This window comes from Astyanax mexicanus, chromosome 24, assembly GCF_023375975.1.
Source record: "Astyanax mexicanus isolate ESR-SI-001 chromosome 24, AstMex3_surface, whole genome shotgun sequence".
Lineage (NCBI taxonomy): Eukaryota > Metazoa > Chordata > Actinopteri > Characiformes > Acestrorhamphidae > Astyanax > Astyanax mexicanus.
In genome coordinates this window covers 19,495,876-19,739,668 of record NC_064431.1, presented here as the reverse complement: position 1 = coordinate 19,739,668, position 243,793 = coordinate 19,495,876, and the positions used below count along the sequence as shown (strand labels likewise).

Here is a 243,793-nt window from a genome sequence, read left to right as displayed (position 1 = left end):
TCAGAATCCACTATGAATTTATCAGTGTCTGCTGTGAATGAATCTGAATCCACTTCAAATGTATCAGTGTCTGCTATGACTGAATCAGAATCCAGTATGAATTTATTAGTGTCTGCTATGACTGAATCAGAATCCAGTATGAATTTATTAGTGTCTGCTATGAATGAATCGCAATCAGGAATGAATTTATCAGTGTCTGCTATATATGAATCATGATCCACTATGAATTTATCAGTGTCTGCTGTGACTTGTTCAGTTCCTACTATAAATTAATCAGAATCTACCATGGATCTTTTTCAGGACCTTCAAATTTACACAATTCCACACCTATATGGAATTCCTAAAGATTTACTCAGTATCTGCTATTAATTAATTAGTATCCACTATGAATTATTTAGTTTTCAGTTTGAATTAACCAGTATCTGATACTAAATCATTGCTATTTGCTATAAATGAATCAAAATCTACAATAAATGATTCATTTTCCACTATGATTCCGTGTTCACTAAGAAATGAATCAGAATCTAGCATGATTTATTCAGTCTTCACTATACATTATTCTACATTCTGTAATTACTATGAAACTAATGTAATGTGTTTAGCTGGAGGGGGAGGAGTTAAGGTCTGGATAAATCTACAGGTCTTTAAGTGTTTAAAGGGTTAATCAGCAGTGTTCAGATCTCCTCGTGTTTGAGTTAGACAGACTCTTACTGCTCTCTGGTGGCTGATAGGAGGTTCTGCAGCTTTAGAGGAAGGTGGGAGATGTTCAGAAGCCGGAGGAAGGGGTTTGAGAGGCAGACAGAGATTCTGAATAATTGATAACTCAGTCTGAATGATAAATTACAGAATTCACACAGAATGTTTACCACTAACAGGGCCTGCTAGCAGCCCACTGGCTGGCAGGGAGGGGGCGGGGAATCACTCAGCAGAGCTGGCTGAGGGATTGATTGACAAGCAGGAGCGTTTAGTGTTGTTTTCAGGTGGAAATATTATTCTGCGATTTATTCATTTTAAGCTCGACATTAATGTGCTCACACTGCCTTTAATGTGATCACAGGTTTAACTGCTGCATGTTGAGTTATTTTTTTACAACTAGAAACTGTTAACAAAATTTTAAGAATCAAAAGGAAAAATATTTGTTATAATTCTAAAAATAGAAAAAATATATACCAAATATATAGCTCTGAAAAAAAAAAAATGGATGGATTATCAAAAGCCATAAAGCCAAGCTGAACTGCTTGAATTTTTGCACCAGGAGTAAAGGCATAAAGTTATCCAAAAGCAGTGTGAAAGACTGGTGGAGGAGAACATGCCAAGATGCATAAAAACTGTGATTAAACACAGAATATTGATTATTGACATAGATTTCTGAACTCTTAAAACTTTATGAATATGAACTTGCTTTTTTTATTTCATTATTCATTTTCTGCAAATAAATGCTAAAAATGACTATTTTTATTTGGAATTTGGGAGATATGTTGTCTGTATAATAAAAAAAACAACAATGTTAATTCTACTCAAAGATATACCTATAAATAGCAAAATCAGAGAAACGGACTTAGAAACTGAAGTGGTCTCTTAACTTCTTATTTTGTAACTGTATTTTTTAAGAGATCTGGTTACTTTGTTAGTCTGGAAATTATTTTAGTTTGGATTTTGGATCTTTGCTTTCATTTTAATGTTTTTTGTGGATTTCCTGTTTTTTCTTCTGAGTTTTAGTACAGTTTTCAAAGGTGGGCGGGGCTTAGAAGGAGGCGTTCACCTTGAATATTCTTTGGTCACCTGATTTTAGACTGACAGGTACACTGGTACACAACACACTTAAGTGTGGGCCCATCCCACCAGCAGTCCCACTTTTCCAAACCATGTTCCATGATGAAACGACTTCTTCCAATACACAGCAGAAGTTAAACAGAATTTCTGCATTAAAAAGTAAACAGAAACATTATGAATAATTGCTGTATGTTTTGCATATACTGCAAACACTCATATTTTCTCACTAAGCATGAGAAACACTAAGTGCTTTCACTCCATTAAAGTTTAATAGATGCTTAAAAAACACGTCAGCACCGTGTGCTATTCATGTTCAGGATTAATGTAGATAGCTAGTTAGCTTGGAGCCATATTTAAAGATCCCACCTCCTCTGCACCTTGCAGGATTCTCCCACAATGTTACTTGTGGTTTCCTGATGCTTGCAAAAGCACTTTGAGATTTGTTTTAAATGTAAAGTGCCTTACAAATAAAATGTATTATTATTATTATTATTATTATTATTAAAACATCTACCCGTAAGAAATTACTTAGTTTAGTATTTAATGTCAATGTTTTTTTTTTAAACTTTTTTTGTTGCCAGCTGTGAAACATGGTGAAAGGAGCATCACAGTCTAAAGCTAAATTGTCTTTGGCTGTAAAATGTCGGATAATAAAACACATTTTATTAGTTATTAGAATGCAGGAATCTTTCTGATTCTGATATTTGTATAAAGTTCATTTTTTGAGTTTCATTGTTTGCTGATCCGGATGTTAGTACGTATGCATTGTGTGATGAATTTGAACACAACTATAATAAAACCCTTTAAATTTGCACCATAAACGCTGCTGAAAACATCACAAGTGTATGTCAGGGAAAAATAAACGATAAAGTAAAATACAGCTCAGTAAAGGCAGAACCCTGAGGCAAAAGACAACAGACATTGTATTTATTTTAAGGTTGCACTATTTATTTTTAACTAAAAATACACAAACGCTGCTCATAAGCAGGAACCAAAGTCTGCAGCAGAACTCGGCTCTGAGGAAAACCAACAAAATGTACAAATATAAACTTCAATAATTATGGCAGTGACTTTAGCACAAACAAGTCCGCTTAAATGTTGAATACCATACGGCGTATCACAGGGTAAATACAGCAGTCGCACCCATGCAAGATTTTCTTTTTTTTTTTTGCCATTACAGGATTCAAAATTGAGGACTCAAATAGGAGGTTATTATATAGCTAATATAGCCTTTAGACCTCCACAATACAGTGGCATACAAAGTTTGGCTGCATTTCTGGTAATTTCTGTGAATAGTTCAGTAAGAATATATATATATATATATATAAAAAATCAAGATAAAGATCGAGTCTTTCCTCTTCAGTACAAATTTTTAGACTTACAGAGATTTGATTCTCAACCTTGTTTGGTCTGGACCTTCAAACTTTTTACGTTTGTTCCTAAAGAAAAAAAAAAGGCAAATGTAGAAAGTGCCACGGAACAAGGTATCAAAAGAGTGGCTCAGATCAGAATCAACTAAACTATGGTTCGGTTTGTTTACAGTGTGAAATCTTTAACTTATTATAAAAAATAGTTAATCTACAGTTACAGAAGATACAGCATATCAGCAAAACCTGCTGTACCCATACTGCTGTGAGACGTGCCTGCACAGCAAGAGGAGTCAGATTTCAGCACAACACTGCTTCTTTTTCTTCGTCTATTGTTTAACATGTGACAATACCGTGCCTTGACTTCCTATAATTGATCTAAAAGTTATTTTGAAATTTTCACACTGCAAACAAATAGAATTGTGGGTTAGTTGATGCACACTGCTACTACTACTCGTTTAGTTTGGAGTCTGAAGCAAATAAGGTCGGTGTAAGAGCATCCTAACAAACGCTAACACATTGCAAGAAAGGCAAAAAAATATATATATTTGACTGATAAAGACAATCAAAATGATTTAGCAGATTTAGACTTCTTCCATTAGTCACTTCACTATTCACAGTTAAAAGAAATTTCCAAACTTTTGCATGTCACACTACATATCTCATATCTCTCATTCACACACACTCTCACTCTCATACTTATAACTAGAGATGAAATCAGTCTACACTTCCACAGTTATTAATATAAAGTGTTAAGTACTGGCGTTGTATTTCTCATTTACACACATAGAGAAAAGTACAGTTTAACCCCGATGGTTATACTGGGGATATCTGCACACAGTCCTCCATTACTCTGCTTTTGCCATCGAGGACGATCGTGCTGAGCAATTAAAATGAAGAGTTCTGAAGAGGCAGAGCACACAAATTAGGCAGTTTTAAATAAACGGCAAACAGAGAACAAGTGGAGCAACAGATGGGCGAACAAGCAATCGTAGCGACGGATCCGTTTAAGAACTGAGAACACAAACTGCAAGGATCAGCTGGCGTAAAACACGCATAAACTTAACAATTAGAACCAAATGAAGAAGTGCTGAAATGTTATTTTGTCTTTTTTATATGTTTTTCACGGTACCACTTTAAAATAAGACTACCTCTATGAAGGGGTTATAAATGGTTTACAATTAGTTTATTAATGGTTTCTAGTTAGGTTGTAAATGCCTTAATGCATTAATAATCAGTTATAACGCATACGTAGAAAGGGCAACAATGACCTGTTGTTTGGTCAAATAGTGAACTTAGTCATCTATATTGTTGCCCTTTCTATGTATGTGTTGTAACTGATTATTACTGATTTTTGAGGCATTTACAACCTAATTAGTAACCAATAATAAACTAATTGTAAACCATTTAAAACCCCTTTATACAGGTAGTCTTATTTTAAAGTGGTACCTGTTTTTCTACACAACAGCAGCATCAGATTAGTCTCAAATCAAATGTATTCAAATGTGAAAAGAATATTTGCAAACATTATTTGTGGCATAACTTTAAATTGGAAGATCTTGTGTTTAAACTGACTAACTAACTAAGTTATTTAAACAAAATATCTTATTTATATTTATTTTAACTCCATTTTCCAGTGTTTCTTAAATCTGGTCCTTATGGTACCCTACCCTACACATTTGAGGCTGTGTTAAGAGTGAAACCAAATTGGATCCTGGTTTCTTAAATCAGATCTATTGAGATGGCAGTCTACACTGTTACTAGCAATTGGTCAGATAGGATTTGCCTGGACATCACAAGCGAAATGTGTCTGCATGGGCTGTTGTGATATCAAGGTTGGTGTCTTCTGGACTGAGGTGCAGCCATATTGGATTTGATGTGGTTTCTGGCTGTCCAAACCATCAAAAAATAATAATAATTAAAATTAAAAAATGTGGGCACAATCTAGATCAAGGTGCGTAATTTGGATTTAAACGGGCAGTCTGAACCTAGCCACCCTAGTTTTTCTCCAAAAAGCTTGCTTATAATTACAGTCGTAAATCATCTATATAGCTAAAAAAAAAACGTCACACAACATTTTATAATCGAGACTGTAACAAGTGGAATACCATGAAATAGAAAAAAGAGGAATTCAACATTGAGGAAGAGCTATAGCGAAAGGCACAGAGTAATAATAATAACAGCTAAAGGAAAGGCAGGGTAGACCCAAATTGAGTCCGATGGCTCCTGTGCACCACGTTCACGCCTCAGTGGTGCTCAGGCCCACCCAGTACTGGAGCTGAAAAGATGGCGATGGCTAAAAGGAAGTGAGCAGTGAAGCAGCAGAGGAACATCAATAACCACACGGCAGCTCTCGGCCTGTTCAATCTGAAAAGTGCAGAAATCTGGCAAAGTAGGCATGCGCCACTCATCTCATCCCGGCACTTTTGAGTGCAGGCTGTAGCCTGTAGAGGTGTTACAGTCCACATATATAATAATAATAATAATAATAACAACATTAACATTAATAATACCACTGGTTCATGTAAGATGATCACAGACATTGAGAAGTTATAGACTTTTAGAGACAGTAAGCTGTATGAAGTGCTACTTTCCACATTTTACAAACAGTGTACGCACCAGTTAGACTGTAGCTGCATCCCAAAACTAAATCTAATCTAGGCTGCAGATGAGATAGGCTGTAAGGTCAGAGAAAGCAGATTCATAATTAAGAGTTCTGTGTATTAGGGACACAGTGTAAAAACCTCTGATATACAGCTCTGAAAAAAAAGAAAAGAAACCACTTCATGATGAGTTTCCTTGATTTTACCAAATTGAAATCCTCTGGAATATAATCAAGAGAAAGATGGATGATCACAAGCCATCAAACCAAACTGAACTGCTTGAATGAATTTTTGCACCAGGAGTGCAGGCATAAAGTTATCCAAAAGCAGTGTGTAAGACTGGCGGAGGAGAACATGCCAAGATGCATGAAAACTGTGATTAAAAACAGGGTTATTCCACCAAATATTGATTTCTGAACTCTGAAAACTTTAGGAATATGAACTTGTTTTCTTTGCATTATTTGAGGTCTGAAAGCTCTGCATTTAGTGTTTTAGTGCGTTGTAGTTATTTCATCTATTTCTCATTTTCTGCAAAAAAAAAAATGCTCTAAATGACAATATTCTTATTTGGAATTTGGGAGAAATGTTGCCTGTAGTTTATAGAACAAAACAATGTTCATTTTACTCAAACATATACCTATAAATAGCAAAATCAGAGAAACTGATTCAGAAACTGAAGTGGTCTCTTAACTTTTTTCCAGAGCTTATGTCAAGTTAATGAACATAGTCTGCAGGGTGAAGCGCTCTCCCTCTTTCGCTGAAGATAGGTAATGTGATTTGAGTGAGCTGCTTTTTAAGGTGTTATCACAGCTATTTTGATGAGCTTAAACTCACATTACAATACCGATATAAATAATAACTTATCGTACAGACCTACTGTGCATGCAGCCAATATTCTGTGCACCTTTTATGGCGCTACTGATGTATCCTTCCAGCTTATAATCAGTTAGCTACAAGTGTCAATGCTATATGAACGCTAGATGAAAATCTAAAGCATACTACTTTTGCACCACGACTGTAACACACCTGGCCTTTCTTGTGATGTCACCATGAAGTGCTTTTAGACTGTTCCACGTGTGACCAATAAGACACATTAGGACGGCCTTACCAAGGACCTGCCCTACCTCGACCCGGCCTAGGTTTTGGAACACAGCAAGAGTCTATAAATGAACGACAACTTATGACTACCCTCTGTAAAAACATACCAAACATAATGGTGGTCCAGCCTTATAACCTTATAATGTGCTGATCTGGTTAACACAAACCGAACAATCCCCTGAACTGGTAAACTAGGTTAATAAATAAATAAATTATACACAATTAGTTACTGCAATCACCTAAGATCCCTCCATTTCACATGAACACTGTTTCCCCAATAGTGTGAAGAGCTCAGAACTGCCTGTACTCTGGAAAAGGAATTTGGAAATCTAACGCTGGTTAAGCTCTTGCAAACATGCAACCAAAACAAAATTAAAAAGCATGTTTTAGCCTTTTCTTTTCATGGTGATCAACAGCTCATGTCTTGAGACTTCAAGTAATCAAGTAGTACCAACCTGTATATGAGTTAGGGATGCACCGAATATTTGTCCATGAAAATATTAAGCCGAAAATGCTTCATTTAAATTGTATTTCCTTTAAAAAGCAAGACAAAAACATTTTTGCTACAATACTACTTATGCGATTGTAAAAAAAAAAGGCAAAATTAAAGAAACCTAACAGAAAAAAAGAAAAAAAAAAAAGTGATAGGTATACAGCCTTCATCCAAATGCTTAATTTTAATCAGTTTAATCAAAAAATATCTTTATTTTGGTGCATCCCTAACTAACACAAGCATCTTGGATCTGTGTCATATTTTTCTTTGATATGAAAACAAAAAACATATTAAGAAAAAAAATTAATTGGTGCATCCCCAAAATGTTCTGGAGCTCTGCACCTCCTTCAACGAACACAAGCACCTTTTTCTTCGCTATACATGCTGTGCTTGCAACTATAAATGCCAAATATAGCAATAATAAGGCAAAGTTCCATGTTTTAGAACACAAAACTGCCGTTAAACTGCCGTTAAAAGTTGTTTTAGGTTCGTTATTTCATTGCATTAACCATGCCTTTAAACACATTTTTTTTTTTTTTGGCCCAAGGATTTAAGGATTTTCACAACTGCTCAGATATTAAATATTTACAGCATAGATAGAATCTCTGTACACTCTGTACACAAGTGCGCACACGCGAATGTGTGGTTCACATACAAACCATTACCGAACTCCCTGCCCAAACTTGTCAGGCTACGAAGATCTTAATGACTTTCTGGATGATCTGGCCACACCCCGGGCAGGGGGCGTTGAACTTGTGCAGCTTGCGAGCGCAGGGGAAGCAGGTGATCATGTGGGCGGTGCGGCCGTGGATGATGTTGCCGTTGCGGGGTCGGACCCGGCACAGCTTGCACGGCTCCAGCATCGCCTCCTTTCGGCACTGCGTCTCGCCGTCCAGCAGGTCCTGGCTCTCCCCCTCTGAGCTGTCCTGGGAGCTCTGCAGGGGCCGGCAGGGGTTCTTCCCCTTGGTGGAGGAAACGGGTGGGTTGCGGCTGGCCTTGTGGGAGGGGAGGATGATGGGATCAGACACGGTCCTCAGGCAGTCGGGCACGTCGATGCCGTCGTCCTCGTCTTCGTCTTCAGGGCCCTGCGGGAGAGAGCTGCAGGCGGGGATGTCCGGGACAGAGATGGAATGGACCAGGCGGGGGCAGTCTTTATACCAGTCCTTGCGCAGGGCCCAGCAACGCATGCAGTATCGCTGCAGGGGAGAGTTGAACTTCCGACACTCCCCACACTGCCATGCGTCCTGCAGCAAAAAGAGACATTTTGGAAAGTCAATACACATTCTATTAACATTATTTAAAAAAAAACAAACAAAACAAAACTATTTAACCCCTTGTAGAACAATCTGTGATAAATAAAGCAATCAAGCAGTCAATTTTATTTTTTTTATATATAATTTTATTTAATTTTTTTTCCCATTTTCTCCGATCGGCTGATTGCCAATAACACTCTTGGGCAGGGCCAAACACCACATTATTAGCACACTTAATACAGATTCAATTCAATTCAATTCTGTATTATTTATATAGCACTTTTTACAACAAAAGTTGTCACAAAACAGCTTTACAGAGAAAAAAACAAGGGCCACGCATCTTGTGAGCAACACCACAGAGATGCCAATTATTGTGGAAAAACTCCCTCACATTAAGAGGAAAATTCGTCCTAATCATGACCACCTCCAAGCAAACACTGGAAATCTAAGCTGACTGTAGATAAACAGAAGTGCTTTACTCACCAAAATAAACAAAATAGATGCGTATCAATAGTTTTATTTGTATAATTACTTTTTGGTTTGAGCCTGTAGTATTGGCAATAGCACTGATTGGCAGCTGACGAGTGAATCAAAAAAGCATAAACATATATAATGATATAATCTGTATATTATATATATATACAGTGAGTCCAAGAAGTATTTGATCCCTTGCTGATTTTCTTTGTTGGCCCACTAATAAAGACATGATCATTCTATACTTTTAATGGTAGATGTATTCTTACATGGAGAGACAGAATATTAAAAAGAAAATCCAGAAAATAAATCTAAGGAATATATATTAATTGATTTGTATTTCATGGAGTGAAATAAGTATTTGATCCTTTAGTATTCATTAGCAGTTCTGGCTTTTACAGACCAGTTAGACACTCCCAATCAACTTGTTACCTGACCTGAAGCCACCTGTTCTCACTAATCACTTGTGTGAAAAACACCTGTCCACAGAATCAGACAGATCACACAGATTTCAAGTCTCCAACATGGGTAAAACCAAAGAGCTGTCACAGGACCTCAGAGTCAGAATTGTTGACCTTCACAAAGCTGGAATGGGCTACAAAAAGATTAGTAAGGTGTTGGATGTGAAAGTAACAACTACTGGTGCAATTATCAGAAAGTTTAAAGAGTATAACATGACAATCAACAGACCTCGGCCCGGTGCTCCAAAGAAGATTTCGCCTCGTGGGGTGGCAATGATGCTGAGAACGGTCAGAAATCGTCCTGCAACCACTCGGCAGGAGTTAGCAAATGACCTGAAGGCAGCTGGGACCACAGTTTGCAAGGAAACAATTGGCAACACTTTGCGCAACAATGGATTCACATCCTGCAGTGCCCGAAAGGTACCCCTGCTGAAGAGAGCACATGTGGAGGCGCGCCTCAAGTATGCCAATGATCATTTGAAAGTAGAACCAAGTTATTGGGAGAAGGTTTTGTGGTCAGACGAGACCAAAATTGAACTTTTTGGCCTCAACTCCACCCGCCATGTGTGGAGGAAGAAAAATGCTGCCTATGACCCCAAGAACACTGTGCCCACCGTCAAGCATGGAGGTGGAAGCATAATGTTTTGGGGGTGTTTCTCTGCCAAGGGTACAGGGCTACTTCACCGCATCACTGGGAAGATGGATGGAGCCATGTACCGCACAATCCTGAGGGACAACCTCCTCCCCTCTGCCAGGGATCTGAAAATGGGCCGTGGTTGGGTCTTCCAACATGATAACGACCCTAAACATACAGCAAAGGCAACAAAGGATTGGCTCAAGAAAAATCACATTAAGGTCATGGAGTGGCCCAGCCAGTCGCCAGACCTCAATCCGATCGAAAATCTATGGAGGGAGCTGAAGGTCAGAGTTGCCAAGCGACAGCCCACCAACCTTCATGATTTAGAGAGGATCTGCAAAGAAGAGTGGGCCAAAATTCCCCCTGGTGTGTGTGTGCTAAACTTGTGGTTAACTACAACAAACGTTTCACCGCTGTGCTTGCAAACAAAGGCTTTGCCACTAAGTATTAAGTGTGTTTGGCAAGAGGGATCAAATACTTATTTTCCTCATTGAAATACAAATTAATTAAAATATATTCTTTAAAATTATATTCTGGATTTTTGTCTTGATATTCTGTCTCTCCATGTTAGAATATATCTACCATTAAAAGTGCAGAAGGATAGTGTCTTTATTAGTGGGCAAACAAAGAAAATCAGCAAGGGATCAAATACTTCTTGGACTCACTGTATATATATAACTAAATATATAGTTTATATATTAATACCCGTTAGTGGTGTGCCATAATGCACATGCAAAATTGCCTTCATCACTTTTGAAACAAAAAAGAAATAAATAAAAATCCATATTGTGAAAATAGCAGTATTGTGTTTTCAGAGCAGTTAAATATGTATCTGGTTTTGTTACTTACTGTAAAGCTTTAGCGGTAGTTTTGTATTATTATTTATGTTTACATTTCTATGGATGCAATAAATACTGTTGTAGATGTTTTGTAAAACATTATGTTTATGTTATTTTTTATGTTAACATTATTATTATTTTGTACAAAATTAGACTTTTGGTAAGTAATGTGTTTACAAAATACATGCACATCTAAAAAGTTTAATAACGCATGTATTGTTTATGTATGTTTCTTCTATGTACTTCTATGTTTTTTATTTTACACCTTTTACACCCATGTTAATGCAATGTGAAAATAAACCCTAACTCATTCCTAAAAGCTTTACCAAACTCAAAAAGCTTACATGTGTGGAGATCTCAGTGTCTGTGTCATCACTTAAACACTGAGAGTCATCATCCAAGTCCTCCTGCATCTGGAAATAGAGCAGACATAAAAATTATAAGCAGGATGTCATCTGAACCCACTCTAATTCCATGTGATCATGCAATCAGGACTAGGAGAGCTTTAAGAAAGTGATGCTTCACCTCCTTGTCCTCTTTGCCCTCCCTCGCTTGCTCTTCTTCCTCCTGAGGAGACTCTGCGTCACTGCCCTGCTCCAGTGCTGCCTCCTTCATCTCCACGCTCACCTGCTCGCTCTCCGCCTCGTTCAGGAACCACAGGTCGTCTGTAGTGTCCGATACGATGGCCGTGTCCTCCTCCTGCCCGAGAGAGACCTGCTTCCTCAGTCTAGTTGTGTGGAACATGTTACTGTGCTTCCACAGTTCTGCATTAAGCTAGGCTATTACTAGAGATGTCCCAATCAATCTTACTAGCGATGTCTTTTCAGACCCTGCATCTATTACAATGGACATCATGTATCTTCTTTATTTTCGTTACATCTTATGTTTTGTGGCACATAACACTATTTGAGAGCTGTTTTCCATCAGAATATACCCTGAACATGTTTTTAAACCAATGTACCGCCCACTGCACAGGAAAAACAGTAGTATTAGAGCCACTGAGGCAAAGCAACAGCTCATTTTTACTAATTTAATGTGCTTTAGGGATGGTTTATTAAATAAAAAGGTCATTATGAATATAAAATATTACACAGTCTTCCAATGCAATGGAAATAAAAAAAACGATTAAATATTAAAGTTAATTGGATTTATTTGCTATATAGATATCATAGTAGAATATTACGGTCTTCCTTTGGTGCATTACAGACAGAAAACAGCATTTTTACATTTTTTCCCCTACTACTGGAGATAATTCAGGTGTGAAAGGGTTAATACTACACATCAGATGATACAGATTCGATCAGCCAATTTTTTAGTAACATGGTTTCATGATCTGTTTTTATAGTGTGTGAGTAAAACTGTAAAACAGTTCCATATTAAAAACTCTGTTATTTACTTTCTGAGAACTCTCCCCAGCTCTGTTGGCTGGTTGGCTGTTGGTCAATAATGTCCAGTAATGGTGCCTTGAAGACACTAGATGGCAATCTGTACACCATCGTTAAGACAAAGGCTCAGAACAGAAACGGGATTAAAATAGGCAATAGTCGATGCAGTAAAATATGCCTGGATTGTCACTGGATCAGATCAGGACATCCCTAGCTACTAATGTTTTATCTGCAGTTAGACAAGCAAATTAAGCAAAATGTCAATCTAACAATAAATACATCTGTACAGTGTTAAGTTGTTTCTCTTACTTGATTGGTGTGGATATCTGTTGAGCCGTTGCTCCTGCGGGTGTAGTTACTGCGCAGGTTTCCCAGAAACCACCAGGGCAGACCGGACAAGTCCCACTCGTCAAGGCTCACATCCAGCTTTGGCCGCTTGCAGGCTGACCTCGGCAGCCCATCTAAAGAGTCTGTGGGAACAAGTAAAAGAATGATTCAGTTTCTTGACACCAAACCAACATCCAGTAGGGGTGTAACGATGCACTTTGCTTATAATCGATTAATGATTTAATATTTTCCTGATATTTGGAACACATTTTAAATACAAACATTTTTAAATTTTCTTTTTTATGTATAATTAATATATATATATATATATATATATATATATATATTTTTTTTTTTTACGTAAGTATAATTTATTCTTAAGTACTGTTTAAACTTTTTAAAAAACAACTGTGACATTTAATTTATTAATGAATCACTTTTAAAATGATCTAGAGTAAAAGGATAATTGTTTAAGATGTCTAAGCTGAACAGCGGTGAACAGTAATAAGGTACATTATTGTGCATCTTTAATGAAGTCTTTCTATTTTTGGAGAGTTTACTTCACTTTAATTTAATTTCATGTGCATTTTAAATTAAAATATCTTATTTTTCACTCCACTACATTATCTAAGATCTACTGCTCCTTCTGACTTGTAAAGGTGGGGTGGCTAAAGTCAAAACTTGCACAGCGACTGCAGTCATTAATTGGTAAAATAATTGACGTTCTCCACCCTTTGCTTACGCCCACTGGTTCTCCCGTCTGCAATAGCGAAATTCTGACCTCTTGTGTTTAAACAATGCAACTGCATGAGATTTTATATTAACAAGTGCAATGTGGAATTGTCTGTTCCCGCAATGCACATAGTAAATTTATTTAATTGCGATTGATTGACTGATAACTGTACATTTCTGAGCAAAACAATGGAGTGGCAAATACCCTGTGGCATGAGAGGTTGTGAGGAAGGAAATGGCCAAAATGATGTCCTGACCCTGAGCTGTGTGGTATACAAATTTACAAATTTAAATACATTTCTTTACAAGGTCTCTTATAATGTGTTTTTAAACTTTTACTAAGCCAATTATGTAAAGGCCTTTATTCTAAAACTTCTTCCTATTTTGCTTGTTACTGAAAACAGAGATTCAAATGTTTTTGTGGGTTTGGGTTTGTGGGTGTATCTACATACCATCATCTGCGTCGCGTGGTCTGCGCTGTGAGGAGTTCTGTGTGGTGCAGGGATTGGCACCGGCGGCACTGAAGACCTGGCTTGAGCTACACATTCTGCTAGACACCTACACAGTGGAGAAAAGGCTGAATCAGTGCCTACTGCAGTAATGTGGCATCGGGCAGAACGGCAGCTCCCCCACTGCAGAGGCCTGGTTCTTATTCACTCACACTCACAGAGGGACAGAGGGAAAGGGAAATGACAGAAGGACCTACGCTGTGGGTTTAAATAGCCAAATAAGCCTAAGAGGATCAAAACCATACAGATCTTTTCTCCTAAAACAAACAAACATGGCCGCTATTTTCAGAAGAAGGAGGCATTAATTTAAAAAGCGCACATATTAAACTGATTTTTGCCTAGCAGCATTCAGGAGATGTTAAAAACACACTGTTAATACTAAATCAAATGCACTGTGCCAAATGTGAAACGCAATTAAAAAAAGTGGCTACACCTTTCTTTCAACCCAAATGTATGACATGCAAGTATTACACAGTTTTAAAAATATTGTCTTACACTTTAAACACACTGCTCTACCCATCCCGTCTCAAAAGGTGTAGCCACTATAATAAGCATCAGCTGCCAGACTCTTTAACCACCCAACCCAGATTCTTAACCACAAACCCACATTCCAAAAAAGTTGGGATGTTGTGTAAAATGCAACTGAATGTCAATGAAAACAGAATGCAGTTGCTTGCAAATATCATAGACCCATAAAAAAAAAAACATTAAAAGTGAGACATTTTAGAATTCATGTAGAGCTTGATGGCAGCAATCCATCTCAAAAAAGTTGGTATGAGGCAACAAACGGCATTGGATAACGGCATAAGTTGAACAGCATTTGACGCTGATGATCTTCGTATAGATGTTTTAAAACAAAATATGCGGCCATCCAGACAACATCTCTTTCAGGGAAGGCCTTCCATATTTTAGCAAGCATGGATTTACAGACGAGGAGTCTGGGTGCTTAACTGGCATAAAGATTCCTCTCCCTAAACTCCAACAACTGGTCTCCTCAGTCCCCAGGCGTTTAAATACTGTTGTTAAAGAACAAATCCGGTGTGAAATTTACTTAGGGTGTAGCAAAACTAAAGTAAACTTTAGTTAAATAGCTTGCTAAATAATTCTGTGCAATCTGTGCCCTATTCTATCTATTCGTTCGTTGCAACTTAATTTAAAGATGGTGGCGCCCCGCACAACTACCTCAAGGTACTGTCTGAATGAACACTGTTTTAAATAAACTACCTGTGCACTTTCAAAGGTCTCAGTGCCTCGTTTTAAATGTCAGGATCCTCAAAATTCTACCAATGTAGTGTGGAGCAACTTTGACCAATCGCTAGTATTGTAAGCCTATTGGGAGTATCAGCTAAAAGCGTTGGAGTGTAGCAAAACATGAGCATTTCAAAATACAAGTTCCACATTGGATTCCTCCTTTTAAAGAAGAGGGGATACTACTACTACTACTCAATGGTAAACATACCCTTATGCATGTATGTCTACCTTGCCGTATGTGTTCTATTGCAAGTAAAAAATGGGTTTATGACATTTACATATCACTGAATTCAGTTTTTTTTTTCTTTTTTTTTTTTTTACACAGCGCCCAAACTTTTTTGGAACTGCAGTTGTACAACCCTGCCTAAAATGTGTTAATGGATGGAAGGGTGTGGGACAGATGGGGGAGAGGGGGAAGAGGGTGGAGAAGGGCACTGAGTGAAAACTGGAGCTGCCGCCCTGCCGATAGAAGCGACGGAGCAGAGAATGAAACTCTGAGTGACAAACAGAGACAGGGACTCTGTTTCCCCATTGGCCAAGCTTATGCTGGTGGCTCTTCCCACTTTCCCGCCCCCCTCGAAGACCACCAGACAAAGCCGGCCATGGGGATGTACAGAGACGGTGCCACTCTGTACGGACACTTCTGACGGAGGCAGCTGCTCTTCCAACCCCTCTCATAGCAGACTTCAACTGGGCTTGATAAAGCTAGCTACCATACAGAAAAAACAACTGTAAGCCCTAAAATATCTAAAAATATCTAAAAATAGTAAAAAAAAAAAAAAAAAAAAAACACTTATAATAGTATAAAACAAATTTGGCCAGGGAATAGGCATGTCACAATAATTAACTTATCATAACATATATATATAGACATAACCTGCATTCAATTATGGTAAAACAGTAAATGTAGGGTATTTTAAGCAGTAAGATGACGCCAGAAAACATCCAGTGAGGCAGACGATGTTGGGATAAACTATTTACACATATATCTCTCCTGAAATTTGTTTATTATGGTGAGTAAAGTTCTTCCGTTTATTTACAGTCAGCTTTAGAGCTGTACCAAGTTTGCCTGGCATCTATGAGGCATTAATGTGGTATCTGGCCCTGCTCAAGACCGGTATCGGCCAATTTGGCCCCAAAAACACTGATTAGTCCATCTCTAATCACTATTATATAAGTGGCAAAAACTAATCTTAAAATCAAATTATATCAAATCCAATTTTTTGAGACTATATTGTGACAGGCCTACCAGAACTTTATGGGTTTTGGTCTGGATTAAGTATTAAGTATTAAGTTTGGAGGAATCCTAGACGTTTTCAGGCTGAAACAAGTGTCAAGGTCATTATAGGTGCAATTATCATCATCATCATTATATTATGTATGCTATACATTACGCTCTTCTTCCCAGCTCTTTCCAAATACACCCTCATCAAGTTTTTATGATCAAATATCTCCACAAATGTATTGACACTTCTGTCAGCCTATGAGCTCAACAGCTAGACAAGCCGAATAGTCAATAAGGGGATCTTATTGATTTTTTTTAAGCTCTCCACTGGATCAGTTGTTTGCCATGAAAGGGGCTGGCGAGCAGCGGTCCTCCTGTGCACCATGCTGTTGTTTTACCTGACCGGGATCTTCACATGGAGACTCATTAGAATCCTTGCCGATTGAAAGATTCTTTTCAGCGTCTGCGTTTCAAATGAGACATAATAACAACAAAAGAAAAAACAAAAAATGCCCGCCTTTTATTAACCAAGCACACACCATTCATTCTTTAAGTAAGGGAAGAAAAAAATAACTCAATGCCACTTGCCAGATCTGTGGAGGCAAAAATATGCAGACATACAGTGGCTTTCAAAAGTATTCACAACCTTTTTTCCATTTTTTGTCACCTTACAAACACAACCTTAAATGTATTTTGTTGAGATTTACTGAAAAGTGATGAATCAACACAAAGTAGCACATACTTCAAAATAATCATAACACCTGAGCTGTGGATTTCTGCAGCTCCTCCAGAGTGACCATGAGCCTCCTGGCTGCTTTTTTGATGTTTGTTCACTAGTGTTCTCTACCAAACCCCTGAGGCCTTAACAGAACTGGTGTATTTATACTATATTAAGTCTTAATTACACACAGCTGCACTCTTACCTTATTCAGTGACTTATGAAGGCAGCTGATTGCACTGGGGATTATTTAGGGGTTTAAGAGTAAGTAAGACAACTACCAGTCGTGCACTCCACTCTGGCCTTTATAGAAGAGTGGCAATAAGAAAACCATTTTTAAAAGAAAGACCTAGGAGGTGCCGTTTGCATATTACACTTAAGATTTTAATTTGACAATCATTTTGAAAATGATGTATCATTTTTGTTCCACTTCACAATTACGTGCTACTTTGTGTTGGTCTATTAGTTGAAATCTCAGTAAAATACATTTAAGTTTGTGGTTATAACGTGACAAAAGTTCAAGGGGTATGACATTTTGCAAACCTCTGTATAAATGGCAGAGGAGAAGAGTTTATACCCTTCAAACTAATGATTAAAAAAAATGTATTTAACATTTGACTCTTATAACTATAATAATGTCATAATTAGTCATTAATCATTATTTGGGCCTACAATGGGACACTAACAACATTCTTACAATTACCAAAGGAAATTACTATATAATACACAAATGAATACAATATAATAATAATAATAATAAAAAAAAAATAAATAAATAATCATAATAGTAATATGTTCTGCTTTGGGAATAATAACGGAATATTAAACCAAGGCTTAAATGTGTTATAAGGCATCCCTTAAACCTAAATATAAAACATAAAAAACGTTAATCCTACAACCACATGGCGCACTCCACATACACACTCACACATCTTAAACAAAACAACTATGCAGGCTGGACAGAGTACTGGAGAAGAAAAGACAAAAAAAAAATAAACTCATAATTCTGATTTCATCACACACTAGTGAACAGACTTTACAGGCATTCATTTAACTAAATCACAGGGTAATAAATGAAGAAACGTACCTGAGCAGTTCAAAATAAACAAATTCTTCTTCAGCATCTCATACACTGGGCTGAAAAACAAATGACAAACATTACAAATATTAGATTAGATTAGATACTAGATTAGATATTAGACAATTACCTTCCTAAAATTGTATGATATTTACTCTAGCACTTACAAATTGGCAGAAGTCACCATCAGAACACAGTTTTTGTATATATTTTAAGTATTGAGAAAAATATTACTCTAGAGACCGGCAATATGACAATATTTTCCTTGTGCCGTGATTAATTTGATCATACGGATCACATATATTTAAGAATATATGAGTAGTGAGATACCATCAGTAATTAAAGAACACTGACCATTAAATTATAAAGAGTATAATTAGTCCTGTTAATTGGATTAAGGACAGAATAATTTGAATGGAAAAAATAATCACTTCACTAAATATGGGACAGTATTTGAAGCATTTGTCCCTACTAGAGGTGTGGCAACATATAGCTATAACATATAGCGATGTATTGTATAGTTTTAATTTGCAAGTGATTATTAAAATGTTTCATCAAACACTGCTAAAGCTACAGAGTCTGAAAATATTTTAGTGTAGTGTATATGTTCTACCTGTTTATTCAAATATTCTAGCTATTTTCAAGGCTGTGCAGTTTGTTGTACAGTTTCATACTGATTGTCAAAGTCCGTGAAACTGACATTGATCAATAAATACATAATTCCTGGTATTTTATTATTTATTTATATAGAATAGTATACTCTTAAGTAACACAGATGCCATGAAATATCCTAGAGTTGTCTTGGGATATATCGATTAAATAAAACAGATTAACATTATCGATCTGAGTCCAGTATTTTGTAATTCCCATTATTTTCCACTTAATACCACACATAAGAACTCACCTGGGGTTCTTAACAGAGAAGCTCTCCACCTCCAGCAGCTCTCCAAGAGGGTCATCTTGACAGTGAACTATATGCTGTCTTTGTTTATCGTATAGCTCCTTTGTTATGATGTACTGGCCAAGGTAGTGCATGACCTGTATAAAACAATGAGATACCAATGAGAATGTAGCTGAGATTATATTTTGGGATATGTTCACAGCAAGGGGTCCATATAAAAGAAGATTTGTCTGTTTCTGTTATGCCCAATACCCCCAAGCACTGACAAATCCCCATGCTAGTTCAAACGCCTTGTTCATCGGTGCAATGTGAATAATGGCAGACCATTTGTTTTGGACAATTTGCACTGTTGGAGGAAAAAAAATGTAATATCTAATAACAAATTGATCTTTTTTTGCTCTGTTAAAAGTCACATAAACTTGGTAATCTCTGGTTTTATAATCAACACAAAATTCCCCAACAGAAATTATGACTTGAGGGGTTGTTCATGTGCAACTTTCAACTCAAAACTCGCATTTAGCATAATTCTAATAGCATGTGAAAGTAGCATAAAGCAAATTTCTTGAATAAAACATAATAAAACAGAGAAACAAATAAATCAGCCTACAAAACATTCAGTTGTCAGTAATTGTCAATTTTTAACACAAAAATTTAATTAACCTTAAAAAATAATAAAATAACATAGTTAACATAGTTATAGATCAAGTTTTAATCCTGATTAAGAATAAATTACAGGTTGACATCTTGTACTAACCTCCTTTAGAGTAAACACCTCCTCTTGAGCTCCTGCGACCCGAAGAATCTGCAGCAGAGGAGCTTTGGGCTGGACCTGCTGACCAAATAAATAATAATAATAATAAAAAAAAATATCAAGTTTAATTTTTTTTTTACATTTTGTATTTTCAAGGTTTATATCTAGGGTTAAAAAAAAAAACAAAAAAAAACAAACAAACAATAGGCTCACCTGACTGCCATCCCCTGGCAGGGCTCTGCATGCTGAGCTGGACCCCGGGTGCAGGGATGATGACAGCGAGGTCATTTTTGGGGAACTGCAAAACAAACAAGTGATGCTATTCCTGAGAAAAAGATATAAACTTGTCATCTGCACTTTCCCAGAGATCTGTAATACTGGCCACCCACATTCCTGTGTCATCATCAGCCAGTCAGCCCACTGACCTACATTTACCATTGCAGCACTGTAAGAAGCTCCTAAGTCCAAATACAACACCTCTAAGAAGCACATTTAATAACATTGATCTGTCACAAATTACCACCTGTCAGAAATATGTCAGGTGCTCAACATACAGCTCATGCTTGAGTCTTAAGACTCCAAATATCACAATATTCTTCTTGGTTAATTATTGTAATTGTCCCTTGAGTTAAACTAAAACCTTTCCTCTAAATAAAAGCATTTATTTATTATTAAATTTAACTCTGTCCATCAAGTGACATACAAAGTTCATCCTGCGAGCACTGCAGGCAGACGTGTCAAAAATGCCTTCCTTAAGGAGTAATAAAAAAATAAAAAAAACCCTGAATGAATTTGATTGTGGTTGAATGATACCATTCTGACACTCATATTGGTTTATATGTGATTATCCATCACAGCTGCACACGCCATGCTCACACTGCAGCAAGAACATAGCAGACATATGTAGCCTAATATGAAGATGCTCCATGCAGAGACTCAAGAGAACTCGAGCAAAAACGTACTAAAATGCATACATTTTCAACATTAACAACATTTTACTATAACATTATAGTCATTACGGCTTTTAGAAAAATGTATTTCCGGGGGTGGGGTAGTTTTGACACCAAAACTTTTACTAGAGTAATACCTTACTTCTACTTAAATATTTTAAACCTTTGTAGTACTGAAAGGCAATTCTTTTCACACCTTTGACTGCAGAACAATGTTTTAATGTGTGTTTGTTCATTTGACCATTTACAAAACGTAGTACTGGAGATAAAACTAGCTCATTTTAAAAGTGTACCTTCTGCATCTACAGCTCTGTTCCAACTATTTCAACAATTCAATCACCTTATTGGAATGTTTTGTGATCCATTAAACTAGTTCTAACCTGATTTCTAGAATAAAATCAGGATTTTCATCTAAATATTTACAGGAATTGAAAAAAAAAAAGTTAATTTATTTCAGTAATTCAGTTCAAAATGTAAAACTCATATGGATGTATTACACACAGAGTTATGTATTTTACGTTATCTTATTTCTTTTGTTGTTGATGATTAGGGCTTACAGACAATGAAAAACCCAAACATCAGTGTCTCAATATTATACAAGAACAACTGGTACTTTTAGTAGTTTGGGCAGTGTGCCAAGTCCTGCTGGAAAATGAAATCCCATTGACTTTGGACTTGATAAAACTCTGTGGACCAACATCAGCAGATGACATGTCTCCCCAAACCATCACTGATTGTAGAAACTTTACACTAGTCCTCAAGCAGCTTAGACTGTGTGTCTCTTCATCACTCTTCCTCCAGACTCTGATTCCTTGATTTCTAAATGAAATGCAAAAGTTACTGATGTTCAGTGATGGTTTGGAGAGACATGTCATCTGCTGGTGTTGATCCACTGTGTTCTATCAAGTTCAAAGTCAGTGCAGTGTTTTTCCACAAAATCTTAAAAGCAGTTTATGCTTCCCTCTGCTGACAACTTTTATGGAGATGCGGATTTCATTTTCCAGCAGGACTTGGCACCCTGCCAAATTAGTCTTTTATACCATTCTAATTTTCTGAGACAATGATTTTGGGATTTTTAATTGGCTGTAAGCCATAATCATCAATAATAATATAAATAAACCCTTAAAATAGATAACTCTGTGTAAAACACATCTATATAATATATGAGTTTCACATTTTGAACTGAATTACTGAAATACAATAACTAACCTAGGTTAGCTAAACATAGTCAGCTTTTTACGTTCTGTGGTAAAATTCCTTTACACGGGGCGGCTGGGCATGCTAACGTTAGTTAGCTAGCTAGCTAACTAACTAACTTACTTAGCGCTAACTATAACCTATTTTAACTGATCTAAAGACAGTGTTAGCTAGCTAACTTCACGTTACCTAACTAGAAAGTTAGCTGGCGACCATTAGCCACCTGTCACAAACAATGCTAGCTTTAGCAAACTAGCTAAAGCTAACCCACTTATACATCATATTAAATAAAGCTAACCTCACTAGCTAGCTAGATATTAAACTCAGAAACTCTAAGCTTAATTTAGAGTGCGGTAGGTTAACTGTAATAACGGCTCGGCTAGTTTAAACTGTAGCATCTGTTGAGCTAAGCTAAGCTAACTATTAACCAGCGCGAGCTAACAAACCCGTTAGCTACAGTTGCTAACTAGCTTATAAGCTATCCACATACGCCTTATAACTAACCTAACTATATATTTCAGCCACAAAAATGAGGTAAAAAAATCGCACCACTCACCTCAAACCAGCGAGATATCACATTTTTACGCCCTCAGTTTACCCCAACAAAGAAACACTGTGGACCTCTCTAAACAAACTCTAACCTAGCTAAGGTAGCCGTTTAGCCTCCTACCGCCACTGACGTGGTGAAGCGCCGGACCGTAGGCGTGAGAGTCGACTGCACCGGATCTCAGAGAATCGATTCACAATGGCAGCAGCGAAATAACTGTACTAAAACACGTTGCAGATGAGAGTCGACAGCATCGGATCTCAAGGAATCGATTCACAAGGATATCAGTGAATGAACTGAACTAATACACATCAGAGACGATGGTCGACAGCATCCCACGAATCGTATGGCAAGGAATCGATTCACAATAGCAGCAGCGAAAGAACTGAACTAAAACACGTTGCAGATGAGAGTCGACAGCATCGGATCTCAAGGAATCGATTCACAACGGCAGCGGCGCATGATCTACGCTAAAACACGTTTCAGAGGAGAGTCGACTGCATCGGATCTCAAGGAATCGACTCACAAGGATAGCAGTGGATGAACTGAACTAAAACACATCAAAGACGAGGGTCGAAAGCATCATACGAATCGTATGGCAATGAATCGATTCACAATGGATTTACCGTTTGATTCCCTCTACGCTTCAAAATAAAAGTCTTTACAGAAAAAGTAATTCTAGGTCTAGTATATATATATATATATATATAATCTTACAGCTATATTTTTGCAGGTAGGTTACTTCATTACTTAGGTAGAGTAAAAAAGTAACAACTCACTCTCTCTGTATTTTAAATGCTAATTGAAATCTTTATTTACACGCTAAAACGACGAATCGCAAGGAATTGATTCACAATTGCAGCCGAACTGAAATATGTCGAGCTGAGCGTTGGTAGAGAAGAAGGAACCGAGTCAAAAGAATCGAGTCAAACCCGACACCCTTCGATTCTTCAAAATAAAAGCCTCCACAGAAACGCAAAATGAAGGTCTTCATCTGTTGCTGCTGGGTTCATCATTTAGTTTTAAGTCATAAAGAAACACATCACTCTCAATATATTTAAAATCCTAATGGTTTTATTTATTTATATATTTATATATAATATATTATATATATATAGTTTATATAATTTGACCTCGATTGATTATCATTTTTTCCTTTGTTCTGTTAACTTCAAACGACAGGACATAGAGAACAAGGCATTCCACATGATCATATATTACAAAAGTAAAGAAGTAAAGAAAATTCTAATGTGTGCACATCACACGCATACGTACATACATACAAACATACATACATACATACAAACATACACACATACATAATACACTTGCGTTTGTTTTTTTGTTAGTATAAAGTGATGAAGAAATGTGCATGACTGCGTCCACCTAAACGGAAAAGAAAAAAAAAAAAGACAGAAAAGCAAAGACAGCAAAACTGGAAGGAGGGACTGGAGCGGATAGAGAGAGGGAGAAATATAGAGAAAAAGTGAAAGCGAGACATAGAGAAGGATAGTCTTGACACAAGAGATAAGATAATAAATAATGTATCATATTCTAAACCAATAAAATCTGTTGCATAGTTGGAAGCAAACAGGACTGACATTTAGGCATAATGATGATGATGTATATTTACAAAAGGGGAGGAGCTATGGGAGGGCTAAACAAATGGTATACTTTTGGCAGCTGAAACACACACTGATAGAGGATGCTGTTCTCGACTGTTAACTTTCGATCAAATAGGCCACTCTCTGGACTGAACCATAAAAAAATTATATAAACCAGTAGAACACCCCATTTCTTCAGTTCATGTTACAAATGGCTGCGAATTACACTTCAGGTTTAGACTTTTTGTTTAAACACATTTGGTGACCTCTGTGTCACTTTTTAGCCCTTAGGTTCTGCACTACAGCATTAGAACACAGATTCTCTGTCATTTGGACAAAAACTGGGCAGATGTAGCTGGACTGTAAACAAAGACTGGGGCAGAAAGCATCAGGGAAGTTGCCTAATCATACAAAACCAACAACTGTAACACCTTTAATTTGAAAAACCTCTGTATTATCTCCGAAATTGGTTTTAAGGTAAACGGCTGCCCACCCAATATTTCCAAAAACAGAAATCTAGGCCTACTGGGCAACTTTCCCGGCAGCTGACACAGTGGTATGTTTTGCTTCATGCCGCTGAATGGCACTTCAGTGATGAAGACACATTACTGTCTCACTTTGGGTCCAAAAAGGACCAAGTTCGTAATCTGAAAAGGTCACAACTCTATTATAAACTTAGTAGTTTATGGAACTACATGTTGTTCAGGGGTTCTTCTCTGGCACTACTCGAAGAACCGTTTGAGTCATTTTAAGAGTGTGGTGGAAAATGTAAGCAGATGACCTCAGTGATGCTAAAGTGTGGTGAGCTAGTCTCCGACCTAATCTACTGTAAACTTAACCTAGTGAGAAAATACTAGAATGTAAACCTAGATAACTCCCACACGACATTATAATTTTATTTATACAATCTCCTTAATTCTTTTGAGTAAAAAATGTGTACGTCATCTATATTATTTAAAATATTTGTACTTTTAAGGACAAAAAGTTAGTTCATGTGTTAACTTTAATTCATCTTAATTCAGACCGTGAATAACAGAAAGGTAGGTAAAATGTTAAACTACAAAAACAAAATCATTAAATAATAATAATAATATTCCTAAATGTTATTAAAATTCAACATTCAACATGATCTGGAGGTGACCAAAGCCAATCACAGTAATCGCCGGTCACTAAGAATAACATTAAAAGGTGTTTTTGCAGATAATTTCCACTATATATATATATATATATATATATATATATATATATATATATATATATATATATATATATATATGGAGTATTTAAAAAAAAAAAATCAATACATATACAGACACACATACCTGGAATGTATTCATGGAATGTATCAAACCAGTGCCAGTTCTCTTTCTACTGGAAATATATAATCTGATGGAGAGATGATGTGCTTGTGGAAGGGTCTTAAACGCCTGAAAACACTGTTAGAGACACTAACAGAGAAGAGATAATATTAGTGTTTAATATGGGTATGGATGTGTATGGATAAGTATGGATATGGGTACTAATATGTTTATGGGTACAGATACTGGTATAGATGAGAATACAGGTATGGATACATGTATAAATAGAGCTATAGATATGGGTAAGGATTAACTGTAAATATGGGTATGAATAACAGTTTTTTTACCATTACACTTAATGTTAAGGAAAAATCTAATGCTTCACACATGCAGGAAGCAGTTTAGCTGTTTCTGGTTCCTTTATTTGCACAGCTTCTTTGATCTTTGATAGGTGAAATGGATGAAAAATGGAGAATGCAGCTTGAGGATGGCACACATGGTCAGCTAAAGGCAGGACAGTAATAGAGCGGCCACAAAATGAAGATTAATTAAAGGAGCACTCCAGCACTCTCTGCTGCGTCTGTAGGGTACAGTCAGTCCGTTACTACAGAATACGGTACTCATGAAGGTTCTTCTTGACCCAACAGTAGAATATAATGGGCAGATGGTGTTCTTTAGCTAAAAGATTGGCAGGGACTGTAGACTTCAGACACAGCAGATCCAGATTACAGGGGCTGCCCAAAGTTATCCGTAAACCCCTCCCCCCCAAAAAAGCCATGTACTATATGTATTTCTTTATATATACAGTATATAAATAAATAAGCTGTATCTTAGAATAACTTTAATAATAAAATATAGTATAATGTGTAGCAAAACTATATTCAGATCTAAGCCTAAACCTAGGTTCTGTCATTTAGGATTAGGTTCAACATTCAGTTTAATCTAAATATCAAATATTAAGTTAAACTCAAATATTTAAGCGTATACAGTCAAGTTAATTTTAACTTTAGGATTGGGATTCTATTCAATTTAAACCTAATCCTAAATCTCCTAAATGTCTCTCCTAAAACTCTTAGCAGAGTCCGATAACAATTAAAAGCTTCTATAGGCCAGTATTTTGAGGCCAGGGTTTGAATTATATGCTATTTAATCTAAATCTAATTCTGAACCCAATCCTCAGTAGGTTAGGATTAGTTTTAGGATTATATTCTATTAATGTACACCTAGTCCTTAATCTATGTCTAGAACTCAACAGAGAATTTGATCACAATTAAAGCATCCTTAGGCCAGAATTAGGTTTGAAATTATATTCCATTAAATCTAAACCTAATTCTGAAGCTAATCCACTGTAGGTTAGGATTAGTTTTAGGATTATATTCTATTAATATACATCTAATCCTAAATCTATTTCAAACACTCAACAGAGAGTCTGATAACAATTAAAGCTTCTTTAGGCCAGGATTAGGTTTTAAAATATTATCTATTAAATCTAAACCTAATTCTGAAGCTAATCCCCTTTAGGTTAGGATTAGTTTTAGGATTATATTCTAATAAATTTACACCTAATCCTAGATCTATTTCAAACACTCAACAAAGAGTTTGATAACAATTAAAGCTTCTTTAGGCCAGGATTAGGGTTTAAATTATATTCTATTTAATCTAAATCTAATTTCAATCCAAACCTTAAAGCATCTGCAGAAGATGAACACCACTGCTTATCATTTAATCTTTGTGGCCCTCAGCCCACTACAAGCATTGCACTTTGCCACCAACAGACCATAAGTTTGGGCACCCCTGGGCACTGAAGCATGGCTGGAAGTGGAATGTGTAAAATGACTAATCACCTGACCACACTTAACCCATGTTTAAAAAAACAAAAACACCCTTCAGCCTTCAGTATTGATGATTATGACAACACAGTAAAAGAACAACAACAAAAAAAAGATCCTTCTCCAAAACCAACCAACCAATCAGCAGCAACAGCAGCAGCATCATATCAGAGTGTGTTTCTTCTGGTCAGACACGCCCATCGCTTTGATCATTGTGGGAGTGTACGTGTGGGCGTACCCGGATTTCCATTGACAACAGGGCAAGAACAGGAGTTCTGGATTTGGGGGCGGGGTAATGAGGAGGGGAGGGTGGGGTTAATGATGGGACATGTCTCATTCCATACTTAATCATGCAGAACATTGAACACATATATCGAACAGTTAGAAGAGTTTTTCTTTAAGCAACACAGGACACTAGAAATACCACTCACACCAGGTTGTACATATTGCTTTGAACCACCAAATTTGTTTATAAGTCATGCATGCCACATAGATGATATTATGTTTATACAAAAATAACACCAGTGCTTATTACTGTATCCATATGAAGTACAGAAAGTTGATGTTCCGTTCAGGAGACGATGTTCGCTTTTGTTTTTTTTTTTTTCCCCCCCATTGTCATTTATGTCCTCCTTACAGAATCGAGCACAATGCAAGATCTGTTTTTGAGTAAATCTGCACAATCGGCGGTTGTGACTTATTCCGATATTCCAGTTTCAAAATGCAATCGTTTTATTTACAACTGGGATGCATCAACTCCTGAACTCCCAACCATACAAGATCTATGAGGAAACGTCAGTAGAGAGTAGCGTAGCAGTGCGGTCGAATTCGAGTAATTGCACACCATCATCATCATCATCATCATCATCATCATCATCATCATCAGGTCCTTGTGTTAAGCTGTTGCATTTTTTCCACATTTCTTTCCCTCGATTTTTCTCGACTTACTGTGCAATACCAAATTGTCCTGCAGAGCTAAAACTGAACTGTCGGCGCTAAAACTGCTTAAGCAACAGTTAAAACAGAAATGACTGAAATGAAGTCAATCGATTCGCATCAGATCCGCGTACAATCGCTGAAAATCCAGGAATGAGAAGATGAACAGGGGAAAAAAAAATCTGAATAAAATAAAATATAATAAAAATCAAAAATCTGATAAAGAGTTCCTCACACAAATGCCTCTCATATAACATCTATAGTGATACCTCTGACTGAGACGGACTGAGAACTCTCAATGATATCATCTGATTTAATCTGATGTGATGAGGTTTGTAGGGAACAAAGTAGTAGTGTTATATCCATAATGTAGAATTGAATGTGGAAACATACAAATTAATTCGTGATTGTACAAAACAACAACACTTTGGCAGAACTTTCTTAAAGCTTCTCTTGGTAATTCCCGAACCTTTTCAATCTTTAAACCCCACTGAACGTAGCACACGGTAATGCACAAAGGTGCACTAAAACGCTGTAATTTGGGGTAAAATTACTCAAATCAAAAATAATAAAAAAACTAAAGTAGGAAAAAAAAAGTTCACACTGGCAGGTGACAGAGCGAAAGTGACCAGACATTTGCTCATTCAAACAAAGCAGAATTGTAGCTAAAATGGTCAGTTTTAATGCTCTACTTACTAAACAAAATATTGTGTTTAATCACATGCATTTCCACTTTGGCAGAACTTTGGCAGAACTTTCCAAAAGTTTTGTTTGCTAACTCTTGAAACATTTCTATCTTTAAACCACATTAAACGCAGCAAACAGTTATGCACACATGTGCACTAAAAGACTCATATTTGAGGTAAAATTACCCAAACTAATCAAAAACAGTAGCGAAAAGTTTGGTAATGGATTTTGTTGGTGTCTCTGGTGGCTTGGTTACTCGATAGGTAGATTACTAGCTAAATTAGCCAGCATGCTAACCAGTCAAGCTGATACATACCCCCAATAAGACAAATGGAACATGAACGCATGGTAAGGGTGTAAACAATTTATAGCCGAGATTAAGCAACAAGTGACACAAAATTTACATTCCATACCATTTTTTATACCAATTGACTTGGGCCAACTTACTGCCTTGCCAGTGTGAACGCAGGGTAATGAATCATATTTGAAAAGAAAAAAGTAATAAGTAAAAATAAATTATGAAGCGATTTAAAAACAGTGTAAATGTACACATATGCATCCAAAATATTTCCTTTCATCACTCAACACAGTATCCTTATCAGAACTAGTCATAGCAATGTCTGTGTAATTACATTTATAAAGTCTCCAGTTTGGTGAAGATATAACAAGCCTATAATAACAATTATAAAAGGCTTTTATTTTGCCACTGCACATAAGACCCTTATTTCCCCCAAGCCAAAAGCAGGCTCGCTGCACACGGCCAGGCCTGAGCCAGACCCATCCTTCCCATGGCTTTTTAATATATATATATATATATATATATAGAGATAGATAGATATTTATATATATATAATTTACAGTAAACAAGTTAAAGAGAGAAAAAAACAAGTCATCACGTTCTAACATATCATCTCCTGCTTCCCCTACCCACTGCTGCCACAGCCTGGTTTTTCAAACGACGTGGCATAGGTATTAGCGTAACCGCAGATAAGAAAAAGAATCAGCACAACAAAACAAAAAAAGAGAGCGAAATAGAGCAAAAATTATGCTTGTCTATGCTGTCTTACTAATGTCTTGACTAATTTGTTTGTTAATCCACCAAACGTTCCTATAATTTATATAATAGTTCCAAAATATTAAAAAGTCGACTTAATATAAAAATACACAACAGTTGTAAAAAAGAACAGAACATTGAATTTTATATGAAATTCACACATGCTGCTTCCCCACAGTAATACACTTACAATACGCTTTCACTAAAAGTGAAATAAAGGTGAAATCCTTTAAAAAAAAAAAAAAAAAAAAACATAAAAAAGAGGAAAGGAAGAAAAATTAAATTGAATTGCCAGTAGGGGGAAGTGTAGCTTCACCTAGAAACGCTGCAACCTTTCTTTTTTTTTTTGTTCCGTAAACATTGAAGTGGTCCATCATAATCATCATCATCATCATGATCATCTTTGTCTTTTTTTATATATATATATATTAATAGTTTTTAGGCAGTGACTCTTGGTTGGTGTCTTTTATTTGTAATTTTTGGCTAGATATAATATAAAGCAAAAAACAAAACAACAACGAAAAAAAAAAAAAACTGGGGGAGGGGCAGGTGACACAAAAATAATATGTTATAAAAGAACAATTTATAAAATATGGCTCTGAGCAAGTAGAAAAAACAGTAAATAGAATATTGAAGAATCTGTTTAACCCAGATCGGTATGAAGATAGATAAACTGGAATAAACTGGCAGTATTAAGATTGGGGTAAATAAAGCACATGTTGTGCGGACCTTGCTCCTTTTTAATAGCTGACAGCTCTGCTCCGCTAACTGGCCGTTCGTTAAAAGGCTCGACAGAGGCTTCGGTTTGTGTAATACTCTCTGGTTTATTCTGCCTTTTTTCTTTTCCTTTCGCTCTCCTTTTAAAATGTTTAAGTAACATGCTGCAGCCTGTAGTATGAGGGCTGCTGTGGAGTCCTGCACGGTGCCTCTGGTATTGTCTTCTGTGCAACTGATCGTGCCTTAGGGCAGAGCAGGGCAGAACTGTGGGTAATGCTGCAGTCTAAATGCAGTCACACACTGGACACTCCACGCCACGCAGAACTCTAGAAATTAAAACCACTTTACACTGTGTCACACTTATCAGGCATTATTATTATTGACCACATCATCATTTATATGCATATTTTCCAACTCCAAGTTGTACAAATTTAAGCGTAAGGGTGATGTGTATTTGTGTAATGAGGGAGGGTGTGACCTAAGGAGATCAACAACCTGCATCAAGGTGTGCATAATTAATTATGCATCAAGGTGTGCATAATTATTAGGCAGCTTGTTTTCTTCAGGCAAAATGAGCCAAAAAAAGAGATTTAACTGATTCTGAAAAGTCAAAAATTGTGAAAAAGTGTGTGTTGTTGCAAACAGTCTACAGTCACAATAAGCTCATTAAGAAAAAAGACGCAAATTAACAACCAAAAAGTGACCATGAACCCATTATGCGCCAGTGCTGTCATTTTCCAGAACTGCAACCTGAAGTATAAGATGTTCAGTGTTCAAAGACATGGCCAAAGTAAGCAAGGCTGAAACCTGACCATCACTGAACAAGACACATTAGTTAAAACATGATTTCTGAAGACTTTTTGATTTTTCAAAGGTTTTATAGACTGTTGAGATAAGAGTGACTCTTGATGGACCAGATGGATTGGCCTGTGGCTGGATCAGTAACGAACATAGAGCTCCACCTCGACTCAGATGTCAGCTAGGTGGAGGTGAGGTACTGCTATGGGCTGGTGTTATTAAATTTGAACTAGTTGGCTCTTTTCTGAGTTTTTTTTTAAATGTCCAAAATGTTTAGTTGTACGTTTTGAGTTGTTTATTATTTTTGCTGTAACAGATGTAAACAGATGTAAACATTATGCATTTAGTTGCATAATGATTCTGCACACTAATAGTTGCCCAGTAATTTTGCACACATCGAAATTCTAAGCTTAAACCTTACTTTTACTTTCTTAAAATATTTAGGTTTGAGGTTTATTAACAATTTGGGTTGACTAAGAGTAATGTAGTTGTTCCAATAATAAAATGAATCTTCAAAAATACAACTTGCCTTATACTTGTGTACACAGTGTAAATTAATTTATAATATTACCACATTTCTTATAGTTTCATATTCATATTAACTTCCTGATCACAACAATGCTTTCAACACTAGCAGGGTCGATACAAGCACATGCCTCCTCTGATACATGTGAATTAAGACCCCACCTCTTTTTTTTTCTTACTGAAGCACAGCACCATGCTTCGCAACAAAGGCTGAAGTGAGAGCTCAGTTGTACAGAGCTGAGCAAGACAACTCCTCCTGGATTTGGCAGTTATCAGAGGAACGGTACTTGTCTGACTATACTGTGCCAACTGTAAAGTTTGATGGAGGGGGGGATTATGGTGTCTGGTTATGGTCTCTTTGCAGGAAGAGTTTGGAGACGCTCCCTTCCTGTTCAAACATAACTGCGCACCAGTGCCCAAGCAAGGTTAATAAAGACATGGATGAGCAAGTTTGGCGTGGAAGAACTTGACTGGCCTGCACAGAGTCCTGAGAGACCTCAACCCAATAGAACACCTTGTCTATCTAGTCTTTATTAAATATTGTCAGCTCGCTTTACTTTAATATCCTTAAGATGAACTTGATATATGTTATGAATCTTTTACTACAGCACTTCATTGCTTCACATTGTGCGGTGCGGTGCAGTGCAGTGATTCCTGTGTGCGACTGCCTTAATGCTGAACATCAAAGATTTGAAGAGCTGGGAAAAAGAAATGACTTAAATGGCAGAATTTGAAACTGCACACACACTTATTTACACACACTCGCACACACATGCAGGCACACTCACAAGCAATTCTTATGCAAACATTTTCTTGTGAGAAAAGGCAAGGAAGAAAGGAAAAATCAAAAACAAACACTATCCCAAAAAGATAAAGATAAAAGTCCCCCGTTCCTAGTAAAGTCAGACAGGTGACACTACAAAGAGTTACATGCATTTCAGTGGTGACGTGCGGAAGGGGTGTTTTAAATTACAACTGTCATTTCTTTTCTTCTTTTTTTTTTGTTTTGTTTTTGAGGCTGTAGCATCATTATTCTTTGACTACAAGAGACTAGAGAGACCCAGTGTATGTGGTGGGATGAGATGACGTATGACATTGGCTGGCCTGCCTCTCCCCTCTGCGCCCAACAGGGGGCGTTCTTGCCAACAGGTTGACGTCTGAAATCGGGAATCAAATATGCTCTTGGCCGCAGAAGCCTTACTCAAGTCTGTGCATAAAATCATTTGAGAAAAAAAAAAGGTCAAAAATAATAAACTGAAGAGAAAGAAACCAAAAAGAGAGCTACACTCAATGACATCATACATGATTGAATGTATTTGGAAAAAAAAATAATGATGACAAGAATGTAGTGTGTTTGAACCACTTAAGACATTCCATAGCAGTAACAGTTTCAAATTGAGAATAAGAGAATAACAAAATGGGGCAAACATAAGTTATTGTTATAAAGACATTGCAGAGAATAGTGAAGTACATCGCCTGTGTTTCAAACCGCCACATGATGTAACAAAAAAAAAAAAGAAAGAGAGAGAGAGAGAGAGAGAGAGATAAACATGTATGAACGGCATAACTGCACATGTACTGTAGGCTTCAAGTTGTATGTCTGAGAGCATGAAGAAAAAAACAAAAAAAACAACAACAAAAAAACAATCCCACTAATACACTATGAAAATGAAAAATGTCCTGGAACAAAAGTCATGACAATAGCATAAAAATGTCAAAAAAAAGAGAAAAACAAACATACAAACAAACAAACAAACAAACCTGCAATAGAGATACAATGTCAGTGACAGGCTGAGAGAAGAATAGCCGCCCTCTCGAAGGTGAGTTTAGACCGCGCGGGTGGCGCCGGCCAGGGCGACGGCATGCGTGCTTCTTTCAGAGCGCCCACACACCACAGTGCAATGAGGAGGAGCTGGGGTGGCAGAAGGGAGGGGGCAATGGATGGGAGGATACGGGGGGATGCAGGGAAGGCCGGGCGAGAGCTTAAAACTCGCCAGATAATCTGGTCGTACCCCGTCGTCCTGGGTCTCTCTGCCTTCAGGTTGTAGGCTGGCAGTGCATCCGACGGGTGCCGTCAGGTGTCCAGGGCGAGAGGACGCTGGGCAGGCGGGGTGGGATTTTTAGGTGGGATGTGAGTGGGTGCTTGCAGGAGCAGACCAGGTAGGAAAGAAGGAGCGGAACTGGGTTGGACCGGGTCAAACGGAGGACTCGTGGTTGCGGAAGAGGGAGCTGCCTGGGGGCTGGCCGCCCCCACCCTGACTGGGTGAGTGGGATGAGGAAGAAGAGGGGAGCGGCTCAATCTCCACGTTGCTCTCCTCGATCATGGGCACCCGCGCTTCCTCCTCAGACAGGGGTATGAACTCGGGGTGGGACATGAAGTTATGGATGGAGCTTCTGGACTCTGGCTTCTCTAGGCCCTCGTACAGGGAGCTACGGAAAGCGTTGACCACCTTAATCTAAAAGAAAAGAGAGAACGAGAGACATTAGACTGATGATTAGAGTGGCATCATTGTGTGTGTGGTTGTAGTTGTGTGTCGGTGGTATGGTTTGAGATGTGCATGGAACAATAGGCTTAAAGGGATGAATTGCGTTGGATCTGTGGAGGGACAAAAAGAACAAAAATGGTCACGGGCGAGTGACAAATGATGACATCATCTCTGCATTCAATAAAGAATGCCTTGTTCACACCTGGCGTTAACCTACGTCCTGGAGGCCTCAGCCCAAACACCACCCACACCAACAACGAATATCACCTTAATTCATTAGCTTGTTATTGTAATGTGGTCAGTTAACCCATGCGGATGGTGAACGATGTGGTTTTGCAGCTTTTTTTTATTTAAATTTTTCCCATTTTGTCCGCAATTTACACTGCAAATTACCCAACCCACTCATTAGGACTCTCCCACTATTAATGCCCAAACACACCAGGAGGGTGAAGACTAACACTAAATGCTTTCTCCGATACATGTGAAGTCAGCCACTGCTTCTTTTCAAGCTGCTGCTGATGCATCACAGCGCACTCGGAGGAAAGCGCAGCGACTCAGTTCTGATACATCAGCTCACAGACGCCCTGTGCTGCGGGCATCACCGTAGGAGTAATGTGGGGAGAGAGCGCCATCTACCCACCCGGAGGGAGCAGGGCCAATTGTGCTCCCTTTGAGCGCCGAGAGCTTGATGGTTTTGCAGCTTTTACATTGGTTCACATTTAATAGCCACGCTACCTCACCATCCACACAGGTTAGCTTTGCTGTCAGTGTCTCTGATCAGCTCCGAATGTAATCAGTTTGAGTGACTGTATTCTGATGTGTCCTCGAAACACAATGTGAACACCCCTAATCAGATCACCCAGGACATGTGTTAATGCCAGGTGTGAACAGGGCCAAAATGCCACCAAGCACATACAAACACTTACACATACAGGCCAACACAAAATATATATAAAAAAATATATAAAATAAATCCACTTCACGATAAAGACAAAAAAACACAAACATAAAAAACAAATAGATAAAACAATGTTTCTTGATGATTCAGGCAATTGATCAAGAAGAACAGGCACAACATTCAAGCAGGACACTGTTGCACAACTTCACAGGCACCAACACGTCACACACAGCACACATGCTAACCACATTTGTATTAACGGGCATTACCCCCACCCATGGGCACTGCCTACTGAAAACCACTCTAATCTGCTTTTGAAAGGGGAATGAAAGTCAGGTTGGAGGTGTTAAATGTTTAAATGTGAGGAAAACCACAGGAAAAGGGAGAAGAAAGATAAGTACTGAACCCTGAGTCAGACACAGACACCACACATACTGTACACACATTATCATTTATGCATACACCCTCATTTACACACTCTTGCTCACTAATCCAATTGTTTATCAAGTCATACTCTGTTTTTTTAAACAGTGCATTAAAACAGTGCATTACCTTTCACCCTACACAACTTGTTCACTTGTAATCATGAATATTTTAGAGGCTGTGGTTCGCACACTAGTTGACAGATCAGTGACAACACAGGGTCACAAACTAAAGGTCTTTTCACACACAATCTGATTTTTTATTTTATTTATTTGACTAAATCGCTCCAATTTGGAATGAAAGATCTCAGTTATATTAACTCTCCTTATTACTGCAACGCACCCAACACTTAAGGAAGGAAGGTGAAGAATATTGTATACATGTGTAGTCAGATTCCATTCAAAGCACTCGAAAGAAAGTGCTGAATCTCCAGCTGTGATACATTAGCTATCAAAAGCAGGTGCCGGCCAGCTACACAATGAGTAAGGGAATAATGATCTACCCACCTAAAGAGAGTAGAGACAATTGTGTTCTTTCAGACTCTCTCTGAATTTTTTTATCTGCCTCGGTTGTCAGTTTATATCTATCAGTCTGGTACTGTGCATCACTGTATTTAGGTATATATACTGTTAATATAATAAATATACAGTAAAAATCAGTCTTTTTTTTTAGTCTCACAGAAAAGTGTACTGTGATCTAATTTATAAAAATAAATGTAACATCCTGTTATACTATCCTGTTTGCTGAATACAGAGTAGATTCGATTGTTTGTATAAAGTTAATAAGAAACCGAGCAGGATGGTTCTGTTAGGCTGGCGCTGGAGAAATGTGAGAAATGAGGGGAGGAGACAGAGATGTGCTCATGCTTGCAGATTAGACAGCTGGAGGTGGAGGGAGGGGAGGACTTCTTTTCTTGGCGTCAAAGAGCTGAATAACGTCTCGCGCTGCCAAACTTCCCCTCTTCCAACGTGTTAAGCTTTAGTCTAGCGCTTGAGCAGCACTGATGCTTACTCCTGACCTTATAAAGAAATATACTGTATAAATGGAGATTTTTTAAACTTTGTGTGCTTAACGGACATGCATGAGATTTTAGGTTCAGGTAATAACTTGTACTATCAACATTAATACACTACCACATGTAATTAATCTAGAAACTATAATTGATATTATTTTGGTCCCATAAGTCACTCTTTTACAGAACCTTATGCATTATTCTACCAGTCATGTATTAAAGAGCAGTAAAGCCACTCCACTAAAGTACAGCGTTATAAGGAAGTGATCAGGAGTTTTTAGTGAGGTTTCTCCAGCAGTAAGGCTGGGAGCAGCAGCATTAGCATTTAGCCGCTAACAGCAGTGCTAGCTCCTTTGCCATTCAGTGGCGAGTTTATTGGACTGTAGTCTGCGTGTTTGCTGTGTTAAAACAAGCTTTACGTCCCACTAGTGTTGCGGTTAGTGGCTAATGCTAATGCTGCTGCACCAAGCCTTAGTAGTGGTTTTATTTAGCAATGTAAACATGAGCAATGTTACAGAATTTAAACTTTTAAAATTTTGAGTTTAAAGTGACTTTTAAAACATAACAGCAGTAAGGTGCACATTTCCAGGGTGACTTAATCTGGTGATTTTGAGTTTGCTGCAATGACATCTCCATGTTCACTGTTGCTCTTGTGTCAGCACCATTAGCAGCACCATGGTGGCTCAGGTAACCAGAAAAGATATTTTAGTCAGAAAAAGGTCCATTAACCTACCAGAAACTCTGTTTTTTAAAACAATTATACTGTATGTGTCTTTGTAGGAATAGTAGCAGAAGAACACTGATGCCATTTATTATAATATCTTCCTCTGCTCACTCTACTTTCAATTTAAAACAAAAATAATAATTTACTGCTTTAATTATTATTAATTACAAAATACTTTTTTTATTGAGAGACTTCATTAGTAATGATGTCTCCACACTGCCTTAAGAACTTCCCGGACCAAATTAAGCCAAGTCTAGACTGAAAGGAATTTTTAATGCAATTTCCTGTTCACAACACAATTAGGTCCAGGGTGTATTTTCCTAATATAATAACTGATGATAACAACTGATAATATCATAAACTGCGATATGTAATTATTGTGATATTCATAGATAATTATATTCCTATATTGGCACATGCCTACTCGGCAATCTACATTTCAGTGTCTCCCAGATTTCTCCCAGGGTTGGATAACTCCACTCCATTAGTGTTTCATGGCAAATCCAATAAAAATTTGTCTCACTTTTCATGTCACAGGTTACTGTTATCATGGTTAACACTGTCCCTGGTTACCAGGCATTATTGGGTAATTTGCATATGCAAACGTCTACGGAAACAGAGAGAAGCTGGGCAGTACTGTGTGTATGACTGATTTAATGAGACACTAATAGATAAAAGGGGTAATAAATATAATAACACTACAGCTTTTACAACTGTGGATGTGGGTGCAGCCATCTTGGATTCTAAACTCTTTTTTAAACTCTCTTAAACTTAAAACTTTAATTCTATGGAACGTGGTAATTCCTACATCCGAGTTCAAATTGAATGCAGCATAAAGTCACAGTCACAGTCTGCCATTTCCAAGGTCTTATTGTATTCTGGTCATACAGCAAGCTCCCTGTGAAGCCTACAGGCTGTTCTGCCTCGCATCCACAGAAAACGGGGCTTTAATCCTAACAGGTCCTGTGTCTCATAATAACTCACTCATTAAAGTTTAACCCCTGCCGAAATGAATCTAGGGTGGCCCTGAGAAGAGGAGGGGAGGATGAGAGAGAGAGATCGAAAAAAAAAAGTGAGACAGAGAGAGAGAAAGAGAAATAGGAAACGAAAAGAGAGAGAGCGAGAGAGAAAGCAAAAAAGCAGAGCAAACAGAGAAGACAACAGAAGACAAAGGTATTTTTGAAGATGGCTGCTTTTAAAATCTAATATTTGATTGATGGACCATGAAAGGAGCCAGAGTTTCTTTTAGATCTTCTTTGAGAATAACTGTCATGTATAAATAATTTATCAGACGATCGTGATCAGACTGCAGCTCTTCTTTTTCTCAGATCTGAGAATACTGAAACAATCTACACTGTGAAAATTTTATTCAAATAAAATAAATGTGGTTTAATAACTAAAGTGTCAGATGAGCAGATCATTAACAAGTAATGAATTATTTTAAAAGTGTGTGCGGAACGGTGGGGGAGAAGAGGACTCATCTGGTTCACTATGTAGGAGGGTGGGTCTGTTGGTGTGTGGGTTTTTGAGTTGTTTGGTTGGTGGGTTGGTCACTTGACAGGTGGATAGGTGGGTCGTTCGGTAGGTGAGTTGTTTGGTGGGTGTGTGCGTGCTTCAATGGGTGGTTGTGTGGATGTATGATTCAGTCATTGGATGGGTGGGGGTATGGGTTGTTGGGATGGATAATTCTATGGGTAGGTGGGTTGCTTTCTGCTGCAGAGCAACAACTCTAGTGCAAACATTAATAAAAGCTTTACATACCCTGCTAAAAAACAACCAATCAAGCGTGTACACACACATACATACACACACTCACACTCACTGACATTTCTCTGTATTAAAAGATAAAGGGATGCTATGAAAACTTTGCCGCTGAGGTAACCAAGATAAAGGAAGCAGAAGAGTCATGACTCATTTCCCCTCCTGCAAGACGGAGCGACAGGGACCGACACAGCAAGGAGCACATCCTCTCCCAGCACTGGAGAGGAGCGTGATGAAGGGATGAGCTTACGAGGGAAGCAGAAGGGGGGTGAGGGAAGGAGGGGCTGGAAGATGGATGGAGAGAAAAAGGGTGTGAGAGAGGTGTGAGAGAGAGTAAGCAAGAGAAAGAGAGAGAGAAGAAATGGAAGGTGAAAGAAAGAGAGAGAGAGAGGGAGTAAGTAAGGGAACACAGCGAGGCTTGCTCACTTCCTCACTCACTGTCTTTCACCTTTCATTCCTTTCCTCTCTCTCTTTCTCTGAGGAAATGTGTGAGAGATGAAGCGTCTGCTCTCTCTCTCTCTCGCGCTCTTTCTCGCAGGGAGGAGAATGTGAGAAAAAGAGAGAGAGAGAGAGAGCATGCAGGGAGGGTAGGCATCTCTGAGTATTTGTGTGCGTATGCCCACAAATCTCTCTCTCTCCCTATCTCTGTTTTCTCTCATTTTCTCCCTCTCTTCAGACTCTGTTGCTGGGCAGACAGTGGTGCAGTGCAGGTCAAGAGAGAAAGAAAAAAAAGCTCCACCCCCTTGGAGATGCTTTGCCCTCTCTGGACAGGGCAAGGTCAGCAGGCACTGGAGAGGAACGGGGGCCAATTACAGGACTGCCCAGTTCAGCACACACTCGGCCCTGAATGCTGAAGGCCTTTTACTGTTACCTTTAAAGTGACAGTATGTAAGTTTTAATATTCTGGGGATTTAGAGACCTCTCTGGTGAGAATGTGTAATTGCACAGAACATGGTTAAGAGTACTTTTAATGCAGATTACTGTGGGCGTGTGTGTAAAAAAAAAATGTGGGAGTGTTTTGCTCATTTATGAAATGTTGTCAAAACATAGAGAGCAATTACATCCATCAAATCTTACTTACTTATAATATCACTTATAAAGCGCCTTTCTACACTCAAGGGCGCTTACATTCTACATTACATATACATTCTAGTATCCATTTTTCTGGGGAATTTAGAGTATCCAATTTACCTGATCTCAATGTGTTTTTAGACTGTGGGAGAAAACCAACGTTCCAGAGGAGAACATGGAAGCTCCACCGAGATAGGGACTTGAACCAAGCACCCCAGCACTGAGAGGTGAACATGCTGACCACTTAGTCACCGTTCTGCCCACTACCAAACTATCAAACCTACCAGACCACTCACAGTTAGTTTGTAGAATGGATATATTTTAAGATATTGCTGAAATGGTTGTGCTGAGACACTGATGCCAATAATTCTAATATTCTGTCCACTACCAACTCAGAAGTAATAATAAAATTACTTTTAATTTAAAAGAAAAGATCTTACAGACTTCTGCTTTAACAGATGTATGAGACTCTAACGACACTCACTATAATCATGTTATCCCTAGTATTTAACATTTAAGTACAGTCTCAGGTAAAAAGGACTGTAAAATGTATTGTGTGTTGTTTGTTATCGCAATATTGGCCTATAAGTGACAATATAACCAATTGAAATTAAGCACTAAATAACAAAAAAAAAAAAATTCAATTAAATAAGTTTGCACTCATAGTTTCTTGACCAACTGCCCACAAACATGCTTACATAGCAACTATTGTGGGGATAGACAAGTGATAGCTATGTTTTCACTGTCGTTAAACTTGCATGCAAAGCTGAGCAATCTTATAATATTTTATCACTATTGTTAATCTTTCAAAAGAATGGCCCTGTCACTGTATTTTTAGGCTGATAGTGGTTTTCTAATTGTCCATACCAAACTAAGGGCAGGGCTGGATGCAACATTAACCTTTCCAAATAAACAGGACGAGGTCAGTATTGCCATCTAGTGGTTAAAAAGGAACTGCAAGGTATTCATGCAGAACTGCAGGAACTCAAAAAAAAAATATGGATCATATAATCTGATCAGCTCTCAGGATTGGGCAATTCTGACAGCATATTTGAGCAGAAACCCGTCTGATACCAATACACAGCTGATCAATCAATCCTTATCTACTTTCTGACATAATGTGAATCTGGCAGTTTCTTGGTACATGGTGTCAAATGCTCTACTTAAATAAATGGAAAAGATCTTTTCGCACTTGAAAGTTGAAAGTTCAACTTTTTCCCTCTTTTCTTGTAAAGCTATTCATATTAATCACATATAATCCCAACTTGTTTTTTTTTGTCTATATCAGCCCCAGTACCAACTGCTAAAGTTGGCAGGAAATAGGTAAAGAAACTGGAAATATTATAGGCTGGTTGTAAAGAACACACATGCATATACAGTGTACAGTGCAGTATGTACACCCACTTAAGTGCACACTAAGACTGTAGGTATGCATGCAGTTCGGAAATGAAAAGGGGCAAGCTGTTATACAGAAAAAGAAAAAAACAGTACTTAACCCACAGCTATTAACCCTTGTGAGACCCCTTAATTAGATAACGCTTAGAATAACTCTGATCCCCCTCCGGGAACGGATACAAATCTGCGTCTACCTTTCCCAATCAAAAGGGGAGGAAGAGGATGAAGGAAAGGAGCCAACAGGTAAACCTTAACAGCAGGCTTTCAGACTTTAAGTAAGTTTCACCTGTTTACCCTCTCACAAGGGTAAATGCATGCAGAGAGTTAAAGCCATTTAAAAGTCAATCACAGTGGAAGCACAGTAGAAACGGTGAGTGAAAGAGAAAGAGAGAGAGAGAGAGAGAAAAAAGAGAGAGACAGAGAGAGATACATGTATTATTCTGCTTTAATCATCATAGAATGTATGGCATATCCTGTGTAAGTTGCCTATGTCATTCTGAGCATTTATACTTGTGCGTTTAATGTTGGTGTTACACCAACAAAACACTAGTTGGCGATGGGATTTATATGTTAATGTGTAGATTTTCTTGCCATATGTGTACAAACAATGGCGGCTAACACTAAGTGGATGAATTTGGAAGAAGTTGGATCAAATATTTGTTGATAATTTTACTAAATATTCTGCAACTAAAACAAGATTAGATGTCAGAACCAGATCCATATGGCCATTGGATCAAATATTTAGAATATTTTGCATTTGCAACCATTTATCTCACATGACACAGCTGTTGCACTCTGTGTCACTATGGCATGTAGTTACACTTCTGGGCTTAGGGTGCAGTGTAGGTTATATGGATGAATGTTGGCTAGATTCCGTGCCAATGTTCAGTTTTTATTCCCCCATTTGCTGGAAAGATGGAGGTCATAATGTGTCTCTTTTAAAAGTAACATTAAGCCCTAATGGGTCTTTTCAACCTGCTGCTAACCTGGTGCTAACTGCCAGCACTGGCTAACTCTGTATTAAGTGATAGGGAAGAGGGTGGGCCATCTTATTCACCTAGATAAGACTGCAGAAGTTGCAGTCTTTTATCCCCAACTCCTCAACTCATCCTATTTACAAGTATTACGGTCTTTTCACTGCTCCAAAGCTCAATGCCAGGGTTTTATACCTAGCAAAAGGAATGGCACCAAAAGGTACATTTTTTCAATGGTGTTACAACAGCTCTAAAGGGACAAGTTCTGTACAATGACGGCATCAGAATCTGCAAATTCCTACTGTCTAAATGTGCACTGCTTGCTTCAACAATCTGTGAATGAATCCAAACTTAAACAGAAAAGCCCAATTTGAACAATAAACAAGGAAAGGGTGGGAGCTGTTTATAATCCTCGTTGCATGTGAGAGAGTGAGAGATAAAGAGAGGCATAGAGAGATACAGAGAGATATAGAGAACAGTGGTAAGTAGTTTGAGAGAGGTGTGAGAAAGAAGATGGTTATAATGCTTTGGCAGAAGATTGACGCAGTTCTCATGCAGTAGCAGCAGCATTAGCAGCAGCAGCAGGAGCAGCTGTAGCGTTGCTGTTGTTAGCTTGCTGGGTGTTATGTGGCACTCACTGCCTGCAGTAGAGGAGGAAGCAGGGGCGGACGGGCCGCCGGCCGCAGCAGAGTTGGCGGACAGCGAGGAAGAGGAAATCCCTACATGGGTGGGGCTAGAAACAGTTTTTGCGTCGTTGTGCTGGCTGACCACGGAGGGCTGGCGGCGCAGGGCACCGGGGACCGCCGTTTGGCCTGTCTGGAATGTATAAACCACGTCCATCTGCAAAGAAGAGAGGGACAGGCCAGGGATGAAGAGAAGAAAGAAAAATGAGAAAAAAAAGAGAGAGCAAAGAGAGAGAGACCAAAGAGGCAAAAGAATCAACGGGTTAGAGCAGACTTATTTGTTATTACAGAGAGAGAAAATGAAAAGCCCTCTAAAAAATGAGTTTCCAGCCCAGCCACGGAGGAGGAGGAGGAGCCGACCAGAAGGATGAAAGGGAAGGAAAGTTTTAAAGTTTTTTTTTTTTTTTTTGAAGCAAGAGATTTCTTGCTTCTTTTTGGGGCAAAGGAAAGGCTGAAGGCGCTCACAGAGTGAAGAAAAAAGAAGAAAAAGAAAGAAAAAAAAAGAGAGAGAGAGAAACGTGGCCCACAAAGAGGCGACAAAAAGGTGGTTCAACAAGACATTGATGAGTTCGGTGCGAATCAAGCTTGTGCCAATTAATTCCTCCATTGTGTACCACTAACCGCGCGTGGCCGATAAAAAAATAGAACTCCAGGAGGATTAAAAAGTGGGGTGGTGGGACGAGAAAGGGAGGGGGAGATAAAGAGCTAATTAGTAGCAGTGTGTTTTTTTGCGGTCAAATGGAGACAGACAGAAAGAGAGATCGTAAGAGAGAGAAAGAGAAAGAGAGAGAGAGAGAGAGAGAGAGAGAGAAAGAGAGTGGAATGTTCAGCCTTTCCTCTGTCGGAGCTAAGAGGGGAAGAGGGACAGGACACTAGGAAGGGGATCAGGGACAGGGAAGTGGATCTGGAACAGTGGGGGGGTAGAGCCAAATCCAGGGCAGATGACACACATTACAAAAACTTCCCATCCAGTCCCGACATCACCGCCTGTTCCAATTACCCAGTCAACCATCACTGTGGAGAACGGCACAGATGTGTAGATTCATCATAACTACATAACATACAATAACATTCTTTTAACACCAAAAATCAGCTCAACTGGTGACTTTTTACATGAAACATCGGTTAAACAAAAAAAGCAAATAAATAAAATAAAACAAAAAAAGGCTACATTCACACACCAGGTAAGGTGGTCCAAAATATTTTTTGGAGCTGTTTACAGTTAAGTGTATATGATCATGTGAAAATAATACACAAAGCTTTTTTTCCTGCAGTAAATCTATTTTTTCCCATTATAAGAAGAGAATGAGGGCCTGTTTACCCTCTATTTCAGTATGAATTACATTAGATCATTTCAAGAAATCAACGTTTTTTCTTTGGATTTTGCTTGGTAAAAGTAAACCCATGGTGACACTTCATAAACTTTTCAGTCTAAAGGAGAAATCTGGTGTTAAATAGACTTGGGGTGTAGTGAAACATGATAATGAGTATAAACCTTTATCAAATAGCCCACTCCTGTTCACCCCCAGCATTCCAAAATACAGCACTTTTAGCCGATGCTCCCAACAGACTTACAATGCTAGCGATAGGGGCACAGCATCGCTAGTTTGTTGCAAAAAGGCCCATTATTTGGCCACGTCCACTTCTTTGGTTTGCGTCTTGGATTTTTTTCCCCATTTTTTTCAAACTTTTCAACACTATGTTTGGCTATTCCATTGTAATTTCTTCAAACTTCTTCAAACCTTCCAATTTACAGAGTTTGCATAGAGGCATCAGTCCAAATCTGGGACAATTATAGGGTCTGTTCCCTCACTATTCCACCTCTAACACTAACGCTCACTGCTGTCCTCCTTTTTTCTCTTCTTCACAGCATGCAATTATGTTTTGTATGAGTTTAATCGACACAAAAAGCTGCACGACTTCTGATCTGGATGTTAGGACAAAGTTGCATTGATGTGTATCAGATTTCAATATAGCACATATAAAAGTATTACAAATTAGGAATGTTCTGATCACATTTTGTCCCCTAGTCTAAGTCATTAGATTTGGATTATTTGCCCATATTAAGTCTTGATCTGATACTTTGGCAACGCAAAAAAAAATATTATTAACTAATTATTATATAACATTTTAGCACAAAATAAATAAGCACTAAATGTTCATATAAATGATTTCCATTTAAATAAGCAGATGGAGATGGAGAGCAAGAGAGACAGTGTGTCTGCAAAATGGAGAAAAACGAAGAGTGGATAAAAGTAGCGCTAGAAGTATAGTAGTATAGCTAGCTTGCTAGATTAGCCTTTGTGCTAATCAGCTAAAATCAGCATTAATAAACAGCGCAAGTGGCCACAAACACATTTACAACATAAGGGTCACTGCCAGTGTGAGCGCATCATGGGCATTCTCAGTGTGCATGAGTCTAAAATAAGAAGTCGTGGAGTAACAACCTAACGTTATATTTTTGATAAATCGGTGAGCTGGATCTATTATGTGGAATTATGTGATTGGCCCCAATTTCTCATCACATTATCAGATTGGGGACATCCCTACTAAAATACTGGGTATTTAGGATAATTTCTGCCATTCATACTGCCACACAGATAATACATATGTGTCACATGTGTTATTAAAAGATTTGGACCAGATTAGAACCAGTTTTACCTGCTGTGTGAACATAGTTGAAAAGTTTTCTAGCTTTAAAGGGATCAAAGCATTTTTTCCAACAGCTCAACACATTCCTATAAAATAATTCATATACAGTGAATTCATGTTGTAAGAGCTGGTCACCTGTTTTGAAATAAAAGATGAAAAGCATAAGATCCATAAGAAACCATGAACAGAAAACATACAAACTAAAAGATACAGCCTCAGGTGATTCTGGCTTGGAGCAAGTTAATGTAAATTATTTCTTTATTATTCCTGATTCATTTGAACAATTCATTAAACCACATTTCTTCATTTGTACCTTTATACCTTCCCAACTCCAATAGGCAAAAACCGGAGCACAGAAAGAAAGAAAGAAAGAAAAGAAAAAAAAAAAAAGAGTGGGCATCAGAAAGACAAACTGAAAGACGGACAGAGACAGACAGACTGTTTGAACTCCTTGTGACCTGATTCGCGACTGCAGGTGAAATTATATTTCTGTATTTCTGCGGCAAAAACACAGCAACTTTTCAGAGCTAAACTCTCACAAGCTCTGCATTTTCAGTGGCAGAGAGAAGAGAGAAAAGCTAATGAAGCCCAAAGGGAGAAACATGCTGCCTGTGGACATTCACACGGAACACATCCACGCACAGTAGGCGGCATTGACGCCCCTACCGCCGTGCTCCACAAAGAAGCTTCCAACCGGCCCAGTACGCCTTCTTCCAATCCAAACCCACAACACACACACAGACACACATGCAATCATATAAAAAACTGGATCCTGCAGAATAGAGACTAATCATGTAAGCCCATGAACCCAGAATCAACCTATTGTTGGGAATTCCTGCTGTTCTACGCTTGTGTGATGAAAACCGGGAGTGAAAGGAGATCCTCCCACGTGCCTCCTTTCGCTTTCAGTAGCACAAAATAAGGCTCTCCTAAGGCTGTACCACATACCATACGATTTAAGCAGCATTATGTAGCATTTTTACCTTTAAATATCAGCTTAACACTCATGTTGTTGCTCTACTGACTGACTAATAGGGATAATTGCTTCTTTATCATTGCTACATCAAGCTCAGCACATCAGAAACTGCACTATGTAAGTTTGGTGAAATTGGCTGTAATATTACTTGACTGCTTTAGCCCACATTCTTCTCCCATCTCTCAGCTTGTCCAGAAATGCATGTGTAATGCAAGGATTACACTTCCAGATTTGAAGCTTCAGGTCTAAAGGAAATCAGATAGCAAAAGGTGTGCCCTTTAGAGCTGGCTTAAGGCACAAATTACACTTCCCCACAGTAGGGGGAGCCCAGGAGAGTCCAAATATACTTACATAATGCTGCTTTAATAGAATAGTTGATAAGATATGTAGTGCGGTATCATGTGATATCTATTACGTAGTTAATTAAGACTTTCGCTAACTTTCATAGTTCTCTCTTTAGGGATATCATTGAACGTTAAAAAGTTAAAAGTACACAATTCCAATTTGTTTTGGCATGTCTGATTAGTATTAGGTAGAACTGCATTCTCACACCAAATATTGTATTTTTGCATCTCCTGCACAAAAAAAGCAGCTCAGAGGAAGTCAATAGGGCAAGTGAAAGCTTCACCAACTTGTGAGGAACTCTCAACAGGCTTAGCTTCCTTCTTCAGTCTTCAGTGGTTTAGAGTTGAATTGACTGCCCCCATGAGGGAACCCAACGTGCGTCACCTTCAAGACCGTACCGTTCCTTACCCCAGAGCACTGGGATAGGCAACAGGCCACTGCTCAGCACTGCTCAGTCTTATGGGATTCTGCAAGTTTCCATGAATGGAGTTACTGGAGAAACCCACAGAGGCCCACAGGTCTACAGGTAAACAGCGCTGTCCCTCTATACACTTACAGAACAGCGTGTCCTACTTTAACCTGGCAAATACATAATGTGATCCAGTGTCTGCTTTGGAACAACTTGCAGTATTACGCATGTCTCTGCGTATTTTAATTCCACTGGTAATGACTAATTAATTAAGAAAATGTGCCTTTCCTAATGGCCTGGTCATATCAAAAATGTTCCTTGATATTATGGTACTAGTAGACTTTTCCTAAGCATTAACTTTACATTAGACTAACTGTGTGTCTTCTTTTCTAAACTATCGCTAAAATCTTGAATTGCATGGAATAAGCCATAAAGGAAGTATTCCAGAATAATAGAAAAGACCAAAACAATTATATTAAACAATGCCTTATTTATTTTAGACCATCAAAGATATTGTTCTTTGTTGGTATGTCTGCTGGAGGGTTAAATATGTTAAATGTTTAATAAATGTTTGTTTGTAATTTCTTTGCAAAGCAAGACCAAAAAATATTAGACATTATCATTTAAGCATACAAAAACTACATAAAAGAAATTCTGTATTTGTCCTTCAGCCAAATGCTTCTTTTTTTGTTTTTGCTTATTTCGGTGCATCCCTATAAAAATCGCTGGAAATCCTCAGGTGCAAAAGGAGTGTCCAGAAGGTAATATAATGTAATAAGTACACAATGATTCCCAATATTTTATTTTAAGTTTATGTGAGAAAACACCCTTTTGTTTTTTTTTTCAGATGTTCCCAAACTCGTTTGACGGAAAAATAAACCTATTCATCATCTTCAACACTTTTTAACCTGTTGATGTTAAAAAACGACTGTAGAATTATAAAACATTGGTATTAAACACCAGCCTGTGAACTGCCTCATCCATCAAAACCGCTGTGGTGTCTAGACAAATCTGCCTGCACTTACAGAACAAGTCCTACATGTAGCCAAGAGTCATGAGTCAGGAAAGAAAGAAAAAAAAAAAGAATTAATCAGTGTCATCATCTTCTTCCTGCTTTTTTGCAGCCGTGTTGGCCATCCTCTAGAGGGCATGTGCTGAAAGAAAAAAACACAGCAGGGACTCCAGAGAGAGGGTCGTGGGGGACTCCCCAGGTGTGAGCACCCTACCTGAGTCTGGATGCGGTTGAGGCCTCGGAACCACAGGATCTGGCCCCGGCGCAGCTCCATTTCGGCGTGGTCGATCTCGTCCACGTCCTCCGTCTGCTCCTCCTGCTGGATCTCCTCCTTTGTGATTCCGTGGCCGGCCTCCTTCAGGAACTTCAGGCGGTGTGTGGGGATGGCTGTGATGAACTGAGGAAGGAGTTCAAATGTTTGATTATTTTAACAGAAATTTTCCATTGACAGGCAAATACAGCCTATGTCTAGGCATAATCCCTGTCTGGAAATGTCCATAAACGCTTGGACCTATAGTGTATTGCCAAAGCAACATCAGATGTGAATTGTAAACAAGTAACTTTCACTCAAAGTGCTGTTAGCAATTGAGTTGTGTGTAAAAGCCACATAATTCACACTCTAGGTATAATGTTGCAGATTTGTCAGCATGTAAATAACTCACAGTGCTAGCCAGGCTAAAGTACAGCCTCCACATGCCAGATGTGCTGCTAAATATGTGGAGTTACAAATAAACCTCCTAAGAAAACCAATGGCAGAAACTAACAGAGCCTTTTTTCTTCAGAAAATTTACTTCATGAAGATATTTTGGATACAGGTGGTAAAGCTCTTCTTTATTCAAATAATATTTAAATAATTGACATTTCCTTCATTTTACCAAACTCCTAATCAATTGCAACACTTCAGTCTTTTACCCTCTTGTGTGTTATGATAAGCAGGGATGTGTATCTTATTTTTCGCACTATAAGGTGCACTGTATTATAAGGAGCACTATCAATGGACGTCTATTTTCTGGTCTATTTTTATACATTACGCCCATGATTCCCTTCAGAAGGTCTCGCAGTTTCCAGTATTTTAGAGCAGATAGCACTGCTGCTAACTGGCCGACAGCGCTACACTGAGGAAGTCTAAGTGTTCCAATAACCCAGGGCACTGTCAGCTAGTGGTTCGTCCCACATAGTTTGTTTTAGCATGAAAAACACACAGGCCACAGTCTGATACTCACCTCTGAACGGTGAAAGAGCTAGTGCTGCGGTTAGCGGCTAATGCTAATACTGCTCCAGCCCTGGTGCTGGAGAAACTTCACTGAAACTCCTTTATAACGCTGTACTTCAGCGGAGTGGATGTACTTCAGCTAACTGGTAAAATTCATACAAAAGGTGCACTATATTAATAAAAAATAAAATTAAAGGATTTTAGGCATTATAGTGCCTTGTAGTGCGAAATATACGTTACCTACCACACTTCACAATTTTGAAGTTTATTTACATACTGCTATCCCAGATATGTAAATAATATGTATAATCTTGCTAGAAACCTGCACTTTAATGTCCAAATTAACTTCCATTAAGTTCTAGTCGAGATATGGTTTCCATGCAACTGTGACTGTGAGATCTTTAAATAAAACAATTAAAAAAAAAATTTAAAGAAAATAAGCCTTCTGACTTGGATAAATCAGAAACAAATCTAATCAAACTATGATCTAAACACTGCTCTGTGTGCAACACTGGGATGGGGTTCAAGTATGCAATTTACTCGATTCATTCCTGAGCGTTCATTTGCGGAAAGGATGAAACGCTCATGGAAAAGCTGTTTGTACGCAGGACAATTTGACCCTTAAATGCAGATTCTTGGTTCTCAGAAATTGGATTTTGAGAAATTGGATTACTTTGATCTAACTGGATGCCATTTGAAGGAACAAACAGAACGTCTCAAGATTTGAGAATTCAACAGTCAACAGGATGGCGGAGGGGACTAAAATAATAACAGGCAAATCTGACAGCTCTCTGCTGCCTGTGTGATGACACTGAAATAACTGAATATTTCTGGATGGCTCTTCTGTGGGTGTCATCGCTGTTGATGCCAGTGGCAGCTTGACAAGCCAAAAACAAGCTTTCATGTAGCCTCTGAAATGTACTGCTGTTCACCTTAGGGTGCATGTTAAAATGCACAGCGGAGGGACCAGGAGGCAGCACAGTTACGCACAAGCGCACACTCACCCCAACTGAGAAACTGGATGGGCACTGTCTTGTGTATGATTTGATTTTTTACCCTGAGTGAGCAGATGCCATGTGCTGTTCTGTGCGTATGTACATGTGGCAGGTTAGTCTGTGTATTTCTGATAATTGCAGGATTACGTGTGAGTTTCTAACCTAGCCTATGATTAAGGAAAGAGTGCATTTTATTATAGTTATAGTGTGAAGTATAGTATTATAGTTAAAGCTTTGCTGTTTGAACTACAGTTGTTCCGACGGTATTTATTATAACATTATTAAATTGTTGACCAAGACAGAGGTGCAGTGCAATTTAGAGCACTGGACAAAACTAGTAATGAATTAATATATTTTACTTTCTGAAAATGTGACCTGATGATGAGAAACAAACGCTAACATATATATTCATAAATCGGTGTATTTTAGTGCTGGTTTCACTGGGAATTGTAATAAAGAACTAAATTTCCTTTGGGATGAATGAAGTATCTATCTATCTATCTATCTATCTATCTGTCTGTCTGTCTGTCTGTCTGTCTGTCTATCTATCTATCTATCTAGAACTGACGGACAGCGCAGCCATAGAAGAAGCGCTAAAATGTGGGTGCAAATGTGGGTGCAACGGTTCCCAGGCACTGCTTACTGCTCAGCAACCTTCACCACCTCTCTCCTCCCCCACCCACTCTTCTCTCCCTCCCACAGTTGTGCTTTGATGTAAAAAAAAAAAAAAAAAAATATATATATATATATATATATGTATATATATATGTATATATACATATATATATACATATATATATACATATATATATAAGCTGATTTCAGTTAAATAACAGCAAACTGAAATTAAGTGAAGATATGTGGTAGGGTCCATTTTGCTTGGGCCCCCCAATGCCTTTAAACAGCTCTGGTTGTTGTGGTCCTTCATGAGCAACCAAAAACAGCTTCCCCTTGAAAGGCATGGATTTTACAAGATCTTTAAAGGTGCTCAAGGTATCCAGTGGTACATTTGCAGCAGATTCTTTGAGTCTTGTAAATTGTCAAGTGTCAAGAGTCCCTGCAGATCATTTGCAAATTTGTTCCAGCACATCCCACAGATTCTTGAACTGACTAAGATTTAGTAAACTTGGAAGCCTTAAACCTTAACATGTTCCTCATATTTCTAGTCATGTGACTTTGCCCCCTCCAGTCTGCAGCATGGAAGCAACATAGAGGAGATCTTACTAAATCAACATAGAGGAGATCTTACCAAGCTGACTGAGGAACATCAGCAGCTTGTACCAGCTTGTCGTTTATTAAAATAATCAGTTAATAATCGTAATGAGGGTAAAATAATAATATTTATATTATTAATTAATTGTGATTCACTTTAATTGAGGTTATATTGCCTGGCCCTACTGTATGTTGCAATTTCAATGCTGCAATTCTGGCATTAGTCAAAGATGCTTGTCAAAGTTTGCTTGTCTGCTAAATTCTCCCATATCTGACACTTTGACTATGGTCAAATGACTATGAACGTGATTGTTTCATTGTCACATTTTTTGCACTGTATTGTGTCATAACGTATTGTTACACACTAGCCTGAGAGAAGGGAGATACGGAGAGAGATGCGGAGGGAGTAGCGTGCTGAGTTTCAAATTCCCCAACGAGGTTGGGTAATTGTGGGCTATGGAACTTTCATGTCTCATTATGCTGCTGCGCACTGTGCCTTGTCTCTGGATGCGAGCTTTTTGGTGGTGGCAACGGTTCCCAGGCACTGCTTACTGCTCAGCAACCTTCACCACCTCTCTCCTCCCCCACCCACTCTTCTCTCCCTCCCACAGTTTTGAATTCACACACAGCCTCACCCCTCCCTCCTCCGTCGCTGCTACCGGGTGTTAGGAGATGTTGAACATCACCCACGTCCACCCGTTGCCATGCCATGATGTTTTCATTATACCATCACACACACATACACTCACAGCAGTGTGGCACTCTGTTCCTTTCTCTCTTTCTCTTCATCTCTCTTTTGCTTTCAATCTCTCTCTCTTTTCTCTGTTTCTCTCACTATTCTTTCACACTTTGTCATCCGCAGATGGGATCTTTCAACGCAAAAAACACCTACGAGTCTAGGCGTTGCTTGCAGCTTTATGCCAACTAGCAGGGCTTTTTAGAATTCTGTTCAGTGGGAGAGATGAAAGAGCGCAGCGAGCAAACAAAAGCATTCCTGCCTATTAAAGCACGCCGCGCGCACTGCAAGGCTTTTGCCGTACCTGGCCCCAAAGCAGCTCTCCGACACCAATGAAAACGCACCACAGCCACTGATCCAGGGTTAGACCTGTGCACGAGAAAGGCTTGCCTCCAAACTGCACGATGATAATCTGAAACGAGAAGACAGGAAACACAAAAACAGATGAGTCCGGCGCGGGAGATGAGCACAGCAATTCCATCACAGCACAAACATTAAAGCTAAAATCAGAGGACTTCAAAAGAACAGAGTGACAATGCTGCCACTGAGTTTTCTAAAGCTTTAAAGAGAAAAAAAAAGTGCAAACCTTGTATAAAAGGCTTGAGAGCTGTAAGAATCTGTCGCTTGGTGCAACCTATTCAATTTAAAATCAGGCATTCGAATACACACAACTGACTTTCTACAACACAGCTGTTGTGTTTCTTAAGAGAAATGGCCAAATCAAACTGAAACAAGTGAATAGAAGCCCAAATAAAAGTTATTTGGGATTCACAGTGATCCATCAAAATGATCAGAGAACCCGTAGTCTGTGGACACAGGTTTTAAACTAATTAAATTACTTTAAATTGCGTTGCATTTAGTAGATGCTTCAATCCAAAGGAACTTACAAATGATGAGGTACATAAGCAATAGTAGACAAACATCCAATGCAAAAAGTAAAAACATTTAGCAGGGCCTGAAGGTGGTGAAAAGCTAATATTTGGATAAAGGAAGAAACGAGGAGGCAGAGAAGGAAATGAGGTTAGAACCGGACACGTTTCTCTGGGTTCCAGTTGGTTCAGTGAATTGCAGCAATCTATATCAATCGGACTACAAAGTGCACCGTCAAAAAAAGTCAGTTTTCTGGTCTATTTTCATTCATAAGGCACACCGGATTATAATGTGCATTAAACAACAAATTTGGGTGTGTAATGTGCTTTCATTTATTATTTAGTTTACAGTAAGCTTAGATTTCCAATATTTTGTCTAAGGGTGAGTTTTTAGTGAAGTTTCTCCAGCACTAAGGCTAGGTGCACAGTGTTAGCATTAGCCACTGTAAATGCTGCCCAATAGCACTAGACTGAGGAACCCTTAGTGTTTGCGGTTTGTTCCAAGTAGCTTCCAAAACTCACCCATATAATGCTGTACTTCAGCGGAGTGGCTTTACTGCTCCTTAAAACCTGACTGGTAGAATTCATACACAAAGCGCACTGTCGATTTTAGGGAAAATTAAAGCATTTAAAGTGTGCCTTATAGTCCGGAAAATATGGTAATCTATTTGTACAGCCAATCACACGAAAGCTATTTCCCATTCTCATGTTTTTCCACTATTTACACTGAATGCTAGCGCTGCCACTCAGTCTATCTTTTTGCCACTTGCTAACGGTGACGTCACATGCATACCCTTTACACTACAGTTTACTGCAATGACATGACAAAAGTCATGACAAGAACAAGCCCCGAGTCCCATGAATTTGCCATGTCAGTGACTACTAAACAGTGTACTATGAATTTGTAACTAATGTAAAAGATTCTAATCAAGTCCCATACCTGCAAGGCGAAGGTTCCTATGACAACACTGCAAAAGATGGGGTTGCGATAGATCCCTTCAAAGACATTCCTCTCCCCATGGATTTTGCGGGCGTTGATCTCATTGAAGAGCTGCATCATAACAAACACGTTGAAGATGATGGTGTAGTGTTCAGAAGGGGGAGAGTGGAGAGGTGAGTTGCGTCCGCTGTCAATGTTGAAGATCTTTTCCCCTACGGAAAAGAAAGTGCATTAAGGATTGAAATGTATTATGGAATTAGCCATTTTACAACCAGTACATGACAACTTTTTCAGATTTACAGATTTATTAAAGTGCATACTTAAGATTTAACTGCAACAGCTTGCAACAAAAAGTATAGTTCAATAAGAAATAGATAATTAATAATCCCTAGAGTGACAACTTCACAACTACTGTTAGATAAAGCAACACAGTGTCTAGCAGTTGCTTCATCTATTGGCATAGTGCTCCACTTAAAGCAAGTCAGTATTATCAGAAGCTCAATGAGCTTACTGACTTTAAGCTTGAGATACACTTAGACCTGTCTGATGAGCTGGCAGTAGTATATACAGTGTGGGAACATTGGCAGCAGTGTCTCTCAAGAGCTCTGCTGATAGCAATAGCCCCGCACTACAAGAGGAACATGGTATCGCATCGCGCTGTGAGGTCGGCCGAGTCAACAGACTAGTCTGAGAGAGGAATTCACAGCTACAGCAGCCTGAGTGCTCATTTTCTTCTGCTCCAAATCATTTATTAATTACGACCCGCCAAGGACAGACTATTGTCAGGACTGTGAAGCCAGTGTTTCCTCAGATGGAGGAAGCAACAGGCAGAGAACAGAAACCCACAAAAAAACGTTATCAAAGGTCATGAAGACATCACTGAATGTTGTTCCTCAATCAAAGCCACAGAAAGTTTGGTCCTTCTCACAGCTGAATTGTGTTTAATGGGAATTTTCACAGATTCTTAGATACTCCACTTTTATTTGATTATTCTAGACACAGTTTGCACTCTGTTGACAAGTAAGGGAAGCTTAGATCATGCTTATTATAATCTTGTTTTAAACAACTGTGGAAAACTGTTAAAGCAACACTATGATGTGCCTAGGGATGGCTGATTTGTCCATGTCCATTTGTATACTCTGTCAATGCCCCTGTTAGACAACAATATGTTATACAGTGCACAAAACCATGCATAGCAACAATAGGGTCAATGCAGTCAAAGGTCCTTCCTTTCCAAATGCACACTCTGCTACGTGTGCATACTATGCTACGATCAGCCACATCATAAGACCTTTCCCTAACTAAAAAAATGTGTGGGATGCTATTGGACATACTATCAACACTGTTTAATAGTGGTGCAGAAAAAAAAAATCGTTTCGAGCTCGAATGGCAATTCTAACATTGAACGAGTTTTTTTTGGGTGAAGCTACTGTTGTGCGGAGCATTTTAACTGTCCTGCGGAGCTTTTTATCTGTCCTGCGGAGCTCAGCTACTGTCCGGTGGAACTCTTTAACTGTCCTTCGGAGCGCTTTAACTGTTAAAAAGCTCCGCAGGACAGTATGAGCTCCGCGCGACAGTAGGTGAGCTCCATGGTGCAGTTAAAAAGCTCAGCGGAACAACAAAGTTGCAAAATGATTTAACACAGTAAGGAACCTAAGTTTATTGTTTTAAATAAATGTTCTATTTGTTAAAATTGTCCTTTCATCTTTTTATCTTCTCACATAATTTAAACAAAATTTATAGGCCATTTGAATTGGAAAATCGTTCCAGAATCGAAAATCGTTTCTGAATCGAATCGTGACCCCAAAAATCGGAATCGAATCGAATTGCCAGACACTGAGAGATTTGCACCCCTACTGTTCAATAGGAACCTTGTGAGAATATTGAAACTGTATGGGATGGATTATCACGGGAAGCCATTAGGGAACTTTTGCAACTCCATGCGGAGACACCTGGCACGCTGCATTACATATTCGTTACACATATTTTACACACTACTTCTGTGTGTGTAGGTCAATTAATATGAATATCAAGAGTTGCGCAAGGCTATGTAACATTACCAGGCTAATGTGACTCAAATCAGGTTTATTGCTCAATGTGGCTCATATCTGATTTTTTCATGGTTGTGTGAACGTGCCAAATCCGATTTTTTCAAATCAGATTTGAGTCACTTTCATATGTGTTCCTAAATCGGATACATACACGATCCATGGACATGCGACATGAATGTGAACGGTCAAATCAGAATGCATGCGTCTTTTTGCTTTTATGCATTAGCGCTACATGCTTCTCTCTCGTAACCACACATCTCTTGGTGAAGCTGTGCAGCTATAGCTGCAAAAACAGCAAAAGCAAACCGCCTGGTCTTTTTTCACCTCTTCGACCTGAGCATGAACTTCACACCAGCTGTTTGCTGTTTCTCCACTCCAGCAAAAGATGCTCCACATATGAGCTGCATATGAGCATCCATTTCCCTTTATAAAGCTACAAGTCCTCTCAATTATGACGTTTTTTGCTGTTTGTGAAGAAGGCAACGTTTATACACGTATCAATGTGCACATGTGAGGCGTTTTAGGGACAGATTCATTTAAATTACACACAGATACAGCTCACTTTCATTTGTCAATGTGAACCATTAGGATAGCCAAAATACGATCTGAGCAAAAAATAGGATTTGAGCAATGTGGCTTGTAATGTGAACGTAGTCTAAATGTATCGTTCCTGGGAAACATTATCTGAGTGTAATTTTCCACAAAGCTAATTAGTAAGATTTAATCATTCTTTGCTTTCTTTTTTAACCACACAACGTTATGCACAATATCCTCCACTGCAAAGCAGCTCTGTCCTTGTTCTAGTGTGACTGAATCGATCAGCTGATGATCTGAATCAGACATGTTTGGATGTCTGGTACAGAATGACATTAAACAATCCATTGATTTCAATAATATCAAAAACTAACTACAGGAAGCCTTACCAGCAAAGAGCAAAGTAAAGGTGACGGACAGTTGGTAGACGGCATGGCCCAGAATGTTCTTCATCATGGTCCTTGAGATGAGGGGCTTGTCTCGGCCATAGGGTTTACGCAGCAGCAATGCCTCGGTGGGTGGTTCAGTAGCGAGAGCGAGGGAGGCCAGTGTGTCCATAATTAGATTCACCCAGAGCATCTGCACTGCTTTTAGCGGAGAGTCCTACAACAGAGACATCAAAATGGGGTTTCCTGGTCCACTCATTAAAAAGCTGGCCTGAACAAAAAGGGTAAAAGGGTATTCAGGAGGGCATGAGCCAGAGAAGCCAGACTGTCTGACTGTGTGCCAATTCCATTACTCCATTAGTATCATTAATTTAACCGGGTTACGGTAAGCAGGGACTCAGAGAATAACGCAGAAATATATTAGCAGCAGTTTGGTATCAAGGCTATTGGGACACTGTCTGCTTTGTATAAAAATCTGAAGAAGTACTTGGCTTCTCGTTTGGCTCGTCTCAATTCCCCTCTAGTACTGAGTCCGTTAGATACTGAGCCATAGACTCATTGTTTCTCCTAATTAGCTCACAAGGGTCAATTACAGCCCACAACAATGACTCATCTGCCATAGACGGGCTACTAGCACACAGACAGAGTCATGCTTGAGTCAGGATCGTCGGCTTGTACCTGTGTGATGCAGGCCCCGGTGAAAGCAACGATGACTGCCACCACGTTGACGGTTAGCTGAAACTGCAGAAACTTGGAGATGCTGTCGTAAACATTACGGCCCCACATCACAGCCTTCACAATGCTTGTAAAGTTGTCATCAGTCAGGATGATGTCAGAGGCTTCCTTAGCCACATCTGTCCCAGCAATACCCTGTGGGAGGAAATGGAAGCTTGATATTGAAAATTGGACATTATTGCCTTGCTGGCAAAGCTGCGCAATCATCAAATGGATCTTTTTAGACCTGAGTTTTTTTGTTTTTTTTTTGTTTATTGGAGCTTAAACTTGAAGTTGAAGTTAAAGTTGAAGCTAAAGAGCCATGTGGTTCTGTAAAGGGACACAAGTATTGGGACACACCTCTTAATCATTAAAATAAAACAGTACTTTCTTCACAGAAGCCGGCTCTTACCATTTTGTGGATACCAAATGGCAGTGACCGAAATGTCTTGGTAGTACTGAGTACTATGTTTACGTTTTTCAACGTAATGGGAATTTTTTTTTAAAGAACTGAAATGCAATGATTTTTGTTCTTAATAAAGAAAAAAAAAATGGTCACATGGTTTGTTCCAAAAAGAGGGAGTCTCTCGTGGTGACAGTATGAGAATGAGATTACTCATGTCGGCTGTTAAAGAAATACGTTGTGTGAGAATAATTGTAGTTTTTTGGGGGGTATTTTTTGGTTACAGTTTATAAAAAGTTACAGAAAAAAGTATTGTTTGGGTATCTGTACCAAATTCAAAGTATTGCAATTTTCAGTTATTGACACTCCCTAATTTGAGTATATTATACTACTGATTCTGTACATGTATTATCACTCTATATATTTGTTTATATCAACATATTTGCTGTCACATTTTGTCCTCGCAAATATAATGGATAGCTGTAAAGTGGGGACAATTATAAAAGCATATAAACAGATGTAATGTGTACAAATATATGTGTCCATATACAGTAGATCATTAGTACTCTCTACTGGCATTGCTTTCATGCAACAATACTGATTTTAGGTTATACTAGTATTAATATCCCAAGCAAATGTCAGACACAAAATCTGTTTAACTGCAATTTGTGATTTTTTTTTTAAAGTAAATTTGGGAGTTTGATCCACGCCCTTACTCTTCCCACTCTCCAACCTATATAAACCGTCACTTCCACTCTATCTGTGTGTTGAACAACCTTGCACCCACCTCCTCCCCATCTTCCTCCTTAATTTATTTTCTCCCTTTCTCTTCCCGTATCTCTATGTGTGGGCAGCAAAGCTGCCCCGAACTCCTGCCCAACCATCTGGGTTCGCCCCCCTTCCCTTTTCCTTCTCTTTCAGTCAAGGGCGTGGGGAAATACTAGCAAAATAATGTTTACTGGCATACTCAAATACAAATACATATCTAAAATACTTACATACATACAGCATCCTATTGTGTGAAGTGTAATTTTGCTATATTGCAGTGTTATAATGGATCCTGGTAAGCTTAGACTTTGATTGGGTTGAAGTACTCTCTCTCTTTCTCTTTTCTCTCTCTCTCTAAAGACTAAGAAAGCATAAGTGGGTCTTAACAGAAATCCCATGAAAGGCAGAACCAGGCTTCATTTATAATTGTGCCTCTTTTTGTTTAGGACACAAACGCTGCAGCAAAACACTATAATGGCACAATAATGTTTGGGTGAAAAAAATGCCCTCCCTTTCATTTAAAAAACAAAGGCTTAATTGTGTTCTTCGCCACAGTATCTCCTCTTCCTTAGCAATTTATTGCACGTAATGAGGATTCATTCAATAAAAGGAATGCATCAACAAGGTCAGACAATTGCTGCTTTTCCTCATCTAACCCTCAGCCCTTTTATCCACCGTTATCATAATTGCAGAGGTGTTTGCTGTTGATACAGCACCCACCCCCATCCCCTAACCAATGTGCGGTTATTTTTTGAATCAGATGGCAAACATCTTGCAGGGAAATGGCAATTTCATTAACGTTCTCCGGGACGAACCTGTTTGTCTGGGTACTAATATATTCTGGTGCCGTCTTGAAAACTCTGGGGTCATTCCTGGGCTGACTGGGGCTCGGAAAGTGGTGCATCGCCCACTGCTCAGAGAATGAGCCCACACTGCATGGCTCTGAAAAGACCCAGGGCGTTCTGGCTCAGCGCAGCGCTGCAGATATTGGGCGAGGATTAAAATTGAAACCACGCAGGGCTGACCAACCACCGAGAGCGACCAACACCCACTGCCAAACCCGACTCTCATCAAATAAGCTGCACAGTGGCTCCAATATAGCAACTGTCAGCTGTGATAAATAGATTTAGTAGCTATTGATTGATTATTTAATTACAGAATAAGCATTCTGAACAAGCTCAAATCACATCGCATAATTCAGACTGGCGGGTTTTAGAAAACAGGACCTTGGGCCAGAGTGACAGGCCAATATATAATCTTTTTTCATTTAAAGCTACAGTGAATTTAAAGACCTCTATAGTGAGAATGTGTATTTGCATAAATAGGGCCCTATTATTTCCTATTAAATGAAGAATAAAGGCGAAATTCAGATTTAAACAGAAATATCTGAAACCTGTGAATTAGTTCTTATTGTAAACCATTAATAAACACTTAATAAAGGTAGTCTTATTTTAATGTGGTACCTAGTTCTTTTCTGTACTTCTGTACTACGAATATTGAAATTGCTTCTGTTTTTCGTGAACACACATTCCTGTTCCTCACAGTGTGCATGCATATAGCTGGCTAGCTGCTGTGAGAATGTCCAAAAGACTGGCTTCCAGTAACCAAAAGCATTAAAAAAGTGCAAAATTTATAGCACAGCAGTATCCAAGCGATATATTTGAGTAATTGTATCAATGTCAAAAAAACGTATTTATTTAATGAGGAACAGCATTTTGTTGAGGGCGTTCAAAGATGGATTTCTTCAGCTTTTTCATTCTAAATGGTAAACTCTGAATCTAAAGTAGTGCTACTACTATTCCCCTTTAGTTAAACTATTAAACTAAACCACAGTTGTACAGATGTACAGAAGTTTTATGGGCATTACTAAGAATATCTTTAAAACACAGATTTGCTGCAATCAGACAATTTAAAAACAAAAATCAGACAAGTTATAAACTGCACTTTTATTTATAATTATGTAATATGTGCCCAGAATTTCACTTTTCATTTCTATTTTTTGCTATTAATAGCATTTATTTTCTGAAGAAAAATAATAATAAAAAAAAAATACAAATCCAAAGTGTGACTAAAAAACTACAAATATAAAAAAAAAAAACAAGAACGAAAACGGAAAAATATGAAACGTAATTTGCCAAAAAACTAAACGGATTTCATAGGACTCTACATAGAGTACTTTTTAAAGAGGAAGAGTACTTTTAATGCAGGATATTGTAAATAAATAAAAAAAAAAAAAAATGAAATGTTGTGTTACAATATTGTTCTGTTAATTTCTGAGTTTAGTCTGATTTTTAAACAGTAAGCTAACTTGCAAAAGAAATAACTTTGAAATGCTACGGACAAGAGCTGCACAATTTCATAAATGACATTGCAATGTTTTGTTGTTCTGCAATTTATATTGCGATATTGGAAACTACAGGAAATAACACAACATTTCAGCAGAAATCAATGACTGCATGTCATGGTATTAATAACGCTATCTGTGCATCAAAGATTAGAATAACATACATGGTAGATATTGGTTTGTACAATATGAACAAATCTTTATTTGTTAAGTTGCATAATAGTTGCAAAATAGCTTAAAAATATATATTTAACATTGCATGTCCTGCGATGTGACTATTGCGATGACTGTGATGATGGAACTACATATTGTGCACCTCTACTAAAATTAAAACTAAATTATATTTACTGTCTGTGACATTTTAGGACTTTTAGAATATTGATTTAATACAATATAAGACAAATAATCATAATTTCTTTAGATAAACAAATGTAAAGCTTTTTTTAAGGCTTTTTAAGTATCTGCAAATACCCTGCATTAATAAGAATATCCCTAAAACATCTTAAGGACTGCTGCTTTAAAGCAATGTCAAAAACACTGATTTTATTCTGCCTTAAAAGAGAAGGTGAGAGGACGACAGGTGTTACCATAGCAAATCCGACGTCAGCCTTTTTGAGGGCAGGGCCATCGTTGGTTCCGTCTCCCGTCACTGCCACCACCTGTCTGGTCTCTCCCACAGTGCTGTCAATGATGCCTGAAAGACAACAGCCCGGTCACAGCTCCGGGGTGCACTAAATGGGCTACAACATTTTACCCTAAATGGATGCGATACACGGATGAGCAGATTATATGTTCAAGGACACAAAAACAAAGCACTTATCAATCCCCCGGGGTCACTGGGAGTGCTGTGAGTTTAGTCATGTGACATGTAATACACCGCAGTGTTATCTGTGATTGATGGAACAAGTACGAGGCGTCATTATCTGTGGACATTTTTTTCAACCACAATTTGTTACTGAAGGAGAACATTCACCATCCACTCAAATAGAAAGAGCAATTTTCACTTACAATTCCCATCCACTTCATAACTCCTAATGCAGGTGTACTTAAATACACTGTCTGGCCCAAAAAAAAAGTGCACCACCAGGATTAAACTATACAAATGATCTGGTGTTGGACACTTTTTCTTTTATTTAAATATTAAAGGATATTTTAAAAAGTTTATTCGGATTTTGCTGTCTCTACTGTTCAGGGAGAAATTTCTACATGATTATAGAGCATTGCTGTGAGGATTTGATTGCGCTTAGCAGAATACCATATTTTTCGCACTGTAAGGCGCACTTAAAATCCTTTACTTGTCCCCAAATCGTCAGTGTGCATGAATTCTCTGTATGAATTCTACCAATCAGGTTGTAAGGAGCAGTAAAGCCACTCCGCTGAAGTGCAGCATTACACAGGAGTTAAATTCACCAGGGGCTGGAGTAGCATTAGCAATAGCCGCTAACCTCTATTTCCCCGTTAACTAAGCTTACTGTAAATAAGCCAAATAAACATTTTTCAGGAAAGAAATCTGTATAGATTAACATCCAGCGATCGTTTGACTTTAAAAGAAAGTCATTTTTATTACAGTTTTATTTACTTAGCTTAGCTTTACTTAACTTAGTTAGCTATAGTTGTTTATAGTGTGTCTTAAAATGCGCCTTATAATCCGGTGCGCCTTATGTATGAAAATAGCCTTATAGTGCGAAAAACACAGTATTGCAAGAGTGTTAGTGAGGTCAGGATGTTGGATGGTCACCACCCCATTTCATCCCCAGAAGTATTGGATAGAACGCCATCAGTCCACAGAACACACTTCTACTAATTCACAGCTCAGTGCTAGATAAGCTGTGTGTGTTAGTCTGTGTTAGCAATAGGTGCAACTTAAAGTTGCAGAATGCATTTGTTACAATGGGTTTCCAAAACATTGTGACATACAGTGTTCTATTTGTCAGCTACTTTCAATCTCTTTTATCATTATTTAGTTTTTTTGACCACACACCTGTTCTGTTCTCAATAAAGTGATGACAGGGACGTGATTGAGTATCAGTGGTGTATGTGCTGCTGAAACTACTGAGTGAAGTCTATGGATTTTATTTTTTTATGGACCATGACAATTATTTTATATCTTGTTGTCAATCATCTGTTTGAGTAGGATCTATTAAAGTTTAATATTTGGTTAGTAGGCTGCACTAATGTTTGGCTAGTAGGCTTGGATAATATTTGGTTTGTAATCTCCTTAGCATCCTACAGCACTGGTGTAATAGTAACAGTTAAAGAAATACAGCTGTAATGTGTTAACTAAAAGGTGATACCCTAATTACTGCCAGTATTCGTGGTTGTGTGCTTGAGGGCAGCTGTGCTACCCCAGCAGTTCTTTTGACACTATTCCCTAATAAATCTTGCTGTGGGCTTCTGTTCCTTTTTTACTGTATAGTAAAACGTCAGTTAAAATCCTTTGACTTTAACCTCTGCAGCTGGATTACAAAATAGTTTTTTTAAACACAAGGGATTTTACCTTTTACCAGAGTGTGCTTGTCTGTTGGTGAGGATCGGGCCAGGACACGCAGTTTGGGCCAAACCTTGTCAAGACGCTCTTGCTCTACCTGGAGGTCAGGAGGACAGGAGAAAACACAAGCACATTAGCCAGCTAACTCACAACAACATTAAATAGTAGCCACATTTGACAGCTTTATTTTGATTTACAATGTATAGATCTGTCATCCTTCCCTATGGAACTAACTTAACCAGGGGAAAGTGGTTGAAATTCTCCCCCTAAGAAAATGGGAGAACCATTATGCCAGGTTCACAATACACAACTTTCTAAGTTGTCAATTATTGTGCTGAAATTGTGAGAATGCAGAACTGTATCAAATGTTTCAAAACCACAAAAATATTTTGTAAGCTTTTAAACTCCATCTTTAAGTCTTTTAAACTCAGTGTTCTAACAATAGTTTACCAACCAATCAGCTTCAAGCTGTTATGCTAGTGTCTTTACTGACAACCCTGTTTGCTGTAGAAAAATGAAAGTTTACTGGCATGCTTTCTTTGCTTTTTAAGAAAAAGTCAGTATACTTTTTAAAGGAAGTAATTAAAGGAACATTTAGAATAGTAGTTAGTCATTATATTTTATAGTTTAGTAATTTTATACTATACTATTTTTAATTAGATTTTTTAGCTTTTAGCTCCATTTACCCCCATTCATAAAAGACTCACTGGCAAGCTCCCAGTTGCCTACTGGGTCAGATATTTAGCATGCCAAATATTCACTAGATTCTTACTCAATTTTTTTACATTCCACCTTAAATCATTCATCAGGCTCAGTTACTGTTGTGAACTATTTATCTACTGAGACATACTACAGGCAATGGTTTATGCTTGTTATAAAGACCCTCTACCACAACAAGAATAAGGACACTGTACCCCTATTCCAACAAGAACTGGGAAAACACTTAGGCCCAATACCATTTCAACCCGTGCCCCCACAACTTAGCCCTACTCCTCAATTTTGCAAGTTGAAACCTGGGGTTGGGTCAAGGGGCATAGGGGTGAAATGGGATTGAGCCTTAGTGTTCAATTACAGGTTCAATTCCTGGTAATGCTACTGCCATCCACAGCCTTGCACTTTACCTCACTCTACTTCAATCAGACAGCACAATCCTAGCCAGTGCAGGCATCTGTTAGCTGACATAACAGTACAAGCATTGAGCGCTCAGTTGTCTAAGAACACTGCATTAACAGCAGCTCACAGACAGTGTCTGACTTTATGTGACTCAGACGAGGCATGAACAAGATGCACCTAATTTAAAGTGATTAGAACGTTAATTAAAACACCAAAACATTAATTCTTATTAAAAAAAAGAAGTCAAACCAGACAAAACTGTGACCAGGTGCATCCTGTTTGCTATAAGTATCATTGGAATGTGTTTAGTTGAAGTCCACCTGTTGCAAATGGAATTGATTGAACACAGTTGGTGTATTAGGGCTTACAATTAACACCAAACTGTCAGGACAAAAGTCCAACTAACTGAGGACCTCCATGATCTCATCTCACTAAATCTATAGCTAAGCTTTTTAATTGCAAGTGGATTTAATCATTCTGAAATGGAAAAATGCCTGGCACAACCTGTAAACTTCTTACACTTGTCCAGCCAACCAAACTGAAATATGGGGTAAGAAAGGCCTTATTCATGGAAGTAAAAATATACTCTACAGTCTCTCAAAATGCCCATTGCAGAAATGGGTGTCAACAATGGCAGGTGGTAGGTTTACCTTTCAACATCATAACTAGCTATAACAACACTCTGGTGACTTCATGACAAGTCTATAAACATCCTTGAGTGGCCCAGCCAAAGTCAAATTCAAAGTCAAAGTCAAAGTCAAAAAAAAAAAAAAAAAAAAAAAGTCAAAGTGGTTTTTATTGTCATTTCAGCTATATACAGAGTACACAGTGAAACGAAACAACGTTCCTCCAAGGACCATGGTGCACATAAACACAGTGTAGACAGAACAATAGTGCAAGACAGTGTGCAAATTTTGCAGTGTGCAAAAAAGACCAGGTGAGGTAGTAATTACTCTATTACACAGTGTGCAATAGAGTCCAGTGAGGTAGTAGGGTTTTTAGTGCTTTCCATTTTCTGGGGTAAGTGGGGTAAGAGTGTGTGTGCATGTACAGAAAAACCATCAGTTCAGTCTCTGCAGTTAAGGAGTCTGATGGCTTGGGGGTAGAAGCTGTTGCAGAATCTGGTCGTGCTGGACCGGATGCTGCGGTACCTTCTTCCCGAAGGCAGGAGGGAGAACAGTTCGTGTGAGGGATGAGTGGGGTCATTCACAATGCTGGTTGCTTTGCGGATGCTGCGGGTGGTGTAAATGTCCGTGATGGAGGGGAGAGAGACACCGATGATCCTCTCAGCTGTCCTCACAATACGCTGGAGGGTCTTGCGGTCAGAGACGGTGCAGGTCCCAAACCAGGCAGTGATGCAGCTGCTTAGGATGCTCTCAATGGTCCCTCTATAGAAGAGTGTGAGGATGGGTGGAGGGAGACGGGCCTTTCTCAGCTTCTGGAGGAAGTAGAGACGCTGCTGGGCTTTCTTGGCTGTAGAGCTGGTGTTCAGGGTCCAGGTGAGGTTATCTGCTAAGTGGACACCAAGGAACTTGGTGCTCTTAACAATCTCCACAGAGGACCCGTCAATGTTGAGTGGAGAGTGGGTGTGTTGTGCTCTCCTGAAGTCAACAACCATTTCCTTTGTCTTGTCCACATTCAGGTGAAGGTTGTTGACTGTACACCGGTCTGTCAGCCACTGCACCTCCTCTCTGTATGCTGACTCGTCGCCTTTGGTGATGAGACCCAGCATGGTTGTATCATCGGCGAACTTGATAAAGCTGTTAGAACTGTGTTTTGCAGCACAGTCATGAGTCAGCAGGGTGAACAGCAGAGGACTCAGGACACTGCCCTGGGGGGCCCCCGAGTTCAGTGTGATGGTGCTGGAGGTGCTGCCCCCGAACCGGACTGACTGGGGTCTCCCCGTCAGAAAGTCCAGGATCCAGTTGCAGAGGGGGGTGTTGAGGCCGAGCGAGCTTAGCTTCCCGATGAGGTTCTGTGGGATGATGGTGTTGAATGCTGAACTGAAGTCTATAAACAGCATTCTGACGTAAGTGTCCTTCTTCTCCAGGTGGGTGAGGGAGAGATGAAGGGTGGTGGTGATGGCATCGTCCGTGGAGCGATTGGGACGATACGCAAACTGCAGGGGGTCCAGTGAAGAGGGCAGTTGTGTCTTGATGTTCCTCATGACTAGCCTCTCGAAGCACTTCATGATGATGAGTGTAAGTGCAACGGGACGGTAGTCATTGAGGCAGGACACTGTGGACTTCTTCGGCACGGGGACGATGGTGGTGGACTTGAGGCACGTTGGGACAGTGGCGCTGCACAGGGAGATGTTGAAGATGTCCATGAGAACATCTGTCAGCTGGTCTGCGCACTCCCTGAGCACTCTGCCGGGGATGTTGTCTGGTCCTGCAGCTTTTCGTGGGTTGACTCTGCGCAGAGTGTTCCTCACATCCACTGCAGTCAGGCACAACACCTGCTCATCCGGCAGGTGCCAAAGCCTAGACTTAAATCCCATGAGACAACGGTGGAGAAGATGGTACTGGCCATCAAATCTAAAGGTTCTTAAGAGAACTTGCAACAATAATGGAATAAAATGGCCCAAATCCAGGTACGCAGAGCTTGTGGAAATGTATCAAATAAGACTGGCATCTTTAAATGCTAAGCCAAAGCTGCTTATACAAAATACTGAATAAAGGGTTTAAATACTTCTCTGAATTAGAGATTTCAGATACAGATTTCTAATAAATGTTTGGAATTCGCTTTATTTGTACCTAATTTTCAAGGTAACTAAGTGTAGACTGAGTGGTACAAATGTTCATTTTTGTGCACTCCAGATGAAGTGGATAAGCAGACACGTTCTGTAATATAGAAAAGGATGCTACCATTTACCAACAGTAAATGGTAAAGGGTAAACATTAGCATGTTTAATGTGTCACTTTCAATCCGAAAATGAGAACAGTTTGAGATTATCTTGCACCCTACACAAGGTGCGTCAAAACGCTCATCTATCTCAGCTATCTTACACCCTGCAAACAGTCTTGTTTCAAGTCTTGCACCAGCATCGGTAAAACAGCAAAAGACGCTTAGAAATATATACGTCGATGGGTATGGTGGACTGAAAGTTAGGCGTGTTCAGGTACATTTTTTAGAGTATTGCTATCTTGGCAGTGGAAAACACAGGTGCATCACTTACATATTTGAACCTAGACAACAGTGAACAGTCAGTTCATTGCTATCATTATGCAAACACAAATATAAGCAAGCTGTGCACTAAATAAGTTTTACCTCAACAATAAACAGAATACGGAATAAAATAACATTGCTGTTCCTGTCAATGACCTGCTTAAACACCTCACCTATAAATTGCTAAACGGGGCCCAAAGAATAAAGAGAGATAAATATGAGCGCATGAGCTACTCTACTACTTTTGTCACCAAGAGGGAGAAAGATGATGGGAAAGGATAAGAAGAGGTAGAAGAGAGGAAGCAATCCTACTAAACCACTACCACAAATCCTACAATACCACACAAACGACCCTGTTCAATGCATTGTGACCTTGTACTGTATAGGTTCTGAATAGGTGTACCACTAAACCCCTACTTACATTAGTCATATAATGTTGCAGTCCAGTTTGAAGGTGAAACATGTGATTCAGAGATTCATTCATTGTTTGTTAATGCAACCCTAACCTAGGATCTCCTGTCACATGTCCTAAATGATCAAATACATATGGGATTGAACATGAACAATCACTGTCCTTGCATGACAGCAGGACTTTTCTTACCTCTCCTTTGTCATTGCGGATCTGTTGGTTGAACTCTTTGCCCTCCAAGCACAGGAAGTCTTCTCCAGGCAACAGAATACCACACTTGGTAGCAATGGCTCGAGCAGTGTTAATGTTGTCACCTGTAACCATGCGCACAGTGATGCCCGCCCTCTGACACTTTGAGATGGCCTCAGGAACCTAGAAAGGACAAGTGAACCTCTGTTAGATCACATCTGACACTTTTACCACAGCAAAACGCGGTGTTAAAAAAGCACATGTGAGTCATTTAACTTTGAGCACCCGAGTTGATGCACTGACTGAACTGTGATGGATTAAAAATAAATGCTGCCTGGATCTGTTTTCACAAGCTGCGTATCATAGCAACAATGAGGCCAGGCATGTTCAAGCAAGAAACAGCCGTTATGAAGAGATTTGTCTTCACAGCGCTGCGCTCAGACCTCTAAATGGACAGCTGAGCTGCGAGCTCAGAAAGTTGTTTTTTTAACTTTTAATCATCTCATCTCTTCACTCCAGGCCGATATAATGGCTGAGCAGGGCTATTAACCTATGCTGAGGGGCAGTTAGATGCCAAAGCAATGGACTGGTCTCAGTTCAGTGTGCTGTCCTGTGGCTTTAGCTCAGGGGGGCTTTGAGGGCACCAGTGCAGGTCTCGGAGCAGCGGGTGCCCGGGGTATTTTAGTCTCTCTCCGCATGATACCGTGCCAGCCTGCGCTGCTCACTCAGCCATAGGGCTGCCGACGTCGCTCGACACATGTAGAGGCCAAAGGGAGGTGTGTCTTTGTGTGTGTGTGTGTCTGTGTGTGTGGAGGCTGCAGTCCTGTGTAATTATCTACACTCTTGTGATGAATCACACCATACCCCTCATTAGAACCAATAAGCCCATTTATTTATAGACGATTAAAAAGCTCCCAGCATTCTCGCAGACAGAGATGTCTCAGTGATGTCACACGAGGGCTCCTAAAGCGATCAATGTCAAAGAAGGACTGGCTGCACAGACACGCGCCAAGAGTGCGCCAAGCTGTGACCCACGGCTGGGACACTTCTTTTCCAGATATAAAGTATCAGAACCTACATTTCTAATAAACTTTCATTTTTACACTAAAGATATATAACAAGAAAAATATATGTGTTTAAACTTAACTGTATTTTTGTTGATCTCTATTCTGATTGAATATCCTTTATTATTCCTCCCATAGAAAGAGTCCAAGCTGAAACCCAGTGATTAAGATATCATTGACAATCTATGAAAGTAACACTGTTCAAGATAAAATATTGTTTTAATCTTCCCAGTGGCAGACTAGGGTTTAATTGCTCAACTGAGCAACTACACCATGCTACATATGGGTCGTATACATATTAAGGAAGACTCCTAATGCTTTATGTTAAACTATCAGTGTGAAATAACTTCAACACAAATTCCTCTGGATTAGTGTTTAGCTGCAATCTCTCTGCCATTGCTCAACATTAAATTGTATAGGGATATGCACTAGTCCAGAAGACAGCACCTACTTCCTGTGTTTACTTTACTTTCCAATCCCAGACAGGTCTGACCAATAATAAAATAACATATGACTTATTGCAGAACATTCTGGCACAAGTGAAGCCAAGCCAAGCCAAGCCAGATCAGATCAGATCAGATCAGATCAGATCAGATCAGATCAGTCTAATCTAACCTAATCTAATCCAATCTAGAACACGCAAAGATAATCCAAGACAGACCAAACCAAACCAAACAAGAGCATTTTCATATGGTTTATTGCAGGACATTTTGGCACACTTGTGAATCCAGCCAAGCCAGACCAATCCAACACAGACTAAGCTAATTCAATCCAAGCCAGGCCAGGCCAGGCCAGGCCAGGCCAGGCCAGGCCAAACCAGACCGGACCAGACCACACCACACCACACCACACCACACCAAACCAAACCAAACCAAATCAATCTAATCTAGGTCTAATCTAGACCACGCAAAGATAATACAATCCAAGCCAAGCCAAGCCAGACCAATCCAACCAAACTAATCAAAACCAAACTAAACCATACCAAACTAGAACATTCTCATATGGAGAATGCAGGACATTTTAGCACACCTGAGAATCCAGCCAAGCCAGACCAGACCAATTTAATCCAATCCAAGCCACGCCAAGCCAAGCCACGCCACGCCACACCCAGCCCAGCCCAGCCCAGCCAGACCAGACCAGACCAGACCAAACCAGACCAGACCAGACCAGACCAGACCAGACCAGACCAATCTAATCTAATTTAGACCATGCAAGCCAAGCCATTCCAAGCCAGACTAATTACTTACTGATTCAGGCTAGAGCAACCCATAAACAGATGCAAAAATCCCCTTATACAGAAGTCTGAAAACTGACGTGATCTCATTTAAGAATGTTGAGCTGTCCAATGACGTTGCATTACCATTATTCTGTAAAGCAACATGTTGCCTCCCTGTGTCACAATGTCTCATAGGAAGCATAGGCTAGTCATCACTCTCCCAGGTTAGTAACAAAATGTGACAATGGGAGACCAAGCAAATGAGTAGGAACTGATGGCAATGACTAAATTAATGAGGGGAGACTGAACAGCACATTTGGATAGCTATGGACTCACTAAAAACTTCTATATACTGTATCTCACAGCTCTCTGTCTGAGTCACTGCCAATGGTCAGGTTCACTTGCTGAAGAAAAAAAAGGTGATACTGTCATCACTGGGGGGAGCCCAAAATGCCCAAGCCTCATTATCCGTCACACCTGCCACTGTACACTTACACATGCCAAAACACTCAAGAGGAGCTGACATACAAAATTCAGCTCTGATTAGCATATCCATCAGAAATAGTCTTACAGCCACCTTTCATGTTGACACTTCTTCCTTCTCCGTGGGAATCGATTCAGAGAGTCCCTTTGGCGATGAGGCTATTCTAGTAGCGCCTTTCATCTGCAGCTCCACAATGTGAGAGTAAGTGACTGTCCGCACGGTCATCACATGATCAAAACCTGCAGCTGGCCAATGAACAGCGACTTTAAGCATCGACAGCTGCAGGGAGGAGTACGGCGACCGGAAATAAACCTGCATTAGTGTCATAGCTGTGGAATCCAAAGTAAAGTTACTAAGCAACAGCTCCAGTACAGCGGATCGGATACATAGAATACATGGAAAAAAGTATTGGGACACCTGCTTCTTCAGTGCTTCTTCTGAAAACTCTGCTGTCCAGGAGGAAAGGCTTTCTACTAGATTTTGGTGCATTGGTGTAAAAACCTGATTGCATTCTGCAGCAAGAGCTGAGAGATAGGGGTTTGGGTAGGTTTAGTTTGGTTTGTTTTAATTTGATGTGGTTTGTTTTGATTTAGTTTGGTTTGGGTTGGTGTAGTTTGGTTTGGTTCAGTTTGGTTTAATTTGGTGTGGTTTATATTTTGATTTGGTTTGGTTTGAGTTGGTTGTGGTTGGGTTGTTTTGCTTTAGATTGGTTTGGTAGAGTTTTAATTGTTTAAATTGGTTTAGTTTGATTGGCACTAGTGGTTTGGTTTGGTTTGTTTTAATATGGTGTGGTTTGTTTGGATTGGATTGATTTGGTATAATGGAGTCTGAACTAGTTTAATTTAGTTTGGTTTGATTGGTTTGGTGAATGAGCAGATGTTCCAATAATGGAAATGGGCAAAAGTATTGAGACACCTACTCCTTCTTTATTTCTCCCTAAACAAATTATATAAAAAAAGAGTTTATGCTGATTCTGGGGTAACTTTGAGTAACATCATGTCACCAATATCCAGGACAAAAGGAAGTTTTTTTACTGTAAGGATGTAAGGCTTCAATTGCATTCAGTGATTTAATGACAAGATCTCAGAGTTAATGAGGGCATGCTGTTGGATGATCACCATCCAGATTAAAAAAGTACTGGATGAAGAACCATCATTCCAAAAAACACAGTTCTTCTACAGTGATTACACAAGGTTTATAAGCAGTGCATTTGCACATCTGTGAAAGCAAAGGATGCAACGCTACTAACGTAAGTAAAGTAGCTAAATGCATTCTTTAGAAGGAGTGTACATAAACATAGTACCTATATCTTTAGAACAATTAGTCAATTAAAGCAAAGTTTTTATTTAGTCATGATTTAATACAACTACAATAGTAATTGAAAGCCAAAGTAAGGGAAAAAGAACAGGTTGTTTCGAGCTGCTGTGATTACATATAAAGAAATGGGACACCATAGTGGCTTATAGTTTATAACTGGTCTGACTGGCAGCCGTAAATGATGCCAGTAAATTGTGGTAAAAGACAGGGTGACGAAGCAGACAGAATCTTCTCTCTCAGGACCAGCGCCAGGCACATCAGTCCACAGTTACACCTCAATTATGGGCTGTTAGTGACTTACAAAGGATGTGCTCAGTGAAGCAGTAATGATGGTGAAGATGCAGTTTTGAAGAGCTAGCTCGACTGGGATTCCTTTTAGAAATGCTTGAGTGGTTTGGAGGTAAAGCCATTAGCTGAAGTTAAATGAACACCAAGCAGTCAAGGCAAGGTCACATCCTGACATTGAAACCCTGTGTGGAGATTCCAAAGAAACCTCATGTCCATCCTGAGAACAGACTAGTATTCCAGACAGAGAGTCAAGTGTTCTCCAACTAAAGCGATGGAGGCCTTAGGTTACCTGCACAAATCAATAGCTAATTATCTTGAGTACCTCCTGAGTTAACTGTCTTTAACAGCACAGAAAAACAAAAAAGTTTGCTATGCCAGCATTCTATATATGCAATGACTTTTGCATTGGTTCTTAAACTGTGGTACACTACCCCTAAACCTAAGGAACCCAAACTGGCCTGAAATCTTCACAGTTTTCAATTGTAGTTTTCATAACTTTAGATTTGTATGTGTTTAGCCTTGTGTTTAACCCATTAGATTCTCTATGCAAGCCCTCTATGCAAGCTCTTTATTCTTACAACTACAGGTCTATAATTATTACTATGAGTTTCATAGGCCCTAGCATAGAACTATTCCCAAAGGTTTTCATCGTTCTTTCTCACATAGAACAATCTTCAGGACCCAAACCGCTCTGGTTTCAAATCTGCACACTCTACTATAACGGCCCTTATTTCATTTACAGAGAAGATCTATGCTGAGAAAACTGCCAAACTGTCATCAGTCTTGATTCTTTTTGACCTAATCTGCATCTTTCACACTATCAACTACATGTTCCTCCAGTCCATCCTCACCAGTCTTGGAAGCACTATCCCTGCATGGCAATGGTTCGCATTGTACCTAGAGGATCGCTCCTACCAGGTAACATGGCCGGGGACAAAATCAGCTCCTTACAGGTTTTCCGCTGGGGTTTCACAAGGCTCAGTGCTTGGTCCTCTTCTTTTCTAACTCTACACTTGCTCTCTGGGTGAAGTAATATCTTCTCAAGAGTTCTCCTGCCACTGCTATGCTGATGACACTCAGCTAATCCTTTCTTTAACTACTTCCGACCCTTCTTATCACCTGAAACTCAACCCGAGCAAGATTGACCTACTGTACATCTAAGGAACTATAGGTCTTCTCCAGAACTCACTGATCCCTCCATCAGCAGAAGCTTTGGTGTAATTATGGATGAAAATATGTGAAAGAGAGCAAGGCTTACAAAGTAGCCCCAGTCGGAGGTACCTGGAAGTTTATCTTGATCAAAAGTTAGAGAACCACTGGTCTACTGGAATTGAACAATACTATTCCCAACTGATATACTATGCTTAGCGAATAATAGTGTCCCTTGTTGAAGAATTGGCAATCATAACTGCCAATCAATCATAACTTTTAATCATAACTAAAATCATATAATTCAGCCTATAGAGCCGTCTTACACTCAGCATTTCTCCTGTTAATGATGTTCTCACCTCTGGACGGACAGGGTCTTCAATGCCAACTACGCAGATGCAGGTCAGGTCGGTAAGGATGTCGGCCTCGTTGTCCCAGTTAGGTTCATCGCCTGTGAAATCCCTCTTTGCCACGCAGATGGTCCTCAGGCCATCGCAGGCCATGGGCTCGATTACTTTACGCACCATCTCATCCCGATCCTTTGGCTTGAAGACGCGTGGCTGGCCTGCAGCGTCCAAAATATAAGAACACCTGGCAGGAGAGCAAAGACGAAGAGGTTTAATATTACAGCCCATTAAGTGCCGAAAATAAGCACTATACTTGCCAGAACTATACTTAGAGAAAGCCACAGGAGATGCAGATAGTGGAGGATGCAAAATCAATATCGAAGGGGTCAATTAGGAGTGGAGACTACCAGAATCAGCAGAGGAACATGCAAGAAAAAAAGAAAGACACAGAGAACAGATCTAGAAGAGAAGAACAGAGGATAACGTAGCATTATGCGTACTTGCGGAGGATGATCTCGGAGGCGCCCTTGCTGTACATGCGGAATCCTGATCCGTCAGGGTTTTTCAGGACCGTGCTCATGCTCTTTCGTGACGAGTTGAAGGTGTAGACCTTGTAGAGCTTCTCCTCAGGAACCTCATCTCTAATGGGCTGGTAGTCTCTCTTCAAGTCCAGCACCAGGCCAAGGAGGGCACACTCTGTCTTGTTACCCACGTGCCTTGGTAGACCACCCTCCCTTTCTGGGGACTGGATTCAAATAAGTTGTTATGGACTGAAGTAGAGCTGGGAAAAATTACAATACTTTATTGCATTGTTCTATAAAAACAAGGATAAAATATAATGAAAATGTTTTAAAGGGAACCAAATTTACCAAGTTACGAAAACAACACACAAAAACACCATTCATATGTCACAGGGTGAGATAAACAGCTGAGATTGATTTCTGTGGTGGCCACAAAAATACCATATAAAAATCTTTGAGTCAATGGCATGGTGTCTGTAGTGTCTGCTCGTACTGATGAATAGAGTCTTTTAGTTTCAATGGAACATCACTGTGCTTGTATTAAGACATTAAAAAGCTTTGAACTGAGAAGTGGAGAGTGGGCGGGCTTTAATGAGGCGTTTACTTAAGCGTCTTCCTCAAGGGCATAGTGTCCATTAGGACGATAAAATCTGACCTATTGATAAGTGCCCAAACATTTTACCACCTGGGCCTTTCAAAGCTTAATCCATAAACCACATACTGAATTTTTATAGCTCTTCAGCCAGAGTGGTTGAGCAAATGTAAAATGCGTTACTGAAAAACTGCAGAGAGGAATACGTGCATAACATGAAGTTATAGTAAGGGCAGCAATAAGAGGAAGGATATCTGAATATACACTGGAATGCAAAAAAAAAAACAAGACAGAAAGTTGTGCTTTGTTGACATCTTCTCCGGGATGGTAAGTAAGTCTTCAATAAATATTTCTAAACTGTAGCTTTGTAAAAACCTACTAAAATGATGTGTTTGGTATTCAGCTTTCAGCCAATGACTCATTTTGTTTGTTTCTAATAATCAGTGCATCCCTAATAGTTACCACACACTGAGCCGTCCACTGTGGGTGGTAATACCATGACGTATTAATGGTACACACAGCACTTTTCCACCAAAAGAACTGGGCACCAGAGGTGTTCAGAGGAATGAGTATTATCGGCCTGTACCCTGCTCCTAACCCCGGCTGGCACTGCTGGAGCAGCTTTAGCATTACCGGCTAACCGTGCAAGCTCTTTTGTTGTTCAAAGGTAAGTATATAGGACTGTAGCCTGCGGATTTACCGTGTTAAAACAAGCTACATGGGCTGAACATCTAGCTAGCTAATATCGCCCTGGCTTACCGAATCACTCAGGGTTACTCAGTGTCGGGTGGCATTAGCTGCTAACCGGTAGCGGTTACCCTCTAATGCTAATGCTCCAGCTTTAGTGCTGAAAAAATTCAGGAAACTAAGCTTACTGTGAATAAACGGAAGCGCTTTACTCACTCAAATAATCCATTTTCAGGACAGAAATCTGTGTAGATTAACTTTCAGCGCTCGTTTATCTTTAAAAGAAAGTCTTTTTTTTACGATATTGTTAACGTAGCTTATCTTTATTTATTTTTGTTAGCTACCCCCTCACCACCACCCAGCGGAAAGATCTGCTAAATAAGAAGTTCCTTATAGTGTCTCTTAAAATGTGCTTTATAATCCGATGCGGTTCCTACTGTGATGAACATTCCTGATTGGTGGAAATGCTGCAAACAATTCAAGATTAGGATCGCGAACCATAACGGTTCCAGGTTCATGTCGGTGGAAAAGCGCTAACAGAAATGGTATATCCCATCCATCTGGCACCCACTATCAAGCCTCACTTAAAATCACGGTTGGTAATTCACGACAACATGCTATAAGTGCGCTGGCTAGTGATTAACATCACTTACAAGATAACACCTTAAAATGTATACAGCTGTAATTTTTTTAAGCTGTACCCAGAGGAAACCCTTCATAATCTAATAATTTGCATACTTCTGGCCCATTGTTGGCATGTGAGCGTATGTAACAATGAACTGATTCCAAATGCAGCTCACTCACCAGGATCTTGGTGGTGTAAGCTGAGTTGATGGAGATGCTGTTCACCATCAATTCCAAAGTCTCAGGATTGATGGCCTCCGGCTCTGGTACTTTCTTGTAGTGTGTATCACCTACGTAGGCCTGAACCACCGTCATGCGGTTCATAGTCAGCGTGCCGGTCTTGTCGGAACAGATGGCAGTGGCATTGCCCATGGTCTCGCAGGCATCCAGGTGCCTCACCAGGTTGTTATCTTTCATCATTTTCTGTTGAGGAAAAACAGAGCTTGACCTAGTTTACTAGAGCAATGGCCCTCGGCAGCAGGTAAATTCCACAAATTCAACAGTGAGTCGAGTCAGCTGTGTCTTTTTTGGCCATAATGCTGTTCTGCATCAAACAATCAAATTCAAGAGAGGGTTACTGGAAATGGTTTACAATTAGAGAAGTGGTTCTCAAACAGAGAGCAGCGGTCACAATGGGGCACTAGGCACTAGATATTCAACACATTTTTAAAATGTAATTATGTCCATTTATTAGGTAAAAAGTGGTGCCTTATAAAAAAAGAAATAACAGAGAAACTTTGCAAAGCCTGCAGTTCCTGCTTTTTACCCCGGGGTAGGGTGGGACACAAAACAGGGCCTCTAACTAAAAAAACTTGAGAACCACAGCATTAGAGTACAGACCTACACTACAGCTCTGGCAAAAAATAAGAGACCATATAAAAATGATGAGTTTCTTTGATTTTACCAAATTGAAAACCTCTGGAATATAATCAAGAGGAAAATAGATGATTACAAGCCATCAAACCAAGCTGAACTGCTTGAGTTTTTGCACCAGGAGTGGCATAAAGTTTTCCAAAAGCAGTGAGTAAGACTGGTGGAGGAGAACATGGCGCCAAGATGCATGAAAACTGTGATTAAAAACCAGGGTTATTTCAGCAAATATTGATTTCTGAACTCTTAAAACTTTATCAATATGAACTTGATTTCTTTGCATTATTTGAGGTCTGAAAGCTCTGCATCTTCAGCCATTCCTCATTTTCTGCAAATAAATGCTCTAAATGACAATATATTTTTTGGGAATTTGGGAGAAATGTTGTCTGTAGTTTTTAGTTCATTTTACTCAAACATGTATCTATAAATAGCAAAATCAGAGAAACTGATTCAGAAACTGATGTGGTCTCTTCATTTTTTCCAGAGCTGTATATAGACAAAGGTATTGGGACACAGACGGCAATGGGTGCCACTTCTTGTTGAATGCATTAATTAAAATGTATGTTCACAAACATTTTAGCATACAGTGTACTCCTGCAGTTTACAGGAAACATAATGTACAGCATTGTATGTTCTGTTCTCCTATTTTAATGTTGCTTCTTTCCAGAGCTCATGATCTTCAATGTGCCTAAGACCTTTACACAGTACTGTAATACAAAATGAACAGTACTATTTTCAACTAAAAAGATGAAAAAATAGTTAGAAAAGGTGAGGTTTACAGGTCACAGTATGATACCTAGCTTCGAGTCACTTAATCTAGGTCCTCACCTTAACGGAATAGGCCAGCGAGATGGTGACAGCCAGAGGCAGCCCTTCAGGAACAGCCACTACAAGCACTGTCACACCAATGATGAAGAACTTGACAAAGTACTGGATGTAAATGGGCGTGCACTCGGCCTTCCATTCCTGCTTGTTCACTCCGAATGTAGAGATGACGAAGTACAAGATGAGGATGATGACGGTCACAGCAGACATGATAAGACCTGAAGAAAGAGAAAAAGTAGGGGTTTCCCAATGTTTTTTTATTACTTTTCCTAATCATGATTTGGAACTCTTTACATTTGTGTATGTTTATGCTCCAAAAACTGTTGAAGATAATCAATAACAAATTCAGATAATGGTGCGTGTAAAGAAACTCTGCTGCAAGACTCCTTAAAACCTCTACATGAATAGGTGGGACTGAACTGTTACTGGCTGAATAGGGTGTATATGCAAAGTGCATTGTTCTTATGACATTACATAAACATAAACATACATAAAAAAGGACTGAGAAGTAGGAAATCCCTATAACAAGGTTTTTAAATTATATTAAATTATTAAATTCATTTTTGAAATTATAAAACAAAAAATATATATTTTTAAGGGATGCACCAAATATCATTATTTATACAGTGCTTTGTTGGTGTGTCTGTTGTGATGTTAATTTTTTTTTTTTTTTCATAAAGCAAGAGTCTGTAAGTTTTGTAGATTTAGAGACTTCTCTGTTGAGAGAGAGTAACCGCACAGGGCATACGAAAAAGTACTTTTAAAACATGCATTCTGGTGCAGCCTTCTTTTGGACAGATAAATCTGGCCATTTTAGCTATTTTGGCTCACCAGGTCTCTTCAGTTCTTATTCTGCATTTCTTTGGTATGTGTAAATGAACAGATGAAGACTTGAATTTTCTGTTCTGATATCTCCATGTTTGCAGTAGCTTTTGTATCAGTGCCATAAGCAATGCAGCGGTTGCTCAGGTAACCAGCAAAAGCTGTCTTGGCCAGAGAAACTGTTTTTAGTATGAAAATCTTTTGCCTTGCAGGGTGAATGCAGAAGCACGTTAAAGCCATTTATTACAATATTTTGTTTGCTCCCTTCTCAGGAATAAACACTGCTTTCAATTTAAACAAATAAATCTTATTGTTTAATGTTTAAATATTATCCATAACTGGCAACAAAAGAACAGAGACAAGAAACAGATTAGGACACAGCTGTTTTTAGCCTCAAAAGAAACAGCTGTCAGCTGAAGCGCACCGACCGAGGCTTCTCTGATTGCGGGAGACATACTGTTGGAAATGGGATAATTACGTGGAGTACAGCCCAAAGGGACAAGCCCTGTTTTCTTACTGGGTGACACTGTTTCTTTATACGTTAAGTAAAATCAACGCACTGAACCAGCCCAGAGTATGACAAATGAACTCATTTGCAGAAGAAGGTGTCTGCAGAAGGCCATATGCTGCCTCTGTGTGTACAGGATATTGCACACGTGCAATCACTTCACATACCACCTCCCAGTGGGTAATTAATATGAACAACCTGCTTAGTACAAAACAGCAGCAGGAGCGGTTTAATCTCTGCTATTTAATCTCACGTCATCATGAGAAATAATAAATGTAATATTTGTTCACAGAACATCCACTTCTGTTCCCAACAACAATTAATTAACATCACTAGAAGAGACACTGGAACAGTTTACACTAGGGCAGCACCATATTGGGAAAAGCTTTTCCACAATATATATTGTGATTTTTTATTAACACAATATACTGGATTTTTACCAGACATTTTTACCAGTTTGTATTTGTTTTGCTTTATATTATATATGTGAAGCTTTAAGGGTATTGTGGCATATTTTTTATACTTAATGCAGTTTATATGCATGCACTAAATTTTCTGCATACATTACCATACTTTTCGGACTATAAGGCGCACCAGATTATAAGGTGTATTAAGCTACAATAGTAAGGATGCCTACATTAAAGTGAACAAGGTGTCGCCATGTTTATCTTCTAATAGAAAAGCTGGGGGAGGCGCATTATTAAACAAAACTTTAATTCGAAAAAAAAAAAAAAAAAGTTCAAACGTGTTTTCTCTCCTGAAATCTGTTTATTTGGGTGATTAAAGCACTTCCATTTATTTACAGATTTTCAATATTTTGTCTTAGGGTGAGTTTGACTAAGGCTGGGTGCAGCAGCATTAGCATTAGCTGCTTACCACAGCACTAGCGGGACTTAAATGCAGCCCGTTAGCACTAGACTGAGGAATCCTGAGTGTTCCGGTAACCCAAGGCAGTATTAGCTAGTGGTTGATCCAACATAGATTATTTTAACACAGCAAACATTCCAATATACTCACCTCTAAACACTAAAAGAGCTAGTGCTGCGGTTAGCAGTTAATGCTAATGCTGCTGCACCCAGCCTTAGTGAAAGGTCACGGAAAACTCCCCCTTACAACACTGTACTTCAGCAGATTGGCGATATTGCTCCTTAATGTCTGACTGGTAAAATTCATAAATAAGGTGGACCAGATTATAAGGCGGGAAATTGGGAAATATTTAAGGTTTTTAATTGCGCCTTACAGTCCAAAAAATACAGTACATTATTTATTTGTTACATTATTATTATGATTTTTATATCTATTTTATACAAAGTCTTAATTAGTTACTGTTGTTTACAAAATAGACAACAGTAAACAGATTTTGAATGTCTGAAGCTATTATATTATACGAAACATTCTTGAAATATAATATTTTTCAATGATATTGCCAAGAATATCATTATTTTTAAAAATAGAATAAAATACTATTTTAGGGATGTAACACATAGTGACGTACACTGTTTAATTTGCATTACCTGACACTGTGCTACCTGTGATATAATTACTGCCTATGCACACACACACTGCACTGCACAGTTTAGTGACCCCTACCTGCTTTCCCGATCTGCACAGCCAGCCTGGTCAGTTTGCCCTGCAACACGGACTTCTCCTTTTTGGTGACGTTGACCTTCTTAACCTCTTTCTGCGGCTCCTTCTCCTCTTTCTCCTCTGCCTCGGCCCCCTCGTCGCTCTTCAGCGGCTGGATCTCCAGGGCGATGCCGTCCTGGGTCTTAGCTGGAGGGGGAAAGTGGCAGGCGAAGGGAAAGAAGGAAACATATGGGGGAAAAAAAGGACAGACAGGTGAAAAGGGGTAAAAGGCAGAGGGGAGGAAAGATCAGACAGTTTAGTGACCGCTGGGAAGCAAAGAGAAGCAATCACAACAGCAATTAAAGCCTTAGCAATAGCTATATAGTCATATTTTAACCATATTTTTGTTGAATTTTGATGGAATGAATCTAAATTATTCTAAATCTGATTAAGGGCATTAAAGACAGAGAAAACAAACTGTAATTAGTTCAACTACGGTTTGAATGCCATTTTTACAGACAAAACACAACATTTATTCATTTATTTATATATTTTTGTTTCATGTTCTGAAATATAATCCAAGCCTTGCATTAACAAATATAGATAAATACAGATATAATGTCATGATTTATTCCCACAGTGTCTTCTTCTGAATCTTTTGCCATTAAATATTTGACTTCCCTCAATACACCCTGTGTCGCCTTATTTAACTTCTAATTTAACAGAATTACTAGAATTACAGAATTTGCAAGACAGATATTGAGGGCTGCACATTAAACAAGAAAGATTAGGATCAGGGTTGAAAAACTAACCCTAACCCTCTTTGTTAAGAGCCCTTATCATAATACATCTGACTATGATTGTCATAATTCAATTATTCCGCAGACAGACCTATTGCATTACTGTGTCTGTGGCTAAAATAGAAACATAATGGAATCTAAGATCCAATTCGGGCCTTTTTGCTATGGTTAAACATTGATCCCGCCCTCCCAATTTCCTGTGTGTCTCAGCCATAAGGGCACTGTGTAGCCCTGGGCATCACGTGGAGCAGTGACTAAAAACTAGCCTGGAACATAAATTTTTTCCTGTTATAATACTGTTCTATACTGACAGTGTGATGGAAATATTGTATAGAGAGTATGCATTGACGTCATGTTTCCGCCAAAACACGCCCCCTTAGTCCGACTGAGGGGCAAAACATTGTAAAACATTCTCCAACATGTTTCTTAGGGAAAACAGCCAATACAAACCATTACCTCAAATAAAAGGCTGTTGGATATGAGAGTTTTCTGACATTTTTATGTTCATGATTTCAAAGTCCTGGTCCTGGAGTACCACAACCTTGCTGGTTTTAGTGTTTTTCTGCTGTAAAATACCCAGTTCACCTGATTCACCACAGCAAGAGACTGTGTAGTATTTTTTTGTGTGCATTTAAACATGGAATCATGTCTACAGAGAGAAGTTGGACACTACTGTGTGTTCGAGTGATTTAAAGTCAGAATAGTTCTACGGACTATACAAAACATGTTCATGAAGACATTCACACAAAATCACTCTCACATAAAGATATCTTACCAGCCCTTATTGAACAAGCCGTTTACGTACTCTGTCACTTTTTATGCAAATAAGGTGTTGTTGGCCACACCCCACCAGGTGGTGCCAGGGTGGTTCTATGCAAATGTCCTTATTCTGACATCAGAATAAGCAAGCCATTCAAATTACTCATATGATGAAGCATATGATTTCTGAAGCCAAAATAAAATTTTAACTGGTTTACAGAAAACAAATGGATTTTTGTTTTTGGGGGTTCTTTTTGTCGCATGTTGGAGAGTTGGTGCATACAGTAGTAGTCGAGACCCAAGTGGAAGTGATAGAAGTGATAATAAACTGTATAATACTACCGCTTTTACTACTGTTGATGTGCAAGGCAGCCATCTTGAATTCTGAACTCTGGGTTTATAAAGCTTTCCTGATTTCTTAATAGAAAATACAACCTGTAGGAGTGCTCCACTTAAAATGTTCTAGTACATCTAAGTTCTAGTATAAATAGTATAAACTCTAAAACCAGTGGGTTAAGGACAGTGGTACTACAGGACCAGAACTGAGAATCTCTCCCTAAGCAGAACCTGGAATCTACAAGCTTGGGTGCTGGGTTCCGATTGGTTCTGTGAATTGCAGTGATTCATTTGCTTCTCATTTACATTCATTATTTACTTCTTTACTGTTCAGCAGTCTGTAAAACGATGGGTTTGATTTTTTGCTTTATCTGTTTTACCATCAATCCCACAACAGCTCCTTTTTCCCATTCTGTGTTTTTTTTCAGCATTTAAACGGAACGCTAGCACTGCCACTCATTCTTTCTTTTTGCCACTCAGTGGGCGTAACCACAGAGACTACCACTAACAGTGACGTCACATGCATATACTCTCTACACTGTATATGAGGTACCGAGTTGAAACAAGGCACTGGAGGCTGAAGGGAATGGGTAGGGGTAAATGGGGTAAAAGGGGAGGGGTCTGGGCCTTCGTTTGGTCGGACTGCATGTGTGAGAGCCCATTAAGAGTGTATGTAACAGGGCTGACCGAACGGCCACCACACATGGACTTCAGGACTGACAGACCAGATGCACGGACTGACCACGCACAGACTCACGCACGGCGAGGAGGGAGGGGTGGGGGGAGGGGGGTGGGGGGGGCGAGTGTGTTACAGACTCAACAAACTCAAACTCAATAAACAACTAAATTAAACAAACAATAATAATCATAATAATAAAAAAACATAACAACCAAGGACTGATAAAGAAACACAACCAGAAATATGATCACCACAAGAGTAAACAAGGAAGACCAAGAGGAGGAAGAAGAAATCTGGATTTTTTTTTCTTTCTTAAAAGAGATCATGATGCAGAGAGAGGAAGAAAGAAAGAAAGAGAGAGAGAGAGAGAAAGAAAGAGAGAGTGAAAGAGAAGAAATAATCACACAGTGACTGAGGGAACAGTGTACGAGACAGCATGAGTTTCCTGAGCACACCCTGGAAGGAGGCAACAGTAAGAGACAATAAGGAACTAAGAAATAGACAAAAAACAACAACAATTCACAGCCCATCCATTTGGCAAGGGTGCAACTCCCACTCCGCCGCCCCCAGAGCTTCCCTTCGACGCGCCCAGCGTCTTCTCCTCTAGCTCCCCCCACACCAGCCCCCTAACTGTGCGTGCACACCACAAGCGACGGAAGCAACACAGTGACCAAATACAAATGGAAACAGGGAAACACAACAGCAACTACCATTAGAAAACTTGTTCCCTTGTTCTTTCACTTTAATTCCTATGAACAAATTATTCACTTTACTAAATAGAGATAACAATGTTTTCACTGCAGGTAAAGAGACACCAACAGTCAGCACAACAATCTGTCTCATATCCCTTAAAATAACAATTTTATTATTCAGTTCAGTAGTTTACAGGTTGATTTCCCTCTAAAAAAAGAAGCAGAAGTTAGCTAACAATATTTTTAATTATATAAAACATGGCTGGGCAATATGTGTTACCTTAGGTAAACTTGTAGATAAAGTAAACAAATTACTAACTAACGATTAAGTACCTGGCCTCTATGTTGTAGGCTGTAAGAGCAAGCATCATTTTCTGAGCTGCTAACTGTGTGTGTTTGCCATGTGTCGTACTGTTCACTCCATGGCATTTTCTTTATTCATCAATTTTTTTAAATCTATATTTTACCTAAATGAAATCAAATTGAAGATGAAATACAATGTGCAAAGTAACTGTCAACTGCAGCAGGGATGACTCTCTACAGAGTACAGTCTTGAACAAATTATATAGAACGGTTTGTAATTAAAGGATTAAAATTACAAAAAAATTACAAGGAAAAAAATAAGAGACCACTTAAAAATGATGAGTTTCTTTCATTTTACCTAATTGAAAACTCCTGGAATATAATCAAGAGGAAGATGGAGGATCACAAGCCATCAAACCAAACTAAACTTGAATGCTTGAATTTTTGCACCAGGAGTGGCATAAATTTATCTAAAAGCAGTGTGTAAGACTGGTGGAGGAGAACATGCCAAGATGCATAAAAACTGTGAACAAAACTCAGGGTTATTCCACCAAATATTGATTTCTGAATATGAACTTGTTCTTCTTGCATTATTTGAGGTCTGAAAGTCCTGAACCTTTTTGTCATTTTAGCCATTTCTCATTTTCTGCAAATAAATGCTCTAAATGACACTATTTTATTCAAACATGTACCTATAAATAGCAAAATCAGAGAAACTGATTCACAAACTGAAGTAGTCTCTTAATTTTTTCCAGAGCTGTAGTATTCTTTAAAAAATCCTCATATATATAAAGACACAAGTTTTCAGTCACTGCTGAGTCCTGATATAAAATCTTACATCTAGGTGGAGAACTATTAGTGTATAAACAAAAAATATCGTCTCTATTTGTTTATAACAGTTTACTCAACAACACAATTCAGTCCAGCACGATGACTGTATACAGTCATTGGCCGTGCTTGCAGTTAGACACGCATCCCAGTGACTTATTGCCTCCTGGTTTTATTGCTTGTGGTGTGCACACAGGATAATACTGATACAGGAAAATGAAAAAGGTTAAAAATCAATACAGGAAAATACAACTGTGGAAAAAATGAAAATACTGTATGTTGATGTATAACAAATGTGAAAGCAATAACACAGCATTTATGATTGAGTGTTATTATGTGTATGTGTGTGTCTTGCTTTTTCTGCCAGTGTGTGTGTGTGTGTGTGTGTGTGTGTGTGTGTGTGTATTAGAGAGAATTTGTGTGTCCAAGGGCAGACGGAGCAGTGCGATCTATACGAGTGCTGCTGTCTGGAGCAGATGCTGTGTCCCCGAGCGAAGAGGGAGTGGGGAGGGGCCTATGCAGGGTGGAGGATGCACCCTGTAATACTGAAAACTGACACGCCTGAGCAAAACAAACACACTGCTTTCTATGCCATTAAAATGTCACACATGCACACCAGGGACAAGAGTGGTTAACTGAAAATAACGATGCCCAAGTGCTGTACTGGTTTACTTGAATGAAAAATATCTCATTGTCTTGGCAGCTGCAGTGAATAAAGAATAAAGCGGCAAGACAACACCCATGTTGATAAAATAGTATACATATTTTATAAAAAGCCAAGATAATCTGATTTGTATTGTGCGTATTATACGTCTGGATAATGTATTAGGAAGCTCTTGTCAAAAGAAGCATCAATTACAACATGTGTAAAAGTAATGTCATATTAAATATTTAATGTTTATTGTTTTCTGATTTGTTAAATTCAGAACATAAGGCACCTGCTATTTCCATTCAGGTGTGAGCGACAGGGTGTACTTTATCCATGCAGGTGTGAGCAACAGGGTGAACTATTTTCACTCAGGTGTGAGCAACAGGGTGTACTATTTGCACCCATGTACAAGTGACAGTGTGTACTATTGCTAAAAAAAATCTGTGTGGAGATCACTGGTTGTAACGCAGCTTGACATCATTTGCCGGAGCCCTGAGAGCACAATTGGCCTTGCTCTCTCTGGGTGGGTAGATGGCGCTCTTTCCCCTCATCACACCTAGGGTGATGTCGATCGGCACAAGGTACCTGTGAGCTGATGTATCAGAACCGAGTCGCTGTGCTTTCCTCTGAGCACGCTGGCTACTCGGCAATGCTGTATCAGCAGCAGCTCGAACTTCACACGTATTGGAGGAGTCATGTGCTAGTCACTCTTGTGTTGTGGCAGCCGACTAGCAGCTGAATGCCTGAAACAACCGGTCTAGCTAAACTATGAAACTAAGAAAATATGGAAAAAAAAATATTTTTGTGGAAATCAATGTAAAAAATAATATGTTCCAAGTTTTGTCATGTGTTCTGGTTTTGTGCATTTATCATGACATTTGGACACAATGAGGGGTGAGATGTCAGTACATTTACTGCCAATATAACTAACTTAAAAATCTATTTATCAAGTGAGCTAACTTAACACTATAACTAACCTTAACTGTCTCCAGCCATCGATTAGCAATTAGCTAGTTGGCTTTAGCTCCAAAATACATAACCAATATATGAACAATATTTTTTTTTACAAACTAAGGCCAAAATTATTGCTATATTATTAACTTTATCTTCAAATCTTTTAGAACACAATTCTTAATTTTCTGTTGTCACTGGCTGGTAGACTTGGGTTATTTATTTTTTTTAATTAAGGGGATAAAATAGCCTCCCTATGTGGCAAATAATCACCCAGATGCAAATCACTCCTTAAACATTAACATCCCTATATTTACAGTACATAAATCTATTGATAACCAAGCCAATACAAATACTGACATCCAGTGAAGCGATATCCAATTTTGGAGTTTGGATAAAAGCAATTACGCTAAGACCCTATATTTCCAAAAACTCACATATAAATATTTCTATAACTTATCCCAATGAATGTTCAAATATTTACAGGGCAAAAATAGATAACAGTTTTATTTTAATATACAGATAAGAACTGTGTTCTTGGTTTATGCTAATGAATGGGTACATGTATATGTGTATGTGTATGTGTGTCTGTGTGTGTCTGTGTGTGTGTATGTGTGAGACAGTAAAGGGTAGAGGTGCTCAGCTCTGTTACAGCAGGTGAGAGTTGCACTCTTTCACAAGTAAAGCGAGGCGGGAAGAAGCTCCCACGGGCTCAGCAGGAAGGAGTTAAAGCGACAGAGAGATAGAGAGACAGAAAGAGAAAGAGAGAGAGAGAGAAACAGAGTAAGGTGAAAGAGTGAGTGAGATTGACACGAGACTCCAAGACTTGTCGCTGAATGGGAAGGGAAGGGAAAGGGTGGGGGTGGGGGGGTTACCTTTGTTGCGATTTTCTGGGGCTCCTTGTTTTTTACCTGTTCAGAACGAGAGAGAGAGGGCGGAGGGCTGATATAACATGGTTTAAAGTAAATGAACCAGACACAAATCATAAGAAACAAGGATTTAAAAACTGGATACAAAAATCAAATCAATGCAACTTCACAGGTGCGTACGTGGGCAAAAATGTGTCATCTCGAGAAAAAAGGTGTCAATTTTTTTGCTGTGGTTTGAAGGCTTGGAGTGACAAATATGCAGGTTATAAATTCAGAAATTAAATCTTTTCCAGTCTGTTTTTAAAGCAAGCGTGTTTGCATTTGCTTCTGTTGTAAGTGTTTTGGGTGGATTGGCTTTCTGTTCTTTTCTGTGTACAAAAACATGCATTAAAATGACTGTCCATGGTCTCATTATACAGATGCGGCAGAAAGAGGTTAGGTTTGAAAATGCGGGAGTATTCCCTCAAATTTGTCATTCTGTCTTTGTGTAAGTAAACAGTGTGTTTCTTGTTGCTGATTAATTAAGACAGTAATGTTGATATATGAATAGTTTTCTCTACAATTCAATCCAATTTATGCTTTTGGCTTTATTTAGGCCGTAAAATAATTTAGATCAAGGGGTGTGCCATATCGTATCATACGCAATAATATCACCGACATTTCTGAATATTATGAATGATATTATACCCTAAAATATTGTGCCATATCACCCACCCCTAATTATCACATCAGGGTACTACTTTTTGCTGTTTTGGCAAAAGAAAAATTCACACTCTTCTCATTTCCCATTATATATCTACTAGAGAAAAATTATATATGTCCAGTTTCATTATTTATTATTATTTATTAACTTGGATTTATTTTCCTGGATATATAGAGATATATAGAGTGCACTGCAAAAAATCTATTGGTAAAAACTAGACAAAATATATGTAAATTGAGACATAAATGCTTGAATTAAGCAATTAAATCTGGCAATGGGGTGAGCAATTGTTTCTTAGTAAGATTTCTTCAAATAAGCAATCGCAATGTGATAAAACGAGTGAAGTAAGACTTAAAGACTTAAAAGAAAATCCTTATTTTCTGGCTTAAATTTGTACACAAGAATCAGAGTAACTTTACTGGTAGCTTTTTGTGCTTATTTTAAGTTCAAAATACTTTAAATAAGGTGAAAATCCTAAGTAAGACTCAATAAGATCATTATTCATAAAATAAGTGCAACAATCTTACACTTACACAATGCTTAGTAAGGCAACTATTCTTATCAGAGGAAAAAAAAAAGATTTACTGCTATAAAATTAGATAATTTTACTTGCTAAGGTTTATTTTTTTTGCAGTGTGTATTTTTAGTATTATGACATTCTGGATCATTGACAAAAGTATTGTTATTGCAAAAATACCATAAAATATTGTGAGATTATTTTAGGGCCATATTGCCCACCCCTGTTATTAAAAATGAGTACAAATTGTGGGCTGTGAGCAGCATTTTAGAGCACTTTGTCTGGCTGAACACTATAGCTGCACTGGCACAGTGCCTTATTGAGGTGGGATGATAGCTGATTTGACAGAAAGCTGATTTGACATGGAATTCCTGTCCATTTTGTATTTGTCTTTATTTCTACAGTCTGAGAAGACCCTCATACATACAGACTCCAGATAATCACACACACAGGTGTTGGACTGACGACAGAAGGTGCTTGTATGTGGACAGTGTGTGTGTGTATGTCTCTGTGACGACTGTTGTCAGCTGAGTCTGAGGTATGCCTGGGGGACCATGAAAGGCAGCTAGAGTCGGTGAGACTGCAAAGGGGAGGTGTTGAATGTTGAGCTGAGGGGACAGGTGACTTTCAGAGCGAAGTGGCAGCGCTTCTACAGCTGTCTTACTCATCTCTAGTGGGAGTGACAAGTGTGTAGCGTGTACCAGATTTTTTTTATTTTCTTTTTTTACTTTTTACATTTTTGAACACAGAACAGGCTTCCCAATTGTCTTTTCTCAGAAACGACACATTCGGCCCAGCAAGAATGAATGTCTGAGGGATGTAAATTTGACAGAAGGAAAGAGGAAAGTAAAACAAACGCAAAAGAAACTAACTAAACCAAAGTAAGCAAAATTCAAGGGATTAGCATTTTATGAAATTTATGAAGTAAGTAAGGTGGGGAGAACTACAGTGATCCAGTGGAACTGACTGATCTCCACTGACTGATGAGTCCATAGTTTATTTTTGTCTTGATCTTTTGCTCTAGCATCACTCTGTAAGCGACTCTTCGCTCTTCGGCTGTGGAGGACTCTAGAATGGGCGAAACTATAAAAACAACCGAAGCGATGGGAAAATCGCTCAAACAGTTCTTACCTCTGACAGGGGGAAGATGGTATGGGGGGAATTGCCCATGTGGGTATTAGGCGAGGTAGGTTGATTGATGTGGGCCTGCGAGGGTTTTTACTGATACACAGTTCTGAATCGATTATGGATTCCGAATCAACTCACCTTTTTTCACCTTTTTCTCCTCTTCCTCACCGCCGGCCCCAAGCAGGGTGAAAATGATTCCAGTTTGGGAGTTCAGGCCTACAGCAGTGACCACCATCCTCCCAGAACCCTCCATTACGTGAGTTCCTGAACAAAGAGAAAAACAAATCTCTTTAGAATGTGGCAATTTCATTGGTTGACTGAAGAATCTTTCAGCATTTTTGTAGATAATATGTGAGAAGGTGACTGGTCCAAGCCAAGGACCATTTATCCAGATAACCCAGATGCCCATGTGGGGCCTGTATGCATGGCCCACATAAGAGCTAGAAATGTTTGCCACTAGGATCCATAATATGGCCACGAAGGGTTAGACATGGCTTCCATCAGGTTTCTACACTGCACTTGGTCCTAGATGTGTTTCATGTGAGATTATAGTCGGCAGTAATTGGATCCCAGTGACAAGGGATATGTAAAAACTCACTCAGAGCCAATGCCCACCTGGAGCTTTCCTGGAATCCATCGACCCCACACTCTACCCATTCACGCCCCATATGAGTGTGTTGGCTGGGTAAGGACCCTTACCTTGTGAGAGTGCACCCAACCAAACTAATACAATCAGTTTAACTGACAAACCACAAATGGGACAGTCTCTATGCAGCCAAATGGAGTCAAAATGAGAAATGATCTGGCTACGCTGTGCCATGTGTCCATAGCAACAAATGGCATGCATGACAATATCATATCTGAGCAAGCAAGACAATAAAAAAAGAAACAAACAAACAAACAAACAAAAAAAACAGGTGCTCACCAGATAGCAGCATGGGGTCTTTCTCCAGGGACTTCCTGACCTGGTCCGACTCTCCAGTGAGTGAGCTTTCATCAATCTTTAGGTCATTGCCCTGGATGAGAATTCCATCAGCAGGAAGAAGATCACCTGAGGGCAAAAAAAAGAAAAAGAGAAAGATGTTGAGACGAGAAGAGGGAAGAGAGGGAGAGAGACAGAGAGTATTAAAAGAACATTAGATTGACAAGAAGCAAAGAAACACAAAGAGATGCAGTGAGAGGAGAGGAAGGCTGATTCGGCCACCATGGAGACGGCGCTCTCATGTGGCTCTCGGAGCCCCACGCGTCGCCCACGTCTCGGCCAGCCCAGGCAGCAGCGCCGTGACTCACACAGGCCGGTTGGCATGAGTCATAGCCGCGCCGGGGCTGAAACGGGAGCTTCTGACCGCCAGCCGTATATGATCTGTTACTACCAGCTCTGTGTACACTAAAGCATACTTCAGAGACACTGAGAAAGCGGCTCATGAAGCTTGTTAGAAATGCATATGACTCAAAGGGCAGACTAACTGGGCTTAAGAAATGTCAGGCCTGCATTAGACTCGAGGAAGTGTAATGCTTCACAGGCACATATAGCTGGAACATACTTTTTTATACGGGGTGTCTGCAAGTATGGGGAAAAAATGTAAGGCCTTTTAAGACTTTACTATATTAATTTTACATTAGTATACCATAGTATACCATATGGATGATGCTCTAATCCAGAGCAACTTGTAAGATAACAAGGTAACTAATTATACAGATGTGGCTCCATGTGGCGTCAGGAGTCTCGCCCAAAGGACTTTTGTTGGTGTAGCGCAGCACAGTCACCCAGAGCGGGATTCAAAGCCCAGACTCCCACATGGGGCGGTAGCTCACTGGTAGGCAACCACTATTCTATAAGCAAAAACAGTGATACAGCTTACAATATTATACAAAATAATAACAAATTAAAACTTCTTTCACAATAATAAAATGGCAAAAAGCACACAACACCAATATGAGGTTTACGGCCTACATATACTTTCTGACAAACTATTATTTGTAACATAATTAAACAGGGTTGCACTAGGACTGAACGGTTACTCAAGTATATTTGACTAATCGAATTACTGGTTTAATCAATGACATACAGAAAGTGCTAGAGGGGAATTTAGGAGAAAAACTTTGAAGGGGTCTGCTTATTGTTCATAAAAAAGAAAAATAATAATAATTATTTAAAGGAGTGTGAAATGGAGCTGAGGAGTACTGAAACATGATCACAAGTAAAAGCTTTTGTCCAATAGTCTACCTTCGTTCAGTATTTCTGACTTACGTTGAGCTTGTTGATGGTGTAAAAATAGTAATTTCTTTGCATGGGCAAATCTATGCCCCTCTTGCTTGTTTTGTAATCCTGTTGGGAGCATCGAATAAAAGCGATGAATGTCAGAATTCTGGGGGCAAATGGAGGTGGGCTATTCGAAAAAGGTTTGTACTCATTATCATGTTTTACTACACCCCAAGTCCATTTCACACCTGATTTCTCCTTTAAATGTAAAAGTAAATGGTGCTGTCTGTTTACACATAAAAAACTGAACTTTGAAGTACAAAAAAAAATCAAGAATCACATATATATTTGAAAAATATCAAGATCTTTTGTTTTTACAATTCCACCCAGCCCTAGTTTGCATAAACTGAAATAGAACTGTTTGCAAACTGAAAACATGCTGAAATCCTGTGCAAATGTGTTTAATCTCACCAGTTTTCATTAAATTTACCTTTTCCCAAGCTGACTGTACCATCTCAAATAGCTAAAAGCAAGCAACGAATGTTCTATTAATAATGTTTGCAAGTTCAGAACATGCCATCAGCTTGTGATTATGAGGAGGCGACTGCAGAAAACTTTTTGGGCTGTAGTTTAGGCAGATTCTACCTGTTGTAGGAAGGCAGTACCCCTTCTTTGATAAATAAATCAGGAAAGAGAGATGATAGAGTTAAAGGGAAGAGTTTTGAGAAGACTTGCCATAAACATAGGAGATAAAGGGTCATATTTATAGGATGTTTAATTGAGAGGTGGGGCTACAGAATAGCCATATTCATAAAACCACTTATTGCTTTCACTTCTGTCTGTTCAGTCTGCTGTTAAATCCTGCATATAATCCTGCATACTCTCTGTGGAATTTTTAAAACCTTTGAGAGATGGATTCAGGACATTTAAGACAAATGAATTAAGGGCAGATTTAAGACTTTTTAAGGACCTGTAACATAAGATAATACTGATTCCAAACACACTTCATTCAAAAGCATTGTGGCACCAGCTGATTTACTGCATCTTTTTTAATCACGAGTACTAAAAAAGACTTTGTCCTTCTTTTTTTAAAAGTACTCTTTGCCCCACTGTCCAGAAGAGAAGGTTTTCTACTAGGTTTTGGAGCATTGTAGAGAAGATTAATTGCATGCAGCATGAATAAGATCATGATGTCCAATGATCACCACTTTACCATATATATATCTCCAACTCCCCAACAATCTCATCCCAAAAGTGTTACTATTGGATGGACTACCATCATTCTATTAATACACCCCTAACGTTAGCCCACGCCTGGCATTAGGCATTGGCATTATGTGCCATACAATACACGGGTTCATGTTTATCTACATCAGAGAGTCTTATTTTTTTGTCAGTACATACCTACTCTACAGGTACCAGACAAGCTATGTGTTTGTGTGCATTTGCACATCTGTGTCAGTAATAGGTGCAAATTAACTTATATTAGCTAAATGCCGCATTAATTGAAGCTTTATTTTGAAGCTGTTGACTCAGCTTAGATGTACTGTTTGAAAATGCTGTGAAGCTGAATTGGTTCAGGGAGGTCATGTGTTCCTGTTACCTGTTCAACAAAAAAGAGCTCTCACCGTATTTGATCTGAGCGATGTCTCCAACCACAATCTCAGCCACGGAGATCTGGATGACCTGGCCCTTGCGGATGACGGTGAACTTTTGCTCCTGCTCGATGCGGCTCTGCAGCCCGCGGAACTGCTTCTCTTTGCTCCAGTCATTAAAGGCTGTCACAAGCACCACGATGATCACTGAGAAAAGGATGGCAGCGCCCTCAATCCAGCCAGCCTGAGACTCACCTTCATCCTCCACACCGCCGACAGCCTGGCCACACGCTGAAAACACACACAGAAACGTACAGAACAGACTGTGTGATTGCAAAATCTTAGTAATTATGGTGACATTTATAAAATGTGTGGCTGGGCGATATGTCCATAACATACATTACAATATATGTTTCTTAATTTCAGTTGATACAATATAATTGCGATATCAATATGAAGTTTGCACCTAAAAAAAAATTATTGGCAGTTCATGTCAAAATCAGAATGATATTAGTGATATTAGCAGAGGCTGTAAATAATGTATACTTTATATCGTTGATGTTCAATGAAAAACAAGTATCTTCATTTTTGTCGATTTTCAGTTTACTACATAATTTGAACAGACAAACTGTACCTTACACTGTGCCAAAATTTCTTCATAAACGGACCTATAAAAAAGACTTAAAGAATTTTTACATTGACTTCCATTGCAAGTTTATAAAATGTATATTTTTCTCTCCCCTGTAAAGTGGCTGTTTTGGAGATGCTTGTATTACATTGGACAGCAACGATATATACATTGATACTGAATTATTATCCATTCTTAAAGAAATGTCCTTAGAAACCATTGCATACTTCCTACCCTACACCAATTTTTGTTAAAATATTTATATATAGATGTGTTATCTGTAGGTTCTGTTACTGCTACGTGGCCAGAAACAACTTCTGACACCGAACAATTGTCAAAGAACTCCAGTTCCCAGCATGCCCGGACTCTGACCCCACAGCTCAAATAACTGATCACATGATACCTCCCAGACCACAATCACCTAAATATTGATTTCACCTGTTTCACTCACTATTTATACCCCTGCACTTCACTCACTACTTGCTTAGTATTAGATTTGGTTCCGTCCGTCTGTACAAAGCATTTCTCTTGCCTGTGTTATTGTTTATTTTTATGTATTGACCCACGTGTCTAGTTTTTCCAGTCCCGTTTTTATCTGTTTTTTCCAGTATAGTGACCTTTTGATCCGTTTTTGCCTTTTTCGAGTTTAGCCTAGATACTGATACCTCCTCTACCTGTTTATATCCCAAGCTTTGCTTGACTACGATTTGGATGTCATGTTGTTGTTTTTTTTGGTTTAATAAAACTCACGATTTAGCTATTCCATGCCTATTCCATCTCACTGTACCTGCCCTGGACCCTCTGTGACAATCCAATAGGGGTGCGTCATATTGTATTGTACACAATAATATTGTCTATGAATAATAATCTTAAGTATAAGAAAAAAAATCTGTATCATGATCATTAACATTTAGTTGAGCAGTCTATTTTGTATTTGTTTTGCAATTAACTGTGATGCTTTAAAGGACATTTTTATGTTGCTGTTTATATGCATGCACTCATGTTCTGCACTTTAGTGTTGTGGTACTTTTTTGTTACATTATTTTTTTTTTATACAAAATCATAGTCTTGGTAGGTTACTATTGTTTACAAAACAGACAAATGTTGACAGATTATTTTGTTTCTACTGAATGTTTGAAACTGTTATACTATGTTATACTAATTGTAACATTTATTTTTTTGCTGAATAATGTTCTTGAAATGTATTAAACATTTTTCAGCATTTTGTCATATCGTCAAGAATATCGTTATCTTAGAAACTAAGATACGGTCTTAAAAAATATTTTAAGGCCACATTGCTCACCCCTATTATCCTCTATAGTATGTGACAAGATGCATATTTATCCTCACAAAATACTCCTTGGCTGCCAGGACTATTTACCAACACCGGATTCTGCGTCGCTGACCTAATTTCCACTCCTGAGAGTTAGATGACTTTAAAGGTCACTCTTGCACTCTGAGCCATATGGGGAACTTGCGAGTTCACAGCAGCCATCAGTAGAGGCTCTTTCATATTCTGAGCAGTCAGCACGAGAGGATGCTTGTCCCAAAAGACACAGTTGTCAACTGAAGAGTTGCCAGTATTTTTTCTTTTTAGACAGTAAAAAAAATCAAAAATCAAAAAGGAAACAAAAAGTAAAGAGCTGGGATTTCTCATTTCTAAGAAGACTTGAAAGCCACTGACAATGAAGAATGTAACAACTGTTATGACTACCAGCAGCTGAGGAAAGCGTAGTCCTGTTATGATAACAGTTTTATTTCACTTAAATGATTGGATTGAACGGATTGTCCAAGAAATAATTTTAACATACGATATCAATGTCAATTTACATCTTTTGCAACTTTGGCACTGAAAAAAATGCTTGTCCCTTGCCACCAATTTTTATATGATTATATGAAAAGAAAATATAATAGTATAAAAATGATATATTACCTAGGCCTGTCTTGTTAACTAATTTATTACATGATGCATTGTTCCAGAAAATATTCTGATTAATTATATTATTGTAATTTTTTGGCAATAATATATACTTATGCATAAGTACAGAAAAACTTTTTGAACATTATTTTTTTTACTTCAAGGAAAATATAGTCTATGACTAGGCTAAATATCTCAGCTCCAGCATGTTTATCACATATCACCCAATTTTAATAGCAAAACTTCAAAACAACTAACTACACACTCAGATAGATTTGTAAAAGTATGAACGGTAAAAGTCTGCCTCACCATTACTGTCACCTCCTTGTGGGTGGTAGAAGGACAGGCCCAGCGAGATGATAGCTGCGATCTCCAAGATGATAAGGGTGACATCCTGCAGTGCCTCCCACACCAGCTGCAGGAAGGTCTTGGGCTTCTTAGGAGGGATGAAGTTCTTCCCGAATGCCGTGTGGCGTTTCTCCAAATCTGACGGGTTTCCAGACAGCCCTAGGGATTGAGAGAGAATGGAATGCTGTGAGTGGGAAACTATAGTGCTAATTATAACACATCACCACAACTGCTGTGATGAGTAACGAAACACTCAGTCAAGAAACAGTAAATTCATTTTCTATTAATGTGGAATAAACCAATACTTAAGGAAAGGTTCATGTCTCAGATTTAACGGTGTTTTCAAACCTGCAAGTCCGGATCTGAGTTCGCACCAAGGTTTGTGTCTTTGTTACATTGTCTACAGTATATTTACTCCGGTTCGGTTTTTGGATTCACAGTGCAGTTCAATGACTGAAAGGTCTAAAGAACTTGACTACATGCTGTCGTCATCAGCTACGAGGACTGCGTCTCTCTATATTTCATATTAACAGGTTTGTAGAATGTTAGTCATGAGTTTGGCAAGTTGCTTTGACAGGTGTTGTCATGAATTCTAGCTCTCTGTCAAAATCCAACTCATATTCACAGATACTTGAAGCCCTGTGCCCTACAACAGAATGTGTGTAAAAGATTATCCTCAGATTCCATTTTTTTCTGTATATAAATACAGGGTAATCTACTGTTACAGTAGATAAATCAATTACAGTCTAAGTGTTTTTGTCCATACCGCTGTGAGAAGCGCATGCACACCAAGGGGAGTCAAGTTTCGCTACACCAACTCCTCTGATTTGTTTAAAGATTGGTCAAAAACTCCAAACCATCTAGAAAAGTGCTTTTCATTGCAAGTTAACCAGACCATGATTCAGTAGATCCCGACCAAGACCTCTTTTGGACTGACCAAACTCTGGTCTTTTAGTCTGGACCGTGGTTCTTTTTTTTTTTTTTTTTTATTTTATTTCTGATTTTTCCCCTTTTCTCCCCAATTTACACAGCCAATTACCCAACCCACTCATTAAAACTCCCCCTATCACTAGTAATGCCCCAACACACCAGGAGGGACCAGGACTAACACATGTTTCCTCCGATACATGTGAAGCCAGCCACCGCTTCATTTCGAGCTGCTGCTGATGCAGCATTACCGAGCAGCATCACAGCGCACTCAGAGGAAAGCGCTGCGACTCGGTTCCAATACATCAGCTCACAGACGCCCTGTGCTGTGGACATCACCCTAGAAGTGATGTGGGGAAAGAGCGCCATCTACCCACCCGGAGGGAGCAGGGCCAATTTTGCTTCCTCTGAGCTCCGGCAGCTTGATGGCAAACCTACATAAGCGGGGGTTCGAACCTGCGACCTCCCACTCATAGTGGCAGCGCTTTAGATGGACCTTTAGATTTGGTTCAGACCAAATGGAAAAGTCTGAAAGTCTGAACCAAACAAAGTAGTTGTGAAAGCTTCCTGTAACTCATATAACTGAGATCTTGCACAGCTATCAGTGACGGTGCCTATGCTCCCCATTGAAAATGAATAGGAAACATCGCTGTGAGTTGATGCAACAGAGAAGTGTAAATGCAGCATTAGGCTACAGGTACAAGTAAATGGATACCATGTAAAGTTCTGCAATTTTAAGTATTTTATTTTGCTGCATTGGTTAATTGATGAATTACAGCTAACAAATCTACCAGACCCTGTTTTCAGAATAAATACATACATTGCAGTGATGGTCGTGCCATGAAATGGATACAGTTAATTACAATATTTTGCCCCCTGACAACTCCCGGAATCTACTAATTGTAAGGTTTGTTGCTTTAATAAAGAAACTTCCCTCACTATCATTTATCTCAGTCTCAGACTCCACACCCTGCCCAGGCAGTGAACAAACTCTTTTGCATGACTGGAAATCAGTGGATGTCACCTTAAAGGAGAAGCTCTGTTTAAACAAAAGCCTGAATGCATGTTACAGAGAATACTGCAGCCTCCATTTGCACAATCCACAGAGGTTACAAACGACAACACCCATTGAAGTTTCCATTTGCTTCTCTGCATGATCACATGGATGTAGACCATTTAAAGGCTGAGACATTGCAGGCTGAGCCCAACCCATTCACACCCTGTTCCACAGGGTACGTAAGACAATGAGACGGTCCAGGATCTGGGTGGATCCTACACGACAACCCAAGCTGTACTTCATTTCATTTCATATCCGACAGTGTTTGCTGATAGATGATGTTGAGGTAGATTGACGGAAATAGGACAATTCACTAGGGCTATGTCCATTTAATCGCGACATGCATTCAGTAATAGGAAACTGTGAAACGGCTGCACAGCTCAGGAGGATTAGGCTGGATACTGCCTGTATGCTTTATAAGAGCAACAGAGCAATTAATCAATAGAGGGAGTGAGCAGCATTTAAAGCAGATAAGCCTTAGCACATCCAATGATTTATTTATTTATTTTTTATTTTTTGCAGTTTTAATCAGAAAAAGAACAGCAATCAGACGTGGAGTGTGGCAAGGTGGTACTAAACTAAATTAATGGGAATTTGGGTGAAACAAAGCTGTATTCATTAATTCTACATGCACGCATATCTAGATACACTCATTGTGTATCCAAATCATTGTTCCAATCACTTCCATGGTCATAGGTGTATAAAACCATGAACCGAGGCATGCAGTCTGCTTCTTCAAACATGGGTAAAAGCATGGGTTCCTCTTAGGAGCTTAGTGAATTCCCACATGGTACCATGTTCAGTAAAATTTCCTCACTATTAAATATTCCACAGTCAACTGTTAGTAGTGTTATAACAAAGTAAAAGCGACTTGGAACGAATGCAGACATTGAGGCTCATAGTGTGCAGAGACTGCCAACTTTCAATTATTATAGACCTCCAAACTTCATGTGAGCTTCAGATTAGCTCAAGAACAGAGCATAAAGAGCTTTGTGGAATGGGCTGAGCTTTCCATGGCCGAGCACCTGCATCCAAGCCTTACACCACCAAACGCAATGAAGACGAGCAATTATTTTTGGCAATTTAATGAATGTCTCAGGCAGAAAAATAGTAACTAATTACAGGTGGGGTCTTCCTCTATAAAAAGACTTTCAGAGGCAACCTTTGGGTAGTGTACCTCTTGGCGAAAGATCATTAACTGTTAGACATGCATTATAAAAATGCACTCAAAGACATTTTGCCCAGTTGACAATTTTTTTTCCCATTAATTTAGAGAGGAAATTAATTGCGGGAAAAGTGCCTCATAAAGAGAGACAGCAACACACCACAAACAATTTAGCTAGGAGGAAAGCGCAGTGACTCGTTGTCGATAAATTGTCTCAGACACCTTGTGCTGAACAACATCATCCTAGGAGTAATGATGCAAAAGCTTGCCATCTACCCAGCCAGAGAGAGCAAGGCATTTTGTGCTCTCTCAAGGCTTCGGCAGCTGATGGCAAGCTGCATGACCGGGATTCAAACCAGCGATATCCTGATCATACTGGCAGCGCTTTAGAGCGCTGGCTCTCTTTGGACCTCCTCAAATGATTTCATAAAATACTACAACCTAATAAAAAACAGGAAAAGAGGGATTCTAAATATAAACAGAGTATAATATCTTTGTAATTGAACAGTATATACATTTACTCATATGTGGGAAATCTAGTGCTAAATGTATGTAGAAGTTATAGTTTTATGATATACAGTTCACTATAATATAGTAAGTAAGAGATTTATCAAGAAATGTGTGCATGTTATAACATCAACATTTTTATAAATGTCCAAGAGTTTGTGCAAATTGACACCTTGGACAGAATATGAGACCAAATTGCAGGCAAAAACCTTTAAAAAAATATCCTAATATGTGTGGACCGGGCCTAATTTAGGCGTATTAGTTCCTTTTAATGGATGATAGAGTCTGAATGATGCAAGTGCAATGGATGTGTATCTGTATGTGTGTGTACTCATACGTGTGTGTGAAGACTAGGCCTTTTAGCACAGATGCTACCCACAAAAGTAGCCGTATCAGTTCCACTCCATAAATATGCCAGCTGGACAGTAAAATGTGTGTGTGTGTGTGTGTGTGTGTGTCTAAGCATGTGTATGTGTGTCTGCGACCACTTATGCATGTGCGTCCCAAGTGCTTCCTTTCCCCCACATAATTAACTCTGACCTCTGCTGGCTGGGAGTGTGTTAAACTCAGTGATGGTACCACCGATGCTCGAGGTCTCTCCTCACCATCGCTCTTGTTCATATGGTGCGAAAACCAACGCGTGTGGAGAGAAAAAGTGGTAAGACAAAAAAATAAAAATAAAGTGAAAAAGTGCTGCTGCCAAGATCTTTCTGGCTCTCCATTCATTCCCATTGTAGGATCGCAGACATATCTAAAGTGACGGTGTGTTTTCTGCAGATGGCTAAAGCTCAGAAGAAGCATAGATATCATAAGAGATTCACCACTTATCCTTCACTGAGACTAAGATTGTTAAAAGAAGACCCTATAAAATTTTAATTTTCAATTGAAAGCCATATAGAATGTGGTCAGACATTAATTTACACTCATAATTAAGGTTGTACGATAATTCATACTTTTATTATTATCATGGCAATGAGGTTTCACGATAAACAGTTCGCTAGAGCTGCAATAATGCTGTGAATAACAGCAGATGCTCTTTACACTGCTGACTAGGGCTTTGTGATAAACTGTGTTTATATTGTTATCACAATGTGGGTTTTTACTAGGGCTGTCAACCTTAAAGCGTTAACATATGGAATTAATTTGGAATCAGTAAGACGTTATTATTTTTTAACTCAAGTTAATTAAGCCAACAAGTTTGACCCCAACTTCCGCAATAATCTGCCCCGCCCCCGCCCAACTGCTTTTTAATTGAGCTAAACTCCTGATAAGGCGCAGTTTAATCAGATATATTAGCCAGATAATATACTGATATGAACAAATGCTGCTCCATGCTGGTTATACATGTGGTCTGTGCAGAGTTCACTGCTCACAGCCGCGTCACTCTGATTACAACAAGGACATCAGCGCTGCACGTTCCATTGAAAACCCATTATTTAAAATCGCAGCTGCAAATTTCCAGTGTTCTGTGTTAAAGAAGTTTAAACTGCACAGAAATGCGCGCTGGAACACAGATTTTTCTCTCTAAATTTACTTTCTTGCTTCTGCGCCAGACAGCCCTGACCAATCAGAGACAACATGCTTGCTGGGTTAACTGGTGCACATTTTGGTGTGTTTAGGTTTATGCCTGTGTGAAACCAAACCAAACAGAGGAAAAAAATGCTCCAAGTAAACAAACTGATCAACTGATCCAGACCATAGAAACCAACTACAGGTGTGAAAACTCCCTTTTATACTCAGCAAATTAAGTACTAATTCAAGAATCCTTACAGCCAAGCTGAGATGTTAATTAATAAAAAAAAAAGTTTCCTCTATCCAATTTCTCATGCATTCTTTAGTCCAGCGTCCCACTCAAAACATGCAAGTGTATACTACTATTTTATCTGACACCACTAACATAAATATACTTGCATTTTACATTTCCTACATTCATTCTTTTATTTACATTTAAATATGCAATAAAAAACAAAAACTTGTGTCTAAAGAAGAACAAGGAAGATTCGAAAATCACAGAATACTGTTTTGATGCCGAACATATCAATGGAACTTAAACTATATTATCTGCCTGCAGCGAGACAGGAAGCTCTTCTTGCTGCAGACTGCGCTTACATGACATAACGAGGCTGGAGGCAGAACTCATCCTATTCAATGTATTGGACAGAGCTCCATCATTCCAGAGAGCACAGTGCCTCCACTGCTCCACAGCTCAATACTGAAGGCTTTATACCCCTCATGCTAGACCACACCTGACATTAAGAGGGGCCTTTTTATATATTTTTGTATATCTGCTCTAGAGAGTCTTATTCTATTGTAAGTGTACTTTTGCACATCTGTATTAGCAATATATGCAACTTAAAGTAGCTGAATTTATTCATCAGAAGTATTTATGCCCAATCCCATTTATAATTTGTATTTATTTTTTGTCTCTAAAATATGCAGATCTAATCAATTTTCGTTCTATAAATAATAATCCACATAATGATATGCCAGGCTTTGTTTTTGTTTTTAAATAAAAATTGGAAGCCAAAAACAGCAGAAAATAGCCTGTCTTGGTTCCCCTTAAGGTTCTGCTCTGTTGCTCAGAGGGAGTTTTTTTTTACCACTGTCAACACTGGCTTGTTCGAAGGAGGCTTGGAGCCGGATCTCTGTAAAGCTCCTTTGTAACAACACCCGTGGTGAAGAGCGCTGTACAAATAAATCTGAACTGGATTGAATTGAATAGACTGGAGGAAAGGTGGCTTCGTCAACCATAGACAAAACACTAGAACTGCAGATTCTACACTGAATGCTGAATTTATTGCTACCGCCTGAAAAACGCGTGTAACTATAGTCTATTTTTCAGCATGTTTAAGATAGCAGCACAGTGATGAAAACAAAATCACTGCCAATGTCAACATATCCCAAAGCCAATCCATTAGGATTAAAACAGTCCATGATCCCAATTTACTGGATCCATAACAATGAGTTTTTCAATAACAGATCATTGGGGTCGGGTGTACCACTCGACTAGAGGTGGCCAATTTAAAAAAAAATAATGATATGGCAGATTATTTAAAGGCATTTTCATCAAAGATATAACATATCACAATATTTTGACAACCAGGCAGAATGCGCCAGTACTGGCAAATTCTTAACAACTACTAATCACATACTTGTCTCATCCAATAAAATAGGGCTAATATTGTCACATTGCTAAACTCTACTTCCCAAAATTAACTTAAAACATGCTTGCAGGAGAACACTAATCTAATTAAAACTAATTCTGTTACACCAGATTACAAACACCTGCACTGACTAGCACCTTCCACGCTGAGTAAAGGGCAGAGAAAGGACTATTCTACCCACCCAGAAAGAGACTGTGAGGGCAGTTATGTTCTCTGAGAACAACAATGGTAAAAACAGTGGAGATGTTTAAAATATGTCCAATAAATACTTATTTTTGTAAATTGCTGACAAAAAGGTTCGAACCCCCGCTCATGCAGCTTTGCTATCAAGCTGCCGACACTCAGAGGGAGCACAATTGGCCCTGCTCCCTCCGGGTGGGTAGATGGCGCTCTCTCCCCACATCACTACTAGGGGGAAGTCTGCAGCACAGAGCGTCTGTGAGCTGACGTATCAGAACCGAGTCGCTGCGCTTTCCTCCAAGCACGCTGTGATGCTGCTCGGCAATGCTGCATCAGCAGAAGCTCGAAAAGAAGCAGTTTCTGACTTCACATGTATCGGAGGAAGCATGTGTTAAGTCTTCACCCTCCTGGTGTGTTGGGAATTACTAGTGATAGGGGGAGTCCTAATGAGTGGGTTGGGTAATTGTCTATGTAAATTAGGGAGAAAATGGGAAAAAAATAATTGCTGACAAAAATACACTTAGGCTATTTAACTCATGTAAAGGTGAAACAGGTGTCAACGTTCTATTTTGTTTGATTTTGGTTTGTTTCGGCCACATAATGTTCATTTCGGTGCATCCCTAAAGATTCCATTTTAATGCAGGAACACAGACAGCTTCAAGCCGTGTTCACTCTCTTCCCTGCAAGGGGAAAGGAAGTTACTGAAGAAAAGAAAACGAAAACAATCAATGCTCCTGCGGGGGTGCAGCCAGTTTATTGCATGGCCCGCAGACAAAGTCATGAATAAGCCAGTGTGGTTTGGTGTGTTTGTGGGGGAGATGCACTTTAGGAGAAGTAGTAGTCTGGGATTTTACTAGACTATAGACACAATGGCATCAGAGGACACTCTCATGGAGGTAAATCTCTCCCCATAGAAGAAAAGGAACAATGTCAACAGGCCCATGAAAATGTTCGGAATTATATATAGTTAGAAAGGAGAGAAAACACAAGGGGAAGAAAAAAGGCACGGAGGGGTATGGGATTTCCTCGTCTTAAGGCAGCGAAAATGGGTTGACTTGAAGGGATTATTCCTCTCAGGATAAACAGTGACCTCGCGCTCCTCTTCCTCCTCAGTCTGCCTCGGTTTCTGTGCATCGCCCTCTCTCTCTCTCTCTCTCTCTCTCTCTCTCTCTCTTTCTCTCTCTCTATCCGGATTGCTCTTACTTCATGAATTCAAAGCAGGGGTGGGCAATATGGCCCTAAAATAATATCATGATATGTCAGGGTGTTTTTGTGATAACAATAAACTTGGTATAATAAAACACTAAAATATTGAATATTTTATTAATTTCAAGAAAATGCTACTGCAAGGAGTTCAGTAAAGAACAAATTTGACAGTTCCAAACATTCAAACGATGGAAAACAACAAACTGCAACAACAATACTTACTGAACTGTGCATTTATATAATTGTATAATGATATTTGACCAAGATCAAGGGATCGCAGGAAATTCTGGACAAAATTTTGCGTAATGAATAACTGTATAACTTTCGCAAAATGTGAAATGGTGATGTCAAACCATGTCAGTAAGATATAATTGTAAATCTCTTTGTATTTTATAGATTTGAGCCTTAAAATTCTTACATATAGTGTTTAGCTTCACAATATACAGCTCTGTGAAAAAATAAGAGAACACTTCAGTTTCTTAATCAGTTTCTCTGATTTTGCTATTTATAGGTATATGTTTGAGAAAAATAAATATTGTTGTTTTATTCTATAAACTACAAACAACATTTCTCCCAAATTCCAAATAAAAATATTGTCATTTAGATTTATTTGCAGAAAATGAGAAATGGCTGAAATAACAAAAAAGATGCAGAGCTTTCAGACCACAAAAAATGCAAAGAAAAGAATTTCATATTCATATTCAAGCTTTAGGAGTTCAGCAATCAGTATTTGGTGGAATAACCCTGTTTTTTTAATCACAGTTTTCATGCATCTTGGCATGTTCTCCTCCACCAGTCTTACACACTGCTTTTGGATAAATTTAGGCCACTCCTGGTGCAAAGGTTCAAGCAGTTCAGCTTGTTTTGATGGTTGTAATCATCCATGTTCCACTTAATTATATTCCAGAGGTTTTCAATTTGGTAAACTCATGGATAAACAATTATTAAGTGGCCTCTAATTTTTATTCCAGAGCTGTATAACAAACCAAACATAAAATAGATCCATGAATACAGAATATCACTAGTTTCACAATATGTGTTTTTCCTTTTTATTTTTTATCTAATTCAGGGCTACACATGAAGGTGAGTCTATTGTTGAGTTCAGCTTGTTTTGTATCTTAACAAATGCTGAACAAAGACTTTTGAAGCTTGACAAACGACAAACACTTCAACCAGAGGTTTCACATGGCAGCTCTTTTTAATAACAAGAGACATGTCCCCAGTAATCGAGCAATCTTTATTTTTGCCGGCTCCTCTAAGCTGTCTAAAGGGTCAAAAGGTCAGAAGTAATTTCCAGCATCCTCTCTATCTCTTCTTCTCTCTCTCTATCCCTCTCTATTCTGCCATTAGTAGTCAGGGCAGTGGCGGCGAGCTGCAGCGGAGTGATTTGTATGTGTGCCGGCACTTTTACGAGATTGGGAATTAAGGCGAAAACATCCACGGCCTCCCGGAGGAATAGCCGAGTCGAAAGCAGCATTTCAATGATAAAGGAGTCCTGCGGCTCCTCCTCAAGCTCTTCATCTGAGCCCAGACATTGTTTCTGAAGGATCCATCACCAGAGCGCGTCTCCATCTGAAAGAAGGAGTGGCGGCGCTGCATTCCCAACGGTGTGATGGTCAGCATCACGGAAGCCATCAGATTTCTCCTAGTAAAAAAGGAGCAGGAACAGGAGCAGGAATGGCATGCTTGAGACGTTCAGCAGAAGCTCCATTCGTCCCTGTCAAACGCAGCCATTGCAGTGCGGAGCAGAAATGCCAGTCACATAAATCAGATACTCTGCATCTCGCTCTAGCCCCCACTTTGAGTAATGTTCTACAGAAGTGTTATGGAGGCAGAGAGGCAGAAAGGGTAGATAGAGCAGTGGAGCAGCAAGTGATATCTGAATATTATATAAAACCAACTGGTGCCTTTGACATTGTGGGAATTAAATGAACCTGTACTGCATCCAAAACTATTTACACAAGATAAATATTCTCTCTGTAAAAGCTGTTTGTTAAGTGTCTGGCTACCATTACAACAAACCACACCATATAGAGCTTTCTAAGTTAATAAATTATATAATAATTTATTTGTTTTTGTTGGCCTACACATCTATTACACCCTTATTATTTTGTAGCAAGGAATGCTGACTTTTCTTTAACAGCCTTAAAGTACACAGAATTTTTGCAGTTGAAATGCAAGTACTATGATGCTATTAGTAGCACATTATTGGTACTTTGCTCTTAATACAATTATAAATGGGAGTTTTGCAGTCCTTGTATACTCAGAAAAATGTATTAGTAAAATAAATCATATTGTTATATTATAATGATAAATGCAATGATATTGCTTAGCCATACCATTGACTGTACACAATATTTAACATTTTTATATGTGACTGTTAGCTGAATATGTAGAATCCTGATTAGTGCCAATGTAATAGTAGCCAATTTATGTATAATTAGAGAACCTTCTTTACAAATTGTGAATTTCTAGTCTTTTCATATATTTATAACAAACACTATGGGCCCTATCGTACACCCTATGCCCTATGCTCTTTGCCATTTGCTCCTGTGCCTTCAGAATAGCTTCAGAGTTTAGGAATAAATCTACACTGATGTGTGTGGTGGTCTGGAAGTGAGTTTAGGTGTGTTCAGGTAAATTTTGGCTGTGTTGCTATTTTGGTGGCAGAAAACACAGATGCACCACTGACTGAAATGAACCTAGACAACAGTCAATCATCAGAATTCATTTCTATAGGTGCGGCACGCAGCCACGCGTACACCCCCGCTCGTTAAAAACACACAAGGACGCACTACGACTTTTAGCGCAACAGTAAACAGAATAAATGAAATAACATTGCTGTTCCCCTTAATCAGCTGAGCTCTTGGTGTACCTTTATAGCGTGAACACACAGGTCAGTTTCCTCTGCTTAAAGGTACAAAGCGCCGCACTGATTGGTTTATTTCATGTTATACCAAAACCACACCCATAATTAATTTAAAGAATTAATGGCATTTGCACATTTCGAGACCTTCTGATACCAAAGACACACAGACACGCCCTAAATCCAGCTGCACAATTCACAATTGACTGGTACGCTATAAATCGCTTAAATAGGGCCCACAGTCATCAATTGCAGTTTATAAAAAAAAAAAAGACTTCAGTCAAATAGATTTTATAATAAATCTTCATTTTATATCGCCAACCCACCAAAGCTTCACTTAGCGTTTTGTAAGTCCATCAAACTGGCTGTCCAACAGAGTAAACAGAGCAAAATATTATTCACATTTACACTCCTGTGGCTGATGAAAGCTGACCGCTTGAGTCACGCCTTAAGAGTGGAAAGTGGCTGTAAGGCGGACGGTGTCAAGGTGACTGAGGGTGAAGGCTGTGCGTCTTTATGTGTGTGTGTGTGTGTGTGTGTTTCTGAGGGGAGTCGGCTGTGATGGCTGGCGATGGAGGAGTGCCGTTAATGGGGGCTGCAGCGGTCACAGAGGCTGGGAAGATGGCCAAGCACAACAGGCTGCATTTCAACAAGCAGGACACAAGTGATTCAGAAAAGAGAGAGAGAGAGAGAGAGAGAGAGAGAGACATTCAGAGTGCAAAGGGAAGATAGAAAGCTCCGGCATTCGCAGCTCACATTCACACGTTATCCGTCCTGCGACATGCGTGAGTCAGAATCGAGAAAGTGTGCTGTTACATCGGGTTCGGTGCTTCTGCAAGGTGTGAAGTTTGTCTGTAGCAGCACCCACCTGCATCAACAACAGATCTGAAGCTGGATTGAGAAAATTACCATAACGGCATACACACTACATGTCTAAATGTTTGTTGACAGAAGTTTTAATAATTTATGCTGCATTCAGCTCTATTAAAGCAGCAGTCCTTAAGATTTTGTATTTGAAATTGAAAGCAGTTGTATTTAAGAGTGGGAACAAGGGGGCAAAGTATTGTTATCGAGTTTCTGTGAGTTTCCCTGCAACGTCTAATATATTTTGAATAAGAACACATGAGTCTGGTAGGTTTTCATGTATCTTTTTTTGGCCATGACAGTCTTTGCTTGTAATTTGCGCAACTGAGGCCCCGTCCACATGAATCCGGATATTTAAAAAAAATGAGTTTTTTGTGTCGTTTTTAAAAATAACTTTGTTCACACAAGTAGATTTTTCAAAAGTATCCCCATCCACTTGCCTAACCACTCAAAAACGCAGAAATTAATATCTACACACAATCTTGTTGTGAGGTTGTTTCCCCTTCGATGCAAGGTCGAAGCATTTTTCTCAAAGAAATAAGGGATTCTCTAGACATTTAGAAATTATTTCATGACTTCTCAGCAACAACTACTTAATTTTCAAAACTATCCCTGCGATTTGTACCTCCTGACAGTAGGTAAAAAAAAAAAAACTGCACGCAGCGCATTTTGGTGCCTCCGCTGTGTTAGGTAATGTGAGAGTAACATTAAATTAAACTGTAAACAGAACTAATCCAGGTGCTGTCCATGTTTTAGGCTAATTCTGAACAGGCTAAGCTAATGTTAACAAAAAGCAGACATGCACAGACACTCAACATTCACCTTGGAAGGCGTTTTTGAAAATGGCTGAAAATGCCGTTTTTTGTGGACAGAAGGCTAAAAACAAAGATAAAAACCTCAGTGATAAGGTGATAATCCAAATCCCTGACTTCACTAAATCTCAGCTTATGTTAATAAATCAATTAATCAATCCTCACAGTAGTGGTTCAAAATCTAGCAGAAAGCCTTCTCTTCCTGTAGAGTAGAGACAGTTACTCCAAAAAAGCAGAAGGAAAATGAATAAGCAATACTTTTGTCCCAATACTTTTGTCCAATAGTATATCTATTCTCCAAGCCCAAGCATTCAATTCAATTGCACTTTAAACTTTAAGATCCAGGTCCTTACTGAAGGACAATCAGTCCCATCATGCTGGCTGTTTTTCTGTCCTGTGCTTGCGCTGAGAGCAGTGCGAGAGATCTTGAACACATGGACAGCATAAGGGCTGTGGCTTTTTGGAGCGCAGCCATCGCACCCTCCCTCCCCAAACGAGTGTGTGTTTGTGCATGTGTGTACATGTTTATGAGTGTGTGTGTGCCCCGGCACAGCTTATCCATCTTTCCATCACAACATCACTCTTCCTGAAAAGTAATTTCATCACACAACCTGTTATTATGTACACCTACAGCTGGTTTATTCAGAAAAGCTTACGTTCCAGAAACGAGGCGCAGGACGTTTCGTGTTCGCAAACGGATGGCTTGTTTGGAAAGTTATCGTGTGCATGTGTGAACGTCTCTGCTTTCTCTAAACTATGATGTCAGCAAAGTTGCTGAACTTTACTAACAAATGTAGACAGTAAATACTATGTATGCCCTTTCGGCGTTCGGCTAAAGAACACAAAAACTGAAGCATTCATACAGAACAATGACTAATTTATTTTAAGTCATATTTTAGTATTTCCTTTACTGTTAGTATTTTTTAAGCACCGTCGGCAAGCCCACACTCCACTTCCCCCACTCTCGCTGCCCTTAGCTGTGCTACATGTCAGAGTCCTGCTGTATTCTTTCAAGGAGACAGGTAGGTAGCCGTCAAAGAGCCGAAAAACAGACATAAAATTTCAGGTTTAAGTTTATTTTTACGTTTTACTTTAATTAAAAAATTAAATAAAGCATTCAACATTACTTATTACATGTATCATATTTTACCCAGGTTAATACCTGTTTTTCAACTAAAATGTACAAATTATACAGGACTAGGATAGTAAATATAGCTTTTTTCATTTGACTGCCTTTCTTACTGTGTAAAATTCACTCACATGTGACTTGAACAGCACTGCTGAGGTAAAATTGTGATTAGCAGGGTTCATACATGACTTCTCCATGCCTTCAAAGCACATTTTCATGATCACACGATTTTTAAAACATAAGTTTAGACATGGACAATAACCTACATACAATTAAAACTATAATTAGAATTGATAATAGTAGGTCTAAAATGAATCTGATAAAAACATTGACACACAATCTTTAATAATAAATTGTGTCAGATTCTGAGAGCTCTGTTGTGTAGGGTTAAATTACTCAATTAAACCTGAGCTGACGTATTTGTTAGCTAAAAATAGACTTTCTCCATCGATAAACTACAACACAAAATTTGTAGATCAAATCTGAAAATGACTTTTATAAAACTTTCTGGGTATTTTTATTTTTCCAGAACTTATCCAGGCCTGGAAATTGCTATTTTTAAATTCCATGACTTTTCCAGGATTTTCATGACCGTACAAACCCTGGATTAGACTAGCAGTGCTGAAGTAAATGTATGGTTAGAATAGCTCTACTGAAGTAAATGTATTGTGCTGTGTTGGTAAGTCTGCTAAGTTTGGGATGTTAAAAATCTTCAATAAATACAGTGGTATTAAAATGTTTGGGCATCCCTGATCATTTTCATGATTTTACTTTAAAAATCATTGGTTATTTGGATCAGCAATTTCAGTTAAATATATATCATATAGCAGACGAGCACAGTAATAGAGAATTAAGAAGTAAAATATTTTTTTTAGGATTTACAGAAAGTGTGCAATAATTATTTAAACAAAATTAGGAAGGTGCATACATGTGGGCACCCCAACAGAAAAATGATATCAAAATTTAGTAGATCCTCATTTTGCAGAAATAACAGCCTCTAAATGCTTCCTATAGCTTCCAATGAAAGTCTGGTTTCTGGTTGGAGGTATTTTGGACTATTTCTTTACAAAACATCTCCAGTTCAGTCAAGTTTGATTGGTTGGTTTTTGAGGAGCATGAACAGCCCACTTTAAATCACACCACAGATTTTAAAATAATATTCAGGTCTGGGGACTGAGATGATCGTTCCAGAATGTTGTACTTGTTCCTCTGCATGAATGCTTTAGTAGATTTTGAACAGTGTTTAGAGTCGTTGTTTTGTTGAAGTACCCAGCCCCGGCGCAACTTCAACTTTCTCACTGATTCTTAAAAATTGTTCTCAAGAATCTACTGATATTGACTGGAATCCATGCGAACCTCAACTTTACGACGATTCCCTGAATCAATGATAACGTGTTTCATTCAAGAATGTTTGATTTAAGTTTTGGCCAAAAATGTTAATTTCGGCACATCCCTTTCAGATCAAAAGCTCTTGGCCTGCCAGTGATATTCACAGGTTACCCAACCCACACAAACCAGAGCACAATGTGCATGTTACTGCAAGCCCTGTGGTGTGCTCTAATTACAGTCATTCATATCATATGACTGAGTTGTCAGTGCAATGATGCAAGCATGCGAGTACACACATTTGGTGTGTGGTGGTGCTTGCCATCCCAAACCACTTAAGTGTTTATATTTGTCAATGTGATATGCTGAACAGCTCTCTGATCAGTTCTTGTCTGATTCGCCCAGAATGACGTTAACTTTCCTTTAATTAAAGTGCATATATAATGAGGGAGGCAGTGTGATGATGGTACTGGTGTGATATTAATTAAAACGTGACATATGTGCTGGATTTTTAATTACAAGTATTAAACCCGTGATTTAAACACCAGCCATTATTTAAATATTTGGACAAAGTAAAAGTAGATGATGGGTGACAGTGTTTTATGATTTATAGGTCACGCAAAACAATTTACTGTAAAAATTCAGAAATGTTTATTTGTTACGTTAGACATCTATTTACCTTAGCAAACTCAAACATAAAAGTGCAGACTTTCAGCTTTAATTTAAGTTTTTCTACCCAAATCAGGTGAAACTTGTAGACATAACAATGATTTTTGTAACATGGTCCCATTTCACATTTGTACAATAAAGTATTTGGACAACCAGCTGTTCATGGCTGTTCATGGGGTGTGTTGGCTGATCAGCGGTTCCATTAAAATTGCTTAAAAGGACAGGGTAAAAAAGGTCTATAGAGTAGTGCTGGGCAATATGACCATGATTCATTTGAACATTTTACTTTGATTATGATTAATAAAGTATTTTTGTAAGTACACGCTTCTATTGTAGGAGACCATATTTTCACATTTAATTTGGATGACTTTTCCTCCATGTCCAAAAAACAGACATAAACAAAATTAAATTGGTTAGATTTAGAGTAGAGTAGTCTAGTCTAGTCTAAAGTATAGCCTTTTATAGCACATTTGGACAATGCTGCTGTTAACTCTCAAAACAATTTAACAAATAAACTATAATTTAGCTCAGAATCAAACAAAACAACTACTGAATAACTACAGTCAAGGATTTGCAAGTATCAGTGATGACAATTTAATTATGTTAGTTTATTTAATTACTTTTAAAGAGAGGTTTCTTTTTTGAACTATTTCTTTTTTGCGCTATGAACTCATACTTAATATGCCACAGTAGAATACAGCAAAACAATAACTTTATTAACTTCTATGTGACCAAAAGGGGTGCAAGAAATTATTGATTTCATCAAAATATTTTGCAATATTGTATGGATTTTCAAAAACATAAAAAATATTTTATATTTTTAATTAAATGTTGAAGCTAGTGTCATACAGAGTTTCATTTATTGTTGTGTTTAACCTCTGGCTGCTACATGGAAGAGTTATACTCTGTAAGTAGATCCCACTGTTCTGTTATTCTGACACATAAATTAACATACACTAAATTTATACTCTTTCAAAAAAGACTAAAAATACAACTACTGTATTTTTCCACTAAGCTCAATGGTTTCTTGCACCTGCTACTCACCTCCCCCCAAAAACCACAGGAATGCACTGTAAAAACAGCTTCAAACGGCTACTAATATTTGAGCATTCTAAATATGGCCACCCTGCCTGGGCAGTGATGAGATAAAAGCGGATATGGACCACTCTGTGTGGTCGAAAGTCTGAGAATAGAAACAGCTAGATGGGAGCTTTTTATAGAAACACATTGAAAATTGTATTATGGATGGGTAACTGGCTGTTAAGCTATGGTGACAAACCACAGGGGAAAACCTTGTGTTGAACGTGAGATGTTCACTAAAAATGAGCCTCTGCTCAGAATTCAAACCTCCTGCATTCTATACTAAAATCTGAAGCTGTTTTTTTTTTTTTTTTAATAAACCCACACATACACACACTAGCACACAAAGAAACCACATTATTGATCCTCATGACAGCAACTAGCATGGTGTTCCTTGACCTCTGTAGACCCCCTATCAGGGCTTCTTAACCCAAGCTGCCTAAAATCATCTTAAGGGATTAATGGACCCCTTAGCCCTTACCAGGTCAGCAGACACCCACACAAACAGGCGTTCACCACAGACATGACCCAGGTCATGGAGAAGCTCTATGTATACACAGTATATTGCCAAAAGTACACGCTTGTCTGCCTTTACACGTATATATGAACTTGAGTGACATCCCATTCTTAATTTATAGGGTTTAACATGATGTCCAAGAACTCTTTGCTGCTATTATAGCTTCCACTCTTCTGTAAAGGTTTTCCACAAGGTTTAGGAGTATGTTTATTGGACTTCTTGATCATACTTCCAGAGATGTATTTGTGAGGTCAGCCACCAATGTTGGACAAGAAGGCCTGGCTCTCAGTATCTGCTCTAATTAATCTCAGAGGTGCTCCATCGCGTTGCATTAGGGCTCTGTGCAGGCAAGTGAAGATCTTCCACACCAAACTTGCTGATCCATGTCTTTACGGGGCCTTGCTTTGTGCCCTGGTGCAGAGCCAAGTTGGAAAAGGAAGGGGGCATCCTCAAATTATTTTTTCTGTGATCAAATATTTTGAGCTTATAAAAACATGGATTTTCTCCACATTCTACCAGAAAATCAAAGAGCCACCATGTATTGAAGTCAAATAAGCAATATTGGGAAAATATTATCTGTCTTTGCTACACAGTAAATTTTCCAGTGTAAATCAACACTGCATATTACATTACATTACATTACATTTGGCAGACGCTTTTGTCCAAAGCGACTTACAATAATGAAGTACAAAAGTAATAAAAGTTAAAGGTAAAAACATCTTTAGATAGGGCCTAAAGGAGGTCAAAGGGAAATAATGGGATAGAGGAGTAAAGGAGGGGAAGAAGGAAATGAGGCTAGAAGTGTTAAGAGAGTAAGTGCTTTTTGAAGAGTTCTGTCTTCAGGAGTTTCTTAAAGATAGCGAGAGATTCTCCTGATCTGGTAGTGGAAGGTAGTTTGTTCCAGCATTGGGGAACTCGGGCCGAGAGGTAGCGTAAGCCTTCAGGAATGAGTGCAGGTAGGAAGGAGCCTGTTCTGTCATCACCATGTAGGCGATTGTAAGAGCTTTGAATTTGATACGAGCAGCAACTGGTCGCCAATGGAGCTCAATGAACAGTGGGGTGACATGTGCCCGTTTTGGCTGGTTGAAAACCAGAAGTGCTGCTGCATATACGCTCTGCTTTGTTATTTGTACTGGTTGTCCCTTGTCCTTTAGCATAGAGGTTTGCAGTTTTAACTGAGCCCTTCTTGTTTAACCACACCTCACCCTGTCCTCGAAACTCTAATTAACATTAAAGAACATTTCTGAGCAGCTAAACCCAAGGGACACACCATCTAGGCTGCTTCCGTCCGCAATTGTTACAGTAAAAGCAGGATAATGCAGTAGAAGTTCCGTCCATCTGAGGCATTTGCTTCTTTCCTTTACTTGATGTCCGCTCACTCGCTCAGTCTTGATTAGGCCTGTTAGCTAAGTGTGGGAATGAAATGAAGGCCCCAAACATGGCTTCCCTAAGCCTATTGATGTTTTCTGCTAGATGAGGCAACCTGATACAGAATAAATATCTGCGTTAATGGACTGGCCAGTAAACTTTATGAAGTTATGCACCAGGAAATAGACTAAAATACAGATACAGCATGAGTATGCCACAGTAACTTTTATCACAGAAGCACAAAAGGGTTCACGTTAAAAGCTTGATCTTTTCTAATAAAACTATGCTCACATTAACTCACAGTAATGTTTGCAGATGGTGAATGGAAATATCAAGGTGAAGGACTATAAACTGCAAAAATGTCCCTTATAGCTTTAGCTCGAGATAGCCCTTTTTCATCATAATAAAAAAATGGCTTCCGCAAGTGCAAGCAAATTGCCTTTTACTACTCATGACAGCCTTAATGAGAGCTCATAAATCACCCCTAATCTCTATTTTTAAGCACCACCTGTTTTACACACAAAATTCAGGGAACATTTCTCAGGCCTTCTCGTGAGTACACCGGCTGCCAAACATTTGGCCACATGCATCAGCAGAAACACTCAGGCAAGGTTAGCTGTGACATTCAATAAACACAGGTCTAGGACACCAAGGGCCCTATTTTAGCGATGTATAGCACACCAGTTTATTGCGGATCGCGCAGCTGGATTTGGGACGTGTCTGTTTGTATGTTATCATAAGGGCGCAAAAAATTCACCTTGCGCAGCTTGAAACGCGCAAAAGGCATGTAATAATTATTTTAATTATTCATGGCCGTGTTTTTGGGGCGTAACATTAAATCAATAAAAAACTAATCAGTGTGTCATTTGCCATTCATTTTAAGAGCCAGCTGCGCTCTGAGTTTGGCGTGTTCATATTTTAACAGTGCAATGCTTTTGTGCATCTCAGCAGAGGATACTGACCTACCTGTTCACATTGTGAAAGCGCACCAGAAGCTATTTTTTTTTATTTTGTTCTGTTTATTGTTAAGTCAATTCATGTGTGTGTAAAACGAGCAGGTGTGTATGCAGACCTGTGTCTGCAGGCCAAAATAGCAACATGCCAGAAATGTACCTGAACACACCTCACTTCCAGACCACCACGCCCATCAATATGGATTTATTCCTAAACTCCAACGCTATTTTAATGGCACAGGCGCAAAGTGTAAAAATAGACTGTTGACAAAGGGTGTATAAGATAGTAATAAGCATTGTGATACGCCTAGCACAGAGTATGCGATAGGGCCCCAACATAGGGCCTAAACATATGTGAAAACATAATGTGCACATGAGACTTAAAGTAGCATGCAACATGATCTTGTGCTGTACTTTAAAATCTTTTTTTTAAATATTTAAATTTGTAAATATTGTGCAGTGGACACTGCAGTCAGTGATAAACAATTAGTAAGAGCCACATTTAACGGAAAAATATCCAACAATTAGAAGTATTTTCTGCTCCTGTGCTCCCTTTTACAGTTGGTTGGCAGTATAATTCACATGTTGGTACACCCCTAACGGACATGCTTTACACATGCATTTCTAGACAGAGAGATACAGAACTGTCACTAAAGGTGCAAATATTACTTCTCCACTTCTCCAGAAATGCACAATGCAGTGTGTCTAGCAACAAAAGAAACACAACCCTATTTTCCCCAAATACATTCAGTGGAATGGTAAAAATTCTACACAATATACCTTTAAATAGAGCTCAACTTGTTTGCAAACACTAAAGTTATTTCGTAAAATGATAAAAGGTTTTGAATATAATGCTCAGTGCTGGTAAAATTAAGCTTCACAAAGGTTTAATTTCTATCTTGCCAAAAAAATACTCAAAAACACTGCCACTGTTTGTCGTAACTATTGCTGTTGCTGAGGCCTTCAAAACCTCCCATGTTGCATAAGACCGAGTGGATAAACAAATTAAATCATCCTCTGAAAAATATTCATTCCAAGAATGTGACTAATCACATTTCCTTTGGACTCCTGGTCACTCATTATATATCCCATGCAACAATGTGCATCCTGCTATAGAGACGTTAAACAGCACAACAACCATTCAAGAGAACTGCTCTAATGACATGTTGAGGGCATTGAAGAATAGCTGGCAGGGGCTACATAGTCAAAAACTGCAACCTGACGGGCAGAAATTATATATTTTTCAGTAGGCTGCTGTGGCCACAATCCAAACATTGCGGCTGGACAGAAATATCACTTTCATAAGAAAATCTGATGCACTTTAGTGTGTTTCTAAGTCTGTGTTATGATGTAATGCGAACTGTGGGGTTTAGCTTAGAAAAAAAAACTGAGCCAATTGAGCACTCTACAGACGATTGATGATTCACTGCTCTTCACCAGCCAAGAATGCGATGGAAACTAACAACAGCCACCAGTGCACTGTCAAGCAAATGAAGCTCCACTGCCATCATTAATATTTTTTTCCCCCAGTGCAGTCTTTCAGCCACTTTTGCCCGCATCGCGAGAATGAGAATGACATTCGAATAGAGTTCATTTATAATGCCTCAGAGCAATTCTCATTGGTCATTTCTTCCATTGTAAGAATTATGGGTACATTTTACTGATAAATTTTCCCCTCCGCTGTACTGAACTGGGAAGTCCAACTCATGGTGTAAATCAAAGTGTGAATTTTCTGGCCTGTTACCCCCCTTCTACTAACAATATATGCTTAGAAATATACACTGTACCATATTTTTCGCACTATAAGGTGTACCGTATTATAAAGCGCACCTCAATGAATGTCTATTTTCTGGTCTATTACGTATACATAAGGCACGGCGGATTATAAGACGCATTACGTGACACTAGTAAGGAACAGAGGTGTTGCCATGTTTCTCTTCTAATTCAGCAGATCTCGCCGCTGGGGTGGTGGGGGGTTAAGTAAAGTTAAGCTTAAACAGTAAACAAAACTGTAATTTTTGGGCAAACAATGCATTGTGCAATGTTGGATATCCTAATTAGGGTTTAACTAATTTAAACTCCTCAGCGGTTTCTTAGCGATTCGCTTGGCTGCACTCGTTTCTCCCAAGATAAGAAGTAGTTTGATTAGGTTAGGTTTACCGTCGACCTCTACCTTGTTTTATCTTATACTACCTCAATCTATTTCACTCTATTTCACTCTACTTTGCTTTTTCTTACTCTACCTTGCTCTACCTCACACTTCTTTGCTCTATCTCTCTGTACCTCACTCTTCCTTGCTCTAACTCACTTCACCTTGGTCTACTTCACTCCACCTCCAGTCTTGTTATGTCATGTGATCACAGTCTACAGAATGAAGAGCTCCCTCTGTTGCTAAATGCAGGTAATACTGAGTTCGCTGTTATTCACAATATTATCGCAGTTCTTTTGATGTGTTTATCACGAAAAATCATATTTCAAATATTTTTTAAATACAATTAAACTTACAGCCAAATTATAAATAATGTACAATGTGTCAACGCAATTCTCACCAATCATTTTACCAAGAGATTTGTTTTTCCCTGTAGTACCAATCTTTACTAAACCATTCTGTCACAGAATTCCATTCACATCTAAAACCTTACACATGCCCAAGTTTTTCAGAACCCTGTTGAGTACCTAAATGTAGTTTATCTAATTTGGCATGAACGTTGCTTTTTCCCGCCCACTTCCCTCTTTAAGGGTGAAAAAGAAAACATAATTACGCTCCCTTCATTAAAATGAGTAATTTCTTGTGTGGGGAGCATCAGTACAGCTGTCCCTTGACTACTTAATGGAACTGAGCAATGATCTATGAAGTAATTAGGAGGACGGTGTGGAACAAATTTCAATGCTGGAACGGACTAGTGGGGCCATATGTTAAAGTAGAGAGATGCAGAAATGCTCTCCCCGCAAAACAATGCAGTTCCATCAAACCAAGCGTACCCTGCTCCACTGGTTAGAGAGACGGGGGCTAAATGATGCTGTGGCTGATGGAGTAATGAATTAATTTAGAAAGACAAATTATTGATGGTATTGAATTCTGTGAAAGCATTAAGGGACACGGTGATGGAAGACATGTAATCACTGTACTTCAGAAAACGAGGTTCGTTACTAAAACATTTCCAATATGGCTTGAAGGTTTACAACAGCAGTGCAGATTCCTGATCAACACAAGCTGGGGTTCATTTTAGGCATTTGGTAATCATTTGTGGTGGTGGACATACTGTCACCCAGCTGACAACCGATCGAGTGTAAAATTTTAGCATAAGAAATAAGTATTTGCTTTTTAAAATGTGCTTTTTGTATATAAAATATTTTTAAAAATGCAATCACGTCTCTCATGTAACCAAAACAGCAAAAATACTCAAAATGTCAAAGTACCACCTTACAGCATTATTTGAAATCTAAAAAATCTAAGACAGCCAAATGCATAGCAGTTTACACTTAGCATAAGCATGTGTCTTAAGTAAGCTGAACACAAGAGAATGACTAAATGCACTGCTGTTTAAATCTGGCATTTTGAAAGCGTCTCTAATGACCACTTGTGGTGGGATTTTCGAAGGAACAGAAGCTTCATAAGTCTTTACGGCATCATTCTCTCGCTGAATTGTATTTTTATAAGACTGATAAATCCTTTATTATGAGCTCAATTCAACATTTTGATCAAACTAAAGTACAACATTATTGAGAAACCTGGTCATTCAATGTTTCTTCTTAATTTTTAATTCTTTCTTCCTAAAAAGGCATTTAAAATACTGCTTTTGATGGAGTAACTTTTTATTCTGTATATAGATTTTTGGCGATTACTGCGAGGTGGTTCTGATTACCTTTAGTAACAAAAAGCTGTTGTGGGAACAGGATGGAGGTGACAGATGGAACACCATTCCATCATTTCAACATTTTTTTTGCATCTTTATAACCTGCATAATATAGCATCTTAACAGCAATAATTATTTTCCAACTCAATTTTTTACATTCCTCACAAGATAAACAGACTAAAGACTGAAATAACACTAAAACAGACTAAAGACTGTAATAACACACTTCTAATAAAGAATTATTCAACTCTTATCTTGACTAAATACATCTGCTTTTAAATTTTTAATTTTTTAATTAACATTTTAATTATTGGCTTGAATTAAAGCTCTATGTAATCATCATTTTTGGGATTTTGGGATGTTTTGTCATTTATTTTTAGTTTGCTTCATTTTGGAGGTGTTCCAAGTTTATTTTCTGTTATCTTAATTAATTGTTCATTTTAAACGTACCAAACATCAAGGGGCCTATCATAGACCCTGTGCAAGTTGCGTCACAATGCTCTTTGCTACCTTTTACTCCGTCAACAGTCTATTTTCAGGCCCTGTGCCCTAAATCCAGCTACTCTATGTGAAGCCTATACGACTCGCCTATAGACTGATAAAAAAGGGCCCCAAGTATCTCAATCTACTTAATTGCTGTTATGTTTAAAAATTTAGTGTTAGTTCTCAACAGCATGATAAATATTACAATCATTTGGGGTTTGTTTTGTGTAGAAATTGTATTCCTGTCATTTCTCACACTGGAAATATCACTCTCCTGTATTACAGCTCTTAGCTCCCTTTGTTTATTACCAATCAGCATCATTGTCAGTTCTATTGTCAGTCCAGTCACAATTTCTTTAATTTTGTTTTTTAGTCTGTTGTCAGAGACTGACGTATTAAACACTGGCCCAGGTGAGGACACTTAATCCGGCATCTCTGGAACAACAGATAGAGAAAGAGGGTTTTTGAAGATACTGACAAAGAATGTGTAGAGCTCTCCACATTACATGAGAAACTAAATCCTCCGTAATCACCCTCTTGAACTGAAGCATGACCAGCAAAGAGCAACTGGAACCCACACTACAGGCAAAATCATCATGTCATCAAATGCCACTTAAAGCACTAGAATAAGTCATTGAGCTCTATAATTGGACTCTTCCTCCAGTTCGGGTCATTAGTTGCTGGTGTTCACTCGCCACTCAGACTTCTATCAGCCTGGGGCCGTGAGACAGCAGATATCACCTCTGCCTCGGAATCTGGAGGACTGATGAAGTTAGTTTCAAATATTTGGGCTGGTGTGTGGACATGGAACTGGGTAAGTGTGTAATTGTAGAGCGGTTGATGCAACCCTGGTCCTGGAGTCTCATTTAAGGCAGCTTTCACACCTTCCAAGTTTGGTCCAAACTTTTAGACTTTTTTTTAGCTTGGTCTGAACCAGCAATAGCAAGTGTGAAAGGTGCCGTGAACCACGGTCTGGATCAATAAACTAAAAATTGGTTCGAAGATTTTTTTTAGATTTTACATTTTTCTAGATGGTTCAGACTTTCAGAACAATTACAGTAGGTTCAGGCAGGCAATCATAACCCACTGAACAGTAGAAAAAAATATGGCAGCAAAATATGGATACAACAGATTATGCTTGTGATTCCTGTATCTACTGTAACTGTAAATTAATGCTTATTCATCAACAGAAATGAAAGGAATCTGAGTGAAAATCTGTTATGCTCATTCTGTGTGACATGCCCACACTTCAAAAACGTTGTCTTGCCTAGGAACTTTACTACAAAAAAAATCCACTTGACAAAATATATGTAAATTAAGAAATATATGCTTATATTAAGCAAAAAACATTTTCCAATGGGGTTAGCAATTTTTTTATATAAATTAGAAATGTAGACTTTTTGTGCTTATTTTGAGTTCAAAGACTTTAAAATAAGATGAAAATTCTAAAAAAGGCTGATTAAGATTATTATTACTAAAATAAGCAAAAAAAAACACTTACAATGCTTTCCTCAGAGAAGAAAATAAGATTCAATGCCTAAAAATCAGGTCAAAATCAAGTCAATCAGCCCTAAGTTTATGGAGACTTAGCCTGTGTAGGTGATAATGACAGGACGTTGCAAAGTTCTCTAACCTGCTCACAAAACTACTGTGTGTACCCAAAAACTAACCGGACAAAATGTATTGTATACAATGAAACAAACACATGAACCTTCCCTGCTCTTATACCAAGCTCTTCATCAAACATATGAGGAAAGTCAGTTCCATCACTGGACTTATTCTGAACTTGGTGGAGGCAGAGACAGAGCAGCAGATGGTGATAGAATTGGAGAGCATTTTGAACAGTTCTGTCCATCCCTTCCATGGCAAGAAATCTAGGAACGTCATTAGCTATAGTGGCTCATTCCACCAGCTGCCATCAGGCTGCACAATGCCCACAATTCTGGCAGGGTGCTGCCTTGTTTCCACCCTTCTTATAATGAATAATAGCACAGAATCTGTACACAAACAATAACCCCTACATTATTCATTCAACCCCTATCATTCCTATTAGGGCTGCACAATATATCGTTCCAGCGCAGTCAGTAAAATGTACACGTCTGTATTTTATGTACTGGCTCATTGCTACATTGTAAATAAGGGCCTTGCTTAATGTACCTAAAGTTTAAATAAAGGCTGATTGATATAGTTATTTCAAAAAAGTGAAAATCAGCAGTGCTCCAGAACCAGAGCTTAAAATTATGGCTGTGCAATGTTGGAAAAATCTGGCACTGCAAAATTTTATTGTTAAAAATAAAATATTCAAAATGTCATGATATTATGAAGATGATATTAAGAATATTACATGGACTGTTATAAATGACACTGGGCTATACTATCTGATATGATATTTTTTGCTTCTGGTAAACAAAAATAGAGAATGCATGAACGTTTATTTTGTATTAAACAAGACTTATATTTTAATATGCATTTTTGAAACGAGATGTTGCACAGCCGTACTTAAAATCATCAAAATACTATAAAAGGCACTTCATCCATCCCGTGTTGCCTGAATAAAGCACAGGCTATGTGTGTGGGGAAGTTTGTCTGTTTGTAAAGTCTTACCTTCAATGGGGGAGGTTTTCAGCCTGCGGCAGATCCCCTGCACGTCTCCGTGGGTGTCTCTGATCTTGTTGACTGCCTCTGCACTCCTGAGCTCCATCAACTCCCGGAGATCCATCACCGTACAGCCAAAGTCCCCGTCATGGTTGCCTTCGGCCACAGAGTTCCCCGGTGGATGGTCCGCAGTGTTGTTAGCCATTTTCGTATCCTAGGCTGTCTTTCAGTCCACTAGTTCTGACACTTCGTGGGTGGGCCTGTCACAGATGTTAGGACTTCACTGTAGAGGAGCGTTTTCGAAGGTGGACAGCTTTCTGACTGGTTGAACGGATTTCAAGTTCTGCCGGAACGAGCGGGGAGTTCTTCTGTCTTCTTTCCGGAAGTGGAGCAGTGAAGAGAAGAGAACCATTAGAAGAAGGAGCTCTGAAGAGAAGAGCTGGCCAGGGTGAGCATGCTACCACGTCGCCGAAGCCCAGGGTTTCTTCAGTTCAGAAAATCTGCAACACAGATCATGAAGGTAAAGAATGTTACATAGTAGACAAATTCAACAATGTTCTCATTTCTAAATGTTAGAAATTATAATAGAACATAAATCAGTGATTTAAAAGAAATGCTGACAACGCACAGTGCGAAATGCTTTTGCTTTCTGAATTGTGCAGTGTGCTGAAGCAGTAGCCTACAAAGACAAAATCCATTATGAAACAAAAACCTAGAATGTTTTGACATTTTCAAGTATCTTTTGCAAACTTCTATATAAAAAGGAATGCAAGAAAGAGTTTCCATCCACAGTAGAGAAGAGACATATGCTGGAGATCCGTAAGAGGGAAGCACTTGCACATTTCATACCCATTCACTGGGGGGAAGAAAGCACAGTTTCTTTTTCTGTACTGGTCATACATAAATGATGCACCTCGGTGGAATCCTCAGTTTTGGCACATAAAGACGAGTCTTTTGCTTCGCTGTTTCAGAACCATCCATTCACCCCAGATTTGCGTGCATGTTTGTGTGAGTATTTCTAAGTAAGTGAGTAAAAGAAAGAATGAGATGGGATAGAAGGAGCAGAGTAAAGTGTTAGGGCTGCATGACCCTACAAACAATGATTTTTCAGAGGCATGCTGCAAATGTTATAAAGGTTGTGAGAAATTACAACCAAGATGACGACATAAGCAACCAAAGAAACCTATCAATTAATGCCTTGGTAGCTATCTTGCTTGCTAGCTAAATTTCCCATTCCACCTTAAATGGTGCAACAGCAGTTAAATACAGCAATCTAAGACTGCTGCATGAATTAAAGTGGAACAAAAAATTAGGGCTGGGTGATAATAAAGAACTAATTTCATCACCACCACCACCCCATTTCCCTATTTAAAGAGTTATAATACCGTAAATTGAGCTAATATCCAAGGGTGACACTCAAAAACAAGATGTAGGGGTCCAAATGGGAAATGGGATAAAGACAGAAAGCGAATAACTGCGACTAAGAGAGCCAGAGTGGGAGAGATTGTATAGGGGTACATTCGGAGAGAGCGATATTGCAAGAGAACGTGAAATAGAGACAGAGAGAGAGAGAGAGAGAGAGAGAGAGAGAGAGACAAAGAGGGGTTCTGCTCTCAGATTAAGCTGGCAGTATGAGGTCCGTCAGTATTGGAGATAAGCTCGCTGTGCTAATGAGAGATAGTCAGGGGTCCGGCTCCAGTGGGTTTCCTTAAACACTTCAAATGCTCAGAATGGAGGTCACTCTTTGATGTATGCTTGCACTGATCCAAAACGAAATATCAGAGCTGAGATTCCACTATAGTCATTCTATAGACAATCTCTTTTTATTCTCTCTCTCTCTCTTTCAGCCCCCCCATCCCACCAATACACACAATACACACACACACACACAGACACATCCAGGGTCATTTACAGTATCCATGAGAAGCTAACCATTGGTGCAAAGCCCTGAGGTGGATTTTAACCCAGATTGGATTACTGACCACAGCTCTTCACAGTGTTTTTGCTCTGATGCAGCCCAAGCCTCACTACAAATTACACTGATTTAACCTCTTCCTGACAGTCGCTGGGCTGCTATACAAGGCCATACCATCAATGCTCTCATCGTAATAAGAGTAAGAGCTCTTGATGATTGGTTGACCCGCTAACAGCTACTCATCGACATAAAGTGACCTGATTCTCAGTCCCAGTGAGTTCCTGTCTTCACAGCAGGCCTGTGTGGGAGATGGCCAACTATAGCAAATCTTGCCCCACTTTAAGTTTACCACTAAACAGCAAGACTAGTTTCATGTCCCGTGACTTTCGCCACAGCCCATGGTAAAGCTTAAAAAATACTGCACTGACCTCAAGAATATAAGGATGCTCACAGAAACAACTCAAGCTAGGAGTCACTGTTCACCATTATTACCACTGCACTGTCCAATGTGGGTGGTATTAATAGCCTTCTATCATGTATTACCCATGCGTTTACACTGGCAGGCAACACTTGACGCTTGTGGGTGTGTTCGAGGTTGTTCATGCTTTCGCGAGATGTGGTTTGCACAAATTCAGAAGTAAAATGTCCCGTCCATCTGCATCCGCTCGGTCGTGAGTAGGCTAGCCATCACTCACAAGATACCACCTCAAAACTTATACCTCTGTGTGCATTACCAAGCCATCAGAAATATGCATTCGTCCACAATATAGCCCTTTCTTCTTGTCTTGCTACCCCCAGACAGGTCTGATTTAATACGCAATGAGATCACATTTAGAACTGGTTTAGATCAAAGCAACCCAACTATACACGTGAAGATGCACTAAGGCTATGTTCACACTCTATGCAAGTGGCCCAAATCTAGAAGAAATCAAGCAAGTGGGTAAGACAGTAAAAACAGTGATGTATGGAAAAAGATAAAGACACTCAACCTCAACATGGATTAAGAAGCTCCTTCGACTCCTTTGATTCTCTATTTTTTAAATATTCATGAAGTAACCCTGACTTTGAAGAGGCGTTACTTTGGTTTTTTTTTATAGAAAGAGGGTGTCTGTAGCATGTCTGTCTCACATCTGCTATTTGGATCACATTGTAACTCATGCATGTGTGAAGATGATTGAAGACATAATGCAAAAGGTCCATTAATTTAAATATGGCAGTTCACAATATTGATATTGCGATTTATCACATCTTTTGATCATGTGGTATCTTATTAATACGTGGTGTCAGATGTAGATTTTTTTATTGAAACACAGACACTCTAAACACCTAAGACAGAATAAATCGCTGCACATTTTAGCACATACTATTGCCGCCTGTGCAAAACTTTGGACACTTCAGCATCCAGAATCAGTACTCCACACATTTTGCACAGGCTGTTGCAACAGGCCACATAGATGTTAGAAAATACTGTGCTTTCTAATTGAATTAGAATTTGCCAGAATAATGTGAGCTACAGAGGCTGTACATATCAGATTTCAGTACCATGAATGAAAAGCGACCAATTAGACTAAATTTATTTAGTGTCAAACATTTTAGTGTTTTCATTTAGTCTGGAACTGCCTATATTATAATTCTGCTGAATGTTGGTTAATTGAGGTTTTATATGTTGTGTGTGTGTGTGTGTGTGTGTGTGTGTCTGTGTGATCCTGTGGGCTGGCCAGAGGACATCTGATTGAGTTTAGCCTGCACATTAGCCTGATGTAATGGATGCTTGTAAATGTCGAAGGCCGGAAATGCCAGATGAGCACACCCCAACTGTGTTTTCAAACAAAATAGCGTTGACCCCACCAAATGTCACCAACCGCCAGAGGAGACGTGAGAGCCCATTTGGAATCACACAGAAATTAGAAGGACTCCTAAAATGTTTGGGTAGAACCACCTGTGTCCTCCTCTGTAGGAATAAGGAGTGAGTGACAGGCCAGGTGTCTTCATTATCTGTATAGGAAAGGTGCCCTTCTCAAGAGAGCACAGTCAAAGATATTACAATACTATGATTAACAGCTTCTGGTTCAACAGATTGATCATTTTCTTCACAGGTTAAACTCATCAGCATCATCATCATCAGTGTGTTTTAAAAGTGCAGCCAAGAGCTACAGGGAGAGTAAAAGAAATCATTAAAAAAAAAAAAAGTTACTAGAACAAATTTGTATAATGTTATTTAGTGGTATAGTATCAGCATAACTTATCAGACAGGGCTCCAGACTAAATTTATTCACAACTGTCACAAAGTTCTTTGAAAAGAAAATAAATATGTGTTTATATAATGTGGCTCAAATTTAAATTACACAAAATTAATAACGTAACTGTAGCATTGCACTACTAAAGGCAAGTACAAAAATACACTAAATACGCTAATCATACTCGGTTAGAAAAAAAAGGTATTTAAACAAAGAGGAAATGATCAACAAGTTTGAAAATGTGGGTTAAATAACTGCAAGACTTTGAGTATGAAAAAAAAGCAGGCTTATTTACTGACTTTAAAGGAATCCATGCAGAAACGTCTGCATGCAGAGAACTTCTGTGAGATTTCACTGTTGAAATGCAGACTTCAATATGATAGGGTGTTTTAGATTTACTGGGTTTAATATTTTGAGGAGATTCACGCAGTGCTGTTAGGGGAGATCTCTGAAGTGATTTGGCCTGGCAGTCTGCAGAGGCCTCTCGCTGTGACTTAATGTCCAACCCCCTCCTGTGCTGTAATACAAGGCTGTATTAATAATAATGACACGAACTAATAAGAAAAAGATGTGTGTGTTTATATATGGTAGGATATTAGCCTGAAGTAACCACATCCACCATTTTGTCTTGGATGAAATATAAAATGAATATGAAAAAAAAAAAAGATTAAGAAAAGTGTCAAGGAGCTTTTCGGAAGCAATTCAGTACCGGCAGTCTATGAAATCGGAGCTTCGCCTACTAACACAGGGTGCATGTGGGTGTTAGGAGTGCCGAGCCTACAGCTGCAGGAGAAATACTACCACAGCCAGCTACTCTCCATCCAATAAGAGAAAGCAGTAAAACCACTATAAATCCTCCTCCGCCTGAGCTGCTGACTAGTGGACTCACCGGTTCAACAGTTTGGCGTGAAATGAGCAGTTCGGTTTGATGACTGTAGAGAGCTGGAATGAGAGCTACTGAGAGCTGGAATGTCAACATTGACTGATGGCACTCTTTGCATTTATTGTAACTATCTGCAATAAATGCAAAAATTACAGGCTGTTAAGAACTGTGGTCAGTAGAGATTAGATGAAACACTAAAGCTGTGATTTTCTTATTTTTGATGGTATTAGTTTTACATGGGGAGGTAGGGTAATATTTAAAAAGTTTCAAACTCTGAAGAAGAATTGAGTAACCACTCCCATCTTAGTTATTTATGCTGCAATTTTTGATCCTGTAGGAAATGGTCATACATTTCGAAAAGGTTCTGTAGTAAAAGGGAATCAGGAACAAGCCTAAAACACTACAATTCTCAAATTTAAAAGGTTTTTCATTAACATGTACATTTAAGGAATTTAGCTGACTTTCTTAATTAGAGCGACTTAAAAAGAGAGTTGAGTCTACTACTCGGAACATCCAAGGCAAGTATAGATAGACCCCAAATTCTAGACACTCTGAGCCCAAATACTACCAAAAATGAGCCACACAAGCCCTATTGCTAGTGATACAATTCCTACCTGTGGAGAAAAACACTAACAAGTACCAAATATTTAATAACTCATCTGTAGCCATTTCAAATTCTGCTTCTCGATTGACTCGGCACCTCTAGTTCTTAATTAACAAAGCACTTACGAGGCAATTATTGCTACATGGAGAATGAATGGGTGGTGAGGTGGGGGAAGCGGGGTGGGGGTCTGCTGAAAAACTGGCAGATGAATCACACTCTTGTTGGTGAACTTTTGGCACCCATCGTGCATTAAGCAATGTGCTGGAAAGCCCACACAGAAAAGCAGACTTCAATCTAAGCCGGCAGCAAAGCTGGTGTATCAAGGGCAGTGGGGAGGGGGGCTGGAGAGGGTGCGCTTGGTCTGCCCACGTACTGCTCTTCATACATATGCATGCTGCCATGAGAGCACCAGAGCCTCGGCAAAATCTGACATCAGACTGTAAACAGGGTAATTAGGATGCGAGAGCAAGCACACGCCAATGCCTTCAGCTGCACAGGTTTGGAAGGAGATGCTCCTCTGACCCGAAATCTGCTAATGGGCCATTTTGCATTAAGTCATTAGCGGAAAATAAACTAACACACAAATAAATAAATAAAAGAAGAAAATGAAAACTCTGCAATCTGCAACTCTGCAACTAGCGTACTATCCATGATCTCAGTAATCAAGTATTCTGTTGTTTATTTTGGTGACTAATCGAGTAATCAGAGAATTTAGAAAACAATTAAAATGGAATAAACTGAACAGGAAAAAAAATAAATACTTTAGATGATTTTTTAAATAGGTATAATGGATCAAAGGTCAGCGACTGTAAAGCCTTTAAAAAGACCTTAAAAAAGATATGCAAAACAAAATTTTCCTACACAAATAATCTGGTTATCCAGCTCCTCCTTTCTATGTAATGGAGATTAAAAATATGCCAAATAATCATTGTGATTCATCGAGTATTATATATATCACCCCTTTAATTGGCAAAACAGACCGCCATTAAAAAGACGGGCTTAAAAAAAATTTATTTCTTCCGATTCCTTGCGCCCCACTTGCAATATCCACGCGCCCCACTAGTGGAGCACTAGGGGTGGGAATCGATTACTATCTCACGATTCGATTCGATTCCGATTTTGGGGGCCACGATTCGATTCAAAATCGATTTTTGATTCAAAACGATTTGAATTATAAATATTTCTGCTTCTGGCTTATGAATCGTATTGAAAAAAAACCCTCCATAATATACACTGGTCCTGGAGCAAGTAATGTGTTACAAAAACAATAAAATGTGCAGGAATGTGGGTCCTCAGTGACAGAGGAATCACTGGGATATCACAATGACGTTAATGAACAATAAATAAATAATAAATAACACTGCTTTATTACCAGGCTACTAGCGGTGGTGTGTAGGTGACGCTGCTGGGCTGATGTGATGATAGCAGTGGAGCGCTAAAGTTCAGGAGCAGCTGCTGATTAACTAGTTAATTTAAGGTGGTTGTATTTCTTCAGAAAGGGGGCAGGAGGTGGAGAAATTAATTCATATTGTCCATTCCTTAATTCCTCTGTGATGAGGAGCTGAAATTAGCTCTGATTAGCTTATTGTTATTTTTCCGTTCCGCCTTAAATGCTGCAGCCCGCTGCCACCTGTAGCGTTATTTAAGGTGGAACTGGAAAGTTAGCTAGTTAGCTAGCTAACAGTTACTGAAACTAACTACTAGCGATCTTTTTTATGCTTGTTATGAAGCATTCTGCCATAAAACATTGAAACTACACGTTAATCTAAGGTAATATAGTGCTTGTTCTGCCATCTTACCGGTGATTCTCAAACACCTACGCTCTGTGTGTGTCTGGAAGATCTCCAAAGGGACAAGCGCTATCACCAGGGTTGCCAGGTCCAACAAAAATACCCAGCCCAAAATCAGTCTAAAACCCGCCCCTCAGAATCGATTTTGGGACATTTTAAATCGATTCTGAATCGTAGTAAATGAGAATCAAGATTCTTATGTGAATCGATTTTTTGGCACACCTCTATGGAGCACGCTCCACACTTTGAGAAACGCTGGGTTAAAGAAGCGCTACTGTATTTTGCCCAGTTAAATTAGTAACAAAATACGTTGCAATTTTAGTCACGTCTATATTAGTTAAAGAAAAATGGCTTTGCACTGCTCTCCCAGAACTGTCTGGTGCATTTGTACTCCCCAGATGTTGGATTTCATTTGGGTGGCTCGGACATCTCAGCCCACATGAACTGAGCTGATGCTCATCCTGTATGGCATCTCTAAACTACGAAAGACAACACAGCCAAACGATACTGTAAATAGCTGTCTGCTAAAAGCAAACTTAGAGTTACATTTCTCCATTTTGCTTGCTGACAGTCTAAGCCTATGCATTACTGTAGAGGATGAAAAACCCAACTTTTTCTTTTTTTTTTTTTCTCAGAATCTGAATGAAAGCCTGGCTAAAAAGAGGGCAATGTGTGATTTGGCACTCTCAGCAGTGGCAGCAGCTGGAGTGTGCTGTGTGCTGCGTTTTAGAAGTGTACTCACTACTTAGTGTGTACTAAGTAGCTCACTGTGAGGGGAGCAGTGCGAGTGAGAGGATTAGGCTGTGAGAGTTAAAGTCATATCGGTACCGCAGTGTAAGTGGATTGGGGCTAAGGTGGAGCAAGAGGTGTGAGACAGAGACAGAGAGCACAAGTGAGGGTGCAGGAGAGATACAAGGAAAGAGGAAGAAAAAGCGAGGTAGAATGAGAGATGAGGTGACAGAGAACAGGGGAAGGAACTGGAAGAAATAAGAGCGACAGAGAGATGGAGGCACTGCTGTTAGATTAAAGAGTATGAGCTGGATCTCGTAGGCAGCAGATGTAAATCATGAGCCCATCTGTTTCCTCTGCAGTCCTGCAATGGCAGTGCCAGCGTGGGCCTTAAGGCTCCGTATCCGCCTCCACAAAACCAGGGCTGCGCAAACGCAGGACCCCTCTGCTCCCTCCCGCTCTTACCCATTCTCTCTCTCTCTCTCTCCCTCTGTCTGTCTCTCTCTCTCGCTCTTTTAAAAGGATGACTCATCTGTCTACATCGCATCTCCTCGACTTTAAAAGTTTCAGGCTGAAACAGCGCACAGCTAAAAAAGGGGAAACTATCTAAATACCCGCCAGTCTCTGCAGCCCCACGCAGGCGGCGAATCTGCATGCAACAATTATGACACTGCCTTCAAGAGTCTTCCCTGATGTTTAGATGTCAGCCCAAATCCAGCTTGTTTGCATCCCGCGAAATCTGTGGGGAGGGGGGAACAACAAAAGTATACAAAAAAAAATATTCCAGCAGCTTCATACGCGTCTGAGCAACTTTTGTGTCTCTTTTATCGTCAGCGGGATGAAAGAAGACGTCTGGCTTGCCCCTCTATCAAAGAAAAGAAGGAGGACAGTAGGGGTGTATGATATGGAACACATCATAAAAAACAAGGTTGGATATCGTGATATTGTTGTGAAACACTTCGCTTAGGAGTACTGGACCTCTACTTAACTCAACCTCACTCTACCTCCAGCCTTGTTATGTCATGTGAGCAACATGTCTGTAACATAAGAGCGCCCTCTCTTGCTGCACACATTCAGTACACGTTTGCTGTTTTTCACCATGTTTTTGCAGCTTCTTCAATGCATTTATTGTGAACACATAATGTCATTCAATAACAATAAAAAAATGTGATTTCACTAACAGCCCTACGGGACGGCGAAGTGTTTTCTGCTTAAAAAGGGTCTGGCCCAAAGCGGCCAGGTCTAAGTCTTCAGAGCCCGGGGGAGGAGCGGAGGAGTGATGGGTGGGGAATCAAACAGACTGAAGCACTTCCAATAATTAAAGCTGATGCATTAGATGGCGACAGCTATTGAATGAGCCCTAAAACCCTTCTGTCAAATATTGTTCAGTAGTTCAGGCCAGGTGAGGAAAAGAGGGGGGAAGAGCTGGGAAGCTTTAGCATATGTACGATTATGATTACCACCTCTCTGACCCATATATTCTGACCTATAATTTAGTGAATTAAGTAAAAACATTTTTTTTATACTGCCCCATCACAGTTCAACAATTTCCGTTATTTAATTCCCTTATTTAATTCTCCTGAAGTGACTCTGTGACCCTGTTTTTACCTGATCACTTCATGCACCTTATATATCAGGAATATATATGGATAAGGCCAAATAAAAAAAGTGTAAACTTACATACAAATTCATTCTCTCAAACCATTTTGGTGGTTTGGTGGTCTAAAAAGCATTAAGTTATAGCAGTGTGCACACATTAGTCTCTCCAAACACTTTCAACAATCAAAACATCAGATAATCAGTCTAAACAGTTAAAATGGAATGCAAAAACAATTGGTTGCTAAGTAACTATTGGATCAGTATTAGAGTGTTTTGGTAAGCCAGGGTGCGGTTCATCCCTGATATACTGATATGGTTAGTGCCTAATGCTAATGCTGCTCCAGCCCCGGGGCCAGAGAACTAAACTGAAACCCGTGTATAACGCTGGACTTCAGAAGAGAGGCTTTGGTGCTCCTAACAACCTGACTGGTAAAATTCATACATAAGGCGCACTGGATTATAAGGCGCACTGATGATTTTTGGGAAAATTAAAGGATTTTAATTGTGCCTCATAGTGTGAAAATGTCGGTAGTTAACAAGTTGTATACTCAGTGTGTGAGAAAGGTACCAGCACTTTGTCATAGCCAGGTGTCTAGTTCACTTTTAACTTTTAGTAACTGAGGTACTACTGAGTGGTTTGACAACAAGGAAAATACCTAGTAACTCAGCTAAGACTTTAGAAAGCAAAGAGACAAATACCTTGTTCCAAACTTAATACCTGCTCTATTTACTTACTTTTTGCTCATTGTATTTAGAGCAATAATATTCAGTAGAACATCTGCTAATGTACTATATCTTACTAATGTCATTAACCAACTGAATTCTGTAAAATGTGCAGAGACAGGGAGAAATCTTTAGGAGCTTCCCTGGAGGATCATCAATGTGTTAGATTAAATAATTGATTGGTTTGATTGATTTTCTTTTTTGCCGTGACAACAAAGATTTTGGATAATTGTTATCACAGTAAACAAAACAGCCTGTTACCTCAGATAATAGACCATTTCGATTTCCAAACAATTACATGGTTGGTATGGGCAATGCATTGGCATTATTGAGGACACATGAAGACACTCAATTTGGCACTGCACTTCCAATATTATGTGGGCATGTGCATCCCTGACCACCTCTGAAGGTGGTTTGAGAGATCAAATTCACTGATAGATCGAGCTCTACCCTGCCAGTGTTGAGTACATCAAAGTACTATTTCTAACAATGCAAGGAATCCAGTTGTCCACGTTGTGGTTCCTTTAAATACAGAGAAGCAACAGATGCTCGAGTGCGGGTTTGATTTTTTACGTCTCTGGAGGCTGCACATCAGTGAGCGGGCGTGGGGGAGCGCCAATAGTGGAGAGTCAGGTCGATAGCATCTAACTAGTGCCCCCCAGCCCCCTCTCCTTTCCTCTCGGCTGGCCTGGAGAGGCCATCCATCTCACCCAGGCTTCTGCTGGCCACGGCACCTCCTCTCTGGTTTTCATACATCATTCGCTGAGGCACTTGACGGGGAGGCGGAAAACCAAACGAGTGAGCGGGCAAGTCAGATGACAAACTTGCAGGAGGAATTAAAGAAGGGGTGGGGAGAGAATGAGAGATAAGAAGAAGTGAATGGATGGACGAGGAGGAGGAATTGGATCAAAGCAGTGAAGAACCTTCAAGCTTTGAGTTCTGTGAGCATTTGTAGCATAGCGGCAGACGTGAAGTAAGTGTGATTAAAAGGGTGAGAGAGAGAAAGAGAGCAAGAAAGTGTGATATAGAGAGTGAGAGTGAAAAAGTAACAAGTAAAAAAGAAAGAAAACGAGCAAACGATAGAAAGACAAAAAAAGAAAAAACTAGTAAAACCTAGAGAGAGAGAGAGGGAGAGAAAGAGAAAGAAAGAGGCATAGTAAGAGAGAACACAAAATGTGAAAGAGAGAAAAAAGAGCTAAATTCACAAAAGAGATTGGTGAGAGAGTGAATGAGGCAGAGAAAGAGAAATGGGTGCGGTGAGGGAGATTATGCTTGAGAGAAAGATGGGAAACGATAAAGGGATATACAAAGAGGGAGAGAAGAGGGTGAGTGAGATAAATGAAAAAAAGAAAAGAGGAAAATGAGAAAGGAAAGCAGAGAAAGAAGAAGATGAAAAGGTGAAAGAAAGGAGAGAGGGAGAAAGAAATGAAAGAAAAGAAAAGAGTGAAGGAAACGGGTAAAAAAGAGAGATAGATGTTAAGGAAAAGATGATAAAGTGTGAGTGAGAGAGTGTGAAAAATAACAGGGAAAGAGAAAAAAAGGGAAAGACAAGAAAGAAAAAGAGTAAAGGGTAAGGGATTGAGGGAATGAAAGTGAGAAAAGAAGAGAGTGAAAAAGAAAAGAGAAAGAAGGGAAGGAAAGACAATATAGAAAAAGAAGAAAGAAAAAGAGAGTTATGTATGTGTAACTAGAGGCTCTTAATGGGATGGGTGCTGGGGTGGAATACGCACTGTATATGAGCCTGTGTGAATGAGAGTGTGTGTGTGTGTGTAGGCGGCGGCCTGCGCCCAGCCTCTCTTCGACTGCAGCCACACCTGCCTTGCATACTAAAGCGGCAGAATGCAGAGCCCTCCACTCAGCTGCTCTCCCTGCACCAAACTCACCTACACGACACACACACATCCCACACACACACACCGTGTCTACACGGAGCTCCCAAGCCATGACCGAGCCCTGAGCAACGCTATAACATCTATATAATGAGCAATATGGTCCAGTCACTCTGAGCTGAGCTGGGAGGTATTGGTATGCTGGGCTGGTCTCACTTCTCGTTTGCAGCATGGAGCACAGCTGGGCATTGAATTGGAGAACTGGAGCTTTCCGGCAGCTCGTGTTATTAGATTAGTTTAACTTAACAACGAGTGACCGCGGCAAACCACGGCGAACCGCGTCTCACACGCTAGTGAGATTAATTCAATTCCGAGAAAACAGCTGCACACGGAACAGACAGGACATTTCTGTACATGGAGCAACTGGAGCACAGCTGTTTACCCATTCCAAACATGAGAACATACCTACACTATCTACATGGACAAATGTGATGGTATCTGCTTCTGATTTCATTCATTGTCTCTCCTGTCTCTAAAAGAGATATTGCTATATCGTTATATTGTCCCACCCCTATTAGATTTCAGAGCACCACTGTGAGGAGTTAAACCGGCAATGTTATTAATGAGGAGACCAGCAACTGTCTGCAAAACAAATGGGAGTTCTCATAACACTAACCACGGTGCTGTTTAGTGGTGGGCGATATGGCCCTAAAATAATATCACGATATTTCATGGTATTTTCGCGATAACGTTGGCGATATACATATTTTTATTTTTTTTTTTTTTAAGAATACACTACTGCAACAAAATGAACATTTTATTTTATTATTGCATACGATTTATGTCACACCCCTACCTGAGATAAAAAACTACAAGAATTTGATCAGATTTGTAACAGAAGTCAATGATCCAGAATGTCATGATGACATATAATGCACTCTAAATATCTCCATATATCCAGGATTAAAGTAAAATAAATGATAGATATGATCTATATATCTACTAGAGACAGATTATATAGCTGATATATAAAAGAAAATTAAAACAGTGTGAAAAGAAAGTAGTACCCTGTTGGGGGTGGGTAATATGGCACAATATTTTTTTAGAGTATAATATCGTTCACAATATTCAAAAATGTTGGCGATATTATCACGTACGATTAGAGTTGGGCGATATGGAAAAAAATCTTACCCCGATATAGTTTTCCATATCAGTCGATATCGATATGTATCACGATATAAATCAAATCCCTTTCTGTCACACTTAAAGGTTTGTTTTTACTCATAAGTGAGAGAATAAGGGAGTTATGGACAAAAGTTTTATCACAATATTTTTTTCTGTATCTCGATAATTATTAGGGCTGGCCCGAATAGCGTTTTTTCAGTTTCCAGTATTGTCATCTATACCCCTTTCAATGAGGAATGGAAATAACTGACCAGCTGCATTGTAAGTTTGTCTGCAGGGGGAACAGACAAGTCCTTGTCTATAAGGACTTGGTTATACTTTTGCTTGAGATTGACATGCACAACAGGTGGCAATGAAAAAGAAATACCCCAGGAACAGCATTTGGGGCAAATGTGCAGTAGGGCTACAACAATTAATCGATATAAGTGACATTGTAGATTATTTAAATTTGTTCAATTCAAATTTCACTGTCAACTAATCGTTAATTTGTAACAGTACCGCATTGCACAAAGTGCTAGGGACAGAAACGCAATGGGAGATGGGTATAGGCTCACTTACACTGTTTACACTCAACTCCAAAAGTGCCCAAACACAACAGATTACATATTTAGTCAGTAAATATCAGTGCTTTCCATGTTTAAACAACATCTAGACATTTAAAAGTCTTTAAAAATCTCAAGTTCAGCTGTTTCTATTGTTTTTAGAAATGGAGGACATCTCAAAAATAATTGTTGACTAACTGACTAATCAAAGAAATAATCATCAGATTAGTCGACTACCAAATTAGTCAATCATTAGTTGCAGCCCTAATGTGCAGGGGTGCGACCACTGCAATTACACGCTCTGTTTTGCCAGTTGCAATGCGTCAAGTAAATACTTTAGTAAGGTCAGAATTTTTTTTTAACAAATTGTGTTGATTAATCCTTTCAAAAAGTATTGGAAGGACCAGCTTTCTCATCCCAGAAACACAGTTCCTCCACTGTTCCACAACTCAATGGTTAGCCCACACCTGGCATGGTGCCAATGTAGGTTCTTGTTTGTTGCTGCTCTATCTGCAACAGAGAATCCTACTCAATTGGCAATACTTTCCTTTTACAAGGACTAGACATGCGGTGTTCATGTATGCATTTGCACATGTGCAAATCAGCAATGGGTGCAGCTTTATATAGCTGAATGCAGCATTCATTGAAAGGGGAGTCCAATAGGGCTGTAGGATAAATTGTATTTTCAACAAGTTATAGTCTATCAAAGCAGTTATAGCACTGTAAATAATAATAAACTTAAACTGCATTGTCCATGTACAGCAACAGAGAGAGCTCTTGCTCTTTCATGCTGCAGACCTTGCTAACTAGGCTGGAGTCAGAGAGAGGCAGAGTGAGGTAGACCAATATAGAGTGAGGTTGAAATTCACAGTGAACAGACTCACTAAACCACACATCCTGGGAAAAAGGAGTGCAGCCAAGTCAAATGTCAAAAACCTTTAAGGTAATTAAACTAATGTAGCAAATTTTAGGATTTAAAAATTCCTTTTTCATGTTGCACATTAATATCTGGATATCCAGACAATATTATTGTAGTAACAGATTATTGTGCATCCAACGTTTTGTCCAATATCATTCATCTCTAGTGTCATCAAACATTTAGACATATAGTGTTTGTGCTCTGGTGCAGCTTATGTATGTGTACTACATTTCTGCTTGTGTAGGAGTATGCTCTGCTCCTCACTGCTGCTGCTGCTGCTGTTGCTTCTGCTGCTGGAATACTGAATCATTCAGAGCTACACCCTGCAGTCACATGACCAGAGAGAAAGAGGAAATCCCCAAGTGCAGGCAGGAGGTGGGGAGGAGAGTGGAGTGTGGGTGGTGGGGACTGGAAAAAGAGAGGAAGGGGAAAGAAGTGAGGCAAAATAGGGGAAGGGAGGCAGCCGAGGAAAAAGGGAGCATGCGTAGTACGGCCTTGGCAGAGGGAAGTGTGGAGCGGGTGAGGGAGGGAGAGAGAAGTAAAACACGAGAGACTGACAAAAGAATGAATACACACAAAGCACGAGTGAGGACCAATGCCAAGGAGTGAAAAGAGCAGCAAGGCCAAGTGCATCCTCACATTCGTTTCAGCTGCATTTTAATCCCATACACAAGACTACACTGAATTTATTACCTGTACTTGATCTCCTTCAATTACAAAGCAGGGAGTTAAATAAATATGAGGTCTAGAGAACAAAACCACGAATGCTTACAGGCCTATATTTCATCACTCTGTGGGAACAAAAGGGCGAAAAAAAAAATCTCAATCAAAAGGTGAAGAACAGCCCGAGGCACAGAGACCAAGAAAGCATGAGGAAAACATGATGACCAGCAATTCTGCATTTTTACAGTCTGTAGCTATAAAGAGAATCACAATTTCAGAATCAAACATTTCAGAATTAAATTTACACAACTTTTCACTCATTCCAAATAGCTATATCAATCAAGGCATGCTTTCAAGTGTGATGTTTGTTATTTAAGTTCTGAATTTGAAGCCCAATGGTTATCTAGCTATCATATTAGGCTAGAGATTAGAGATACACCAATCAGTATTTTAGAAAACAGTGTTATGATTACACTTGGCACTGTTTGTTTGTGGTTAGTGGTGTTAAAAGTCTTTATTCTATTTCCTCCATGAGAAGAGTTAGTTTTACACATTCTACAAATAGCATCTGAAAACGTAAAACAAAAAAGACAGTCTGATAGAGCTAAGCTGAGCTTAACCTGCAGCAAACCTGCAGGTAAACACTGGCTGTTATTGAGTGAATGGCAGCCGCTTCTACCCAGCGGTTGAACATGTAACTGCATATTCCTCCAACTATGCATTCACATATGCATCATAGATGCTGTCTTTGTGTCCTTTAGCGTGACTTTCACACAGTTAAATGGCAAATGGTAAAATGGTATGGGGCAGTCAAGCCACTCAGCAAAATTTAAATGATTGCTGACAAAAGCCCAGGTCAGAAATATCGTGTGCAAGAATATCAGAGATAAGTTTCACAATATGAACAAGCATGGCTACAAGAATGTTTCATGGTCTGTTTGGACTTAGTTATTTATGTCCAGCCTGAATTGATAGCTTCTTACAATCTGGAAGAAAACCTCGTGCACATGGGATTGCACTATTTGCCATCTCTGTTATTGCTGGTGTTTTCATGGCAAAAGACCAGACAGATTTGCTGGGAATATCAACAACACGAAAGATTCCCAATCACAAGACTGTAGTTGTCTAGTGTGAGTACACCGATCTGTACAGCCTGAAAACGAACTCAGATGCTGCTGATTCCCCTCATGCTCTCCAAGCTAAGTGGTGCGGCACTAGCTCATTTGATAGGCAGGAGCAGTGCACACTTGTGTGGAGGGAGTCCAGCTGGGGAAAGCATGTTGAGGAGAGAATAATTTTAGACAGCTGACATCACTTAACATGCAACATTGTGTTCTTTCTCCTATAGCTCTCCTCCTCTGCCTAACATTAGTCACAACATTGAAACGAGAATAAGGGTAGTCATAACAGGGGTGTATGTCGTTTTAGCAGCACTGAGCCTTAAGAATCCTAATTCCTCTCTTGGATGGAGAGCTCTCTTGTATAGATAAAGCGAAAGAGAAAAGCACCAAGAAAGCAAGGCAGTTTACACCCTTGAGGCTCATTTATTCTCAACTGAAATTGTCAGGGCAGTTTAGCCAATAGAATATAACCACTGCTATACAGGCATAATAACAATTAAATCATGACAAAAAAGGAATTTGCGTTTGCATCCCAGTTTTTTGTCTTTAACTCTGAATTGTCCTCTTCTCTCTACTGGATTTTTACATCCATGCCAACATAAAGGACACAAAAAAGTATGCAGGCAATGCGGACACATTTATTTTCAGATTATACATGAACTGTTAAGCAAACATTAGACAATCAATACTGTACAACCTCTAACACCAAATACAATTAGCCTTTTACAAAAAAAAAAACAACAGTGGTACAGCAGCTTGGTTAATACATGCTGAGAAGATGGTAATCCTGGTGATGCTCTACTACTTTCTGTGAGAGGCAGAGTCATAAAAGAAACTGAACAGCGGGGTCCCTGAGGAGTTCCAGGCTGCAGAAGGAACAAACAGAGCTGAATGACAGGACAGGGCCTCTAGGGAGGCAGCAGACTGTTTGTGTATCTGACAGAAGGCACACTGAGGTCAGCACTCCATCTCAGAGAGAGAGAATGGAGTGATGGTCAGTCAAACTTACAGACTGTGGCAACAAGGCATTTTTAAGAATTGGGGGCATGGTTTTCTATACCAGCACCAGCTGACAGACAGCAGAGACCCTGGACCGTCCATATGGTGGCAACAGCAAGCGATCCAGCAGAGATCAGATCTATCTTGTAGACAATCTATCACAGACTGAGCAAGTAGCAGCATCGGCAAGATGCGTGTAGGTTTATGCTGGTTTCTCTAGCCATGTTACGGTGGCAATGACAGTGCATCGTCAGGAACACAGAGAGATGTCAAGCAATGCAGATGTTTCAGGAAGTACATTTCGTGCTACATACATTGGCAACCACGGTACGTATGATCCAGCTAGTGCTAAGTTGCTCAGGTGTTTAGATTTCGAGTTCTCTTCCATGTTAAAGCCTTTATGTCACACGCTGGACAGGGCAGAGATGTGTCTACACAAGCCATAGTATATCTTTAAGGGGAAATGGTAATAATGTGTCAACAGATCCGAGATTATGTCAATAAGAGGTTCTAAATGTTGGTTTTAATTAATTTCCAATTAACTGCCCAGCTCTAGAGTCAACCTTAAGTCACACCAGTGACGTTCACTGTCTCTCCGCAATCGTTTAATTGCTCTGTTAACTAAAGACCCATCAAACTCAACTGGAGATATGTGTCTCACTGATAAGAAACACTAGATGCTAATATGACACCTCTTTTGCCTGCTTACAGAGAATAAAAAAAAGCAAGGAAATAAACCCCCACGGCCAAATTCGAAGCCAAACGCAATTTAAAAGCCAAGTCAAGCATCGAGGGCCACTTCTTATCTCTGAATTGCACAGGCTTTCTATCCTCACGATGAGGGCCGCCCATCCCTGGACTTCAGTTCATATCAATTAATAAAAGGAAATTAATCCATTCCACATCCCTCCTTTCACTCCCAAGCCAATCCAGTTGAGCAACCACATACCCCCTTATCCCCTTTTCACACATATTCATCAACTGTTCCTTCAGGCGGACTCTCAATAAAAGAGCCTGTACAAAAGCATGTTTCCGCTTCTGTGCTACGCTAAACTGCACAATCTCGCTCTTACTCCCCAACTGAAGCTTGGCTCATCGACTAGCAACTTAAATCTAAATTTGCCTGACTTATTTTTATCCCTGCACTAATTAATCAATGCAATGGGCCACAGGGAAGATGGTAATGATAGTCACATCATAGCTGAACATGGGAACAACACGGGAATCTTGCAGAGAGAAAGACTCAACACTGGCAATTGCTAGAGTTTGAACGTATAATTTACGTATAAATTATTCAGTCTGAAAAATAAAACTGCAGGGCGCAAACTGTCAAACTGGCGCGAATACCTACTTGCTACAGCTACAGCACCTCTCGAACATTTTATGCCATATACTGATATTGTGGTTTGCAATCTATCAATAAAACTGTTTGAATTGTCCATAGAGGAGATACAGACAAGCTTTTGTAACCAAGTATTGTATTGTATTAAGGCATCATTCACACCTAGTATTAATATGCGTCCTTGGTGGTCCAACTTCAAGTGATGGTGAAAATGCATAGCCGTTCACACCAGCCTTTTTAAATGAATCATTTCCACTGGAGGATGTAGTGGGGCCCAAATCCAGATTAAGCACATAGTTTCCATTTGCTCATTTTGTAGAGTGCTCGACAGTGTAGAGTTCGACAGTGGGTTATGGTAGCTATGGCGACACGGTGGCTTAGTAAATAGCATGTTCTCCTCCAAGAAATCAGGTCTTGGGTTCAAATCCCTATCTGGGTGGAGTTTCCATGTTCTCCCTGTGTCTGCAGGGTTCCTCAGAGGACTCCAATTTCCTCCCACAGTCCAAAAACATGGAGATCAGGTAAACTGGATACTCTAAATTGCCCAGAAAAATTGAATACTCTAAACTGATTTGTATATGTATTTATTGGTACGTGTATTGTATAGGATTGTGCGTGTATAAAAATGTCGTTTCCAGTTGAGAGTATGCTGTGCGGGATAGACTGCTGCATCTCACTGGTAAGTGCATGAGTGCTGAGTATAAATGGTTGTGTGTAAAAACATGATTGTAAAGCGTCCTTGGGTTTCTAGAAAGGTGCTATATAAGTGTAATTTCATTCATTCATTAATTTATTTATGTGACGCGGTTATTGTGGGATGGCTTTGCTGTTCACACTTGTTGTTTTAGCATGTACACTACAATAATAATGGGGTCATATGTTTTTCTGACCACCTTTGAATCACTGGTTTGTTTGATCAGATTATTATAAAACCCACTGTACCCTGTTTACACTTGTACTTTGTGCTGGACTCATGGACTTGTGATCGAATCACCCAGGAATCATGGTAAAGCCAGGTGTAAACGGTGGTTCAAGGCACATACAGAAGTTAGAAAGTGTCTCAGATGACCCCAGCTTTCACCCCTGTGCTTTGGACTGCAGCTCCATCAAGCAAACCACTGAACAGTACCCACACTGCCACCTCTGCACCAGTCACGTACACTATGATAAATATTTCAGTCCCCAAAGCCGGGAGAATCCTAGTCAAATGCATCACTGGCCCCATTTGTTGGTCTGACATGCAGTGACAAGCCGAGAGGTAGGGTGTGAGGGCAGACTAAGCTCCAAAAGGCAGACAGAAAAGACAGCCATTCTTCAACACTGTCTAGGCGTGTTTGCACTTTGCTATAGAAATGAGTTTTAAAGATTTCTCAGAATGTGATGCACATTTTTTCACTGCAAAGTGACAGGCTCTGTTAACATCACCAGGCTAAGGTGAATTTCAAATCTGATTAAATTTTTTTTTTTCAATTTTCAGATATGTGTAGACATATAAAATCTGATCGAGTAATAGATTTGATATAGTTTATGATATGTTTCTTGTTTACTGTGCACATTCACTTAATGCTGTTGCGCTATAGGCCAGTGACCTTACAGATATTTGTTTGAGTGGGTAAAAAATAGAGGTACAAGAAAATATTAAATACTGAATTACTGAATATCGCAATATTTTGTTTCGCATTACTGTGTTGATTTACAAAAACACAGTATAGACTTTTAATTCTTACTTTAAATGTAGAGATTGCAATACAGTATCACAATTTATTGAGATATATGTTCTTGTAATATACTGTAATTACACAAGTTACTGCCAGTAGAGAAGAAGTTTAATCTGTTGCCACTGACCCCTTTTTTTGGGCTTAAAAACCCGGGGTTAAATAACTTGCAATTTAGCCAAAATAAAGTTTAAAGTCTTCTTAACTGATGTTTTTAGTAAACATTACTTTAAAAATTAATTACCTAATTGCCTCAACTTATTTAGGTAAATAAACGTATCCAGACTAACAGTATATGAACATAACTGAAAATAAAGTATGTATGAGGGTACAAATTATGTTTTTCGTTTATGCTGGTCTAGCACTTAACTTTAACGCATTAGTTAATGATAAATAATGAATCTTCGTTAGGGAAATTGCCTGGATTTTGCAACCATAGTCAGAAGTCTTCCTTTTAGCTCTCCCAGGGCTCTGTCTAAATAACTAAAAACATTGACTCTTGCTGGTCAAATCTGGAAAAAAACAACCAAACCCTACAACAGACTTAAGTAAGCTAACAGACACACAAGTCAATAATAATCTAGCTCCTTTCCAGACCATCACACTGCAGGTTTAAAAGATCCATCTCAGGCTGATTTAGCGGAAGGACTCAGAAAGTGTGGAAAGCGAGGTGTTGGTAGATTAGTGCAGTGCTCTGTTACGCTGGCCTAAGGTCAGTATATGTTTGTCTGAATAACAACAGTTAAAAACTGTTAGCAGATCCCAAACTAAACTAGTAAAACAAGACAACTTCTTCCTCAAAGTTGCAGCGAGAAGGAGGAAGCCAAGCAATTCATCTGTTGTTTAGTAAGGGGGAAGTGGGGGTTGTCCAGAGGCTGGCGATGGCCTATAAATAACGTGTTGGCGGGTGTACTGGGAGGGGGATCCCTGCATTAATGACTGCGCTGGGTTAATTATAGCATGGCTCACTGCTCCCTCTCCCCACTGGTGGTGGCCCCTTAGTTACCTTATCAGCATACTGTCTGTGGGTCTGTGTTCATGTGTGCAAGCCAGAGTTTCTGTTTGCTCAACTCTGAGTGGGCATGTTTGTCAGTATGTCCAGGATTAAATGAGTTAATTTGTGTGCGTGTCAGTGTGTGTTTGTGGAGATCTGGGTTATGCAGCAGGACTGGATGAGCGCTACACACTTGTTGGGTTTACATTTTTGTCTCTTTAATAACGCTCTAAAGTTTTAGAGCCATCAGCACAGCATGTCACTTAATCCCAGTGCTCCAAGTCCATTAATTCTCTCCACAGTGACAGCTAATTACCAAAGCTGTCATGTTTTGGGGCAACACAAAAACCCATTTTCTCTAAAATGAAAATGCCCTGACTTCTTTCTGGTTTGAGATTGAGCTAGGGCTGGGCAATTCATTAAAAAATTTAATCGAAAGCGGCATTCAGAACCTAACCCAACCGTGTGTTCATGTTCTGTCCCAGTAAGAACATACTACCATGTGTTTGGCCACATGACTTCTCCTGCCCTGTCCAATCTGTAGCTGTGTTCAAGCCCTAGGCTTATTAACAATATTGGAACAGTCTACAGAGGCTGTGTGGTGACATCTTCAATACTGTGAGACAGTATGAGCTTTGGCGACAGTAGCTGAGCTCCGCGGTATGGTTGAAAAGCTCTGCACGGCTGTAGATGAGCTCCGCTGTAGATAAGTACAGTTAAAAAGCTCCTCTCAATGTTAGAAACACGATTCAAGCTCGAATCGATTTTTTCCTGCACCCCTAATATTCAAAATCAGGTATCTAAATAATTTCACAATAATGATGATACAGATTTGAGGTCACATCGTCCAACATTAGCTAGAGCACGGTAATACCAATGCTTTTGCCACTACACCAGGAACAGACCCACAATGTTTCAAGAGAATAATAATACTTTACGATAAGGGTTCATATTTAAGTCACAATAAACAAGGCTAATGTCTTATAAAGAATCTAGTCTAATTTTTCAATCTGGCTAACCAGCATTTTTTAGAGACTTCTGGCTATCCTGGAAATCTGCTTGTCATAGCCCGGAATGCCATTCTTCAGGTTTTTGGAGTCTCTGAGTGACTCTATTTAGTTTGTTGTGCATGCTGAGTGTGTATTATATATGTATGTGTGTTTGGAAAAACAGTCCCACCCAGCGCAGCCTCAGTGAGGAGTCATGTGTGAACCTAATTCCAAGCATTCCATTCTTGTGTGCCATTTCGCACTCCAACCCGGCCAAAGTGTGGTGGAGAGCGTGGAACAGCATTCCAAACTATTCATTACCCAGCTCCAGGCCTAGTAGCCTGCATAGTCTAACCTTTTCTATTATGCTGCCGTGACACAGTTAGGAAAAGCTCTGCCCGACTGAAGAAAAAAGGAAAGAGGGAAAAAAAAAAAGGCACGAGAAAACTTTCCACTCCCTGATCTGCTCTCTTTTTCTGGCTGGCTCTTTTACTCCTTGTTCTTCTTTTCCCGTTTCCATCCCTCCTCCCTTGCTCTCAACAGCCCGCCCCTGCACCTTCCCATGGTGGAGGGAAATAACCACTCGTCTTTGTGCCCTGTTCCACCGAGCCACGCCTGAAAAGGCAGACTAACTTTGTTAAGCAACAATTCCTAATTGCGGCCACTAAATGAGAGGATATACTTAAGGAAGAGGGAAAAAAGAGAGGTACAAATGTCTCTCAGGGAAACGCTTTAAAAAGTAATACAGCAGACAGTGACATGGTCACAGCTCACAGCCTACGTTTGTTTTTCTGATGCTGGTTACATGATGTTTCTTTAGACCAAACTTTCTTCATGCACAAGAAACACATAAGATACATCCTGCAGTTTTATGTTCTGCAATGCTGTATCAAATGTCACAACCAAAGCATTGATTTTTAATAATAATTTACATACAAAGATACATACAAGTATCAGACTCTGGTTCATTTCATGTTGTGTTAAAACCAATCAGTGACCCCTGTTTCATGATACACATTGTATCAACAAGTTCTTGCCAATACACAGCCCTACACTGCACTAGAACATTTACAGCATCTATCTACGAGCTTTAGTCATAAGAATGCCGTGAGTAGGCAGTAACAAAGCATGTCTAAGCCTGTCACTACTCTACCCACTACCCTTCCAAATGCTCAGTACAATCCTGATGATAAAACATATTATAGTATAGAGTCAGGATTGTTTTTTTTGTCACAGACAAAGGAAGGCAACTCATCATTGGAGAATGCATTCTAATCTTTTCGTGTTATATGTTTTATTACACTCTAACAACTAACTCTACACACATGTACACATGTACTGCTACATTATCTACATTGTGTGGATACATTGTATGTTAACACTTTGTCACTTTTAACACTTCTCTATTTAGAGTGAAGGAGAAAAGACCCCCCCTCCTCTCCTGGTGTTTTCAGCAAGCTGAATGGCTCTATGTTAAAAGGCTACATGTTATCCATAAACAGACTATATGCTAAGCAAAAGAAAAATCCCAGTCATACTTTAACCAAAAGGCAATCTTTTCAAAAACTGCTTGAGTAAAGCATCCCAAGAAAGCTTTAGTGGGAGGGACAGTGTTAGTCTGTAGCCCTGGCTGAAGTGAAACTGAAAGGGAACCAGTTAATGCAATTTATGTGCCTTAATGTGTTTGTCTCTATACTTCAGAGTTCTTTTCTGATTCTTTTTAGCTTTAATGATACCTTAAGACTACTTATTGCTCACACCATAAATCAACCCCTACCTACGTAACACAAAATGTTACATGGCTGTATTTCATGTGGCTGAAGTTTGGATCATTAAACAGGGGAGAAGAGAGAAAACGTCACAACTTTTATTAAAACAAAAAAAGACAAAAGCAACTGATGCTTCTTGCCATAAACCTACTTTTGATACTTCATATCCTTAAATATATGTATTCACTACAGGTTCTATGTGTGAACAAGGACCCTGGCTGCTTTTTTTTTTTTTTTTTTTTTTACAATTTTCCACAACGCACAAATCAAAAGGGCTAAAAAACAAACCCCAAACAAACCAAACTGTTCAATCACTACCACCCACACATGAAATATCAACAAGATACATACATTAATGCAGCAGAGAAAAAAATATCTGTAAATGTTTGTTGGCAAATATTGGGATTCGCAATGGCAGGGTCATAGTAGAACAGTCACATACACTATTAAGCTTTTTTTTTCAAAACATTCATCAGATTATTGCTATCTGGAAAGAGAAGATGAGAGAGGTGAAAACTCAGAGCTAGAGTTCAGACAGCTTCTTTTTGTCATTGGAAGCCAGTCCCCTGTCTCATAAAGGTAAAGTCAGGACGAAGAGATAACAAGAGTTAAAATGGAGGAAGAAGACTCATCAGGCAAACTGAAAGACCTAATACAGAACATGTACTGGAGATCAAATGTCCAAGGTGTTAGCTTATTATTAATTATATCCCCAGGATTGATTGAATCAGGCTGTGTGCGATTCCTGGCATTTTTTCTTATGCGACTTGGAATAATAAACGCTTACGCGACCCAGAGATTTTCATCAGCAACACAGCAAAAAAAACACACAATGTTCCTATTATTGAATTGAATTAAACTCTTGTCATTCCAAAGACCTTTACATGGTCAATGAGTACTTGTTACTGGAAATTGAGTGCCAGTCTACAGAGTTGAACTCCAGTTTCATTAAACAAAAGCAATCAACACATGCACCGTAACATTAATGATGAACTGGGGTCAAGAGGGAGTCAAGCCCTTAAATGAAATGCCACTGATGAAAGAAACCATCACCAGTACATAGCTCAACAATACACTACCCCCCTCCCAACACCACACACAAGCGCAAGACAGCCAAGATAATAGGCATCTGACAATTTTTATTGTGTACCCAGGATGGAATTGAAACTGTCACTTTGACACTCGGAGAGATGGGGTGGCTGTACGATCCCACAAACACCAGCAAATCGAAGCCACTTTTGATTTGTTATCACAAGGAACAAACATAAAGGGCCAATCCCATTGCACTCCTATACCTACCACTTAGCCCTACACCTCAGTGTAATGCGTTCATGCTTAGGGTAGGGTGTCCCGATAGAGTAGTAGATTACAATGCTGTATTGCCAAGAACTTGGCAAAACAATATGTATCACAATACAGGAAATCATCACAGAATAACAATCACATATTTATTTGGGATCTGAACACAACGTACAACACTGGTAACTAATGGTGAGGGTTTAAACATAACATTAGATGAACCACTGTCAGCCACCAATATTTACATTAAAAAGAAATCACAAAAGTGTTGAAGAACTAAATTTTGTGATACTTCAATAAGACAATATTTTCTCACACCACTACAGGATGGGATTATTGACATGCTGGCAAAATGTGTGCTATCATCTGGCTATCGCAGCAGCAGCCACAGCCAGTTCCACAGCCAATGCTTCCTCAAACCAAGCCAAAAATGCATTACATGACCCAGTTCCACTTAGTGTCTTTCACTCAACATCGCATCCCAGTAATCCTCCCTTCTCACCTGTGTGGTGCCTCAGAGAGCTTTGAAGGGAGGCACTTTGATGTGCAGGAAGCATCTGCATGAGTCCATGGTTTTCAATTAGCTCGCAATGTTAACGAGCGAATGAAGGCGCTCACTGCGAGGCTTGGGCGCTTTGATTAGAGCCGGCAAAGTGCGGTCGCTGGGCGGGGTCTTGGCCTGTTGCACTACTTGTGTTTGTCGAAGGCAGAAGACAGGCCGGAGTTTACTCTACTCTACACTCTGGAGCGATGCCGGGGAAGGACTTGATAGACTTGGCACGCTGGTCACAAACTGACTTGTTTGTCTTGGAGCACTGAAATCAGTTCTGATTCATGTAAATAATGAGAGCTGATACAGAAGACAAAGAAACAGCCTTGTTGTTTCATTCAAACAATGATAAAGCTGTACTTCAATTTTACTCAACTGCGCTTCATGTAAGGAAATTAAAATATAACACAATCTACACTAAGGGTGGGCTAATGTACAGATATATCGGTATATCATATCATTCCTTATGTTTTATACTCGCCCCCCAATTTGACTTACTAAAGTTATTCTCTTCAGTAACAGTAACAGATGTCGTGAAGTATGTGTTTGTGAAGTATATGGATCGCAATATCGTGATGTCATTGTGGGCAAAATAACATGATATCGTGAGATGGCTTGGGATTCCCGCTTTTAATCTGTTAATATGGACAAAAAATATTAACAAAAGTATTGGGAGATCTGCTCATTTATTGGTTATTATGAAATCCAGGGTGATAAAAAAAATTATAGATCCTGATTTTGTTGGAGGAACTTTCTTTACTGTTCAGGGAGAGTTCTCCTTTCTACTGAGAGGAATTTGATTGATTGCATTCAGAGACAAGAGAGTGTCGTGAGGTCAGAAAGTTGGATGATTACCATCTCACCCCACCTCATCCCAATTCCCCAGCTCATCCCTTTCAAAAGTATTGGATGGAGCACCACCATTCCAGAGAACACAGTTAGACAGACATGCACACATGAAATAAAACTGAATGGCAATACATGTTGTCTATAAGAATTTTGTGCTTTGCCTGAAATGTGGTATTGATACAACTGTATTTATAGTTTTACAAGTATTACAACTACTACTATCAAAGTTGTTGGTGTACATTTTACATTCCATTTAAAGAAAAAGGTTGAGAATGCAAGAATGGCATGTGGCATGGCATCATACACACGCACAAGACATTTAAAGAACTAAAATGCACCATTTGTGACACCTCAGCAGTTCTTTTCTCTTGTTACAGACACTGAAACTTTGGCCAATGGGACTATCATTGATGATAAACCAGGCTAGAGGGCCTGTTTCTTTTTCACTCGCCTCCAAACTCAGGCCTGGGCTCATTATTACCATGAATATGTGGCCGCGAGCACTAACATGTCTAAAAACCAAACAACACCACCTGGATTCCTTCTAAGAACCAAAGAGACTGGTTTTATACAAAGGAAATATGCTAGTATTATGCAAATCATGTATGCTTTGCATCTAAACATAAACACAATGTTTTGTGAATCCCAGACAAAAAGAAAAACATTTTTTACAATACATTATTTTTTGTAGACACAATGTAATTTGTTTGCATTCAAACTTTCAGTATTTGCATACTGGCCATGTTTTTTCTCACCCCCCCCCCCCCCCCACACACACACACCATCAGTGTGTAGTCACCCCCTCCCTCAAGTTACATTCACCTATGTAAACAAGGAAGCTAAGTACCTTTCCTTTAAGAGGTATTGTACTGAATTTGTGTGACCTCAATGCTGATGGCTATTACATGAACTGAATGTTGAAGCGATGATATATTGTCTGGAAATAAAAAGCCTAGTTTTAACCACTAGTTTGTTTAAAGGTCTTCAGGTCTTCAGCCACCCTCCTGCTTCTCTGTCCTTTTCCAGCCTTGCTTTTGCTGCTATATCTGAATCACTGTCACCCTGAGCACCAGTGGATTGTGCCCTGATAACTTTCATAAATGTCATCCTCTGTTGTCATGAGTCTTGCTTGAGTAGGGGGGAGGAAGCCGACAATCCAAACATAAAGGCATCTCTTGGTTGCTGCCTTCAGCAAAGGGGCAGCTGGTGCACTGACTTCGCCTTTTATAGAACAGATTGCTGGTCGGCGAGAGTAGCTTTTCAAATAAAATGTCACCAAACAGTAGAATGCCCGGTTCCCAGTGAGCACAAACGCATTCTAGCATTGTGCATGAGGGAAACTTTTCAGAACTTTTCAGTCTTTTGAAAATGATTCTTATGGTGCTGAACATCAAAAAAGTATGTTTTATCTGATTTATAGATAGTTTTGTGGCTACCAAAATACACTATACACACAAATTTTGTGGATGCCCTTTAAATTAATTCCGCATTCAGCTACTTAGTTGCACTTATTGCTGACACAGGCGTGCACAGAAATGCACCCATACATTTTGTCTAGTCTTTTTAGAAGTGAGGATCTGTCAAAAGAATAAAGGGCTAGAGGGATATAAAGCACCCCATACTGAGCTGTAACACCACAAGAACTGCATTTTATGGAATGAAGGTGCTTAATCCAGTACTTTTAAAAATGGGATGAGTTAGGGACAAGATATCGTGGCGATCATTCAACATGGTGATTTCACTCTCACTGACTGCAATCAAAATTTAGAAGTAAACCTTTCCTTCTAGAAAGCAGAGGAGACAGTTACTTCAACAAAAGTAAGATAAACACTACTTAAATACCATTGAGTTCAAAAGGAATATAAAATAAGTAAGGGACCCAACACTCCAGAGCAAATAAAAGATCTATCATTTTTAATCCCCAAGAGCAAACACTAACTGTTATAGGCTGAAGCAACCAGTAAATGTGCACAATCCGCTGATATTAATTCCATTTTCCCCTGACCTCACAAATCACGTCACATCTCGCATTACTAAAACATTTAGAAAATTAATCAGTTTAAGAGTGAACATCTCACAGGGTTCACAGGAAATGCCATTAAATGCTTTAAACAACTGGAAAGCTTCACAATATCTGTCACAGAAGGTCAAAAGTAGCGTTTGACAAGAGCCGGCTTCTGCTCGGCTGGGGACTCATGGACGCCAGTGGCGTCTGTGACGGGGTCAGGAGTTAAACCCTTCTGACCTCCACCAGACCTCTCTGGTTTCAATAATACTAGGGATAAGTCACAGGAGGTGAGCAACCAGCTGTTTCTGCAGCCCTTGTGCTTCCATCCATCCAAGTTTCTCACAAGGGAACTGTCTCAGAGTTGCTCTTGAAGGCTACTCCACCCAGTGTTAGCCAATCACCCCAGAGAAAACTGAAATTAATCTATGACTGCACATAAAAATGAACAGCGAACAAGTGAAGCAACCACAGGTCTAGCACATCTGCTGGCTGGTTGCAGTATGATGCGTAGTTCTGACCTTCAGCTAATGTTTCAAAGGCAAAACAGCCCCACCCATTTCTCATCTTATTTTGTCCCCTAAACTGTCTTTCCATCTCTTTCCAACAATCCTAACATTTATCCATGTGCTAATACTGCCACATACATTTTCCCACAAAAATAAGTTATTTAAACCATATTCTGGTACTTTGTAAGAAGGCAGGCTTACACTTAGGAATGATAGGTAAGTGATTGACAGGTAGCCTTGGCTGGAAGACCCCTTCTGCATTACATGGAATTGCTAAATTGTAGTCTTCTTTTAATTATTTTCTTTGTTTAATAGTGTGTCTTGAGCAGTGAGTAAACAGAGATGAGCAACAGTGGTGTAATTTGGTGAAAATGAAAAAGGTTTGGTAATACATTTAAATGGCAAACTTACAGATCATAATATTGTAATTAACTACCTGGCCCCTATGTTGTAGGCTGTAAGAGCAAGCATCATTCTATGCTAATGACAAGCTGCTAATGTGTAATACTGTTCACTCCTTCTTCATATAATTTTCAATGTTTTTCAAATCTATATTCTAAATGAAATCAAAAAGAAGACTACATACATCTGAATTATTTTATTCACCTGACCCTAAAAAACAATTAAAGTAGTTTTTGTGCAAGGCAATTTATATAAAAAAAAATAAAAATTTAATTAACTTACAATTTAATAATAATATCTCAACCATTTAAGTATAATTATTTCAGGTTGTCAGTAAACATTACTTAATAAATTTCAAATTACCACAAATTATTTATTAAATTAAATTCAACTTTCCATGTTTACAGTGTGAGTTGAATAAATTAAATAATAGTACTATGATATAGCATGATCCAGTTCCACAAACTTTGCTGAAAAGCTGACAAGAAAACATTTGACTAAGACTCAGGTGACTGTTGCTGAAATGCACTCTCTCCCTTTCACGAATATCACAAGACTTTGCAAATGTGGTGAGAACTTACTTAAGCAAGCTCTCTGAGTATGAAGCATTTGGCAAGTATAAATGGGGCTTTTTGACCGGACTAATGGAATTTCTTGTAAAGGCCCTCAATTGACTCCCAGGACTCAACACAACAATTCTTCTCCAGCATTAGGCGTATCGTGGCTAGATCTGTCGCGCCATGTTATGTCACATGCAAAACCACATACGCAGCTGGCCCTAACTCAGCTATGGAAAAAGTAGAGAGAGAGAGGGAGACTCCAACAAAGAGTCCTTCTTGCACTGCATTCTGGCACAGAGCCTTGCTCACATGTTACTGTCTTGCCTACAGACTCTCGGACTGACTGGGAGTTCTTGTCTGCGGCGGCTCAGCAGGAAAGTATGGTCATCTGATGACAGTGTGCGCAACAGGCCTACACATTTTCAGCCCACTTGTTTTTGCCGTGTACTTTAGCTATGTCTTGCATGTAAGCGGGGTGTGACATGGGAAAATTACATGGTTATTTCCACACGTGACGAGTTCATGGTCTGGGAGTAACTTCCCCAAAAGTGGGCGAGAAGCATTTGACGTGATCAGAATAGGCAACCTTGGTTTCTTTTAGTAATCAGGGTGTGACACTAAAACCAAATGTGTTTTATACTTTGTGTAGGATAGAGGTTTTATACCTCTCTAGCGAGCCCACGGCTGGCATGAGACATGGTGGCAACATTTAAATCCCAATTGCTTCTACTTTTATAATAGCATTGACAGTTGACTGTAGAATATTTAGTATCAAGGAAATTTCACTATGGATTTGTTGCACAGGTGGCATCTTATCACGCTACTATGCTGGAACTCACTGAGCCCCTGAGAGTGACCCATTGTTTCACTAATGTTTGTAGAAGCCGTCTGCATGCCTAGGTGCTTGCTTTTATACATCTGTGACCATGACAGTTATTGTAACCTGAGTTCAATTATTTGGATGGGTAAACTAATACTTTTAAGAAGTATTTTACGCATTTTAGAACAGAAAATATTGGGTTCGCTGTTTTCATTATTTAGAAATCTGATTACATAATCAGTAACTAGGTACTAAAGTTGGCAGCGAAGCAAATTTAAGTCACCGCGGGAAGGCGGAAAAATAACATCCTAAGTGTTTCTAACACCGAGGCCTGTGGTGAAAATGTCTTCCATGAAAGCTGCCACTCAGGAACAATGTGTGTAAGCACCACACCCTTCTCCAGTACCCAAAGAAGCCCTTCCCTCTGCTGAGCACCAAGAGGAAAATACACAGCACTGGCAGACAGATAAAAGACCAGCCGCACTGTCTTTCCACCTCCTCTGAATAATAGGATGTGGTGCAATCTAAACTTTGAAGCATATGTTTTTGCTCAGATGTCATAACACAGGTCTGGAGAACACTGAGCTGAGTCCAATGTATCAGTGCACGGCAATATTTTAGTGGCATATCTGTCATTTGTTGAATCTGTTGAGGAGCCAGATTTAAATCGGCTTGCTCTGTAGAGGCGATCAAAATGCAGGCAGACTACTCAGCTCACTGAGGTGAAAGAGACACAAGCAGCCGATGAGCAGTCAGAGGGCTCAGAACCTACCCCGATGCTGCAGCCCAGGGCCTCATGGGGAGTCATCGCACCCAAGAGTTCCCCACTTGGCCCTTTGCCTGGCAGCAAAATTAGCACTGTTTTTTCTGCCAGGCAAATCTGAGACACAAACAAATAACATGACCAACCAACTGTGGACTGAGGAAATCTTACAGGAATTCTACAGAAAAGATTCCTCATTTGGAATACAATAGTCTGATTAAGGTCATTCGGAAGCCATATATGACTGAACAGGACGGTTATGATTTAAATAGTCAATTAAAGAGGAGAAGAATAACATGCATGTAAACTCCTGTATTCAAAAGGGTTACGTTAGTCATAAATTGTGCCAGTACTACTGAGTACCGACAACGGTATTCACTTTCAGACAGCAATGCCAGTATCAGTTCTATTGTAAATGGAACCCAATCCTAGTATCTGATTATATGTTCCATCAGAAGTTTAAGCAAATTCTGAAGATTACAAACATGCCAAATTAAAAAGTATATAAAAGAAGCAAGATCATAACACATGCAACAAGTTAATCAGTTTCTCAAGTATTTAAGAGGCTGCATGAAGTATAACTGGTTATATATTAATAAAATAAACAGAATACACATAATCAGACTGGAGAAGATTCCACATGCAAACACAGCCACTGAAAATGTGAATCAGTCATCAGCACCAAGCTGTTTCGCTAATCTGTTTTACTGATGATTAGAACAACAAAAAGCTAAACAGATTAAAGAAAAGTGCACTCAGAGCATTAATTATGAGGATGTCAATTTGATTTCTATTTCTTATTGTTTCGCTCTTTCACCATTTGCATTTTCAAACATTTGTCTTTGGGAATGAATGTACTAGAAGGCATGAACGTCCTGTGCCAGTATTTCTTCTTTTCAGTTTTAAAGACACTTTCCAAGGTCAAGTTATTTTAGCAGAATATTTCCACCACTCAGAACCAGAACTATAACAAGACAGGTTGAAAGACACATCATAGTATAAAATATATATTTTTTTTAAATTGGCACCAGTATTGCAAAGCAAAATATCTTAATATGATGGATGCAATACAACTATCAATGCATTACTGATATTTTCTTACACCCCTATTCATTAGAGCTGTGTCTCAAGTAAACTATATCTGCTAAATGAAAAGCTAAACTAAAATAACTGAACTGACTCAACTGTAATTTGTTTATCAAAAGATGGTCCATTTCAAAATCATCAGAGCCTCCCCAATCAAAAGCAGCTGTCAAATATCGTAACCAACATTGCATCTGTGTATTCGGAAGGCACTCAATTAGCGGTAATTGAAAGTGAACACCCTATTTCATAGGATTTTTAATTAGGAGGCTGACAGTATCAGTCTAATGGGTCTTTCACACATTGAGACTAATCCTTTTAACTCCACCCCTTTCTCCTCCTCATCAATCCCATCTCTTTATCATCCTCTTTGCACTAACCAGCTCCTGCCAGCTTTCTTTCTTCAGCTTGAGTAATAATAATGCTGGGCAGTGAACACCTGAGACAGATGCATGTCCAGTCAGTGGAAGAGGTTGATGAAGTAGAGCTAATTTTCGAGGAATCGCTCAACATAAATGCTCAGAACTCGGAACAAAAACGAATGCAGGCCACGTCAGATGAGGCTTATTCTTCTTCAAACAACTAGGATCCTTCAGAGCTAGGGTTGCAACGGTATGAGATTTTCACGGTATGATAACCGTCTCAGAAAATACCGCGGTATCACGGTTATCACGGTATCACAGTTTGTTACATATATTATTAAACTGACCCTTAAAGAAATTACAACAAAGGTTTTTTGTTCAATTAACTATTTATTGTAGAAACCTGGAACAACTATATTGATAATGTCTCCTTAAAAAAAATAAACTGTACACCATTAGGTGAAGGAAACCAGGTTTTTCCACTACTCTTAAGGTCATTAAGGGTGTATAAAATTCTATATATATATATATATATATATATATATATATATATATACACACACACACACACACACACACACACACACGTGTCACACATTACATGTCCTCTAAGAAGTAAAGATCCTGTGTTTAAACTATTCAGTACAATTATTTAAGTTTAAATTATTTAATATCTGATTAACTGAGCCTGGGTCAGTGTCTGATCAACAACTGTTGTAAACGTCCGTTTTACTGCCAAGTTGGTATATAACCAGATAGAGGGGATTTATTTCTGAGTCTGGTTTTAACACATGAAAAACAGGCACGTCAGAATTTGAAAATTAACGCATGTAAATGAATGGCGTCTTTCACATCCAGTCCGGCGAGCACCTTTACACGGACACGTGAATCCATCGTAGCACGCACTTCACGCCTGTACCTGCGTGCCCAAATTTCGGATAACTCAGCGCTTTTGCGGGCGCTTACCGCATGGGTTGTGCACGACTACAAAGAGATTTTATTTATGCTCAGATTAAAATTATAACTAAACACATACTTTGAGCTGCACGGCGGGGTGGTGTTCTTGGAGATGGGAGAACAGGTTTGACGTATGTCCACCTTTAGCTGTGACTTTACGGCCACATTGATTATAAATCGGATAACCATCCTCGGGTGCGTTCGGCGGGTATCTGAAATAGTCCCACACTGCTGATTTTAGTTTAGCCTTTTTTAGGCGGACGGAGATTTGTTTAGTCTGATGCACTTTCTGCTGTTCTCACCGCTGTGTGCTGAGCAGCTGAAGCGGAGCAGAGTTGCGCATGCGCGGGTGAGTTTCTCCGCTGGCTTGCGTTTTACCGGTAATAAGCAAACACACACGGTATGATAACCATGCATTTTAATACCATGGTATACCGTGAAACCGGTTACCGCTGCAACCCTATTCAGAGCCCTCATTTGTCAGCTCACTTTAACACATCATGGCTGTCACAGAACGAGTTCCTCTGTCGAAGAACTGCCTAGTTGAAACAGTAGCTATAATTAACCCAGCAAACGCTGCTTTTGCTTTATTCTAATTGTGTGTCCCTAATACCAGGCATCTATCTATATGTTAGACACGATTGCACTGGCAGTGAAGTTTCTATTGCCCTTGAAGAACTTCCGTGGCATCTCAACTGCTGCTTATCACAGTCTGCTGACTCCAGCTAAATCAAGCGGCATGCTGTCTGTGGGTCTGATCCTCTCAGGAGAGATGAATATGCAGCAGGCTGATCCGTATGGGAGAGAGAGAGAGAGAACGAGAGAGTACCAGAAAGGAAAAGAGAGTGAGAAAAAGACAGATACACAGAGAGAGAGTGTTTGGGTGTAAGAAGGAGCTTAGGCAGCTTGATCCGGCCATCAGCTTGCGTATTGATTGCTCTACAGCCAGTCGACATGCGCATATCTTACATAGCACCTTTGGGATTTTGATTGTTAAACCTTTTAATGCAGATCTGTAGAGCACCTGGTAACAAACAATTCCACAATTACACTTCACATCATTCCTTGCATACTTATTAAACTAGGAACAGTCTCACTGGCTTAAAACAAAAATAGATTCTATATGACGACAATAATAACTATACATTATACAAATACATTTAATCTGCAAATATTTGTGGGTTGCCACATCTAATGATCGCATTGTGCGATTTTAAGTTGTACAGGTTGCTGACATGGTTGTGTAAATGTACAGTGCAGACATAAATAGTATAATATGACAGTGTTTTATCAGATTGTTATAAATTGTTTTACAATGATAGATAATACTGTAGATATAATCTGCACTTAACCTTATTAAAATTCTGTTTTAGTAGGCTTTGGTTTCAACAAGTCCAGCTAATGTTAAATAATAATAACTGTACTTTAAGTATGGTGGAGTATTAGTATTTCAGTGTTTTAAATCAGCAACTGCTTGGTGCAATATAAAATATCTGTGTTAAATATCTTGACAAACATTTTATATTGTACAAATGTCTTTAAATATAATAATACAAGCTAAAGCAGATAAACATGAACCGATTGATTCCATGCCTAATGCCAGGGTGGGCATGCTGGAAACATATATATCACCCCATGAGCGGTGTGAGCTGTGTTGGGGAGTTGGGGATGAATGTATGAAGGTGGTGGTGGAGGTGATTATCCAACATCCTGACCTTACTAATGCACACCATGTCTCTGAATTCAATCAAATCCTCACAGTTATGCTCCAGAATCCCCCAAAAACCTTCCCTGGACAGTAGACAACTATTATAACAAAAGCAGATTAAATTGATTAAGTTGATGTCCTAATACTGTTGTCCATACAGTGTTAAATATACATTTGCAACACACTAATCAACCTAGCAGTCCGCTTGAACTAAAAGAAATGAGAATTACTAGAGAATTACCTTAGGCCTTAAGATTCTTCCCAGGGTCCAGACATATAGTCTAGAACCACGCAAGATGGAAAAGACATTCTTTGTACCCATTTCATTCATTTTTCAGGTGCCTTCCTGTCATCCTGTTTGAAATTCTCATCACTATGGATACGGTGAGTAAATCGATTTGCAGTCACATTCCAGGGGCTTCTCACGGCTGATGGCCTCAGATGGCCGTCGTCTCAGACATATCACGGCCACCTGTCAGAGCTTGGTGCTTTCTTATCTTTTCAACAACAAATGTATCCCTGAAGTTAAGGATCGCGTTCACTGCACCATTCTAAAATACCATTTCCCCCTGAAGACGCTGAAGAGGACCCAATTGAGCCAAAAAACAAGTGCAACCAACCGAGGTCTTTGTGCTCCTTTCCAATACACTCCAAACTAGATCTAAAAATCCACATAAAGTGTAATTTCTTCAATTCCTTCCTATGGACTCCAGTTATCCTCCATGGCTAATACAGCCGTGCTGAAAGCTCCAGTACAGGGCACTGTGAGGGTGCCAGAACTTGTCATGGTCATTTCCACACTTTAAACCTCCCAACCTCAGGCCCATACTCCCCCTGCTTTCTCAACCTGAAGATTGCTTGACCAGCCATGCTTTTAATCCTGCCTGTCTACTATCTGAGGGCATGACTATGGATATGGCAGAAACTAAGCCCACTCTATGCAAGTGCTCTCCCAGTGCTGAAGGGCTCTCTAAACTAGATTCCTTGCCTCCATACATCTCAATCTCGGCTCTCGTCCTCAAGAATGATTCGCAAATTGATACGTGATGCAAAGCAGTTCTATTCAATGTGACAAGCAAAACCACTCTGCATCAGCCTCCCCCATTGAGGATTTAATCTACAAAGCCTTGTATTTTTCCATCTCTTCTTCTCTTCCTCCTCCTCCTCCCTTCGGATTATTGACGCCTCCGCCCACTGGAGCCCCCGTAGGACAAGGCCATCGCTGGAGGCAGCGCGTTGGACCTGTCGATTGACTCTTTCAGGAGCACTGGGAGACATCAGCGATCGTTATGTAACCGCCTTCACTGCGTGGGCCTGACGAGCAGCACAATCGCTCAAACAAAGCTTGGGTACAGCTCTGGCTAAAGGGGGCCCTTCTGTGCTGGTCTACCACCAGCTTTCCTTGCTCGGATCTTTGCCTTGACCACTGGAGGAGGAATGGCAAAGATGAAAGAAATTATAGCAATAGATAATATGCAAGCGAATGAGTGATTGTCTCCACTGGGCTGATCCACACAGACTCCCTGGCTGGTTTACACTGTTCTGTTCAATCATGAGTCAGTGTCACTCTCCACACCCCCATCCACTGTACGTCCTCTATAAAAGCCAATGTGGTATGCTCAGATTACATTCATAGTCAAAGCATGTCCTCCATGGAACCCACATATACACCCACTAATGCTCTCACACATGTTTTTACATTCAAACGGGCACATGCATACAATTCTACCGATTTCTAAATTCTAAATTCATGCAAAGCCCTCTTTTTATCCACTGGCTGCATTGCTAAAAGAGTCCATAATGGACAAGTTAAGGTGAGGGTGAAGGTGAGAGAATGAGTTAAAAGGAGACAAGAATGGTGCAAAACCCATTCTAAACTCGTTCACACCACACTGTCACACTAATGAGATGGGGCCATGCTTCTTCCACTTGCCCCCACCAAAAACAACACAAGTGTTGAAACTTGCAGTGACAGGAAGGGGCAAATACAGCATGTCTGCTTTTCCAGCCCACTGAAGGGAAGCATCTGTTACAGGAAGACCCCACACTTCATCTCCGTCAGCACCCCTGTCTCATCTGCTCCTGCCAGTGGAGTAGGCACTCCCCATCCCACCCCCCTACCAATCCCAGAACTCCTCTGGCCATGAACAGATTTCAGCCACAAGCCACAACACAGTAGCTGCCTTCCACCTTTATTTATTGACAAATGCACTGTTTGCCTCAAGCTAAGCCCCAAGGTTGGTCACTCCCAGCCTATCATGATGTGTGGACTCTACGGCTGAGCTGGTAACACGACAGCACACTAGCTCAATTAGCATAAGCACACAAACTGCGTTATTAAGGAAAGGACAGGAACACAGGCAGAGAGGCACCTGAACTCATTAATCATTACACAGCCATTCTTGACTTGGGAACAACTGTTGGCCTCTTTAGAGGTGTTAATATTCTCACTAATGGCAAACTGGAGGGCACAAAGGTGAAAGGTGACAAAACATAAGCAAGGGACTGACTCGCACACAAGCCTGGGAGCCTCTTTATATCTGGAAATGTTACTGTTTTAATAAAGATACATTGTGCAGACTGTCTCCCACTGCATAGAGTCAATACATGTTCAATCAATGTTTAGTAAGAGGATACTTTTTTCCTTTCACAATATTTCTTTTTTTATTATTTTAAAAACACCCCAACCCATTTTACGTCTACTGAGTTTGGCAATGTATAATATCAAATTTACAGAAATACAAGTCTACTTCCTTGAAATTCTATCTGATATCTAAATATCACAAGGAACGAACACTCAGAGGAACAGTTTAAAAGAGGAACCCATTCTGTTCTGGATGACAACACAGAACCTGTTATCATGTAGTTTTGGTAGTCATATGCAGATATGCAAGTATTGATCATCTATGTATTGGTAGTGATATATGATCAGCTATAACAATATTTAGCTGATCGTGTGAGGTCAGATCATATAATAGTCTGGTCTAAAAAAATCAAACATATATAATCCAGTATAGAAGTCCACTAAGAATGTGTGGAATATTTGAACAGTGCTGCATCCCCATTGCATACTTCACACAAATACTACAATGTAAATACTATATCCTAATTTCTTAGTTTTTACTTTTAGCATTTTTCAATTCTAGCCTTTTTAATTTATATTTTTTCCAACCAAACCCACAATACAACCCCCATTCCCTGTTGATGCTGCCCTTAGGATAAAATATATGTTATTGTATATATTAGCATATACAATACATATTTTTAAATATATATATATATATATATATTTTTTTTTTTAATATATATATATATATATATATATATTAGGGCTGTCCCTAACGATTATTTTTTAAACGATTATTATAACGATTATTTTTTCGATTAGTCGACTAATCTATTTATTGAGAAACATATTTAAATAATTATTATTTTACGTTTTAAAGCAAACGATAAATTACTATATTTATATATAACAACAACAACAACAACACAAGCCTACTAAACCAAACCCCACACTTATAATCACTTACATGTACAACACGTTGTTTAGATCTATAACGCTAAAAATGGATAAGCTCCCATACACCACCTCCGTGTGTTGTTTTCTGTGACCGCTAGATTTTGTGACCACTGGCAAGTAGTTCTCAGCAGACCGGTGCACTGGCCGATTCGAAACGTGTTCGTTTCTAATGTTTACCCCGACTGGCCAAAACGGTTTAGTTTAGGGCTGAGGGTAAGGTGTAGGTATAGAAAGCTTCCGTTTTGCCAATGAACGCTCATAACCGTGAGCACTGGTCACAAAATTCCGACGGTGACAGAAAACGGTGTAACACCGCAGCGCCGAAGGCGCTAGCTAAAATAACTTAAGGCAGCTAGCTTAGCTAAACACCTGAACTTATGAATAATGCTACTGTTTCTGGAAACTGCGAAATGCCATGCACAAATATAAACCAAAACTGTATAATTTCTGCCTGTGGCAGGTTTAAAACCTTTGGTAGACAGTCTTAAGTCTTTTTAAGGACACCCGCGGAGACCCTGATGTAAACGGTAACTTACTGTGTGACCCTGTTGACATAGTGCTCCTGGATGTTTGCGCTTCAAGTGCTCCTTTTGCACGTATGGCAGAGGACCACATTGTTGCCCTTTTGCGTGAAATGCTCCCAAACTTTAGATGCCCGCTGGCGTTTTTTTGTAGCTGGAGATTGCTCTCCGGAGTCCATGCTCTCTAGAGCACCGGTCCGCGGTGTCAGTTGTAAGCTCTCGCGCTAGCCGCAAAATACGCAGAAAACACTGAGGGAGCTGCAGAATTATGAATGGGACTAGAATATGAGCACGAGGAGATCAAAGAGAACCTTCACCTGTGAGTAGCTCTCACCAGAACACGCAAATCTCTCTCTCTCTCTCTGTCTCTCTCTCTCTCTCTCTCTCTCTCTCTCTCTCGCACGTGAACTCCTCCGCTTTTGACCTGCAGCACTGTGTTTAGCTGTTCTTAAAAATCATTTTAATTAAATAATAGTTCTATGCCTCTATGTTACAGTGTAATTTAACATAATTCTGATCATATTTCGCTCATTCAAACAGCCCGAAAACAGCCAGTCGGAATTTTTGGGACCGATCTAACCTCTAATGCTCTCCCCAGGCGCCGCCATGTTTACGACGCGCCGACGCACGTTATGCAAATCGATGTATTTTCGTAATCGATGACGTCGATTATGTCGACGCGTCGCCCCAGCCCTAATATATATATATATATATATATATATATATATATATATATATATATATATATACACACACACAATATTAATACAGTAACCCCCCCCCACACACACACACAAGGAGGGAACTCTGGACGATATTGGTTACCCACTCAAAATGTGTTGATAAAATAATGTGGAGCTTATCTCACCTTATCTTGTCTGAAGTGATTGTTTGTCGCTATACGCTAATCTTAGCAGTGTGGGTTTAGCAGGTTATTACACAAAATATTAATGTACAAAGCTGTTTTGTACTAATAGGAAGTGATGAACTGTTGCTATGGCTACATTCCTCACTAAGTTCTCCAACAGCCACTGTAGCTACATTTACATTGATTCCTGACATATTTTTTTATATTGTATGTATTGTGGATATTGTTGAGTTCTTCTATTGAGTTTACTCAATTCTGACACAGAATACAATGAGACAAAGACACAATGCAGAATATTACAGAAGCACTGCACAAAGATGCACTAACCTGTAAAGGGTAATGTAGCATCCAGCCCCGCCCATAACTGGTATCAGTGATTGGCTTCAAAAACACTTAGCAGTCCATCTCTAGTAATTACACAATTATGATAGCAGTAGTACAATCAATACCCATAACGATTCTACTGAAACACTTCATCCTTTTCTCTCTGTATGGTGCACAAAACACCCCACTCCCACACAGCCACTGATACAGACAGAACTTTCCCCATTTATGGACTGCAGTCACACCACAGAGATATGCTTACCAGAGCTCAAGACTGGTGCTGCCCAGGCCCTGTCTCTTTTTGGTGGAGTGGGAACACAAGACAGCACAGCACTCTCTCTTAATTAGGAAGAACAGATGCTAGCCAAGTAAACACAGCTTGATATGCTCAACAATAAATTGCATCAGTCTGCTGGAGTTTGCACCAGTGACGAAAAGTTCTTGGTTGCGCCATGTACAACCCCCTAGGATTATATAAAGTGAAAAAAATGCCGAACACACATATGCATGCACATGCGCTAAGCATACAACATGACCAGCTTTACTATATCAAAGTGCTTTAGCTGATCTGTCTAGTTTAATCAATAATAGTGACTGATCATGCTTTTTTCGCTTGTAATGTGTGACTAATATAGGTCTATCTTGACCATTCATATTCATAAATGCAAACAACTAAGCTGTACCCGTCTGTAATGGGAATCAATCTGTCCCTAAAAGACGCCCTCACAGAATCAGACTTCCCCTAATGCAAGATTATCTTGCTTGTTGTGAAGGAAATGTTTATTTTATTAATAGTTATTCATAAACAAAAACAACCACAATACAATGCATAATTTGTGATCTGTATAATGTACCCATACTGCTGCATAACGAGCAAGCAGGCAAGGTGGCGTGTATTCTGGCAAGATGTTCAAATTCAGCATAGCACCAGAGATGATGGCTGGTTTATGAGGATATTAGTTTGTTGCATGTCGCATGCACAAAAAAGTAGATACATGTCTGATCTGGGACCATATAAGTGATTTAAATACATTTTTCAAAAGAACAGATTTTATATTTTCACACAGCCATGAAAAAAAATCAAATCTGTGTCACTTTAGCTTGTTAATATAAACATAAATGCCTCTGAATCACTGAATTGGGTTGTTTCGTTTAGTCTGCACCTAACACCTAGCCATGAGTCTGCCTTTACAAACATTAGTATAAGAATAGGTGATTCACTGAATCCTAGCATTGTTATAGGATGCCACTGCTACAACAAGTGAAAATAATCAGGGGTATTATTGAAAAAGGTTGAAGTGCACAAAGAAAGGTTCACAATGGCATGGTTGAGTGAGTTTGTGTGGAAGAACTTGACCAGCCTGGACAGAGCCTTTGCTTTCAAACTCATCGAATGCCTCATATATGCTGTTCTGGATGAATGGGCAAAACTTCCCACAGACTTGTAGAAAGCTTTGATAGAAAACTATTGCAGCTGCAAGGGCACGCCAACTGCTTTTTCAAATCTATGGATTTACTCATAGAATGTAAAAAGTCATAAAAGCATCTATATGTGAAATGTGTCTGTCACAATACCTTTCTCCATACTGTGTACATCTTAAAGCAGACTAAAATCACAGAATGACACATAACGAGGGAGTGGAGTGTGGAGTGCTATGACATGGTAATAACTCAACTCCATTAAGCAAGAATCATGGCCCAGGTAAAAGGACTTAACAGCTGTTCTTATTTCATCAAGAAAATCAAAAAGGAAACAATGGATTTTTACATCCAATTTATCAAACCTGCTTATACATTATTAAAATGTATGAGTAAATACAAAGATCGGCCTTAACAATAATACCCCCTTTCTTAATATTGAGTAGGTCTCTACTTCATGCAGCACAACTGATCTGACTCCAAAAGGCATGGACTCCAATAGATCTCTGAATGTGTCCTGTGGTCTTTGGCACCAACAACTAGCCTCTTAGCAGCAGGTCTTAAAAGTTCTGTAAGTTGTCAGGTGTGGTCTCCCTTAGCATCAATAAACATTGGGATGCTTATAAGGGGTGCTTATGGCCCCTTATAACCATGATGACTGACCACTGCATACCAGAAACACCCCCTCAACACCCACCTGATGTTTTGGATGTCCTGCCAGTCATTTACCATAACATGTTGGTTCTTGTTATCTGACTGTTCAAAATTGACTGTTCACTCACTGCCTAATAAGTAGATTCAACTCCTTAACAAATGCCAATGTAGGTTAAGATAATCAGAGTTTTTCACTTCACCTGTCAGTGGTAGTAAATATATAATCTGTTTCACCCAAAACATTTCTGAACTAGCACATTCCGACTAGCACACAGACAGAGGGTAACCTTGTCTTGCACTTAATAATAAAAAGTAAGCGCCAGACCCATCACAACATTAATCAGGACAAGCAAATAAAAAATATTATTCTACGAATATAGCTGAACACTGAGGTACAATGCTCTGATTGTTCCCAGTACAAAATAAATTATATGAAAAGAACGTGTATAGTTTTAATAGGTCTAATTGTGGTAGCACTATGTAATTACCTCATTGTGATTTAACTGAATATTAATCACCCATATTTTACTTTAGTGACAACAAAACTTAGATCAGAGGACGTTTCATGTACCTGAACCTATAAAAACTCTTTAAATCGAATATTGAAGATTGAAAAAATTGAAAATTGAATATATTCAGATTTTATACAAAAAAACTTAATGGGTAACTTCACAATGCTCAACATACAAGCATTATTATTGAATTATTGTTCTTTGAACCTAGAGTTCACCCGTTCATTATTCCAAAGACTGGGCCTGAGAATGGAATAATTTAGTGCAACAGCACTTTTTCCTATCTAAAAAGGAAGTGAAATAAGCAGACTTGCACATGCAAACAGTGGCGTAAAAGTTTCCAATTTATCTGGTTTCAAAACAACAATGCTCCCAGTTTAGCAACACATGTCCCATGATGGTGAACATGAGAGTTTCACAACATACAATCCCATTTGGTAATACAAGGCTTGAGTGTGTCTTATTGCTTTCCTGGATCATGACCAGCAAATCAGGAGAAACTAAATTTAGAAAGATCCAGGAAATAAAAAAAATGCATAAATACAACTGGACAGGTCCCTGGGTTGCACAGCTGTGATATCAGTATATTAATGATGTAAAAGCAAACATTTTACAAAAGGAAAAACATAGTATTCAAAGTCATTTTTAAGAATTTAAATGTACACATTATAATGAAATTCTAACAAGATGTAAACTTGTGTGAAAAAAATGTCAAAAGTAAAAAAATGGCAAACATGGAGATACAAGGTTTTTTTGTGTGACAGCAAAGATATGACTTCACTAATGTCAATACTGAAAAACTGATATTATGATTTAAAATTATAACACTGGGCAGATACAATCAGTAAATATGTCATGGATAAGAATTGTGTTAAAAATGTTTGACTATATTTATTGTACAAGACAATGCACACCCTGCAATGTGACTACTAAACATGTGAACAATGTGATAACAAAGCTAAACATAATCTTGACCGTTGCGCTTACGTACATTTGTTTTTTAAAGCGAAATTAAGCATGCGTAGTCATGTGACCTCGCTCCATACAATCTGTGGCATTAAAACAACGTGGAGCAGAACTTCAAAAGCCAATTGCACAAATTGAGAACATTACGTACTCGTTCATCAGTAATAATCAAGGTTAAACGTTCAGTTAATCGTGATACCAATTTGACGCAAAATCACCCAGCTTTAGCCCAAGCCATATATCTCTGGGGAAAAAATTCTGGGGAAAAAAAAAACACGCACTGCAAGGAATTAAGTCGGGTGGTGTTCACTTGCTCAAGCTGTATGCATTTAGGTTGTGGTGCAAACTTGGCTCACCCACTTTCAGACTTGCTGCTTCTGAGAACCGCTTAGCACAGACCCAGCCACTGCAATTAGTGTCTGGGACGAGAAGCAGCCTGAGAGATTCTGAACCTTTTAATGATGTTGATCCCCTTCCTACACAATACATTTATCAACTAAATGCCTGTGCATTTGTGAAGATAATCTGCATATAATAAAATAATTTATTTTTTAATAGAAAACAGAGAAAGGTCTTAAACAAGATAGTTTTGTAGCGCTTAATGAAATACAAACTGCCAGAACATGAAGAAAAACAAATCCTACAATTCATCCTTGCACAGCCTCCACAACTCCAGCCTTGTACTGAGGTGATGTGTTTGCTTCTGTAAAGCAAATGTAACGTGACCTGGGCTCTAAATGCGCCGAGCCAGCAGCACACAAACCAGACACAGAAAACAGACTGGAAAAACATGAACGTGCAAACTGATTCCATGAAATAATCAAAATAATCAAAATGCAAACACCCTCTGTGTGCTTATGTGATAAACTGCAAACACTATTGATCTGGTCATAAATCTAAAAGTGTAATGACTACATATCATGATATATACAGGATTGTTGCTCATTTTTCCAAAGGGTGCCAATGGTTATAAATTCTGAAGTCCATTTTCCACATTAGAACAAGAGGTATATTCAGATTTTCCTATCCCTAGGTCACTAGTAGTTGCTGTCATATTCCACAGCTGCCTTAAACTGGCTTTTGGTCCTAGTGCTGCACAACAAATTGCATGCAGCTTCTACACATTGAAGGCATCTTACTACAAGTCTGGATGAATTGCAAGATGACTTTTAAATATGAAAAAGTCAGCTTTGCTCACGTTACCAGATCTTTACTAGTAGCCCTCTTCTGATGTCCTGGATCTCATGTTCATAGCATTGAGCAACAAATTGCAGGGCTTCCCCCCCTTCAGTGCAGCCCATCAGCAGGAGAGACGCAGCAGATTACCCCAGCAGGGCCTGACGTCACAGGCTTACCTTATGAATAAAACTCAGCCTTCTTCTTCGCAGGGGGAGCGTGTCAGTGTTGCCAGTGTTGTCAGTGTCTGATGGTGCGGTGGGAGATAAAAAAACACCCTCACCACCCCTATTCTGCCTGTGCCCTGACCTTTGTAAGCATAAGGGTTGGGCTGAGGGCGATGGGCTGTGGCTGCTACGGGCTGTGATTTCCTATCTTGCACCATCCATTCTTTAAATTCATGACTCCTTAATATGGTTTTTCAAGCATGTTTCAAACTCCAGAACGCAAGGTTTGTATAAAACTAGCATTATGCGAATCCATTATCCATTCCCACCACTCAACAAAATTCAGCAATTTTATTATTCTCATTTAGTAAAGTAAATTGTTATGTGATTATTTTGAGATACTAGCTTAAGTCATTTCAAAACACTACTTGTTGAGATGTGAAGTCATTTTCTTAGATCTTTAAGATAATTTCTTGTTATTTTGATGGTGCCAAGTCAATGCATTGTTTCAAGCTACTCTCATTGAGATACTAAGCCATGATTTTGAAGCATTAATCCATAGTCCATTAAGACATAAGAAGTCATCATTTTAAGATATCCCAATGTTTTAAAATGATTTATCATGGTCTCCTGGTTATGATATAGTAAGTCACCGAAATACTTTCTTAATATGTTGAGTTGATTCCTCTTTTTTTATTTTTTCTTATTATTTTGAGATTAATTTGAGATTCTAAGTTTTAGAATACTTAAATCTGACTAACTTGTAGCTGTACAATATTCCTTATATTTCTGTTTGTCTTACTTTATTTATTTCATAGTATATTTTAGTGCTTATAACACTGGTGCTCAGTATCTTTAGTGTGCTACCAACAAATGTTTTTGCTTGTTTGTTTTAAGATTTATCAATGTGCTATTTTCCTGTATATTGCCATCACTTTGAAACCAATAAAACATTAAATAGAAAAAAAGAAACCATTTGGTTTCAAGTCATCATTTTGTGGTACTAAGTCCTTCTTTTTTAGATAATCTGATTTACTTTATGATGTTGGAAGGAAAGGAACATCTCAAACAATCTTTTTTATCAGTGTTTTGAGTGGGTACAGGGGAATGTATAGGTTAGGATTCCCCAGGCTGGAAAAAAAGCAGCACTGGGCGTCCATTTAGGGAAGATCTGCAACAGTGTGGAAGTAGGAGGCTTTACTGGTACTTCCGCGTATATGTTAGCTGACTAACCTATCTCTCTTCACTGGGATCATGAATGTAGTCTGGCTTGATAGATAAAAATAATCAAATAAATCAGGCTCAGCTCTAAAATATTTTGCTAACAAATGTGGTGAGCCATAACCTAACCTAGCTAACAAGTTAACGTTATCTACTCGTGTCAGTAAACAGTCAATTAAGTCAAGTCGTTCGCTGGAAATTGACCAGATAAATCCAGCAACACATTCAGGCACACACTCACTTACACACACACGCACTCTCTTACACACAAACACACACACCTGTGGAAATGAAGCAGCGATGAGCAGAAAATGAGAACAAGAGACTTATAGCTAAAGCTAGCTAAATTTAAAACAAAAATAATGAATTGATAACCTAGTTAGCTTCGCTTACTAACCTTCTCCGCTGTTCTTCGGAGGTTCCTGCCCGCTCCCGGGACCTTCCTTCTCCTCCTTCTTCACCTCCTTCCCTTCCTTCCTTCCTTCGCTGCAAGAAAGTACCTCAGAGCTTACAAATCCAGACCCAGTCAGTCTCCCGTGGGGAAAAACGCGCTTTCTGCTGCCTCCTTCGAGTATCTAAGGCAGAACCACGGAGGCAAAACCGTACCGAACCGAACCGTGAGGGGAAGAAAAACGCGAAGCTAGCAGCTAAACTAGCCCTAGCTACTCAGAACGGCTCGACACCACGTAACTAACTAGCTAAAGCGAGTTTACGGCACACACCACACACTCCCCTCTCTCTCTCTCTCTCTCTCACTCCCTCTCTCACACACACACTTCCAGCGGAGAGCGCTGGCTGGCAGAATGGCGCTCTGTCCGTGTGTGTGTGTGTGGTGTGTGTACTCCGCACTGAGGGAAAGTAACTAGCTAGCTAACTTGAGTTAGCCGAACTGAGGCGAATACAGTCTCATATAAGCGCCTCGAGCTCGCGCAACAGCTTCCAACGGTTTTTCCCTCAGAGAGAAAAATTCAAATTTCAAAAAAACTAAACCGAACCCACGCGCCGCTGCGCTCGCGACCCCCTTTACACTACTATAGAGGAGAAGAGACTGAAAGAAATAGAGAGAGATGGAGGGTCGGTTATTATTTTCCCTTTCGACCTCCCTTTTCCTCCTTGCTTTCCCGGTGTTATTTTTTTCGGTTCGAAGGTAACGTTACGGTTACAGAGTGTTTACTTGGGGTGGGGTGGGGGGTTGTTTGTGTGGTGGGTGGGCTCCTTTTTCTCTTTCTCCTCCCTCGCGGAAAAAAGGGGAGAAAAGTGAGGGAGCTAGAGCTAGGGAAGTGCTGCAGGAAAATTGCAGCCTCGCCTCGCCTCGGAAAAAGAAAACGACACGCCTGGAAATCGAAAGAGAGAGAGAGAGAGGGTGAGAGATAGCTGAAGCGAGCTACTGAGGGGAGGGCCTGGGTGGGAGTTCACCACGCGCGGAGAGGGAGGGACTTTCGGGGGCTTCCAGCTTTTGGAAGGGGGAGTGATTCAGGCTATATGCTGGTTCATTACTTTGAGATAGTATCTCATTCTTTTTTAAGCATTAAATTCTAAGTAGTGATTTGGGATACTCATTTTCTCATTAATATTTGATTTAGAGATCTCATTTTGATATATGGCATTTTTTTAAACTCTAAGCCATTAGTATGGGAAACTAAGTACAGTTTTTTTTAGATAATACAGGTTGAGATTATTACAAAAGTTATTAATTCATTGTTTTAATATCTCATTTGAAGATATTAAGTAATTGGGCCCTATTGTGCAAGGCGCTTTCCATCTTCATCTTCAATGTTCGTTGCCATCTTACACCCCGTCAACAGTCTATTTTCACGCCTTGTGCTCACACTGTTAAAATAGCGCCAGAGTGTAGGAATATATATATCACACCATTGGGTGTGGTGGTCTGGAAGTGAGGTGTGATCAGGTAAATATCTGGCGTGTTTTTATCTTGGCGGTGGGAAATACAGGCGCGCCACTGACTGATTAAAACCAGGACAACAGTCAGCTGCGCAATCACATCTTAGCCCTGTAAGAGCGCCATGTGTACTGTGCACCGTCAGCACACGTACAACCCCTCACTCATTACACACACAAAGAAACGCCCTGCAGAGCGGGAACCCAACTTTTAACTCAACAATAAACAGAATAAAGAATAAAATAACATTAATGTTCCCTTAAATGAGCTGCTGGCCTACCTTCACAGTGTGAACATGCAGGTCAGTTTTCTCTGCTGAGACGCTCAAAAGCGAGATACCAAGTCATGATTTTGCGATAGTAAGTTATTATTATTATTATTATGAGATACTATCTCATCTGTAGATATAAAGTTATTATTTTAAGATACTCTTTCATTTTGAGATTTCATTTTTTTGCAGGATACCAAATAATTATTCTGAAATAGTATGTCATTATTTTGAGATACTCTCTTAAATATAGATATTAAGTATTTAATATAATTTTTATATATATTTAAATATTCTGAGATACAGAGTTGTTATTTTGAGTTATTTATACCAATATGTTTGATATATTATTGCCATTATTCTGAGATACTAAGACATTACTTTAATAAACTAACTTATTATTTTGAGACACTACCTCATTTTATGAGGTAATTAATTAAGTAATAATTAGGTAATAATTAGTCTATCTCATGTTATTTTGATATTCTAAGTCACAAATTTTAGGATGCTATGTCATTTTAGGATGCAAAAGTTGTTTTTTTTTTTCAGATATGATTACTTCTTGAGATACAAAGTCATTCATCTGAGATTCTATTTCATTTTGTAAAAGCAAGTCATCATTTTGAGATACTAGGGACTTCCTGTTCTCTTCTCCTTTGTGGAAATGGGAAAAAAATTAAGGGTGCTTGGTAAGAAAAGGAAAAATACAGCCTCGCCTTGAGGTGAAAAAGAAAGTGACACACCTGGAAAATGAAAGAAAAAGGGGGAAAGAGATAGCTTGATGGCAAGAGGCGGTGAGAAGTGAGGCAGTAAGGGGAGGGCTGGGTGTGAGATCACTGGGTTCAGAGAGGGAGGGGCTTTTGGGGCTTTGGGCTGGAAACTGAGCTGAGAGTGTTGGCCTGAGTGATCTAGTCCAGGATCAGTGCATTAAACCTGTGTGTGGGAATCAGTGGCTTAGGAAACTGATCCAGGGTCAGCGTCTCGGATAATTTGATTGTGTGTTTTGGTTTGTGTGGTGTAGAGGTAACAGGAGGGAGGGAAGAGGGAGGGAGCATGGTGGGAGGAGGGTGATCTAGGTGGATCATAAGGCAAATGTGAGTTATGAGAGCAACAGGAGGATTGGTCATCAGCCTGATGTGCAAATAAATGGGTGCCTAGATTCACGCCGCATTAAACAAAGTAGAATTAGAACGACTAAAAATGCACCCTGCTCCAGTTTAGGCGGACAGCCAGACAGCCGCTGTTCAGACGACACCATAACACTAATAGCTAAATAGAAAGTGGACTAAATCGGAGGCACAGAGCCAGATAAGTGGGCCACTATTCTTCAGTGCTGAGGTTTGGAATGGGGCCTGAGGAATTTAAGAAAAATCCCAGGGGTACATCATCAAAATCATTAGATACCAGGTCAAACTTACAAATAATTTACAGACTAAAGCAACAAAAAAACTCTCAAAGGCTACTTTTAGTAGTGTAGGGTAGTGTACCTCTTGGTGAGAGATCATTGGCTCCTAGACATGCCTCTGCAATGCACTCCAAAAGGTTTTGCCCAGTCAATGGACTGCTCAGGAGAGAGGACACATCATTTGACTAAGAGAAGCAGGATGGGTGTTTGGAGAAGTTGCCCCTCATCTAGGCCATGCATCAACCAGTCACTGTCACCTTCGTTTGCAGTGGTATCGTGAACAAGAAACCTGGACTGTTATGTACTGAAACCACATCATCTTAACAATAAATCCAGATTCTGTTTGGGATCTGTCGACAGTCCTGGTAAGCACTTCAATCCTGCCTTTACTCTACAGCGACACACATGTGTGTTTTACATCATTTTGGATTTCAAACTGGTTTGGCAAGCTCAATTTTCTTGGCAGGCATAGTTTGGTTAAACTTGCCATGACCTTCATACAAAAATTACTGGCATTGTCAGATAAGAAGATCAGAAGAGCATGTATCCATGTACTGTTTCAGTAGCCTCTAAAAATTCATGATAAACTTTTGACAACAACTAATGGAGTTTTATTATTGAGTAATAACATGGAAAGCAATGTAAACTTAGTTATATGTAAGGAGTAGTTATACACTGTAACCTATTCCTGTATTTTTAAAAGTACATTCATACAGGAAATTGTGTTCTATTGTAAACCTGTAGAAAACAATGCATCTTGGGATGCAGTGTGAAAACAGCTGCCACCTGTTTATATAACAGTAACATTTGGTATCTGATTTGTTACACCTGAATATATAATTTTTTTATCAAAATATATTTATGATTCGGTAATGATTTAAACTCATTCAATATATTATTTAACCCAAGTACCAAAAAGTTCTTTAAAACAAAGAAAAAAAAATATTTATGATAAATACCCTTTTTACACTTTTTTTTTTATCTGGAGAACCTATTATCTTCTATTACAGCCATGTATAGTTTTACCTTTGAATAAACTAATTAAATAATTTAAATTCTATTAATTTTATGAACTTTTTGTAATTTCCTTTTCATCCAAAATGCATTATATGTTTATGTATTTTCTATAATCATAAGTATGAAACCTACTAAACGATATAAAAGTAACTCAAAATGAGTTAACATTCTAATATTAAGCAACAATTGAAACTGAGCAAACTTCCAAAATTTCTAATCAGACTTTTACTGCTTAATTGACCAGAGAAGATAAGAGAAGATAAAAGAGAAGGTACCCTGAGGGAAACAATTTCACAATGATGGTGAGGTAGGTCACACACGTTACGTGTAATAGTGGTGACAGGAACCAATGGAAACAGAGTGAGACTGACTGAAAGAAAAACTCCAGGAGGAGTGATATGATGTGACGATGTCATAACCTCTAAAATGAAGTAAAAATCGTATTTGAGTTCAATTATTTATTTTAATTTGTTAATAGGTACTGTATTTGATTTCAAGCAAACTGAGAAAAACATATTTTTTCATTAGAACAACATAAAAATGCACTTTAAATCAATTACATGGTTGTCACACTTTTTTCAGTGTAGGCCAAGTGCATGTTGGGCAATAATTTAGCCAGTATTTTACTGTTCATTCACAGTGGAATTCTTTACAGTACTTCCCCAAACTGATAATTGCAGCACTGTATATTACCATGTAATGTATTTACTTGTGCCAAAACGTACTCTAAGAATGCTGTAATAATCTTATTATACAGTAAAATGCTGTAATCTTTCTCCACATTGAACTACTGAAATTTTACAGTCCCTTATTGGCAATTTTTTGCCGTTGACTCACTGTAAAATTTACAGGAAACAGTGCACGCCTTTTTTCAAACGTTTGCAAAATAAATGGTGACAAGATAAGTTAATAACATAATTTGTTAACAGTATTTTAGTCCAAAATGCCAGAGAGTGGTATTGGTTGGAGCAAGACGTTAAAATAATTTAAAGCTCACCTTCCGCGAAAATCCGGTTTTTCTTGTTTTTTGTGGAATACAGTAGGTCTCTCCGAGTTGAATGTGTACACCTGCACATTAAACTGTTTTGCAGCCCCCATTGTCTGCAGGAGCTAAGCAAAGAAATCCCCCCTCCCCCCCTCCGAAAAACGGGTGAATTTTGAATTATCTTTCTGCCTATGTAGGCAGAAACTCACAGACCAGCCCACCTTGGCTCGAGAAACTCCCAGAGGCGGAGCTGAAGCGACGCAACATCACCGCTCATCAGTTAGGAGGTGGGAGGCAGTGAGCGGCAGAGCGGCGGAGGGGCGTCGCAGTGCTCCTAGCCAATCAGAGGAGAGATATTTGCATGCTGTTTGCATGTATGAATATTCATGAGCAAAGCTGGAATCCGGTCATTTTGGACACACCCCTAAAACAGTCCATTAAAAAAGAGCTATACAGAGACACCTGAGCACTTTTTTTTTTACAAAAACGGCTCACATGTCATTCATTCATACTAGAGACCACAACTAGACATTTTAAAATGAAAGAAAAAACGACAGAAGGTGAGCTTTAACTAAATCTCTATTAACGCCATCACAAGCTCAAGCTGGTCAACCTAGTTTTAGCTTAGTTTCTGATGAGCAAAGGGTGTGTTTATGTTTTGTCTGAGTCAGCTTTTGTTTAAGTTAGCTTGTCTACAGACACAATCAACTCGACAGTGGTAGACTACCAGTATGACCAAGGTTGACTATGCTGCTTGACCAGCATGACATTATGCTAGCCAGGAACTGATTAACCATCTGTTTTAACCAGTGTTCACAGTAAAAATCACAGTGTTAAAATCACAGTGTAAACATGTTTTAATTCTCTGGGAGTTTTTCTAACAACCTTGAGGTTGTATCTCTTGTTCTAAACACAGTTAATTAAACTACTGTTGTGTTGCGTGATTCAAGTTATCATTTAGCTTTGACTCGTTAAATGGAATAAACTTAAAATTCCTATCATATTGATTTACTGTACTTCATTGGCAAATAAATATCCCAAACATATCGAGTAACAGTATTATAATGTCTGTATTTATGCCAAAAAATCTTATAATACAGTAAAAAGTCATTCTAAAAAGTAATTTTGTGTTTTAAAATAACAAATATTCTCAATTTGAGTGAATTTACCGACCAGTACAACTCAATAAAAGATAATTTTAACCTGAAAACTTTATACTGTTTGTTGAGTCAATGGAAAAAATGGGATTTTAACCAACTTTTAGTTTACTACACGTGTCAGTGCTCTTTCCACAGCGTTGGTTTATAAAGCTTTCCCATAGGCTCCTAGCACCATATATTTGCATATTGGATGTGGCCTCTCCTTTACTTACCATCTTTGTGTTGTCTGTTGCCCAAAGCTACCTTATCCTAGGCATGTGTTCGCATGATGTCTTTGTTGATTGGCAAGCCTCAGTTTTGTAGGTGTTAAGAGCAAGTTATCTTTATTCTGTGTTTCTAGTGATCACAGTATGTTGGTTTGGAGCTACAGTACTCCTTCTTGTGCTGCTGCCATATTCCCTGTTCTTTAGGAATATTATGAGAATTTCTATAAAGAAGCCCCCAATACTTGAAAAAAAAAAACCCAGTTAAGTTAATTAAACTGCTGTTGTGTTGTGTGATTCAAGTTATCATTTAGCTTTGACTCAGTTAAATGGAATAAGCTTAAAATTCCCCATATTGATTAACTGTACTTCTATAGTTGTCCTGTACTCCATTGGCAAATAAAGATCCCAAACATTATTAAAGTCGATATGCTTTTTGTAAAGAATAAGGGTAACAGTATTATAATGTCTGTATTTATGCCAAAAAATTATATAATACAGTAAAAGTAATTCTAAAAAGTAATTTTGTGTTTTAGTCTGAACAACTAATATTCTCAAGTTGAGTAAATTTACCGACCAGTACAACTCAATAAAATGAGTTCAGAGAACTTTAACCTGAAAATGTAAAACTGTTTGTTGAGTCAATGAAAAAATGGGATTTTAACCAACTTCTAGTATACTACACGTGTCAATGCTCTTTCCAGAGTGTTGGTTCTCAAATCCTTCCCATAGGCTCCTGGCACCATACATTTGCATATTGGGTGTGGCCTCTCCCTTACTTACCATCTTTGTGTTGTCTGTTGCCTAAAGCTACCTTAGGCCTCCTAAGCAGGTGTTTGTATGATAACTTTGTTGATTGCCCAGCTTCTGTTTTGTAGGCTGTAAGAGCAAGTTACCTTTATTCTTTTTTTTTTAGTGATCACAGTATGTTGGTTTGGAGCTGTCGTATTCATTTTTATGCTGCTGCATTATTGGCTGTTTAGTTGAATAAACTTAAAATTCCTCATATTTATGACTATACTGAGTCAAAGCAAGATGATGACAGTTGAATTGAGCCAGTTTCTTTTTAATTAAGGAGTTAGTGTGATTTTCTTTTGTAGTCCTTTTTTAGCAACTTTTTTGACAAAAACTTTTTCAAGTGTAAATTCTTATCCCCTATTGTGAGATAATAGTGTCTATCGGAACCACACTCAATTTAGTATTTTCACAGTTTAACTTTAGATATACTGGTCACGGGAGTCTTCATCATGGCAGTGCAGTGTTGCTGTAAACAGTATTGTGAACAGTAAGTGGCTCTTGTACCTTCAAGGTATTTATGGGCCTGGAAAGATTACATTCCATTGGCTGTGACTCGTGAATTGTTATCACAATGGCAGAGTTTATCAAGGTGTCGTCCCAACATTTGAAGCTCAGTGTAGAAGAGTCCTGGCTGAAAATACTGTAGAATCCAGGTTATTTTTTGCTTACTTTGCTTTAGGCTTTTGATTATATAAATATAATATGGTGTATAGAAGAAAGAATAAATAATGAAGACCCCATGCTGTCTTGCGAGAGAATACCCCCTCACCCCACCCTCTCACACTGTTTGAAGCCTGGGGAGACACATCGCATAGGACAGAGTGAAATGTATTCTTAGTCTCCGACAGGTCTCCTATCACACGTGGAACGGAAAATGGAATGGCATGTTTACATTTGATACATGTGGTGTTGTGGCAGCACTATCAGACAATAGCTTGCAGTATGTTGCCAGAAGCCGGAAAAACAGACACACTGTTCTTTCTCCTTCCTTCAACCTCTCACATTTTGGGAGAAGACAGAGAATTGTGTTACACTGAAGGCTTCAGAAATGTATGTTATATTTAAGAAAGCGTAGAGGGACAGCTTTCAGAGTTTGTATAAGTTATGGTGAAATGTGAACTCAGGAATAAGCTGAGGATTTATGTCTAAGCTATGCAGCTTTTAAGAATTACTACTATATATTGTCAGAATTAGTGAGGTTAGGATGTTGAATGATAACCACAAAGCGTGGCACAAAATATCAATATTGTATCAATTTTGTTTGCTATATTATCGATACATGGTGCCAAATGCTGATAATTTTATTGAAACATAGGAGCTCTAAACTCTCTAAGGGTGTACTCACACTAGGCACTAGTGTGGTTGAATCATCCTGGAGCACAGTTCTGCCCCCTCCCCACTTCCCCGCTGACCTGCACTCACTCTGAGTTTAAACAATCCGTGCCCGAGCATGCTTACGTTGTCACTCACTGCTCAGTACACATGCAGTGTGACTGCTATCTGTGCCAGAGCACGGAACAAGATGATGTCAGTGATGTGTCGTTCCTGTAAACAAATATAGTGGTGTTGTGCTGAATTCAGCACCCTTGCCATGTAAAGCACCCACTCTCAGGAGTGCGTATACATTTGATAAAAGCAGAGATAAACCGCTTTAATTTGCTTAGAAATACGCACCAAAACTCATGGTTATCTCAGTCACGGTTACACACATAGCGACATAGCATTCTCAGACTCACACCCCAATTTGACATACTAAAGTTGCTGCTTTGTTATTTCATGATGGTGCTAATCAAACAAATAGGGTAAATCTACAGTGATGAATATTGGTTGTCAAATTCTGTGAAACTGACGTTTGAGGCGCATTATATATTCATTTCGTAAAGTATTTTTTACTTGAGTTGAGTAGTTCTTGCCATAATATGGATTTGAACATTACCCACATAGGGCTATTTACTGTATACTTGTAACTCTACCTCTTTACAACTTTACAACTGATGCTCTCAAACACAATACGAGCCCAGAAATTGAAGTAAGTAAGTAAGTAACTCTTAATACATTCAGCACAGCTGTTAACTGAAAGCTCACATTCCAGGTGACTCTACCTCCTTAAGCTGACTGAGAAAATCCAGCCAAGATGTGCAAAGCTGTCATCTAAGCAAGGCGCCTCTTATTAATATTAGGGCTGCACGATATTGGAAAAAATGTACATTGCAAATGTTTGCAAATTCAGGGCCCATGGCGTCACCAGCCATGCCCCCACACAAACGTTGTCTCACGTCCGGACCGATCAAGAGCTGAGTCAGCGTCGAGTGATCAAAACCCGAGGAAAACAGCAAAACAACAGTAATCAGACCTTTAATCAGACATTTAAATGGCTTTTAAATAGGTAAATAAGAGCGTTTTTCTGGGATTAAAAGAGTGAATTCGGCTGTAACTGGAAATATCTGCGCAAAACTGTGCTGGACTGAGGTGCACAGCTATCAATAAGTGCTCACGTTTACAAGCACGTACCTCACCATGTGGACGGAGGCCATGCGTTTACCTTGTGTTTACTCCTGCCAAATCCCCCCCCTTCTTGCGTTTCCCCTCCCCCTTCGCTTCTCAGGCAGCAGCAGCCTGTCACTCACACGGACACAGAGACAGCGCTGTGTATCTACTTCTTGTGTCAAGAATCAAAACATGTGTTTGTCGTGTATGATTTATTAGCCTTAACGTAACATTGCACATCCTGCGATGTGACTATTGCACATGCACACATGACGATGCTGATGCTTAAAAGATATATTGTGCAGCTCTACTCCAAGCATTTAATTTGTTTTTTCTTTACTAAAATATTCCACATGTTTTTCTTTATAGTTTGCATGACTTTAGTACTAATTGATTAATCTACAATGCAGATTTATATATTTTTCCTTTAATGAAAAAACACTGAATTTAAGATGTGTCCGTCATTTTGACTGGTACAGTATATATTGATTTCTGAGGAGTAATTGTGTGCAGGCTATTACCGTATCTACCGTATCCACTTTTCTTAGAAGAGTTAGAAGAAATAACCTGCTGAACACATCCGCTCTGTGTGCTTGCTCTCACAGGACACCTAAGTAAGCATCAAAACAAACAATTTGTGGCTCGTGATGTTGAAGATCTTCATTTTCATATTCCAACCTCATAAACAAGATCCGCCGAATAAACAGCTCGCCCGGATTCCTGCTCGCAGCTCTACAGCACCCAAGCGGCCCGTTTCAAAGCAGAACACAACCATAGATGGAGGAGAGGAGCTGCAGTACATATGGATGCAGAACTCCACTTTCTTTTTTCAGAGTTTATGTTTATTACAGTCCCTGCAGCTTACGGGGGTCCCAGCGCAGCGGGCGGGTCCGGAGGCTGTGCAGGCAGATGGTCCGGCCATGGAAGGAGGAAGTGTTTGGGGGGGGGGAAACCAGAAAGAAAGAAAGAAAGAAAGAAGTTTGCTCTTCACATTTGAATACAGTGAAGCACAGCCTGCCAGAAGCAGGTAATGTGGACGAGATCTGGAAGACCCAGATATGAGGCCTTCAGGCCATAACTGCTCTTTTTTGTTCTAGATTTCCAGATGCAGGTTAGGTCTGCTGTTGGTTTATGTTTCTTTATAGGGTGAACGCTGTACAAAAAAAAAAAACAATGTTTATTTCCCTAACAAAGCCAGAGACTTCAGGTGAGGTTAAGAAGAGAGTTTGTTTAATAAGAGAACTTATACTATATTAATGAACATTAATACATAAACATTTACTCATTGACCAAGACGAATAAATACTGTAGCCTTAAAACCCTATATGGCCAAATTATCTTCTTTAATTTAATTTTAGCTCTTGTGACCTAACAAAGTAAAAAAAACAAATAAATAATATTTAAATATATAAGGTAAATTAAATAATATTTATATTTTAAAATATTATTTTAACCACCTTTAAAAAAAAATATTTATTTTTATGTCAATGTAAAAACAATATATATATACATGTATAATAAAAAACCTAAATGGCCAAACTATTTTTTTTAGACAAATGAAACGAAATACATTCTATATATTTTTTAAAACTTCAACCATCTTTGACCCAACTCTATTTTATTTTTATGTCAATGTCAAAAATATAATATACCTTAAAAACCTATGGCAAAAAAAAAACGAAATGAATGAATTAAAATCAAGAAAAAAATATTAGTAATTTTACACTGTAAAAAAACAAAACTTAAAATTGTTCTGCTTAGTGTGTTTTTTTTAAGTCAGCTGAACAAAAAATATTGAATTGCACCTTTAAAATATAGCAAATTAATCGCTCCAACTTACTTTATTAAGTTTCTTGTTAAAAGTAGGTCTAAATAAATAAATTGTGTTGGCAAAATTTACAAATTATCAATTACACTGAAAAAAACAAATCTGAGCGTTAGTAAATGTAACGTAATTAATGTAATCTGTGTTATTAACAACAAAAAATATGTTTCTACCTTTACATAAATATATCTAGTTTTTAATTAATCCACATTTGTTCAAAATACAAGACATTGTGTATTTTTTCCTTAATATAATTTATGTATGTAATCCCAACAAATCTTTTTAGGTACACCTGACCTGCACAACAAACAAAAGTCTTGTTATATTTACTAGAGTTTTATTCACTACCTGTGTCAATGCCCTTTCTACAGTGTTGCTTCATAACTTTATTCTGTATTTCTAGTGATCACAGTGTGCTGGCTTTGAGCTACAGAGTTCACTCTTTACTGAGTTTGCTCCTGTATTGCTCCATTATAATACTGTCAGTATCGGCAGTTAAATGATAATATAGTAAATATGTTGAGAATACTCATGATTAACTTAAAATAAGTTATGTGAATATTAGTAAAGTTTTATTAATTTGAAAGTTTGTGTTAAAATGAAGATTAGTTGATGAGAGTTTATTTGAGTAAACAGATCATTTTTTAAAAAGGACAAATTAAGCACTTAAGTTGAGTTAACTCAGCTTTTTAAGTCAGCAGTGTACAAGAGAAAATTAAGTTGACAATACTTAAATTTCCCATGTAGTGTCAATGGACTCTTTTAAGTTGACAACACCTGAAAAATCTGTTAGAACTACTGGAGAAAATTAAGTTGTAACTATTTGAAAAAGTCTGTTAGCACTACTGGAGAAAATTAAGTAGTAAATACAATGACTTCTCTTGCTTGATTTACCTGATTATCTGATGCTAAAAGTTGACATGATTTGTTTAAGTAGATCAAGCACACTATTTTATAAATATTGTAGCCTTAAAACTCTATATGGCCAAATTATCTTCTTTAATTTTAGCTTATGTGACCTAACAAAGTAAAAAACAAATAAATAACATATAAATATATAAGGTAAATTTCAAAATTTATTGACTATTTTAACAACCTTTACAAAACTGTATTTATTTTTGTTAATGTAAACACAATATATATATATACATACATAATAAAAACATAAATAGCCAAACTATTTCGTTTTTTAGACAAATAAAACAAAATAAATTCTATTTTTTTTTACTCTTTTTTAACTTTTACACAATTTTTTTTTATTTTTATGTCAATGTCAAAAATATAATATATCTTAAAACCCTATGACCAAAAAATCTCCTTTCATTTTATCTTATGTGACTTAAAATCAAATCATGTAAAAAAATATTAGTAATTTTACACTGTAAAAAAACAAAACTTAAAATTGGTGATTTTTAAGTCATTTGAACAAGAAATATACCCAAAAATATAGCAAAATAATCACCTCAACTAACATTATTAAGTTTCTTGTTAAAAGTAGGTCTACATAAGTAATTTGTGTTTGCAAAATTTACAAATTGTAGTTAAAACCTAGTTTTTGGCCAAGCCAACTACTCTACTCTACTCTACTGCACATGCTCAGTTTTACTCTTTAGTTAAACAGGGTCTACTAAGCAATTATGCAGGGGTTTCCCCCTGATGTTAGTCACACTATTTGCATATTGGGCGTGTCCTCTCATCTCTCACTCACCATCAGTGTGGAGTCATTCTCTAGAGGCTGCCTTCCCTTTGGGATTCGCATATGTATTACATGACATAAACTGCCAGATTGTTTTGTTGAAGGCTTTGAGAACAAGTTGCTATGTTTTGTAATGCTGAGAGTGACTATATGGTGGTGGGGACCAGCTGGTTGCATTTGCATTAATTGCAGTCTTACGTGGCTGTCAATAAGGTTGATATGTACTAGTTTTAATTTTCAATTACCTAGTTGCTATGTTAAATTAACTAAAATATTATGTTATGTCCACTTAATGATTTTGGTTAATATAAAATATTTCATTTGCACAAGTTAATCTTTTTAGTTGATCCAGGACAGCCAGCAAAACTTACAATACACATTTTGTAGATTTTAAATCAGGCCAACTAAAACACAAGGTTTAAAGTTGGAGAGATTTAATATTTGAGGTTTCAATACATAAAAATGTTTTATCTGGGCTAAAGATTTCTAGTCAGCACAACTGCATGTGGTTTCTTTAAAATTCAAAAGATTTGAGTTGACCACTCACCATTGTGGTGTAAACATGTTGTTCCTTATTCTAAGATAACAATGGCTTCATGGTGCTGGAACTGTGAAAGAGTGATTCAGGGAGCATGAAATCATCATTTTCACACATGGATTGAGAATTCACCACAGAGTCCAGACCTTAACTTCACTAAGAATCTTTGGGATGTGCTGGATGGAAAAGACTTTGTGCAGTGGTCAGACTCTACCATCATCAATGCTGCAAGATCTTGGTAAAAAATGAATCCAGCAACACTGGCTTGAAATACATCCACAGAGATTTATCCACAATGCCACAGAGAATGCATGACCCAATCAAAGCTAAAGGCAGTCCAACAAAATATTAGAGTGTTTTTTAGTCAGACAGTGTACTTTTTAACTGAATTGGATTGAATGTTTGCCATGTCCACTGCTCTGCTTAGCACATAAATTTAAAATTTTTAAGCCCTACATGTTTTAATAAAAAAACTGAGGAATGGATACAAAAGTACTCTTTCTTGCCCTAGATTCTAAAGAAGAACCAAAACAAGAACAAAAAACAGAAACTTCTAGTATTGTTTCTAGGAACAAAAAACTGCACCCACAACATCTTCCTCCATAACTGTTCTGGAACAGAAACCATCATGTCATCAGGTCCGTATTACACAATAAGTATTTTGTTTCATGTAGCCAACTAGCAAAATTAAGCATAATCTTTTTGCAACTTTTACATAAAATGTAAAAGTTGAAAAAACTCAAAGTTTTAAGGCAACTTACTGCACTAGACAAGTTAGTTTTGAGGTCAACTCAATCTTTTAAGTTTTGAAGAAATCACATGCAGTTGTGCTGACTAGAAATCTTTAGCCCAGATAATTAATGTCATATATATTAAAACTCCAAATGTTAAACCTTACTTAAAAGAATATTTGTGTTTTTAGTTGGCCTGATTTAAGTTCTACAAAATGTGTACTGTAAGTTTTGCTGATTATCCTTTAGAATCAACCAAAAAAAAAGGTTGTGCCAATTAAATTAATGCTTTACATTAATAAAAATCATTCAGCAAGTGCAATATCATGTTTTTGCTAATTTAACATAGCAATTGTGGAGCTTGAAATTTATGACTATTACTTATTGTCAGTCATGCAAGATTATAGTTCACACAAATGTAACCAGGTGGACATAGATTCACACTGAATAACACAAAACAAAGTAACTTGCTCTTACAGCCTCTTACACTGAAACAAAACAATTACTTTTGCATAACACATATGCAAATTCCAACAGAAGGCAGCCTTTAGGGAGGCAATGACTACACACTGATGGTGAGTGAAAGAAGGGAGGACACACCCAATATGCAAATAGTGTGACCAACATCATGTGAAAACCACTGCAGAATTGCTCCATCGACCCCGGTTAAATTAAAGGGTGAATCTGAGCATGTGCAGTAGTGCTAAGTAGTAGGCTTGGCCTCAACTAGAATTCAACTACAATTTGTAAATTTTGCCAACACAGATTATTAAATTAGACCTACTTTAAAAAAAAAAAACTTAGTGAAGTAAGTTGGGGCGATTAGTTTGCTATATTTTGAGATGCAATTCAATATTTCTTGTTCAGCTTACCAAAACAAAATCACATTATGCCGAACAATTTTAAGTTTTTTTTTCTTCTTTTTTTACAGTGTAGGCCTACATAGACTTGCCATAAAAGAACCTACATTAACCAGATTATCTTTTTGGTTTAAATTGGTTCAGGAGTGTTATGTTGAGGTTGGAATACAAGAACAGGAAACCCAAAGTAATGGTTCTGCACTGAGTGACTGACTGATTCTTTACACTTTCTAAAAATTAAAATGATCTCAATTGCTTACAAAGGTTTTTCAACATCTGTCCATTCATTTCAATCAATATATTCTGAAATAAATGGTATTAAAAAAAACATGTATCTTGCTTTTCTTGGTGTAACTGTTTCTGCTGTCCGGGAGGGAAGACTTTGGAACATTGCTGTGAGAATTTGATTGCATTCAGTGACAAGAGAGCTTAAGCATGGCCAGAATCACTACCTCACATTGAATGGAACAACATTATTCCAGAGAACACAGTTCTTTCACAGCTTCACAGCTGGCATTAGGCATGATGCCAGTGGGTTCATGTTAGGTAATATTCACCAGAGAGTCCAATTGAATATGGCAGTACCTCTCTACAATGACTAGATAAGCAGTGTTAGTGTATAGTGTATTAATTTGCACATGTGTCAGCAATTGGTGCACCAACTGAATGCAATATTCAGTTGAAGGGGTGTCCACAAACATTTGGACATATAATTTAAGTAGACAGTGATTAACAAGGACATTTATGGGTAAAATGTGAGATATGTCTGAACTGAACTGGGTTCAACTTGTAGTTCACTGGAAAAAGGAACCTGAAACATTCCAGAACTGAAAAGAGCAGTATTTAGAGCCTTGCACAGTTTCACTATCAGTGTGAGGTCAGCATCTAGTGACGTGTATAGATCAGTGGTGCCAGGCACGTCAGTGGTTTGACTTTAGTTTAAGGCTAAAGTTTAATTAAGCTGAATATAAACAAAGTTTTAATGGGAATACGCTTAGTAACACTTAGTAACTCTACCACAAAAGTAAAAAAAAAAAAAAACTGAGTTAATTCAGCGCTATATGGAGTCACATATGTAACAATATGTAACACTTCTGAGTGTCAACAACGTGGAACGGTAAAATAAAAAAAGTTAATAAAAGGATAAATAAATATAAACAGCTAGGAAATAATGAAATGTCAGCTATACTCAAAACTAAACGATTTTCTTGCTCTAAACAACCTTAAGAATTTAGCATTTTAGCACAGGAAAGACCAAACTGGCAAATAAGCTCTTAAATCTCCTATAACAGCAGAATTCTCCAGTGGAGACCCTTATCCAACTTCCAACCCAACACCAAGATGGTGAATACCACTCACACTCCAATGGAACCACCATATAACATCTAATGACACTTACATAACCCACATAAACAACATAAAACACCCCAAAATCCCCAAACAGTGAATAATTGTTCATGCAGTAAATGCTAGGAGCAAAGCAAAAATCAACCAACAGAGGGGGTTCTGATTGGCCGGTTCTCTGCAAAGACTCTATAAGTCAGCCAATCAGTTTTTAGTGTAGATGGGCAGTGTTTTTTCTCTCCTGGATGGGATGCTTTCATGAGCATCATGGCTCCCATTAAAACTCATTTCACCTCTGACTACTCTAAAGTATATCCATATCGGGTAAAAGTAAAACACAATAAAAGTCTTGCCCCTCTTCCTACCCCGGAAGAAGCCAGAGGATTCGATGAGAGGAGAGGAGGAGGAGAAATGAAGGGGAAGGAGCTGTAATTGGGGAAATGAGACAGCTGATCCCTTTTAGATAGGATGTTGACTACTATTGAACTGAGCCAATCACAACGCTCACTTTCAGCACATGTTTCAGAACATTACTATCACAGACAGCAAAAAATTCAGATATTCCAATAAATTCATGTTTACTCTGACGCATTTTTGGCCGCATCTCCAGCCAGTGAAGCTGGCAGCCCTGTCTGACCTCAGCCTTATGAGCCTTATTTCCTCATCAGTCCCTAAGTAAAAAAAAAAAAAAGATAGATATATATAACATGTTACAAATAGGGTCATTAATATAGTTTTACTGAACATACAGCTTACCTAAACTAAACATTATATTACTACTTTACTGGTTGTTTAATTAGATAAGGAACCTAGTTAATTAATATGCTTATGGCGTATATTTGTGCGTTGCCTTCTCCATTCCCGCGTGCTTTGTGGGCGTGGATGCAGTGATGTAATTCGAAAATCCCTAAAAGTCTTCCGGAGTAGGATGCACTGATGTACCCTCCGTTGGAAGCCTATTCGAGGCGGATTTTAAGCGACTTCTTTCGTCTCCTACGGTATTCGGACAGGCGGCAAGATGGCGTCACGAAATCAGTTTCCAGGTCACGAAGGAGAGGAGGAGGATCGGTAGGAAAAAGGAGACACTTTTGGGGTTTCTGTACGCAGCCATCAGCTGCCCCATTTCCCCAATTACAGCTCCTTCCCTCCATTCCTCCTCCTCTCCTCTCCTCGACTCCTCCACCTTCTTCCGGGGTAGGAGAGGAGGAGTAGGAAAGGAGGAGTAGGAGAGGAGGAGTAGCCGAAGTTTCTGGACGCAGCCTCAGTCTCTGACTTAACATCTTCAACTTCTACAGAGTGTAGCAGCTAGGTGGGAGTGTCTAATGAGTAGGAGTGCAAAATGAATGGAAAGGAGTGTTTAAAAAAGCATCACAATAAGAGCTGCTGAACTGAAACTGAATCTTCAGGTCCAGCGTGTTAGACTGGTTTACAGGTTTGCATTAACAAAACGGCAAACGCTACATACAAGGGATGATTGCTGGAAGCGGGCGCATGTTTAATCTGACTCATCGCACTGTGAAGGCTTGTGTTATTATTTATGAGTCAATTCATCAAAACCCAGTGCCATCCGGCATCAGGATTTTCTCCCTGGGACAAAATTCTTCCCCAAGTAATAGGCCAAAGAAGGCTAGAAAAAAAAAGTGTGCGCTCTGAAATCACTTCCAAAATGTTGCCTGAAAGCTTTTCCTCAAACGTGAAATTACTTTAATACATCCGAGGGCATCGGCTGGTAGGAGGCAGACGGCGCTGAACCTCGCTGGCGTGAGTTAATAAGAGAGACAGACTTTGACACCCGGTCCAGCTACAACCTCCACCGCACAGCAAATGCAACAGCACTTAGCACATGCTAAATGGGTTTACATAATGTAAACACACAGAGCTGCGCCCACATCCAGAGAGAACATTTATTATGGTTTGTTTCCTTTGAGCCGTCACTGAGAAATCACGCAGTGTGTATCAGAGGAGATTCTTGGGTCTTTTTTTTTCTGAAAGGGAAACTAGAACAGCTTCTTCTTCTCTTCTGACTATTATATAGAGTTTTACTGATGAATTTTCTATGGAATGAAGCTTTATATGTGAATATAATGAGATTTGTTGAACAGGTGTATCCTGCTACATTTTAAAGCTGAGAACTGCACAAATGTTGGCCGTAGCCAGTATAATCGCTTGAAATGTCTTGAAGATAAAACTCATCACTGGTGTGTTCAGTCACAAATGTCGAACAAATAGACCAACATTAGCAAATACTTATTCTGTGGTACAATGGGGAAAATAATTATTTAATGTCTCTCAACCACCATGGTCAAGGCCAATCAGCTGTCTGTCAAAAACATCAGGGACGAGACTGTATACCTGCACAAGGCTGGAATGGGCTACATGACCATCAGCAAAAAGCTTGGTGAGAAAGGGACCACTGATAAGGGACCACACAATAATTTAAAAATGGAAGACATACAACATATCACTCACTTGCTCTTGAGCTCCATGAAACATATCACCTTGGGCTGTAAGGATGATTTTGAGGAAGGAGGGATGATCTTTTTAATGATCTCAAGGAAGCTGGGAGCACAATCACCAAGACCGTAACACACTTTGCCATAATGGATTAAGAGCCTGAAGTACATCTTCCGAAGAGAGTTCATGTAAAGCACATGTGAATTTGCCAATGAACATCTGAATGATTCAGAGAAGGCTTGGGAGATGTGATCTGGTCATAAGAGACCAAAATTGAGCTTTACTGGATGAGCTGTGTTTGAAGGCAAAGAATGGTGAATTTGACCCCAAGAACACCATTACCATTGCCAACCATAGAGGTGTAAACATTCTGTTTTGGGCCTGTTTCTCTGCTAAGGGTATAGAAAGACCTCATCGCACTGAGGGACTCATAAGTAAGACCATGTATTGTAGAATCTTGAATTCAGCCAGAACACTGAATATGGATGATTGATGGGTCTTCTGGCATGACAATGACCCAAACAAATATGGCAAATAAGGCAACAAAGGAGTGGCTTAACAAGAAGCACGTTAAGATGCTGGAGCTCCTAGCCAGTCTCCAGACCTTAATTTTATTTAAAAATCTGTTGAGGGATCTTGAACTTTGAGTTGCCAAGTGACTTTAAACCTTGAAACTTAGGATTTAGAGATTTTCTATGAAGTGAGATGAGTCAAAATGGGATGTGCACTAACCTGGCAACCAGCTTTAAGAAACGTCTGGCCTCTGTATTCGCCAACAAGGGTTTCTTCACCAAGTAAAGAGTCATGTTTTGCTTGAGGATCAAATACCAAATACAAATGAATGTATAACTGTTATTTAATGTTATTTTTTCTTGATTTTTTTTGTTGATATTCTCTCTCTGTTAAAATAAACCTACCGTAAAAATGATAAACATTTCATGTTTTTTTAAAAGGGGGGTAAACTTGCAAAATCAGCAGGGGGTTAAAAACTTTATACATTTTGAAAACCCCCTGTAAATCAAATCTCCATTTTTTTTTGCTGTTTTCAGCAGCTGAGCTCATACATCAGCATTCAAATGAATTCACGGTTATGAAAGACTCGCCCATACAGGCTGCGTATACAGTTAACGCATGCAAAATATCTCACACCTATCTCCTCCAGAGACGTTCCATTTGCCTCACAAATCTTGCCACTCAACGCTTGGCCTCCGCGGGTCTAAGTGCACACATTTTTAGTCATAATTCAAATTAACACCTCCTCTAACAGCATGCCAAGGTGCCACCCTTACACTACAGTTGCTTGATGCTCCAGAATTCACACTATTAACACCTCACCATGCTCACAACACGATTAGCTGCAGGGCAGTAGAGTATGTGGGGATATATTTTTCTTTAAGCAAAGATTAACTTTAGAATCTTTTGTTATAATACACTGTCATCCAGGACATGATAATGACAGAGTGTGCAACCATCTACATCTTATATAGGTCCACACTCTTTTGAGTTCCTTTTTAACTCACATTTGTGTTCCTGTAACCCCTGTAAATTTTCTACACTAACACTAACATTAGAAAATACTTATTCTGCGGTACAGTGGGAAACAATAATTATTGGTGCCTCTCAACCACTATAGGCAAGGCCAAAGAACATCAGGTCAAAAAACATCAGGGTCAAGACTGTAAACCTGCACAAAGCTGAAAAGGGGGTACAAGACCATCAGCAAGAAGCTTGGTGAGAAAGGGACCACTGATGGTGTAATAATAAGAAAATTAAAGAAATACAAGATATCAATCAAGTGCTATTTTGCTTCATGCTACATTTCACCTTGTAGGGTAAGGATGATTTTGCGGATACAGGGATGAGCTTTTTAATGATCTCAAGGAAGCTGGGAGCACAATCACCTAGATTGTAACACACTTGGATTGAGATCCTAAAGTACCTCTTCTGAAGAAGGCTCATGTATAGCCCGTCGGAAGTTTTATATAGGTCCACACTGTTTGCAGTTAAATAAACATGTTCAAAATAGTTGAACATTTAACACCTTGCCAGAGTTCCTATTTAACTTACATTTGTATTTCTTTAACAATCGTAAATTTTTACACTAACTCTACACTGACACTAACATTAGCAAATACTTCTTTTGTGGTACAGAGGGAAAATAATTATTTGATGCCTCTCAACCACTATAGGCAAGGCCAAAGAACATCAGGTCAAAAAACATCAGGGTCAAGACTATGAACCTGCACAAAGCTAAAAAGGGGGTACAAGACCATCAGCAAGAAGCTTGGTGAGAAAGGGACCACTGATGGTGTAATAATTTGAAAATTCAAGAAATACAAGATATCACCCAATTGCTGTTTTGTTCTATGCAACATTTCACCTTGTAGGGTAGGATGATTCTGAGGATACAGGGATGAGCTTTTTAATGATCTCAAGGAAGCTGGGAGCACAATCACCTAGATTGTAACACACTTGGATTGAGATCCTGAAGTACCTCTTCTGAAGAAGGCTCATGTACAGCCCCTGCAGTTTTATATAGGTCCACACTCTTTGCAGTTAAATAAACATGTTCAAAATAGTTAAGCATTTAACACCTTGCCAGAGTTCCTTTTTAACTCACATTTGTATTTCTTTAACCCCTGTAAATTGTAATACCAACTCTAAAAATAGTAAAAAAAAAAATAATGAGAAGAAGTTTAGTCAATTGATATGACCACTTATTATTGAATTATTATTCAGGGGAGGTTAGCGTGTGTTTTCGGTTCCTAATACAGGATAAAAACATCCCTGCTTATGTCTTGTCGGTGCATGGAAACTTTAATCCTGCATTACAGCTCTTAGTGCATTACCAAGGTGTACTACGATCATGATATACCACATTTAGACCACAAGTATGTTTTCAGTTATTCTTCGAAAAATATGACAAAATAATATCATTGCTTACTTTTTTCCAACTTTATTTCAAAGTGACATTAAACCAAACTTTCACAAATGAGAATTACGACCTTTTACTGCAGCAATACATATGTTTCAAATGAGAACAGAGGAGGTAGATGCAGTAGCTAATTTTTTCAAAAGAACATTGCGTCTCCATTGTTCAGCTCTCATGAGTTTAATAACGTAAAGCATGTCGCAAACTGGCGTGTCCGTCAAATAGTGTAAAGCACGCTCATGTCGCAAAACCACATAATGAAGCTTTTTTGGCAAAGATTACTTAATTATCACTTATATAAACCGAGTTTATGCAAAGTGACCACGCCAATACATTTCATTGTAGCCTACTTTATATATTTGCATGAATAATTGATGAAATTACTGTAGAAATGATAGGGACGATAGGAGGTAAGTAGCACCATAGACACTATTCTATCGTGCCCACGATATTTATCGTCATATCTCACAGCACTATTGCCTGGGGTCACGGGGTGTTTCGGGTCTCACATCAGACACCCTCACCCGGGTGACCCAGCCGGGGGTGATCACCCCCCCCTCTTCAACCAGAGCCAACGAGAAGCTTTCTCCGCAGCCTCCATGATGTTCTTTATGGCTCTTTTTCCATGCAGTCCACAGATTCCTAGGAGTCCGAAGACCCGATGTACAGACTGGCCTGTGAAGCCCCTGCAGCCCACTTCAATCGGCTTGCAGCCACCAGGTCCGCATACTTGCCCTTCTTTCCCGCATTTGCCTCCTCCATTCGTTCTTCCCAGGGGACAGTTAGCTCTAGTAACAACACCTGCTTGGTAGCCCCAGATATCAAGGACATCTCTGGCTGAAGTGTTGTGGTTGCAATGGTGTCTGGCAACCTCAACTGTCTTCCAAGGTCAACCAGTAGTTGCCAGTCCCTTGCTGTTGCAAGATTACTTTATTATCACTTATATAAACTGAGTTTATGCAAAGTGACCATGCCAATACATTTCATCGTAGCCTACTTTATATATTTGCGTAAATAATTGATCAAATTACTATAGAAACGACCCCCAATCGTCCCCACGACATTTATCGTCATATTGCACAGCACTAGTGCTCTTTTCCCATGCAGTCCACAGATTCCTAGGAGTACAGACTGGCACCCGGGTGCGAAGCCCCTGCAGCCCACTTCGATCGGCTCGCAGTGGGCTTTCCACCCGTTCGTTTGACACTCCGCCACCAGGTCAGCATACTTGCCCTTCTTTCTTGCATTTGCCTGCTCCATTCGTTCTTCCCAGGGGACCACGCCAATACATTTCATCGTAGCCTACTTTATATATTTGCATGAATAATTAATGAAATTACTGTAGAAATGAAAGGGACAATAGAAGGTAAGTAGCATGATAGACACTTTTCTATCGTCCCCACTTGTGTCCAGGTAGCGCACTACGTCACGCACCCCCCCTCTTCAACCAGAGCCAATGAGAAGCTTTCTCCGCAGCCTCCATCATGTTCTTTATGGCACTTTTCCCATGTAGTCCACAGATTTGGTAACCCCAGACATCAAGACCATATCTGGCCGGAGTGTTGTTGCTACAATGATGTCTGGGAACCTCAACTGTCTTCCAAGGTCGACCAGTAGTTGCCAGTCCCTTGCTGTTGCGAGCAGGCCCCCCCTGGGTCTTTTTGGGGGGCTGGGGCTTCTCATCTGCTTGAACAAAATTGATGATTCTTTTGGAGGGGCATTGGCACTTACTGTTGATGCCCGTGCAAATGGTGTCTGCTACTGACTGCAGAACCTGGTCATGTCGCCACCGGTAACAACCGTCTCCCAAAGCTTTTGAGCACATTTTTTTTAGTACCGAAGATGGTAACTTGCTCTTATAGCCTACAACAAGTTGGCTAGACAAACAACCAGTATATAAATCATAACACCATACCCAATGGAAGGTAGCCAATATTCCTTAAAATTATTATTTTACACTATTTTAATAGTGCTGGCGCAAGACGTGAAAAAAGATAAGATAGCAACAAGCATTGCATTGCGCCTTGTGCAGCGTATACGATAGGATCCATAAAAAACAAAACATCAGTATATAACATGGCAAGCATATCACTGAACCTACCTACAGTCTATAAGAACATGCAGAATTCTGAGCCTGAGATAAACCGAGTAAAGTACGGAGATCAGTTAGTTAGTGCAGTAAAACTCCGGATGGTAGTTTGTGTACAGAGCCTATAAATGTTCTTGGTGTGTAGGTGGAGTGTGTAGGTGTGAGAGTGTGCACCCAGGAGCATGTGTGGCCAGTGGTATCCATGGCTACTCTTTCACATCATGTGTATTTTTGTTGAGAATTGTTATTCAGGTTTTTTATCTCTCAGTCAGTGGCATTCAGGCGTTCAGGCATTCGTGATTTTACAGCACGGGTTTTTATGAATCATGTTTTTTAGAACTAGATCCCACAGGCAGATGTGGAGTAAAATTCATATGTTAAACAGAAGGATTTGACCAAGAACACATTTCTCTCAAACTGAGTAAAAACTGAATGCTGAGGAGCAGGTTGCCAGATAAGGATTAAGCCTAGTCTTAGACTATATTTTCCTTTCAATGGAAACTTTGAAGTTCATTCAAAATGCTGTGTAGTCCAAGACTAAGCTTAATCATAGTCTGGGAAACCTGAAAATCTACTCTGCCCTATAGAACAGGCACACAAACACCTAACATGTACTGATCAAAGACAACACAAGTAACCACAAAATACAGTTTTTAAATTAAGGTTTTTATTACTAAGGGAGAAAAATATCCTACATAACCTAATTGTGGTTTATCACACCTAAGTTTAATTTCTCTCTAGCCACACCCAGGCCTGATTACTGCCACACCTGTTCACAATCAAGAAATCACTTAAATAGGACCTGCCTATTCTCAAAAGCAAGACATCATGCCAATATCCAAAGACATTCAGGAGCAAAAGAGAAAGAAAATAATTGAGATCTACAGTATCAGTCTAGAAAAGGTTATAAAACCATTTCTGAAGTTGTGGAACTAGAGGAAACCACAGTGAGAGCCATTATCTACAATTGGTGAAAACATGGAACAGTGGTGAACCTTCCCAGGAGTGGCAGGCTGACCAAAACTACCCCAAGAGCACAGCGACAACTCATCCAAGAGGTCATAAAAGACCCCACAACAACATCCCCAAAAACTGCAGGCCTCACTTGCCTCAGCTAAGGTCAGCATTCGTGACTCCACCAAAAGAAAGAGACTGTTTAAAAATGGTCTGCATGGCAAGACGAAAACCACTGCTGAGCAACAGAAAACATCTTGATAATCCCCAAGAATCTGTGGACTGACGAGACACAAGTTGAGCTTTTTGGAAGGTGTTTCTCCCATTTCATCTGGTGTAAAAGTAACACCGCATTTCAGAAACATACAACATACCTAAAACATGGTGGTGGTAGTGTAATAGGGCTGATAGTCTGGGGCTGTTTTGCTGCTTTAGGACCTTGAAGACGAGCTTTGATAAATCGAACCATGAATTCTGCTGTCTACCAAAAAATCTTGAAGGAAGATGTCCGGCAATTTGTTCATGACCTCAAGCTGAAACAAACTTGGGTTCTGCAGCAGGACAATGATCCAAAACACATCAGCAAGTCATCTTGTGAGCATTAGTAAGTGACGAACACCAGTCACCAGGCGCTCCAAACTCCCTTGCCCCCAAATTTGACTTTCTAAAGTTGCTTCGTTACTCCACATGGCGGCGCTAATCAAATGAATAAAGTAAACCTGAGGTGAAGAATATTGGACGTCCAATTCTGTGAAACTGACACCATTAAATACATACTTCCTGTTGTGAAGTATCATAGAGAATTGTTTTGCGATATATTGAGTATTGTAGAATTACAGTATCATGATATAGTTATTGTAGGCTATGCATGCATGTAGGAGTCTATGTATGTATATGTCTATGACATTATCAATACAAATATGGCAGCGCATGGAGCTAAAGCTCACATTATAGGATGTAAACAGTGGTTTTTAATAAGCTTCTTGTGCACTTTTTAAGTTATTAATGCCTCGTTTTAAATGTCAGGGCTCTCCGGATTCTAGCATTAAAGAGTGGAGCTACTTTGAGCTGGATACGTTGTTAAAAAACGATTTATCAGGGGAAATTATGCCCTGTATCACCCAGTCTGAAGGGTGTTTGGACAAACAGTTAAAATTTCTGGATCTTGAAACGCTGTGGGAGAACGGAGGTGTGCTATTCATTAAAGGTAAGTACTTTTTATCATGTTTTACTGCGTCAAAATTCCATTTTACACCATAATTCTCCTTTAAGGCAGTTGTTTCCAACTACTTGATAAAAAAATTATGTAATTTATTAAAAACTCTATTCCATCATTTTGCCATTTTGACTTTAATAATGTTCTTATGCTTCCAGCTCATCCTAACATAAAATTATTAATGTGTTCATTTCTGGATTGTATGGAGTAAGGAGTTTTAAGCTTAGAAATGTTTCTTTAATATTACAGCTTTATTGAACAGTTCTCTCAGGCAGAAGAAGGTCAAGCGTGTCTACATCACAGCCGGTGCTGCTGGAGTAACCTTTTGCTCTTTGGTGATAGAATTATATCTGGTGCCAGCTGGGACAGACTCTTTCAGACATGCCTATTGGCAGACACGAGAATGAAATCCCTGGCTTTATACCACCCATAAATTTGGCTCCGGGGGGGGGAAATATCATCTTTATAGTTTGCCACAGGCCTTGGGACGACTGAAAAATTCATGTTCGTTTTCTCTGTGATGGACTTGGCACATAAATCAGACGTGGCAGTTAAATTAGGTCTCGTCTGGCAAACTAAAGAATAAGTGTTTTCCAGGAGGAAACGTGATCTATAGGCAAGCAGTCAACCGTGCACAGTGCAGCTTGATTTAGGGCATTTCAGTGTGTCTTTGCTATCATAACGATGGGAAAATTAAACCATGTCATTTCCTTCAAGAAGTCAGATGTGACTTTGAAAGATTGCTATTTCAGGGGCACAGCTACCTGGACATGATCAATGATTTTCAGTAGAGGACACTGATTGGTGAAGATCAGTGTTTTTTGTAATATGTTCTTTGTTGGTGTAAATTGTTCTATAGCTGCTAACAGGTAGAAAACAGATAGAAATGGTGGCATCTGGCGGCGCTGAGTGCCACTATGATCGTCAGATCGCTGATTCGAATGCTGGTCATGCAGCTTGCCATTAGCTGCTGGAGCTCTGAGAGAGCACAAATAATTGGCCTTGCTCTCTCTGGGTGCGTAGATTGTGCTCTTTCCCCTCATCACTGCTAGGGTGAAGTCAATCAGCACAAGGCATATGTGAGCTGATGTATTAGAACCGAATCGCCACGCTTTCCTCCAAATGTGCTGTGATGCTACTCGGTGATGCTGCATCAGCAGCAGTTCGAAAAGAGGTGGTGTAAATAACCAGGATTAGAAACTTCAAGAGCTATTCAAGACACCTGCTAGTATAATTTAGATTGTGAAAGTCAAATTTATAAACAACTCTTTAAATCTCCATAATCCAGCTACCTGAACTAGTTTAAGCCTAGAAGCCACCGAGCGAGGGGGTGCTTTACCTGGCAGGGGTGCTAAAGTTTTCTTCATGAAATGATATGTGTTCTATTGTATTCCATTGAGTAAAAAATATGGGCATGCTATTTTTATTTTTTAATCAAGATTGTAGATTAAAGCTTAAAATCCATGATACAGCGCATACTCGAAACCATTTAGGATTTTTGAGTGTGGTTATGATGAACAATGTTATCCCACAATGCAATGGAAAACCTAAAGCGAAGAAGGTTGGCATGGCAACATCTTATCACTTCCAGTTAGAATACAGTATTTACTGTACCTTATGGTATTAGTTTGTGATATGGAATTGGAACACAGCCTCAAATGGTATATACTGTAAACACACAAATACTGTATGTCTAAAGTAATGACATTCATTACTCTGTAGGTAAAAGTATGGATGTTAGGATTTAAAATACTTAAAAAAAAAAGTTTTTTACTTAAGTAATAGTATAAAAGTACTGGCTTTAAAACTACTTTAAGTATAAAAGTAAAAGTAATATAGGGGGAAAAAATAAAGCCATTAATGACTATTTAATGCCTATTTTTGTGCAACTAACGGTATTAGATATAATCTTTTTTTTAGCAGACCCACTCTATTGCATACCTCACCTTCTGACATGCCCACCTTTTACTACTGCTAAAACAGTGTATTTTTTCCATTTGCTGCCTTTGCAGGTAGAACACTTCTGCATGAAATGTATATTTGATAGCTAGTTATAGAAACAGGCACTACAAACCTTTCAAAAATGAGATTTTTTCCTCCCCAAAAAACATAATTCATGCTATAGAAGGTTGATAGAAATAGTAAACATTTTATAATGAATATCAGAAAGAGCATTACAGAGACCAGGGGTGAAGGTTGCCTACAGCAGCAGGTAACCCCTTGTTAGTTAAGGAACATCAGCAGAGATATTTACAGTGAATTTACAGCCTGTAAATGAAAATTATACATCATGAATAAGGTTTAAATAATTTTCTTACTTGTATGAAAACACGGCCCATGTGTACAGTGTCTAAAATCCTGCTTTAATATAGTTTAATATCAAATAACCCCGTTTATAAACACTTAACCACCAGCAGCAGCAGCACTCTGATTCCCGCGTGTGAACGCTGGTGTTCTGTCGAGTTGTGCTACCTTGTCAAACCGTGCTACCCTAGTGTATATTTAACTGTATGAATACAAAGGAAGCACCATATTACAGCATATTCCCAGTAGATGTAGCTAGCTATTATATTTAGATAGCATAAATCACTGTATTATGGCAATGAGAGGTAATTACGACCTGCTTTTGTAATTCTTTTAAATAATAATTATTGCATTTATTATTATTAATAATAATATTTTCCATTTACACTTTCGTGCAATGACAGTGAGTCCATGTTGTTTAATGCACAAAAAAATAGATTTATTATAAAAAAAACACAAGAAATATTCAAAAAGTGTGTTAGCGCATGCGCAGTGTCTTTAGGAGGCACGTATCGATGGGTAGCATAACTCGACAGAACACTGGCGACTACCGCTGACACGCCCACCATTTCTCACTCCCCCACCTCCGATCTGCAGGACCCACGTCGTCCCACTGTTTGGGCAACTGTGCTGAATGGTGGTCTGTGTGAAATGTGACACAGTGGCAGAAATAAACCTTCACAGGAAAGTGTTTCTCTATGAAACACTGGCTCAGAGGATAATGAACATTATTTTCCATTCCAGCATCACAACGGGTCACAAGACGAGTCAAATGACCAGCGTGCTTTTAAACATGACTCACAACAAAATATTCAGATGTATAGAATAGTACCTCACTAAGGAAAAGGGTAAATAAATCTAACTCTGTGGTGTGGAAAGGTTAAACAGTGCTGTCATCAAATCTCAGGGAACCTACAAGGAGATGCCAAAAGTCAGTGAACAGAAACTAGTATTGTGTCCCATGACTTTTGCTATGTCTCATAGAACAGGGGTGTCCAAACTTTTTTTTTGTTGGGGGCCAGAAGGAGAAATATATGTGCAGTCACGGGCCACAGACTCTGTAATAAAACAAATAACGAAATATACTACTTATAATAATAAATGTTCCTGATTATGTTACTGATTACACACCATTTTACTTGAGTTACTGTCTTTTTGTCACGTCTTGTCTCATGTCTCTGTGTGTGTCCCACGTGACCTGTGCCCCTGTGTTCTGTCTCAGTACTTTTCCATGTGTTTCTCATTTGTAGCTTTTTCTTTTTCTATCTTTGACAGTGTTGTTTCAAATTTTCAAAGTGATGTTTATTATTTATTTTAATGGGACAACAGTATAGATATGCAGTGGCGTGAAAAAGTATTTGCCCCCTTACAGATTTATTTTGTTTTTGCATTTTTGTCATACTTTCATTTATCAGATTATCAAACAAACTTTATTATTAAACATATATAACCAGAGTAAATATAAAAAGCACTTTTCAAATGATGATTTCAATAAAAAATAAATATAAATATCCAAACCAATCTAGCGCTTTGTGAAAAAGCATTTGCCCCCCCTTTAAATTAACTGTGATTAATAGGCCTGGCACGATAGGACGATATATCATCTCAGAAATTATTGTGATAAAATATATTATTTTCATTTTAAGACCATTTAAATGTCACTGACTTAATGAAAGAGTATATATTTCCCAAACAATTATTTTTTTTGTTTGTTTTTAAAAAGGTATAGTTGCTTTGTCATGCTGTACTATTATGTATGGAGTTGCAGTTATTGAAGCATTGGTCATTTGGACTGGCACTATTATATATGTGAACAAACATTCAAATAAACACGATACACAATATCACAATCATCAAATATTATTGAGGTAGTGTCCATTTATTGCATGATAAGTTGATAATGTAATTATTGTAACAGGCCTAGAGATTAATCAAACTTTTCACTAACCAGAACCTGGGCTGATTACTGCCAGACCTGTAGAATAAAAAAAATCACTTAAAAAAATAGAACCTGTCTGACAACATGAAGCAGCTAAATGATCTCAAAAAGCAACACATTATGCCCCGATCTGAAGAAATTCAAAAACAGATGAGAAACACAATCATTAATTATCTATCAGTCTGGAACAGGTTACAAAGTCATTTCTATATCTTTGGGACTCCAGCGGACCACAGTGAGAGCTATTATTCACAAATGGAGAAAACATGGAAAACTGGAGAACCTTCCCAGGAGTGACCGGCCTACCAAAATTAATCCAAAAGGGCATGGACAACTCATCCAGGAGGTCACAAAAGAACCCAGAACAACATTTAAAGAAATGCTGGTCTCACTGGCCTCAGTTAAGGTCCGAAAACACTATTGAACAAAAAGAACACAACGGCCCATCTCACATTTACCAACAAACATCTTGAAGATCCCCAGAGCTTTGAATAAATATTCTTTGGACTGACGTGACAAAAGGGGAAGTTTTTGAAAGGTGTATGTCTTGTTACATCTGCTATAACTCAGAAAGAATTTCAGAAAGAGAACATCATACTAAACGGTATAAACTATAATTATTAAGTAAATTTAACTTAATTTTACCATGATAATGCCAGATGTCAATGCCAACGAGGCATTACTGTGTAACCTGTTCTGAAAGGTATACCTACCTTATCTGACACTGATTCAGCTGCACAGTAACGTCAGACGTAAATAAGATTCCTCTCCACTTCACTGCAGTTCAGTCTGATAGAGATAAGAGCGCAGGTTTAGATTTTATCTGCAGGCTAATGCTCAACATTACGACTTAAAGTCAAATAAGGTTGGCGGCACTACAATATATAAAAATGACTAAAGTAGTAATTCATTCTGAAAATGACACTCTGAGTGAATCCGAGTGAGCGAGTGTGTGTTTTCATGATCTGCAATCAAGGCGTTCAGCGGCTAAGCAGTGGAAATGTCTAGATAACAGGGTTACTATAGCTACAGGAGAACGTAGCTCTGCTCTGAATGCTGAACATTCTCCGTTCTCTCAGTTCTGCCCGGGCACCGAGCAGCGATTTTGGCAGCGGGCACCTTTTGATGGGCACGGGCTTCAGCGTTATGGCTCAAATTCACCAAAACACAGGTGGCTGTTGCAGCTAGTCATCCATTGATAACAACCACCCCCCCGTTTCTTACAGCACGAGGCCTTCATCATCGCCATATGGTGGTCTTACATGTGAGCTCCACCTGCTAGGTGGACCGGCTGGATAGACAAAACGCAGAATGGGAAATCCGGGCGAAGGTGTTCTTGTTAGGCTGTACTTAACGCACATCGTTATGGGAAAGATAAATGGGAGGATCTTCGGTGGTTTTTCAGAAACAGGAATGCTTCTTGAGTATGGAACTCTTATTGAAGGTGTAAAGGTTCTGTACAGCACCAAAAAAAAAAAAGTACAGTAGGTACTAGGGGTGTCACGATTTCAACATTTTATCGAAATCGATCGAAATGATGTCATGGTCTCGGGCATCGAAGTCAAAAAGATGATCGACGATCCCTCCCTCTAAGCTACGCAAGAGTCTAGTGCGCGCACTACGCAAATGGCGCAGCACACTGTAGCTGACGCCACGGACATTGTGACTGCTCAAAGAGCAGCCCTTTCTCCAGCGAATGTGCACATTCTCATCTTCTTAAAGAAAAACTTAAAAATATCAAAATTTAAATTCAAATTTAAATTTGACCATTAGTGCCTAATGTGGTGTATTACAGATCACCTGTATCACTTTGCATCACTTATATCAAGCCCACCTTTTGAAATAAGATATTGTAAATTTGATGAGTCAAACCAATGACTGACCATAGACTAATCTAAAACTGGCACAGGCCTCTCTGCTATAAAGAAAAAAGAAAAAAGAAAATCGAGAATCGAATCGAATCGTGACCCTAAAATCGGAAACCAAATCGAATTGAGGATTTAGGGAATCGTGACACCCCTAGTAGGTACTCTTTGTGTTATATTATAATTCTACAATATATGGGCACAGGTATTGAGGCAACCACTCACTGGTTGTTTTATTTATTTTTTTGACAAAATTAATAAAGAAAATAAAAGACCCTCAAAAAACGTATAAATAATGTGCTTTAATACAAACTGTGCCTTCTGACAAAAACAAGTGAACAGAACTCTACCTACAAAACGACGTATGGTTTATATGTTAGCTTGAAATGAAAATTGGGGATTAAGGGGGTTAGTAAACATTTGGACCGTGAAATAACCCTGAAACTGTCCTTTCCTGCTCCGCGGAGTCGTCTTCATGTGAAAGCGTTGAGTTTGTGAGCAGTTCTACCTGTTTTGCTGGCTGGTGTTGGTTAGCTAGCTGTGACCGAAGGACTGTGGTTAAGTTAGCGTAGCTTGCTTAAGCTTAGCATTAGGTTAGCCTAGCCTGGCTGGTGGTTACCGTTCTGGATGTCAGACTGCGGCCAAGGTGACTGATGGATTATAACATTTCTATTGATATTGACTAGTCATACATGCAAATATATCGCCTCTGATTGGCTAATAGCACCATATAGTACCATAGTAACCATAGGAAAAGCAGTCCCTCATGGCAACGCACCGTCTTCTTGTTAAAAGTGGAGATAATTGATTGAGCTAACTTTAATTAGAAACGCGCTCCCGAGAAGAGGTGCTTTTCATGGGAGGGGTGCAGATTTTGAAGCGCTTCAAAATAAAAGTTTATTTTAAAACAATTTCTGCTTTTTTCTGCCGTATATTATTTTTTTCCTACTCCAATGGCCAGCCTAGATATTGGACAAAGCTTGAAGTGTGCATGCTTATATTGTGATATTGTACAATATTGTACAGTGTAGGATGAGGCCTGTAGCTAGTGTGCTAACACTGCTGTAGTGATGTTATGAGGCATGCTAATGTCTACAATCAATTAATCAATCAATCAATCAATCAATTTATCAATCAACCTTTATTTAAACAAGGAGTACATTGAAGGTGGCCCTCATTTACAATGTTGCAGAGCAATTACATAGGGAAGGGATAGACAGCTAAAAATTGTAAATACAATAAAATAAGTAATAAAAATAAATAAAAAATGCATTTTAATAAGATATATAAGATAATTATTTAAAAATAATAATTAAAAAAATATTATTAAGATATAAAACAAATAAGGTAAAAACACTTATTTAAGAGTAGGAATCATAAAATCATAGGTAAAAAAATATCTAAGGTAATAGAACTAATAAAAATTTGACTACAGATAAATAAATAAAAACTAAACACATAAAAGAGTAAAATATACAAAATATAAGCAATAACTAAAAAACTATCAAAGAAAAGAAAGAAACAAAAAAAGAAATGTGAAAAAAAAACAAGATTAAAAACTAAAAACATACGAATGATAATAAAAAAAAAACTAAAATCGGCTAAAACAGTGGCAGGCTGTCTGAAGGTGGTGTTTAAGTGACACCATATTTAGACTGACTTAGTTACAGTATGAAGTTAACATGGATGCCATTATTGATGCCCCTGGTTTAACCCGGACACAGAAAAGGCTGGAATTCCTCCTAAACGAACCTGCAGACACCCATAATTCCCCTGGCTGAATGTGCATTCGGCCTGGGTTATGATATCCGTTATGTCTTACCTCACACTCTCCCTCGCAATCTCTCTGTAAGGAAAGTGTGAAATTGCACGGCTGCGGCTGCAAAGCGAAGCAGCATCTCTTGAGCAACATCAGTATCGTGGGCTGCGTTAGACCTTTCCCCCGTTCTCCCACGCTCAGCACCACTGCCTCGTCATTAGCATGCATGCCACGCATATGCACACACACACACTCACACTCATACACACACACACACAACCCTGCACCCGGGCACTCACATCAAACACCAGTATAGCTCCAGCCCCTCTTATGCAGCTGCCAGCATCAAAGCTCAAGATACTGCAGCTGGGGGAGCTGAGCGAGCTCCATTCTACATACACACACATACACACACACACACCATATTTACCCATAAACCCCAAATACAAATACAGCCATACAGCATTACATACAAACAAGTGATCACTGCAACACATACAGTACCTACTCTACATGTATGGGAAAGCTAGCCCACCTAGCACGTAATAAACATGTAGCATCAGGGAAAAGTCAGCCAAACACAATTCTCTCAACATCTGCCAGAGCGAGACTCTGTGTGTGGAGCACTCAAGCTCCTTTATATGCTAAAAAGCGTTCTGCGTCACAGTGGCTGTCTGCACAATGCAGTCACATGCACTCTTGTGTAAAATTTTATTTCAAAATTTTCCCATTTTCTCCCCAATTTACACGGGCAATTACCCAACCTACTCCTTAGGACTCCCCCTATCACTAGTAATGTCCCAACACACCAGGAGGGTGAAGACTAACACTAAATGCTTCCTCCGATACATGTGAAGCCAGCCACCGCTTCTTTTCGAGCTGCTGCTGATGCAGCATTGCCAAATAGCCAGCGCAGCGGCTCGGTTCCGATACATCAGCTCACAGATGCCCTGTGCTGTGGACATCACCCTTAAGTGATGTGGGGAGAGAGCGCCATCTACCCACCCGGAGGGAGCAGGGCCAATTTTGCTCCCTTTAAGCTCCGGCAGCTTGATAGCAAAGCTGCATGAGCTGGGGTTCACAACTGGGGTTGGCAGCGCTTTAGACCTCTGTACCACTCCACGCCCCGTCACATGCACTCTTAAAAATAAAAGTGCTAGAAAGGGTTCCTTGAGTGATGCGCTAGAAGAAACACTTTCTGTACAGAAGCAGTAAGTGTGTAAATTGGTTAATAAACCTCAACGTTGACCTCTAAGACTTTGTAAGTAATCCAAACGTTTAACATTAGATTCTAGATAGGCCCTAAAATAGATCCCTGTGGGACTCCGCAATATACTAAATGAAACAGATTTAAAACAAACAAACAAACAAAACTCCCCTGAAGGAAACAATGTACACACGCATTTCTGGACAAGCTGAAAGTCAAGCTGAATCATCATTGAAAGTGAGAGAAGCATGGGCTATGGGCTAGCTAGGGCTAATTAGTTCTGGCAAATGCTGCCCTAAGGTAAGCCTGAAGTAACAAGATAAAGATGTGATTCTCTTTGACTATAACAGTCAGTGGAGCATCAATATGATTTTGAAGACCAAACAGTTACCAAGCACACTTTATAGACGCATTTCTGGACAAGCTGAGAAATACAGAACCATCACTGGAGTAGCAAGACAGATATGCAATTCTCCCTAACTATATTACTTAGTGAAGCATCAATATCAAACATTTTTGTACATTACAGGGGTTGGACAATGAAACTGAAACACCTGTCATTTTAGTGTGGGAGGTTTCATGGCTAAATTGGAGCAGCCTGGTGGCCAATCTTCATTAGTTGAACATTATTGCAGCAGTAAGAGCAGAGTGTGAAGGTTCAATTAGCAGGGTAAGAGCACAGTTTTGCTCAAAATATTGCAATGCTCACAACATTATGGGTGACACACCAGAGTTCAAAAGAGGACAAATTGTTGGTGCACGTCTTGCTGGCACATCTGTGACCAAAACAGCAAGTCTTTGTGATGTATCAAAAATCACGGTATCCAGGGTAATGTCAGCATACCACCAAGAAGGACGAACCACATCCAACAGGATTAACTGTGGACGCTGTAAGAGGAAGCTGTCTGAAAGGGATGTTCGGGTGCTAACCCCGATTGTATCCAAAAAACGTAAAACCACGGCTGCCCAAATCACGGCAGAATTCAATGTGCACCTCAACTCTCCTGTTTCCACCAGAACTGTCCGTCAGGACAATGAATTATTGTGGTCTAAAACCAGGTGTTTCAGTTTCATTGTCCAACCCCTGTATATGGATGAAACTATTGGTACAGCTCCTCTTTCTTTGTTTCTTACGAAATCAAGGGTATTAAAATGTTTAAATTACTTTATTTTACTTTTGTTGTATTAACTATTTAGGAGTTAAGGCTTTTCACTAGACTCTGGAGCATTGCTGTGAGGACTTATTGATTACATTTAGCTACAAAAGCTACTGACATGTTCAACATCAGTTTCATAGACTCTAAAATATAATCCTGTGGGACTCCACAATAAAGCTCTGTAAAGAATTAAGAGACCACTTCAGTTTCTGAACCAGTTTCTCTGATTTTGCTATTTATAGGTATATATTTGAGTAAAATGAACATTGTTGGTTTATTCTATAAACTACAGACAACATTTCTCCCAAATTTCAAATAAAAATATTGTCATTTAGAGCATTTATTTGCAGAAAATCCAAAAATGCCTAAAATAACAAAAAAGATGCAAAGCTGTCAGACCTCAAATAATGCTAAAAAAACAAGTTCATATTCATAAAGTTTTAGGTTTTACATGTTCTCCTCCACCAGTCTTACACACTGCTTTTGGATAACTTTATGCCACTTCTGGTGCAAGAATTCAAGCAGTTTAGCTTGATTGTATTGCAGAGGTATTTAATGTGGTGAAATCAAAGAATCTCATCATTTTTAAGTGTTTTTTTTTCAGAGCTGTATATGATACCTAATCGAACAGATTAAAAACTAACAAATAAAATTAAATAATTTTATGCTAGGGTTATTCTGTTCTGGTGAGCGCTGTCTTGGGGCTTCACCAGAGCTATATAGTGCAGTTAGCATCATGGCTAACCTGAAGTGACAAGATAAAGATACAATTATTCTTGACTATAACAGTCAGTGGAGCATCAATATAATTTTGAAGATATAGTAAAGTAAAAATGATACATGATTTTGCTTTAAAACCCGTTTTTTTCCTTGTTTAGATTAAAAAATAGAGTTATTTTCTCCAGAGAATCAAATTATAGCTTTAGAACTTCTTATAGGCTCTTATACAAAATGCAATTGGCTCTAGGGACAACTCCACTGACCAATAACTGCACCCCTTACTGCATAATACCCCTCCCACTTGGATAGCCCCATGCATGCTTTCACATCAATCATTGATGTCAGATGATGATTGCGTGGGCAGGGGATGAATAATAAAGGTGTTAGAGGAGGTTGATGGGCACACATGTTAACAGCTGTGTAGATCATGTGTGCGACTCCACAGCCGTGATTAACATGATTATGCTCTCAGTTCTGCGTGGCGTGACGGTCCGAGACCCTCAGAGGAAAGCCCCTCTATCAGAGACCCATAATGCTCCAGTTGTCATTCGCATAAATTCTGTATATGAGCAGAAGCAGAGGTGCTGATGGTGCTGCAACACTCTAACCTTACCAATACAGGATTCTTTACAGCAACACTGCAGCGCTTTAAACCCCGCAACATAGCAGAGGAGATTTTCACTGTGCTCTTATTAAACAACTCAAAACACGCTGACTCTAAATATACTGACTCTAAATATACTGACTCTAAACATACTGACTCAAAATATACTGACTCTGAATATACTGACTCTAAATATACTGACTCTAAACACACAGACTCAGAATATACTGGCTCAAAATATACTGACTCTAAATATACTGACTCAAAATATACTGATTCAAAAAATATACTGACTCAAAACATTCTTACTCAAAATACACTGACTTAAAATATACTGACTTAAAACACACTGACTCTAAATATACTGACTTAAAACACAAAGACTCAAAACACAATGACTAAAAATATACTGACTTAAAATGTACTGACTTAAAATATGCTGACTCAAAATATGATGACTTAAAACACACTGACTTAAAATATACTGACTAAAAACACAAAGACTCTAAATATACTGACTCAAAAACACTCTGACTTAAAAGACACTGACTCAAAACACACTCATTTAAAATATGCTGACTCAAAACACACTGATTTAAAATATGCTGACTCAAAATACACTGACTCAAAACACACTCATTTAAAATATGCTGATTCAAAACACACTGACTTTAAATATGCTTACTCAAAGCGCACTCATTTAAAGTATACTGACTAATAATATACTGACTCAAAATATCCTGACTCTAAACACACTGACTTAAAATATGCTGACTCAAAACACACTGACTCAAAATATACTGACTCAAAATATACTGACTCTAAATATACTGACTCTAAATATACTGACTGTAAATATACTGACTCAAAACACTGACTCTGAATATACTGACTAAAAACACTGACTCTGAATATACTGACTCAAAATATGATGACTTAAAACACACTGACTCAAAAAATGATGACTCAAAACACACTGACTCAAAATATGATGACTTAAAACACACTGACTCAAAAAATGATGACTCAAAACACAATGACTAAAAATATACTGACTTAAAATGTACTGACTTAAAATATGCTGAGATAAAATATGCTGACTCAAAATACACTAACTTAAAACACACTGCCTTAAAATATACTGACTCAAAATATACTGGCTTAAAATATGCTGACTCAAAACACTTTGACTTAAAATATGCTGACTCAGAGCTCACTCGTTCAGAATATACTGACTAATAATATACTAACTCAAAATATCCTGACGCTAAATTTACTGACTCAAAATATACTGACTCAAAACACACTGATTTAAAATATGCTGACTCAAAATACACTGACTCAAAACACACTGACTCAAACACAAAGACTCAAAATATGCTGACTCAAAACACACTCATTTAAAGTATACTGACTAATAATATACTGACTCAAAACATACTGACTCAAAATATACTGACTTAAAACACACTGACTCAAAATATACTGACTCAAAATATACTGACTTAAAATTTACTGACTCAAAATATACTGATTCAAAGCTCACGGATGAAAAAATATACTAATTTAAAATACGCACACTCAAACACACTGACTCATAATATACTGACTCAAAATATCCTGACTCTAAACACACTGACTTAAAATATGCTGACTCAAAACACACTGACTCAAAATATACTGACTCTAAATATACTGACTCAAAACACTGACTCTGAATATACTGACTAAAAACACTGACTCTGAATATACTGACTCAAAATATGATGACTTAAAACACACTGACTCAAAAAATGATGACTCAAAACACACTGACTCAAAAAATGATGACTCAAAACACACTGACTCAAAATATGATGACTTAAAACACACTGACTCAAAAAATGATGACTCAAAACACAATGACTAAAATATACTGACTTAAAATGTACTGACTTAAAATATGCTGAGATAAAATATGCTGACTCAAAATACACTAACTTAAAACACACTGCCTTAAAATATACTGACTCAAAATATACTGGCTTAAAATATGCTGATTCAAAACACTTTGACTTAAAATATGCTGACTCAGAGCTCACTCGTTCAGAATATACTGACTAATAATATACTAACTCAAATTATCCTGACTCTAAATTTACTGACTCAAAATATACTGACTCAAAACACACTGATTTAAAATATGCTGACTCAAAATACACTGACTCAAAACACACTGACTCAAACACAAAGACTCAAAATATGCTGACTCAAAACACACTCATTTAAAGTATACTGACTAATAATATACTGACTCAAAACATACTGACTCAAAATATACTGACTTAAAATATACTGATTCAAAGCTCACTGATGAAAAAATATACTAATTTAAAATACGCACACTCAAACACACTGACTCATAATATACTGACTCAAAACATGCTGACTCAAAACACTGACTCAAAACATGCAGATTCAAAACACAGGCTCAAAAGACAATAAATCAAAAACATACATTGAAAATACACTGACTTAAAAGAGACTGACTTTAAACACAGAGACTCCAGAACATACAGAATCAAAACACACTAACTAAAAATACTTTGATTAAAAAACACTGACTCAAAACAGAGACATTTAAAACATGCAGATTCAAAACACAAAGACTTAAAACACACTGAGTCAAACACAGTGACTCAAACACCCTGACTTTAAACACCCTGACTCATATTATGTGGTGTCTCCTGTATCTACTGTAACTGTAGATTAACCCTTATTTATAAACAGAAAAAAAGGAATCCAATTGGAATCTGTTCTACTTATTCTACTAGGGGACATACTGAACTGGCAGGGAGGCAGAATTCAGCATAACACCTAGAAAGATGCACAGCCTTTTAACTAATCTTAAATATAGACAAAGTCTGTCCACATAGGTGATGAAGACAGGATGTATTTACAGTGAGGCTGATAAATAATTTATTTTGAGGTTAAATATTTTTGCAGTGTAATACAATAAGACGTGCTGCTCTTTCAGCCTCTTTTATAATGGAAATAAAAGAGTGTGTAGGTCCCATATACAAAATTTCAGTATTCCCGACCACATAAGCTGTTACAGATATTAAATATTAACAGCAGTGTCAATGTGAGGGTTGGGTTTGTTTATGGACCCACAGGAGGTTCTCATCAGTCTGCAGAAGATCCGGGTGAAGCAGTGGGTGAAGCGCTGGGTAAGTGGTGCCACCTCTCCTGTGTTTGCGGGGTTTCTGCAGTGCTTGACCTCCTCTTTAGAGATGTGTGGAAGTGGGCTGGGTTGCCAGTGATCCGCGGCACTGGAGAGAGGGCAGCAGAGTGAGAGAGAGAGAGAGAGAGATAGAGAAAGAGAGAGAGAGAGAATGAGAGAGAGCGGTAGAGTTATTCCCTGAAGAGGACTTCTGTCCTCTGCATACACACTGAGGTGGAGGGAGAGATAGTGGAGGGGCAGAGGATGAGCGAGGCTATAAAAGACTGGTTAAGGAGGGGTCCATTGTGGGTAAAGTGGGTCAGGACTGAGACCACTGCTCACTTTTGATATACTACCATCCGTATGTTAATGCATTGCAATATTTTGAAGAGAATACTTGAAAATTTTTGAGTTTCTTTGATTTTACCAAATTAAAAATCTCTGGAATATAACCAAAAGGAAGATGGATGATCACAAGCCATCAAACCAAGCTTGAACCAACTGCTTGAATTCTTGCACCAGGAGTAAAGGCATAAAGTTATCCAAAAGCAGTGTGTAAGACTGGTGGAGGAGAACATGCCAAGATGCATGAAAAAAACTGTGATTAAAAACCAGGGTAGTTCCACCAAATATTGATTTCTGAACTCTTAAAACTTTATGAATATGAACTTGTTTTCTTTGCATTATTTGAGGTCTGAAAGCTCTGCATCTTTTTTGTTATTTCAGCCATTTCTCATTTTCTGCAAATAAATGCTCTAAATGACAATATTTTTATCTGGAATTTGGGAGAAATGTTGTCTGTAGTTTATAGAATAAAACAACAATGTTCATTTTACTCAAATATATACCTATAAATAGCAAAATCAGAGAAACTGATTCAGAAACTGAAGTGTGTAGTATGTCAATTCTGTTGCATATATACATTTTCTCCATTATTTAAAATAAAAACAGTAGTGTTGGGTCCCGTGTTTTTAATTTTGTCTACTGAAAGTACTTCCTACGATGGTGTCCATTTGATATATATTTTTTAAATAATTTTATTTCTGATTTTTTCCCCATTTTCTCCCAATTTGGATATCCAATTGTCCCACCCCTTTGTGCGTCTCCATCACCAGTGACCCCGTGACCCTTGGAGGATGCGGACGAGCACACGCCTCCTCCGACACGTGTGAAGTCAATCACCGCTTTTTTCGAGCTGCTGCGGATAAATCATTGCCTGAGCAGCCAGCGCGCTCGGAGGAAAGCACAGCGGCCAGGTTCCGATTCATCCGCTCACAGACGCCTCATGCCGCCCAGCGCCACCTTAAGCGTGATGGGGAGAGAGCGCCATCTACCCACCCCAGAGGGAGCAGAGCCAATTGTGCTCCAGAAGCCGTTTTTATTGCAGTATATTGTTAATGTTGCGATCCATTGCTCTCATCACTGACTGGTGTTGTGCTGAATTCAGCACCCACGTCTTCTTGGCTTTAACTTTACTTAGAAAATGGAAATACCAAAGATAATTTTCTAAGGTATGCTGACTCGTATGAAACAAGAAAAAGAAACGTCAACTGCAGCCTCTCTCTCGGAGGTTCGGCACCACAGTAGTGCCTAAATCTGCACCCCCGCCATGAAAAGCACCCCCTCTCTGCACCGCTTCAGCTAACTTTAGTAAGAAACGCGCTTCCAAGAGGAGGTGCTTTTCCTAGCAGGGGTGCAGAGTTTAGCATGCTTTCAAAAACAAACGTTTATTTTAAAACATTTTCTGCTTTTTCTGCGGTATCATTTTTGGGGGGACAAATGCACCTATTTTTGATAATGTGTGGGACATGTCCCACCCATCCCCCCCGGTTCCTACGCAAATGAACCTTAATCTTGATTCTAGTCTAAACTCAAGTCTACTTACTGGAGCAGATAAACATGAATCTGTTAGCAGCCACCTTCTTTTTAAATCCCACCAAGGCTGTTCTATGGTCAGGGCCGTTGCAACAAGGCAATCAAACCAATCAAGTGTCTAGGGCAGGGGTGTCCAAACTTTTTTTGTTGGGTGCCAGAAGGAGAAATATATTTGAAGTCACGGGCCACAGACTCTGTAACAAAACAAATAATGAAATGTACCACTTTAAATAATACATTTTACTGATTACTTTCATTTACACACCATTTTACTTGATTTACTATCTTTAACTATCTTTGACAGTGTTGTGTAAACAAAGATTTTTCAAATTGATGTTTTATTTCATGATGTCTCTTAATATTAAACTCCGGCAACTTTTAGACTCTTTTGCCTATTTTCTGCGCTACAACTGCACACCCTCTCCGCTTTTAGACTCTTTGGCCCGTTTTTCTGCGCTAGAAATGCGCACCCTCTCCGCTTTTAGACTCTTTGGCTCGTTTTTCTGAGCTACAACTGCGCACCCTCTCCGCTTTTAGACTCTTTGGCCCGTTTTTCTGCGCTAGAAATGCGCACTCTCTCCACTTTTAGATTCTTTGGCCCGTTTTTCTGCGCTACAACTGCGCACCCTCTCCGCTTTTAGACTCTTTGGCCCGTTTTTCTGCGCTAGAAATGCGCACCCTCTCCGCTTTTAGACTCTTTGGCTCGTTTTTCTGCGCTAGAAATGCGCACCCTCTCCGCTTTTAGACTCTTTGGCTCGTTTTTCTGCGCTACAACTGCGCACCCTCTCCGCTTTTAGACTCTTTGGCCCGTTTTTCTGCGCTAGAAATGCGCACCCTCTCCGCTTTTAGACTCTTTGGCTCGTTTTTCTGAGCTACAACTGCGCACCCTCTCCGCTTTTAGACTCTTTGGCCCGTTTTTCTGCGCTAGAAATGCGCACCCTCTCCGCTTTTAGACTCTTTGGCCCGTTTTCTGCGCTACAACTGCCCACCCTCTTTGCTTTTGGACTCTTTGGCCCGTTTTTCTGCGCTAGAAATGCGCACCCTCTCCACTTTTAGACTCTTTGGCCCGTTTTTCTGCGCTACAACTGCGCACCCTCTCCGCTTCTATAATCTTTGGCCCATTTTTCTGCGCTACAACTGTGCACCCTCTCCGCTTTTAGACTCTTTGGCCCGTTTTTCTGCGCTAGAAATGCGCACCCTCTCTGCTTTTAGACTCTTTGGCCCGTTTTCTGCGCTACAACTGCCCACCCTCTTTGCTTTTGGACTCTTTGGCCCGTTTTTCTGCGCTACAACTGCGCACCCTCTCCGCTTCTATAATCTTTGGCCCGTTTTTCTGTGATACAACTTCTCTCTCGCCGCTTTTAGACTCTTTGGCCCGTTTCTGACACCTAGCGTTCAAACTTTAAATCTTACATTATAAAAACCTGCTTAAAAGCGGGCCAACTTTCATTCTATTTCTAAAATGCCTGGCCTAAGGCCACAGGCTGGCCTCTAGACAATGTCCCTTTAAATTCTGAGATGGTCAATGCAGAAAAGCCAGTCTGGTCATTCCTGCAGTCAGCCAAATATAAATGTTCAGCAATCATGAAGCGATAGAGTTAGAAAGAAAGAAAGAAGATGATGGAGAATGGAAGTGGCCTATGCGATTCGACGAAAGATCTAACTCTTTATGATGTTTCAATATAACCCAAGTCCATTTCACACCGGAGTTCTCCTTTAAGACCTGTAGTCATCCATCACCATCCAGCTGCCGCAGGCTCAAGGCTGCTGCACAAACCGCAAATAAGGTTTTCTAATTACTCTCACTGCTGTATGATTAAAAGGGGGCAGAGCAGAGGGCAATCACAGCAGCATATCAGCAGCATACACTTATAAAGATGGGTTACTGTACATTGAGAGATATGTGTGTATGAATATGTATTATTAAATTATTAAATTAGATCTGATTTCAATACTAAAATGCATAAGGGTCCTATTTCAGCATTCTGTAGCACACCGCTCAATTACGCATCATGCATCTTGATTTAGGGCGTGTCCATGTGTCTATGGTATTGAGAGGGCACAAAAAAGCATGCCTTCTGCTGCTCGAAACATGCAAAAGGCATGTGTTAATTCTCTTCATTAATCATGCCAGTCGTCATTTGCTTTAAGAGCCAGGTGAGCTCTGACTTTGGCATTTTCTCTAACTGTGAAGGTACACCAGTAGCTGATTTAAGGGAACAGCAGTGTTATTTTATTCTTATTCCATCATTTTTTTATGATTTGCGCGCTGCAGCACGTTTATTTGTGTGTGTAATAGGAATGCAACGGTACAGTGTGGCCACGGTTCGAGTCGTATCACGGTTCTTGGGCCACGGTTTCGGTTCGGTTTCGATATATATTAATATTATCTAGCTCCAACATGCAGTATGTTTTTAGCCCTTTCTATTTCAAATCAACAATGAGCTCCTACTCACACTTGCAGAGCCAATTAATAAATAGAAAAAAGGCACAGATTAACTCAAATCACAATATCTATTAGAAAAAAGGAACACTTATTCTTACCATTAGTCAAAAACAGGCAACTGATATGACACTGTGCTTTATCTGCTGTCTTTTTCCCTGTTTATCAAACTCAATGCTGAAGACAGTGGATTTATAAGCTGACGGCGTTTCTTCAAATGTGTCTTTCTCCGTTTTGCGTTCACTCGCCATGATCATGCAGCTGAGAAAGTTTTGTTTAATTAGCCCTCAAATCTTTAGCGCTTGCCTTTAGAGCTGATTTGCTCTTGGGAAATTTAGAAAAAAGTCTGATTGGTTGTTGCATGGCTGTGGAGAGACACGCTGAGTAATAGAAGTAATATATAAAAAACTATTAACTATGAAATATAATATAATTAAAAATGTGCACAGTAACTTACTCTTCCCTTATATGAGCTACTGGTGTATCTTCACAGTGTGGCGGCGCTGTCCCCCAGCACGCGCTCAGCAGCCCCTCCCCCTGGCCATGTGCGGGGCATGTACAGCGGGAGAGCGTTCGTTCACTCTATTAGTGCACGCACCGAAATACCGCAGTCCATCCGGGTGTATTGAACCAAACAGGCTGAACCGAACGGTTCGATAGAATACAGAGAACCGTTGCATCCCTAGTGTGTAATGACAAGGGATGTACACACGCTGAGCATATGCAATGTGCTGAGCATGTGCAACGAGCTTGAAAGCTGCTGCGACGCTAAGATAGGTTTGGCTGGCTGACTGTTGACTGTTGTCAGGGTTTAATTCGGTCAGTGGCGCACCTGTATTTCCCACCACCAAGATAGAAACACGCCAGATACTAAAAGTTACCTGAACACACCTCACTTCCAGACCACCACACACATCAGTGTAGATATACAGTATTCCTAAACTCGGACGCTATTTTAATTGCACGGGCGCAAGGCATGAAAATAGGCGATTGACCGGGTGTAAGCTAGCAACAAGCGTCGTGACGCAACTTGCCGAGGGTGAACGATGGGGCCCTAAGTGTTTTTAATCCATCACGTGACATGAGGTAGTTTGTACAGCATGTAGTGTGTTAATTAAGCGGTAAAGTCTGAACATTAGCATGATTCTCACACATTGTCTTCATCCAATCCAACATAATGCTGCCATACAGTAGTCATAACTGCAGACCTCTAAGGACCTAAAGGCAAAATGCCTCCCACTCACTGTATATAAAACACGGGGGATGAAAAATATATTGAAGTGCAGTGTGCTGTTAGAAAGCATTATGGATATTGATGCACCACGGGCGAACTAGCGGTGGCGGCGGCCATCGACACACGGAGATAGCAATATAGAGGTGCATAAGCGGCAAATGTGTTTTCTGCTGAAGCCTGGAATTAGATGAGAGTCACAGAGCATACAATTATTTAGTGGTTTACAGGACTGGGGGATTTCCACTGCCGCGTTAGTGCTGAGCAAATATATACGGCAGAAGGGGATGCATTGGATTACTGTAGCGCTTTAGGCTGCACACCATCATGAAAGTCACATTTGGCTGCTGTTCGGCAGTCGGCGCCGCACCCTCGAGAATATAAACCCATTTGTGTTGATGCTTTAGCGGGATCAACCGTTCTCCCTCGGGAACCCTCTTATTTTCCCGTCTCAGGCCCGACGGAAGTATGTCTACCTGCCGGTGAATCACAGTTCCATCCCCCGGGCCTCAGTGATCCTCCCAATCTTGCTCTTCATCGCCCTTCATCGCCCCCGGCTTCCTGTTTGTTGTGTAGTTGTGTGCAAGTGTGCAATCTGTTGACGACTCTGAAAGTCATAGTGTCTTCCTGGTTGCTTTGTGGTTGTTAAGTGGAACATACTATAGTGAGCTATAGTGTGGCAAGGTGATTGCTAGGTGGTTATTAGGATTATCTACATGGCTGCTGTGGTGTCTCAGGTGGTTGCAAAGGCCTTTTTTAAGTGGTCATTGTGATACCCATTGTGGTTGTTAGGTGTTTTTAACTGTATATATGCTAGTAACTCATAATGCCATTCCTAGGGTCTACATGGCTCTAGTGGTTTGAACTGGTTGCTATGATATGGCATAAGTGGTTCCTTTGGTGTTTAATGAACCATCAAAGTAACTAAAGTGTGGCAAGGTGATTGCTAGGTGGTTGATTGGGTGTATCTACCAATGACTCACAGTGCCATTTGCCAAGGTTGCTGTGATATCCCAAAAGTGTTTGCTTTGATGTTGTTTGGTGTGGCAAGGTGATTGCTAGGTGGTTACTAGGATTACTTACATGGCTGCTATGGTGCCTTAGGTGGTTGCTCAAGTGTTTTTAGGTGGCCACTGTGGTACCCATTTTTGTTGATTTGGTGTCTCTAGTGTATATCTGCCAGTGACTCCCAGTGCCATCCCACACACATCTCCTCCACACCCTTCATTACCCTCAGCTTCCTATTTGTCGCTCCTCCTCTCCTTCATTTGCCATTGCATCCATTGCTCAGTGCTTGAGTTTCAGCGTGAAGTTGGTGTTTGTCACATTGCCCTCAGCGCCCTGCTGTTGTTCTAAAGCTGTTTCTCTTCCAAATACCCAACTGTCATTGCCCTGTGCCAACAAGAGAGAGAAAGAGTGAGAGAGAGAGAGAGCAAAAGAGAGAGAGAGAGCAAAAGCAAAGCTGCCAGGAAGCAGACTGAGTCAGCACAGGGATGGAGAGGATGGAGAGGAAACAAGAGCCATCGGCCCCTGGAGCCTGGAGCTGAGCCAGAGCTCCCCGAGTTATGACGTTAGCAATAAGAAGAGAGCTGGTGGGAATCCCTGCTAGAGCGGAGGAGAGGGCGGGGTTAGGATGAGGGTGGAAAGAGACGGTGTGTTTTAGTTGTTTTGACAAAGATTAGATTAGAGCAATGGCTGTACTATAATTTGATATCAATTAATATCACAAAAAAAACATAATTGTGAGTTTAGCGACCTGCTCAGTTTGAATAACAAAAAAAACAAAGCTTGGGTGTACCAGTCTGCAAGATCTTCCGAAAAACAGCCGGAAAACACGGAAAAGCTCTGTGCTATGGTGCCAAGCGTCAGAGTTTAGAAATATATCTACACTTATGTGTGTGGTGGTCTGGAAGTGAGGTGTGTTCAGGTAAATTTCTGGCGTGTTTCTATCTTGGCGGTAGGAAATACAGGTGCGCTACTGATTGATTAAACCCCTGACAACAGTCAGCAGTCAGTCTTTCAACCCAATCTTCAATCTTAGCACTTAGCACTCGAATATGCAAACCCAGCTTTTACATCAACAATAAACAGAATAAAGAGTCAAATAACATTGCTGTTCATTGCTTAAATGAGCTGCTGTCATACCTTCACAGTGTGAATATGCAAGTCAGTATCCTCTGCTGAGATGCACAAAAGCGCCATGCTGTTAAGATATGAACACGCCAAAGTCAGAGCTCACCTGCCTCTTAAAGGGAATGACAAGTGACACACTGATTGGTTTATTTCACGTTACGCCCAAAACACATCCATGATTAATTAAGAGAATTAGTACACATCTTTTGCGTGTGTGGAGCTGTGCAAGGTGTATTTTTTGCGTCCTCATGATACATAAAGACACACAGACACGCCCTAAATCCAGCAGCATGATGCGCAGTTGACTGGTGCGCTGTGGATCGCTAAAATAGAGCCTATGGTATTAGCTGTCAGCATGTTAGATAACATTAGCTAACTACTTAGCCAGACATAGTAGAGTTCCAAACATGACAGAACATGTTATTAAGGTTATTCGTCACGCCAGCATCAGTCGCTCGACCTCACTTTCTAAGACAAGGGTTGTTATTGTTAGTACTTGGGTCAGTTAGGTCCAGTCCCATTTCTCTTTTTCACGCCAACCTTTTGTTTTCGAAATTAAGAAATACAGTACCAGTCAAAAGTTGGGACACCCCTTCTCATTCAATGCTTTCCTTTTGTCTTTATGAAGGCACATAAAAGAAATCAAGTAGTAACGTAAAAGTGTTAAACGAACCAAAATACTCTACTATGAAGCATTTTGCTGAATCTTATCTGAGGTTCTGTTAACTTGTGGTTTCTGAGGCTGGTAACTCTGATGAACTCATCCTGTGCAACAGAGGTAACTCTTGCTCTTCCCTTCTTGGGGCGGTCCTGATGAGAGCCAGTTTCATCATAATGTTTCTGATGGTCTTTGAGACTGCATTTGAGGATACTTTCAAAGTTTTTTTTTAATTATTCAATTTGACTGTCTTTCATTTCTTAAAGTATTTTAAATTTAGTTAGTTGAGTAGTTTATGAATAACATGGATTAGAGCATTACTCAAATAGGGCTATTCACTGTATACACCAACTCTACCTCTTCACAACTTTACAACCGATACTCTCAAACACATTAACAGGGCAAGAAATTTAAGTCATTAACTCTTGACGAGTTCAGAGCACAGCTGTTAACTGAAAGCTTACGTTCCAGGTGACTCTACCTCATAAACTGACTGAGAAAATCCAGCCAAGATGTACAAAGTTGTCTGAGTTTAAGTAAGAAGTGCCTAGTTTCTTTGAAGAATCAGAAATAAACGTTTTAGACACTTTATTTACTAAATATAATTCCACATGTTTTTTTTCATAGTTCGGATGGAAGACAATTGTATTAATTCACAATGAAGAACACATTTTAAAATAATTAACGGTATCAGTTACGGTTACGGTATCGTCCAGCCCTAACTAGAGCTCAGTAAAGTGGGTGGTGGGGTTCATTGTGAATCTCGTTATGATCTTATCTGTACGTTCACATGCATTTTCACACTTACATGAATGTGAAAGTCAGAACAGTTACATAAGAAGACTCTTTCGCTCAAAGCAGGCGAAGAACTGAAGCATCCATTTTTCATAAGACGCCTTTAGAATAAAGAACGCCCTTCATTTCTTCAGACTTGATCACAGATAGAAAGTGCTTACAGTAAACGACAGTGTTTCTTTGTCGTTGGGAACAGAGAGCAGCGGCGATGGGGGGAATTAAGGTCAATGGAAAAATCAATGCAAAATATGTCTGCAGCCATCTGGCATTAGGTATTGATTATTTTTAGAGAATTCAGGGTTGTTTTGCCAATAGTGAAACACAAACACAGACTCTCTCTCTCTTTTTCTCTCAGCCTCCTTAGTTTTACTCTCAGGGTCTAAAATACATTTGAGTTTAGGCCTTTTTTATTAAATCCTTGAGTGTCCTTCCGCTAAAATCCACCTTTTCTTGTTCTTTGTGAAATACGATAGGTCTCTGAGTTGTAGATGATGCTGCATATGAAACTCTTGCTCAAATTCCATTGTCTGCAGAAGCTAGTAAAAGGAAATATTCAGAAAAACAAGTCGATCAGGAAAAGCACTGTGTCTACTTCAACCTGTGAATAAGTAACAACATAGCAGTTTGTTCCTGTGTTATTTGTGCAAATAACACATCAGTGTTTTATGCTTTGCCCAGCAATTCAGAGCTAAGGAACAATTAGTTTTAGAATTACAAATGATAGAATTTGTCTATGGAACACCACCATCGAAGTACAATTGAGATAGATAGGTGTATGTTTAAAACAGAACTGTTTACGCTAGTCAAAAGTAAAATCCCCTTCAGGCTTTTGTTCCAACTGTCTGGGTGGCCCCGGGGTGGATTTTTGCTTTCTGATCCTGGACTCCCCACCTCTGTGTGTAAGTTTACATAGGATCTCCAGTGGATTGTGCGTTTTACAGAGAGTAAAGACTAGGTAAGTGGCTGAAGTGCACTTAGCAGGGCATTACACATGTTGTAAAGTAACATATGATATTGCAAAGACTGTTATTAGTGTATTAGACTGTTATTAGTGTATTAGTGTCTTTATTTTAAAACATTTCTAACTGTTGTTTGTCTCACTGCCTCCTGGTGTCGCAGTGCTTTTAGCCAATCAGGGGGGATATGTTTGCATGTATGTTTCATGAGCAAGAGCCAAAATCCTATACATTTTTCCCACCCACTCCTCCACTGGACTAAATCAGCGTTATACTGGCTCACTGGCTCGAATTGCCCATTCAGTGTAGAAGACCCTACACACAACTATTAACCACCTATTGACATCACGGGAAGAAACCATACTCCAACTATGGACAAAAAGACTTGAGGATGACCCCCCTCCCTTTAACATGTGTATTCACCCATCTGAAGCCCTCCCTCCGGGCTCAGAAGCACCGTGGGTCCAGTGGAAGACTCTCAATCGCCTGAGAACAGGAACAGGGCGATCAAAAGCTGCCATGGCTAGATGGGGCTACAAAGTTGGCCAAACCACCTGTGAATGTGGAGAGGACCACACAATGCAGCACTGCCTTGTTTGCCCCCTACTACACAATCAGTGCAGCTTAAAAGATCTTGCCATATTCAATAAAAACGCAAAAGACTGTGTAAAGAAATGGGAAACAATCATATAACCAACAAGCTTCAAGAAACGAAAAGAAGAAGAAGAATGGAGATTTCTCAGAGGAACACTCAAAACAGAGAGCTATGGGAATCACTGGCAAGATGGCAGCGACACAAGCGACCAAAGAAACCCATAATTTGAGTATTTTCCTTGTAAAAATTAGCATAACCACTATATTCCCATCGTTTAATGTGTAGTTTCAATGGTGTATGGCTGAATTCTTCATAACAAGTAAAGAAAAAATGACTAGTAGTTTGTTTCAGTAGCTAGAGCTAGCTAGCTAACTTTCCAGCTCCACCTTAAATGATGCAACAGATGGCAGAGGCTGCAGCATTTAAGGTGGAATAGACCTATCACATAAAATAAAAGCTAATAAAAGCTACCCATCACAGAGGAATTAAGGAAAGGACAATAATAATTGATTGCTGCATCACCTGCCCCCTTTTTGAAGACATAGAATCTGTAACTCTAAAGTTAACTAGTTAACCAGCAGCAGCTAGGTTGCTGAACTTTAAAACGGTTCTGTTTAAAGTAGTTAAAAGTAAGAATCCACTCCAGGCTTTTGTTCCAATTGTCTGTGTGTAATTATAAGTTTATATAGGATCTCCGGTGGATTTTGCGTTTTACAGAGGCTCTAAGACTAGGTCAGTGGCTGAACTGCATTTAACAGAGCATTACACATGTTGTAAGGTAACATATGACACTGCTAAGTCTCTAATTAGTGTAAAAAGGTCTATATTAAAACATTTCTAACTGTTAGCCAAGGAGAAGTGAAATGTTTGCATGTATGAATATTCATAAGCGAGAGCCGAAATCCCACAATGCTCTAACTCTAAAGTTAACTAGTTAACCAGCAGCAGCTAGGTTGCTGAACTTTAGCTCTTCGCATTAGTGCTATAACTACGACATATCTGTATAACATTCTTGAAGTATTGTCCCAGTTCTTAGAGGGAGGATTTCAACTCTTTTCCAAGAGGAAGGTTTACACTCAAAAGCAAGGGGTAGAAGTACAAACAGAAAATTGGGATTGGGCCGTTATGAGTGTTACGTTTGACAGCGTTAAAAATAGAAATCTGGCGATTCATGTCCTCTGTTACAGGGCAGTGTGAGATAATGATAGAGTGTCAGGCCGTTAGGATAATAACAGCAGCGCGTCATTAATAATGCAGGAGGAGGGAGGATAATTGCACGGGGGTGATTTCAACTTACAAATTTTGCAATTATTGAGTGGGTTCGAAGACCTGGCAAAATGGGTTGATCTTAATACAGCAGAGCACGGCTCTGTTATGAGCTGATTCCTCGCTGCTGTTTCATTAACATTTCATGATTTTGTTGGACGGTTCAGGTATTTGATGGAGGATGGGATGGAGCAGTAGACTGATCATAACATAACGTAAACCCGACTATGTGCAATAATCCCCTATTTCTCTATTCTTTGTGTACTATAACAATGCTGCTGAATATCATTAAAAGTTACTTTATTTCAGTAATTCAGTTGAAAACGGAAAACTCATATAATATATAGATGTATTTTATACAGAGTGATCTATTTTAAGCATCTATTTTCTTTTATTGTTGATGATTTTGGCTCACAGCCAATGAAAAGCCAAAAATAAGTATCTCAGAATACTGGAATATTATATAAAATCAATTGGTACTTTTGGCAGTGTGGGCAGTGTGCCAAGTCCTGCTAGAAAATGAAATCCGCATCTCCATAAAAGTTGTAAGCAGAGGGAAGCATGAAGTGCTGTAAGATTTTCTGGGAAAACAAAACTGCACTGACTTTGAACTTGATAATAAAACACAGTGGATCAACACCAGCAGATTACATGTCTCTCCAAACCATCACTGATTGTGAAAACGTCACATTAGACCTCAAGCAGTTTGGACTGTGTGTCTCTCTTCACTCTTCCTCCAGACTCTGCTCCCTTGATTTCCAAATGAAATGTAAAATTTACTGATGGTCAGTAATGGTTTGGAGAACCATGTCATCTGCTGGTGTTGGTCCACTGTGTTATATCAAGTCCATAGTTAAAGTTTACCAAATACTTCAACTTATCATTGTATTTGGAGTAGATACACACATATATGAACCTATTGGCACCCTGATTAATTCCAGGCATGGGCTAGAGGAGTATAAAGCTCCCAGTATTGAACTGAGGAGCACTGGAAGAACCATCTTCTCTGGAATTATGGTGCACTGTCCAATGTGTTGGGGACTTGGGGGTGAGGAGAGGTGGAGTGAAATGGTGATCATCCAACATTTTGACCTCCTTATTAATGTAATAGGAAGTATTCCTTGGACAGTAAAGACAGTAACTCCAACAAAAGCAATAGAAACTCTTTTGGTAACACTTTCTATGAATGTCATCTCTATTAGACTCTATAAATATATTTATAACACATTATAATGCATACATAAGGCATTATTAACATGGCTATACATATTTATAAAACTCTATAATTCACCATAGCCATGTTTATTATGCACCATGAACTGTGATGCATTAATATCTGTGTTTATAACATGTTATACATCAATACCAAGAAACTCAGTCCCTGCTTGTAGACCATATGTATCATGACTAAAACAGTTTCCAACTTATGAACACACCCTCAATAATCCTATAAATATATATTTAACCACTCATGAATTATACTTGTCTTGAATATAATATTAGTTATAGTCAATTATAATGTATTATAACAGGTCTTTGTGCGCTCTAAGTAAAGTGCCAGACTTTCATTGTGGGACTAAATTTTTAACAGTAGATATATACTATTTTAACATGTATATCATAAGCATAGCTTATAATGTATTATGATCACAAGTCATAACACTTATTAAACATGGCTAGAGTGGGTTATGCATTTTTATAAATATTTATAGCCATGTTTATAATGCCTTATGAATGCATTATAATATATTATGAATTTAGTTATAGAGTCTAATAAAGATGACATTCGTAGAAAGTGTTACCACTCTTTTTTATACCCTTGATTTCTAAACAAAAGAATAAGCAGGTGTCCCAATACTATTGTCTATATAGTTTATTTTTTCTTAGGTTGTTCATATAGTGTACTTCCACCTAAAAAACAATTTGTCATTAGATCAGGGCTACCACAACTTTGATGTTTGGCTGTATAATCAGCATTTCCTGTCCTTTTTTTAGCCTGAAAGAATCAAACCTTTTTTTTTTTAAACAAAAAGGCTGAAAAAAGAACAGGAGAGAGAAACAATCCACCTGGGCGATTCCCGGTGATGTCTCAGGAAAGGCAGCCGAGTAGAAAATGATCATTTGACAGCTGTCACCTGAGCCAACACAACGCAGATACTTCCTTTGTTCGTGTCCAATGGGCTCCAACAACAAATTGTCAGGCTATATAAAGCACAGGCTGGCGTGCTATGAGCTCGACTATTGAGAAATGTCATGTCTGCTTCATACAGAACACTGAACAGAACTTTCACTAGAAATATTCCTTTCTTACTAGAAACCCAGCATGAAATCCGATGTGAAATGGACTTGGGGTGAAGTGAAACAAGATAACAAGTACAATTTTTTTTTATCAAAAATTGACTTGTGCAGCACTTTTAACTGAAATACAGCACCTTTAATCGATGCTCCCAAAAGGCTTACACTGCTACTGACATAGAGTAGAGAAATCACTATAATTACACCATTAACAAGTAGCTCAAAGTAGCTCCACACTTCAATTATGAAATTCCAAAGTCCCTAAAAGCAAAGCACAAACAAAGACACAAACATTTTTCACCAGTGGACACACTGGGTGACATGGTGGCTTAGTGGTTTGCATGGTTACCTCCCAGCACTGGGGTCTTGGGTTCAAGTCCCTATCTGGATGACGTTTCCATTTTCTTCCTGTGTCTGCATGGGTTTCTTCTTGGGACTCTGGTTTCAGTATCCCCCCAAAAAATTTGACCATTAAATAAGAACAATTGGTACTTTTGGCAGTGTGGGCGATGTGCTGAGTCCTGCTGGTCCCAGTAGAGGGAAGCATGAAGTGCTGTAAGATTTTCCAGTGGATCAACACCAGCAGATGACATGTCTCTCCAAACCATCACTGATTGTGGAAACTTCACACTAGACCTCAAGCAGTTTGGACTGTGTGTCTTTCCACTCTTCCTCCAGACTCTGCTCTCTTGATTTACAAATGAAATGCAAAATTTACTGATGGTCATTGATGGTATGGATTGTATGGCTGTATAGATTGGCCATTCTCTGCTGGGTCAACGCTTTAGAGTCTAATGCAGACCTCCAGGTGAACAGTCATTTCCGGTTGAGAGTATGCTGTGTCCGATTGGCTGTGGCTTCTCTACGTTGGGTGTAATAAACGAGTGTATGATTGTAAAGCATCCTTGGGTGTCTAGAAAGGCTCTATATAAGTGTGACTTCATTCATTCTATCAGTCACTAGCAGGGGAGGTTCAACGGTTCGAGCATTGATGTGGGTTGGATACCAGGGTTTGGTGGGCTGCCATTGTTGGGCCCTTAAGCAAAGCCCTTTTCCCTCAAACTAAATTCATCACTCAGTCACTTTGTCAGTAAGTGGAATTGCCTCTTTCATGCATCATTATTTAGATGCAAATAACTCATTTCACCAGAGGGACAGTCTGGAGACACTCTGGAGTCAGACAGTCAGTTTCCTTCCAAGCATTTGGAGGGAAAGGATTTGAATGCAGACCAAAACGAACATCCTCAACCTGGGTGACCTAAAAACAAGCCCGAGGGCAAAAAAAGATCTTCAGCCGCCGACCACAAGCCCTGTATCTCCCTCTCTCAAAGTTCAAACTCCTTTAATTCCATTTTCCATAGAAGTTTTATTTCATAAATTAATTTGCATGCAGTAAGCCTCTAAGGAATGAATCTTTCATTTGAGGTCTCTGGAGCGAGAAATCCTGAGTGCTCAGCAGCTCCGCCGCGGAGAGAAGAGAGACCGGGGAAAAAAAGAAACTCATTTCAGAAAGTCAGTGTTCAAAGACTTTCGCTTTCCACCGAGGATTCCACATCAGGCGTTTCTTATCAAATGGCAAACATACGATGTACTTCCGATAATGCCGTGGGTCAATTTTATCCTCCTTTTCTCTTCACGAGAGACACAGTCTGTGGGGGGTACTGTCTGTACAACATGAAATGGGTACAAATAGATCAAAACGGCAGAAAATCAAATTTAATCAAATAGATTTGTACAAGTCTTTGTAAAACTGATGTATTGGGAAAAAGTCACTTTACAGCTGGGGTGCTCATACCTGAATGTGAAGATCCACCACACCGCAGAGCTATTATACCTGAGTCTAACCTGTTCTCATGTCCATGAAGGCCTTTATTACCTGGATCAGGTGTGTAACCCACTGGGCAGTAGAGGTGGGCGATACTGGGAATTTTATCGATCCGATACCAAGAAAAACGCAGGGCCAGTATTGCCGATATCGATACTGATACCGATACTTTTTAATATTTAAGCTTTATTGATCCAAATGATCCAAAAACCTAGGATATAATTTCACCAAACAACAAGTGATAACAAAATACTTTAGTATCACAATCAACATTTTTTGTTTAGAAACAATGGAACAGTAACAAAACAAAGTTTAAATATAAAGTAAAAAAATATTAAAAAATAAAATAAAAATTCTCCCCTCACTAGACATCTTTTCTAGTTCTTTCTTTCTTATTTTTCTTAAATAAAAAATAAGGAATTGTCTTCCTTTCAGTGCAATTCAAATGCAAGTTTTTCTTAAATAAACAGAGTGTAAAAAAATATCACTCAACACTAATCTCCTGAGGTAGAGGCGTGTCGACTCGAGGAGAGCGCTGAGTGGGCGGGGCCAGGCTGAGCCTACCTGCGTGGCGGTTTGGCTGGCTTTGCTGAGCCATGTGACGCATGTGCAACAACAAGAGACCAGAGAGTAGGCTGTGGTGAATCCTCGTGCGCAGCAGTCAGTGCGTGCGGCAGAGAAAAAAGCATGAATATCGATATTTTTACACGAGTATTGCTTAATACCAATACCAGCGTTGGTATCGATATTATCGATATTTGGATCGATCCGCCCACCTCTACTGGGCAGAACTACTTCATTTTGACAAAAAAATAATTGACAAAAAAACCTGATGAAAAATGATTAACCGCAGAATGTAATACAGTGCATTTTTTAAGTGACTGACACCAAATAATATACATATAACTCAATTTTGCCCATCTTACATTTATTATTGGGGCGCAGAGTGATCCAGCAGTCTAAATCCTGGTCATGCAGCTTGCCTTCAGCTGCGGGAGCTCTAAAAGAGAGCACAATTGGCCTTGCTCTTTCCCCTCATTACTCCATTACATTACAAGGCGTCTGTGAAAAAAATTGAAATAAATGTATAATATGTTAGTTATTTTATTAATATTTAAAGATCCACTATTAAACACTAAATCCACTATTGAAGTTTTGGAATTAAAGATGTGAAGATATACAGTATGTGTGACGTTTGGGTGGTGTGTGGATGGGTGGGTGGATGGAATTTACAAGGGATAGTAAAACACTGTCTGTTCACTGTCTGTAACTCTGTAAATGTTCCTATAAAACGCTTCCTAAAAAAACTTGATAACCAAAAGAAAGTTTAAAAAAAAAACAAATCAGGATTAATCACTGATTTTTGTTGTGATTAATTCGACATTTTTTTTTCATCAATTGACACCACTAATAGAAACTCACTGTAGCATCAAATAAGCCAATTCTTATGCTTAGTCATACTGATATATACCCTAGTAACAATAGCAGCAGTTAATGAGTGCATGTAACCATAGTAAGTATTGGAATGGAGGGTGTCATCTGGTTGGTGGTAGGTAGCAGCAGCTAGAGATGTTCCAGGAAAAGAGGGTCGCAGGAGACCCTGAAAGTCATTCATTGTCACAATTTAATGACATAATATTGGTGGTCCCACCAATAACTGATGCCCATGGTGGTCCCACCAACAAAATATACATGTACATGACTTGGACTGGACATAAACTATATGGCCAAAAGTATTGGAAGACATACTCATTCATTGTTTCTTCTGAATTCAAGCTTCTTAAACAAATTATCTCCTGCTTTTGTTGGAATGTCTGTTTACTGTCCAGGAAAGACTTTCTACTACAGCTCTGGAAAAAAATGAAGAGACCACTTCAGTTTCTGAATCAGTTTCTCTGATTTTGCTATTTATAGGTATATGTTTGAGTAAAATGAGTAAAGTTGTTTTATTCTGTGAACTATGTACAACATTTCTCCCAAAATTCCAAAATAAAAATATTGTTATTTATTTGAGCATTTGTTATTTATTTGCAGAAAATGGCAGAGAAATGGCTAAAACAACAAAAAAGATGCAGAGATTTTAGACCTCAAATAATACAAAACAACTAGTTCATATTATTTATAAAATTTTAAGAGTTCAGAAATCAATATTTGGTGTATTAACCCTGGTTTTTAATAACAGTTTTCATGCATCTTGGCATGTTCTCCTCCATCAGTTTTACACACTGCTTTTGGATAACTTTATGCCTTTATTCCTGTTGCAGAAATTCAAGCAGTTCAGCTTGGTTTGATGGTTTGTGATCATCCATCTTCCTCTTGATTACATTCCAAGGTTTTCAATTTGGTAAAATAAAAAAACAAGACTCATAATTTTTAAGTGGTCTCTTATTTTTTCCCTGAGCTGTAGATTTTGGAACATTGCTTTGAGAATTTGATTGCATTTAGTCAAAGGAGCCCATTTTACCCTTAAATCCCCAACTAGTCCCAGAAGTATTGGAATGATCACATGAATCATGAATGTGAATGCCACACTGAGCCTCAAAGCTATAGCAAGAATTTGCTCTTGAGTGGGCACTACCATGGTGAGTGAGTCCCTTGGAAGGCACAACAGCACTGGGAACCATATTCTGGAAACTGGCCTGTCCTTAATGAATTAGTTATGTGGATCCAACAGAAGGAAGAACTACTGATGGAAGACCTATTGGCAAAACGTTCCACCAGATCTACTGCCAAACTTTTTCACCAGCCTGTCCAGAATCATTAAAACCACTTCTGACAAATGCCTAGATTGCATGCCCATGCAAGGCCAGTATGGGTATCCCAATTGGGAACCAGAAAGGTTTGTCCATGGGCTCTATGTTAGACCCACATATGAATAACGGTCATGGTCAATGATGGTACCAGGAGTGGTGAATCCCATGGACCTCATTTGGGTCTTTACATTTCACATAGGGCTTAGATGAAACCTGTGTGAGATAATGATGGGTTGTAACAATCCTTGCCCATTTGGGAAGCCCAACCCATGCCCACCTAGAGCTCCTAGAACCAACATAGCCCAGGTTGCAGTGATTAAAATTTTTAAAAATGGAGAAAATGTGTTAAAAACTGGCACTTTCTTCACATTGGCACCCAAACATTTGAGATTGATGTCCTCAGGTAGCAGATTTCAATTTTCTTTCTACACATTGATAAAAGGAGCACAAGGTAATGGTTAATAGGTAAAGTTCCCACTGGGTACCAATGTGCCACAATGGTAACGGTCTTAATTAGGGGATTGATTCCACAGTACAAGTTGGTTGAACCTTTTGTGGGAATCCACTGGAGAGGCCATTCAGGCTTCCACAGGCCATTACAACCCTTTTCTTAAGTGCAGACATTGAGAGAAGGACTTATTGGCACAAGCAGATTTGTCCAGCGGGAGAACATGAAGGATCTGAGAGTAGATTGGCCGATTCTAGGTAGGCCAGGGCCAATTAATGGTGTCCATCAAAGTAGCCATGCTGTTGAACACAGTAGGAGAAATATTAGAGGGTGCTGTTCTTTCTGAGAGAATTTCTAGGCCATGGAATTTCTAACTTTCTCTAGAGAAGAGAAGCTTCTGCAGTCATAGATAAACTGATCAGCCATAACATTAGCACCACCCATCTCACATTGAGTATGAGTAGCCCAGTGGTGTGCAGTAAGGCCCTTCAAACCCTTCAGAGAAGGAGTGACAATAGGTGCATGTAAATCATTACATAATATTTAATCAGGAAATATATATTATAGTTATTGTAAACTATAAGCATATATTTTATAAATTAACTAAAATTAAAACAGCAACTAATTCAAAGCATTAGTCTGTGTTTTTCAGTTCCTACAGGACTCTTATCTGACTGACAGCTGTTCTGACCAATCAAAGCTTTGTAAAATGGCTTCTGACCCCACGTGTCTGCGTGACCCTTCTACTGATTTTTTGAAGGGTGTAGTAATGAGTATATTAGCAAATTAATATGACAATCTGACCAATCAGATTCATGATTTTCAAATCAAATCAAATCAAATGTATTTGTATAGCGCTTTTTTCAACTGGTGTTGGCACAAAGCAGCTTTACAGAAACGTGATTACAGGATAAAGAATCAGGCAAAACATTAAACATAGAAAATACAGAATACAGAACCCCCAGTGAGCGCGGAGGCAAGGAAAAACTCCCTCAGAGCTGCAGGAGGAGGAAGAAACCTTGGGAGGACCAAGACTCACATTTAAGAGGGGGACCATCCTACCACTGGTCAAACGGCTTTTAAATTAATTTTTTTTTTCAAAAGTCTTTTATACATCTACATGGGTTGTATATGTTCAGGAGTATAGCAGCACCACTAATGGCTTGGATGTGATCTGTAGTGGAGGGTAAGATGGATGATGATCAGCTGATCTGTGGTGTGTGGAGGATTTTCACTACACTTCAAATCTTGTAGAAAGTCCTTCCTTCTATACCGTAACACATTTAATCTTTTTCAATATCTTTCATTTTGGAAAAAAAAACAGTCTTTTGGAAGCTGTCCCATTACTTTTGTCCCTAGAGTGTAGCTAAGAAGGCGGCCACCACCGAAGCTAAGAAATTGGGAGCAAGTGGATAAAAGCCCAGCCACAGGTGCTAATTTAATGGGCTGAATTAAACATGGCCTAAGTACCCAAAAGCTATTACCATTAGCTATTAGCATTAGCATCTGCATCAGGATGAGCTCTGATAGTAGCATTCTAATGAGGTAGCCAGGGGATAGAAGCCATCAGCTCTCATGTTAAGTTGCAGAGGCTCTGCAAGCTGTTCTGTGACCCGTGGCTACTCCTGAGGCTTCCATTATGTGACTAGATGTTGCTAAAGGGCTAGCAGTTAGCGTTAGCTGAGTCACCAAGAGGAGACAGCGGGGAAATTGACCAGAGCCTTGCAATGTGCGGCTACATTTTTCAGCTGCTGCCAGGCAGGGGGTAGCAGTTAGAGTTCTGCTTGAGTGCTTTAATTACAAAGAATCTGCAGTCGGATTCTGAAGGGTCAGAATCTGTAGTAGCGGTTTTAGCAGTATCTGGTTCTTAAATACTAATCTTTTCCCCAGTATATCAGCAATGGCTGTATGGAGGGAATTTTGTGCCAAAAGGTTTACGAAATTTTTTTTTTTAAATAAAATCCGCATTCAAAATTTTAAGAATCAAAAGAAAATAAATATGATGCAAATTAAAAAAAAAAAAAAAGGAAATAAATATTTTAAAATATTTATTTAAATATACTTTATTACTTTATTATTGTTTGTATTCGTTTAAAAATTATTTCAGTTTGGAATTTTGCAAGTCTTTGCTTTTATTCTTGTGTTTTTCTGGATTTTCTGTGGATTTTGCTGCTAAATACTTTTGCTTTTGTGGTCTTATGTTTGCTTCTGCTTAATTTTTTTTTGCTTCTGGTTTTTGGCAAAAACAAAAATAAACAAAAACACAAAAATGAAAGAAAAGACTTTATCTTTGAATAAAGAGATATATTTCAATATATGTATGTGCTATATATTTTTTTTTGTTTTTTTAAATTTGCAACATACACGTTTTTCTTTTGATTCTTAAAACTGTGTTTGCGGATTTTATTTTTTTGCGTATAACTTTTGGCACACAATTCACTTCATATGGCTGCTTTTTAACTCTGTTTTGATCAGCCCAGTGGACATTTTCTCTGCTTATTCGATGATACTTTTGAGCACAAAAAGTACGTGATTGCTGGATGATATGGACAAAGTATATTTCACAATATAATGTATTTTTTAAATTTCAGTTGATACAAAATATTTCTGATATCAATATTACAAGTCACCAAAGGTGTAAAAATTCACATTCACATTCATTACTCTGTAGGTAGAAGTATAGATACTAGGGTTTGAAATACTTCTGTATTAGAAGTTAAAGTATCAACTCAAGCTTTTTACTCAAGTAAAAGTGTAAAAGTACTGCTTTTAAAACTACTTAAATATAAAAGTAAAAGTAAAGCAAGGGAAAAAATGCTATTGAAGACCAAAGCTCAGGTTGCGCTGCCATAATAACTATAATGTTATATTAAAATGTTAATGTTTGAAAATATAGGGTGCACTAGGCTACGAGACTGTTTTAGCCGCACACTAGTGTTACTCAAAAAATTGAATATCATTGAAAAGTTGATTTCAGTAATACAGACACACAAAGTGATCTATTTAAGAGTTTATTTCTTTTATTGTTGATGATTATGGCTTACAGCCAATAAAACCCCAAACCCCCAAGAAAATTAGAATATTATATAAGACCAGTCAGTACTTTGGGCAGTGTGGGCAGTGTGCCAAGTCCTGCTGGAAAATGAAATCCTCATCTCCATAAAAGTTGTCAGCAGAGAGAAGCATGAAATGCTGTAAAATCTCCTGGTAAAAGCTGCTTCTTGGACTTGACTTTAGACTTGCATAAAACACAGTGGACCAACACCAGCAGATGACATGTCTCTCCAAACCATCACTGATCATCAGTAAAGTTTACATTTCATTTGTAAATCAAGGGATCAGAGTCTGGAGGAAGAGTGAAGAGAGACACACAGTCCAAACTGCTTGAGGTCTAGTGTGAAGTTTCTACAATCAGTGATGGTTTGGAGAGACATGTCATCTGCTGGTGTTGATCCACTGTGTTTTATCAAGTCTAAAGTCTGTGCAGTTTTGTTTTCCCAGAAAATCGTACAGCTCTTCATGCTTCCCTCTGCTGACAACTTTTATGGAGATGAGGATTTCATTTTCCAGCAGGACTTGGCACACTGCCTACACTGCCAAAAGTACCAATCGGTCTTATATAATATACATTTTTTCTAAGACACAGATTTTTGAGTTTTCATTGGCTGTAATCATCCACAATAAAATAAATAAACTTTTAAAATAGATCACTCTGTATGTAACACATCTATATAACATATGAGATTCACCTTTTAAACTAAATTACTGAAATAAAGTAACTTTTCTATGATATTCTTGTTTTTTGAGATGCACTAGTAGAATAGTGTAGATATTGCAGTCATCCTCACTGACCTGAGAGAAAAGCCTGGCAGAGAGCTGGCATCCTTCTGTGGAATCTGTGACAGAACAAAAAGACATCAAAGGCAGTAATGACCTGGAGAGACCCTGCAGTGATAAAACAGATCTGCAGTCCTGACAACCAGCAGGAGATACAGTGTTAACAATTATTACAAAAAATGTTATTAAACTAATATTATTAAAACCCTGGGACATTTAGGCGTAAAAATGATAACGAAAAGCATCATTATTGATAACAATAATAATACAGACCAAGAAGGACCAACCACATCCAACAGGATTAACTGTGGACGCAAGAGGAAGCTGTCTGGAAGGGATGTTCGGGTGCTAACCCGGATTGTATCCAAAAAAACATAAAAAAAACAGATCCTTTCTATAGTCACAAGTATAAATCTTATTCAATTATGTTAGACTTACTCAAAATAACTCAATACTCTAATATTAAACAAAAATCAAAGCTGTGCAAACTTTCAACGTTTCTAATTAGGCTTTTATTCCTTAACTAAACACACAAAGGCATTATGACAATACAATAACACAATTGAAAACACTGCAACTCTCAAGAAGAAACAAAACAGTAACTTGTTCTCACAGCCTACAACACTGCATACATGTATTTAACCATTCTTACCAGAAATTTGCTACAGACCAAGACAGCAAGTCTTTGTGATGTATCAAGAGCCACGGTATCCAGGGTAATGTCAGAATATCACCAAGAAGGACCAAACATTCCAACAGGATTAACTGTGGACGCTGTAAGAGGAAGCTGTCTGAAAGGGATGTTCGGGTGCTAAACCCGAATATATATATATATATATATATATATATATATATATATATATTTTTTTTTTTTACCAGGATAACGCAACAACATTAGGCTGCCAAAGTGCCTGTGATGAAGACCAGAAGGTGACCTGGCATCTTATAAAATCACACCTCACACCATGTGAGATACTATCATCACTGGACGACTGCCAACGGTTTCATGCCCTACAGTATTATACAGTACAGTAGGTCACAATGACACGCTCCCTCCCAGGAACAGAGCAGATCTTATCAGCTCGCTCCTCTTCATCCCATTCAGCCAGGCTGTCGAGGAGTCTCTGTCGTAAGTGCTGATAGCAGAGCATCCCACAATCCTCCTTCACAACAAAAAGCAAATGCTTCGTTCACCTGAGAAGATGAATAGTGACCTTCAGGCACGTCCTCCAGATAAGAATCATCAGGGCTACTGTAATACCCCACAGCTCTGAGACATCTATAAAATAAAATAAATAAAAATAAAATAACCAGAGGGCATTTTGATAGCAGAGTCAGTTCAATTTAATTTACATTTTACAGTTCTATGGTTCTTGATGCATCACTGGCTCCATAGCTTGTCTCAGAATACTACACTGCAACCAATTGCTGTATAATTTTTTTTACAGTAAATTTCCACAGTAAGTAACTGTTTAATGATGTTCTACTGGGTAAAATAATGTATTGATTGATTATATAAATTAAAATGTTTCTAACTAAATCGTAAATACAATTTAAAATAAATATCTAAAACGATGTAGTCTAATATATTTAATATAGTAATATATTTCGCCAAATGAAAATATTGCATTGCAGTATACAGAGATATATTTTAATTGGGATGCCATATACTCAAATACTCAATTAAAAAAAAAGATACCTGGGACGAACTAAAAAAAGAATTACTCTCATTTGTTACACCTAAAAATATTAGTTGTTTTTTTTTCAACTTATATTTACTTTTATATTTTGTGGCATCACTTCAAATTAATAAAAAGGAAAAATAAAAATTGAAATAAATAAAAAAATGACCTAATATTACATATGTTTACATTCACTTCCACTCAAAGATAAGAAGATATATATTTTTTCTTTTTCATGTAAAGGCCCCATTTATTTTTGGATTTGAGGTTTTTGCCTGGCTGCAAAAGTAAAACAGCAATAATTTAGATTTGATCAGTGTTGTTGGTATAGTATTTATATGTAATTATTTAAATGAATGAAGTAATTGATGCATGTAAAGTGTAGGTGTACAATGATGGTTAAGGGGGGGGGGGGGGGGTGTGTGTGCACTCAGTATATGATATATGTTGGACAGGATGTGTGATAGTCCAGGTGGATGCTGGGAAGCAGCAGAGCGTTCAGTAATCTGACAGCCTCAGGGAAGACTCCGGTCGTCTTGGAACGGATGCTCTGGTAGATAGAGCCAGACAGCAGGAGGGAGATGAGCCCATGAGGGAGTGGGTGGGGCCATTTACAATACAGATGGCATGGCATGTTTGAATTCATAATCAATTAGAATAATACTTCATAAGGTATGTCCTCATTTCTCAGGCAAACTCATTTCTTGGTTTTAAATGTAAGAAAAATCGTTTTTTATTTGATTATTTGGTGCATTTTGTTTTGCAATTTTGGTTTAAGGTAAATGCAGTACAATCTGATTTTGTAATTCATCAGTTATTGGTCAGAAACTTACAATTTTAAATGTTTCAGTGAAGAATGTCCAGTATATGTTTCTATATATGTCTAGTATAAGTCGATATAAAGCCTTTAAATATATATTTGTTATGCAAGGACCTTCATTGCAGTCCTAGACAACATTAAAACAACACAACCTTTATATAAAGTATAGCTGAATTCTCTATAATCATATTTTTTAATTTTAATCCAATTTTGTCCCCAATTTACACGTTTAACCAACCCATTCATTAGGACTCCCCCTACTAGCCTATGCCTCCTCATAGGCATAGTCAGACTCCGCCTCTTTTCAAGCTACCGCTGATGCAGCATTGTCAAATACTGTAGCATCACAGTGCACTCGGAGGAAAGCGCAGCGACTCGGTTCCGATACATCAGCTTACAGACTCCTTGTGTTAATCAGAGCAAGACCAATTGTGCTCTTAGGATTCTGGCAACTGACAGCAAGCTGCATGACCAGGATTCAAATTAGCAATCCCTAGATTCCAATTCTCAAGGGAAGGAAGCCCTGTTGGGAAATACTTCACACTGATGGTGATTTAGTGGTGGAACACATGTCCATTATGCAAATAAATTATGCCAGGAACCAATAGAAAAAGGCGCATTCTGTCAAAGCTCTTCAACTTCAGTTTAAACCCCTAAACTAACCAAACTAAATATACAGTCTTGGTTCAGACTTTGTTCCAGACTTTCAAGTGTGAATACGGTTACAATTCCACACTAAAATTAATGATATTTTATCACCATATGATAAGAAAAGAGAAGAAAAGTGCTGTTAGCATGTTGAAGTGATTGTATCCAGTGATCTTTTATCCTTGTCTTGGATTAAAAAAAGAATTTGAGGTGGCCATTCCAAAATATAAACTTTATTCTTCTTTAACCATTCTACGGTAGAACAACTCCCATGTTTTGGGTCATTGTCATGCTGCATAAACCACCTTTTAACCAGATTAAGTTCACGAGCATATGTTCTGCCATTTTCCTTTAAAACTATCTGATTAAATTCTGAATTCAAATTCTGAATTAAATCACAATATTAAAAGCAAAAAAAAAAAATGCAAATTGTAACTTGCACTTATAGCCTACAACATTATAGCCAAGCAGCAAATCATTATACAAGGTATGGCACAAAGGAGATCTCAAGGAAAGGGAGCCTTGGTGCGCAATACTTCACACTGATGGTGATTTAGTGATGGGACACATGCCCATTATGCAATTGAATGATGCCAGGAACCAATAGGAAAGATGCATTCTGTCAAAACTCTTTAACGTTCTTCAACTTTAACTTGCTGCATGAACCACCTTCTACAGAGATTCAGTTCATAGACAAACATTCTACTATTTTCCTCTAGAACTCGCTGATGTAATTACAAATTCCTCATTGACAGCCAATTAAATCATACTATTAATAGCATAGTAAAGAATTGCAAAAAGAAACTTGCTCTTAAAGCCTACAGCACTATAAGCAAACAACCAATAATCAATTATTACATAAGGTATAGCTCAAGGGAATTCTCAAGGGAAGGGAGCCTTGGTGCACAATACTTCATACTGATGGTGATTGAGTGGTGGGACACATGCCCATTATGCAAATAAATGATGCTAGGAACCAATAGGGAAGATGCATTTGGGCAAAGTTCTTTTAGGTAAGAACAGTTTGAAACCTAAAGTAACCAACCTAAAACTTTGGTCTTGGCTTTCAGGTGTGAAAACAGCTACAATTCAACACTGATAAAAATGATACTTTAATGGGTTACATGATAGAAAAAGCCAATATATATATATAAATATATACCAGATATACCCTGTTAAAGGAGAACTCTGGTGTAAAATAGACTTTTGGTGTAGTAAAACAGATTTTGAGATCCAAAAATTATAACAGTTTGTGCAAACACCCTTCAGACTGGGTGATATGGGGCCCAATAAATCCACTGCTTGTTCCACCGTTATCCAGCTCAAAGTAGCTCCACACCTACTTGCTAGAATCTGGAGAGCCCTGACATTTAAAATGAGGCATTAAAAACTTAAAAAGTGCACAAGAAGCTCATTAAAAACACGGTTTACATCCTATAATGCTGGAAAATGATTTATCGGGGCAAATTATGCCCCACTTCACCTAGTCTGAAGGGTGTTTGTACAAACTGTTTTTTGGAAATTTTTGGATCTTGGAACACTGTTGGAGAACGGAGGTGTGCTATTTATCAAAGCTAAGTACTTTTAATCATGTTTTACTACATCAAAAGTCCATTTTACACCGGAGTTCTCCTTTAATTGTTCATTTGATGATTAACGCTCTATATTAACAGTTGGATTCAAATTGAAACCTCTTTTTCTGATCTTTGCTGCATTTTGTTCTTTTGTTCTTTGTGAAACTTTCCTGAAGTCAGAAGTTTTCTACTTTACATGCGTATGAAATCCGCCCGGGATCAGAGTTCCCGCAATGTTTCTTCCAATTTCACGATCTGTTGCCTCGGTTTCTGAGCTCCAAATCAGCTCTATTATCTTAACCTCTCCTCCCTGGAGCCTCATGCCTGCCTGCGTTCTTTATTTCCTCCAGCTGCAGTGCCCTCGCTGGTGAAAGAGGAGGTAGCACAGCTCCAGCCTACGTCGATGACCTGTTCTTGCGCACCGCGATCCTACAGTCCGCAGGAGGGCAAAGGGTAGCGGGCACGCTGCCTAGCTGCTCGGCTCCTGTGTTGTCCTTTAAAGGTGCCAAAGAATCCGTTTGCTGAGTATTTGAAGTTGTTTTTAATGTGATAATAGTAGGTTGGTAGCTGAAATTGGTTGGGGTGAAATATGCTCAAAAGCTGGTTTACAAGCCTGTTTACAAGCCTGATAGTCTGAATTAAACACTATTTCTGAGATTTTGGGGGCTAGAGGGCTGGTCTATTAGGTGCTTTACGGCAAGATGATGTCATAACACTGTGGCCAAATACTGAAGCATTATACAAATAACAGTACAGCAAGCTTCTAAAGGGAAGGGAGCCCTGGTGGGCAAAATTTCACACTGATGGTTATTTAGTGGTGGGAAACATGCCCATTATGCAAATTAATGATGCTAGGAACCAATAGGGAAGATGCATTCTGTCAAAGTTCTTTTAGGTTACAACAGTTTGAAACCTAAACTAACCAACCTAAAGCTTTGGTCTTGGCTTTCAAGTGTGAAAACAGCTACAATGCAAGACTGATATTAATGATACTTTAATGTGTTACAAAATAGGAACAGCCAATATATATATATATATAGATGTCAAGATGATGTCATAACTATGGGCTTACAGAAGTACATACAACTGGCTCAACTTCACTCAGCTTTGACTCAGTTAAGTTGGAAATATATACAATTTCAAGTTTATTTATCTGAGTTTTGATCACATAAGAATAATTTAATAAACTCAATTGCTTTTTTCAAGTCAAGTGAGCTTAAGGAGTTTGATTAATTAAAAATACATAAAGTGGCATTCTTGACAAAGTCAATGTGCTCTTTCAACCTACAACACTGTAGGCTGAAAACCAACACATATATCACACTACTGTATGCCTAGGATAAGGTACCTTGGGCAACAGACAACACAAAGAGGGTAAGTAAATGAGAGGCCACACCCAATATGCAAATATATTGTGCCAGGAGCCTATAGGAAAGCTGTATGAACTAACACTTCACCAGGTTGGATTGGGCTTTGTCTGGTGGGCTGGTTTTGTGCACATTTTGGTGCAATAAATGTAATAAATCAAGACTGTGGTGTAACAGTTGTGAGGTTTTGGAATCAACCTGTTTTCCAACTCTCTTTTGGCAGAAAAGATAATTGGAAAAACAAAGTACCTGTTTGAAAATCGTAGAGTGCTTACCCTACACTGAAAAAATTAGTGTGCTTGATCTACTTAGAAAAATCATGTCAAC

At 38.9% G+C, this 243,793-nt stretch overlaps 2 protein-coding genes across 11 annotated transcripts; both read right to left on the bottom strand.

The window, feature by feature from the left end:
* Positions 1–2,683: 2,683 nt before the first annotated feature.
* mdm4 (MDM4 regulator of p53) lies at positions 2,684–22,782 on the bottom strand. 6 transcript variants are annotated; one of them, XM_022682694.2, is made up of 11 exons: positions 22,693–22,782; positions 20,089–20,173; positions 19,879–19,956; positions 19,128–19,261; positions 18,233–18,282; positions 16,826–16,890; positions 13,895–14,000; positions 12,693–12,853; positions 11,524–11,712; positions 11,343–11,411; positions 2,684–8,578 (listed from the first exon to the last, which is right to left on the bottom strand). In XM_022682694.2, the coding sequence occupies exons 2-11, from the start codon at positions 20,161–20,163 to the stop codon at positions 8,021–8,023; spliced, it is 1,485 nt and encodes a 494-aa protein (XP_022538415.1). In that variant the 5' UTR covers positions 20,164–20,173; positions 22,693–22,782; the 3' UTR covers positions 2,684–8,020. The 6 variants fall into 6 exon arrangements, with proteins under 6 accessions (XP_022538415.1, XP_049327550.1, XP_049327549.1 ...); XM_049471593.1 differs by having other exon boundaries at positions 11,524–11,697; XM_049471592.1 differs by having other exon boundaries at positions 19,879–19,953; positions 22,693–22,780.
* A 2,684-nt stretch (positions 22,783–25,466) lies between these two features.
* atp2b4 (ATPase plasma membrane Ca2+ transporting 4) lies at positions 25,467–173,823 on the bottom strand. Of its 5 annotated transcripts, none has more exons than XM_007247771.4 (22): positions 173,044–173,823; positions 124,891–125,381; positions 98,118–98,315; positions 95,296–95,553; positions 92,390–92,515; positions 91,603–91,728; positions 89,123–89,158; positions 82,275–82,457; positions 79,358–79,572; positions 77,840–78,082; positions 75,736–75,980; positions 75,248–75,479; positions 69,374–69,553; positions 64,501–64,588; positions 62,591–62,697; positions 58,453–58,644; positions 57,778–57,991; positions 54,804–55,015; positions 53,299–53,406; positions 49,053–49,235; positions 43,512–43,601; positions 25,467–34,473 (listed from the first exon to the last, which is right to left on the bottom strand). In XM_007247771.4, exons 2-22 carry the CDS (start codon positions 125,084–125,086, stop codon positions 34,213–34,215), a joined length of 3,693 nt encoding a protein of 1,230 aa, XP_007247833.2. In that variant the 5' UTR covers positions 125,087–125,381; positions 173,044–173,823; the 3' UTR covers positions 25,467–34,212. The 5 variants fall into 5 exon arrangements, with proteins under 5 accessions (XP_007247833.2, XP_007247830.2, XP_007247831.2 ...); XM_007247770.4 differs by having other exon boundaries at positions 34,336–34,473; positions 43,400–43,601; positions 173,044–173,822; XM_007247768.4 differs by lacking the exon at positions 43,512–43,601 and having other exon boundaries at positions 173,044–173,821.
* Positions 173,824–243,793: the final 69,970 nt, after the last annotated feature.

What these genes read in the sequence shown, in the direction of transcription:
- atp2b4 (XM_007247771.4), bottom strand. Translation starts at nt 125,086, where the DNA reads ATGGCTAACAACACTGCGGACCATCCACCGGGGAACTCTGTGGCCGAA. An exon ending in ACAAGGAGGTGACAGTAATG is followed by an intron (nt 95,554 to 98,117) that starts GTGAGGCAGACT and finishes GTGTGTTTTCAG; the next exon opens with CGTGTGGCCAGGCTGTCGGC. An exon ending in CCCAGAAAATCGCAACAAAG is followed by an intron (nt 82,458 to 89,122) that starts GTAACCCCCCCA and finishes TTCCCCCTCCAG; the next exon opens with CTAAGACCCAGGACGGCATC.
- mdm4 (XM_022682694.2), bottom strand. Translation starts at nt 20,163, where the DNA reads ATGACCTCGCTGTCATCATCCCTGCACCCGGGGTCCAGCTCAGCATGC. An exon ending in TGCCAGGGGATGGCAGTCAG is followed by an intron (nt 19,957 to 20,088) that starts GTGAGCCTATTG and finishes TTATTTGGTCAG; the next exon opens with CAGGTCCAGCCCAAAGCTCC. An exon ending in AGGGCAAAGAGGACAAGGAG is followed by an intron (nt 11,412 to 11,523) that starts GTGAAGCATCAC and finishes CTCTATTTCCAG; the next exon opens with ATGCAGGAGGACTTGGATGA.